The sequence below is a fragment of the Heterodontus francisci genome, chromosome 37 (assembly GCF_036365525.1).
Source record: "Heterodontus francisci isolate sHetFra1 chromosome 37, sHetFra1.hap1, whole genome shotgun sequence".
Taxonomy (NCBI): domain Eukaryota; kingdom Metazoa; phylum Chordata; class Chondrichthyes; order Heterodontiformes; family Heterodontidae; genus Heterodontus; species Heterodontus francisci.
The window spans coordinates 10,767,969-10,987,192 of NC_090407.1; the positions used below are offsets into that span (position 1 = coordinate 10,767,969).

A 219,224-nucleotide genomic window follows, 5' to 3' on the forward strand; every position below is an offset into this window, starting at 1 on the left:
GCGGGGCTTGAGCTCATGCGGACGCGGGCTGGTTATCAAGCCAGCTTTTGCCAGTTAGTGAGTGAGCACGCGCGCACGGCGGGGCTGCGGGAGGAGAAGCTGTCAATCACGGTCCACTTGCTCGCGCAGCGGCGGGTAACTGTCAGTTAGTCCTCGTGCGCAGCTCGCGCGCGCACCGGCGGGCAACTGCCAATCAGTCACGGGGTGGGCGGGGGAGGGTAGCTGTCAATCATCAGTCAGTCCAGTTGCTCGCGCACGCTTTAAGCGGGGAGCCGCGGTTTCTCAGTCGCTCACACACAGGCAGCCGGTCGGGTAGGCAGCAGTGTTAGTCTGCTTCACCATTCAACTCCTCGTCAATAACCATGACATCCCGGAGGTAAGACGGAGCCACACTTCTTTTAAACTACATTTTGCACGCTGCTCCTTACAATTTAAAGTCAGCTAAGATTGTCAGTCGTAATTTTTTTCCCTAAAATCCTTCAACTAGTTAATGGTTTGGGAGCAGTGTCTCAATCCATGGGACTGGAATAGGTTATAACTCTAGCTCGATTCAATTTGCAGGCCCTCAGGGTAATGACAAAAAATACATATAGGATGTGATTTGATTTTTATTGACTATTGACCAAACTTTTTTTTAAAAATTGATCTGGGCTGATTTTATTTAGTTCAGAATTCCTAATTCGTCCAGTTGCACTTGTTTCTTTGGTATAAGATTTTAATAAGAACTCCCATGTTCATTTATGAATTTATTGAAAAAAAAATGTTGACTTTCAACTCGTTAATAAACTTTTTTGCCATTTATCTTATTTTTGTTGAGGATAAATGACAGCATTTAAATATTAAATGCAATTTGCAGTAACGTTCAGCTCACAATTAAATATATGGATTTTTACTCGAGGCTGCAACATCGGATATTGATAGAGAAATGTAATTAAAGCATAAATAGTTGATCGTTTTCTAGTGTAAGTGCAAATTCAAATGGCACTGGGCTTCTTAAACAAGCATCACAACGTAAGCTTCTCTATTAAAGCCACAAAAATAATTGTATTTATGTATTTTGTAAACATATGTAGGAGCACTCTGGTCAGATGTCTCTCAGAAGGTAGACGAGGCTTACTTTTATTCAATTGCATAGAATTGTAATTTGGTATGCAGTTTTTTGAGAAAGCTGTATGCTCCAGTTATGATTTTATCATCTGTTCATTGTAGGTCCTTTTTTGCAAATATAATTCTGTTGCTATTACTTGTATTAATACTGTAACATAATATAAAAGAACCATGTAGACTGTAACTTTATCTGATTAATCAAATCACTGGCACAAAACACATATTCAATGGGAACAACCTTTGTTCCAGATGATATTTGCATGTTGTTACATATGATATAGGTTTCATGCTTGTTTATTTGTGTTTATGTTGTACCTCTGCTTCGTAGTTCTCTTTAAAGTCCTTACAAATGACTGATTTTATAAATCATAACTATATTTAGGAGAAATAAAGATATACATGAAGGTGTGACTTCTGTACCAAGTCTGACTGTCTATTTCTGTTTGCTACCTTTTTAAAAAATGTTTAATACAATAAAATGTCAAAAATGGATACAATTCAGTAACAAGTTTGGTAAATGAAACATAGTATACTGTTTTAATGTTATTATCTATTGCAAGCACTGGTTTGAAACCTTGGTATACCCATTCAGAAAGCACAATTGGAATTTAATTGGTTCTTTTTGTGTAATTTTTGTTCGGGCAGCAATTGGCCAACTTTCAGTTGTAAGTCCCACTTATTTAGTTAGCAACATAAGGGAGATGATCTAATGGTGACATTGAATGAAAAGTATTAATATATTGGGGAGTTTACCAAGGCATGATAAACTCTGATATAAACTTGCTGTGTTGTTCACTTTTGCCTTATCTGCACAATTTTCACATTGTTTAGAAGTCAGTGCAATTCTAACCATCTGGTCTGTAATAGCATTAAAATAACACTGTTGCATTGAATAAGCTAACATCTTTAATTTTAAGCAAATTGATTAACAAATTACAAATTTATATAATTGTGAACTACTCAAATGTGAAATGACCCACTGAGATTGTTGTCATGTCAGTAAGTGTTTTCAGGTGGGATTTATTTATCTGAGCTGTGACTGACATGCTTACAGGAAGCTCAGATAGATATTGCAGATGCTGATGTGTTTTGCTGCCTTTGATGTCTCAGAAATCATGCCTCTCCACAATGCCCAGGAGCACTTTGGTCAGTACCTGATGCCAGACTAAGTAGTTTTTTTTTGAAATTTGGAAATAATTAATGATGGAGAGAGAGATGAAAATTTCCATTTTTTGTTTTGGAAGATTGAAATGGTGATGATGACAGCAAGAATCCAAACATTTATTCATGAGGGAATGAAATCTACAGGTCCAGTTAGACTATAAGCAATATTTCTGCTCCTCTTTCTAAACCATGCCACTCCAACCTGGGTATCTCAGAGGAGAACAGCATTCATAGAACAGTACAGCACAGTACAGGCCCTTAGGCCCACGATGTTGTGCCGACCCTTTTAACTGCAGAAAAGGTGACCAAGCTATGCTGTCTGCTGCAGGCTGACTTGCAGACATTCTCAAGGACTTGGACAGCTCTTCCCAAAACTGTGAAGTTCACAATGACATTAAACTTCTAGACAACACCATGTTTTGAGGTCATCACCAGGCACATCTGCTGGATAAGGCAGTCTGCTGTTCATTACTGTATAAAGCGAGTCACTGACATATTTTTCAGAGAAAACATCTTGTCTCTTTTCCACTGGGAAATTTGTCAACAACTGGAGAGGGCTCAGACCCTTACTGGCAAGCTTTCCAGATGTCCAATATAGATGGAGCATCTGTTGCCATTAAGGTTCCACACATTGACTGGAATGAGTACACAAACAGAAAGGGATACAATTCCATAAATGTTCAAATGGTTTCTGAACACAGAAATATAATGCTGTACAGCCATGATTATTATCCAGCAAGCATCCAGGATAATTTTGTTATGCAGGGATCCATATACCCTGCATTATTTGAAAATCCTGAAAGAAAGAACAAGATGGAATGATGTCCTCAATTAGAAACCATTACACAGCAACAGATCTTTGGACAGTGTAGCCCATTACCACATTTGTAATGCTGTTGAGCAAGGTCTGTGACCTTTCAACAGAACTGGATCTGAACTGTTAACTTTTTTTTTGTCTCTGTCTCTGTCTCTACAGATTCTGCGAGACCTGCTGAGTATTTCCGGCACTTTATGTTCTCATTTCAGAGTTCCAGCATCCACAGTATTTTGCTCTTAGTGGTTAATGCTTTTTGCCTGATATAGGAGGCTTCCTGTGATAAGCATGGATGGAATAGGTGGTGGGTACTGTAGTTGAGTCTGGTAGTGAAAAAGGCATGGAAGAAACTTTGAGCAGTGTTACAACCAGGTGAGAAGTGGTCTAGGGGTTCTCTCTCAGCCTTTGCCTGGTTTAACCGTAACAGGGTTTAATTTTTAGAAACACTGTTTTTAGCTCCTCTCAGTGAATTTTTGTTCACTGCTCCAATTGTAAGGCAAAGAAATCAGATAGGTTTCCTTAGCTTTAAAGAAGAAAGTTAGAAGTTTATTAATCTTAAACTCTAATCCAGTTAAGGACTATGAATATGTGACGCAACCATGCTAGTATGCATATGTGATAAACACACATGCAGATAGAGACAGACAAAGTAGAAAGAATAAAGGGGAAAAGTTTTAGGCAATATTTGTTAGTTATTTACTGTCCTTTGAGTTCAATGTGGAGTCTTTTTGGTTGCCAGTTTGTCCTGTGATTGCTTTGATGTAGGAGTCTTTTTTTTTTCTCGAGGTTTACGTGTCTTCTGTGGGTCCGGTGGCTTGGATGAGAGTGAGAGAAACAGCCAGGAGAGAGGCTTGCTTGTTCCAGCTTCAGTCGCAAGACTGCCTTCTGAATTCTTTTCTGTGTAGCACAAAAAAACATTGGTCATCAGGTCAGTCATGTGACTAACTGGCTTAACCATTTCTGCATTTGTGGACTCTATTGTCTTAGCAGACCCTCGAATGTGCTTCCTTACACCTTCAGTGTCTGGTGATCAAAATCCATTTGGGTTAATTGGATTGGGGAATAGTCCTTTGTCTCCAAGCAGTGTCTCTTAGTATGCAAATGTCCTTTCAGCCCAATGTCTGGTGATCTTCAAACAGTTCATTTCTTCACTTCAACAACAGTTTAAAATCAACATTCATATGACAAAATATGCCTCATTCTTGGCAGGGGTCTGCATGATCAGTATATGGCAAAAGCAGGTACGGTATTGGAAAATGTTAAGTGGTGGAAGTAGGTAGTCTTTGTGATGACTAGGATATGGGGTTGGAAACTCTTCTCGGGTCAAACAGGACACTAACTGAGTATTCAGACAGTTTATTTGAGCCTGAGTTGGGGATGGAATCACTGCTAAGGGTATGGCATTTACAGCAAGGGAGGATGATGGCTTTGGATTTCACAATGTTTAACTGGAGAAAATTGTGGCCCGTTCAGGACAGGATGTGCGTCAAGCAGTCTGATGACAGTGGATGGGTCAAGAGAGGTAGTAGAGAGGAGAAGTTTGGTTTTGTCAGTGCATGTATGGAACTGATCCTGTGTCTTTGGATGTTGTTGCCACGGGGTCTGGGAGTCTCCAGAGGTAATTGGGCAGGAAGAGAAGCCATTTCTGGAGATGCTCTGGCTCTATTAGATAGGCAAGAGCAGAACCATGTGAAGGCATTCCCACTGAGGTGAGCAACAAGAGATGAGGTATTGAAGGAGGATAATGTGGTTGACTCTCAAAGGTTGTGGAGAGAGAGAATACATCATGGTCATAGTGGACAAAAGATGTAATTTGTGACTTTGATTACAACTGAGAGGAAAGGACTGAAGAGGGTAAGATTTTCTTCTGAGAAAATAAATAAATTGTACTGTGGATGTACCTACACCGGATGGACTGCAGCAGCACAAGTAGGTGGCTCATAAGCACCTTCTCGAGGGCAATGGGCAACAGATGTGGCCTTGCCAGCAATGCTCACATCCCCTGAAAGAAATTTTAAAAAATTTCGCCTCAGTGTATATATAACAGAAAAAAAATGCTTTAAGTTGTTGCACTGAGAATTATACTGTTGCGTGCTGGGATTTCCTTTTTTGCAAGTTATTATGGATTTTTTTCTGTTATGGTACTGCATTTCCTAACCAGTCCCTTTGATGACCTTATCTTCATGGGCATATATTTTCCATTTGTTCTGTGCCAATTCTTTTTGTGTTTGGCTATATCTCCATCTCTGTGTGTCTGTCCAATTTTCAACTCCCTGGGCCCAGCAATGTATAATATGCCCACTCGTACATGGGTGAATTTAGACTAACAAGATTACGCATTCCATGTACTTTGTTTTTCTGATACTGAATGTAAGGAACGCTTGTTTCTCCCATGTCTCCAGCATTGTAATGGCAGATGGGCCGATAACTAACTTTTGTTTGCAGTCTGTACCTGTGCAACTTTTTTGGAAGTGCTGGATTGTATAGACTCTACAGACCTGAAATTTTAAAAACTATTCTGGACAGATTTGCAGAAGCTGCTTGTCCTTGTACTGTAGCAATCCTTCAACACCTGCCAGAGCAAATCTGCACTGTATTCAGGATGGAATGTCCCACTGGAGGTAGAGCTCCTACCTATAAATATGTAAACTGGCTGTTGTCAGAGATACTTCACTGGCAGACAGAAATCCTGCCCTGCTTCAGATGTACCCTTTGGTTCTGGTCTGGGGCTGCTTTTGTTTGTTATGTTACGACCGACAGCTGCAGTCAAAGCCCCCAATCAAAATATACGATTCCGATTGTGGTGGGAGAAACGCACTGTTAATTCAATCCTGTCCCTCCACAGATTGCCTAACATATCATTTTAAACTTTCCAAGTTAAAGAAAGACCCAGCCAAATTGTACCATCTATTAACCCCTGAATGAGGCTAACCAAACCAGGTGTCTTTAAATCAACAAATTAATTGTTTAATTAGAAAAACTAAAATCTTAAATACTACGAAGATATAAACAACATTTAAAATAGAAAAAATTAAGAGTCCTTGCAGATTTACACTCCTGCCAGATATGGAACAGTCCAAGGTTGCTTGAAGTTCTCACAGCCATCCAATTGGGGGAGAAAAAGGTTCTTCAACAGTAGAACAGTCTGTAGTCTAATTCAGAAGTCGAAATAATTGCTCCTTCTCCAGTGACAAATTTCAACAATTAACAACTTGCAAGCTTTAGAATTTTTGAGGGATGGAAGATTGTCACAGTCTAATTTCACTTCCTTCAGTTTAAATTATCAGATATCTATTTTGGCTTGACTTTTTAGAATTTTGAGAGTGAATGATGAATAAACAGACTAAATTCTCTTCCTTCAGTTGAAATGGTCTGAGAGCTCTTCTTTCAGGTGCTATCGCACTGCTGTCTGTCTGTTTCCTCTATAAGCCAGTTCAAATTTAAGTTGTACCAACGTATCTCTCGATGCTCAGTCCAAGTTGCTGTATCAAAGGCAACCAGGATGCACCCTTTGAAGCTGGTTGGTCCCCTCTCTGTATGGCTGTATCCAACAGCAACCAAAATGTACCTTCTCGGTATCTCCTGAGGCTTGCTTGTTCTTAAAGCAGTACTTTTGCTGTCTTAAAGACACACCACATATTTCCCAGAGAAAAAAAAGACAGGATCATGACAATTATATACATCAATGATTTGTGTATCAGGCTAGAATGAGTGGTGTCATAATTTACAGACAATGCTAAAATAGGAGGCATGGTAAATAGTTTAGAGGGCAAAGGAATTTGCAACAAGATATTGAAAGATAGTGGAATGGGCAAAAAAAGTGTTGGATTGAATTCAATATCAGTAAGTGTGAGTTGTTACGTCTTGGTTTATAGAAATAAAATTAATCACTGCTAGGCGATGTTGAAAAGCAGAAGATTTAAAGGTTCAGATTCACAAGGCATTTAAAACGGCACCTCAAGTTAATAAGATCATTTTTTAAAAAGCTGATGGAATTTTTTTTTTATGCGAAGAAGTATAGCATATAAAAGTCTAGATAGAATTGTGAGTGTATAAACCTTAGGATCACAGTTGGCGTACAGTATGCAATTTAGGACACTACACAACAGGAGGGGTGGCGCAGTGGTTAGCACCGCAGCCTCACCGCTCCAGGGACCCGGGTTCAATTCCGGGTACTGCCTGTGGAGTTTGCAAGTTCTCCCTGTGTCTGCGTGGGTTTCTTCCGGGTGCTCCAGTTTCCTCCCACATGCCAAAGACTTGCAGGTTGATAGGTAAATTGGCCATTAGCAATTGCCCCTAGTATAGGTAGGTGGTAGGGAAATATAGGGACAGGTGGGGATGTGGTAGGAATATGGAATTAGTGTAGGATTAGTATAAATGGGTGGTTGATGGTCGGCACAGACTCGGTGGGCCGAAGGGCCTGTTTCAGTGCTGTATCTCTAAACTAAACTAAATGTCATTTAAGGCAATAGAGAGGGTACAGCACATATTCATTAGGGTTCTGCGCAGTAGGAAGAAATACAAATCCGGAGAAAGATATTTTAAAAAAACTTGGGCTGTTTCGTTAGATTATGGGGTGATAGAGGTATTTAAAATTATGAAGGAAATAGATTTCTTTTTCAGTGATTGAGCCATCTAAAATGAGAGGACATAAATGTAGGATTTTTGTAAGTGATTTAGGATGGTGGGGAGAAACCTTTTCAACAGCGGGTTGTGGCATTGAGGATGCACTACCACAGTGAATGAGGTGAAGCGGAGATCATGTCAAATTTAACAGATTAGATCGGTAGTTGAAAGAAAAGGGGATTTGGGAACAAGGCAGGCACATGGAATTAGGACTACTGCACGTGCGGAGGGAAAACACCAACATGGACCGGTTGTGCCAAACGGCCTGTTTCCATATTCTAATTTCTATTTAATTCAGTTGACCAATAGCCCAAAATCCAAGCCATGGCCTTTTAGTTGCCAACTTGCCAATCAGTAGAAGTAGTATTTCCTGTTTACTTTATCAAAATCCCTCCTAATTTTGAACATCTCTCTCAGATCTTTGTTCTAGTGAATTTATTGACAAAAGTAAACTTGTAACAGATATTTACGTATCCCAAGATTGAAATTGTTTTCATAGCTTAAGTTTTATATAGGACCAGTTCTTGGCTATTTTAACTGAACTCTACAGAACTTGAAGGGATTAAGGTTTGAGGAAGTTGTCATTTTTTTCACTTTCTTAACATGTTCAGTGGGAAACTAGAATTTATGGACTTTTTTTGTACACACAAATAAGCCCAGAAAAATAGGACTAATTTTAACTATTGAAAGAATGCTATGTCGTGTTATTTTAGAAACATTCTTTGAAGATGCTCATCTTTACATGCCTGAGTGTGAACAAATGTTTGGTGATGTAGAGTTGGCTTTCACCAGTGAGGGGAAAGAAAAGGGTATGCAACCAACTCTAAGCCATTTTCCTGTACATTGTAGTGACATTACAGGGATCAAAGTATTTAAAAATAAACTGCTTTTTGCTAGTTCCTTTCATCCTTATACCATTTTGGGTATTTATATCCCCAGTTGCTTCTGTCTGTTCAGTTTGCCTTGCAAAGTTATTGAATACTTACTTTTTTCAGGACTAAGTCAGTTTTCAGATGAAATATTAAACAAAGCAGCAAGCTAATACAAAATTCTGCCTCATTCTTATAAAATGTGGAAGTATTTTGGAAAAGATTACTGTGGTAAGTGTCCCATGCTTGTGGAACTTTATTTGTTCTGGTACTCGCGAATGTCAGTTAATTAGAAACACAAATAAGTCAGATAACTCAAATTAGAAGGAATTACTGACTTATCTGGAATTGTAAAATTGAACAGGCAAGAAGTGAATGGAACTTTTAGAAAACTTGCTCTTTTTTTTTCCATTGTAACCTTTTTGAGGTTACTAACTTGGTAGATAAGGGACTGTCTATGGATGTTATTTATATGGACTTCCAGAAAGTGTTTGATCAGGTTAAGCACAAGAGACTGTTAGCAAAAATGAATGTGTGGAATTGGAGGCAACCTATTGATATGAGTAGGGAATTGGTTAGGAAATTGGAGACCGAGAGTAGTGGTGGTTATGCGTTCCACTTAGGATATGACACCCCAAGGGGTCTGTGCTGGGGCCTCAGCTTTTCACTATTTTGCAATGATTTAGATGATGGAATAGCGAACCATATATCCAAGTTTGCTGACAACGCTATTGGGCGACGATACACGTTGGATATTCAAAATCCAGATGGAGACTGTGCCAGCTTTTGGATTTTCCTGAATTCTGGATGGGATGCAGGGGACGGAGGGATCGTTGTCGAGCGTTTTTTCAGAATTTTTTGTCGGGGGCAGGATAGGACAACCTTTTCCCCTCGGGTCAATTGAAGCCCTTAAGTGACCTATTATCGCTGATGGGATTTTATTCAGTATAATGAGGCAACCTCCCCACGGGCTTGGGAGGGGGGGGGGGGGGGTGCGGCGGGTCCCTCCTCCATGGGCATTCTGTAGCCCACGGAGGACCCCCATTGGGGAAAAACTCAACCTCCTGAGAGGAGCAGAAGATTTCGGGGTCCAAATACAGAATCGCTAAAAGCTAGCGGATAGTTACAAAAAATAACTAGTCTTTATCTCGAAAGGGCTGAAATAAAAATTGAAAGTTTTGGGCTGCGGTTGTATAAAGTTCTGGTTAGAACACATTTGGAATACTGTGTTCAGTTCTAAGTAAAGCGTGGCTACCCGACCAGACCCGACGACAAGATTTTGGGTCGGGTCTCTCTTCCGAGTCCAGCATTCGGGCTCTGGTCAGGCTGGACGTGGACAGTGCTGCCTTGCTCCAGGAAGTAATCTTCAAATGAATATTCAGGACGTCAAGGCGGGAAACGTGCAGTCTGGACTCCGCACTCTGCAGTAAAGCCTGGCTACCCTTCCAAACCCGACTCTGTCTGGTTTGTGTCAGGTCGGGCATTTTAAAAAAATTAAAGGACTCTGGCCCGTTTTGGGTTTGGGTTGGCTGTTGTCTGGTCTGGCCTGGGTCGGGTTTTAATTTTATATCCAAGCCAGGCTTTAGTTTTAAGGACTGCACCTTAGGAAGGATATGTTGGCCTTGGAGAGAGTATAGTGCAGATTCACCAAAATGATACTGAAGATAGTTAAATTAAGCAGACAGGTTCCATAGACTAGGCTTGAATTCCCTGGAGTATAGAAGATTAAGGAGTGATCTAATTGATGTGTTTAAGATAAAGTATTTAATAGGGTAGATAGAGAGAAACTCTTGCTTTTGGGGGGAGCCCAAAACTTGGAGGCGTAATCTTGACACTCCTCAAAATCATCTGCAGAAGTCTATAATCCAAAATGAAGAATGAATTAAGTGGTGTTTCTGTGCACAGAAGGAGGGAGAACAATGAGATGACATGAAGCTGAGTCTGTCAGTGTTGCTGGGACTGACTCTGAACCACACATTCACCATTAAAGTTAGAGCTGGACCCTTCAGGGGTGATGTCAGATAGCACTTCACAGAAGGGGTACTGGAAATCTAAAACTTCCCCCCCCCCCCCCCCCCCCCCCCCCCCCAAAAAAAAGCTGTTGAGGCTATGTCTATTGAAAATTTCCAAACTGAAATTGATAGCACTCTTACCCGACAAAAATCTAACAGGATATGGAGCCAAGACTGATAAATGGATTTACGGTACAAATCAGCTGTGAGCTAACTGAATGCTGAGACTGGCTTGAGGGCTGAATGGCCATTACATTTTGAATATACAGTGCTTGCAGAAGCAGTCAGATGATGCATTCAGTTTCTTTTTGGCATGTTCTTGTTTGAACTGGGCGTAATCATAGAAAATGTATGACTCAGAAGGAGGACATTCAGCTCATTTGTGTCTGACGAAGAGCTACCCAGCCTAATCCACCTTTTTTTAAAAAAAAAAAATTCTTTAATGGGCTTGGTCTGTAGCCCTGCAAGTCACGGCTCTTCAAATAGGCATCCAAGTACTTTTTAAATGTGGTGAGAGTTTCTGCCTCTACTGCCCTTTTCAGGCAGTGAGTTACAGGTCCCTACTGTCTTCTAGGTGAAAAAATGTTTCCTCACTTCCCTTTTATAGTCCTTCTACTAATTACTTTAAATCTATGCCCCCTGGTTTTTGCCTCCTCTACTCTGGTAAATCAGTCATTCCTATTTACTCTATCTAGACCCCTCATAGTTTTGTACACCTGGCGATGGGAGTCGAGAGCTATGGAGGGCAGGCAGGAAAGTGGAGTTGCGACCACAACTAGATCAGCCATGATCTTATCGAATGGTGGAGCTGGCTCCTGCTCCTAAGCTCTATGTTCAATTAAATCAATCCTCAGCCTCCCCTGTTCCAAGGTAAACAATCTCAGCCTATTAATCTTCTTTACTAAAAATTTTCCAACCCTGGCAACATCCTTGTAAATCTCCTCTTCATCCTGTACAGTGCACTTGCATCTTTCCTGTAATGTGGTGTCCAGAACTCTACACAGTACTCAAGCTGTGGGCTAACTAGTGTTTTATACAGTTCTAGCATAACCTCCCTGCTCTATGCCTCAGCTAATAAAGGAAAGCCTGCTGTATGCCACCTTAAGCATCGTATCGACCTGTTCTGCTACCTTTTTTAAGGATCTGTGGACATACACTCAAGTCTGTCTGTTCCTCCATATTTCTTAGTATCTGACCATTTATTGTGTATTTCCTTGCCTTGTTGCACCTCCCAAAATGCATTACCTCTGGATTTGTTTCCCTTTCCACTTTTCTGCCCAACTGACCAGACCTTCTATATCTTCCTGCAGAGTAAAGCTTTCCACCTCGTTGTCAACCACATGGCCAATTTTTGAATCATTTGCAGACTTCTTTATCATGCCCCCTACATTTGAGTCTAAATCCTTTAATATAAACTACAAAAAGCAAGGGACTGAGTACTGAACCCTGTGGACCCCCACTGGTAACAGCCTTCCAGTTGCAAAACACTGGTTGCTTCCTGCCACTAAACCAATTTTGGATCCAATTTGCTACTGTCCCTTGGATCCCAAGTACTTTTACTTACTTGACCAGCCTGCCATGTGATCTTGTTAAAAAACCTTGCTATAATCCATATAGACCACATTCACTGGACTGTCCTCCTAAACCCTACTTGTCACCTCTTCAAAAAATGCAATCAAGCCATGCCGATCAAAGTGTCATGTCACCTTTTATTTGGGCTAGTATTCATTACTTCTCTGCACCCCACTGATATTGCCTAAGCCTCACAGGTTTATCAGCCATTATTTTATTCAAAAATATTAAAATGCTTTTCTTTTGTGTGAAATTTTTGAAAAGTGATGCAGAAATTTATAGACAACATACAGTTAACATCACTGAGATACTACTGATAATGGAGAATTGAAGGTATTCTCCAGGTCTCCGTTTACAAATTGGATTTCTGCAACTTCAAGCAGAAGGTGATTCAGAACACAGGGAAGTGACTTCAATTGTGATAAAACTATTAATTAATTATTGCTGTAAAGTAGCGTGAATTCTCCTTTAGGTAATCGGGACTGTATGAGCCAGCTGGTTAATGTTCTCTCCTAGTATAATTTTAGGCCTGCCTCTCTAAACAAAGTTTTCTAAGCTCATTGTCATGAAGAAATTGCCCAATTTAATCTTTTCCTTTTGTGTTCTGCGCAGAGAGGTATTTAAAGGTTGCACTGTTTGCATATTGGACGATTTTTTTTTTTTCTCTTCTACCCCAGTTTATGAAATGTGTTTCCAACTCCTTTTGGTGTTACTGTAGCTGAGGGGAGAGCTCCAATAATGCCTATTTGCATTGTCTCCCAGGAGCTGCCTGAGAGCTACTTTTAATATGGAATTAGTGTCAAAGTCAATCATGGTTGTGAAGAAAAAATATTTGAGAAGTAACCGGAGTTATTTCATACTAAATTGTATTAGTGGCCATACAGAATGGTCATGACACCTAGTAAAATGCATTTGCATTTGTCTTTATTAAGCTGTATATCAAACAGAATGGTCTGCAAAGTGAATTTAAGTTTGTATTGAACAAATGTATTCATACTTGTTCATAACCATAGGTCTTCAGTTTATTAATACGCTTCAATATTCAATCTTGCTCTTAAAGGAACCTGTGAAACACTGAGGCCAACGTAATGGCCCCAGTATTTATGGGGAGGCTGGATGGTGGTGAGGGCCTGGTGGAGTTCTGACAGGAAATCCAAAAGAGTGGATTTTCTGGACAACCTGCACTTAATTTATGGATCTGACCCATCTCTCCTCCTTTTACCTGCCAGGTTTCCTGAGGCCTGAGAAACCCTGCTAAAATGGATTAAAAAAAAAAAAAAAAATACTGCAGGGTATATCTTTTTATTTTGTTCACCAGGTTTCTAGCCCAATTGTCAGGCTACCTGCCTGTTGAGTGGGAAAGCCTGTGGCACAAGGCCATAGCCGAGAAGCAGGGAGGAAGAGATCATGGGGAAGGGGGTGTTGTGGTTGGTGGGGGAGGGGGGGGGGGGCGCGGTGGGTAGCAGGTAACTAGCATGGTCGAGAGGCGCCTCTGGGGGAAAGATTGTGGGTAGAGGAGAAAATCTTGTTCAGAGGCAGATTGAGAGGGAGAGATTGTGGTTGAGTGTGGGCTTGTGGTGAAGGGTGGCGAGATCGTGGGGGAGTGCATTGTCGGTGAGGGAGAGTTCGGGGACAGGGAGAGCATGGAGGTGGGGGGGCCGAGACTGTGGGGGAAGGGGATTAGGAGGTGGAGGTGTTTGTGATTGAGGGGAGCAAAGCAGGCAAGGCTGTTGACTTACTCTTGGCCTGCAGACGATGCTGTAAATGCAGTTAATTTATGGATCCAACCTATCTCACCACCTTTTACCTGACCGGTTTCCCGAGGCCTGAGAAACCCAGCTGAATGATTGATTTTTTTTTTAAAAAGCATGTGAAAATAGAGGAACACAACCTCCTTAAGAGCTTTTAGTGACTGACTGACTCGCCTCCTGAAAGTGGATTGATCCCATATCCCTTGGGAAAAAGTTGCACAGTGTTGAATGAAGTGTATCTGGGATTTTAATGGCATGCTAACATCATAATTACTACTAAACACCCTCACTGGCCCTGAAAAGCTAATTTTATGTTTTTGGAATGTAATTTCTCCATTTGTGATAAATTTCACTTTTAAAATAATTTTTTTAAAGTTTGTTGGTCTTTATTTTATCTTCTGTTTCAATCCAATCATAAACCATTTATTTTGCTATCTGAAATTTTAAAGGTAAAGGATTCATTGCTTTTAACTTCCTGGTTTCCTGTGGAGGAAGAGCTTTAGATTCCTGGGGCATTGGAACTAGTTCTGGGGCAGGAGCTAGAGGCCTGCTATCCGACCCGGACCCGACGACATGTGTCTGGTTCAGGTCGGGCACATCTTCAAAGTACGGTTTTCAGGCTCTGGTCGGGTTGGGTCGAGTCGGGCCGGACACACACGGTAAAGTGCTCTGCTGGTAAGTATTGAAATTTTAAAAAAAAAACTTAGCTGATCTGGGAGTCCGGGGTGAAACTGAGTCTGCGCAGTGAGCGAGTGACGTCACTATGACATAATCATGCATGCGCTGCAGCTTCCTGGAGGTTCTGAGTCGGAAGGTAAGTAAAGGGATGGTTGGATCGGGGCAGGGTCAGGTCGGGCTCGGGGCAAAATCGGAGGGGCGTGGGCCGGGTCGGGTTCTTTTTTGCTGACCTGAGCAGACCTCTATCAGGAACCATTGATTCAAAAGGGATAAGTAGCACCTCAGCAGGACTGGGACCAATGTCCTCGTGGGCAGGTTCTCTAGTGTGGTTGGGGAGGGTTTAAAGTAAATAGGCAGGGGTTGGACGCCAGCATATGTAAGTGAAATGGGGAATAAGATGCATAAAGTGAGAATGTTGCATAGGACTAGAGAAGGAAGTAGCACCATATTAGTTAGGAGCAGACTAAAAGTCTACGAGGAATACAAAGGCAGGTTTAAAATGCATGTATGTAAACACAGTTTGATGAATAAGATTGGTGAGCTGCAAGCTGAAATAGCTATGTGGGAATATGATCCTGTTATTGCAACGTGTCTTAAAAATGGCGAAGACTGGGTGCTTAATATTCAAGGATACAAAGAGTTCAGAAAAGATAAGAAAAAGGCAGTACTGATTAGGGAAGCCATTGTAGTGTTGGAAAGAAAGGATGTCTTTGAGGGAGCAAGGACAGAATCCATTTGCTTAGAGTTGAGAAGCAGGAAAGGTATAATCATACTACTAGGGGTAGTGAAATAGTGAGGGAGGGGAACAAATCTGCAGGGAAATTACAGTTGTGCAAGAACTGTAGAGTGGTGGTATTGTGGGGACTTTATCCCATTCGATATTTGGATAATTAATGTTACGGTAAAGGGAAAGGAGGGGGAGGAATTTCTGAAATGTGTTCAGGAGAACTTCCTTGACCAATATGTTCTCTGTCTAATTAGGAACGACATATTGCTAGATGTGCTAGAAAATGAGGTGGGCGAAGTGGACCAAGTGTCTGAGGGAACACTTGGGTGGGAGTGATCATATCATAAGGTTTAGATTAATAATGGAGAAGAGCAAGGAACAATCTAAGATAGAACTTCTAAATTGGAAGAGGGCTAACTTCAAAGGGCTGCGAGGAAATCTAGTTGGAGTATAATGGAACCAAAGACTAACAGGCAGAACTGTGATGGAACAATGGGTGATGATCTTTAAGGAGGAGATGCTTCAGGCACAGGATTGGTACATTCCAACAAGGGTGAAGGGGAAGGGAACCAAAGCCAGGACTCCTTGGATGACGTGGGAGATGTACCTTTTTTTGTTTCATCATATTGTCTATGATGCCTGTCAGGTAAATTCTTCAAGAAGGAACCAGGCCAAATACAGTAAGTTGAGAGGGGAAGTGAAGACAAAAATAAGACTGGAAAGGAGAGAATTAGAATAAAATGGCAGTTAACAAAAAAAGGAAACCCAAAAATCATCTAGTATGTAAATAGTAAGCGGGTAGTAAAAGGTGGGGTGGGCCCTGCAGGGGACAAAAGTTTATATAAAGTGGAAATGAGAAGTAAGGGATGGAGTGAACATTTTTAAGCAGGATGTACTGAAAAGGCTCGCTATGCTTAGTGGATAAGTTGCCTGGTCTGGGTGCTTTACATCGCAGGTTGCCAAGTGATGTGGGATGGAGATAGCAGAAAGGCTTTTCATAAATCTTCCTATCTTCCCTAGATACGGGGAAGGTGCCAGAGGATTGGAGAGTGGCCAATGTGATGCCCTTATTCAAGAAGGGGTGCAAGATTATTCCTAGTAAATCAGGCCAGTCAGGAGTCCTTCATTTTTTTTAATGAAGTAACAAAGAATGTGGTTGCAGGGAAAGCAATGGATGTTGTCCATTTGGATTTTAAGAAAGCCTTTGGCAAAGTACCACATAAAAGGCTGATTACCAAAATTGAGGCATATGGAATAGGAGAGTCCGTATCAGCTTGGATAAAAAGTTGGCTTAAGGACAGAAAACAGCAGGTCATGCTAAATGGTTGTATTTCAGACTGAAGGATGATAGATAGTGGTGTTCCCCCAAGGTTCAGTACTGGGACCACTGCTTTTTTGTACATAAATGACTTGGTTATTGGAATACAGAGTAAAATTTCAAACTTTGCCGATGATACCAAGTTTGGAGGTGTAACACAGTGAGGATGATACCAATCAACTGCAACAGGACGTAGATAGGCTAGCAGGAAATAGGTAGACAACTGGCAGATAGAATTTAATGCAGAGAAATGTGAGGTGATGCATTTGGGCAAAAGGATACGGAGAGGCGATCCAGACTAAATGGCACAGTTCTAAAGAGTGTGCCAGAACATAGGGACTTGGGGGTTCATGTGCATAGATATTTGAAGGGGGAAGGATAATATTGAGAGTATTTAGAAGAGCATATGGGATCTTGGGCTTCATAAATAGAGGTATTGAGTACAAAAGCAGGGAGGTTATGCTGATCCCTTAAAGCTCTGGTTGGGCCACAACTCGAGTATTGCATCCAGTTCTGGTCACGTTTTTAGGGAGGATGTAAGGGTCCTTGAGAGGGTGCAGAGGAGATTTACCAGAATGGTTCCAGGAATGAGGGATTTTATCTACAAAGTTAGATTGGAGAAGCTGGGGTTGTTCTCCTTGGAGCAAAGGAGATTGAGGGGAGATTTGATCGAGTTTAACAAAATTCTGACGGGTTTAGATAGGGGAGACAAAGAAAATCTATTCCCATTGATAATACAAGGACTAGGGGATGCAGATTTAAGGTTTTAGACAAGAAATGTAAGGGGAATGTGAGGAACAACTTTTTTTTTTACGCAGCAGGTGGTAATGACCTGGAACTTGCCACCTATGAGGGTGTTGGAACCAGAGGCAATAGATGATTTCAAAAAGAAATTGCATGGGCACTTGAGGGAAATAAACTTGCAGGGTATGGGGATAGAGCCGGAGAATGGGACTGATTGGATTGCTCTGCAGAGAGCCGGCATGGACTTGATGGGCCGAATGCCATTGGACTCTGTCTGTCTCTATAAGAGGAGAAGTGGCCTCTCTGCAGACAGCTATATTTGCTCAGTGTTCAGGGAGCAATTCTTATACCTCAGACATATGCACATTAGTAAGGACCATAACTGAAACCACAGAGCATGGAAAAGACTGCTTTGCCAGTGGCTGTGAAGTTGATGGTGGCCATGTACTTTTATGTATCTGGCTCCTTCCAAGCTGGAACAAAATTTTGTAGTTTGCCATCCACTTTTGCGTAGGGAGTGTCATTGACTGCTTGCACTTTGCTTTGCGGGTGCTGCATGTCAACTCTGAGGTGTACCGCAGCTGAAATGGATTCCACTCCCTCAGTGTCCAGGTGGCCATAGTCATAGAGAGATACAGCATTGAAACAGGCCCTTCGGCCTACCGAGTCTGTGCTGACCAACAGCCACCCATTTATACTAATCCTACATTAATCCCATATTCCCTACCACATCCCCACCATTCTCCTACACTAGGGGCAATTTACAATGGCCAATTGACCTATCAACCTGCAAGTCTTTGGCTGTGGGAGGAAACCGGAGCACCTGGCGGAAACCCACACGGTCACAGGGAGAACTTGCAAACTCTGCACAGGCAGTACCCAGAACCGAACCTGGGTCGCTGGAGCTGTGAGGCTGCGGTGCGAACCACTGCACCATTGTGCAGTGTGCGACCTTATGCAGTGAATCATGCAGGTCAGTGCCCAGTATCCTGGAAATAGTCACGATGCTTTCGTTCTGCAGCAGTCTGCTGTTTCATCTGCATGTAAGTCACCACGGCAAACCAAAGGATGGCTACTGGGTAACGAGGGCTATTGCTGACAACATGGCTGGTGACTTCAATGCACAACCCATGCATACGTGGGAAGCATGCATTCAATGGAAGCCATGATAGAGCAGACCATTGGTGTGCTGAAACAACACTTCTGCCTGGAGCACTGCAGTACTTGGCAGAGCGGATTTCAGGATTCATGGTGGTCTGTCGCATGCTGCTCAACCTTGCTATCATGAGGGAACAGCTCTTGTCACCAGCTATATGACCGAGGAAGAGAGGAGTGACTTCCAGCACCTGCTACAGCTACAATGTACTTCTGCTTTAAGAGGTGCAGGCTGCCTTTAAGTAATGCAGGCTAGCTTTAGCTGGTGTTGGCCTCTAACCATTTTGGGTCCCTGCTGAGGCGTGCAGCCAATTAATAGCTTGGTTAGTGCTGGCTGCACACTACAATCATGTAAATTAGCAGGCAGCACCAAGTTGGCTTGCTGTCTGCATCGAAAGCAACAGGCATGGGTTAATCCCTCATCGAGATCCCTGTGCTCGTTTTCAGCGGCTATCAAATTTAACTGCCATGGTGCCTTATTGAAATGATTTATGGCAAGTTGCCTACCATAGTCCGACAGCTGCTCTTTCTATGTACCATGTTTAAACAAGTTATTCAAAGCTGTTCAATAACAGAAATTAGTTGCAAGTCCAAACTGATTCTTTTGGCAAAATTGACAATGAACGAACCAAAAAAATCGCATTTTTATACAGTGCCATTCATGACCTCGGGGTCCCAAAGTGCTTTACAGCCAATGAAGGACTTTTGAAGTGTAGTCACTGTTGTAATGTGGAACAACACAACAGGAAAGATATTTATAATATTTCTCACACGCAAAACCTTTTGGCACTAGATTATTTTTCTAACTAACGTGTAAAGTTTCTTTTAAATTATTAAACAATGTTTCAATTAAAATGGTCACCTAAAATAAAATATTATTTATCTGATTTCCTCCCTTTCCTGAAACCACATTTTCAGTGACCTAATACTGTTAAACTTGTAGGCTCTCTTATAATACATCCTTTAAATTTTTTTCATATATGTGATTGTTCTACTATACTAGACCTAAGAAGGTTACACTCTATGTTGCCTTTCACAAACTTCAGTCTCTTTTTTTTCCAAGGGTGCTTTTTAGAAAATGTTTTCTTGTACTGTTGGGATTTGCTTCTTTTCACTCTTCTTCCAAAAACATCATTCTGTAATCCTTTAAAAGAAACAATACATTTGATATTTAGTAAGTATTGTTTGGACCAGTTTGTATAACGTTTGCTGTGCATCTTGTTACAAGACTGCTTCTGTTTCTTTTGTAAAATATGTCTTCAAGAATTTGTAGTTGAATTCGGACATTGAGTCATATGGAGATTACTGACTTTTTGTGTTTTGAAAAAACCAAACAAAAGGGCAGGTCTTACTAGAAAGCATCTGTTTGCAAACAACTAAGTAGGAGGTTGTGCTTGTGACTCTGAAAGGATGTTTGCAAAGGAATGACAGGCCAGGATTTATGGTTGTCATAGGACTTGTTTCTGGAAAAAGTTGGTTTTATTTTGAACTGTTTATATAAAAAAAAAAGCCAGTTGGTTTGACTAAAAACAGAAGGGAAGGAGTTTGTTTATTGACCTGCTAGAAGAACTGAAGAAAATCCAGCCAGTCCATCTTTCACTTGTAAAGCAAATCCTGTGTCAAGTGTTTCCTGTTGCCTCCTGTATTTGAAGAAATCCTTCATGTTTGCAGAAACCTTGCATCTTTGAAGGAACTTTGCATCGAATGTGTGAGAATTGAAGCCTTTGCTACACACCTTTATGTAAAACTTATGTGAAGCCTTCTGCAGCTGCATCTCTTGAAAGCCTACAGACTGATCTTTAACATCACCTGGAAGGACTGTTCTGGGATGATCCTAGTGGCAGCTGCCTATTCGCATTTGGGATGCCTAGCCAACAACCTCCGTTTCAGCATGTGTTTTTTGTTATTCTTTCTACTTTGTAACAGATGTAAACAAAAATCCCTTTTTTTCACGGATAACCAGTTTTGTGTGTGTGGTTATTAAACCTGCTTGGTGTGCTTTATTCTGGGGAAAAGTAGAGTATCTGATTGTTTCAGTAAGTGGGAAAATTTAAATATATGTCGTGACCTGTGGAGATGTGGGACTGAATTAACAATGCACTCCTCCCGCCTCCGATGGTAACAGTTTATCTTCAGTCAGGTGACATTAGGTTAAATGGGGATTGACATCCTTGAAAAACTGGGACTGACATTCCAGATTGCAAACCAGGTTAAACCCTATCAGTACTGACATGGACTAAAGGTCAAAGTTTTTTTTTTTAAACTTTGACCTGGTAAGGCACAAGGGAAAAATGCAAGGTTGGATTGCATCTATTTCAATGCAAGGAGGCTTACAAGTAAGGCAGATGAATTGAGGGTGTTGATTAGCACATGGGATTATGATATTATTGCTATCACAGAGACATGGTTGAAGAAGGGACAGGACTTGGCAGCTCAATATTGCAGGGTATAGAATCTTCAGGCGCGACAGGGGAGGGGATAAAAGAGGAGGTGGCATTGCACTGTTGATCAAGGAGTCAATTACTGCAGTAAGGAGGGAAGACATCTTGGGTTCCTCAAATGAGGCCATTTGGGTGGAACTTAAAAACAATGAGGGAACAATCACTTGGTTGGGTGTCTACTATAGGCCTCCAAACAGTCAGGAAGAGAGAGAGGAGCAGATATGCAGGCAAATCGCAGCGAGGTGTAAAAATAATAGGGGATTTCAACTTCCCCAATATTAACTGGGATAGTCTTAAAAGGGGCGGAATTCTTAATGCATACAGAAGAGCTTTTTGAGCCAGTATGTAGAAAGTCCTACAAGGGAAGGGGCAGTACTGGACCTAATCCTAGGAATGAAGCCGGTCAAGTGGTAGAAGTCAGTGGGGGAGCATTTTGGGGATAGTGACCATAACTCTAAGATTTAAGGTAGTTACGGAAAAGGACAAAGATGGACCAGAAATAAAGGTACTGAATTGGGGAAGGCTGATTTCAATATGAGAAAACAGGATCTGGCCAAAGTGGACTGGGAGCAGCTACTTGTAGGAAAGTCTACATCACATCAGTGGGAGTCATTCAAAGAGAAAATAGTGAGTTCAGAGCCAACATGTCCCCGTTAAGGTGAAGGGTAGGGCTAACAGGCCCAGGGAGCCCTGGATGTCAAGGGATATAGAGGATTGGATCAGGGAAAAAAAAAAAGGAGGCTTACGGCAGATCCCAAGCGCTGAAAACAGCGGAGGCACTTGAGTATAGAAAGTGTAGGGTGGCACTTAAAGTAATTAGAGCGAAGAGGGGGCATGGAAAAACACTTGGCAAGCAAGATAAAGGAAAATCCCAAGGCGTTTTATAAGTATATCAAGAGTAAGAGGATAATGAGGGAAAGAGTAGGGCCCATTAGGGACCAACGTGGCAATCTTTGTGTGGAGGTGAGGTTTTAAATGATTACTTTTCATTGGTCTTCACTATGGAGAAGGACGATGATGTAAGTGTAGAGATCAGGGAGGGGGATTGTGATATACTTAAACATATTAGCATTGAAAGGGGGGAAATATTAGCTGTTTTAGCGGGCTTAAAAGTAAATAAATCCTCAGGCCCAGATGAGATGTATCCCAAGCTGTTATGTGAGGCAAGGGAGGAGATTGCAGGGGCTTTGACCCAAATTTTCAAATCCTCTCTGGCCACAGGAGATGTACTAAAGGACTGGAGGATAGCAAATGTGGTACCATTATTCAAGAAGGGTAGTAGGGATAAACCAGGTAATTACAGGCCGGTGAGTCTAACATCAGTGGTTGGGAAACTATTGGAAAAAAGTCTGAGGGACAGGATTAATCTCCACTTTGAGAGGCAGGGATTAATCCGGGATAGTCAGCATGGCTTTGTCAGAGGGAGATCATGTCTAACTTTGAATTTTTACAAGGAGGTGACCAGATGTGTCTGAGGGTAAAGCAGTAGATGTAGTATACATGGATTTCAGTAAGGCTTTTGATTAGGTCCCACATGGGAGGTTGGTTAAGACTGTAAGAGCCCATGGGATCCAGGGCAATTTGGCAAATTGGATCCAAAATTGGCTTAGTGGCAGGAGGCAGAGGGTAATGGTCGAGGGCTGTTTTTGCAATTGGAAGCCTGTGACCAGTGGTGTACCACAGGGATCGGTGCTGGAACCCTTTGTACTGTACATTTAATGATTTTAGATGTGAATATAGGAGGTATGAACAGTAAGTTCGCAGATGACACTAAAGTTGGTGGTGTTGTAAATAGTGAGGAGGAAAGCCTTAGATTGCTGGACAATATAGATGGGCTGGTAAGATGGGCGGAGCAGTGGCAAATGGAATTTAATCCCGAAAAGTGTGCGGTAATGCATTTTGGGAGGACTAACCAAGCAAGGGAATATACAATGGATGGGAGGACCCTAAGAAGTACAGAAAGTCAGAAGGACCTTGGTGTATTTGTCCATAGTCACTGAAGGCAGCAGCACAGGTAGATAAGGTGGTTAGGAAGGCATATGGGATACTTGCCTTTATTACCCGAGACATAGAATATAAGAGCAGGGAGGTTATGATGGCGCTATATAAAACGCTAGTTAGGCTGCAGCTGGAGTACTGTGTACAGTTCTGATCACCACACTATAGGAAGGAGGTGATTGCACTGGAGAAGGTGCAGAGGAGATTCACCAGGATGTTGCCTGGGCTGGAGCATTTCAGTTATAAAGAGAGACTGGATAGGTTGGGTTGTTTTCCTTAGAGCAGAGAAGGCTGAGGGGGGACATGATTGCGATGTACAAGATTATAAGGGGCATTGATGGGTTAGATAGGAGAAAACTTTTTCCCTTTAGTGGAGGGGTCAATAACCAGGGGGCACAGATTTAGGGTAAGGGGCAGGAGGTTTGGGGGAGATTTGAGGAAACACTTTTTCACCCAGAGGGTGATTGGAATCTGGAACACACCGCCTGAAGAGGTGGTGGAGGTAGGAACCCTCAACGTTTAAGAAGTATTTAGATGAGCACTTAAAATGCCGTAGCATACAAGGCAACGGGCCAAGTGCAGGAATATGGGATTAGAATAGTTGGGTGCTGTATGGCTGGCACGGACCCAGTGGGCCGAAGGGCCTGTTTCTGTGCTGTATAACTCTGACTAACAACCAAGAATGGGAAGGATGCTGTTTTCCTACTCGACCTCATAACATTTGGCTTAAAGGCAGACTGCCATATACATCTTTACGGTTGGGAGACTCAATATAATGTGTCCCTATTAGGCTATTTTTTTTTTTTTGGCACCAAAATAGAGAACGTTACAGGGGCGAAATTGGGTTCTGTAGAGCCTATTTTTGGGGTGATATGAGGCCTAAGATTAAGATTAGAGAGGGAAATGTGTGGCTTAAAGATTGGTGTGGGAGAAATGTGTTTCAATTCATGGGGCACTGGCACCACTACTGGGGAAAGTGCGAGCTGTACTGTTGGGACGGTGTTCACCTGAACCATGCTGGGACCAGTGTTCTGACGTGTCGTATAACTAGGGCTGTAGATAGGGCTTTAAACTAAATAGTGGGTGTGAGGGATCAAGATGCGATTAATTTTAGAAAGGAGAAGGCAAGAGAGCAATAAGAGACGGAGCATACAAACTTGAATGTGCCAACAGATAAGGCTAGAGGTTGTGAAATAACAGGGTTGGTGGGTAGAGTTCTGGTGAAGGGAGATTTAGAAATCCAAAGAAAAAGGTCAAGGCATCTGAACAGTACAGTGTTGTGGGTAAAGACCAGCCGGAAGGGACAGAGTTTAACAAAAATTGTACATCAGCAAGTAAGGGAAAAGAAGGATTTAAAAAAAATAAATAAATTGAAGGTTCTTTATCTGAACGCTAGAAGCATCTGCAATTAGATAGATGAACTACACATGAAATAGGAGCAGAAGTAGACCATATGGCCCATCGAACCTGCCCCACCATTCAATAAGATCATTGCTGATCTTGGACTTCAATTCCACTTTCCTGCCTGTTCCCCATATCCTGCGAGACCAAAAATCTGTCTATCCCAGCATTAAGTGTATTCAATTATGGAGCATCCACAACCCTCTGGGGTAGAGAATTCCAAAGATTTACAACGCTTTGATTGTAGTAATTTCTCCTCATCTCAGTCCTGAATGATTGGTCCCTTATCCTGTCCCCATGTTCTAGATTCCCTGACCAGCGGAAACAATCTCTCGGCTTCTACCCTATCATGCCCTTTCAGAATCTTATGTCTCAATTAGATCGCCCTTCATATTTTAAACTCCAGAGAATATAGGCCCAATTTACTCAGCGCCTCATAATAGGACAGCCCCCTCATCCCAGGGACCAATTTAGTAAATCTTTGCTGCCCTTATCTTGCCTATTAACTTTTTATGTGACACCTTTATCGAATGCCTTTTGAAAATCCAGGTATATTATATCTACTGGTTCCCCTTTACCTACCCTACTAGATACATCCTCAAAAAAAACTCTAATTTGTCAAACAGGATCTCCCTTTAGTAAAACCATGCTGACGTTCTAATCATACTATGCTTTTCCAAGTGCAATGTTAAGACTTCTTTAATAGTTTCCAGAATCTTCCCAACGACTGATAGGCTAACTGGCCTGTAGTTCTCTGTTTTCTCTCTACATTTCTTGAAAAATGGCGTAATATTTGCCAACTTCCAATCCGATGAGACCATTTCTGAATCTAAGGAATTCTGGAAAATCATAGCCCGCACCACGGCACAAATAGAGGTAAATGATTTAGATCTAATTGCCGTTACAAGGTGATCAAGCTTGGGAAATAAATATTTCAGAGTACATAATATTTCCTGAAAGGCAGACAGACAATGGCAAAGGAGGAGGGGTAGTTCTGATAGTAAAGGGTGACTTAAGGATATTAATGAGAAAGGATCTGGCCTCAGAAGATCATGAAATAGTATCAGTATGGGTGGAAATTAGGAATAGCAAGAATCAGGAAAACATAGGTGGGAGTAGTTTATAGGCCCCCTAACTGTAGTTGGACAGAACATTAAGCAAGAAATTATTGGAGTTTGTAACAAAGACAATGTAATAATTGTAGGGGATGTTAATCTTCTTAGACTGGGACAATGAAGTTGGCAAGAGTGGTCTAGAAGATGAGATTATAGAATGTTTTCAAGATAGTTTCTTGGAGCAATACATTGTGGAACTGGCGAGGGATAAAGCTATCTTCGATCTAGTATTGTGTAATGAAGCAGGGTTAATTTAGTAATGTCATAGTAAAAGATCCACTGGGGAATAGTGATCATAATACTATTGAATTCCATGTTAAGTTTGAAAGTGACATACTCTAATCACAAACAAGAATCTTAAAGCCAATTACATTGGTATGAGAGGAGTAAAAACAAGAAATGCTGGAACCACTCAGCAGGTCTGGGAGCATCTGTGGAAAGAAGCAGAGTTAACGTTTCGGGTCAGTGACCCTTCATCGGAACTGGAGAGGAGAACTGGCTAAGGTAAATTGAGTAAATAGACTAAAATGTATGGTGATAAATGCATTAGGTGGCAGATGGAGTATAATGTAGGGAAGTGTGAAGTTATTCACTTTGGTGTAAGAATAGAAAAGCAGAATATTTTTTAAAAGATGTGAAACTTGTAAGTTTTGATGTTCAAGGAGACTTGGGAGTACTTGTACAAGGAATGCAGAAAGTCAGCATGCAGGTACAGCAAGCAATTAGGAAGGCAAATGGCATGTTGACCTTTTATTGTAAGGGGATTGGAGTACAGGAATAAACAAGTCTTGGTACAATTGTACGGGGTTTTGGTGAGACCACATCTGGAATATTGTGTGCAGTTTTGCTCTCCATATTTAAGAAAGGATAAATTTGCATTGGAGGTGGTACAGCGAAGGTTCACTAAATTTGTCCCTGGGATGAGTGGGTCGTCCAATGATGGGCTGAGCTAATTGGACCTATTGTATCTGCAGTATAGAAGAATGAGAGGTGATCTCATTGAAACTTACAAGTTTCTGAAGGGGCTGGATAGGATAGACACTGAGATTGTTTCTGCTGGTTGGCAATCTAAAACACGGGGGCACAGTCTCCGGATAAGGGGCCAATCATTTAGGGCTGAGATAAGGAGAAATTGCTTCACCTCAAAGGGTTGTGAATCTTTAGAATTCTCTACGCTCCATCATTGAAATACATTTAAGGTGGGATAGATAAATTTTTGGTGTCTCGGAATCGAGGGATATGGTGAGCGGGCAGTAAAGTGGAGTTGAAGCCTAAGATCAGCCATGATCTCACTGGTCGGGCAGGCTCGATGGGGCCATATGGCCTACTCCTGCTCCTATTTCTTATGTCCTTGTACCTCTTAAACTACAAAAATGGCATCTGCAACCTGCGCGCACATTACCAACAATGTACCAGATGCCCTATCTGTAAAGGGGTTAGCATACTAACCCCTTAACGACTGCTGGTAGATAATGAAGTTGCACGCTGATTTGTTGCCAGCGCTGCTATTCTGGAGCTCCATGCTGCAGGCTATGCCCTTTTTTAACCTCGCACAGCTGACATGCGTTCACCAGCACTATTTAAAGGAATCATGAACTACTTGTAGGTTCGTTGCTGGATTATTTCTTCTGGCTGTTGCTGCAATTCTAAATGTTTTGGGTGCTTTTCTATACATGGTAAAAGTTTCTTATAGGGTATGGGGAAATGGTCTGGCTACTGCTGAAGTACTTTTTTGGTAAATTAAAGGTTGGCCAAAGAGTACTTCCTTTTGGCATTGAGAATGACTGGGAGAATGAGCAGATGACACACAGAACAGGACAAACTGCTAGAAGAGGTTGGAAGAGGAGGGGGGGGAACGGGCTGTCAGCAGTGCCCCTTCCTAAAATGGCCAGCACTGTCTCCTGTATGGGGGTTAAAACATGCAGGCGTGCCTCTTTCCCACACCCCTCCAGTTAATTCCTGCAGCCTCCTATTGTACACCACCTTCTCCTGTGAGAAAAAGGGAAGTGTCAGTGAGTGCCATGCAATATATGATGCAGCTGTTACATAGCTGCCAGTGTGTGTGCAACCTGGTGAGATATGGTTGTGAGGCTTGTGATGGTGAGCTAAATTGCATGAACGTTAGGTGTGAGTAGTGAAGGTGTAGTGGATGAGGCTAGTGGTGCATTTGGTAGCATATGGCATTTGAAGGTGCACTGTTAACTTTGACAACTTGTGTGAGATCATTAAACTTCTTCCAACACTGCATCTAGGTGCTTGGGACTACATTTCTGGTATTGACTTCTGCTGCTGTCTCTTCTCTCTGTCTCTGGACGACCTCTGCACCCTCAATGAAAACACAGGACATCGTTTCTTCTTTTTACCTCTTCCAGTAAGACCTCCAGTGCAGCCTTCGAAAAACTTGATGCATGTTCTTTCCCATGGTCAACCATTGTTGAATTTTCTACAACACAACATTCAGAATGATCTCTGCATCACCACCAGCTAGAATGCACCTCCCCTTTAAGAGATGCAGGTTAGCTTTAAGTAGTGCGAGGCAATCACAATATTGGGCCCCGTGCCTATGTGCACAGATCATGATCCCTGCACCTGTTTTCGGGGGTTATTCAATTTTAAACCCTATGTCTGTTGGGAAATATTCCCAATTTTGATTTTTTCCAGTTATTATGACAGGATCGAGAGGAGACCATTTTGGATGCCAGGGAGAAGGAAATATTAGATTGAACATTTTCAAATTTAATTTTGTCCTTCCATGTATTCTCTCGGTAAATAAGATTGATTTATTGCTTCGCCCCACGTGGAGATTTACTATTTCAAGGCACTGCTTGGACATTAAATTGTTCCAATGATGCATATTTTGGGAGTTGGCCATATGTTTTATAGTGGCTCCTTTACCACCTATGAGACTTGGTGCTACAGTCCAGCATGGAAGCTAATATTAGAGTGTTTTCATCTTTAGATGTTGGTTGATTTGCAGATCACTCTAGAATTACTTACTTCTGTACAAATGTATGGATTCCCTACTACACAACATTGGAGAGGTTTTGGAATGGTAGAGTCCTGAAATGTTTAGCCTTCTGGGAACTGATTCGCTAAATCAAAATGTATTAGTTTAAATGTATATAAACATGTGAAGGGTACTTTTCTTTTGGAAAGATCTCCCCTAGCAATTTCCTTTCAAAGTGAGACTGTTTAACTTGCGCTTCACCAGATAAAACAATCTGGGAATTTGGCTGTCTCACATGATGCTGTGACAATCGCACCAAGTTGGACATAAATGTAGTAGTAGCTCTTGCAATTCATGTGAGAGGCATCTTTGGCCGGAGGGCCAGACTTGGCTGTATGATACTTGCACTTTGGAGAATCCTGCTAATCTGAAGCAGCCTTGGGCATATACCACTCTCTGCATGGGGAATTTTAGGTCCGTATTTGCTCTTCTGATTAAGGCATTCACCACTTGGTAGCCATTAACCAGGAGACAAAAAAGAGTTCATGGCATTGGTCACCTTGAATTTGACTGGAGCAGGCCATGCCTGCTCTGAAGTGTGATTGAAGATCCTCCTTCAAGAAGGCATGGAACCCATGGACCATTTCCTTAATGAAGCATAGCTTTTGATGGCACACCGCCTCTAATGTTTATAAAAATGCTGTGGTGCTGCTAGAAATGTTCTTTTGGATAATAGTGGGGATGGAGAGGTGGTAGCTTTCCTCTTCCTCCTTCCATGATACTTAACTCCCCTAGCATTCAAGATTGTCTCCTGTTTGTCCTTTTCATGCAAATAGGCCAGATATAAGGGTATCTCAATGAGGGTTCCCTTTTATGCTGACGGGGACGATGGTCTTCAAGAACTGCCCAAGACTTCCTCAAAACATCTACCCTGGTGCAACAGCAAACTTTGTGAACAGCAGATGGAAAAAATTCAGGCGAAAGAACTTCAGGCCTGTCCCTTTTAAATTTGACAGCCACTGAAGTTGCCATCAGAAACGGTGTGTTTAAACTGGAGCAGCCTGTCCTTGACCTGTGACCAGAAGAAATGAAAGAAAGCTAGTTACAAGACCCAGTAACATTGCTTAACCCCTATTTAAATTTGAATGCTTCTTGAGGTGCATAGAAGCAAAGCTCCAGTCAAGTACAAATGGAGGTATGTGAACTGCACAATTACGATACATTTCTTGTGCATCTTTCCTCTGGTTTGTGCCTCCAACAATAGGTGTACTTGGTGCACACAGAGGAAAATTGGTCCTTGGATCTGGATTGAAGTTTTGATGGTATAGAAGGAAAGGAATATTTTTTTAAAAACGGCGGTAGGCTTATGTTTGTTTAGGATTGTGTTATGGCAAACTGCTGGTTCATCACAGCTTTTTTCCTTTTACTCTTATTATTCTTTGCACTGCTTCCTAGTTTTATCTTGGGAGGATAGCTGGAACACACTTGGAAAGTCAGCAAGCCATGCCTTATTTAAGCCATTTATTACACCCTGGTACTGTAGCATGACTGGACAAAATCCTGTCATACGATAGGGTGTGAAAAGGTGAACTGCATTTAGATGTAGACAAATGTCAAGCCAAACTATAATTGGGTAAACTAAACATTCGAGCATAGGACAAGTAACTTTTCCAAATGTACCAGTTAAATTGGTAGTTGATATGCAATCTATTGGTGAATACTTTATTCATAGGATAGTTCTTATTTGTGGCATGGATTTATTATATCTAGCAGCATCAATTTATTTTATGAAGAATATGAAGGAAAACTCTGGAATAAAGAACAATAAAAGCTCTCAAATTGATAGTTACATAAATCCATTCTGGAGGCACCAGCAGCAGTGGCCGATAAATCAGAGCAGACCTGATTGGAGGAAACAGGAGTGGTGGCAGCTGAAAAATCAATTGGGGAAGAGCGCGGACCCTTCCACAGTGTTTTCCAAAAAAGGCAAGGAGTGACGTCAGAGGACAGCAGATGGGTGGCCATCTGGGAGAGTAGGAAGAAGCAGGTGCCAGAGTCTTTGGGTGTGTGCCACTCTCAAACTGGTACTCATCTTTGGAAGCTGATGGAAATGATGACATCTTGGAGTGCAATCCAGACCATGTCACCAATGGGCAAGGGACTGCCTAGGAGGGAATAGCAAAGATTAGAAATGCAGTTGTTATAGGAGATTCCATAGTTAGGGGGACAGATGGGCATTTCTGTAATTATTGTGAACCCTGCATGGTGTTGCCTTCCTGGTGCCAGGGTAAAGGACGTTACTGAGAGGGTGCAGAATATTCTGTAGGGGGAAGGGAATGAGCCAGAAGTTGTAGTATATGTAGGTACTAACGACATCGAGAGCAGGTATTGAGGTCCTACGGTCAGATTTGAGGCGCTAGAAAGGAAGTTTAAAAAGTAGGCCCTCATAATCTCTGGATTACTCCCAGTGCCACATGCTAGTGAGAATAGAAATAGGAAGATGGGGAGGATTAATGCATTACTTGAGGCATGGTACTGGAAGGAGGGTTTGAGATTCTTGGTACATTGGGAACAGCTCTGGGCAGGACACCTATTCAAACACGATGGGGTGCACCTCAACAGGACTGGGATCAATACGCTTGCAGGGAGGTTCATGAGTGTGGTTGGGGATGGTTTAAACTAAATTGGCAGGGGATGGGCACCAGCTAATAGAAATAGAAAAGAGGAATCGGGTGCATAAAAGGAGTCCGTGTTGGATGGTGCTTGAGAAGGCAGTAGTACCATATTCGATAGGAGCACACTCAGAAGGGCTACAAGGAATATAAAGACAAGTTTACAATGCATGTATGTCCAGGCACAAAGTGTGGTGAATAAGGTTGGTGAGCTACAAGCACAAATCGCCGTGTGGGAATATGATATGGCAATAACGGAAATTTATTTTTATTTATTTTTGTTTAGAAATACAGCACTGAAACAGGCCCTTCGGCCCACTGAGTCTGTGCCGACCATCAGCCACCCATTTATACTAATCCCATGTTCCTACCACATCTCCACCTGTCCCCATATTCCCCTACCACCTACCTATACTAGGGGCAATTTATAATGGCCAATTTACCTATCAACCTGCAAGTCTTTTGGTGGTGGGAGGAATCCGGAGTACCTGGCAAAAACCCATGCAGACACAGGGAGAACTTGCAAACTCCACACAGGCTGTACCCAGAATTGAACCCGGGTCGCTGGAGCTGTGAGGCTGCGGTGCTAACCACTGTGCCGCCCCTAAATCCTTGTAGCTTTAAAATGTTGAGCACTGGGCACGTTGTAGTCAAGGATACAAAATGTTCAGAAAAGATGAGGAAGGAAAAAAGGGAGGTGTGGTAGCAATACTGATTAGGGAAGGCTGATTAGTGTTGGAAAAGGAGGTTGTCCTTGAGGGGGCAAAGACAGAATTCATTTCGTTAGAGTTGAGAAGCAAGAGATGTATGATCACGCTACTGAGGGTATTCTAAAGGCCTTTAAACAGTGAGAGAGGGATAGATGAGCACATCTGCAGGGAAGCAACACGTGTTGGAGCAGAGGGTGAAGAATTTCAGGAGAACTTCCTTGACCAATATATTCTCAGTCCAATTATGGAGGAGGCATTGCTGGGGAATGAGGTGAGCCAAGTGTCTGTGGGGGGGCCACTTGGGTAAGAGTCGTCATATCATAAGATTTAGATTAGCAATGGAGACGAGCAAGAAACAATCTAAAGTAGAACTACTACATTGGAAGATATAGCCAGAGTAAAACTGAATCAAAGATTGACAGGAAAAACTGTAATGGAACAAAGGGTGATCTTCAAGGAGGAGATGTTTCAGCTACAAGGCAGGTACATTCCAACAAGGGCAAAAAGTCAGGGAACTAAAGCCAGGGGTCCTTGGATGACCAGGGAGATGGAGAATATGATGAAACAAAAAAGAGTATGTATGAGGTAAATTTATTAAGCGAGAACCAGGCCAAATACAATACATTGAGAAGGGAAGTGAAGACAAAAATAAGACTTGTTACAAGGGATTCCATTTTTTGTTAACTTGAGAATCAATATTTTTAAAACTGAAAGGATTCTATGGATGCTGGAATCTTGAAGCTGAACTTTGGGTGTTTTTCTTAAAAGGAAGGTCAACAGAAGGTTGACCATTAAACAAATCTTACTGGAAAGCATCTGTTTGTAAATAACCCAGCAGGGGGTTTGTGCTTGTGATTCTAAAAAGGATGTTTACAAGGGAATGACAAACAAAGATTTATGGTTGTCATAAATTCATTGCTCCTGGAAAGGTTTAAGTTTCATTTTTGAACTGTTAAAGCCAGTGGCTGTTTGGCCAAAAACAGAAAGGAGTTGCTGTGTGCCTGCCAGGAGAAGACAGCTGATATCATATATCTCTCTCCCTCTTTGAAGAATCCCTGCATCTTTAAAGAATTCCTACATCAGGTTGTACGGTTGCCTCCTGTATTCGAAGAATTCCTGCATATTTGCAGAAACCTTGCATCTTTTGAAGGAACTTTGCATCAAATGTGAGAATTGAAACCTTCGCTTCACACCTGATGTAACACCTATTTGAAGCCTTCTCTGCTGAATCTCTTTTGAAAGCCTACCCAAACAGACCATCAAAATCGCCTGGAAATAACTGTTCTAGGAAGATTCCTAGTGGCAGCAACCTATTTGCCTTTGGGACACCTCGCCAAAACAAAGCACTTCCTTTCATACCTTCTTAAAAGCCTAAGTTTTTTTTATTCCTTCTATCTTTGTAGCAACTGTAAACAAAAATTCCTTTTTTTCTTTCCAGTTAACCGGTTTTGTATGTGTTTGTGAGGGCTGGGATAAAATAAGGGGCTTTAATATTTCAATTTATGTGTATGTTTACTTAATTATTGGTTAAGACTCCGTTTATAATAAACGGATAATTTTGTTTAATAAAGAAACCTGGTTGGTGTGCTTTATTTTTGGGGGGGAAATAGAATATCTTATTGACCGGTTCAATAAGTAGGAAAATTTAACTATATGTTCCGACCTGTGGAGAAGTGGGAATGAATTAATTAGTGCACTCCTCCTGCCTCCGGTTGTAACAGACTGCCATTCTATTCTCATTCTCTCTTTGCCAATGAACATAAAAGGAAACCCAAAAATCATCTTACAGGCATGTAAATAGTAAGTGGGCAGCAAGAGGTGGGGTGGGGCCTATTGGGGACAAAGAGGGTGATATTTTCTTGGAGGTGCAGAGGAAGGCTAAAATACTTAATGAGTACTTATTAGCAGTGTTTACTAAGGAAGAGGATGCTGACAAAATATCAGTAGAAGTGCAGATAGTAGAAATAATGGATGGGGTGAAAAGTGATACAAAGGATGTACTGGAAAGGCTGGCTATCCTTAGTGCATAGGTCGCCTGGTCTGAATGGCTTGCATCCCAGGTTACTAGTGGAAGTGGAGATAGTGGAAGGGCTTTCCATAACCTTCCAATCTTCCCGAAATGCAGGGAAGGTGCCAGAGAATTGGAGAATGGCAAACGTGACTCCCTTATTCAAGAAGGGGTGTAAGGACATTCCCAGTAACTACAGGCCGGTCAGTTTAACATCAGTGGTGGATAAGGTTTTAGAAACAATCAGGCAAAAAAAAATCAACAGCCACTTGGAGAGGTTTGAGTTATTTAAGGAGAGCAGCACAGATTTGTAAAAGGCAAATCAAGCTTGACTGACTGAATTTTTTGCTGAAGTAGTGGAGAAGGTTGATGAAGGGAAAGTGATAGATGTTGTCTATATGGATTTTAAGGAAGTGTTTGACAAAGTACTATGTAAAAGGCTGGTTAACAAAGTTGAGGCTCATTGACTAGGAAGGTCCGTGTCAGCTTGGATTTAAAAAAAAAAATTGGTTTAAGGGCAGAAATCAGTGTTGTGGTAAATTTATTTTTTTGTTCAGACTGGAAACAAGTAAACAGTGGTGTTCCCCCAATGGTCTGTGCTGTGACCACTGCTTTCTAATGTATGTAGCTGACCTTGATATTGGAATATTACAAAAAATTTTAAAAGTTGCTGATACCAAGCTTGGAGGTGTGGCAGTGAAAATGGATGTCAATTGACTGCAACAGGATTAAGATAGGCTAGCAGACAGGTGGCAGATGGAATTCATTAGAGATGTGTGAGAGACATTTTGGCAGAAGGGAGAGGGGAAAGGCAATATAGACTAAATGACACTGTTCTAAAGCGTGTACAAGGACAGGGACCTGGGGATTCATGTGCATTAATCTTCAAAGGTAGCAGAACATATTGAGAGGGTAGTTAGCAAAGCATATGGGATCTGGGGTTTCATAAATGGAGGTATTGAGTATAAAAGCAGGGATGTTACGCTGAACCTTTTTATAAAGCTCTAGTTAGGTTACAACTAGGGTATTGTGGCCAGTTCTGGTCACCACACTTCAGGAATGATGGGAGGTCCTTGAGAGGATGCAGAGGAGATTTACCAGAATGGTTCCAGGGATGAGGGATTTTTTTTTCTACAAGTTTAGGTTGGAGGGGCTGGGATCGGTGCTCCTTGGAACCAAGAGATTGAGGGGAGATTTGATAGAAGTATACAAGATTATGACTGGTTTAGATAAGGTAGACAAGGAAAAGCTGTTCCTATTAGCTGATGATGCTAGGACTAGGGGACACAGATTTAAGTCTTTGGGCAAGAGATGCAGGGGGCAGGTGAGAACTTTTTTAGACAGCAAGTTGTAATGACTTGGAACTAGCTGCCTACGAGCCTGATGGAAGCGGAGATGATGAATGATTTCAAAAGGAAATTGGATAGGCGCTTGAGGGAAATCAACTTGCAGGGCTGCAGGAATTGAGCAGGGAATGGGACTGATTGGATTGCTCTACAGTGAGCTGGCATGGACTCCATGGGCTGAAAGGCATCCTTATGTGCCATTATGACTCTTTTTATTCAGATAGAATAGATTTTTTTTTTTCAATTTCCCATTAATAGTAAAATTGCTGAAAGCCTGGTCTTTGATTTTCAACCCAAAAATGACTTGGTCCACAGAGATGGTGAAAGGAAAGAAAGAGGTGCTGATTCTTCTATTTTTCCAAAAAATCTATTTTTTGATAGATCTTGCCTCAACCCATCCCCTCTCCACTACAGTTGAGTTCTGTATAACTGTAGTAGTCAAAAGTGAGTTTAGGTTGATAGCTAGCTAAGACTATTAAAGAATGGAATTTCCTGTTTATCACTATAATTACACAAAAACATAGATTTAGGAAGTTTTCTTTTATAGTAATTTGTACTTTTTAAAAGAAATATGCAAATAAAATGATCAGATTTTGACAAAAAAATTATATGCAAGAACCTGTACTATGTTAGCTATTTTGACGGGAGTGCATGCCTTGATATATTTTGTGAACCACAGGATGGAGTACTAAATGGATTCTTTGAAGTCTCAAGAATCTTATTCATTCATGCCTTTATCAGGGTAGATCTAGAATAGTGGATCCAGTTTTGGTCCCCAGCCTTGGTGGGCATATAGTGCTCTAGAAAATGTTGAGGGGAAGGCAATAGATTGATGCTTAGTTTAAAGACTCTTTGTTATCAGGACAGACCATTGGAGTACTGGGGCTTTTTACTTGGAAAAGCATAGAAACAAGGGTATCTGTTTGAATCTTTTCTATTTTTTTTATAAAAGCTAGCGAGGATGGGGGACGTAAGTATAAGTTAGGAAAGCATCGAGCTAGGTTAGATAGTAGAAAGTACTTATTTTCCTAGAGTCGTTGACCTCTGGAATAAGTTTCTGGTGCATGCAGTGTGAAATTGCTGCAAGCATTGAAAATGTAGCTGGACAGGTTCCTAAAGGTAGCTAATGTTTCTACATATAGAAGTTAGATGTGTCATTGGCAGTTTTCACCATGGTCTTTTGAGATATCACCTTTTGGGGGGTCAGAGGGATTTTACAGAGTCTTTTCCAAAGTTTCCCTACAGCTCTTTTGTCTTGTTGCCTCTGAGGAGACTGCATAGCTGGGTGGAGGGTAAGTGGGTGAAGAAGACAATGAGGAATAGGGTGGTGGTGTGCAGAGGTTACACTGCCAGCATAGTATGGGTTTATAGTATGGTCATGCAGTCAAGGGGGAGGGAGGTCCTGGGGGTAAAGTTGTTCCTGGTGGGGGTCCTCCATGGGCTGCAAATTGCCCAAGGAGGAAGGACCCCCAAGTCCACAGGGTGGCTGCCTCGTTGTGTGGCAACCTCTGTGTGGAGGAGGCCCCCCAATCACTGGTAAGATCCCAGCGGCAGCAGGGCAATGCCCTTAATTGGCTGTTAATTGGCTACTTAAGGGCCTTAATTGGCCTCTGGGTGGGAAGGCCATCTGCCTATCCCATCCCTGGGAAGATTGCTTGGTGATGGGGAGATGACGGGCCCTCCATCCTGCCACCAGTCACGATACTCCATTTCCCCCCCCCCCCCCCCCCGCCATTCTTTTACAAAAAAAAAAGAATACTTCAGCCAAATAATTAATTCTTGAAGAGAAAAGAGAAGATATGGAAGGATGTCAGTTGTCACTTTTGGACTGGCGTCCGGGTATACAGAGACAGATCACTGGGATCTTTTCTGGAGTAGTTAATGTTGTTCGTTTGGAGATGTCGGAAAGGTAGTCTGGTAGGCTTTCCAGGAGAATTGTGGCATCAGGGGTTTCAGTTATCCCACTCTGGATTTGCAGGTTTTTCAAAGGGGTAGAGAAAGAGGAGCTTGACACACTGGATTTCTCTGGGTCTCTTAGAGGTGCAAGAAAGATGAGCTGGGTGTTTCTCCCTTGGCAGGTTGATCTTCAACTGCTTTTCAACACAGTTCGTACCTCAACCTGTCAAAGCAATATCTCAAAAGCAAAACCAATTCCTTCCTCATAAATCTTGACATGTCCCTTCTCTGTAAACATCTCCCCCAAGTCACCAAGGTTTCTGTTTATTTAGCTTGAGGCTTATGACAGCCAGTAAAGATTTGTTTTCAAACAAGACCTCTGTGACCCTTGTTTTAAAAAAAAAAAAACAGATCCACGGAGTCTTTTCAGTTCTCCCAAATAAACTAGTGTCCATGATTTTAAAATACGAATCCTCAAACTTTTTTTAAAAAAAGAAGCACTTTCATAACACACCGAACACGCGCAGGTTGCAGCCAGGCCAGTGGGAATGGATAGTTTGTGTACCAGCTTACTGGAGGGCAATGTTGCAGACTAGTTTTACTACAGAGGACTCAGTTGAGGACTTCAGTGGGGCCGCATACAGGAGAATGCTAATGGGCATGGACACTGAGATGCTGGGTGCCAGACTGCTGCCTCTAGTTGTCAAGGAGCATGGAGGACTCCGGCTTCAAATTGACAGAGGGCATTGCGCAGAGCTTGGAGCTTATCCTTTCCAGCATAGAAGTGGTGGTCAATGCTATCATAGCATTAGTGGACTCATCCATGATGCCGCATCCAGTGGCCGCTATCTCAGCTTCCGCTGCAGCACACGATAAAGCCATGCTACATCCGACTGCCGGAGTGGAAGCTTAGACGGAGTTTGAGATCCACGCTTGCTGGTATGCAGGCTTGGACTGCTGCCATCATGGCTGTATATCTCAGTGCTCAAAGGGGCATGCAGGTGCTCTCAGCTGTCCAGCAATCTGTGCTCCAGCAGTTACTGAAATTGCTGACATGGCACCTGTGGGAGTGGCAATGGTACATGGAGCATGAACCTGCTGCCCTCTCTCAAGTTAACAGCATTCATGCTGTCTCATTTCCATTCTGCCAGTGTCCTTGCTATTGCATCTTAGCCAGTCAGTGTAGACTGCTGCTGCCCATGCCGATGTGGTGCAGTCCGAAGCTGGGCCCACAAGGCCACCGGCCAGTGCAAGTCAGCAGCCTTCCCCAACTGTGCTGCAGCCACGGAATAGCAGTGTGGGAGCACTAGGACAGGCAAGGCTACCCACAAGACAACTACAAAGAGAATGTGCAAGGATGAATTTTTTTTGCTTATCTCATTGGATGTGTTACTTGATAAAGGTGTTATGCAAGGTTTTTGTTGGTAGCTTTGCAAAATTCTGGCCAAGAGGACACTGATACGATGTTGGAGATCAATGGCAAGGTCAGGTATAGTGGAGCAATGGTGATGAAGGTATATAAGTGAATCGGAGTCTGAATAGGCGCTCATGGGCAGTCTGTGCAGTGTGAAGACATCCCAGATGCCTCTTCCCTGCCTCCTCTTCCTCCTCCCTCTGTGCAGAGCTTTCCCTTTCCATAGTCTCTGCTCCATCTCCCTGTTTCGCAGACCCAGAGGCACTGCAACAGCAGCCCCCACATCTTTTGCAGCCTTTGTGTGGACAGGTCACCAAATCCTTTGCCCTCCCTGTGAGCAACACTGTGTGCCAAATCCAGCAACTCACCATACGCATCCAAAAATACTCCACAGTACTTCCCCAAATCTTGCATAGCAGAAGGCTGGTCTAAATCAGCTTACTTGTAAGTTGGATGGTTGGCCCTTTGAATAATGTGAGCGGGAATTGGTGGGTGGGGTGGAAGTAGGGTCCTCTTGCAGTTGAATGCATGTTCAGTGGACCTGCATGGATCTAGTTTGGAATTCACATGTCAGACTATCTGGAATGACTGTTTGTTTGTTGGTTTGATACAATCTGACCAGTTGAGAAGTTTCCAGCACACATGGTATGCCGTGTGAGCGCCTTCCCAGCATGGGGCACCACATGGGCTATGTTGTAAGCGGTGGGAACCAGTATGCACCCACCTTGAGGAGCCTCCGCCTTCCATAGCACTAGAGCTAAATTTTTTGGCCTTTGACTTTGACCATTGGATATAACTGATGCAGCTATTTTATTATAATATTTGTAATTGACATGTGAACATTTTTTCCTTCCCTAATTAAGATGACAACACTTTTAAATGTAAGATGACTATATTCCTTTCTCTGAAGTTTCTGGTTCAGCTGAAATGAACTAATTCAGTGCAGATTGGTGATTTTAAACTGGTCACTTTCTGTAATGTATGGCTCATTTCCACACCGAGCCGTGCATTTGCTAATTGATCTACTGGGGAAACTATTTTAATATTTATTATGCAAATATTTGGCATCCAATTTACATGAGATTGGTGTTCCAAAACAAAGTTTGGATGTCTTGCCCTAACTATTCAGGACTTTGAAATATTAAGAGTTTTGTGTAGTTGATCAATGAGGGAAAGATCTCAGATGTGGATTTACATGCTGCTCAGGCTGTAATTGGATGATATTCCATACCTCCAAATTTTAGTTTGCAATGGCAAGCAACAGGGAATTTCAGATGAGTGGAAACTATGATTTGTGTAGTTGGACAGAACCTCTAGTTTTAAACATATAGCCAACTGTACCAGTGTTCTGTAATACTACTGCCACCTGAAATGTCTCCTAACTGAGAACTTGCGTTAACTAGTCAATTTTAATTCTGCATATTGGTAGTGCACATCCTTGGATCTGAATCTGCCAAACTTATTCAGATTAGGCTAATATCGGAACGTTTCTGCATCTGTCCAGTTTCAGTCAAAGTAGACAATCCTGGCTTATATCTGTGATAACTACAGTAAATATAAACTGACAGTTTTGGAAATAAAACAGATCATTGGAATAAGTTGGTAGCACTCTTGACTCCGAGTCAGAAAGGCATTCGATTACAGCATATTTGATTTGTGCATAATAATGTAGGTTAACACTTCCGTGCAGTATTCAACATTGTCAGAGTGAGATGTTGGGGATAATTTTGTTTTCAATTAGATTAAATTTGGATGAGTTTTATAATGGGGAAGAATAGGGGTGGTATGGAATCCACTCTGCCACCTTTACTGCCCAGGTGATAAAATTGAAAATTACCCCTGTTATCTCAGATGAAGTATTAACCAATCTCCCTTCTGATGTGCACATTAAAGATCCCATGGTACTGAAGTGAAGGTTGACCTGTCTTGTGCTGAAAACATGCTAGATTCAATGTAGAGGTCCTGTGTTGCCAAAAAAAGGATACATATACAGAAATCAAATGTCCATAATTTTCCTGACAAATCTGCATTGCCCTGAAAGATGTGAACCAATTGAGGGAAGATTATTTGTGTGTTGTATTTTTATTTTTGTATATTCTGTATTATTCTTTCATGTCAACTATGTTGCATAACATCTGCAGCAAAAAGCCCTCTGTAATGATCCACTAAAAGGTGGAGAAATGCTAGGTTTCTGTTCAGTATTGATAAGTTAGGAGACATTCAACTCCAGGACCTGGCTTTAAATCAAATTTACACTGATGCAATTAATACTTCCATCCTCTTTGATGTACTGAAATGAATTTGGGGCAGTATCAACCCAATTTCTGGTGGGCACTTGTCAGAAAATTACCTACAATTTCAAAACAAAATTCCAAACTCATTTATGTCATGCTTATACTAGCAAAACAAATCTTCATCCTTCTGCAGTTTGATCTCTAATTGCTACTGTAAGCAATTTGAACTCGGTACATCCAAATCTGCACTGGGTTTCATAATCCCCTCCTTAGTAATACACCTTGGCTCTAGGTTGACTTGGTGACATATTCTTCCTTTGCATCCTTACTTTGTTGAAGTCAAGATGTATCTAACTCAATTTCAAAGGGCCTCCCTGGTTGGCATCCTTCCATCTACAAAAGATTATGGACATACAGCAAGCAATCCATTTAGGTGGGTTGTCTTCTCTTGGTGCACATTTTGCTGATGGCTGGGAAAGCCATTCCTTGAGAGGCAGGTTCTGCCACATGTGATAGTACTTTCCTATGGCCTAAGACCTGCAAAAATGATTCCCTCTCTCTACAATGTTCAGGTTTTAAAAGTTGAAGCTTGATCTCACTTAATCATTAGTTCTTGATATACCGTGTTTTCTACTTCTTTTGAACTTCTCGTCCTGCTCTATGGAACCTGGCCCTTTAGCTACATTCTCAATAATAAAAATCGGCTGTTATGCTACTGCAATTAAGCATGCCAACTGTACTGTGACTTCACATCATTGTATCACTCGGTTTTCCTTGCATCTGACGTTAGTTATGTCTCCCAAGGTAAAAACAATGATTTTCAGCAATCTTTTCTACAATGTTTAAATATTGTTTCTGTAAAGCTATACAAGAAAAGCACCTCAAAAGATCAGAAATTCCAGGTTCAAATGTTGAGTCCACAATATAGCTTCAGGGTCCAACAATGATCACCATATCAGAGTTTCAAGAATGGCTGTTTTGAGTCCACAAAAAGTTGATCTTCTAAAGTTGAAGTTAAGGTACATTGAAGCATTGTAGAGATGACCCCTCATCCTTTAGCTAACAACAAAACTAGACTGGCAGAGTGCAAAATGTGGAAAATTGTTCCAGTTCTCTGTGCTGTGAAAATTATTTGAATCATTTCACAAAAAAAGTAACTAAAAATGAAATTTATAATGGTATAAAGTGGCAGTTGGGGTACCCCTCTAAAATTTTGACATTTTTACCTGTTCATTGTCATATTGATGTAGGAATATTATTGGAATTTCTATGGCGTGAGACTTTTTTTAAAAAAAAATAAAAATTTTTTTAGTACAGGTGAGTAATGAATTTATTTTTGATAACAGTTAATTTCAGAAGCACTGAGTATAATTAGCTAAAATGCTTATTTCAGTTATAATCTTTGTTATAGTTTTCAGTTTGGTTAATTTGATCTGTATTGGCTAACAACATTCATTATCCATTGACCAACGAATAAAATTAAACCGAAGTTGAAGTTTGCATTTATGTAAAATTTCTGACTGGACCTTTTTGGGGTGTACATGGTCACAATTTGTCAATCTAAGTTTAGTAAATGAAAGGAAATTATTGTAACCTTGTATTATAGCAGTCATCGGCTAAGAAAACATAACTCATTAGCAGCATTTAGCAGTTGAAGCAGAGTATTAAACTTGTAAGTACCGCTGTATGGTTGCAGTAAGCATTGGAGTATTTTGGTGCTATGTACATAGTAAGTACGTTTTGGGAGGGGAAAAAGAATTTATTGTGTACCCTATTAGCTGCCTGCACAGGCTCCACTCTGAAAACTACAAGATTGGTAATCAGAAAAAATAAAAATGGGTCAGGTGTTCAGACTCTGCTATCTGAGAGCTGTTATTACAATCACCTAGATGTGAAATGTTGGGAAAGATGCTCTTCAACACAATCAGTCACTTCAGTAAATATTAAATAGAACGTTTTTACAACACATTGAGTAAATCTTTCAAGGAAACTCAATATCAAATGTTATGTTTTAACATGAGCTAGCACTAAAGCTAACAGTGTTTTACTTCCTGAAAATGTCTGCTGCTCTTTCTAAGATAGAACTTTGATCCGATTTCCTTTTCCGCTATACGACCTCATTGAAGCAGCTGTCGTCTCTGCTTGAAAGCCTACTGAGGACTGTCCTGATGTAACGTTGCAGTAACTCTGAACAAGCATTGCAATCTGTTCCTTACAAAATTCTCTTAACTGCTTTACTACACTCACCAAATCCTGATTAAGCCCTTTTCCCTTATTTTCCCAAGCTGTTCTGGAGTTATTGACTTCTGTGTACTTAAGCTGGATTAACGGCTGTTGGCTTTATTTGTAGGGCTGAAGAGCTTTGGACAGTATGGTGAGGTATGGAAACTATAAAGCTTTTTTATTGAAAATGTAGATTTTATTTTTGTATGAAAAGTGTTCCCTTTTGTAATGTGTATGGTAGGCCACAGGATCTTATCTGTTGCTGAATGTACAGTAAGAATTGAGAAAATAGAAAGATTATCCAGCTGTTAGAATGCAGTATAGCGCTTTAAAGCATTCTCAATATTAATTTGAAATAGGAAGGTATTGTACCCTGTTATAAAGATCTTTTTATAGATTTTAAAATATTCTGCACTCCAGAAATATATTTTCTTAGTTTTATGTAGGCCAACATAGATTAGTTTATAATTTTTTTTTAAGGACATTTCCTCTAGTTTGCATTTTTTCAATTTAAGAGTTTAACATTTATAATCTAATTGCTGCATAGCTTAAAAATAATCAATTCAAAAGTTTTGTTAGTATATGAAATATTTAAAATTTAGCCTTCTACACGCAAGGGTGGCCGTAGTTTGAAACTCTTCCGCAAGCAGCAATTGATGCTAGGTCAATTGTTAATTTAAAATCTGGAATTGATAGATTTTTATTAACCCCAGGTATTAAGGGATATGGGGCAAAGGCAGCTATATGGATTTAGGTCACAGATCAGCCATGATCTCACTGAATGGCAGAACAGGCTTGAGGGGATAAATAGCCGTGGCTTTATACTTCTAAGTATAGCCAGATTTTTTTCCCTTGAATATCAGAAAATTGATGTGTAAACATGCAGTAGGGAAAGTGGGTAAGAGACTGTGTGTTTATATTTCTGAATGCTCAACCTATTTGTTACCCTTCTTTGAAACAACCTATGATTTTTTTTTTAAGGTGCTTATTTCATCAATATACAATTTGGAAATAATGGGGAGGTTTAAATGCATTACAGTCTCAGTCTATGTAATTCTCGTAACCTTATTTCTTGGCTAATAAAGGCTTGATTTTTATTTCCCTGATAAAGGCAATTGTGTGGTGAATAAAAAAAATGACAGACTGAATTTGGGGTTAGCTCTGAACGCAACCCAAAAATATTGTGTACCTTGTTTCTTTTATTTTCAAATTAAATACTGAAAGATTGTATTTACAAAGTTCTGGAACTTGCAAAAATTCCATTGCTGTTTCAGCCGCTGTGTAACATTTTTGTAAACTGGTGATAGTTTCTGTGATTGAATTCAAAGCTGTTGCAAGGATTTTTGAAGGGAGAACTCTGACCATTAGCAAACAGTTGTTAATTGTAGCAGTATATTACTGGCACCAGTCATTTTTGCTAATGTCCAGAAACATGTGACCATATATTGGGAAAAGGCCATTCAGCTCAGTTAGCTTGCTCTGTTTCTTTTTAAACTCCATGTGTCAGACTCTTTACATTACCTGTTTAATCTCATAATTTGGCACAAAGCCAATACCTTTCAGTTTCCTGTTGAATTGATTTACTTTATATCATCACTGTCTTGATGGTGTCCTGCTGTCCACTTTACACGAGTACTGAAAGCATTGATTAGGTGCTAGTCCACTAGTTTGTTTGTGCTAATCTTTGAAGGATAATTGAATAGTAATTTTTAACCATGGTTATGGTATCAGTAATCTTTATAATTATTAACAGTATTTTGATGTTTTGTGTCTAAGTCTCTGTGTCTGAGCTGATTCTTAACTGTTTGATCCTATTGCCATATAAAAAGATGTACAACTACACCAGGATATGAATCAGTGTATATTATTAATCAAAAAATTATTTAAAAAAAACAGAATTCCAACATTTTTTTATTGTATCAACAGGTTATTAAAATAAATTATTAAGTTAAGTTTCCATACTGCTTTGTTATCATCTTTGGCCTCCTTATCTTGAGAGATAAGCGCCTGGAGTGGCTATAAAGGTCAATTCTAGAGTGACAGGCTTTTCTGCAGGTGCTGCAGAGAAATTTGTTTGTCAGGGCTGTTACACAGTTGGCTCTCCCCTAGCGCCTCTGTCTTTTTTCCTGCCAACTACTAAGTCTCTTCGACTCGCCACATTTTAGCCCCGTCTTTATGGCTGCCCGCCAGCTCTGGCGAACGCTGGCAACTGACTCCCACGACTTGTGATTAATGTCACAGGATTTCATGTCGCGTTTGCAGACTTCTTTAAAGCGGAGACATAGACGGCCGGTGGGTCTGATACCAGTGGCGAGCTCGCTGTACAATATGTCCTTGGGGATCCTGCCATCTTCCATGCGGCTCACATGGCCAAGCCATCTCAAGGGCCGCTGACTCAGTAGTGTGTATAAGCTGGGGATGTTGGCCGCCTCGACGACTTCTGTGTTGGAGATACGGTCCTGCCACCTGATGCCAAGTATTCTCCGGAGGCAGCGAAGATGGAATGAATTGACACGTCGCTCTATTCATTGTGGCTTTGTTATACTAATTAGGATTTGGAGACATTAACTGTACTTCTGTTTGGTGAAAAATAGTAGAATCATGCAGACAGAAAAAACAAAATGTTCATGTAACATTTTTTTCGGTGCCTCTTTAGGTGGCTTCACAAAAGTGGAACTGTAATTAAAAGCAGATTTCTACAGCCATTGGCTGCCTGACTTACCTCATTCCAGTAACAATGATTCACTTTTTTTGTGGGTCTCCTGATCTGCTATCGGAATAGCGATCTCCATTATTGGTCTGCTAAATGTACTGATCCAGTTCAATACTTTAACATTGTGTTGCAAACATCCCAAGACATGAACTTGGCTCAACCTCAAATACTCTGAATGGCCTGCCATGTGAAGTTTCATCATGGCACAGCACTTGCAAGCCTGCTGTTGAACTGGTCTCTGAGCCAGTGTGGAGACTGGAACAAGATGCTAGTAGAATGGTGCATGGAAGTGGCTTTCCCCAATCAGAAACAATAAGTATAAAAGTGCCCTTGGCTGAAGAATGATGCATAGTGCATGGGGCAACAGGAAAAAAATTGAGATTTTAAAAAGATTATACTCCCTGGTGGAAATCATTTAGACATATCTGAACGCTGTAGTACTAACATATTAAATAGTTTATTTTAAACTTGAAACCCACCAATTTGTTGTGAAACACAATGAAACACCATTGAACTGCAATATCAGTGGTGGGATGCAGGCTTGATTTCCCACACTGCTGAGTTCCTGATCTCCACAGTCAGAGGGACAGTTCTACACAGGCCTTCTGACACTTCCTTATAGTGGCATCAGTAGAGGCCTTCGAATAAATCACCCTCTTGGATGCAGGTTGCACATATTGTTAGAGGGAATTCATAGTTATGTAAAAATATAAATTAACCAACAAGTTGCTTGTTTACATAGTCTAATAACTCTGACAATGTAGAAGTAAAAATTATGCATCTGCACATAGTGCACTATGGGAGCACATACTGCAGAATTGTGAACACCAACCTGATGATTTTTCTGTATGTTAAAATTTATGGACAAAAGAATCATGCAGTTTTACAGTGTGCTCGGAAGCAACTGTCATCTTCTCAGAGGAATTACTGAATTTATTGTATCTTTAAAACAAAAACCTTGAAATTGAAATACTACAAGCAACTAGTCAGCAGAATGTGATAAATCTTCATCTGTTATATGTTCCTATTACTATGGTTATGTGGCATTGCTTTGAACTTACCTCTGGTACCCCAAGGATCTATCCTTGACCCCTTCCTGTTTCTCATCTACATGCTTCTCGGCAACATTTTAAACAAAGCATCAGTTTCCACATGTACAGACGACACCCAGCTCTCCCTCACCACCACTTCTGTTGCTAAATTGTCACGCTCCTTGTCCGACATCCAGTACTGAATGAGCAGAAATTTCCTCCAACTAAATATTGGGAATACCAAAGTCATTGTCTTCCATTCCCACCACCACTTCCGTTCCTTCGCCATCAACTCTAACACTCCCACTATCAACTGAGGCTGAACCAGACTGTTTGCAACCTTGGTGTCATATTTGACCCTGAGATGAGCTTCCAACCACATATCTGAACCATCATTAGGACTGTCAATATCCACCTCAGTAACATCGCCTGACTCCGCATCTGCCTCAGCTCGCCTGCTGCTGAAACCCTTATCCATGACTTTGTTAGCTCTAGACTCGACTATTCCAACAGACTCCAGGCCAGACTCTCATCATCTACCCTCTGTAAACTTGAGGTCATCCAAAACCCTGTTGACCGTGTCCTAACACACACCAAGTCCTGTTCACCTATCACCCCCATGTTCGCTAACCTGCACTGGCTCCATTTTAAATTTAAAAAACAAAACTTTGCTTCTCATTCCTGTTTTCAAATCCAGCCATGGCCACATCCTCCCTATATCTGTAATTTGCTACAGCCCGACAACCCTCAGATATCTGATGTCCTCCAATTCTGGCCTCCTTGAGCATCCTGATTTTAATTACTCCACAGTTGGCAGCCATATCTTTAGCTGCTGAGGCTTTAAACTCTGGCATTCCCTCCCTAAACCTCTCTGCCTCTCTCTCTTTTAAGGTGCTCCTTAAAACCTACCTCTTTGACCAAGTTTTGGTTATCTGCCTTTGAGACTGTCAAATTTTGTTTTTTAATACTCCTGTGAAGGCCCTTGGGATGCTTTACTGCGTTAAAGACGCTATGTAAATACAAGTTGTTTTTGGAAGTGGGTAAGTTGCAGTTTACAGTGCAATTTGCAAATGTGCGATAAAATTAGCTTGTCTAGTTTGAACTGATGGACCTTTAAATATGATTTTAAAATGTTTAAAGAACTGGTGAATAAGTATTGGTATACAGTATTTATGATCAAATTTGGAAAGTTATATCAATCCGTTGCGGATATCCCTGTGATGCTGCATTTCCTCAATTCAGTAGATTAGGTTTGCAGCTTCTATTAAAGTTTGTCCTTATCTTGGACCTCGTTTGCAGAACTGAGTGGGGAAGATGTGCCTAATTGACAGAAGAAATATGAAACAGTAAGGATTCCAATTCTGGTCCAATTTCAATATTCCTTAGCCACAGAACATGAGAGCCATACACAGTCTAACGTTTCTGCTCGAAATTTCAAAAAGAAGAAATTGGAGATAAAGCATTTTGAAACTGCTAAACGTAAACGCGGGTTAAAGATAGCCGTACTACAGTAATAGCAAATTTGCAAACCGCGCAGAATAATTTTAATTTCTTCCCGAGTTTATAGTTCTGGCTCGCTGGGTGCTATCATTTGCTGATACTACAACACCAAGCATGAACGAATTTACTGATGGCATGAATATGTTGTATGTCATGATCATGTAGAATTGGAAATTGATTGCGATGCTTAATTTTGGACTGTCTGCTGTTAATATGTATACGCAACGAAGAGAAATGTACGGTTGGACAAAGAGGAAGTGATATGCCACAATGGATTTTCCGTGCAAAAAAATGTCTGCGTAAGAATGCATTACCATTAAATTGTTTCCAAATTCATTAGGGACTTGTATAAAATTGTTGCTGAACCTTGCTGCACGTGCCGGGACTCGGGCATGAAGATGACAAGGAAAAAAATAGTAATTACGGAACTTTTTGTGCTTTGAGCCATAAATCATCAAGAGACGAAGACAAGATGCGGAGGAGCTGACCGAATTTAGCATGAGACATAAGGCTATTTTTATGAACCTTGCTAAACGTGAACGCGGGTTGGAGATAGATGTATTCTACTGCAATGCCAATTCTACAACCCGCACACATATCTAGCGAAACTGCTCTCCCACTGCACAAAATCGGTGAATCTATCTCAGTGCCTTGTTTGCGTGCCACAAAGTTACATTTAATATGGGCTGTCGCAGTGAGAAAGTTTGCATTGTAGTGATTAAAATTTTGTTTAGTCCAGTATTTCCACATTTGGTTCACCGTTATTTATGGAAATGTATGTTAAAGGACGCAGGGGAAAATCATTAGTGCATTCCTTGAAACAGTAATGCATTTATATAGCGCCTTTAACCGAGTCGATCGTTAGGTGGAGTGAGAGGTGGGGTATTATATATTCCTTAATAATAACGAGCAAGTGTGCGGAAAATGACCCTTCAGGGTCATTCAGGAAAGCAATTGCTTCGATCCTCCCAGTGTTTAACCAAAGGAAATTATGGCTTATCCAGGACTGTATGTCAGACAAGCAGTCTGATAACACAAAGGCAGTGGAGGGGTCAAGGAAGATGGTGGTGAGGTAAAGCTGATTGTCGTCAACGTACATATGGAACCTGATGTCATGACTTTGAATGATATCACCGGTTCCTGGGGTGTCTATTGTCTATGCTTTATTAGGGAGATAATGGCAGTGACGAGTTGTGATGCTGCAAGATAACCCTCAAGGCAAGCACTGCAGTGCTTGTACATGTAAACCTATATAAATCATTGATTTGCCTGCATTTGGAATATCGTGCTCAGCTGAGTGTTTCACTTCAAGTAAGATATTAAGGGTGCAGAAGAGATTCACCAAGATGATACCAGTGATGAGGGGCTGTAATTCATAGAATGGCTCCAGCACAGAAGGTGGTTATTCAGCCCATCAAGTCCATGCTGATTCTCTGCTAGTCCCTTTTTCCCATAGCCCTGCAAATTGTTTTCCCTTAAAGTACATATCTAATTCCCTTTTGAAAGCAACGATTGAGTCTGCCTCCACGACCCTTTCAAGCAGTGCATTCCCAATCATAACCACTCACTGCATAAAAAAAGTTTTTCCTTTGTTACCTTTTGTTTCTTTTACCAGCCACCTTAAATCTGTGTCCTCGGGTTCTAGATCCTTCTATGAATGGGAACAGTTTCTCTTTATCTACTGTCTAGACGCTCATGATTTTGAACACCTATCAAATCTCCGCTCAACCTTCTCTGTCCTAAGGAGAACAACCTCAACTTCTTCAATCTGTCCAAGTAAATGAAGTACCTCATCCCTAGAACCATTCTCATAAATCTTTACTGCACCCTCTCTAAGGCCTTCACATTATTCCTAAAGTGCAGTGACCAGAATTGGAGACACTATTCCAGTTGTGGCCAAACAAGTGTTTTCTAAAGTTCATCATAACTTCCTTTTCTTTTGCACTCTATGCCTCTATTTATAAAGCCCAGGATCCTATATGCACACCACCCACCACCAGCCCCCCCCCCCCCCAAGTCTATGTTCCTGCACCTGTTTTAGAATTGTACCCTGTAGTTAATATTGTCTTCTCTTCCCTCCAAAATGTATCACTTCATACTTCTATGCATTAAATTTCATCCACCATATGTCCACCCATTCCACCAGTCTCTGTCCTCCATAAATCTATCACTATGTTCCTCAAAGTTCACTACACTTCCAAGTTTTGTCTCATCAGATTTTGAAATTGTGCCCAGTACATCCAATTCCAAGTTATTTGCATATATCCGGAAAAGCAGTGGTCCTAGTACCAATCCCTAGGGAACCCCACTGTATACCTTCCTCTAGACTGAAATAAACGACGTTTTACCACTACTCTTTGTTTCCTGTCCTTTAGCCAATTTCGTATCCGTGCTGCCACTGCTTTTTATTCCATGGGCTTATTCCACTTTGCTACGATTTGCCTTTAACAAATAAAAGCAAAATACTGCAGATGCTAGAAATCTGAAATAAAAACAAGAAATGCTGGAACCACTCAGCAGGTCTGGCAGCATCTGTGGAAAGAGAAGCAGAGTTAACGTTTCGGGTCAGTGACCCTTCTTCGGAACGAGCAAACATTAGAAATATCAAAGGTTATAAGCAAGTGAGGTGGGGCTGGGGCAAGAGATAACAAAGGAGGTGGTGTAGATTGGACAAGGCCACATAGCTGACCAAAAGGTCATGGAGCAAAGGCAAACAATATGTTAATGTTGTGTTGAAAGACAAAGCATTAGTACAAATAGGGTGTTAGCGGACTGAAGGTTGAACAGCAGCAAGTCCAAACATGAAAAAAGAACAGTGGGTAAACAAACTGAACAAACTAAGATGAAATGAAATGAAAATGGAAAAAAAAAAATAACTAAAAATAAAAGTAAAATGGGGGGCCCATCATGCTCTGAAATTATTGAACTCAATGTTCAGTCCGGCAGGCTGTAGTGTGCCTAATCGGTAGATGAGATGCTGTTCCTCGAGCTTGCGTTGATGTTCACTGGAACATTGCAGCAATCCCAGGACAGAGATGTGAGCATGAGAGCAGGGGTGGAGTGTTGAAATGGCAAGCAACCGGAAGCTCAGGGTCCTGCTTGCGGACTGAGCGGAGGTGTTCCGCAAAGCGGTCACCAGTCTGCGTTTGGTCCCCCCAGTGTAGAGGAGACCACATTGCAAGCAGTGAATACAGTCTACTACATTGAAAGAAGTACAAGTAAATCGCTGCTTCACCTGAAAGGAGTGTTTGGGGCCTGGGATAGTGAGGAGAGAGGAGGTAAATGGGCAGGTGTTACACCTCCTGCGATTGCAGGGGAAGGTGCCATGGGACGGGGACGAGGTGGTGGGGGTAATGGAATGGACCAGGGAACGATCCCTTCGGAATGCTGATGGGGGAAGGGAGGGGAAGATGCGTTTGGTAGTGGCATCACGCTGGAGATGGCGGAGGATGATCCTTTGGATATGGAGGCTGATGGGGTGGAAAGTGAGGACAAAGGGATCCCTGTCATGGTTCTGGGAGGGAGGGGAAGGGTTGAGGGTAGAGGTGTGGGAAATGGGCCGGACACTGTTGAGGGCCCTGTCAATAACAATGGGGGGGGAGAATCCTCGGTTGAGGAAAAAGGATGTCATATCAGAAGCACAGTCATGGAAGGTAGCATCATCAGAGTAGATGCGTCTGACACCGTGAAACTGGGAGAATGGAATGGAGTCCTTACAGGAGGTAGGGTGTGAAGAAGTGTAGTCGAGGTAGCTGTGGGAGTCGGTGGGCTTATAATGGATATTAGTAGACAACCTATTCCCAGAGATGGAGACCAAGAAGTCGAGGAAGGGAAGTGTCAGAGATGGACCATGTAAAGGTGAGAGAAGGGTGGAAATTGGAAGCAAAGTTGATAGTTTTCCAGTTCGGGGCGGGAGCAGGAAACGGCACCGATACAGTCAGCAATGTACCAGAAAAAGAGTTGGGGGAGGGGGCCTGAGTAGGACTGGAACAAAGAATGCTCGACATATCCCACAAAAAGACAAGCATAACTGGGACCCATGCGGTTACCCACAGCAACACCTTTTACTTGAAGGAAGTGGGAGAAGTTGTTCAATGTGAGAACAAGTTCAGCCAGGTGGAGGAGGGTGGTGGTGGATGGGGACTGGTTGGGCCTCTGTTCAAGGAAGAAGTGGAAAGCCCTTAAATCATCCTGGTGGGGGATGGAGGTGTAGAGCGATTGGACATCCATAGTGAAGAGGAGACTGTTGGGACCAGGAAACTGGAAATTGTCAATGACGTAGGGCGTCAGAAGAGTCATGGATGTAGGTGGGAAGAGATTGGACCAGCAGTGAAAAGATAGTCAAGATAGGGAAAAATTAGTTCAGTGGGGCAGGAGCAGGCTGACACAATAGGTCTGTCGGGACAGTCCCGTTTGTGCATTTTGGGAAGGAGGTAGAAGCGGGCTGTCCGGGGTTGCAGGACTATGAGGTTGGAAGCTGTAGAGGGAAGATCTCCAGAGGAGATGAGGTCCGTGACAGTCCTTTGGACAGTGGCTTGATGTTCAGTGGTGGGGTCATGGTCCAGAGGGAGGTGGGAAGAACTGTCTGAGTTGGCGTTGAGCTTCTGCAAGGTAGAGGTTGGTACGCCATACAACAACAGCACCACCCTTGTCTGCAGGTTTGATGACCGTGTCAAGGTTAGACCTGAGAGAACGGAGTGTCTCAAGTTCAGAGTGGGACAGGTTAGAGTGAGGTGAGGAGGGTAGATAAATTGAGATGACCAATGTCTCGCCGACAGTTTTCAATGAAGAGATCAAGAGCGGGTAAGAGGCCAGGGAGAGTGGTCCAGGTAGAGGAAGAATGCTGGAGGCGGGTGAATGGGTCTGCTGGTTGGGGGGAGGACTCCTGGTCGAAGAAGTGAGCCCAGAGGCGGAGGCGATGGAAGAAGAGCTCAACATCATGCCGAGTGCGAAATTCATTGAGGTGGGGACGTAAGGGGATAAAACTGAGACCTTTGAGTACCGAACGTTCAGCATCAGAGAGGGAGGTCCGAGGGTATAGTGAATACACGGCAAGGGGTCAGATCAGAAGGGGTGGGGTCCGAGGGAAGTGAAGCGGAAGGAGGATCTGGAGGAGCATTCGTCCCCATCAGCTGCTGGAGCTTGCGTTCCTTAACACCTGAAAGGAAGAAAAAAAGTTTTTTGTTAATGCGTCGGATGAGACGAAGGATGAAATTAAACTGCGGAGTAGAACAGCTTTGAGATAAGGTGAGGCGGTGCTGCTGGAGAGAGAGGTTCAGTATGTGCATGTGGCGGCGCATAGTACTGAGTGTGGATCTCGGGACGCGGTGAGAGCAGCAGTCTGAGGAACGTTGTATTTCTCGGAGATACCTGTAGTCCTGGGTGGATTCAAAACATGATGGGTGAAACTGCAGTTGGAATCCATGTGGAATAAGACGGAGCCGGAGACAGTCACCTGAGGAAGGAGATGTGACTGAAAACGAGTTTTGGTCGACACTTTATCGAACACCAGGAGGGAAATAGAAAGCAATGAAGGTGAACAAGGTAAAAGACAAATGAAAATCCCGTCTGAGAGAAGAGCAGAACTTCTTCAAGGTAGGCATTCCTGGAAGAGAAGTGGCAGTGAATTAAACACTAAAATAAAAGCAAAATACTGCAGATGCTGGAAATCTCAAATAAAAACAAGAAATGCTGGAACCACTCAGCAGGTCTGGCAGCATCTGTGGAAAGCGAAGCAGAGTTAACGTTTCGGGTCAGTGACCCTTCTTCGGAACTGGCAAATATTAGAAAAGTCAAAGGTTATAAGCAAGTGAGGCGGGGCTGGGGCAAGAGATAACAAAGGAGATGGTGTAGATTGGACAAGGCCACATAGCTGACCAAAAGTGCCTTTAACAAATATGTGCTGATTTTCTTTAAGTAATCCACACTTGTCCTGGATTATCATTTCTAGAAGCTTCTCCACCACTGTTAAACTGACCTGATCTATATTGCTGGGTTTATCCTTTCCGCATTTGTGCAACAGGGTATAACATTTGCAATACTCCAGATCTCTGGCGTCACTATAAATAGGATTGGAATGTTATGGCCAGCACCTCCTGTAATTTCCACTATTGACTCCCTCCGCAACCTAGGATACATTCCATCTGGACCTGGTGACTTATCTACTATAAGAACAGCTAGCTGCTACAGTACCTCCTGCTTATCAATTTTTAGCCCATCCAGTATCTCAACTGTCTCCTCTCTTACTGTGACTTTGGCAGCTTCTTCTTCCTTGACAAAGACAAATGCAAAGTACTTATTTAATACCTCATTTTATGAGAAGAAGCTCGAGAAATTTGTGCTCTTTTTTTTTCATCAGAAAAAAGTTTGCGAAGACCAAGTAGAGAGTCAAAATTGAAGTTTTAATAAAGTAAATTGGAGAAAAGCTATTTCCACTGGATGGTGAAGTGGCAACCAGAGGCAATGAATTTAAGATCAATCCTAAAAGAACTAAGGGAGAGATTAGAATAATTTCTTTTATGCAAAGGGTTGTTAGGAAAGGGAATGCAATGTTGGAAGCAGAATCCATAATATACCTTTTTAAAAGAGAAATGGAAAAGGAAGTGAGAGCCACCATACCAAAAATTAAATGGCTTTTTCAATTTTGTATAACAGCAAGTTGTTGTGATCTGGAACGCACTGCTGATAGCTTTTTATTCCAGAGTCTTGTAACCAATTGAATTTAAATTCCCAAGCTGCCATGGTGAGATCTGAACATAGGAATTAAGGAGCAGGAGTAGGCCATTCAGCCCATCAAGCCTGCTCTGCCATTCAATTAGATCATAGCTGATCATCTACCTCAACACCACTTTCCCATGCCATCCCCATATCCCTTGATGTAATTTCTGTCTTGAACATGCTCAATGATTGAGCTTCCACGGACCTCTGGGGTAAAGAATTCCGAAGATTCACCACCCTCTGAGTGAAGAAATTCCTCCACATCTCCGTCTTAAATGGCCTACCCCTTTTTTCTGAGACTGTGTCCTGTTCTCCTCCCCTCCTCTCCACCCCCCCCCCCCCCCCCCCCCCCCACTGGTTCTAGACTCATTCAACCAGGGGAAACATCCTATCTCTGTCTCCCCTGTCATGCCCTGATAGAATTTTGTAAGTTTCAATGAGATCACCTCTCATTCCTCAAAACTCTAGAGAATACAGGCCCAGTTTCCTCCATCTCTCCTCTTAAGACAATCCTGCCATCCCAGGGATTAATCTGGTGAACCTCCATTGCACTCCCTCTATGGCAAGTATATCCTTCCTCAGATGAGGAGACCAAAACTGTACACTATACTCCAGGTGCGATTTCCACCAAGGTTGTATACAGATCATTAGTATAGGCCTCTGGATTACTAGTTGAGTAAAGTAACCACTATGTACCATGCTGGTGCTATGGGAGCCGGAGACCCTCCAAGTGGGACGCGCAGCACTTCTGGATGCTCCCGTCATGGCTTGGAAGGGCATGCTAAAAGCCTGCTTTGGTCTGCAAAAAAAAAAAACGACCGAGCCCGACAGAACCACATCCAACTCCACCCGAGTCCTTCCAATTTTTCCCACAGTCAATCCCCATAGCCCTGCAAGTTTACTACTTTCGAGTGTCCATCCAATTTCCTTTTGAAATCATTTGATTGTCTCTGTTTCTATCACCCTTGTAGGCAGCGAGTTCCAGGTCATTACCAGCCACATTTATAAAAAAAAAAGTTCTTCCTCACAATCCCCCTGCATCTCTTTCCCAAAACCTTCAATCTGTGTCCCTTAGTCCTTGTACCATCAGTTAATGGGAGCAGTTTTTCCTTGTCTAACTTATCTAAGCCTCTCAATCTTGCACTGTCAAATCTCCACTCAATTTCCTTTGCTCCAGAAAGAACAACCCCAGCCTTTCCAACTTAGCCTTGTAACTAAAATCCCCCATCCCTGGAACCATTCTGGTAAATCTCCTCTCAAAGGCCCTCCCATCCTTCCTAATGTGTGGTGACCAGAATTGGATGCAATGCTCTAGTTGGGGCCTAACCAGAGCTTATAAAGGTTCAGTATAACGTCCCTGCTTTTGTACTCTATGCCTCTATTTATGAAGCCTAAGATCCCATAAGCTTTGCTAACCACTTTCCATATATCCTGCCACCTTCAATGATTGCGCATGAACTCCCAGGTCCCTCTTATTGCACACTCTTTAGAACTGTGTCATTTAAGGCAAAATGCCTCACCCTATCCCTTCTGCCAAATGCATCACCTCGCACTAGTCTATATTGAATTCTATTTGTCACCTGTCTGTCCATTCTGATCACCTATCTATGTCCTGTTTCAGGTGCTTTGTATCATCCTCACTGTTTGCCACTCCTCCAAGTGTGCATTCTCATCGGCATTCTCCGGTAAGCTGCCCATTGATGTCCTCATTTGAGTCCCGTGTAGCAGAACTCTCCTGTGACCTTGCCCTCCAAGGGAGCTGGTACACTAACTATTCTTTCCTCCAGCCTAGCTGCAGCCCACTCTGGCCTGGTGACTCACCGCATGTGGATTCTGATATTATACTAGACTCTAAGGCATGCACAATGCCAGGAAATGAGCTGGTGGCTGCGAGTGCCAGATGAAATGACAGTTCCTCTTCTCAGTGTTGTGGTGTTGCACTCTTCCTCCTGGGGCTGCAGTGGCTGGGCAGGTGGCAGTTGTTGGTTGTCTAAAAGCAGAAAATCAGAAAGGGGAAGGTTGGGGTGAAGAAAGCTGGGTGAGTTGGAACACGAGGTCCATGGTCATGCCATCAGCAGCTTGTACATCATTCCATATAGCAGGATGAGGGTGAGGTGAGAGTTGAGAAGGGGCATAAGGCAGGAATATACACTGTCATCCTCTATGTTGTCAGCAAAGCCGGATGCCATGGTATCCTTCGTAACTGGCTCCATAATGCGGAGGACTGCGTCCTTTGTAGGGCTCAGGAGTGGCAGGCATCCTGGCTTTCTCCCCCCTCCACAGTTCTGTTTGCTGCTGACGACTGAGCTACGTTATCCCGCAAAAGAGAGGGAAGAAGGTCATTGTGTTGCACTGTATTTGGGTGATGTGCCTGCCACAGTTGAATAAGTACGAGATATGTAGAAGCAGTGAGATCTGGGTGTGAAGCTGGCAGCATTGGAATGTGTGTGAGGTGAGGTGGAGTATCTGGATATCAGGCCTAAGTCCTGAGTGCTGATGGATGAGTGATGGGGGTGTGGTGCATTAAGCAGTGAGGTTGGTAGTGTGGTGGGTAGTTATTGTCCTTCGAAGATGGTTATTGAACTTCCTGCAGCACTGCTGCAGGTCCTCAGAGTCAGACTCCAGACAGTGACCTCTCTGGCCAGTTGATCCTATTCCTTCCTGAGGGTTTATTTTGAGAATCTTCTGATGCCCTTCTCCCCCACCCCTTCCCAGAAACATGACTTCTCTCCACCTGTCAACCTCCACCACAGGGTCCATGAACATAAGAGGTCTCTGTCATCCCTGGTGCTCCGTTTGTACTGTTCCAACTTGCAGCCAGCGTCAGTACAGGCAGCTACTTAATGTTGAGTGCAGCTCCCCTTTAAGAGTAGCAGGCTGGCTATGCCATATGCTCAGGCCAACACTACAATCATGTAAAATGAGGGGGCAGCACCAGATTTTGTTTGACTGAGCAGCCGTAGCTCTCTGGAGAAGACAATTCCAAAGATTCACAACCCTCTGAGTGAAGAAATTTCTCCTCATCTCACTCCTAAATGTCTGTCCCCTTATCCTGTGACTATGCCCCCGAGTTCTAAACACTCCAGGTAAGGGAATCCGCATCTACCCTGTCAAGTCCTTTTTAGAATCTTATACATTTCAATTAAGATCATCTCTCATTCTAAATTGCTTTTTAGTGTTTTAGCCAGAAATGCGGAGCCCCTAGGATTGCTACAATTGGCTTTGTGCTAATTCACTTATGAAGGGGTGAATTGTTTGAATACCTGCTCTTAATCATCACGCAGCAACTCTTATTGATAGTGCTGGTGTTTGGATATGGATTGAGGACAGAATCGGAAGATGCTTGCAGCTAAATATTGTTGCAGCTCACATGAATAACCGTGGGTATCAGGGATGTCAGTAATGGTATTTATCAAGGATATTCCTGCCGGTGCTCTCGGCTTGACAATTTCATCCTCCACCTTGATCAGGGTAGGAGTATGAATGCGTATGGGTTTCACTAGGATCACTGATCTCCTAGAGTCTGCTGTCCTGTCGATCAATAGTTGTATTGAGATGCAATCTGGTTACAAGGACATTTATGCAATGAGAACAGAATATGTTACCATCTCTCGTGATGACACACTTCTGTCCCGTGTGACCACTGATCTGATGCTTTTCCTGATTCCAGAAAACAAGCTGGGCCAGACTACTAGAGACCAAGTTGTTGCAGTCTACAGTTGAGTCCTCTCAGACCTAAGCTCCTAGAGATCACCCCTGAATGAACCATAGCATCCTCCTTCCTCCCATGTTGCAGCCACTGACTGAGCACCTTGTGGAAGCAGTAGAGTAGAGTCATTAACAGATCTCACTAATGTGAGAAGTAGTTAGTAGGGCTTTCTGTAAGCCAGTAAAATAAGTATTTTTTTGAAATCTTTGTGCAATGAGTGTTCCTGTAGTAGCTGGTGCACTTGCAATGTTAGGTGACCTGAATATGGTATACAGGTAGATGCTGTTGATTATAGGTTCAAAGAACAGGAACATACTTTGGATGTGATTGTTAATACAGGGAAGCACAGATTGTTCAGCTGATCTCCATGAGTACCTGCTGAACAGTTCTGGTTGCAGGGAACTGTAGGACACCTCTCACCTCCTTGATTTCCTCTGTCATCATTGTCCTCGCCCTCATCATTCTGAAGGCCTCCTCCAATAGTGGCTCCAGGTTGCTGGGCTGTATGGCTGGAAGCCACCAGACTTGTCCAGTGTTTGAAGACTTTAGTGGCTTGCTTGATGAGGGCTGTAGCTGACCCATGTATATGTTTATGGCGGAGTTCAACGGTTGAGTGTGGGTTCCTTAGAGAGTTGTAAGAAAAGGATACCCTTTGTCCCCAATTAACCAGTGTGTAACTTGCTCTGCAGGGAAACAGTAGGGAATGAATGATTGATTGTTGCAATATAGAAAGATCATGGGAGCTGCCAGGAAAAGAGCACAGACTTGTATGATGCACTGCTGGCCATCACATTTCCAGTTGTACATTGATAGAGTGGAAGCCTTCGTGATTTATGAAAGCATTCACATTGTGTGAAGGAGCCTGCAGGGCAATATGGTTTTAGTCAGTACTCCTTGGACTATCTACAGGAAGTTCCCTCAGCAATTGCCCTTTAATTGATTTTGGGTTATCCTATTTAGACAACTTTCACACAGAGCATACTTGAGCATTGGCCTCAGAGGTATGTCCCAGGTTACAAACTGCTCCATCTTAACACCAAACATCTCAGCCTCCCATGATTCAGCACCCAGACTAGCTATGAGTAACATCACTTAAATTAATTAAAGCTGAATGTTTGTTTGTTTTCTTCCTTTTGTTCATGTAAAGTACCATGTGAAATATCTTCAGTAACGGCCTCCAAGTTGCATCCGAATTGAAGAAATATTTCCACTAAATATTTACTGCTCAGCTCCAATACATTTTGCACTGTTAAAGCTAAATGAATAATTTCTCAAATTAGTAATGTTGAACACACCAAATCAGCAAAAAAAGTAGCATATAATAAATTGCTTTTATGTTGTGGTATCAGCAGATGTTCAGAGGTCAAGGCTGGAAAATGTACTGTTTAAACATGTGGTTAACTGAATTTAATGTTTTACTCATAGAATTGATTTATAAATAACTGCAAATTGAATAATATGCTGTAATGATAAAAGTCAGATGCTTGGTTCTCATTTTAAATTAAATTTATTTTCTAAATAACTGACTTTTTAAAAAAAAAAATTTGAATATTTCACCTAGTTGCCATGAGGTTGTGACCTTCAGATTCTCATGTGGAAGCTAGATAAGGATGAGATTTCTTGTCAATCGGGATTTCATTGTCCTGTGTTTTTCCCCTCTGCCTGTCAAATCTTACCCCTCCCTATTTTTCAAATACCTCCTCTATCTTGTGCTATTTCTTTAACAAAAAAACGTGGTAAACAACAGGAACGGCTAACTTTCAAGTTCCAACTCTGGTAAAGAAGGGAAAAGAAGAGCTTGAGAGTAATTGCCTTATTGTATTCCTGATTTAATTGTGTTGATATATGGCAAAAGAAAATTCTAAATTAAGCTGTACCCGATCCATAACTGATACACATTTTAAGAATTGTATCCAATGTGCTTTGTTTAGAGTCAATTGTAGATTAACTTTTTTTTTTATTCATTCATGGAATGTGGTCATCGCTGACAAGACAAGCATTTATTGCCCATCCCACATTGCCCTGGGGAAGGTGGTGGTGAGCCACCTGCTTAAATCCTCTTGTCCTTGTGGTAAAAGTTCTCCCATAGTGCTGTTAGTTAGGGAGCAATGTTCCCAATAAGCTGCACAGCGACCTGGAAGTTCCTGCGCAGGCCAAGCACAAGTCGGCCCCTTTTAAGTTACCGCGTGCGCATGGCTGCGCAAAAAAAATTTAAAGGACTCACACGCTTAAATGAATAGGCCGCACAGAACAATAAAAAAAAATTAGGAGCATTGGTAGGGAGTTCCAGGATTTTGAACTAGGAACGATGCAGGAACGGCGATATGTTTCCAAACTGGACTGTGAATTGGAGACAAACTTGCAGGTGGTGGTGTTCTCTTGCATCTATTGACTTGTCCTTCTAGGTGGTAGAGGTCATGGGTTTGGAAGGTGCTGTTGAAGAAGCCTTGGCAAGCTGTTGCATTGCATCTTGTAGATGGTACACACTACAACCTCAATGCTTTGGTGGCGGAGGGAGTGAATGTTTAGGTGATGGATGGGGCACCAATCAAGCAAGTTGCTTTCTCCTGGATGGTGTCCAGCTTCTTATATTGTTGGGCCTGCACTCATCCAAACAACTGGAGAGTTGTAGATGGTGGAGCGGCTTTGGGGAGTCAGGAGGTTACTCACAAACTACAGAATACCCAGCCTCTGACCTGCTCTTGTAGCCACATTTACTTATGTGACTGGTCCAGTTCAGTTTCTGGTTAATGGTGGCACCCAGAATGTTGTTGTTGTGGGATTTCATAGAATCATAGAATGGGTGCAGCACAGGAGACCATTTAGCCCATAGTGTCCATGCTGAACCTCTGCCAAAGCAACTCAGCTACTCCTACTCCCCCACCTTTTTCCCCATAGCCCTGCAAATTTTCTCTCTTTAGATGCTTATCCAATCCCCTTTGGAAAGGCACAATTATATCTGCCTCCACCATTTCTCTGGTTGTACATTTCAGATCTGAGCTACTTGCTGAATAAAGATTTTCTTCATGTCTCTGTTCTTTTGCCAACCACTTAAACCAGTGTCCTCTAATCCTCAACATTTCTGCCAATGGGAACAGTTTTTCTCTTGTCTGTCTAGACCCCTCGTGATTTTGAACACCTCTATCAAATCCCCTCCCAATCTTCTCTGATCTAAGGAGAACATCTCCAACTTCTCCAATCTATCTACATAACTGAAGTCCCTCATCCCTGGAACCATAAGTCTTTAAAGCCCTCACATTCTTCCTAAAGTGCGGTGGCCAGAATTGGACATGCTGCTTGAGTTGAGACCGAACCAGAGTTTTATAAAAGTTTATCATAACTTTCTTGCTTTTGTTCTCTGTGCCTCTATTTATAAAGCCCAGGATCTGTATGCTTTTGTAACCACTTTCTCAACCCATCCTGCCACCTTCAATGATTTGGGCACTATATATACCCCCAGTCTCTCTCTGTTCCTGCACCCTCTTTAGAATTGTAGAATTGTGTCCTTTAATTTGCCTGTCCTCATTCTTCCTGCCAATATTTTTCACTTCACACTTCTCTGCATTAATTTTCATCTGCCATGTCTCCACCGGCCTATCTGTTCTCTTGAAATCTATGACTGTCTTCCTCACAGTTCACAATACTTTCAAATTTTATGCCATCTGTGAATTTTGAAATTGTGCCGTGCACACCCAAGTCTAGGTCAATAATATACATCAAGAAAAGCAATGGTCCTAGTACCAACCCATGGGGAACCCTACTGTATACCTTCCTCCAGCCTGAAACAGAACCATTCACCACTACTCTGTTTCCTGTCACTCAGCCAACTTCGTAACCATGCTGCCACTTGCCCTTTTATTCTATGGGCTTTCACTTTGCTGGCATGCAAGATATTGATAATGCCATTGAATGTCATGGGGAGGTGGTTAGACTCTTGTTGGAGATGATCGTACATACCATTTGTGTGGTGCAAATGTTACTTGCCATTTATCAGCTCTAGCTTGAACATCGTCCAGGTCTTGCTGCATGCGGGCACAGACTGCTTCAATATCTGAGGAGTTGCGAATGGAACTGATCACTGTGCAATCATCTGCGAACATCCCAGCTTCTGTCCTTATGATGGAAGGTTTAGTTGGTTGGCATCCTTCTGCCTATGAAAGATGATGGACACACAGCAAACAATCCGTTCAAGTGGGGTGTCTTCTCTTGGTGCACCTTCTTTGGCTGTGAAGGTCAATCCTTGAGAGGCAGCTGCTGCCACAAGTGCTGCACGTGAAGCTGCCAAGTGATGCCGTGAGTTGTTTATGGCGTTGGCACCTGTTGCCGAGCTGCTGTAGCAACTAGTCATCGTGGTAGTGCATACCAGTCCACGAGAAGTGTTGCCATTTTCCTCTTTCACCAACTAGTGACTCCCAAGTGCGATAGTCAACATTTAGGGCCTTCATGTCACGCTTGCAAGCATCCTTGAAGCACAGCTTTGGGCGCCACACTGGTCATCTGGTCTTGGCTACCTCACCATACAGAAGGTCCTTGAGTATGCAACCATCTTCCGTCCTGCAGACATGTCAGATCCACCGAAGCCGCCTCTGTTTGATTAGTGCCAGCACACTTGGGAGCTCTGCTTTTGAGAGGACTGCCACATTTGCTATTGTCCTGCCAGGATATATCCATAATGCCCCGCAGACAGTGAAGATGGAAAATATTGAGCTGCTTTTCTGGGTCGCTGTAAGTCGCCTGTGTTTCACAACCATACAGCAAAGTGCTGAGAACAAAAACCTTATAAACCATCAGCTTGGTGTTATATTCACATTTGCAAGTCGGCCGAAGGTGGTAGCTGCTTTCCCTGTGTGTATTGAGCTCTTCAAGTGACCGGTTGTTACCGTGGACCCAAGTTTGTAGAATTTGCTAACCACTTCCAGTGGGGGTGTATTTAATGTGATCAGGGGCGAAAGATGTAACTCCTTGTCCCATGACCACGGTTTTATTGTCACATAGTCCAGGAGAACAAGGTACGGGCATGGGAGAGACAGTCTTTGTAGTTGAGTTTCTGTGTGAGCGACTAGCACAGTATTACGTATTATCAGGGTAGAAGAGTTCTCTGATCAGAATGTGATGTGTTTTTGTCTTTGCTTTCAGCCTTGATAGGTTGTAGAGCTTGCCATCTGACCTAGTTTGCAAGTAGACTCCTTTCATATCTGCAGGGAAGGCGAAGATTAGGAACATTGAGAAGATGACAGACAGAGTGGGGGCTAGGATACAACCCTGTTTCACTCCATTCTTTACTCCGAGACTGTCGGAAGTGAAGCCATCAAACTGTACAGTGCAATGTATGATGTCATGGACGGAGCGCATGAGACTGAGGAACTTCAGTGGACAGCCAGTTTTTTCCAAAATCTTGTACAGCCCTGCGCTGCTGACCGTGTCGAATGCCTAAATGAGATCTACAAAAGTAAGGTAAAGGGGTATACTCTGTTCCCTATGCTTCTCTTGTAGCTGGCGTATGGAGAAGATCATATCCACAGTAGATCTGCCAGCACGGAAATTGTACTGCGCTTCCAGATACACTCGGACTGCAAGTAAATTACCTCTTACCTTCCGGGAGAGGAACGGAGCGGACCTGTGGGGAGTGCGCTGGGAGCGGAGCCTATAAATCGACCCCGAGGATCGAGGCCCAGTCTCTTGCCTTCCGGGAGCAGAGAGCAGTCGAACCTGTAGCAGCGGCCGGAGTTTTGAAGAAGCAAACAGTGACATCAGAGGAGAGCTGCATGCTGATTGGTGAGTAGCAGCTGTTAGAATATCTTAAAATAAGAGGTAAGTTGCTTTTTGTTGGGAAAAAAAATCTCTAAGGTGAGTGCTACTAAAGTTTTTTTTTAAGGACTTTAGATTGAAGTGGGTAGAACAAGGCTCCTGGTATAATTAGTATTTTTTTAATTTAAGGGGGTAACTAATTAATGTAAGGGTAAGTCATGGAAGGAGTGCAGGAGTAGCATATCATGGGGCTGAGCTCTATGTGGGAAATCGGACACTTCCAGTGTCCCTGACGACCATGTGTGCAGGAAGTGTATCCATCTGCAGCTACTGGCTACCCACATTACGGAGCTGGAGCTGCGGGTGGATTCACTGTGGAGCATCCGCGATGCTAAGGAAGTAGTGAATAGCATGTTTAGTGAGGTGGTCACACCACAGGTAATGGCTGCACAGGCAGAAAAGAGGTGGGTGACTACCAGACAGAGTAGTAGGCACAGGCAGGTAGTGCAGGAGTCCCTTGTGGCCATCTCTTTTTTTTTTTTTTTTTTTTTCCCCCCCCCCCCCCCTCAAACAGATATACCGCTTTGGATATAGTTGGGGGGGGGTGGCGGGGAGAATGACCTCCCAGGGGAAAGCAGCAACAGCTGAGTTCGTGGCATCACAGAGGACTCTGCTACACGGGAGGAAAAGGGTTGGAAGAGCTAGAGTGATGGGGGATTCTGTCGTAAGGGGTGCAGATGGGCGTTTGTAGCCACAAACGAGACTCCAGGATGGTATGTTGCCTCCCTGGTGCTAGGGTCAAGGATGTCTCGGACGGCTGCAGGACATTCTGAAAGGGGAGGGTGAGCAGCCAGAGGTCGTGGTCCATATTGGTACTAATGACATAGGCAGGAAGAGAGATGAGATCCTGCAAAGTGAATATAGGAAGTAAGGCAGAAGATTAAAAAGCAGGACCTCTAGGGTTGTAATCTCAGGATTACTTCCTGTACCATGTGCTAGTGAGGGTAGGAATAGGAGGATCCGGCAAATGAATGCGTGGCTGAAGAGCTGGTGTAGGCGGGAGGGCTTCAGCTACTTGGATCATTTGGGATCTCTTCTGGTGCAGAGGTGACCTGTACAAGAAGGACGGGTTGCATCTAAACTGGAAGAGGAGCAATATCCTTGGGGGAAGGTTTGCTAGTACTACTCGTGAGGGTTTAAACTAGTCTTGCAGAGGGGTGGGACCCAAAGTAGTAGTCTCTCCGATGAGATAGTTGAGGCAAATTTAGAGGTTAAAGCAAGCAAGTCCAGTTAACAGGCCAGGCAGGGGCAGGACAGGGAGCGTGGAAGGTCTGGTAGGCTAAACTGCATTTACTTTAATGCAAGAAGCCTTACAGGTAAGGCAGATGAACTCAAAGCATGGATCGGTACATGGGATTGTGATATTATAGCTATTACGGAAACATGGTTGAAGGATGGGCAGGACTGGCAGCTCAATGTTCCGGGGTACCGATCCTTCCGGTGTGACAGAGGTAGAGGTAAGAGAGGAGGGGGAGTTGCACTATTAATTAGGGAGGACATCACGGCAGTATCCCGGGGGCAATGTCCAGCGAGGCCATATGGGTAGAACTTAGAAATAAGAAAGGGGTGATCACTTTGGGATTTTACTGTAGGCCCCCCAATAGTCAGAGGGAAGTGGAGGAGCATATATGTAGGGAAATCTCAGATAGGTGTAGGAATCATAGGGTTGTAATAGGTGATTTTAACTTCCCTAATATTGACTGGGATTGCCTTCGTGCTAGGGATCAGATGGGGAAGAATTTAAGTGTGTCCAGGATAGTTTTCTGAAGCAGTATGTGGATGGCCCTACTAGAGAAGGGGCTACACTCGACCTCCTCTTAGGAAATGAGGATGGGCAGGTGGTTGATGTGTCAGTGGGGGAGCACTTTGGGACCAGTGACCATGACTCTTATTAGCTTCAAGATAGTTATGGAAAAGGATAGGACTGGTCCTCGGGTTGAAGTCCTAAATTGGGGGAAGGCTAATTTCGATGGCATCAGACAGGAACTCTCAAAAGTTGAATGGGAGAGGCTGTTTACAGGTAAAGGGGTGTCTGGCAAGTGGGAGGCTTTTAAAAGTGCGATAGGAAGAGTTCAGGGCCGGCATGTTCCTGTTCGATGGAAGGGCAAGGCTGGCAAGTTTAGGGAACCTTGGTTGACGAGGGATATTGAGGGTCTGGTCAGGACAAATAAGGAGGCATATGTCAGGTATAGGCAGCTGGGATCGAGCAAGTCCCTCGGAGTATAGGGGATGTAGGACTACACTTAAGAAGGAGATTAGGGAGGCGAAAAGGGGCCATGAGATTTCCCAGGCAGATAAGATAAAGGAGAATCCTAAAAAATTCTATAAGTATATTAAGGGTAAAAGGGTAGCTAGGGAGAGAGTAGGTCCCCTTAAGGATCAGTGTGGGAATCTATGTGTGGAGCCACGGGAAATGGGCGAGGTCTTAAATGAATATTTCTTGTCTGTATTTACTGTGGAGAAGGTCATGGAAGCTAGTGAGTTCAAGGGAAGGAACACCAATATCCTGGAGCATATCAACATTACAAAGGAGGAGGTGTTGCAGGTCTTGAAGCGCATTAAGATGGATAAATCCCCAGGGCCTGACCAGGTGTATCCTAGGATGCTCTGGGAAGCAAGGGAGGAGATTGCTGAGCCCCTGGCAGAGAATTTTGTATCATCGTTAGCCACGGGTGAGGTACCAGAAGACTGGAGGATAGCTGATATGCCTTTATTTAAGAAGGGAGGCAGGGATAAGCCAGGGAACTACAGGCCGGTGAGCCTTACATCAGTGGTGGGAAAGTTTATTGGAAGGGATTCTGAGACCAGATTTATATGCATCTGGAAAGGCATGGTCTGATCAGGGATAGTCAGCATGGCTTCATGCGTGGGAAATCATGTCTCACGAATTTGATTGAGTTTTTCGAGGAGGTGATCAAGAGCATTGACGAGGGCAGGGCGATGGACATTGTCTACATGGACTTTAGCAAGACCTTTGACAAGGTCCTGCATGGCAGGCTGGTCCCGAAGGTTCGAACACATGGGATCCAGGGTGAGCTAGCAAATTGGATACAAAATTGGCTTGGTGATAGGAGGCAGAGGGTGGTAGTAGAGGGTTGTTTTTCAGATTGGAGGCCGGTGACCAGTGGTGTGCCGCAGGGATCGGTGCTCGGCCCTCTGTTGTTGGTCATATATATTAATGACTTGGATGTGAATGTAGGGGACATAATTAGTAAGTTTGCTGATGACACCAAAATTGGTGGTATAGTGGACAGTGAAGAAGGTTGTCTAAGGTTACAACAGGATATAGATCAACTGGGAAAGTGGGCAAGGGATTGGCAAATGGAATTTAATGCAGACAAGTGTGAAGTGATGCATTTTGGGAAGTTAAACCAGGGCAGGACATATACAGTGAATGGCAGGGCCCTGGGGAGTGTTCTTGAGCAGAGACACCTTGGGGTGCAAGTACATAGTTCCCTGAAAGTGGCAACACAGGTAGACAGGGTGGTGAAGAAGGTGTATGGCATGTTTGCCTTCATCGGCCGAGGCATTGAGTACAAGAGTTGGGATGTCATGTTACAGTTGTACATAATGTTGGTTAGGCTGCATTTGGAGTACTGTGTACAGCTCTGGTTGCTACACTACAGGAAAGATGTGATTAAGCTAGAGAGGGTGCAGAAAAGATTCGCAAGGATGTTGCCTGGTTTGGAGGGCTTGAGTTATAAAGAGAGATTGGATAGGCTGGGTCTGTTTTCCCTGGAGCGAAGGAGGCTGAGAGGGGATATGATAGAGGTATATAAAATTGAGAGGCATAGATAGGGTAGATAGCCAGAGTCTGTTTCCCATGGTAGGGGTGACTAAGACTAGAGGGCATAGATTTAAGGTGAGAGGGAGGAGGTTTAAAGGGGATCAAAGGGGTCAATTTTTCACAAAGAATAGTTGGTATCTGGAATGAGCTGCCTGAGGAGGTGGAGGCAGAAATAGTAGTGACATTTAAGAGGCATCTGGACAGGTACTTGAATGAGCAAGGCATAGAGGGATATGGAATTAATGCAGGCAGGTGGGATTAGTATAGATGGGCATTATGGTCGGCATGGATGCGGTGGGCCTCAGGGCCTGTTTCTATGCTGTATGATTCTATGACTCTAAATGGAGTCTTTTAAGTATGACCCGAGCAGAGGCCTTCTCAGTGATGCTAAGGAGTGAGTTACTCCTGTAGTTGCAGTCTGCTTTGTTTCCTTTTGTTTTTGTATAGTGTGATAATTTTGGCATCACGCATCTCCTGTGGAACAGAGCCTACTTTCCAGCAGAGAAGGAGAAGGTCATAAAGGTGAGGCAGTAGATGGGACTTTCCATGCTTGAGCAGTTCGGCTGGGATTCTGTCCTTGCCTGGTGCCCTTCTGTTTGCTAGGCAGAATATGGCCTTTTCGAGCTCGAGTGATGAGGGTTCTTATCTAACTCATCCATGACTGGAAGTTGCTGGAAAGCATCGAGCGCAGACTGGAAGATGTCCGGCTCACAAGGTCATTAATAAAGTAGCTAGAGATGGTTGGGCCTAGAACACTGTATAAAGAATTTCTGCAGCTATGTCCTGGGGCTAAGATGATTGGCCTCCAACAATCACAACCATCTTTCTTTTGTACTAGGTATGAATCCAGTCAGTGGAGAGTTTTCTCCTTGATTGCTATTGACTTCAATTTTACTAGGGTTCCATGATGCTACAGTTGGACTAATGCTGCCTTGATTTCAAGAGCAGTCACTCTCACCTCACCTCTGGAATTCTTTTGTCCATGCTTGGATCAAGACTGTAATGAGGTCTGGAGCTGAGCAGTCCTGGTGAAAAGCAAACTGTCCATCTGTGAGCAAGTTACTGGTGAGTAAATGCCACTTGTTAGGACCGTCGATGATACCTTCCATCACTTTGGGTGAGAGTCAACTGATGGGGTGGAAATTGGCTGGATTGAATTTGCCCTTTTTTTTTCTAAACAAGACATACTTTGGTAATTTTCCACTTTTGGTGAGTACATGCCATAATTGTAGCTATACTGAACAGCTAGTTCTGCAGCACATTTCTTCAGCAATGCAGCTAGGATGTTGTCAGGGCCCATGGCCTTTGCTATAATCAATGTGTTGTGCTGTTCCTTGAAATCGTGTGGAGTGAATCAAATTGGCTGAAGGCTGGCTTCTATCCGGTGGGGACCTTTTTGAGGAGGCTGAGATGATTATCCACCCAGCACTTCTGGCTGAGGATGTTTCTAAGTGCTTCTTCTTGACTTACGCACTGAAGATGGGGATATTTGTGGAGCCACCTCCTCCTGTTAGTTGTCTAATTGTCCACCACCATTCATGACTGCATGTGATGGGACTGCAGAGTTTTGATCTTATCCATTGGTCGTGGGATCACTTACTTCTGTCCATAGCGTGCTGCTTCCACTGTTTAGCATTCATGTAATCCTTTATTATAGCTTCATCGGGTTGGCACCTCATTTTTAGGCATTTCTGATGCTGCTCCTGACATGCTTTTCTACACTCTTTGAATCATAGTTGGGGGTCCCCAGGCCTGATGATGGTAGAGAGAGGGGTATGCCAGGCTGAGGTTACAGATTGTGGTAGAATACAATTCTGGTGCTGATGGCCCACAGAACTTCATGGTTGCCCAGTTTTGAGCTGCTAGATCTGTTCTGAATCTATTCCATTAAGCATGTTGGTAGTACTATGGAACACAATTGACGGTATCTTTAGTGTAAAGGGAAAAAAAACTTGCATTTATATAGTGCTTTTTGTGACCACTGGACATCTCAAAGTGCTTTCCAGCCAATGAAGTACTTGTGAAGTGTAGTCACTGTTGTAGTGTAGGAAACGTGCAGCCAATTTGCGCACAGCAATGTGATAATGACCAGATAATCTGTTCTTGTGATTGAGGGATAAATATTGGTCAAGACACCAGGGATAACTCCCCTGCTCTCCTTTTGAAATAGTGCCATGAGATCTTTTACATCCACCCGAGCGGTCAGATGGGGTCTCGGTTTAGCATCGCATCTGAAAGACTGTGCCTCTGACAGTGCAGTGCTCCCTCAGTACTACATTGGAGTGTCAGCCTTGATTTTTGTGCTCAAGCCCGAGAGTGGGACTTGAATAAATGGGTTTTCATCTCCACAAGATAGCTACTCCTACCAATACTGTCTTGGGCAGATGCATTTTTGACGGGTAGACTGGTGAGAGGCTTCTGTGTGGTACTATTCTGTGATATGAGTTAATAAAGAAATTTCTGAGACTGCCTTCAGCTGTTGGATACATTTTCCTTGAAAATGGTAGTTCTCTTCGGTATGTTTGGAATGTATCCCTGTAAATAGATTAAAGTCAATGTAAGGATTAACAAGGCTGTTATTTAAAAAAGAAATATTGCCATCAAACCTGTGATTGTGGTTGTAATTTTGTTTTCATTTTGCAAAACAAATCTGAATCATTTTGGATCTGATCAGAAAGATGGCTTATCAATCGGAATGCAAAGACCTAGTACTGTAAAATTCCTGAGCAAAATATGGTTGGAGACTACAAATCTGAATTGTAACTTTTGAATATCATAAGGGTTGTGTTCTTTTGAGCAGCATAACTACACTTTCACACAACTATTTTTGATGTCATAAGTTAACTGCTAAATTATTTAATCTGATTTCACACTGGAGTAGCCACGTTGTTAAAATAATTGAAACAAATGTTGAAACGTGTTTTTAACCAGTTTAGCTTCATTAAGCTTATGAAGTTGTTTATATAGAAGTATTGAAAGCATCTGTCACACTCCAGTTCTCACATGGTATGCAAAACACCACCAAATCAGAACTGAACAATGTTACAAAAAAAATGAAATCCAGTCATTTACAGCATTTTTTTCCTAATTGACATCTGGCCAAGTAGATGCCAATGTAGAGAAATTTCCAAAAACAATAATTAGCCTCTAATTGACCAAAGGAAGTATAATATCACTTGCCCACAGGGAACACGAGCAGTGCCCTGAAAGCAGTTAAACATTACAGCTGTGCTCCAGAGCTAGAGTACCCATTAACAGTGTCATTGGAAATCAGCTCTGACATAGATAAAAATACCTTCAACATACCATACAAAACTGAGCTATAAAGTCAATTTTAACTCCGTGCACCATAGTATTCCACATGGGTAAATGCCTTTGTTCATCACTGTGACCTTTTGTGGTTGTATGCTGTGTTGTGGCATTGTTGGTTTCTATCAGGAATGTATCAAATAAACTGAAAGACTTCACTCATCTGTACTTATGTTTTTGATGAAGGCATATAAATCTGAAAGACCCAAATGACAGCTAAGTTACAAGCTTATTTAATGTACCGCTCAATGGCAATGTGTTTTTAAAAAAAAAATGCAGAAACCAAAATAAATTTCATTTTATTAGAAGCTACTTTTAATAAATGTAATCAATTAATTGATCAATTATAGAAGCAAATATTTGTACACTCTTAGCCCAATCAGACATCATAAAATTTTAAGTTATCTGTTCTACCATCAGTTCCACATGAGTATTATTTCACTAACATTTTGTACACTTGGAGTACTGTGTGCAGTTCTGGTAGTCATATTATAGAAAGAATATAGAGGCACTGGAGAGGAAGAAATAAAGATTTACAAGGATGTTACCAGAACTACAAGGTTATACCTATCAGGAAAGGATGAACAGGCTGGGTCTCTTTTCTCTTGAAGGCTGAGAGGCAACCTAATGGTCTTTAAAAGTATGGAAAGGTTTGATAGATTAGACATAGTTGAGATTGCTCCCACATGTGGGGAAGGGGAAATTAGATGCCATCAATGTAAGATAGTCACCAAAAAATCAAATAGGGAATTCAGAAGAAACTTCTTTACCCAGAGAGTGGTGGAACTTGCTACCACAGGGAGTAGTTGAGGCAAATAGTATAAATGCATTTAAGGGGAAGCTAGATAAGAATATGAGGGAGAAGGGAATAGAGGGTTATGCTGATCGGGTTAGATGAGGAAGGACGGGAGCATGTTTGAGTTGAGCATTATTGCTGGCATGGACTGGTTGGGCCAAATGGCTTCTCCAGATACCTTTATTTTCTCTATTGGTTGTTTATTGGTTGTCTCATTGGGTCACATACTACTTCCCTTTTAACTGACATTTCCTGTCCACTCTTGTGGTATATGCTCATGTGCACCAATTATTATGTGGCTACCTGACTGCATTACCCCAACCTAGACCTGCATTGATTTGGGGTGCCATTGGTGTTAAAGAACAGTCTCAAACAGTTAGTGACCAATGAATCGCTGCTGTAGAAGAGACCCTGGGTACAGGATGGGAAAAGAGAGGCTCTGATGCTAGGTTATTTAAAAACAAAAGACTCTTGGTACATCTTCTGCTGTAATAGTTTTCTTTTCTTCACCAGTGTCTGACACAATGGGCTGAATTTTACAGACCCCCGATGTCCGGTTTGTGGCAAGGGTTGGGGGGGGGTGGGGGCCGGAAAGTGCCTCCGGGAGAGGGCCATCATGCACTCCGATGCAGATATTGCCAGCATGGTGGCCCCCACGTTGCTCAGCGACGGGGACCACCAGTTAAACATTTAAGTAAATTAAAATTAATGAATTAATTATACTTGCGCCACCGCCTTTTGGCCCAGTGTGATCTTCCTGCTGCTGGCCAGCACTCGCGCTCCTTCGGATCCCTGTCTAGGGAAACGAGGCGGAACACTGGGTTGGGGGGTGGGGGGGAAGGAGGTAAGTTTCTCTGCCGGGGGGAGGTGGGGAATGGGGTCAAAGTGACATCATTGGTGTAGGGGATGGTGCAAAGGATTTTAAAATTTATGCACTTGGGGGGGAGTGGAGGGAAGATCAGGTGGACAAGGTAAGTGTCTTGGGGGGGAGAGGGCAAGTAATTATTTTAATTGTTATTGGGGGAGTGGGAGAGGGGCAAAATAAATGTATTGAATTTTTAAATTCACTTTTGCTTTAAATATTTAAATTTAATGGTAGGACTCAAAGCCCTTTTTAAAAATGGCATCAGCGCCTGCGCACAGGCAGCTGATGCCATTGCAGGAAACAGGGTCCTGCCCCCTCCATGTCATCGGAGGGTGGGGGTGGTCCGCCCCGGCCAATAAAATGAGCTGCCGAATTTAGGATTGAGTACCTCCATGACATGCGGCCCACACGGGTGGGCGCCATTGTTTTCACCTACCACCAATTTTGGTGGCGGGAATATAAATTTCAGCCGGATATTGGAAATCTTTATACTTTACCATAATTTGTATATTTTATCACTGCTCCTGCATAAAGATCCACACTAATTAAACCATTGTTGAAATCTGCTTTTTATATTTAGGTTTAAAAAGGTTGGCTTATTATTGCTAGTATTGAATCACAGACTGGATAATGATGTATGACTTGATATTGATTATCCTATAATTTTGTTCTTCCTTTTTCACTAGCAATTATTATTTGATAACATAAGTTTTCATTAATTTATCATTACAATATTTATGTCTTCAATTAAAAGATTCATTTGTCACAATTTCAGTATCATGATGACCAGATGGTTGATCTGATTGGTGTGAGTTTTGCTTATTGGAAAAATACTGTTATATCAAAGGATGATGTGAGCATCACTGGAGAGGGGAATAGAACAGCAAGCAAGAAATATGACTTTATCAAATACAATAGGAACTTGTCATTGGGATATATGGAAGGATCCATAGAAAATGGAAAGCTAAAATACAATGAAATCCACTTGCAACCATGTGCAAATATTTGGCACATTTCTTTTTCTTCGATACTAGCCTTAATAGCTCAGTACAAGAATGTATGGTTTATTTGCCCACCAAGTCTAAAGAGAAACTTTATTTATATGTTTCTACCTCAAGTTAATACTTCATGATGGACTTGATGGGCTGAATGGCCTGCTGTGCCGTAAATGACTCTGACTCTATAAATATGGCAATTCTGGTTAGATTTAGGTTAGGTCATAAGCAACTTCTTCTCTGATTCTCTCAACCTACTATGAAAACTGCAGTTGGATTCCAGTATAATTGAAAGAGTAAGCAAAACTCAAGAAACCAAAATGGTAGGTCTTGGTTTCGTTTTTAACATGGGTTTTAGATGCTTCTGATATGGTTTTGTTAATGTTCTAGCATTATATTGTAACTTGCTGGGTGTAGCAACTGCAAAGTGGCAATATCTCTGTTTCCATGGTGGCCTAATTTTATATTATGGAAACATTTTGGCTGTCTGTCGAAAGTGTTTGCAGGTTATTGGTGAATTTTGTTTCTGGGGAATGGAACATTGGATGAGTTTTAGATGGAAAATATGGTTAGCCACAAAAAACTGTCAAGGCAAGTGTGCAGATGTGATGGTTGATTTTAGCTGTCATTCTGTACCTGACGCGAGGAAATATAGCTGCCTTGTGCGTTTTGCAGATTTAAATATTTGGCTTTTACTCCTAATCTGGTCAAAACACTTAAGATACAGAACATTTTCAAACTATAGCAGATGTCTTTCATGAGACCACTTTTTTTTTATTTTAGGCCTCATAAAATTAAATATTCCATTTCAAATGTAGGTTATTTTTAACAGAAATGGTGGTGTAAGGAACACCACAAAACCTTGAGAAATGTGATTAAGGCTATGTATTGCTGACCAGCAATTTTTGCATTTATCAAACAGAAAAATCATTTGCAAAAATAATTTTGGAAATTGAGTTACTGTATGATATGCATGTATTGACTGGAAATATCATTGTCAACAGATTTCATACTAATTGCCTTTGGACTAAACCAGTGACTAGCCTTGTGCTATTAAAACTGTTATAACTGTTATGTGATGTCTCTTTTTAAAACATTAACTGCAGGACATGAAAATGCAGATTGTTTATCCAGCCCATGATCAACATTTTAGCTGCCAGGAACTGTGAAAATACTGTGGTAGCAGGGGCATATATTTCTGAATGTTATCTCTGCCGTAAACACGGAACTATTATAAGCCACAATATGTTAAAATGGTAAAAAAAAAATGAAAATGCTAGAAACACTGAGCAGGCCAGGCAGCATTGATCGAGAGTGAAACTGAGTTAAGTTTGAGTTAACATTTGATTTGAAATGTTAACTCTGCTTCTCTCGCCACAGATGCTACCTGTTCTGAGCATTTTCAACATTTTCTGTTTTTATTTCCAGCATAGTCAGTATCTTTTGTTTTGTTTTTGTTACAGCAAATAATTACAGCAGTAGATGACACCTTAAATATTACAAATCCAAATAAATCATCAGTAGCCTGACCGTTTTTAATAATGAATTGCCGCTGACATAATTTTCAACAGTAATTACTATTAATAATTATTCCCAGAGAATAGTGGACCTGTGGAACAGGTTACCAGCTAGAGCGATGAATGTTGATTTGCTATATTCCTTCACGTGAGAGCACGCACAAGATGTAAGTTATCCTGTGATGCAAATCTGGATGAATGCGATCTCTTGGATAAGTTTCGATTTGCCTAATTGGGTTGGAGAAGAATTTTCCAGTTTTTTCCTCCCTGATTGTTTTTATCTGTTGTTTGCTTCTCCCAGGAGATTACGTGGTGGGTGAGGAATGTATGTATTATGATGCATAAGACATCACAACTATATGGTGAAGGCTTGATGGACCAGTAGGTCTTTTCCTGTTCATTATTTTTTTATGTTTCTTTTATAAATTATTTTTATGTATTTTACTTTTTAACTATTGCATGGAAAGGAATTTCTATTATGTACATAGCAGTTTGACTCCTGGTACTGTACTCCAAACCAGTAACTCATGTCAACCCTAATTTTCTCTGTACCTATCACATTGCATTTACCTCTGTCACCTTGCTTATCATAGTTTGCTTATCTTTGTCATATTGCTTATCTCGCCTACACCATCCTCTTAGCCATAAGAGCAGATCATAAGTGAAGCAGCATAACCTAGCAGCAGTAAAGGAAGGTAAACATCTGAATACCGAAAAGAAAATACAAGTGCCTGAAAGGAAAAATTTGACCAGTATCACATGTGCTACATTTTAAACCGTGCTTCAAAAGGAAGTTCTGAAAACATAAATACAAGCTTTTGCAATGAGAGAAAACTGTTTCACCATTCGTGGAATTCAGATTTAAAAGGATGCTTATGTTGCAATATCCAATATTACCAAGAAATGTGGAGTTGTCTTTGCTCAATTCTAAGTGGTTTAATCAAAATTATTATATAATTCCATAAGATTTAATTATCAATAGACTGTGTGTGTGTTTAGATTTGATTATTTAAAAATTTTGTTTTATTCTCTTATACAGGTGGTTCCATCCCAATATCACTGGGATTGAAGCTGAGCAGCTCTTACTGACCAGAGGGGTTCATGGAAATTTCCTAGCTCGACCCAGCAAAAGTAACCCTGGAGACTTCACTTTATCAGTTAGGTAAGAAACAGTTGACTATGTAAATGAAATGGTGCTTGCAAGGAACGAATTAGAACAGATATAAAATGGGGTAGCCAGGTAAATGATTGAGAATTTGAATCCCCATTTAAATGTTTCAATTGTGGATCCTACGGTTTGCTGCATTCCATCTGTTTTTATGTATACCATTCAATATGGAAAGGTATTCCAAGTGGGGAGTTTTATCAATTGAGAGATAAAATTTAAAAAGATTGGTTGAGGGGGGTGAAGTGTGAGGACCGGCTGGGGTGTTTGGGCAGGCAGTTGGGAGCGCTGGCAGGCTTTCTTTCAATGTGGGGGTCAATAGGAGCACTCCTGCTTCTCCACATTCAGACAACTAAATTTGAAAAACTTACCTTTTTGGTAGGAGGTGCTCCTATGGTCTGATGCCAGCTGCCTCAGGGAAAACCAGTCATAAAGTGGCATCCTCATAGGAGTTTGGCACCTTATTTGCACATTGAAAGAGCCTAACTCCTGTTTCAGGCATGGCCCTTGGGCACTTTTTTTCCCTTTGCCAATCTGGCAGGTGTCACACTTGTAGACTGGGTGTGTGCTTCCTGCCTGCCATTTTGGAGGCTTAGGCCAGTCAGTGGTTGAAAAACTCATGCTGTGTGGCTGAATTTATAGGTCCGTAACTTCCCAAAGTCTACGTCTGTAGGTTGTGTCTTTAAAGCATTCATAATTTATATGGGGAAATTACCAAATAGGTTCATTTTTTAGGCTGCAGTAATTATTTCCACAATGTTTTTTTTCTTGGCATTTTTGGAGCATACTGATTTTATGTCGAGGGTTTTGGCGCTTCCATTTTTATTTGGTGCCAATCATGTGTGTATGTGACTGTTAAGTCACAACAGGATTGAACTTGATTGATTGTTTGTTTGACCATGGAAAATACAGCAATCCTACTGGAAATGAAACTCAGGAGAGATGTAAAATGGGCTACTGATTCACTATCACTTGTCTTACACTATTGCACAAGGTCAAAATTACCCCACAGAATTTAATAATATAGACAAAAGATATTAAGTATCAATAATTGTCAAATCTGGTAAAGAACAAATGTTCATTATAATTTTGACAGATGTAGGAGCCAGCAGAGTGCTTTGCGCAGTGATATCTTTTTTTTTAATTCATTCATGGGATATGGGCGTCAATGGCTAGGCCAGCATTTATTGCCCATCCGTAATTACCCTAACTGAGTGAGTGGCTTGCTTGGCCATTTCAGAGGGCATGTAAGAGTCAACCACATTGCTGTGGGTCTGGAGTCACATGTAGGCCAGATCAGGTAAGGACAGCAGATTTCCTTCCCTGAAGGACATTAGTGAACCAGATGGGTTTTTACAACAATCGACAATTGTTGCATGGCCATCATTAGACCAGCTTTTTAATTCCAGATTTATTAATTGAATTCAAATTCCACCTTCTGCTGTGGTGGGATTTGAACCCATGTCCCCAGAGCAATACCCTGGGTCTCTGGGTTACTAGTCCAGTGACAATACCACTACGCCACCATCTATTATATGCAGTAGGCCATTCTGGCTTAAGCTAACCTCAAATTATTTTCTGAAGGTAATTCTTATTCTTGAAGGCAATTGAAATGCAATGGAACACCAACAATACCATGGAGTTCCCATTCTGTTGATTCTCTGATCTCAACAGTATTGAATGGAAAAAGGTTTGGCAACGGCCAAGCACTTTTTCATGACATTGAACAGGAAAAAGAGGGAGATGGAGCAATGACATAATATCATAGCTAGGAACCACATGGGCAAGAACAGCAGGGGATAGAGATAAATGAAAAAGGCATGAGGAGGGTGACATCCTACAGTGGATGAACCCAGCCTAAATGAATGAGGCAAAATCAAATAGAATAACTAAATTTGGTTGCTCATATAAATATCTTGGATGCTGGTTGAGAGTAATATTGCTGGTGGTATGGGAATCAGGCTGGCCACCATGCACTTTGATTTTTGAAAGCATTGCAGCATATGAGAAAAGATCTTTTGAGGAGAGAAAAATATGGACCTAAAATATGACTATCACCAGAAAGTCAAATATTTCATCCGCCTCTGGTGAGGGATCCATGATGCTTTCTCCATAGCATTTGAATATTTAAATTTAGTGTTTAGTTTATTGCTCCAGTTTTCAAGTCATCTGCATGTTCTTACACTCATGGCATGCACCTTTCTGCCTCTTTTCGGATTGATGTTTATCTAGAATAGGGGATTACACCTACTAAACTGCAGCCTTCCTTTCTGAAATTGTGTTTTACATGATCATAAATTATTCAGAAGACAAAATAAGTAAAGAATGTTAGATTCATATTATTCTGTATAGTATATACTGGATAGTTTATAAGCTTGCTACCTACTATTTGTTAGGAAGTGCGTGATACTCATTAGTAAGATAACATACTTTTCAGGGCTATTGTCACTATTGTTATCTGCCCTGCAGCTATAGTCAGTGCACCTGCCACACAATGAAATTGCATCTGGTTTTCATCCTTTCCAATTGCTCTGTATACATTTCAGACGGCAAAATTTATTATAAATTTTTTCTTATTGCAGTATGCTGCCAGCATACTGCAAACCCTATCGAAGTATATTTACTCTACATTTCCCGCTAATCAAAATGTGCTACTTATTTGTCTTTTCTAATTCATTTTCAAAATGTCCTGTAAAACAAAAACTCTACTAAAATAAAATCAATGGCTGCAGAACAGCTTGTAAACAGTAACTTCCCAGCCATGTTATTTGATTCAAACTTTTTAAATTTTGTATGCACAGCTGTTAAAAGTCAAGTTAGAATTTGAAACCGGTTTTTCCAAATGTGGCCAGAGCATTAGGATTGAACTACAGGCTTAAACTAAACTGCCAAACAGTATTGTGCATTGGCTGTCCCTCAATTTGAGGATGACGTCTGTTCAGGGTCACGTGTTTCTGCCATAGGTGGTCTTGTGACTGAGCAGGTCAATTTTCGGCCCGCAGATCTTTGGGCACATGGTGCAGGACGTCCCACGAGGTAGTGGGATCTGGAGTGCACAGTTTGCTTCCTGTTTCTTTTCTTTGCCATCAATGTGCCTCACCATGAAGGCATTGGGACCAGAAGCATGATGCAGCTTGGACAAGTTGTCGCCATCTGAACGATTGATAATGAGCTGTTCCCAGTCGTTAAGGTCAATGCAGCCATGCATCGAAAACTTTGGGGTGTTTCTAAAGCATTTTATTTGTCCTCCCTAGAATGTTGATCATTTTAGAGTTGAGAGAACAGGGCCTGTCGGAGGAAGATGATTTTAGCCATGTGGACACAATGGCCAGTCTGTTGGAGCTATTGGAGTTGATTTTGCAGGAGTTTTGCTCTAATGCTTGTGAATCTGGCTTCAAGAAGGGCACTATCGTTTATTCGATGGTCCTCCCATTAAATTTGGAGGATGCAGTAGAGGTGTTGCTAATGGGATTTCTCCAGCGTTCTTATGTATCGCTGATGCACAGTCCAGGTCTCCCCGCAGTACAGGAGCGTGGTGACGACAACCGCTCTGTACACTAAGACTTCTGGTGATTTTTGGAGGTCTTTGTTGTCAAACACTTGCTGCCATAGTATGTAGAAGGCTGAACTGGTGCAGCTGATCCAATATTGGATTTCTTCATCGATGGTAACCTTTTGAAAGAGCTAACTGCCAAGGCATGAGAAGTGCTCAACATTTTGAGCAAACTGTGCTAGTACTGGTTTATCTCCTATTTATAAAATATTTTATCAAACAAATGTGATCCTAGTGAACAAAATGATGTGGTGGATCAGGAAAAGCCTTCGGCAGATCAAGCCTGCTTCTTCCACAGATCATGCACAATCACCCATTTATAAATTCTGCTTCACCCATTTAATTTCCTGAAGTTCTATGCAAATACGCCATGATCTTCAAAGGCACTTGAGCAAAAATATAGAAGGTAAATACATCTGCACACCTATACCCGTCAACCCTAGACCAGCTCTTTTTTCAAGAATTCATTTAAATGCTTGGCTTCTCCATGTTCCCATTACTGCATTAAAAAAAAACACATTCCTTCTAATCTCTAATCTCACTTGAGACTTATTAATTTTAAATTGAATTCATTGCTCGCACTCTAAACTTACTGAAAATTACATCATGAGCTCCGATTTTAACTCTGGGTGGCAGTTGTGCGGGCCGGGACTGAGGTGGGTGGCATACTGTTCTGACCTTTGCAGCATGAGACCCAAGAGATTTTAACTCCTCTGGGCCTTCATGTACCCTGTCAGTTTCCTGCCAAACTCGACAGAAAGCATTAGCTTGCAGGCAGGCAAGAGAGGAAATTTTAGCTGACAGGGAGATGCTGCTGGAGACCACTCTAGTCAAAGCCCCCAGTCAAAATGTACGATTCTGATTGTGGTGGGAGAAACGCACTGTTAATTCAATCCCGTCCCTTCACAGATCGCCTAGCATATAATTTTAAACTTTCCAAGTTAAAGAAAGACCCAGTCAAATTGTACCATCTATTAATCCCCAAATGAGGATAGCAAAACCAGGTGTCTTTAAATCAATAAATTAGCTGTTTAATTAGAAAAACTAAATTCTTAAACACTACTAAGACATAAACAACATTTAAAATAGAAAAAATTAAAGTCCTTGCAAATTTGCAGTCCAATGTTGCTTGAAGTCCTCACAGCGGTCCGATGGGGGAATAAACGTTCTTCAACAGTAGAACAGTCCGTAGTCTAATTCCAGCAGTAAGTGGTGCTTTCCTTATCCAGTGATGAATTTCAACAATTACCAACTTGCAAACACTTTCAATAGAATCAATCTGACTTTAGAATTTTTGTGGGATAAAAGATTGTCACAGTCTAACTTTTCTCTTCCTTCAGTTTAAATTATCAGAGATCTCTGTTTTGGCTTGACATTTTTTAGAATTTTGAGAGTTAATAAATAAACAGACTAAATTCTGTTCCTTCAGTTTAAATGGCTAAGAGCTCTTCTTTCAGGTTCTAACACCAGCTGTTTGTCTATGTCCTCTGTTAGAACAATTTGGGACTAAAAAGCTAGTTAAAAAGATAATTGCAACATTGTATATGTGGTCCTGGGTCCCTGAATAGTTGTTGCTGGGTAGCCAAGATGTATTCTCTGAAGCTGGTTGGTTCCGTCTCCATGTGGTTGTATCCAAGAGCAACCAAAACGCACTTACTCTAACTCCTGAGGCTTGCTGGTTCTTAAAGCAGTACGGCACCTTTTCCAGTCTTAAAGACACACCACCTATTCCCCGGAGAAAAAAACTACAGGACCATGAAAAGGAGGGAGAGAAATCAGGAAACTACAGGCCAGCTGGCTTAACATCTGCCTTGGGGAAAATGTTAGAAGCTATTATTAAGCCATTATAGCAGGACACTTAGAAAAATTCAAGGTAATCAGGCAGAGTCTGTTTGTTAAAGGGAAATCATGTTAAACCAATTTATTGGAGTACTTTTGAGGGAGTTGCATGTGCTGTGGATGAAGGGGAACCGGTGGATATATTGTACTTGGAGTTCCAGAAGGTATTTGATTTAAGGTGCCACATCAAAGGTTATTGCAAAAAATAAAAGCTTTTGGTGTAGGGGGTAATATATCGGCATGGAAAGAAGATTGGCCAGCTAACAGAAAACAGACAGTAGGTATAAATGGGTCATTTTCTGGTTGGCAAGACGTAATGAGTGGTGTGCCACAGGGATCTGTGCTGGGGCTTCAACTTTTTACAATTTTTATATAAATGACTTGGATGAAGAGACCAAAGGTATGGTTGCTAATGACACAAAGATAGGTAGGAAAGTAGGCTGTGAAGAGGACACAAGGAGACTACAAAGGAATATAGATAGGTTAAGTGAGTGGGCAAAAATCTGGCAGATTGAGTATAATGTGGGAAAATGCAAAGTTGTCCATTTTGGCAGGAAAAATAAAAAAAGCATGTTATCTAAATGGTGAGAGATTGGGAAGCTCTGAGATGCAGAGGGATCTGGGTGTCCTAGTGTATGAATCGCAAAAGGTTAGTATGCAGGTACAGCACTCAATTAGGAAAGCTAATAGAATGTTTTTTTTTTAGTTTTAGTTTAGTTTTAGAGATACAGCACTGAAACAGGCCCTTCGGCCCACCGTCTGTGCCGACCATCAACCACCCATTTATACTAATCCTACACTAATTCCATATTCCTACCACATCCTCACCTGTCCCTATATTTTCCCTCCCACCTACCTATACTAGGGGCAATTGCTAATGGCCAATTTACCTATCAACCTGCAAGTCTTTGGCATGTGGGAGGAAACCGGAGCACCCGGAGGAAACCCACGCAGACACAGGGAGAACTTGCAAACTCCACACAGGCAGTACCCAGAATTGAACCCGAGTCGCTGGAGCTGTGAGGCTGTGGTGCTAGCCACTGTGCCATTTCATGAGGGGAATTGAATACAAAAGTAGGGAGGTTATGCTTCAGCTATACCGGGCATTAGTGAGACCACATCTAGAGTACTGTGTGCAGTATTGGTCTCCTTATTTAAGGAAGGATGTAAATGCGTTGGAAGCAGTTCAAAGAAGGTTTACTAGACTAATACCTGGAATGGGCGAGCTATAGTATGAGGAAAGATCGGACAGGCTAGGCTTGTATCCGCTGGAATTTAGAAAAGTAAGAGGCGACTTGATTGAAACATATAAGATCCTGAGGGGTCTTGACAGGGTGGATGTGGAAAGCATGTTTCTCTTTGTGGGAGAATCTAGAACCAGAGGTCACTTTAAAAATAAGCGGTCGCCCATTTAAGACCGAGATGAAGAGAAATCTTTTTTTCTCCTGACGATCGTGAGTCTTTGGAACTCTTTTCCTCAAAAGGCAGTGGAAGCAGAGTCTTTGAATATTTTTAAGGCAGAGATAGATAGATTCTTGATCAGCAAGAGGATGCAAGGTTATCGGGGGTAGGTGGTAATGTGGAGAAATCAGTTCAGTCATTAACTTATTGAATAGCGGAGCAGGCTCGAGGGGCCTACTCCTGCTCCAAATTCATATGTACGTATGGAAAGGAATAGTGTCCAGCAATCAAGTAAGTGATTAGGAAGAAGCATATGAAGGCATTGTGGTCAGGGTAGGGTGAAAAGGAACCTGGGGCATGGGATGCCTACAGTTTCCTTGTGGGGTCCAGGAATAACACTTGACTCAAGGAAAAAACAAAATTTTAAGTTTAATTACTTTACTTTTCTGGGCTCTCTGGCCTCATGCACTTATCACCAAGTTGGCCGGACAGAACAGCCACGATGGCATCCTCATGCAGGTCACTGGTTAAAATAACATTCGGGCTGCAATTATGTTATTAGTACCTAACCTGTAAATTTGAAGAAGAGCCTCACTATTTTCCCTGTAGCTTGTGGGTTAAAATTGAAAGCTGTGGAAAGAAAGTTGAACCTCAGCGGGTAAGTCCCTGTTACTACCAGTTGGGGAAGAGGCCCAGAGTTCCCTTTCAGTCTTCACCTGATCTTGCTGTAACAGGGTTTAATTTTAAACAGTGTTTTTAGCTCCCCCTTGGTGAATCCTTGTTCACCGCTTTCCAACTATAAGGCAAATAAACCAGCACAAACAGGCTTTCTTGGGTTTAAAGAAGAAAAGTTGAAATTTATTAAACTCTAATTTGGTTAACGCCTATGGATACATGCTGCGCCCCATGCTGGAATGCATATGCGATGCATGCAAATAAAGACAGAAAAGAGCAGAAGAAAAATTAAATGGGAAGGTTTGAGGCAATATCTGAGGAGGAGTTATGGTTCTTTGAGCTCACTGTAGAGTCCTTGATTGTAGGTAGATCTTGCCTTTCGTGGGGTGCCCAGTCTTCTTAAACCTTGTTTGCTGTAGGACTCTCTTCTCTCTCTTGTGAGAAAGAGATGGGAGTAGACAGGAGGGATATCTTAGTCCAGGAGCAAACAGCTTTCTGCCCAAACTGTTTGTACAAATTCAAAAAAAACTCAGGTTGCCAGCAGGTTAGTCATGTGACTAGCTGGTTTGACCATGTCCACTTTGTGTATTCGGCCATCTTAACAGTCATCCTGGAATACGAGCTCCCCCACCTTCAACGTCTGGTGATCAAAAGTCCATTGATGGTTGAATGTGTCAGGAAATGGCTGCTTTGTCCTTCCCAACACTCTCTCAATATACAAATGTCTTTTCCAGCCACGGATGATCAGTTCAAGTTCCTCCTTAACTCCAGTAACAATTTAAAATCAATGTTCATGACAAAATTAATGTGCCTCACTCTTGGCAGGTGGGGGCCTAGCATGATAGTTCCGCAGGCATTTTTAACTGCCTCGCTATCCGATTTCCACTGGGCCGGCAGGGTTAAAATCGCCCCTTAAGTTCCATATGTTTTAAAGACCTAGATCAGTTCTCCCCTCAATTTTACTTGAAGTACATCAGTTCTCAATGAAGTTTGGATAAGATAATTTTAGCACCACTCTTTCTGAACAGTGATGAAAAGTTTATTTTTGCCATGCAATCTCAGAATGAAGGTCCGACTTTAAAAAAAAAAAAAAATAAATAAAAAAAAATCTGTTCACTAGTATGTGTAGGCATGGAAGACTGGTTCCCTGCATTTTATAAGGACTTAGCACTGACACCTTTACCTTAAGGAGCTTAGGAAATCACAGAGAAAATAGAAATGGTATGTAACTTTAGTTGTAATCTAGCTCATAGAAATATTCAGAATTTTTTTGCAGGTTTCTCCCACCATCTACCTGTAACTTCTATGCAGGATTAGTGGAAATCCCAGAGAAGCAGCAGAAACAGAGTTTCTTTGAATTATTATTCAAACAAATATTGCAGTAAATGAATGATCACAGTAATTGTATTTTCCAAGAGAAAGATGCCACAATTAAATGTAATTTGAGGTTAGTTTGAATTTCTAGTCATCCTTAGCTCAGGATAAGCTGCATTGTATAGTAATTTTTATCACATTTTTAATTATGATGCTGTTTTTCGTTTCCCACTAACTCCCATTATTTCCTTACACAATTAGGGCTGAATTTTGTTCAGCTCCTGATGTCTGGCTCTGGGGAGGTGGGGGGCAGCAAGATCGCAGCGGCCCGATGCCAGAATTGCCAGGCCCGATCTTTCCAGCAACGGCGAGGCTCCGTGACGGCCCCCGCTACTCGGCAATGGGACCTGACTTGAAAAGTGAAATTAACTTGATGCATGCAATTAGATCCAATTCCCGGCGATCTTGCCATCTGATCCAGATCTTCAATGCAACAGGCGGCACTCGCGTGCCTTCACTTTCCCATCCAGGGAAAGCTGGCGCCGCTGAGGTGGGGAAGGGGGGAATGAGCAATTTTAATGTAGTAGGGGTCAACTCTGCATTTTTAGTGTTTGGTGGGGGGCGGGAGGTGACATTTGCACTTTGTGCAGTTGGGTGGAAGGACAGTATCAACTCTGCAATTTCAGTGTATTGGTAGGGGTAATGGGCCAAACAGTTATTTTCAGTGTAGTGTGGGGGGGGTTGCAGTCGGTCTCCCTGCATATTTAAATGAGCTGCCGCACTCCAGATCATGGCGGCGCTCATCCCACACATGCAGGTCGCCATCTTTTTTTGCCAGCTGCTGCTCCCGGTGGCGAGAAAGTGAAATCCAGCCCTTATGTGTTCTTTATAGTTGAAGTAATAATGTTTCAGTGAGCCACGATGACAACAGTCAGGGGAACATGGCGTCGTGGTAATCTTACTGAACCTGTAATCCAGAGGCCCCAACTAATGTTCTGGGGACATGAGTTTGAATCCCACCATGGCAGCTGGTCGAATTTAAATTCCGTTAATTAATAAATCTGGAATTAAAAGCTAGTCTCAGTAATGGTGACCATGAAACTACCAGATTGTCATAAAAACCCATCTGGTTCACTAATATTTTTTAGGGAGGGAAATCTGCTATCCATACCTGGTCTGGCCTCCATGTGACTCCAGTTGCATAGGAATGTGATTGACTCTTAATTGCCCACTAAAATGGCCTAGCAAGCCACTCGATTGTATCAAACCGCTACAGAAAAGTCGAGTAAGAATAAAGCCAGATGCGCCATCTGGCATCGACTTAGGCACGGGAAATGACAATCGCACTGTCAACCCTGCAAAGTCTTCCTCACAAACGTCTGGGGACTAGTGCCAAAATTGAGAGAGCTATCGCACAGACTAGTCAAGCAACAAGCTGACAGTTATACTCACCGAATCATTCCTTTACAGCCAGTATGCCAGACGTCTCCATCACCATCTCTGGGTATGTCTTGTCCCACTGGCAGGACAGGCCCATCAGAGGTGGTGGCACAGTGGTGTTCAGTGAGGAGGGAGTTGCCCTGGGAATCCTCAACATTGGTGCCAGACCCCATGAAGTCTCATGGCATGAGGTCTACATGGACAAGGAAACCTCCTGCTGATTACCACCTACTGCCCTCCCTCAGCTGATGAATCAGTACTCTTCCATATTGAAGACCACATGGAAGAAGCAAGGGTACAGAATGTACTCTGGATGGGGGCCTTCAATGCCCATCACCAAGAGTGGCTTGGTAGTACCACTACTGACCAAGCTGGCAGAGTCCTGAAGGACAAAGTTCCCAGACTGGGCCTGCAGCAGGTGGCGAGGGACCCAACAAGAGGTAAAAACCTGCTTGACCTCGCCGTTACCAATCTACCTGTCACAAATGCATCTGTCCATGACAGTATTGGTAAGAGTCACCACCGCACAGTCCTTTATGAAGGCAAAGACCCATCTTCACATTAAGGATACCATCCATCATGTGTGGCACTAGCACAGTGCTAAATGGGATAGATTCAGAACAGATCTAGCAGCTCAAAACTCAGTATCCATGAGATACTGTGGACCATCAGCAGCAGCAGCAGAATTGTGTTCAGCCACAATCTGTAACCTGATGACCTAGCATATCCCTCACTCTTCCATTGCCAACAAGCTGGGGGATCAACCCTGGTTCAATGAAGAGTGCAGGAGAGCATGCCAGGAGCAGCACCAGGCATACCTAAAAATGAGGTGCCAACCTAGTGAAGCTTCAACACACGACTACATGCATGCTAAACAGTGGAAGCAACATGCAATAGAAAGGGCAAAGCGATCCCACAACCAGTGGATCAGATCAGAGCTCTGCAGTCCTGCCACATCCAGTCGTGAATGGTGGTGGACAATTAAACAACTAACAGAAGAAGGAGGCTCCACAAACACCCCCATGGTCAGTGAGGGTGAACACCAGCACATCTGCGCAAAAGACGAGGCTGAAGCATTTGCAGCCACCTTCAGCCTGAAGTGCCGAATGGATGATCCATTTCGGCTTCCTCCTGAGGTACTGACTATCACAGATACCAGTCTTCAGCCAATTTGATTCACTCCATGTGATATCAGGAAATGACTGAAGACTCTGGATACAGCAAAGGCTGTGGGCCCTGACAACATCCCAGCATTAGTGATGAAGATAAAAGCAAAATACTGCAGATGGTGGAAATCTGAAATAAAAACAAGAAATGCTGGAAATACTCAGCAGGTCTGGCAGCATCTGTGGAGAGAGAAGCAGAGTTAACGTTTCAGTTCAGTGACCCTTCATCAGAACTTAGTAATGAGGACTTGTGCTGCAGAACTAGCCGCCCCCTAGCCAAGCTGTTCCAGTACAACTACAACATTGGCATCTACCCGACAATGTGGAAAATTGCCCAGGCATGTCCTATCCACAAAAAGCAGGACAAATCCAATCTGGCCAATTGCTGCCCCATCAGTCTACGCTTGAACATCAGCAAAATGATGGAAGGTGTCAAGTGCTGTCAAGCGGCACTTACACAGCAATAACCTGCTCGCCACCGATTGCTCAGTTTGGCTTCCGACAGGGCGACTCGGCTCCAGACCTCATTACAGCCATGGTCCAATAATGGACAAAAGAGCTGAATTCAAGAGGTGAGGTGAGAGTGGCTGCCCTTGACATCAAGACAACATTTTACTGAGTATGGCATCGAGGAGCCCTAGGAAAATTGCCATCTTTGGGAATCGGGGAAACTCTCCACAGGTTGGAGTCATACCTAGCACAAAGGAAGATGGTTGTGGTTGTTGGTGACAGATCATCTCAGTCCCAGGACGTAGCTGCAGGGGTTCCTCGGGGTAGTGTCCGGGGCCCAATCACCTTCAGCTGCTTCATTAATGACTTCCATCCATCATAAGGTCAGAAGTGGGGATATTCGCTGATTGAAGAGTCGCGAATGGTGCTGAACATTGTGCAGATACTGAAGCAGCCCATGTCCATATGCAGCAAGACCTGGACAACATTCAGGCTTGGGCTGAAAAGTGGCAAGTAACATTCGTACCACACAACTGCCAGGCAATGACCATGTCAAACAAGGGAGAATCTAATCATCTCCCCTTGACATTCAACAGTATTACTATTGCTGAAGCACCCATCAACTTCCTGGGGGTTACCATTGACCAAAACCTGACTAGACTAGCCATATAAATAACTGTGGCTACAAAAGCAGGTCAGAGGCTGGGAATTCTGTGGCGAATAACTCACCACCTGACTCCCAAAGCCTGTCCACCATCTACAAGGCACAAGTCAGGAGTGTGATGGAATACTCTCCACTTGCCTGGATGAGTGCAGCTCCAACAACACAAGAAGCTTGATACCATCCAGGTCAAAGCAGCCTGCTGGATCAGCACGCCATTCATTCTCTTCACCACCATGGGCACACAGTGATAGCAGTATGCACTGCAGCAACTCTCCAACAGCACCTGCCAAATCTGCAATCTCTGCCACCTAGAAGGATAAGGGCAGCAGCTGCATGGGAACAACACCATCTGCAAGTTCCCCTCCAAGTCTCATCATCCTGAATTGGAACTATTATTGCCATTCCTTCACTGCTGCTGGGTCAAAATCCTGGAACTCCCTTCCTAATAGCACTGTGAGTGTACGTACACAAGATGAACTGCAGCAGTTCAAGAAGGCAGTTCACTGCTACCTTCTCGAGGGCAATTAGGGATGGGTAACATGCTGGCCTTGCCAATGACGCCCACATCCCATGAAAGAATTAAAAAAGAGACGACTATCTAAAGTGGCCAAAAGAGCCCCAGCAACCAACCTATAATTCCCTGTTTATGCTTGGTACTGGCCCAAAGCTCTTTATTCAAGTGAGAGGTAATGCCCTGAGGACAGGGAAAGGGATCCACAACTGGACCCAGTCCATAACACAGGTTTTCTGCTGCTGCCCCAAAGATTTTTTAAAAATTAATTCACAGGATGTGGGTGGTGCCAGCAAAGCCACCATTTATTGTCCATCCCTAATTGCCCTTGGGGTGGTAGTGGTGAGCCACCTTCTCGAATCTAACTGAGTGGCTTGCTACGCCATTTTTAGAGGGCAGTTAAGAGTCACCCACGTTGCTGTAAGTCTGGAGCCAGACAGGTAAGTGTTACAGATTTCTTTCCCTAAAGGACATTAGAAGGGTCTTTAATGACAGTCTGGTAATTTCCGGGTCACCATTCCTGATTCTAATTTTTTGTTCCTGATTTACTTACTCAATTGAATTTAAATTGCCCAGCTGCTGCGATGGGAGTTGAGCTCATGTCTCTGGATCACTACTCAAGTAACAGAACTACTATGCTACAGTGCTGAGTACCACCATCTTGATTAAGTGCTTGGGTAAAATTGTGGCAGATGTGAGATCATCCACCTGGGGCCTAAGAAAGATAAATCAAAGTATTCGCTAAATGGTGAGAAGTAGATATTGTGCATAAGCTGAGATTTAGGACTTCAAGTACAGTTCACTAAAACCTAGTGGACAGGTACAAAAAAATAATTGTAAAAAGGTTAATGGAATGCTGGCCTTTATCACTAGAGGGTTTGAATACAAAGGGGTGGAAGTTATGTTACAACTGTGCAAAGCTCTAGTTAGACCCCATCAGGAGTACTGCATTCAGTTCTGGGCACTGCACCTCAGGAGGATATATTGGCCTTGGAGGAGACACAGCACGGATTGGCCAGAATGATATCGGTCGGTTGGGGGGGGGGGGGGTAAAAGGGTTAAATTATGAGAACAGTTTGAATAAACTAGGCTCATATTCCCTTGAATATAGGAGATTGAGGAGTGATCTAATTGATGATCAAGGCACATGATAAGGTGGATAGAGATAAACTATTTCCAGAACAAGGGGGCATAAACCCAAAATTAGAGTTCGGCTGTTGAGGGGTGATGTCAGTGAGCTCCTCTTCACAGAAAGGTTAGTGGAAGTCTGGAACACTCCCTCAGAAAGCTGTTTGAAAATTTCAAAAGTGAGTTTAATGGATTTTTATTAGGCAAGGGGAATTACGTGTTGGGGAACCAAGATGAGTAGATGGAATGAGACACACCAACCACAATCTAATTAAATGGTGAAACAGCTTGAAGGGTTGAACAGCCTATTCCTGTTCCTGTGTTGCTATTCCTCTTCTGGCTGTGCTCAGGACTGGTGGGATCAGTGATAGAAAGCAGGGAATGGGACTACTTGTCAGATCCCACCACCCCAGTGTCATTTACATGCATTGGTTGAGGAAGGGTGTTCTGTGGTCTTTCCACTGGGGTGGAGGGAGGGAAAATTGAGGTGGGGAAGGAACATGGTAGTGGTGTTTTCTTCTATTATCCTACCTGATTTGGGGCAGGAAAGTCTGGGCCAGAATATCCCATTGCTAAAATTTACAAGCTTTTTCAGGTGCTTGGTGACACAAATAACACATAAAAATATATTGAAACAATGATACTTCTGAATAATATGTGGGGGAGAATGGTTTGAGAGTGGATCCACTGCACATATAAGGCAATATCATCAAACAGAGAGCAATGAAAGAAAGCTTATTCAGATAGAAAATCTAGCAACGCGTGCAAGCATTTTACAGCTCGCAATCAGATCAAGTTAGTTAATTGGGATTTTAAATTTCACAATTGGTGGTGAGAACACAATTGAAGTCAACCAATTTTCTGTTTTATACAAAAAGAATAACACATGGATCAGGCCTCCTGGGAGTTTGTTTGGTACATTTAGTGAATGATATTGTCTTGTGGCATTCTCCTGCGTGCAGAAGCTGTGAATGTGTGTCTTAAGAATTCTATCTATTTTGTTTTGTAGCAAATTGCATATGCATGTACGTACACAACAAAATTTATTTCCAAAACACTTTTTTTTTCCCACCATGTTATGCTATTTTTCTATAAAGTGCTTTTTCTGTTTTCTAAATGAATAAAAATAAGTGTAATTCACTGAAACAGGTCTGCTAGTGCATTTACAGGAATAGGCAGCAGTGAACACTAGAAATGCAAGACTTGTTCAATGAGTACAGATCAGGAGTTGACACAAACTATTGTCTAGTCAGAAGAGCACTTGTAAACTGGCCAACATCTCCGGTTTATCAATATAAGTTGGAGGGACCGGATGTTTCCCCTTCTGAATCCATATTGACTATACAATAACTAGTGAGCTTTGGTTCATAAAACATTTAAAAAAAAAATTCATTGTGACTGACTATTTCAACAAAACATTTCTGGAAATTAAGGAATCATACACTAATAAATCATATTAAATGACCAGCAGCAAATGCATACTGTTGTACAAGTGTCGGTGCATTACAGGCACTTTACCACAAATGAGAAAGATCTATAAGTACACTTCAGTGGTGTAACAAACGTATTTTGTAAATTTGTTTTGGTCCCTTGCAATCTTCTCTCTCTCAATCATGCTGTCATCGGAATAACAGGAGGCCATATCCGCCCACAGTGTTCAGGGAGCAATTCTCCTACCTGAAACTCAGCAAGGAACAGTGTGTCAGATGTCTTCGCTTCAATAAGGAGGTCTTTGAAAGCTACCACCTGCTACCTCCACAACTGCAGCATCAGAGCAGGACAAGGAACAGAATGCCAGTGGCTGTGAAGGTGACTGGCCATGAACTTGTTTTTTTTGCGTCCAGTTCCTTCCAGACTGGAGGAAACTATATTTGCAATAGCTCCCTGTTTGCCATCCATTGTTGCAAAAGGGAGGTTACTCAGGCTTGATGATTTCCTGGTGAAACACAATACTTCAACAAACTAACTTGCTTTCTCTTCAGGGACAGTGCAGGTGACATTGACGGACATACCTTCTTGGGGAAAGTATAAATTCAAATGGCAGAAGAAACTATAAGGATAACTGTAACCCCTAAAAACAACTGGGTTTGGGTTGGATGGGATGGTGAATAAAACTCAACTTGAACCTGCCCACTTCTGGTTTGAACAGAGGCCCGACAGGGGGCATGCGACCAATCCTTTTATTTTAACAAGGTTTCTATTTTTAACGACTATTGGCCTGGCTTCACAGCCTTGGAAAACCCGATAGGTAAAAGGAGGCGAGAAAAGTTCTCCCTGTGTGGAGTTTGCAAGTTCTCCGTGTCTGCGTGGGTTTCCTCCGGGTGCTCCGGTTTCCTCCCACAGCCAAAAGACTTGCAGGTTGGTAGGTGAATTGGCCATTATAAATTGTCACTAGTATAGGTAGGGGAATATAGGGACAGGTGAGGATGTGGTAGGAATGTAGGATTAGTATAAATGGGTGGTTAATGGTCGGCACAGACTCGGTGGGCCGAAGGGCCTGTTTCAGTGCTGTATCCCTAAATCTAAAAAAAATCTAAAGACTGGACCCATAAGGTAAATGCCTTTTGAGTGTTTCCTCCATGAGCTAATCCTTTTAAATACCAGCACCGCGCCGCCCATGCTCTATCCACCCACCATCCCCTGCCCCCTCCCGCCCAAACAGTGTGAGCTCTTCCTCCCAACACCACAAAACCAACCTACTTCTCAGCTGCACCCTATTCTGGAGCCTTAGACGTACAATAATTAGCCAGGCCTATCAATCAGGCAAGTTGTCTGGCAAGGAACCTGGGAAAACAATTTCATATGTACTAGAGTTAAAACCTGGGTTTCCCCAGTGCAGCTGCTCCCCTGCCCCCACCCCCTCTGCTCTGAAATCATACCTCAGTTTATATAAGGGCCTAGGAGTTATACCTGGATCACCATGTTGAATCCACCACATATACATTTATAACTGTTGATGTGACGTTTAAGTATATTTTGAAAAATATTGTACATATGGGCTATTGAACAGCTAAAGGCAATAACTGCAGTTAATTGGTAAATCCCTGTGATATGGACTTGGAACTAAAACCCAGAGAATAAATAATTGTTCAATCTTCTGTTGGCTCAGTCTTATGACTAATCTGACTCCGTGTTGAACTTTTTGATGACTATACTAGTGGTAGATAATGGTAGAACTGAGCAGTTTACATTAATGGGACTGTATGATTTTTCAGGTACTTAGTGCAAAATTACATGTAGCAGATAATTCTTGGAAAAGCTGATTACAGTAAAAGTTGATGTGTAAATATTATCACAACATTGATGTTGGAAGGAACAGATTGCTACATTAGTGGGGTTAAAGTAATGTGCAGTTTGATGCTTATTTGAAGTACAATATTTGAATTCAGTAAGTTGTGTGGTTTGTGGTTTCAGTGGTAGGAATGTCAATGGTGAAGATTGGTTTAAAGACATCTCATGCCATGTAAATGCTTCATTTGTGACCCTTGGCTTTAAGGCTGACTCCTGAGCATGGATTGTTTTGCAAATTTGTGTATTTTTTTTTTAATGTCGTTTTAATGGAATTTCATTACACCATCAAAAAAAGTTATTTCAGCACAAGCTACCTTTCTTATATTACATGAGTTGGATTGAGACCACATTGACCCTGTTTTTACATTGTTGCTTAGACCAGGTAGTAAAATTGGAAAATTAAAGTTTAAAAAATAAAAATAAGACATAGAGAATGGAAAAGGGAGGTTAAGGGACAAGTGGGGAAGTTGTATATCATAAACATAGCAGAATGATTTCCAATGTTCACTATTTATAATTAAACATAAACATATATTAAGAATGTGTCTACAATTTTGCTAGAAATAGCAAACGTAGAATCTCAGGCCATTATGTTTACAACACTTGCAAATAATGACCAGATTTCATAAGAGAGCAGACTAGGTTTAAATTTCATTTACAAAATATGAACTTAAAAATCTTTTAAAATTTTAGTTGTTATGCTAATAAAGCTACTTCAGTCAATTAAATAGCTTTATTCCTTTGGTATTAGTATATTGTTTCAGCAGCATAATGCATAAGCTGAAAGTTTAGCATATTGATAAACTTATTTCTGTGGAACTGTTGGTTAAGTCTTTAGTTTGTGATGTTGAAGTTTATACAAATATAATGAGTTAATTTAGATTATGAAATTTATAATTCACATCCATGAAAGTGAGTGGTATGTTATTGTCAGTTAGTTACTGACACCGACACTGAAATAGACATTGTTCCAATAAGCCTATTTGCGCGTCAATAAAAGGTAACCTTACAGCAGCTGATAATGGAAGATGATTATCATTTGTTTGCTTTTTTTTTTAAATTTCACTTTCAGGCCTTTTGTTTCCAAATTTTCCTCCCTCGGTTTATCATCGGATCATAGGAAATAGGAGCAGGAGTAGGCCATTTGGCCCATCAAGCCTGCTCTGCCATTCAAACAGATCATGGCTGATCTACCTCCTTGCTATTTTTCCATACTATCTCCATAGCCCTTGATGTCATCAGCATTCAGAAGTCTATCGATTTCTGGCTTGAACATGCTCAATGAGCTTCCACTGCCCTCTGGGGTAGAGAATTTCACAGATTCACCAGCCTCTGAGTAAAGAAATTCCTCCTCGTCTCAGTCTTAAATGGCCTGACCCTTATTCTGAAACTGTTTCCCCTTGTTCTAGACTCACCAGCCAGAGGAAACATCCTATCCACATCTACCCTATCAAGCTGTGTAAGGATTTTTTAAGCTTCAATGAGACCATCTGTTTGAAAATCTGGAGAATACAGGCCCAGTTTCTGCAGTCTCTCCTCCTAAAACAATCACGCCATCCCAGGGATTAGTCTGGTGAACCTCCATCTTTACCTATCTTGCTGGCAAACTTCCAGCCCTGCAGTCACTCTACTCTGCACGCTTGATATATTAAACTGAAGATCTGGTGTGAAACCACCAGCTTCTGGGGGTTAGAATCATAGAAAGTTTAAGGCACAGAAAGAGGCCACTTGGCCCAGCGTGTCTGTGCCGGCCAAAAAACAATCGACCTGTTATAATCTGCAGGGTTACGGACCAAATGCTGAACGGTAAGATTAGGTCACTTGAGGGGCATATCCAGACTGCTTTTGAATGAGTTGAGGATCTCTGCCCCAACTACCCTTTCAGGCAGTGAGTTCCAGACCCCCACCACCCTCTGGGTGAAAAAGTTTTTCCTCATCTCTCTCCTAATTTTTCTACCAATCACTTTAAATCTATGCCCCCTCGTCACTGACTTCGCTGCTAAGGTGAATAGACCCTTCTCCTCCACTCTATCATCAGATCTCCCCTCAGTCTTCTCTGTTCCAAGTAGAACAACCCCAGCCTATCCAATCTTTCCTCATAGTGACATTTTTTCTATGCTGCAGATTTTCCCATAGATCATTGCTGTTCTTCATTATGTATAAGGTGGCAAGGACAGTCTGCTAATTTTGCTTCTTGCCATCAAACAACCAAGTGAGAATTGGTGAGCATCCATGGAATGGAGCTGAGCTCAAATAGCAATCTAGCATTCAGACTCAGGCCTGCCTCCTTGGATCAAAGACCGAGACTTTCCACTCCCTTCTAGATTGAAGCACTTCTCTAGCAGAGTGGACTCTCACCTATGCTGGAGATGCCACACTGACTCCTGGCCATATTTCTGACAGTGGGTTTATGGCCCCCGAGACTCTTCCAGATAGTTGCATCAGTACACAGGTAAAGATTTTCGCAGCAGGCCTGAAGGGTCTGCCACAAGCCAGAGAAAGAGAAGACAAATGAGCTCCTTGTTTAAAAAAAAAAGCGACTGAAAATTTTGGTTAAAACCAATGGGCACATACACAGTTATACTCTGTGGGTGCTCTTATATAGATCCACTCTTCTGGTCCAGAGTCGTCTCCGCCAACATCTGAATGGGCATAACAGGCAACCCCTGCATCCAGCATTCTAAAAGTGCAAATGCAGCATAAGCCATATTTCCCTTATTTGTGTCGACCTTGCATATGCCCAGAAGAGTGTATTCCCAAGTTAGTTTCTGTCTCCAGCCGCTGCAGATTTGCTGAATAATTTGTGAAAGGGCATGAGATCTAAGACCGAGGTCAAAAGATCTGGTTGCATCTAGCATATGTCTGCAAAATTGTTTGTTACTAACTCAAAAGGATTGTGAAGTAAACTCTAAATTAGTTATTGGTAATTGACAATTTGCTATATTTTAAGCAAAAGCACCACATCCCTTGTGGAAAGTGGAGTCCTGTAAATTATTCGTGATGGACCCTACAACAGCAGTGATCCTGCAAATTCCCTACCACTGAACCTTTTTTTTTTTAATGCTTGCCTTCCGCCACTACAGTCAGATGCTTAAAAGCCTTCAGTGATTTAAATACATATAAATAATTGCACAGAAAGCAAGTTTATCATTTTTGGTAGCATGTTGGGTCTAGGTACTAGTTAGCATTTGATAAACAAAATATTAACAATAGGTGTTCAGGATAAAATAAGGAAAGAGGTTTAGGATACAGAGCTGTAGTATCTTATTATCCCATCATATAAATATATCCAATTCAAAATAAAGAATGTACAAAATCTTATCATGGATAAAAGCAAAACCAGATAAGTCCGGTAGGAAAGGGAGAGAGACACTTTCTTGAGACTATTATTGAGCGTCCTCGCAACAGAAATAATTTCTGATTTTATCTCTCTGAATTATGAAGACTGGCTAAAAACATTTAAATTTATTCTCACTAGAAAAAAGATGAAGGGATGCATATGATTCCAATTTTACAGTCATAAGCCTTGAACAGCACCAGTGAGTAAGTTATTTTGCGTATAATAAAAATGAGCAGTGCATTCTCAATGGTGTAATGCTCTATTTAATAGATTTGTTTCTAAATGCATTGTAGAAAGCATTGCACACAGTATAGCAATAAGATGGCAATTATTTTTTAAATCCCATGAATTCCACAGTCAAGATGATAGTGATCACGAACACTTAGACTAAATGACTTGTGCTCTTGTTTTCAATCATGAAATTTCTATTATCTAACATGAGCAGAGATTTTCCACAAGAAACCTGCAATGTAAATCAGAGATATAGTTGTTCATAATGAATAATTACTATTGCATATATTACAGAATTTACAAAGGTTGGGGTAGAAATTGGTATGCATTGTGCCTGTTTCTTGGGTTTAAAATGGGCACAAAACATACCAATTTAGTAGTGGGTCTGCCTGCACAAGCATTGGTACCACTGCTAGATTCATGGCATCCAGGGTGGATTTCTAAAACATGTTGGGCCCTTTATTTATGTATTCAAGAGGCCTAACGCCTATTGAGGACTTCTTTCAAATATTTGTTACCAATAAGTGGGGCAGGTGGCTGCCAAGCATATGTAGACAGTGACATTTTTCTGTTTTTAAAGAAAAAATGTTCCTGTGGAGCTAGAGTACTGCTTCTGTTCCAAGGAGTTGTATTAGGAACCCCCACAGCCCGCTGAAACCACCCTTCCTTCCTCCCTCCCTCCCTCCTCTTTTTCCCCCCCCCCCCCTCCACTTGGGCGACCTGCCTACACATGCATGACCGGTGGCAGTATGCTGATGAGGCTTGAGGATCAATTTCAATCAATCTGCTGGCCACTTGCTTTGGGCACATGCAGGTCACATAATGCTGTCTTGTCTCAAAATGGCTGCAGATTAATTTCAACCTCTGTTTCTGATTATCCTGATGAGAAGGCAAGAAATGTACATTAACTGTTGCTGTATCTGCTATCCTAATGTGAGTGAGCTGCTAGATTAAGATGTCTGCACACAAACTGCTATGCACATGCAGATGCAAAGATTTTTCGGCATTTGGAAGAAGTGGATTGCTCAGTATATCATTGCCTCACACACTATACCTATATATCGCCCATTGTCTACTGGGCCAAGAAGCTGAAATTATGGCATTAGATGGTTATGAATTTCAGTATCATGGTACAGTATGTATTATGGAGCATTTTCCAACTTTGCTGAGCCATAAAGGAGCCTCACATGCCTGCATCATTATCAGAAATTCAGGCATGAGCCGCAAGCCTGCACATGATTTTGAATTCTGTTTGTGTCAGACCAAAGCTGACACATTACACCATCTTAGGATCACCACTTCAGCAGTGACTTTATAGTACTTTTGTTACATATATTCATACTGCTGCAAGTATTTTAGGATAACAAAGATATTGGAATGGTGGAAAGCCAAAAAGTATATTGAAGCCACCTCGTGTTGTCAGTTTAAAGGAGTTTCGTTTTGATTAATTGGAAAACGCAGAACATTTGTTATCCAGCTAAAAGTATTATTAACCTAAAAGAATTAATGGAAATTTGGGTGCAATTCTAAGGTAGTATGCATCTTTCTTAGATCTTTTTCATTCTCATTCGTAAGCGAGTTATTATTTGGTTAAGAGGTTTAAATTATGCAAACTTCATGACCCAGTGCATAGAGGCACTGATCTACTTTGCAGTACAGTGACAGGATGCAAGTTCAGCATTCTATACTAAGTTGGAAATTTCAGTTGTGTTGTTGTGAGAAAGCTTTCAATGGAGGACAACCACCTTCCCCCAATGTGGGGGGAGGGGGGTGCGAGCGGGATAGAAAAATAGTGAGCTTTATTAAGATTATCTATCAGAAATCTTAATTTGAATAGGATTCAACTGCAGATTACTGTTTCTCTATTCGCTGTTTACTACCACCAAGTCTCCGTGAGGAGAGATAAAGAAGTCTAAATGCTAATTAAGAATTTTCAACCCTGCATTGGAACAAGTTATTTTGAATGTTGACTGACATGTTAATAGAGTCAATTCCTACACAGTACGATGCCATTTTTCTTCACTCTGTGAATAGGAGTACTTTTAGTTCTGGAAATACTTTGCAATGACTGAAGTTTTACGGATAAAATTATAAGCTGTCTCTTCAGATAAAAGAAGAAACTGGCAGAGTGACGACTGCAGTATGAAATTGTCATTGTATTGAAACAAAGACACTGTTTTGGTGGGGCTTCATGTTGAGATGATGATATGGTTTTGGAATGTGTGCCAGGATGCCATCTAGTTCATTAACTCTTTAGAATCCATCAAAGAGTCAGAGACCAGATGAAATTCAGCATCCTTTGTATTAATAGTATAGTTACTTTCTCCTTTTCAGTCAGAACAATTTTGAATCACGGCAAAGCTGTCTTAAGTTATACTTTGGTTTGCCCAATTGGATGGGGAGAGGTAGTGAAGCAACTGGCAGCTGCATACTTTAGGAGGAACTACCCTTTATTGAACCTCTCTCAGTAGGGAAGTAGAATGCATGTGTGATCCAAGCTTGTACAACCCAGTTTCAGCCTGGCATTAGACCTGGAGTAACAGGATGTATGATAGTTGTCAGCAAATACTATTTATAGCTCTTTATGGGACAAATTTTGTTAACCCTAAAATATATGGGAAGTATTAAAGTACATAATCTCAGGTCGTTCGTGAATTAATTGAAATAAAATCTCTAACCCAAAATGCCCCCATTTGTATGGCCTAACGAAGACTCTAGGAATTAAAACTTCCAAAATCTGATCAGTATAGCCTTGTTTTGCACTTTTTCTCTTTCACAACGTTCTTAATTCCAACATTTTAACTCTTCAACCCATAAAGTTCCTTAATTAATCTACTTCTCAATCTATATCTTTGGTATAACCTTGTTTAGTCCATACCAGTATTTAAAAGAAGTAACTAAACTACTGCTTTAGACTATAAATTGGAAGAATTCACAACAAATTTTCATTGACATGCTATGAAAGCAAAATATAAGTAATTTGGAACAAAGTGGTATCTTGGACATATCAGTTGATGTTTGGTCAAAATTAGTCTCCAGATGCACCTCCTTGAGGTAGGGGGCAAACATAAGATTTGTGTGGTTTTTCACCCCCCCCCCCCCCCCCCCCCCCCAAAAAAAAAACCAGAATTTCTTTTACTACTTGTACAGGGCAGAGTCCCAGCAGATCAGGGTTCTATCCCAATTTCTGGTCTCCAGTGGGTGGTACATCTGCTCTAAACTCTCTCTCCAACTACCAGAACCTTTGAAGCCAACATGTTATTTTAAGAAGGTCTACAATTACAGTCCTGGGTGTGATTATCTAACTCTGTATAGGCCAGAATCATTCAGTTTTGTGTGGCTCAATTGCTTTCACAATACAAACTCAGAGGCAGCTAGGAAATGACTCTATTACAGACCAAAGAGACAAATGTGATAAAGATGATGAATGAAATGCCAAGCACAACAACTGTCCTGAATTCATCTCTCATCCAAGTGTCCAATAGTGCTTTTCTTCAAGGAAGGTTTATTACTCCTATGAGACACTTTCCTAATGGTTTCAGCAAAGCTGGTGGAAGGCTGTTGTTGCTCATGTTGGGACCCTAGAAATGCTTGTGGCTGGTGTCTAGATGCTTGTACCTGTGAGGACTCTGCTACATACTGCTGTACTTCAGCTGCTGCTGGAGCAATCTAACTGAGCTGACTTTCTGGCACAATGGCAGGTATTGGCAGAGGAGGTTGCAAGGGAGCATACGTGCTGACATCCTGAAGTGATAACATGTGCTGCTCCTGTTCTGCCACTGCCACTCCTGCATGCCTGAGGTTGATCGGTTTCACTGGTCTGCATTAACAGGAAATGTGCATGAGGTTGATAGACAACACTTTGTGGCATGCATAAATGGGTCATCTATCTGGTATAGGGCATTGTTGGTAACTTTGCCATGGCACCTTTCTTAAGGTTTGTCATTTTCTTCCACATATATTCCTTGGTCTTGTGTTTGCTCACAGAAGGTGACAGCTGAAGGGGCAGTAAAGTGTTCAGCTCTTTACTGAGCAGAATGCCCTAGATTAGCAAACACAGCAGCTTTGTACCTACCTCATACAGCAGTTTCTCCTCTTCATCATGCATCAAACAGATGACTTTGTTCCAGTGCTGCTTTATCACTTGCAGAGAGACTCCATCTGCTACTTTTTTTTGTTTGCCCTCATTTATTTTATTCCTCACCACTTCTATTGCAATCCCAAATATTTCCTGCCAGCCAAATATTTTTTGTTCTCCACATTCAACCTTTAAATAGTAGTCCTGCCACAGAGTGAACTCTTAACAATAGGCTGTTGGAACTCTGGGAATTAACTACACAGAAGTAATTTAGGCAGGTTCCTATTGCGTGTGTCCAAAGTGTAGGTATGAATGAATTTTCCATGCTGCCCCTCCATGCTCAAAGTCAATCAGGTGAGGAGTGTCAAAAGGCTTCCTCTTGTCCCTCTCCTTGTTTGAGCGCAATAGGGTTTATTTCTTTTAAACCGTGAATGTGCTTACCAGTTCAGTGAGTGTTTAACCCTTTTTGTGCTATGATCTTTAAAAAAAAACCAACAATCGGGCAGGTTTTCGTGAGTTTAAACAAAAAAGAGATTAGTTTATTGTGCTTAAAATCAACCTGATCTAAGTAAAAGTAATAAACTATGCTCCAACTTTATCTCTCTCTCACAAGCACATAGACTCACACACATACACGAGAATCACACACACAAATAGGTTACAGAGTGATGAAGAATAGATTGGTTGGATTACAGTTTAGAAAAAACAAAAATAATGTACAGTTTGTGGGGTCTGGTCATTCAGTTGTCTTCCAGCTGAATTCGTGATCCTGAAGTTCCTGGCTGATAGAAGTGCCCCCGCCCCCGCCCCCCCCCCCCCCCCCCAACCCGGTTCAGCGTTTTCCAGGAGACAGTGGTGTAGATGGCTTTCTCCCCAGAGTCTCTGTCTGTAGCAATGATGGGCTTGGATGTTCTGCAGTTCGCAGACAGCATTCAAAACCTGCAGTATTGCCCAGAGAGAGAGAGAGACAAACACAGCCCCACTGGGGTACTGCACTGATTAGCTCTCAAAGCTTGTTTCGTGTGTCCAAAAGAAATTCCAAGTTTTCAGAGATGGACAGACTGTCACATGATTGTCTCAGTGTATTCTCTGTTGCACGTTAATGAGATTCAAGTCTCAGATTTTCGATCTCTTTCAGGCCTTATTGTTTCAATGATTATCCGCTGGAGGTTCGTCTCCACTAAGGTTAATCTTCCAAGATGGCTTTGAATGTCTTGCTAATGAAAGCAATATCAGGTAGTTAATTCAACTGTTCAAGCCATTGTTCTGGATGAGAGCTATTTAGACATGCGACTCCATATATCTTGGAATGGGAGGTATTTCAATGCAAATTGTGGTGGCTGTCTTAGCTGCTTGCTTTCTAAAATGTTGAATGTTGTATTCCAGCTTTCCTTTTTAAAAGTTTAAGGTAGGTTTCCAACCAATGAATTAAAATCATCATTCAGCATAGCACGTTTCATGATAGTTATTAGATAATAGTTCACTTGGGACATATTTTGTTACTTTCTAGTCCATTGGATCAAGAGCAGAAATATGTGCCTAAACTGAGTGCCGCAGTGCTATGCTTTAAGTATTGGTCTGCTTGAATGTTAGTTATCTTGTAAAACATGAAGCCAATAAAATGAAAAGCCTGAGAATTAGAACATACATTTCTGTGTTATGCCTTGCAACTTCAAGAATGCTGTTATGCTTCAGGTCAGGCACATTTCCTTTACCGCGCCACATTTTCTGCTCTTGCGAGCTGCATATAGTATTGAACGGTGGGTCGTGGGCATTTGCTGAATAAAATGTTTAATATTTTGAGTACACTTAGATATAGATCCTTTAGGGAGACCAATCTTCTATTCTTTTGTTATAGGAGAAACCGTTACATTGCAGGAAGAAAAACCTTATATTGCTAGACTGGAGTACTAAAGGGAGCAGCTCTCCTTTCACTTGTCTGATGCAGCTGCATCTCCATTCAGTAGTCTCATTCAACACACTCCATCCCCACAAACATCAGCATGGAATTGCAGAATCATTACAGTGCAGAAGGAGGCCATTCGGCCCATCGTGCCACACTGGCTCTCTGAAAGAGCAATTCCCTCAGTTCCGAAGAAGGTTCACTGACCCGAAACGTTAACTCTGCTTCTCTCTCCACAGATGCTGCCAGACCTGTTGAGTATTTCCAGCATTTCTTGTTTTTATTTCAGATTTCCAGCATCCGCAGTATTTTGCTTTTATTCCCTCAGTTCCATACCTGCCTTCTCCCCATAACCCTGCACGTTTTTCCTTTTTCATATAGCTGTCTAACTCCGTTTTGAATGCTTCAATTGAACCTGCCTCCACCACGTTCTCAGGCAACACATTATAGGCCTTAACCATTCACTGCGTGAAAAAGTTCTTCCTCATGCCACTTTTGCTTCTCTTACCAAATACTTTAAATCTGTGCCCTCTTGTTCTTGATCCTTTCACGAATGGGAACAGTTTCTCTCTACTCTGTCCAGACCCCTCATGATTTTGAATATCTCTATCAAATCACCTCTTGGCCTTCTCTTCAAGGAAAACAGTCCTAACTTCTTCAATCTATCTTCAGAAGTGAAATTCCTCATCCCTGGAACCATTCTCGTGAAACTTTTCTGTACTCTCTCCAGTGCCCTCACGTCTTTGCTAAAGCGCGGTGCCCAGAACTGGATGCAATACTCCAGCTGAGGCCGAACTAGTGTCTTCTTCAAGTTCAACGTGACTTCCTTGCTGTTGTACTCTATACCCCTATTAATGAAGCCCTGGATACAGTATGCTTTGTTAACTGCTCTCTCAACCTGTCCTGCCACCTTCAATGACTTATGCACATAAACACCTAGGTCTCTCAGCTCCTGCACCCCCTTTAGCATTGTACCCTTTCTTTTATATTGTCTTTCCATGTTCTTCCTACCAAAATAAATCACTTCACATTTCTCTGCATTGAACTTCATCTGCCACATGTCTGCCCATTCCACCAACTTGTCTATGTCCTTTTAAAAACATAGAAAATAGGAGCAGGAGTAGGCCATTTGGCCCTTCGAGCCTGCTCCACCATTCATTATGATCATGGCTGATCATCCAACTCAGTAACCTGTTCCCGCTTTCTCCCCATACCCTTTGATGGCTTTAGACCCAAGAGCTGTATCTAACTCCTTGAAAACATACAATGCTTTGGCCTCAACTGCTTTCTGTGGTAGCGAGGTCCACAGGCTCCCCACTCTCTGGGTGAAGAGATTTCTCCTAATCTCAGTCCTGAAAGGTTTGCCCCATATCCTTAGACTATGGTCCCTGGTTCTGGACTCCCCCACCATTGGGAACATCCTTCCTGCATCTACCCTGTCAAGTCCTTTTTAGAATTTTATAGGTTTCTATGAGATCCCCCTCACTCTTCTGAAATCCAGCGAATATAATCCTAACCGACTCGATCTCTCCTCATATGTTAGTCCTGCCATCCCAGGAATCAGTCTGGTAAACCTTCGATGCACTCTCTCCATAGCAAGAGCATCCTTCCTCAGATAAGGAGACCAAAACTGCACACAATATTCCAGGTGTGGCCTCACCAAGGCCCTGTATAATTTCAGCAGGACATCCCTGCTCCTGTACTCTAATCCCCTCGCTATGGAGGGCAACATATTATTTGCCTTTTTTACCACCTGTTCGACTTGCATGCTTACCTTTAGCGACTGGTGTACGAGAACACCCAAGTCTCACTGCATATTCCCCTCTCGGTTTATAGCCATTCAGATAATCTGCCATCCTGTTTTTGCTACCAAAGTGGTTAACCTCACATCTATCCACATTATACTGCATCTATCATGCATTAGCCCACTCACTCAACTTGTCCAAGTCACCCTGAAGCCTCTCTGCATCCTCCTCACAACTCGCCCTCCCACCCAGTTTTGTGTCATCTGCAAATTTGGAGATATTCCATTTAGTTCTCATCTAAATCATTAATATATATTGTGAATAGCTGGGGTCCGAGCACCGATCCCCGCGCTACCCCACTAGTCACTGCCTGCCATTCGGAAAAAGACCCATTTATCCCTATTCTTTGTTTCCTGGCTGCCAGCCAATTTTCTATCCATCGCAATACACTACCCCCCCAATCCCATGCGCTTTAATTTTACACGCTAATCTCTTATGTGGGACTTTGTCGAAAGCTTTCTGAAAGTCCAAACAAACCACATCCACTGGCTCCCCCTCATCAACTCTACTCGTTATATCCTCGAAGAATTCTAGTAGATTTGTCAAGCATGATTTCCCCCTTTCGTAAATCCATGCTGACTCTGCCCGATTCTACCACTGTTCTCGAAGTGCTGTGCTGTAAAATCTTTGATAATGGACTCTAGAATTTTCCCCACTACTGACGTCAGGCTGACTGGTCTATAATTCCTTGCTTTCTCTCTACCTCCCTTTTTAAATAGTGGGGTTACATTAGCTACCCTCTAATCTGTAGGAACTGTTCCAGAGTCTATAGAATCTTGGAGTGCTACACTATCCCCCTCCTCAGTTCACAATGCTTCCAAGTTTCGTATCATCAGCAAACTTTGAAATTGTGCCCTGTACACCAAGGTCCAGGTCAATAATATATATGCCAGGAAAAGCAAGGGTTCCAACAGTAATCCCTGGGGAATGCCACTACAAACCTTCCTCCAGCCTGAAAAACATTCATTAACTACTAATTTTTGTTTCCTGTGACCCAACCAATTTTGTATCCATGTTGCTGCTGTCTTTTTATTCCATGAACTAAATGTTTGCTCACAAGTCTTTTGTGTGGCACTGTATCAAACACCTTTTGAAAGTCCATGTTATGACCAGGTGAGAAAAGGGTCTAGGGATTCCCTCTCGGCCTTTGCCTGGTTTGACCATAAAAAGGTTTAATTTTTAAAAACACTTTTTAGCTCTTCCTCAGTGAATCCTTGTTCTCTGCTGTCCAATTATATGGCAAAGAAATCAACCAAACAGGGTTTCTTAGATTTAAACAAGAAAGGTGGAAGTTTATTAACCTTAAACTCTAATTCGGTTAATGACTACTAATACTCCACGCAACCACGCTAGCATGCACATGTGATAAACACATGTAGGTAGAGACAGAAAAGTAGAAAGAATAAAGGGGAAAAGTTTGAGGCAATAGCTGGGATTTATTTACAGTCCTTTGAGTTCGGTTTAGAGTCTTTGATTGCTGATAAGTCTTGCCGTTTCGTTGGGGCCCAGTGCACACTTTAAAACCTGTTTCGATGTAGGTGTCTCTTCTCTCGAGGTTTAAGTAACTTCATTGGGTCCGGAGATTCATAGAGAGAGAGCTAGTGAGGAGAGAGGCTCTCTTCTTCCAAGTTCAGTTGCAATCTGACAAGCTGTGCTGTGAGCAGTTCAAATAAAAACCTGGGCCAGCAGGTTAGTCATGTGACCAGCTGTTTTAACAAACTCCCGCGTTTGTGGATTCTCCATCTTAGCAGACACACCCTGGAATGCTGGCTTTCTTACACATTCAGTGTCTGGTGATCAAAATCCATTTGGGTTAATTGACTCAGGGTGCCTGTTCTATTGTCTCCAGGCACTGTCTCTTAGTATGCAAATGTTTTCCAGCCACTGCTGATCTGTCTAAACAAGTCATCTCTTCCTTCCAGCAACAGTTTAAAATTAATGTTTGGATGACAAAATTAATATGCCTCATTCTTGGCAGGTGGGGTCTTCATGACTATGTACACCACATCAACAGCATTGCCCTCTCTGTTATCTCCTCTAAAATCTCCAAGTTAGTTTTCCTGTAAAATCCCTGCTGGCTTTTCTTCATTCTGGAGTTTTCAGCTTTTTTTAGGGGGGAGGAGGCAGTCAGCTTTTGCTGACTTTTAAAGTTGGCATATATGATTACAGAAAATAATGAGAATGGTAAGCAATCTTAGTCAGTTTACAAATACAGGCACAGTTAACTTTCTATTTGCAGCATTCTCTTAGGAATTTCACAATTATAAAACCATAGGGAAAAAAGCATTGCTATTGTCAATACAGATGCATAAGAAGTGAGCATACTCCCTTAAGTTACAATGTATGATCTAGTCCAAGTGACTATTGATTTTGTCCCAAATTATTTTTTCTGAAAGTTTTCCCACCGCTGAAATTAAACTGACTGGCTTGTAGTTGCTGGGCTTATCTTTACACCCTTTTTTTTTGAACAAGGGTGTAATGTTTGCAATTCAGTATGCTGTATTACACTTCTGTGTACTAAACTATACCCAAGATGTGCTTTATTTGTGATGTGTGTGAAAATGCCACAAAGGTATAATTAAATGATGAGTTTGAGAGTACTTTGGACATGCACAATCGGAACTTAGAATTTGAAAGTAGACCATCAGGTCTTCTGTTTGAGCTGAATATAACTACAGGTAGTGAAAGGCAGATATCTATAATTTTCAGAAAATATTTAAACTGATGTGTTTGAAAAGGAAGAAAATTATTTAGTTATTCTACCAGTGATTACAGTATATGAACAGTTAGTATTCTTGGATGTTAATATTTGTAATAATGCTTTTATTTGATATAATATGGAACAAATTATCTTCATTAAATTACAGCATCTATTAATAAGGATAGTAGTTATCTAAAATGTATACCAAATGCAAAAAACAGTTAGACATTTGCAAAAACAGTTGTGCAATAACAGTAATGAGTATCATTATTTATATCCTCAGTTTCAGTATATTAGTAATAACAGATAATGCTTGCCATGAAGTAGTGATGTAATAGAATAGATATTAAAAGGACACAACCACCTTTTATTGAATTAAATATGATCTTACGTACATTGAGAATTCAGTTGCAAAGTTTAGACGCAAAATGCACTAATTTTTTTTGGAAATGCTATTATGGTTGTGATCATGTATATTCAAAAAGGAAATTTAAACTCATCCATTGCTATTTATGAAAACAGCAGAGTAGTGAAGGACTCTAAATGTTGATCCAGGCCTGGTGCTTTTTAAATTGTTTTTGTTTCTCTGGTTGCCGTTAGTGTTTTTATATAAAAGATCTTATCTCGGCTTGAAAACCATGCACACTACGTGGGAGTTTAAGCAGCAGCGTAGAGAAAAGGTTACAGGTTCTAATTTTAAAGATATTGCAACCACTGAGTTGTGATAAGCTAGATCATACATTGTAACTTGAGGGAGCATGCTCACTTATCTTTCTATGCACCTGTATTTGCAATAGCAACGCATTTTTCCTATAGTTTTATATAATTGCAGCATTCTCTTAGGAATTTCACAAATAGAAAGTTAACTGTACCTGTATTTGTAAACTGACTATAAGATTGCTTACCATTCTCATTTTTATTCTGTAATCATACATGCCAACTTTAAAAGGCAGCAAAAGCTGACTGTAACCCACCCAAAAAAAGCTGAAAACTCGAGAACAGCCCCGATAATAAGACTGTCATAAATACTGGGGGTTCTTCCCAGTCAGCAATCTTTCACGTCTATCCAGGATTCCCAACGATCTTCCACCGAAGTTACAAGGGAGAACCCCTGAGGAAAGTCATGGAAAGAAACAAGGCATTATCTGAGCTTTGTAACTGAGGCTATAGGAAAACCCAGCATTATTGTTTCACTTGTATTGGATAAAAGACTATACCTACCCAAAGGGAATGCTTCTCCTGACCACACATTAAAAGAATGCAAGCCGCTGCCAGACACCCCAGCCCCATCACCCCCTTTCCAGGCTTCACCTTCTGACCGGGAATTCGGATGGGATTGCTACCACTTATTCCACATGAAAATGGTATCAAGGGAAATTATCAGCTCAGTGCGAAAATTTCTGGAATAGCTTCGGAAACTTCGTTGTGGGTGGCCACGTAAGTTTAGAAAACATGTTTGTGCAATTTCTTAGTAAAATAGTTGTTAATTTGTGTCCGATATGATTTATGTCATTGTGTCACCGTCTGGTTTATCAAACGTTGTAAACAAAGTAAAGTCTCTTGCAAAACACCATGTGGTGAACTGAAAATTCAGTTAGGTAGAATTGCTTATATTAGAGGTAGCTTATTTTAAAGAGGTTAGTTCCATTCGCCTTTCATCAAAGGGAAGGTAGGTTCACACTGGAATCTGAGTAATTCAGAAAAGAACCTGAAACCTTCAACCATGTGCAGAAACGAATCCTTTCATTTGTTTCCTCCGACAAAGTATTTGATAATTAGTAGACTCTTGTGATAACTGCTTCCAAGCAATGCCGCAAGTATATCATTACTTGCTATCCCTAAATGCCTGACGGTAACCAATAAAAATATTTTACGTGACCGTTCTTATAGCTCAGCATATTAAAAATGATTAACTGAATCACACTGACTGGGAAGGCTCCAGTCTTTGCTGAATTAACTGATCTAGGATGACTGTAGAGATGCTACTGGATTAGCGAAGGGAAATTGTTCTGCATTCCTACTCAGGGTTGCTGTGCAGGGACCCCTGCTGGAAATTACATATGTGAATGTCAGCTGAGAACAGGGTTTGGGATCGTCTGTAATTCTATCTGTGATTGCTTGTCCTGCTGACACATTGTCCCCAATGTTTACTGGGAGTGAGCGGCGGCCAGGTGCAGATTAGCGGTTGGGAAATCGGGAAGAATGGGTTTCCCCTCCCGTCCGAACGGGTTTAACAGCAGGGCCTCATTACCATTTTTTGGAATCCATTTCTCGACCGCAGATTGAGAGGCTTTCCGGGTGTCGGGCGGGTACCAGGCTGCAGCCGGGGAGGGGGGTAGGGAGAAGTGGGGGTCGAGGGTGAGGGGACATCGATAGGGGAAACCGCAGATATAGGAGGAGATTATTGCGGGGGCTGGGGCAGGGAGTGGCTGGAAAGATCCAATTTAGGGAAACAAGACCACACTGGGTGTTCCAGGAGATCGCTGGGGGGCCGTCGAGCATATGAAGAGGTGGCAAGGAAGAGATGCGGGCGGTGGTTCGATTGCTGGGGTGGTGAACAAGGTAGCTTGGAACGCCGAGGAGGGAAGCACTCCTGCTCCTTCTGGCCTATAAGCAGTGCTGGAAAGGCACTTTTATCTCTTGCATTCAGAAGTCTTTGCCTCCTTTCAGCAGTCTGGCTTGTATTAAAGCTGGAACAGAGAGAGAGAGAGAGAACAAAATCAGAAAACAGCCGCCTTATTAAAATAATTAAATGAGGGACCTGCCTCTGCTGAAACCAGACGTCGGCGAGGCTTAACTGGGTTCAGGTTTGCATTTTTTTATTTTAACTTCCCACTCAACCCAAACCTACCCGCTAGGGTTAAAATTACTCTGTGTAGGCTTACAAATGACGAATGCCTAATTTGGGCAAAGCAACTGGACCAGTACAAGGGATCAATCGTTTCAGCTGTGTAACAGAGAAGGGGAGAAAATTAGTGGAACATGAAAATTACTTTCGCCCTTACTCTGACCATCAACTCAACTTCCTATTCTCTACTCTAGTGCTATCTATCTCTCCAAGTATTCTGTGCACCTTGGTATTCCTCTCTGATATTTCTTCCTGGTTCCCACACCCCTGCCAAGTTAGTTTAAACCCTCCACAGAAGCACTAACAAATCGCCCCACAAGGACCATAAACGGGATTTACGCATGGAGGCAGAGGTCATAGTTGAGGCATTGTGAATAATTTGCATCTGTCTTTACCAAGGAAGAAGATGCAACTCTGGCAGTGGTGAAAGAGGAGGTAATTCAGAAACTAGAAGGGTTTAAAATTGATACGGAAGAGGTATTAGGCGGTCTGTACTTAAAGTGGATAAAGCACCAGGACCAAGGTATGAGGCGCGAGTTGGCTATGATGAATTGGGAAATGTTACTTAAAGGGATGACGGTGGAAAGGCAATGGCAAACATTCAAAGAGCGCATGGATGATCTGCAACAATTGTTTGTTTGTGTCTGGTGCAAAAGTAAAACTGGAAAGGTAGCCTAACCATGGCTTACAAGGGAAATTAGAGATAGCATTAGATCCAAGGAAGAGGCATATAAATTTGCCAGAAAAGAACAGACCAGAGGATTGGGAGCAGTTTAGAATTCAGCAAAGGAGGACCGAGGGATTGATTAAGAAGGGGGAAAATAGAGTACGACAGCAAGCTTGTGGGGAACATAAAAACTGACTAATAGTTTCTATAGGTAGGTGAAGAGAAAAAGATTAGTGAAGACAAATGTAGGTCCCTTACAGTCAAACAGGGGAACTTATTTTGGGCAACAAAGAAATGGCTGACCAACTAAATGCATACTTTGGTTCTGTCTTCACAAAGGAGGACACAAATATCATGCCAGAAATGGTGGGGAACACAGGGTTTAGCGAGAAGGAAGGACTGAAGGAAATCAGTATTAGTAGAGAAATGGTGTTGGGGAAATTGATGGGATTGAAGGCCGATCAATCCCCAGGGCCTGACAGTATGCATCCCAGAGTAGTTAAGGAATTGGCCCTAGAAATAGTGGATGCATTGGTGGTCAGCCAAGATTCTATAGACTCTGGAACAGTTCCTACAGATTGGAGGGTAGCTAATGTAACCCCACAATTTAAAAAGGGAGGTAGAGAGAAAGCAGGGAATTATAGACCAGTCAGCCTGACATCGGTAGTGGGGAAAATTCTAGAGTCCATTATCAAAGATTTTATAGCAGAGCACTTCGAGAACAGTGGTAGAATCAAACAGAGTCAGCATGGATTTACGAAAGGGAAATCATGCTTGATAAATCTACTAGAATTCTTTGAGGATTTGATGAGGAGCCAGTGGATGTGGTTTATTTGGACTTTCAGAAAGCTTTCGACAAAGTCCCGCATAAGAGATTGGTATGTAAAATTAAAGCGCATGGGATTGGGGGTAGTGTATTGCGATGGACAGAAAATTGGTTGGCAGACAGGAAACAAAGAGTAGGGATAAATGGGTCTTTTCCGAATGGCAGGCAGTGACTAGTGGGGTAGCGCAGGGATCGGTGCTAGGACACCAGCTATTCACAATGTATATTAATGATTTAGATGAGAGAACTAAATGTAATACTCCAAATTTGCAGATGACACAAAACTGGGTGGGAGGGTGAGTTGTGAGGAGGATGCAGAGAGGCTTCAGGGTGATTTGGACAAGTTGAGTGAATGGGCTAATGCATGGCAGATGCAGTATAATGTGGATAAATGTGAGGTTATCCACTTTGGTAGCAAAAACATGAAGGCAGATTATTATCTGAACGGCTATAAACTGAGAGAGGGAAATATGCAACGAGGCCTGGGTGTTCTCGTGCACCATTCGCTGAAGGTAAGCATGCAGGTCCAACAGGCGGTAAAAAAGGCAAATGGTATGTTGGCCTTCATAGCGAGAATATTAGAGTATAGGAGCAGGGATGTCTTGCTGCAATTATACAGGGCCTTGGTGAGGCCACACCTGGAATATTGTGTGCAGTTTTGGTCTCTTTATCTGAGGAAGGATGTTCGTGCTATAGAGTGAGTGTAGCGAAGATTTACCAGACTGATTCCTGGGATGGTAGGACTGACTTATGAGGAGAGATTGAGTCGGTTAGGATTATATTCGCTGGAGTTCAGAAGAGTGAGGGGGAATCTCATAGAAACCTATAAAATTCGAACAGGACTTGACCGGGTAGATGCAGGAAGGATGTTCCCGATGGTGAACATCCAGAACCAGGGGTCATAGTCTAAGAATACGGGATAAACCATTCAGGACTGAGATGAGGAGAAACTTTTTCACCCGGAGAGTGGTGAACCTGTGGAATTCGCTACCACAGAAGGCAGTTGAGGCCAAAACATTGTATGTTTTTGAGAAGGAGTTAGATGTAGCTCTTGGGTTTAAAGGGATCAAAGGATATGGGGCGAAAGCGGGAACAGGTTACTGAGTTGGATGACCAGCCATGATCATAATGAATGGCGGAGCAGGCACGAATGCTCCTATTTTGTGTTTCTATGACCGGATGAGATGCATCCAAGGATACCGAGGGAAGTGAGGGTGGAAATCGTGGAGGCACTGGCCATAATTTTTCAGTCTTCCTTAAACTCAGGGGTGGTACCAGAGGACTGGGGAATTGCAAACATCACACCCTAGTTCAAAAAAGGGTGTAAAGACAAGCCCGTCAACGACAGGCCAGTCAGTTTAACGTTCGTGGTGGGGAAACCTCTAGAAAGAATCATTCGAGACAAAATTAATAGTCACATGGACAAATGCAGGTTAATTATAGAAAGCCAGCATGGATTTCTTGAGGGAAAATCATGTTTGACTAACTTGCTGGAGTTTTCTGAGAAGGTAACAGAGAGGGTTAATGAGGGCAATGAAGTTGAATGTACATGGACTTTCAAAAGGCGTTTGATACAGTGCCACACAACAGACTTGTGAACAAAGTTATAGCTTATGGAATAAAAGAGATGGTAGCAACATGAATATGGAATTGGCTGAGTGACAGGAAACAGAGTAGTGGTTAATGGATGTTTTTCGGGCTGGAGGAAGGTTTGTAGTGGAGTTCCCCAGGAGTCAGTGTTGGGGCCCTTGTTTTTCCTGATGTGTATTAATGACCTAGACCTTGGTGTACAGGGCACAATTTCAAAGTTTGTGGACAATATGAAATTTGGAAGCATTGTGAACTGTGAGGAGGATAGTGTAGAACTTCAAAAGGACATAGACAAGTTGGTGGAATGAGCAGACAGGTGGCAGATGAAGTTCAATGCAGAGAAATGTGAAGTGATTAATTTTGGTAGGAAGAACATGGAGACATGATATTAAATAAAGGGTTCCATTCTGAAGAGGGTGCAGGAGTGGAGGGACCTGGTAGTATATGTGCATAAGTCATTGAAGGTGGCAGGACAGGTTGAGAGAGCAGTTAATAAAGCGTACTGTATCCAGGGCTTTATTAATAGGGGATAGAGTACAAGAGCAAGGAAGTTATGTTGAACTTATACAAGACACTAGTTCGGCCTCAGCTGGAGTGTTGTGTCCAGTTCTGGGCACCGCACTTTAGGAAAGACGTGAGGGCATTGGAGAAAGTGCAGAAAATATTCACAAGAATGGTTCCAGGGATGAAGAACTTCAGTTATGAAGATAAATTGAAGAAATTGGGAGTGTCTTCCTTGGAGAAGAGAAGGTTGAGAGGAGATTTGATTGAGGTATTCAAAATCATGAAGGGTCTGGACAGAATAGATAGAGAAACTGTTCCCACTCATGAAAGGATCGAGAACGAGAGGGCACAGATTTAAAGTAATGGGTAAGAGAAGCAAAAGTGACATGAGGAAAATCTTTTTCAGGCAGTGAGTGGTTAAGGTGTGGAATGCGCTGCCTGGGATTGCGGTGGAGGCAGGTTTCAATTGAAGCATTCAAAAGGGAATTAGACGAAGATAAAAAGGAAGAATGTGCAGGGTTACGGGGAGAAGGCAGATGAATGGCACTAAATGAATTGCTCGTTCGGAGAGCAGGTGTAGACATGATGGGCTGAATGGCCTCCTTCTGCACTGTAACAATTCTGTCATTATACATTATCTGAATTTCTAGCTGAATAAGGTTATTAGACTGGAGAATAACCTTATTAAAGATTTTCAAGGCTCATGCCAGTTTTGACCAATTTGTGGTATTCAATGAAACGGACAGCATGCATCATGTAAACTTGCCCTAAAATCAGTTATTTCCTCTAATAAGTTTGTCACAAATTTATCCTTTTTTTTTCAAAAAAAAAAAAGTTAAATTCTCCATTTCCCTTCTCATCCAAATCGACCTGAGACATGCTCCTTTTATGATTGACATAATGGGCTGAATTTTACCAACTCCTCGATGCTGTGGATCACAGCAGAGGGGCCCATAAAATTCAGCAGGGAGAGGCCTGCCTCGACCCCCGACGTCGAGAAGGGCCTACTTCTTTTTAGTGGCGGCGGGGGACCTCTTTGCAGCCCCCCTGTCGCTTGGAGGTGGGTCCTTCATCTGAATATTTAAATGAAGAATGAGATCTAATTTGACCTACGTGCAGGCAGCTGCCGTACCATGCAGCTAGTGTGCTTTCGGAACGCCATACGGAGTTCTGAGGTGAGAACCTGGTGGGGAGGTGGGGTGGGATAATATTTTCAGGGCAGGAGGGGTGGGGGAGCGGGGAAAACAATTTTAACTGGTTGTGGGGATGGTGGGAAGGGGTTGAAGGGCAAATGGTAGAAGCTCGGGTAGCGGATAAAGTAAGTTTTGTCAATAAGGACCAATTGGGGCGGGTTGGGTAAGGGCCTCCATATACTAATTGTTTATTGAGACAAAAATATAGGACTGCTGTAACTTTGAACATTAAAATCTCTGCTAAAAATGGCGCCGGCATCTGCATGGTGATGCCGGACACTGTTGCTGGGGACATGGCGGCCGCCCCCTCTGTCACCAGGAGCGACTACTCCGACCCCTCTCTATTTTTAAATCAGCCCCTGCGCGTAATATCCATGTCGGAAGACTGCCAAGTTTAAAGCACACTGCCGGAGAGCGCAAATAAAATCCAGCCCAGTCGGTCAGAAACCTGCCGCTACCATCACTGTTGAAAAACTGTTGTACTCAGATATGTATATGATTAGATGACTGATGTTTTCTTCCTAACCTCCTTTTGGTTTAATGCTTGGGTGTTAGACATCTCCTGTGATAACTCAGCTGAAATTGGAAAAATCACCATATGAGAAGTTGGGAGTTCAAACCCATTTTCTAATATTTGGCACTGTCCTGTATTCATGTTACTGTTTTTGAAAAATCGTCTTGCTTCAGTATTTTTGTTTGACTATTAATGAAGGAAATGTTGATCATATCTGTCCCTTTGTTCCTAGCGTGTCTTGTAGCTTAACTTCATGTGTGGGTGGCGGAAGTGAGTAAATGACAAACAAAATTAAAAAATGACATTTTGTATAATTTATATAAATATTTTTACTATTTAATTGGTGTCTATATCCTTAACAATTATTTTAAGTCAGCATTGAATATAATTAAAACATTCCTACCAACTTGCTGGATCCATTTTAATTTGATATTTTAGTTAAATACATAAATTTTTGGATTTAAAGATAGTTACAGAACATTAAACTTCATGCAGAACTGCATTGTTTAAAGAGGTTCTTTGTTGGTTTATATGTAGTATAAAACTAATAGAATTGAATCTGTTCAGTGCATGTTCAGTATTTCTAGTCTTTGCTCTTGTATTCAAATTATAATTTTAAGGGAGTTATTGAAAGAAATTATAGTTCATTTTTTCTTATCCCTCCACTAAATTTATTTAAAATCTGTGGGAATGTATTAAATAGCTTCAGTTAATAATGCACAATTACTAACAGCAGCTGAAGGTTATGATGGTTAAGCCCTAGTGTTATGAAGCATTTACCAGTTGAAGTCTCCATAAAATTAATACTTGCATTTATCTCATGCCTTTCACATCCCAAAGCACTTTAGAGCCAATTAAGTACTTTTGAAGTATTCTTTCTTTTGGGCCTCCTTATCTCGAGAGACAATGGATACGCGCCTGGAGGTGGTCAGTATAGTCACTGTTAAACTTTTAAAAACACAGCAGCCAATTTGTGCTCAGCAAGCTCCCACAAATAACAGTGATGATGACCAGATAATTTTTTTTTTAGTGTTGTTGATTGAGGGATAACTTACCTGTTTTTCTTCATAGCAGTACCATGGGATCTTTTGCATCCATCTGAGAGCAGACAGGGCCTCAGTTTAATATCTGATCTGAAAGACGGCTCATCTCCACTTAGTACTGCACTGAAATGTCAGCATGGATTTTAGTACTCGACTCTGGAGTGGGACTTGAACCCACAACCTTCTAACTCAGAGTCAAGAGTGTTGCACATTGAGCCACAGCTGATATTGTGGCCAGCATGTTAACCCTTGAGCTAAGATTATTGTTTTAAAAAGGAAACTAACATGTTTACAATACCAACAGTTAACAGACTGTTGCCTAGTTAGCATTAGTGAAAGCTGTTTTCTTTTTAAGCATTATTTCTTCCTATAATGGTGAGGTTTTCCATTTATAAAACCAAATTTGAAGATTATTTCTAATTTATCAAGACTAATAAGTAGCTTATTTTAATTTATATACAGTACATAAGCTGTTTGTGTAGCTTAAACAGTTGTGGGTTTTAGTGAAGGTCGTAAAGAAGGCATATTATGTCTTTAGTTTTGTTGGTGATGGAGCCACAAACAACGCTCTGGGGTGAAATTGAATCGTTTTATACCTGGTTTCTAGGTGAAAAATGACGGAACAGAGGTCCAATTTAGAGGGACCATCGCCCATGCCTGAACAATGTTGGAAACCTATCCGATGACATGTTGGGTCGGGCACTGTAGGTGCATCCTTACTGGGTGCCTGAAACAGGTGTTTGACTCTTTTTGAATATGCTACTAAGGGGCCTAGTGCCTATTTTAGGACCTATCCCAGAAATGTATTTGCCCTAAGCGGGGCACCCATTGGACCTGCTTTGCTCAGGATTACCTGGTGTATATCCAGTCTAATAAGTGATCCTTAAAGGGACCAGCCCTTTGGTGGAGGCCACCACCAAAATTGTACGGTTTTAGAAAATACTTAGCTTAACCTCTGTCTGCTTCTTAGCACTACTGCAGCTGAGGCAGGTGGCCCGAGAAGGGACCAGAGAGGCGAGCTAACTCTGGAGGTATGACAGGCGCCCGCAGCTCACTTAAAATAAGGCGTAAGGACCAATTTTGGGTGGGCTTTGGGCCAACCTCTTCTGCCATGCAAAACGTGCTTGGCATTCGATTTGCACCCAAACTAATTTATCCTGTTACATCAGAAGCTATCCTGGACTGGACAGTCTGAATGGTTTTCTTTGTCATTCAGTTAAAAATGTTCTAATCAAGGGTGTCTTAAGCAGAAGGTACCATTATGCTGTTTTTCTGTTCAAAAGGGAGCCGCATGCAGCAATATTCTTCCATAACCTGTAGCGTGCCAACTAAAGAATGTTTTGGTGAGGAACCTCTGCAGTACAAATACTAATTCATGCACACTGTTTACTGCTAGCTTTCTCATGTTTATAATCTGTTTGAAGTATAGAATATATTTAAGCTAAATATTTGGATACCTTGTCAACTATCTTGAAATATGCAGCTGTGTTTCAGGCGTGAAGATACCAAGTATAAGGGAGATTTCTAGAATTTTGGACAAAACATGCATAAATGTTTACAGTAGCTTATGTGGTATATTTTCCTGAGTTATGTAAATTCTAAATTATTTTACTAAACTGGCATTATAAGCAAATGACTTTTTTTATTTGCAAGGAGATACTTTTGACTTGTACAAAATTTTAGTTAGGCCGCATTTGGAATATTGTATAGTCTTAGGCACTCCATTTTAAGAAGGATATAAAAGTAATGGGGAAATATACACTGTAGGGGTTGTACACGAGGGATTAGGGGTTGCAGTAATGAAGAGAAGTTGGAGCTTTTTTCACTGGAGGCAAGCTGATGAAGATCTTCAAGGTTATGAAGGGTTATGATAATGTAAATAGTGATTGTTTCAATGACTCATCATTGAGATAGAACAAGAGGGTATGAGTTTAAAATAATTGCATAAATAATTTTAAAAAGAGGTTAGAAAGAATTTCTTTTCCGGGTAGTTAGAAAGTGAGAGTATATGGTGAACAAGCAAGAGTAGGTGATTCATGAAGAGAAAAACACTGACACAGAATTCATGGGTCGACTGGTATGGGGGAATTTTAAACCACTTTGTCTGGTGGGAAAGGGGTGGGTGTGCATTTTAATTAGCTGTGCAAAGACTTACTGCCCCGTTATTGCTTGATTACTGCCTGCCATCATCTTAACTAGGCCCTCTTTTTAGCCAGTGAAGGCACCAGTCTACTTGAGTAGAGGCCTTATTAATACATGCAAATCAGGGTCCTATGATTTCATTAGGATGCCAGTGGCATTTTGCTGGCCTACTGAATGGTCTGCCTGCTGAAGGCAACCTACTAAGCAGAACCTGGCAGGAAAGTAGTTAACTCTCTGTTTCTCTCTGCAGATGCTGCCAGAATGGCTGTGTATTTCCAGCACTTCCTGTTTTTAAGTCAAAAAATGTCCTTTATTGAGAGCAGAAGGAACTGGAGTGCCTTGCTGAGCTCTAGAAAGAAAGGCTGCACCTCTGCTGCACTAGACTCCCCTCCCTTTCCACCCATAAAATAACCCTTGGGAGGCCTTCACGCCCAGTGATTCTAACCTGCGTAAAACTGGTCAGCTGTCTCTTTCTGCTCTTTTTGGACAAACCGCTGTCCAGGGAGATGCAAATGAAGTCCAGGAGTTAACATAGCTCAGTTTTCAAACAAATGTCAAGCAGGTTATGAACTGAAAACCTCATCACTACTGGAAGAAGAACTGATACTTGCAAGAAAACTCCTGCTAACATGCTCAGTGATTCATCCACTACAGAGCCTTTTAACTGATTCTCTACATGGGATGCCAGTTTATAAGCTGGTACTTGCAATGGTGTGAATGAGAGATGGTATATCCTCCAGAGGACTGATCACCCTGTAAGAGGAAAGGACGTGTGTTATTGTGTGGCCTGTTGAAGGGTTGCAATACTATTCATGTCAGAGTAGTATAGTTCTCATAATCCATGACAAGCAAAAGTAGGTGTGGTGAAGTAAGGGGAGTAATTGTGAAGGCAGTAGCTGATGCAAAGTGTAGAAGGAGGTTCACCAATGTGTGCCACTGTCCTTGGAGGAGAGGGAAGTTAGGGGTGGGGAAAGGCTTGAGTGCTCGGGCTACAGATGGTGCAGGGCTGAGCAGAGAGTAAACAAGGTGAGAGTCGGAGTTTTACCTTAACCGCTCTGGTCAAATCCATTGATTTTTTTTTTTTACTTTCCCAGCACTGCTGCCAGGTCCTCGGGTACTTGCATTCACCTGCTCAGGCTTAACTGGACTATTTGCCTTGGTACCTTTCTCCCATCAGTCGAAAATAGAACCCTCCTGCCTGTTCCTCCACAAGGGCTTCCATGGCACTGTCTGAAAATCTTGGGGCCCTTACAGTACTTCCTTTGACTGTATTTTCCTCATTCAAGCACAGACAAAGTGCACCTCCCCTGAAAGAGGCACAGGCTGCCTTTTAATGTCACTTCCACCCAAATCCCCTGCTCCAATAACTAGTAAGTAATGTTGACAACATGCCATTGTATAGAAATGAGAGACAAACCTGTAAATGGTTCATGGCTTTTGCTTATGCCTTCAGTTGAGTACTGTGGTGCCCTGCCCACCCATTTTGTGACACTTTTGGATGTAAGTTTAAAATTTCCCTCGATGAATCTCTCTTTAAGATCTTATTTCAGCTAACTACTTCTAAAATAGCATCGGGTATAGGCATGATAGCGGCACTATTGGGTTAATATATCCTCTTAAGAAAATATAGGTCTTGATAATACAATAAAATCCAAAATAAAGACGACTGCATGACCATCAGGGGTAGAATTCCTCATGCTAACTAATGAATACTGACCTTTTCACAACCGCTGACCTGAACGAATTACTGAACCAAATGTTTAAGTGTTGAATTATCTTCAGTAGCAAGTTATCAACCCAGAGCCAACTTAACATCAATTATCAGCAATCATTGAAATGGCTTGATAAAAACAAAAATTCATTCATGCCCTAAACTAATCTACTAGGGTTGATCCAATAGATGAACTTTTCTCCTGTATTTCTCAACCGTATTTGCTATAAATGGGATAAGCATTTCTGCAACCTTTTCTAGAGTGTGGCATATTTAACTTTCAGTGCTTCAGATGCCAAAGCACTGACTTTGTTACAAGTACTTTTTAGGTATTTTTTTTTTTAATTGAGGAAAGGTTGAGGGACTTGAGGTTGTTTTCGTTGGAGAGAAGGAGGAGGAGAGGTGTCTTAATAGAGACATATAAGATAATCAGAGGGTTAGGTAGGGTGGATAGTGAGCGTCTTTTTCCTCGGATGGTGATGGCAAACACGAGGGGACATAGCTTCAAGTTGAGGGGTGATAGATATAGGACAGATGTGAGAGGTAGTTTCTTTACTCAGAGTAGTAAGGGCTGGAACGCCCTGCCTGCAGCAGTAGTAGATTCGCCAACTTTAAGGGCATTTAAGTGGTCATTGGATAGATATATGGATGAAAATGGAATAGTGTAGGTCAGATGGTTTCACAGGTCGGCGCAACATCGAGAGCCGAAGGGCCTGTACTGCGCTGTAATGTTCTTAAAAAAAAAAAAAAATTCATTCATGGGATGTGGGCGACGCTGGCCAGGCCAGCATTTATTGCCCATCTCTAATTGCCCTTGAGAGGTGGTGGTGAGCTGCCTTCTTGAACCGCTGCAGTCCATTTGGGGTAGGTACACCCACAGTGCTATTAGGAACGGAGTTCCAGAATTTTGACCCAATTACAGTGAAGGAACGGCGATATAGTTCCAAGTCAGGATGGTGTGTGATTTGGAGGGGAACTTGCAGGTGGTGGTGTTCCCATGTATTTGCTGCCCTTGTCCTTCTAGTTGGTAGAGGTCGAGGTTTGGAAGGTGCTGTCTAAGGAGCCTTGGTGCATTGCTGCAGTGCATCTTGTAGATGGTACACACTGCTGCTGTTGTGCGTCGGTGGTGGAGGGAGTGAATGTTTGTAGATGGGGTGCCAATCAAGCGGGCTGCTTTGTCCTGGATGGTGTCGAGCTTCTTGAGTGTTGTTGGAGCTGCACCCATCCAGGCAAGTGGAGAGTATTCCATCATATTCCTGATATGTGCTTTGTAGATGGTGGACAGGCTTTGGGGAGTCAGGTGGTGAGTTACTCGCCTCAGGGTTCCTAGCCTCTGACCTGCTCTTGTAGCCACAGTATTTATATGGCTACTCCAGTTCAGTTTCTGGTCAATGGTAGCCCCTAGGATGTTGATAGTGGGGGATTCAGCGATGGTAATGCTGTTGAATGTCAAGGGGAGATGGTTAGATTCTCTCTTGTTTGAGATGGTCATTGCCTGGCACTTGTGTGGCGTGAATGTTACTTGCCACTTATCAGCCCAAGCCTGGATATTGTCCAGGTCTTGCTGCATTTCTACACTGACTGCTTCAGTATCTGAGGAGTCACGAATGGTGCTGAACATTGTGCAATCATCAGCGAACATCCCCACTTCTGACCTTATGATTGAAGGAAGGTCATTGATGAAGCAGCTGAAGATGGTTGGGCCTAGGACACTACCCTGAGGAACTCCTGCAGTGATGTCCTGGAGCTCAGATGATTGACCTTCAATAACCACAACCATCTTCCTTTGTGCTAGGTATGACTCCAGCCAGCAGAGAGTTTTCCCCCTGATTCCCATTGACCTCAGTTTTGCTAGGGCTCCTTGATGCCATACTCAGTCAAATGCTGCCTTGATCTCGAGGGCAGTCACTCTCACCTCACCTGATGAGCTGATGTAGCGCCTAGAAGCACCAAATCACCTGAAGAAGTGTATTTTCCAGTGGAAGTACTACTGCTTTATTTCAAGATGTGTAATACTTTGGAATTCAGATATTGCGGAATTCATCCTATTCCTATTGCAGAGTGTAGTCCTCAGCATTTGCAGCACCAACCAACAGCACATGGACAAGCTTGCGTCCAGGTCCTTGCTTCAAGTCATCGTTTAAAACTTTATTTTCTGGCTGCCAGAATTTGTTGGCTGGCCTGTATTGTATCAGAATCCCAATGTAATACTATAATACAAAATACTTATTAGTTACTCATTAGGAAAACGTAAAATGCAAGCATGAAATGTCTGATTGTGTGGCAGCCCCTTAAAATGATTATTCAGTTTGTATTTCAATACTTAACATAGTAAATGCCTGTGGCTTTCTTCTACAAAAGTAATGATATGATGAGTAATAATATTTACTGATATAACTTGGCTGAGGGAACAATATATGATGCTGATCATTATTGAAAGTTGGTTTCAAATTAAAAGCAAAGGAAAATCTAGGAGGAGTATTATCCCGATCCACCAGGCTGCTTTGGTAATGTCACTAATGGATAGCTGCCTATGCAGTCCAGAGTGACTACATTGTAAATAGTTGGGCCCACAACTTTGAGCTAACCCAAAGCCACCTAATTGTGGGGTAAAAATGCTGCTGGCTAAGCACAAAGTATCCAGTGCTTGTGGCATCCTTTCCTTGAATTATGTGCTTTTGAGGTTCTGTGAAAGTTAGAAAATTGATACTGAAGTCTGATGGGTTTTAAAATGTAAGTTTCATTTTTTGATGTGTACATAGTGACTGCTTGGAGTTTAGTACCATAATTAGGCTTTCTCGGGCAAATTGTAATGGTTGAAATTGTTATTGACACGGCAGTAAAGGCCCCAAAATGGGGTCAGTCGACTTACTGCCCCATTAACGTTGACATTTCGGCAGCCACTGGTTTAAAGGGGGCCTTCCCTTGAGCAGACGGAGCAGCCACCTGTTTAATGCAGTAGCTCTTTTGATTATGCGAGTCTGACAGTGGCAATGGGTGTGAAAAGAACAAAAATGGTGGGAAAAGTTGTTCATGTCTGTTCAGATGATGTGTAGTTCAATCAGAAAAGCTGTAATTGGATACCTAAATTAATTACAGTAAAGAAAGAAAGACTTGCATTTATCTCTGTTTTTCACAACCTCAGGATGTTCCAAAGTACTTTACAATGAAGTACTTTTGAAGTGTAGTCATTTATAATGTAGGAAACGCATCGACCAATTTGCACACAACAAGCTCCCACAAAGAGCAATGTGATGATGACTAGATAATCTGTTTTTTCTGAGGGATAAAATATTGGCCCAGGACACCGGAAATAGCTCCCCTGCTGTTCGAAAATTGAGTTATGGGTTCTTTCACATCCACTTCATCCAAAAGAAGGCACCTCCAACAGTGCAGCATTCCCTCAGCTCTGTACTGGAGTGTCAGTCTAGACTTTTGAGTTCAAGCCCTTGAGTAGGACTTGAACCCACTACCCTCTGATTCAGAGGCGAGTGTGCTACCCACTGAAAAACGGCTGCTACCAAAATATATATAACAGTTAACTGGGGGCAGGAAATGAGGTGAAAGTTCTATTTCCCCAATTTGAATTTTTTTTTTAGAAGTTTGAATGTAAAACGCAACAATTTCAAATATAATTCAGAAAGCGGTGCTGTAAATTCAAGGATGTTGAGGATATCCAGCCATCTTCAAGCTTCACTGGAATGTTTGCAATTTTTGTAATTAGAATTGTAATTTGAAAAAAGGCCCTTTTTTAAATTTTTACCCAGAAAATGGTTAATACAAATTTGATTAAATAAAGTTTAGGTTTATTACCTTTTTCCTCTACTGTATACAAGATACCTAGAGGATGTGTGGGGGCGAGTTGTTGGATTTGAAAAGAAGTGACACAACCGCAGATATTATGATCCAATCTTGAGTTAAGTACTTGACTTGTTCACCACTCCGTGCAAGATACTGGATGATGTCACTTGATATTATTGGGTTCTGAGCTCTTACTGCGGAAAGATGCAGGGCCTCAGGTTCCAAAGTACTTCAAGGTTGTATTCGGCATCTCGCCAGTCTACTTTTGTAGTGTAAACAGTCATTTGCATTGCTTTGACTGCAAGCCTGTTGGTTTTGATTCTGAAAAGCAAACGCCAAAGCTCAAGACATAATTGGGAAATATAATGATGAAAGTAAGGATCAAACACTTGAATAGATCATCCAGCATAAGTATTGGGTTGCCAACTATGATGGGCTTCTTTCTATACTTTCATTAAAAATATACTGGTACTTTTTTTGCTTATGCAAAGGTAGCTGGTAATGGTATGGGAAAACATGCCAATTAATGAGCCTCTTCTATGCATGTACATATCTTTGTCTATATCTGTCTCTCAGATTCTGTCTCTCATTTGCCTTTCATCCATTTTCCAGAATTTTCACTAAATAGTTAAGCTTTCAGACTCCGTTTCTGTTAGTGAGTTCAGGTGCTTTAAAGAGTTGCATGAGAACATACAAATTAGGAGCAGGAGTAAGCCACTCGACCCCTCGAGCCTGCTGAACCATTCACTAAGTTCATGGCTGAACTGATTTACTCCACATTTCCACCTACCCCCAATAACCTTTCACCCACTTGCTTATCAAGAATCTATCTACTCAACCTTAAAAATATTTGAGGGCTCTGCTTCCACTGCCTTTTAAGGAAGAGAATTCCAACGACTCGTGACCCTCAGAGAAAAAAATTCTCCTCATCTCTGCCTTAAATGGGCGACCCTTTTTTTTTTATAAACAGTGACCCCTAGTTTGAGATTCTCCCACAAGGGAAACATCCTTTCCACATCCATTGTTGTACATGAGCACTTCTCAACATGATTGAGTTTGTTGCTTGTTCTATTTGGGAGCAACTATCTGGAAATAAAACTTCAATGCTAAAAAAAAATTGCATATACTGTACCAAATTTTAATATGATTCCCTGCATCACAATGTTATCTCTGCACAAAACTGGTATTCTTTTGAATATCCACTTTTATTCTATTATACTCAGATATAAAACTCAGATATTATACTCAGAGCAGCACAGTGACGCAGTGGTTAGCACCGCAGCCTCACAGCTCCAGCGACCCGGGTTCAAATCTGGGTACTGCCTGTGTGGAGTTTGCAAGTTCTCCCTGTGTCTGCGTGGGTTTTCTCCAGGTGCTCCGGTTTCCTCCCACAGCCAATAGACTTGCAGGTTGGTAGGTGAATTGGCCATTATAAATTGCCACTAGTATAGATAGGGGGTAGGGGAATATAGGGACAGGTGAGGATGTGGTAGGAATATGGGATTAGTATAACTGGGTGGTTAATGGTCGGCACAGACTCTGTGGGCCGAAGGGCCTGTTTCAGTGCTATATCTCTAAAATCTAAAATATGACCTACTCACACAGTGCTTTTATAAATGCTTTAAAGAATGTTCCTGAAAAAAATGTTTTTCTTTCAGATGAAAATATAAAACATTAATGCTATGTTGGTCACTGAGATTTCATACTGTTGTTTCTGGCTCCATCTTGTTATTCCACCACCAAATATGCAATCGTGCCTTAACACTTGCATGTTTTTTTTTTTGTAGAACAATGATGATCAGTTATAGGTACACTATACATTCAAGGACCTGATATATTCCATAGATGTTCTACAGTCTGTAATATATATTGGGTGCGCCAGGCAACATGTAGTTTCAGAGACTTAGCAGAAAAATGCAACTTGTACAAAACACACAGCCCTACTTCTGTATTTGTTTAATAGACACAAAAACTGAGCTATGGGAATTCTTTGAAATTTGCAGTATGTAATTTAAGCTAGAAACTTTGTGCATAAGAAGACATTATGATGTGTTCATCTTGCTTATTCCATATATATCATGAAATACTTTTAAAATGGACCAATAACATTTTGAAATTAATTTTCACAATTTTACAGTATTGAGCTGATAAGATGTTGAATAACTTTAAAATCCAATGAGTAGTTGACTGACTCTTCAATGGATTATACCGGTTTTCTCAATTGTAATTTTATTTTGTTTTCCTCTATTTATCTACCCCTTTTTTTCCTCAGGCGAAATGAAGAAGTGACACATATCAAGATCCAGAATACAGGAGACTATTATGATCTATATGGAGGAGAAAAGTTTGCAACTTTGGCAGAATTGGTTCAATATTACACAGAGCAACAAGGTCTCCTACGAGAGAAGAATGGAGACATAATTGAACTGAAGTATCCTCTGAACTGCCAAGATCCAACATCCGAAAGGTAATTAATTTTCTCCGTGTCTCTCAGCTCTTCTGGCTGATTGAAATGGCAGGCAATCTACTTAAGACCTTTGCCATTGTTTTCTTCGAATGAATTGCAGTGAGCAGCCTATAATAAGTCACGTTTTACTGTTTTTTATTTGTTCATGGATGTGGGTATCACTGGCAAGGCCAACATTTATTGTCCATCCTAATTTCCCTTGAGAAGATGCTGGTGAGCAGCCTTCTAGAACTGCTGCAGTCCATGTGGTGTAAGTACTCCCACAGTGCTGTTCGGTCAGGAGTTCCAGGAATTTAACCCTACAACGATGAAGAAACAGCAATATATTTTCAAATCAGAATGGTGTGTGACTTGGGAGTGGGGGAATTTGCAGTTGATGGTGTTCCCATGCGTTGACTGCCCTTGTCCTTCCAGGCAACAGAAGTTGTGGGTGTGGGAGGTGCTGTTGAAGAAGCCTTGGCACGTATTGTTCGTACACACTGCAGCCGCTATACGTCAGTCGTGGAGGGAGTGAATGTTTAATGTGGAGGGAGTGAATGTTTAATGTGGTGGTTAGGGTATCAATCAAGCAGGCTTAATGGACACCTGGATGGTGTCTAGCAACTTGAGTGTTACTGGAGCAACAGTCATCCACAGTATTATGAAAAAGTATTTGCATTATTGCAAATATATTTTTGTTCTTGTTTCTGAAGATATGAGATAGAAGCAAGAGAATTTCACCACCAACTGAGGTGTAAAATCAGCACTATAAGTGATCATGGATGATATTGGTGAATGTTATGATTTTTAAAAATTCTTTGGGATGTGGGCTTCGCTGGCCAGGCCAGCATTTGTTACCCATCCTTAATTACCCTCAACAACTGAGTGGTTTGCTAAGCAAGAGGGCAGTTAAGAGTCAACCACATTGCTGTGGGTCTGGAGTCACATGTAGTTCAGATAACCCAGGAAATTTGCAGAGCAGTAGAAGGTGCAACACGTACCTCATTGATACAAATTGGGTACAACTCACTGTATGGAATTTTGGGGCTCATCTGCCTAAATTGTATTTCAATGTGGAGGGTTTTCCATCAGAGTGAGAAAAGGTTATTTCATGTCTACGAGTTTCCAAGATCTTATTGGAACTAAGCCAGATGTATCGCAATGTTGCGCTGCTTGATTATTATTTTCCACTGGCCAATTAGACAAGTTTCATATGATCAAAATTGCAGGAAAGTAGCTAGATTATACATGTATGCACAGGAAGCACACTTTTCCTCTAAAGGTCATGATCTTAGGCATAGCTTGTGAGATTGAGTTGTTTTCTCACAGCCGCAATCAGTAATAAGAAGTAGCAGCTCGCAACCGAGCGCATTGAGGGAATATGAAATCCAGCTCATCGAAGATAAGCAAGGCTTGTCATATTTGGGTCCACCTTTCTACTGCAGAAATAAATTAGATGACATCAAAATGATGGCTAGTCTAATATGAATCCTGCAGTGCTCACATGCAAAACTTAGAGACTGATAAATTAGGTTTCCACCAAGTTTCCAGCAAACTAACAGTTGCAAAGTGAGAGCAGCTCCAAAGAAATTCGCAACCATACAATATAAAACTTTCAAATAAAATATTAATATACATGAATGATACAAAGATATTCTGATCCATAATTTAAATCTGTATATACTTTATTCCTTTTAAATAAAACTCTATATACATTATAAACAATGAATGTTAAGAATAAATGGTGATGGAAATGTTACCAGCCAGAAAGTTAAATGCGATCATATATGATTGGAAAACATAAATTGTTGACTGGGTAACAGTCCCATGACTGCAAATTGGCATTTATAGCCATGTGTATACCATCATTCTGTTAAAATACAGAAAATATCACCTTGTATTGAAAACTGAATTATGTCTGTGCCCTGTTCCAATTATTCCCTGCCCTCTACCCACTGCCCCCACCCCACTTTCGCTTAAAGGCAATATTTTGCCTTGACTCTTTAGCAATGGAATTCAACTTCGGTGAAGGAGCAAAATGGGTGGTAATGGATTGGCCACCCATTATACACCGTGTCCAACTTCCTTTCCAGTGGCTTCACTGGGATGGAAAATCACACGGGATGTGAAATAGTTGGCTGATCCACTATCAATTGCTTTGCACATCTGCCAGAGTTGAATCACATCTTCCCTTGTGCAGCACCATGGGAGATTTATTAGTGTATATATAAATTATATAAATAATTATTTACTCATGGATCCATAACTGAAGCTGTAGCTGATTTTCACAGAGCGTTGAACAAAGAAAGTGGACAAATTGGCATTTCTAGCCATGGTTGTAGTCATTTTGTAAACCATTATTGTCTAGTAAAATTTACAATGTAGCTCATTGACACAACCAGCAAGCAGAACATGGGTGGAGACTGAAAATTTGCTAATAAACCTTAAGCCTACCATGCACTCAATGCTCAATTTTCCATAGGCATATATTAATGCCACAAAAGGACTCTCACTTATATTGAATCAAGCTATCGACCGATATATGGAGGTCTTCATAATATGGTTTCCTGTTTGTTTAGCCGAGGATTACGTTGTCAGCTATGTAGTGAGCTAAAGTGAGGCACTGTCTTTGGCTTCTGTTTTTTTAGCCACCTCTTTCCTTATGTTTTTGCTCAAGTTTAACGTTTTTAGTGTTGGAATTTTGATGGATGAAAATATGTATTGAGAAACACTTTTTAATTTCCACCTATCATTAACTATTTGTTTTCTGTTTTGAATAAAGTATTCTCATTATTGTCCACTAACTTAGCAAACAATGGACAACAGATGTGGACGGGGGTCATTTTGACCTAACCCACCTGTCGGGATAATAACAGGATCAGATCAGCTGCCTGTATTGACATCAATGGAAAATAAAATTGGCTGAGGTGGTAGCCAATCTGCAACATAGGAATGGCAGTCAGTGCCAACACTGCCCTCAACATTAATGTTTCCAGCTCATTCCAGTTTTACACAACACTATCAGATATCCAACAGTGAAACAATGGTCAGAATAATCAGCACTTCCAGGACATGATACCATTTGCCAATTTCACTGCACTGCTGTTTTTGAGAAAAAACTGGCTAGTCGGTTCCTGCATCTCCTCTGTCATTTATTCCTCTTCACCTGTGCACTCAGCCTCAATCATTGCTATCTCCTTGGGCTCACTAACTGCATCCTCTGAGATGTAAGTGGGCATGAGTGAGACACTGGATGCTGCATAGTGCTCCGTTTCTCTGGGCCACTGGTAATACTGACCAGGGCTTTTCCAGGCCTAGAATGACGGAAAGAAGTAGCAACATAGGTTAATAAGGCCATAAAAAAGTAAACAAAGTACTGGGGTTCATTTCTAGAGGGATGGAATTGAAAAACAGAGAAGCTGTGTTAAACTTGTACAGAATCTTGGTTAGACCACACTTTGAGTACGATAAACAATTTTGGTCTCCATGTTATAAAATGGATATAGAAGCAGCGGAGAATGTGCTAGAAAGATTTACTATAGTGATACCAGAACTGAGAGGTTATACCAGAACTTGGAGGTGATACCCATCAGAAAAGAGTGTACAAGCTGGAGCTCTTTTCTCGAGAATAAAGACTGAAGGATAACCTGATAAGATTGTAAGAGGGGTAAAAACATTCCTGGCTAAGCAAGGAAGTTGAGGATAACATAAAGACAAAAACTAAGGCATACCATAATGCAATGGCAAGTGGCAGGCTGGAAGATTGGGAAACTTTTAAAGATCAATAAAGGGTCACTAAAAAAGTAATAAAAAGAGCAAAGGTAAATTATGAAAAAACTAGCACAAAATGTAAAAACAGATAGCAAAAGCTTCTATAAGTATATAAAAGGGAAGAGAGTTGCTAAAGTGAATGTTGGTCCCCTGGAGGATGAGACGGGGGAGTTAATTGTGGGGAACACAGAAATGGCGGAGACACTAAATCAGTATTTTGCCTCAGTTTTCTAGGTGGAGGGCATTCATACCATCCCAATAGTAACAAGTAATGCAGAGGTTATAGAAAGGGAGGAACTTGGAACAATCATCACTAGGGAAAAAGTACTGAGCAAACTATTAGGATTGAAGGCAGACAAGTCCCCAGGGCCTGATGGCCTACATTCTAGGGTCTTAAAGGAAGTGGCAGTGGAGATGGTGGATCCATTGGTTATAATATTCCAAAATTCCCTGGATGCAGGAAAAGTTCCAGTGGATTGGAAAAATGCTAATATAACACCCTTATTCAAAAAAGGAGGGAGGCAGAAAGTAGGAAACTATAGACCAGTTAGTTTAACATCTGTTGTTGGGAAATTGTTAGAATCCATTATTATGGAAGTAATAACAGGACATTTAGAAAGTCAAAATGCAATCCATCAGAGTCAGCATGGTTTTATGAAGGGTAAATCGTGTTTGAGTAATTTGCTAGAGTTCTTCGAAGATGTAACAAGTGGATAATGGGGATCCTGTAGATGTAGTATATCTGGACTTCCAGAAGGCATTTGATAAGGTGCCGCACAAAAGGTTAATACACAAAGTAAGATCACATGGGGTTGGGGCAATTTATTAGCTTAGATAGAGGATAGGCTAACCAACAGAAAACAGGGAGTCGGGATAAATGGGTCCTTTTCTGGTTGGCAGCATGTAACTGGTGGGGTGCCATAGGGTTCGGTTCTCTGGCCCCAACTATTTACAATCTATATTAATGACTTGGATGCAGGGATAGAAGGTACTATAGCCAAATTTGTGGATGACACTAAAATAGGTGGAATAGCAAGTTGCAATAAAGAAATATGCAATTTACAAATGGATATGGATAGGTTAGGTGAATGGGCCAAAATTTGGCAGATGGAGTTTAACGTGGATAAGTGTGAGGTTATCCATTTTGGTCGGAAGAATCAAAAGGCAAATTATTATCTAAATGGAGAGAAACTTCAGAGTGTTTCGGTGCAGAGGGATCTGGGTGTCCTCGTACATGAATCACAGAAAACTAGTATGCTGGTGCAGCAGGTAATAAGGAAGGTAAATGGAATTTTGGCATTTATTGCTAAAGGAATAGGGTATAAAAGTAGGGAAGTGTTGCTGCAACTGTACAAGGCATCAGTCAGACCGCACCTGGAGTATTGCATACAGTTTTGGTCCCCTTACTTGAGGAGGGATATAGTTGCATTGGAGGCAGTTCAGAGGAGGTTCACTAGATTGATTCCAGAGATGAGGGGTTTGTCTTGTGAAGAGAGATTGAGCAGGTTAGGCCTTTACTCTCTAGAGTTTAGAAGAATGAGAGGAGATCTAATTGAGGTACATAAGATGATTAAGGGGATTGACAAAACTGACGTAAAGTGGATGATTCCTCTGATGGGGCAATCTAGAACAAAAGGTCATAGTTTTAGGATAAGGGGTAGCAGATTTAAAACACAAATGAGGAGTAATTACTTCTCTCAAAGGGTCGTGAGTCTGTGGAATTCACTACCCCAGAGTGCAGTGGATGCCAGGACATTGAGTAAATTTAAGGATGAGATAGACAGATTTTTAATTTAGTAATGGGTTGAAGGGTTATGGAGAACGGGCAGGAAAGTGGAGTTGAGACCGAGATGAGATCAGTCATGATCGTATTGAATGGTGGAGCAGGCTCGAGGGGCTGAATTGCCTACTCCCGCTCCTAGTTGTGTTTTTAAAAATTGTGAAAGGATTTGATCGGGTAGATAGAGAAGATGTTTCCACTTCTGGGGGAATCCAGAACCAGGGGCCATAAATGCAAAATAGTCACTAATAAATCCAATGAAGTTTCTCCTGAATTCTCTTTTACCCAGAGGATGGTTAGATAGTGAGTTTGATAATCACAAGGAGTAGGTGAGAGTAGTTGAGCATGGATAGAATTAAGCAGAATCAAGATAAACTCATGAGGGAGAAAAGGACAGACTGGAGGATGGTAGACAGTGGTGTTCCCAAGGGTCAGTGCTGGGACCACTGCTCTTTTTGTTATATATAACTGACTTGGATCTTGGAATACAGAGTAGAATTTCAAAATTTGCCGATGACACCAAATTTGAAGGTGTGGCAGACAATGAGGATGGTGTGAACTGCCTGCAACAGGATATAGATAGGCTAGCAGAATAGACAGACAGGTGGCGGATGGAATCTAATACTGACAAGTGTGAGGTTATGTATTTTGGCAGAAGGAATAGGGAGAGGCAATATATACCTAATGGCACAGTCCTAAATAGTATGCAGGAACAGAGGGATCTGGGGGTGCATATGCATTGATCTTTGAAGGTGGCAGAACATATTGAGAGAGTGGTTAGCAAAGCATATGGCATCTTGGGCTTCATAAATAGAGGCATTGAGTACAAAAGTTAAGCTGAACATTTATAAAGCTCTGGTTCGGCCCCAGCTGGAGTATTGCATCCAGTTCTGGTCGCCACACTTTAGAAAGGATGTCAGGGTCCTTGAGAGGGTGCAGAGGAGATTTCTCAGATGGAGGATTTTAGTTACACTGTTCGGTTGGAACAGCTGGGGTTGTTCTTAGAGCAAAGGAGATTGAGGGGAGATTTAATAGAGGTGTACACAATTATGACTGGCATAATTAAGTTAGACAAGGAAAAACTGTTCCCATTAACTAATGGTATAAGGATTAGGGGACAGATTGAAGGTTTTGGGCAAGAGATGCAGGGGAATGTGAGGAAGAACTTTTTTATGCAGTGGGTAGTAATGACCTGGAACTCACTGCCTAAGAGGGTGGTGGAAGCGGAGACAATCAATGATTTCAAAAGAAAATTGGATGGGCACTTGAAGGAAATAAGTTTGCAGGGCTTCAGGGATTGAGCGGGGAGTGGGACTGACTGGATTGCTCCATGGAGAGCCGGAATGGACTTGATGGGCCGAGTGGCCGCCTCCCGTGCTATAAATGTCTCTTGACTATTTGATATGTTGATGAGATTAGATGAAGGGTGGGAAGGTGGCTCATTTGGAGCACAGACATAGGCGTGGACATGTTGGGCTGTGCTGTAAATACTGTGTAATAAAAGGCTAAAGGCGGGGCTAAAGAGTGGCGAGTCGAAGAGACATAGCAGTTGGCAGGAAAAAAGACAAGCGCTAGGAGAGAGCAAACTGTGTAACAGCCCCGACAACCAATTTTATCTGCAGCTCCTGTGGAAGAGTCTGTCACTCTAGAATTGGCCTTTATAGCCACTCCAGGCGCTGCTTCACAAACCACTGACCACCTCCAGGCGTTTACTCATTGTCTCTTGCGACCAGGAGGCCAAAGAAAGAACAACTGTACAAAAAGTACAAATATTAGATTGCTGACTTCCGGAAATGCTTTCAAACAGATCTTCCATTGTAAAATACTGGCCTGCATTTTGCTCTGCCCTTGGAGATGGGCACAGAGGCAGGGGGAGCAAACAAAATGGCAGGGGGTGCCTTTCCCGACGCCTGTACCCCTTGCCAATTTAGTCCAGGGCAGGGAAGGCTGAGGACGGTTTTCATAGCCCAGGCCAATTGAAGCCCTTAAGTGCCCAATTAAGGCAGAGGGTTCTTCTGCCAGGGGGAGACGCCTAGCGGCCTCTTCTCTGGGTAGAGGGTGGTCCCCTCCTTTTGGGAGCGATCCAGGGCCCCTGGAGGGCACACCCCACAGCATGACATGAGTGAGATGGGAGATTAAACATAAGAGCGTGGACTAAATGGCAAGGGATACAGGCAACGCTGGGAATGGCAGCTCCTGCCATTTTGTTTGCTCCACCTCCCCCCCCCCCCCCCCCCCCCCCCCCCCCCACAACAGCCTCTGTGCCTGTCTCCAAGGGCAGAACAAAATGCAGCCCAGTATTTTGCGGTGGTGGGAGGAGGCCCTTAAGTGGCAGTAAATTGGCTACTTAAGGGCCCTTATTGGCCTGGGGTGGGCGGGCCATTTCTCGCTGCCACCGCCTCTCGTAAAATTGCAGTGGGGGCGGGAAGGTGACAGGAACGCACACCCCTCCTCCCACTCAATACTACAACCCCCCACCTCCAGCCTGCTCCTGCAGGTGGGGTGGGGGTGTGGGGGCGTAAAATTCCAGCCAGGGCTTTGGAGAGAGCTCAGAACCATGGGATTAGTTTTAGATTGCTCTCGCAGAGATGGCACAGACACAATAGGTTGAATAGTTGCCTGAGTTGCAAGCTTTCATTATTCTGTTTCCTCCAGTTGGTCTAAGGACTCCCTTAAAGATGCTTTTACATTGACACTTAGTTTCAGGAGTCTATGATTTTGCCACTGTGATGAGGGAGACCGTTATAGCATTGTAAACACAGAGCAGGTGCATGTCATTAAGGAATTTTTAGAACCAGTTCAGTTCCTAGAACATTAAGGGACAGCTTGCTCCAAAAATGCAGTTTCATGGTCGTCATATTTGTTGCCACAAGAACTACAGGAGCTACGTTTTATCATTTTTGAAGATTTTTAGGCACAGCCAGTGGTGCATTGTCACAGGTGCCACTAATAGTGCTTATTTTTATAAAATAGCTCATGTCACTTTAAATACATCTCCAGGACAACAATGCCCCTCCGAAGAAGAAAGTTATACATAATAGCATGCAATATGTGTGTTCACAAATAATTTATAGTGAATGGGAAAGAAGCATGAAGCTTGTTATATTAATATCATCTGTTTTCAGGTGGTATCATGGACATCTATCAGGTAAAGATGCTGAAAAACTTCTGACAGATAAAGGAAAACCTGGAAGTTTCCTGGTGCGTGGAAGTCTCAGTAAACCAGGGGATTTTGTTCTATCAGTGTTAACTAATGAAGAAAAGGTTGAAAATGGAGATCGCAAACCAAGAGTAACACATGTGATGATTCGGTATCAGGTGGGCTGATCGGATAGGTCGCAAATGTTTAATATTATAGATATATTAAAATTGCCTTTTTGTTTATTAAGTGCTTAGAAATGTAGCAAATTTTATTTCTTAAAGTTTAAAAATTAAGCTAGTTGGAGTCTGCTATTTACTAGTGTAAAATTGCTGTAAATAGAGACATGTTGTTGAAGCTTTTCATCTTGCACTCATCAGGACAGTAGGCAAGAATAACCAATGTAAGGGGAAACAACAGCTTATACTGCATGAGAAGAGAGTGCTGATTGGCTGGCAAGTGAATTCTGATTGGAAGAGGCATTGCCATGAAGAATGCACCAGTTTACAGTAACTGACAGTTGACCAGTTTTGTTTGAAATTTAAACCAGGCAGCTTGACTCTGGTCAAGGCATTGCCCTGAGGAATGAACCACTTATTTTGTTCAGCTGAAACAGGCGCAATGTGTGTACATGTTCTTTCTGTCTGCAAAGAACAGGGCCCTGTGTATTAATATATGTATCTTCCAGTACATGCAAATGCGCCACACTGCGAGCCCTACTGACTATCTTAAATTGATTGTCCAGTGTAATTCTTAGCACACTGCGGATTATTTAGCAAATGTTGTCCAATCACGGAATCACATCTAATGTTGGACGCTGTTTTGAGTTTTGCAAGCACTGGCTGGTTGGGTACGGCCTGTATTTTGCCTATTGCGAACAGCAGAAGAGACATGTTTGATATGATCCTCCACTCTTTGGGACGTACGGTCTATATACCTAGCATCACACTGGCATTGAAATTCATATATCACATTACTCATTTGTGTGATAGGCAGTACCTCTTTTTGGCTTGACAGCAGCATCCTGTTAGTGGCGAATATCACGTGTGTTGCTGCTGCATAGTAGCAGTGTGAAACAACTAGCTTTACTTGCTCAAATTTTTGGGATGCATTACCCTTCCAGGGTAATTTGTGGTAGACTGAGCACTTTTCAGGGCTGAATAAGATGGCCTTAGGCCCGTTCATAAGTTTGCATGATATACAGTGAGAAATGATATGATCTGGGTAGCCATTGTCACACACAATGTCTTTGATTCGCCCTGCTTCAGCATCAAGCTTACATTGGTGAGCAAATGGCTCGGGTCCTATTTATGAGGTTGCCGATAAGGCCAATCTTATCGCGTGTGGAACTGTAAGAATCCCAACACGTGTATTGACCAGTGAAGGTAGGTTTGCGGTAGACCATGGTAGACAACCCCTTAACAGATTTCTCAACTAGTACGTCAAGGAAAGGGAGCTGATTTGACTGCTCCATTTCAAAGGTGAATTTGAGCACAGGGTGGAGCCCATGAAGACGTGCAAGGAAATTATTGCATGCAGCTGTGGATTCAAATATAACAAATGTATCATCTGCATATCGGAAATATGCAAGAGGTAGGAGGTTAGGTGTCATTCCCTCAAAGACACGTTTCTCATGGAACCCAACAAAGATGTTTTTGAGAGCTGGGCCTAGAGGGGTCCCATGGCAACACCATCTATTTGGGCATACATTGTGTCAAAACTGAACTCAACTGCATGAATTGCCAAATTCATAAGTTCAATGAATATTGATTCACACAATGATGGTGGGTCTAGATTGCCATGATATAGCACTGTAGCGCAAATATCTATGGCTTCCTTAAGTGGTACATTGGTGAATAGGCTAGCAATGTCAAATGAGCACATGGACATGGCATTGCTATCAATATGCAAGTCCTGTATGGTTTTCACGAGTGTGAAGGAATCTTTCAACGTGTATGAGAACTTGCTCAAAACTGGTTGTAATAATTCACCCAACCATTCGGCCAATTCATGTGTAGAACCGGTCATAGATAAGATAGGGCGTAGAGGGACATCACTTTTGTGTGTCTTGGGCAGCCCATACATACATGGATGCAGCAAGCAGTGAGGACGGACCCTGTCATATATACCATCTGGCAGCTCAGTGCTCTTACACAAGTCCAGGAAGCGTTTTTTAAGCTTACTTTTGAGCAAGGCTGTCCTGTCATGTTGAGTGGCAGGTCCGTTGAATATGAATTTGGACCCGTCATTAAAAATGACATGCATTTTGTTGATATAGTCACATTTACTAAGGATGACTATTCCCGTCCCTTTGTCAGGTTTACTGATGTGTATGTCCGGGTTGGTCCTAAGGCCTCTTAATGCTGTCAGACATTCATGTTGGCTACACTGATGCTGAAATAGGGCGAATCAAAGACATCCTGCATGACAATGGCTACCCTGATCAGATCATTTCTCGCAGTATATCGCGCAAACTTATGAATGGGCTTAAGGCCGTCATTGCGGCCCTGAAAAGTGCTCAGTCTACCTCAAATTACCCTGGAAGGGTAATGCATCACAAAAATTTGACAACAGGTAAAGGTAGCTGTTCACGCTGCTACTATGCAGTAGCAACACGTGTGGTATTCGCCACTAACAGGATGCTGCTGTCAAGCCAAAAGGATGTCCTGCCTATCACACAAATAAGCAATGTGATGTATGCATTTCAGTGCCTGTGTGATGTTAGGTATATAGGCCGTACGTCCCAAAGACTGACGGATCGTATCAAACAACATGTCCCTTCTGCTGTTTGCAGTAGGCAAGGTACAGGCCATACCCAACCAGCCAGTGCTTGCAAGACTCAAAGCACTGTATCCACCATTAGATATGATTTCGCGATTGGACAACATTTGCTAAATAATCCGCAATGTGCTAAGAATTACAATAACAACCAATTTAAAATTGTCAGTAGGGCTCACAGTGTGGCGCATTTGCATGTACTGGAAGCTACATTTATTAATACACAGGGCCCCGTTCTTTGCAGACAGAAAGAACACGTACAAACATTGCGCCTGTTTCAGCTGAACAAAATAAGTGAAGGCCATTCGCTAGTTCATTCCTCAGGGCAATGCCTTGACCAATCACAGTCAAGCTGCCTGGTTTAAATTTCAAACAAAGCTTGTCAGTTAACGGTCAGTCACTGTAAACTGGTGCATTCTCCATGGCAACGCCTCTGCCAATCAGCACACTCTTCTCATGCAGTTCAAGTTGTTGTTTTCCCTTACATTGGTTATTCTTGCATATTGTCCTGATGCGTGCAAGACAAAAAGCTTCGACAACATGTCTCTATTTTCAGCAATTCTAAAGTTCTGTACTACCAAACAACTATTAGTGTAAAATTCATGTTTTGGAGCTTAATAATACTATGTTGCCAGCAAAGCAAGTATTTGCTGTAGATTGAAAGCACAACATAAATAAAGATTTCTCATGGCTCCTCTGATTCTTCCATTTGTTAGTGCACTGACCAGTGTGGAAGGGACCAGGAAAGTCCTAGGTTTAATCGCTGGTTTATGCTGAGTTAGTTGATTGGTGTAGGGAGTAGAAAAAATTAGACCGGGCTTTTGCTACTGATTGCTGCACCATGGCCTCTGATGGAATGTGCTTGTGGATTCATGTTGGTGAATAGATTGCACATAGTTTTAGTGCCCATATTATCAAATAGTCTGGTGATATTTTCTAGGTTCACACACAAAGAATGATCATGTGGGTAAAATACCACAAAGTGTCTGGCACCTAATCATAAAGTCATTACAGCACAGAAGGAGGACATTCTGCCTATAGAGTCCATGCCAGCTGTCTGTTGAGCAATCCAGTCAGTCCCATTCCCCTGCTCCATCTCCATAGCCCTGCCAGTTTAGTTCCCTCAAGTATTCATCCAATTTCCTTCTGAAGTCATTCATCTCCACTTCCACTACCCTCGTAGGCAGTGAGTTCCAGGGCATTAACACTCGCTATGTTTTTTTTAAATCATCCTCGCATCTCTTGCCCAAAACCTTTGAACTGTGTCCCCTAGTCCTTGAACCATCAGCTGATGGGGGGGGAAGCTGTTTTTTGTCTACCTTTATCTAAATCTGTCATAAACTTGTACACCTCTATCAAATCTCCCTTCAATTTCCTTTGCTTCTCCAACCTAACCTTGATGTGGAGGGAGCAGGCAGTCCATCCCTGGCAATGGTGCAGCTGCCTTTGCGCAGACACTGATGCCATTTTAAAGGGCTTCGAGCCCTACCATTACATTTAAGTATTTAAGGACACATTGATGTAAAGTTGATAAATTAAATAAATGCATCTTGCCCTTCTCCCCGCCCCCACCCCCAATAACTATAGAATGAATTGCCCGTCCTCCTCTTTTTTTTCGCCCCCCCCCACCCAAAACACTTACCTTGTGCAGCTGACCCCCCCCCCCCCACCCCCCCAAGGTTCATAAACTTGACACTGTAACCTTTCCCACCATCCCCTACACCAATGAAATGACTGACGTTGCACCCCGCTCCTCCCCACCCCCCCCACCCCCACACCAGTGTTCCGCTAGGGATCCCAAGGTGCGGGAGTGACGGCCACCGGGACAGACTGGTTCCTGTCGCTGAGTGGCAGTGGGGGTGGGGGGCCCACCATGAGGCCTCGCCACCGCCGGCAATATCGGGCCAGGCCTTCCCGGCATCGATGCCTGTGACGGGCCTCTTCCAGAGACATTTCCCAGCACCCCACCCCTGCCATGACCCCCGACTTCAGGGAGTCTGTAAAATTCGCTCCAATACCTTCCTTTATGAGCCAACAGTGGCTACACTTCAAAAGAACTTTAATTGGTCATAAAGCATTTTGAGATGTCCAGTGGCCATGAAAAGCATGATCTAAATGCAAGTTTTTTTTTTTCTTATCTATTTTTGAAGTCCAAGATTTCATATGCTTTGCTAATTCCCCTCTCATTATGCCCTGCCACCTTCAAAGATCTGTGTACATGAACCCCCAGGTCCCTCTGTCCCTGTACATTCTTTAGAACTGTGCTATTAAGTCTATATTGCCTCTTCCTATCCCTTCTACCAAAATACATCACCTCACACTTCTATATAATTAAATTCCATCTGCCACTTGTCTGTCCATTCTGCTAGCCTATCTGTGCTGTTGCAGTCGATTTGTATCATCCTTACTGTTTGCCACTTCTCCAAGTTTGGTATCGAAGGCAAATTTTGAAACTTTACTCTGAATTCCAATATCCAAGTCATTTATATATATCCAAAAAAGCAGTGGACCTTGCACTGATCTTTGGGGAGCACTGCTTGATTCCAGTCTGAAAGCAACTATTTACCCTAACTCGCTGTTTTCTGGCCTGCCAGTTTTTTTTATCCAAGCTGATACTGACCCTCCTATTCCAGGAGCCTCAATTTTGCTAACCAGCCTTTTATGTGGTACTTTGTCAAATGCTTTCTTAAAATCCATACAGACAACATTCATAGCATTCCCTTCATCTCTCTTACTTCATCAAAAAATTCAAATTCGATTAGTCAAGGACAATCTGCCTTTTACAAATCTCTGCTGGTTCTCCTTAATTAACTCAAACCTGTCAAAGTGCCTGTTGATTTTCTCCCTGATTATTGTTTTTAAAACCTTATGTTAAACTGATCAGCCTGTAATTACTAGGAATGTCCTAACATCCTTTCATGAATAAGGATGTCACATTTGCCACTCTGCAATCCTCTGATACCTCCACTGTATCTAAGTAACATTGGAAGATTATGCTATCGACACTCCCATTTCCCTTAGCAACCTGGAATGCAAACCATCCAGACCAGGCAACATTTACTCGAAACATAGCCAGTCTTTCCAGTACATCCTGCCTATCAATTTTCACCCCATGCATTACCTTTACCATTTCTGCTTCTACCTGTCGATCAGAGGCCAACAATAGCTTGCCTCTCGGGAGAGAAGGGGTGAAAGCTGAGCAAAAAAAAAAATGATCACACTCAAAACACAAAAATGTTCCAAAAGTATCCCCTTAGTTATGTCACCTCAGATCATCACGTCCAGCATTTTGCAGCAAAAATGAAATATATGGCGAAAGTGGACTGGATACAGCTACTTGAAGGAAAATCGGTGGCAAACCAATGGGAGACATTCAAAAGTGAGATTACGGGCACAGTGTAGGCACATCCCCACAAAGATAAAGGGTGGTACTGCCAAATCTAGAGTCCCCTGGTTATCTAGAACCTTGCAGGGTAAGTTAAAGCAGAAAAAGAAAGCCTATGACGATCACAAAAATTATAATACTTTAGAAAGCCTAGAGGAGTATAGAAAGTGCAGGAGTAAAGTAAAAAAGGAAATTCAAAAAGCAAAGCGAGGACATGAAAAATTATTGGCAGGTAAAATCAAGGAAAACCCAAAAATGTTTTATCAGTACATTTACGCGCAAAAGGATAACTAAGGAAAGGGTAGGGCCCATCAGAGATGTACAAGGGAACTTGTGCATGGATGCAGAAGATGTGGTAAGGGTTCTAAATGTGTTTTTTGTCCCCATCTTCATAAAGGAGAGGGTTGATGCAGACATTGTAGTTAAAGAGGAGTGTGCAATATTAAATACGATAAGGATAATGAGAGAGCAAGTACTAGAGGGTCTGACATCCTTGAAAGTGGATAAATCGCTAGGACTGGATGGATTGCATCCCAGGTTGTTAAAGGAAGCCAGGGCGGAAATAGCGATGCGCTGAGGATCATCTTCAAATCCTCACTAGATACAGGCAAGGTACCAGATGATTGGAGGTCTGCGAACGTTGTACCGTTGTTTAAAAAGGGTGCAAGGGGTAGGCCAAATAATTATAGGCCAGTCAGTCTGACCTTGGTAGTGGGTAAATTGTTGGACTCAATTCTGAGGGACAGGATAAACTGCCACTTAGAAAGGCATGGATTAATCAGGGATAGTCGGCATGGATTTGTTAAGGAAAGGTCATGTCTTACTAACTTAATTGAATTTTTTGAGGAAGTAACAGGGAGGATTGATGAGGGTAGTGCAGTGGGTGTGGTCTACATGGATTTTAGTAAGGCATTTTACAAGGTCCCGCATAGCAGACTGGTCAGTAAAATGAAAGCTCATGGGATACAGGCGAATGTGGCAGGTTGAATCCAGAATTGGCTCAGGGCCAGGAAACAAAAGGTAGTAGTCGACAGATGTTTTGGAAATGGAAAGCGGTTTCCAGTGGCATTCCACAGGCCTCATTGTTGGGTCCTTTGCTGTTTGTGGTATAAATAATTTGGACTTAAGTGTGGGAGACATGATCAGAAAATTTACTGATGACACAAAAATTGGACGTGTAGGTAATAGTGAAGAGGATAGCCGTAGACTCCAGAATGATATTGATGGTTTGGTTGAGTGGGTGTGAAAGTGGCAAATGGAATTCAATCTGGAGAAGTGTGAGGTAATGCATTTGAGGAGGGCAAACAAAGTGAGGAATGCACAATAAACAGGAGGATAGAGAGGGGTAGGGGAAGTCAGAGACCTTGGAATGCATGTCCACCGGTGCCTGAAGGTGGCAGGACAGGTAGATAAATTGGTGATGAAGGCAAATGGAATGCTTTCCTTTACTGACCCAAGTATAGAATACAAAAGCAGGGATGTTTTGCTGGAATTGTATAAAATGCTGGTTACGCCGCAACTGGAGTATTGCGTATAGTTCTGGTCACAGGTGGAAAGAGGGATGAGGTCCTGCAAAAAGAATTTAGGGAGCTAAGCAGCAAATTTAAAAAGTAGGACCTCAAAGGTTGTAATCTCTGGGTTTCTTCCGATGCCACGGGCTAGTGAGTATATAAATGGGAGGTTAGAACAGATGAATGCATGGTTAAAGAGATGGTGTAGGAGGGAGGGCTTTAGTTTCCTAGATCAGTGGTTCTGTTTCTGGTGAAGGAGAGATCTGTATGTGCTGGACGGGTTGCACCTGAACCGGAATGGGACCAACATCCTTGCTGGGAGATTTGCTAGTGCTGTTGGGCGGGGGGAGGGGAGGCGCAGGTTGGTTTAAACTAATTTGGCAGGGCGATGGGATACAGAGTGGAAGCACAGTAGGGGGTGATGTACAATCAAATATAGAAGAGAAGCTAAGTCAATCTGGAGGGCAGAGTAAATGTAGACCTGTTGAGGCTCAAGCAAATAATGCAAGGGTGGATTGTATTTATTTTAATGCAGGGAGTCTTACCAGCAAGGCAGATAAATTGAGGGTGTTGATTAACTTATGGGATTATTGCTTTCTCAGACATGGTTGAAGGAAGGGCAGCACTGGCAGCTTAATATCCCAGGATATAGAATCTTCAGATGTGATAGGGGAGGAGATAAAAGAAGAGGTGGCATGGCACTGTTGATTAAGGAGTCAATTACCACAGTAAGGAGGGATGATATCTTAGAAGGTTCCTCAAATGAGGCCATATGGGTAGAACTTAAAAACAAAAAGGGGACAATCATATGGCTGGGAGTGTATTACAGGCCTCCAAACAGTCAGGGAGAGACAGAGCAGATATGTAGGCAAATCTCAGAGGTGCAGTAATAATAGTTGGGGATTTCAACTTCCCCTGCATTAGAGCGGATAGTATTACTGCAAACAACTTAAAGGGGGCGGAATTCTTCAAGTGCATTCAGGAGAGCTTTTTGAGCCAGCACATAGAGAGTCCTACAAGAGGAGGAACGGTACTGGACTTAATCCTAGGGAATGATGCCGGACAAGTGGTAGAAGTGGCAGTGGGGGAGCATTTCGGGGATAGTGACCATAACTCTAAGATTTAAGGTAGTTATGGAAAAGGACATAGAGGGACTGGAAATAAAAGTACTGAATTGGGGGAAGGCAGATTTCAGTATGATGAAACAGGATCTGGCCAAAGTTGACTGGGAGCAGCTTCTTATTGGAAAGTCTACATCAGACCAGTGGGAGTCATTCAGAAAGGAAATAGTGAGAGTTCAGGTGCAGCATGTTCCTTTAATGGTGAAGGGTAGGACCAACAAGTCAAGGGATATAGAGGATTGGATAAGGAAAAAAAGGAGGCTTATGGTAGATTGAGTGTTGAAAACAGCGGAGGCCCTAGAGAAGTATAGAAAGTACAAGGGAGTACTTAAAAAATGTAATTGAGAGCGAGGAGGCAACATGAAAAATCACTGGCAGACAAGATAAAGGAAAATCCCAAGGCATTTTGTATGTATGTTATGAGCAAGAGGATAACCAGGGAAAACGTGGGGCCCATGAGGGATCAAAAAGACAATCTGTGTATGGAGCCGGAGGATATAGGTGAGGTTTTGAATGATTACTTTTCATCTGTGTTCACTATGGAGAGAGACGATGTAGGTGTAGTGATCGGGAAGGGGGATTATGACCTATTTGATCAAATTAGCATTGAAAAGGCTGTATTAGCGGGCTTAAAAGTGGATAAATCCCCAGACCAGATGAGATGTATCCCAGGCTATGTGAGGCAAGGGAGGAGATAGCAGGAGCTCTGACACAAATTTTCAAATCCTCACTGGCCATAAGGGAGGTACCAGAGGATTGGAGGACAGCAAATGTGGTACCATTATTCAAGAAGGGTAGCAGGGATAAACCAGGTAATTATAGGCCTGTGAGTCAACGTCAGTGGTAGGGAAATTATTGGAAAAAAATTCTAAGACGGGCTTAATCTCCACTTGGAGAGGCAGGGATTGTCGGCATGACTTTGTCAGGGAGAGATCGTGTCTAACAAATTTGATTGTATTTTTCGAGGAGGTGACTAGATGTGTAGATGAGGGTAAAGCAGTTGATGTAGTCTACATGGACTTCAGTAAGGCTTTTGATAAGGTCCCGCATGGGAGATTGGTTAAGAAGGTAAGAGCCCATGGGATCTAGGGTAATTTGGCAAATTGGATCCAAAATTGGCTTAGTGGGAGGAGGCAGAGGGTGATGGTCAAGGGTTGTTTTTGCGAATGGAGGCCTGTGACCAGTGGGGTACCGCAGGGATTGGTGCTGGGACCCTTACTGTTTGTAGTGTACATTAATGATTTTAGACGTGAATATAGTAGGTTCGCAAACGACACGAAGATTGGTGGTGTTGTAAATAGTATGGAGGAAAGTCTTGGATTACAGGATGATATATAGATGGGCTGGTAAGATGGGCAGAGCAGTGGCAGATGGAGTTTAATCCTGAGAAGTGTGAGGTGATGCACTTTGGGAGGACTAACAAGACAAAGGAACAGCACAGGTAGATAAGGTGGTTAGGAAGGCATACGGGATACTTGCCTTTATTAGCCTAGGCATAGAATATAAGAGCAGGAAGGTTATGTTAGAGTTGTATAAAAGGCTGGTTAGACCACAGCTGGAGTACTGTGTACAGTTCTGGTCACCACACTATAGGAAGGATGTGATTGCACTGGAGAAGGTGCAGAGGAGATTCACCAGGATGTTGCCTGGGCTGGAGCATTTCAGTTATAAAGAGAGACTGGATAGGTTGGGTTGTTTTCCTTGGAGCGGAGAAGGCTGAGGGGAGACCTGAATGAGGTTTACAAAATTATGAGGGGCATTGATGAGATAGATAGGAAGAAACCTTTTCCCTTCGTGGAGGGGTCAATAACCAGGGGGCATAGATTTAAGTTAAGGGGCAGGAGGTTGAGGAATAATTTTTCACCCAGAGGGTGGTTAGAATCTGGAACACACTGCCTGAAGGGGGCGGTGGTAGAGGCAGGAACCCTCACAACATTTAAGAAGTATTTATATGGGCACTTGAAATGCCATAGCATGCAAGGCAATGGGCCAAGTGTGGGAAAATGGGATTAGATTGGACGGGTGCTTGATTGTACAGGTGCGTTGGGCCGAAGGGCCTGTTTCTGTGCTGTAAAAGTCTGACATAATTGCTCTGGAGAGAGTACAGAGGAGATTTACAAGAACGTTGCCAGGACTTGAAACGTGCAGCTATGAGGAAAGATTGGATAGGCTAGTGTTGTTTTCCCTGGAATTGTGGAGGCTGAGGGGAGACTTAATTGAGGTGTACAAAATTATGAGGGGCTTAGACAATGGATGGGAAGGACCTGCTTCCCCTGGTGGAGAGGTCAGTTACTAGGGGACACAGATTTAAGGTGATTGGTAGAAGGATTAGAGAGGAGATGAGGAAAGACTTTTTCACCCAAAGGATGGGGGGTGTCTGGAATTCACTACCAGGAATGGTAATGGAGGCAGAAACCGTCAATTCCTTTAAAAAGTGCATGGACATGAATCTGAAGTGCTGTAACCTGCAAGACTATGGACCAGGTGCTGGAAGGTGGGATTAGTTTGGGCGGCTAGTTTTCTTGGCCGGCGCGGACGTGATGGGCTGAATGGCTTCCTTTTGTACCGTAATTGTTCTATGGTTCTATACGCAACAGTTCATGGAGGAACCTTTTTGAGAGGAAATTACAATTAATAATATCAAAAAAGTGTCTGGCTTAATCTGGCAGTAAAAATTGCCATCAATTATTCTTTTATAAATGTTTTCCTTTTTAACAGTTGAGATTTAGTTCAGAAGGCTGCAGAAACATTATTACCAATATGCAAATTTTTAAGTAAGACAGGGAGAGGAGCAGAGTGAGAGGGAATGAACATGTTCTTGGACATTATATATTACTTTAAAGCCACTACTTGATTAAGGAGAATCTAGTTATGATGAAAAATGTCGTCTGAATAGTAGTTGTGCTGTCATACAATAAAGGGTTTCTGTCTGAAGGTCATGATGACCAAGTCTGAAACTGAGAGAGTAAGTTTCCAAGAAGTTCATGCAAGTTATCAGCAGACTGAAATTGTTTTACTATCCATCAGTCACCTTCCCGCAACTGTTAGTCTACAGAAATTATAGAATCTGAGATATTCCCCTGTTTTGGACAGTAAAATAAATTTGAATAGCACTGATGATCTATGGTTCATGAGCACCAACTGTCTGACATTGTCGATGTTCCCTTCCGATAAAAACTGAAATAGAAACAAAAAAGTAAGGAATCGCTATCATTCTAGTTGGTGTATAACATACTATAGAATGTATTTCAAGGTAATGATACACTTCAAGGTTCAAATGATGCTGACAGTCTTCACTGAGTTTACCTATTAAGGGGTATGGCATCATTTCATTCTCTTGGGCATTCTAGACTGTGTGTTATCATAATATATAAAAATTATGGCTCCGAGTTTGTGGTAGGGCACCTAATTTGTATGGGCAAGGCAGACACCTGCACCACTGTGGACACACCTCTAGTACCCACCTGCCTCACTGAGGCAGAAAATCTGGAGCCTACCCACCATGGGAAAAAGTTGTTCAGACTACCAACACCAGCCATGTCCTCTTTTGCACCTGTACAATTGAGAAAATTTAAGATTTTCTTTTCAACATTGTTTGGGTGTCTGTTATAATTGCCTGCCCTGAATACCCCCTCCCTCAATGGGGCTCACCTATGCCCATCTCAATTGGCATACTAGTCTCTCTTCACAAGCTGGATCCCACATAAGGCTGGTAAGCAGGAGCTCCCCCTCTTTCCCTGACATTTGCCTTGGAAATATTTGTCATGCAGCCATGCCTGTCACCTGCCAGTTAGGTGCTGCTACCTGTGTTGTGTGCCATGTTGTCCTGATGTCCTGCAAGAAAGAGGGAAGTATGTCAGTGAGTCTGTTGCAATATGTTTGGGTGATGTGCTGGTCATGGTTGAATAGTTGGCAGTGTGTGCAAGTTGTGAGATGTGAGTATGAGGCTTGTAGGAGTGCAGCAGGGTGAGTTGAAACTTTGATTGTGAGGTCTGAGTCAAGCTTGATGGAGTTTGTTGGTAGGTGAATGAAGGGGTTGGTGAATTGAGCAGTGTGTGAGGCTAGTTATTCATTTGTAAAGATATGGCATTTGAAGATACACTCACACCTTGACCATCTGTGTGAGCTTATTGAACTTCTTGCCAAGCTGCATTCAGGTTTCGGGGCTAAACTGCTGGCATGACAGCTATCTGCTCCCACTGTCTTTGTAGTGTCTCAATGGAGGGCCTCCTGGTCCTCTATGGACAGAGGATTTCTCTCCTCCTGTCCACATCCAATGCTGCATCAGAGAACTTTGGAACCACTCTCTGCCTTGTTGCGCCAACTTTCAGTGTTCTTCTTGCTCGGACACGCTTCCACAGCCACTTACAGCACCTGCTCCAATCAAAATGGACCTCCCCTTTAAAAGGTGGAGACCGCCCGTAAATAGAGGCGGCTTGCTTTAAATGGCACTAGGCTCTCCGATTTTGCGTCCTGTGCTAAGGTGAGCAGCCACCCAGCAGTACACTTGGTGGATGCACGCTATAATCATGGTAATGAACAGACAGGGCGAAGTTTGCATGCTACCTGCATGGAGGGAATGGGTGGGGGTTAATCATGCATCATGATCCCTGCCCCTGTTTTTGGGCTTTATTGAATTTTGACAGCCCATCTATATGCAAGCAGCTCCATGTTAAATTTACAATAAACCCCCCATTAAAATTTCAAACTGAGAGGATTTTTGGCTCCAAACCTCTGACCAGACTGATTCTATATTACAAGCCATCTGTGCATTTTAATCAGTCTGTTTTTAATTTTGATGCAGGATGGGAAGTATGACGTTGGTGGAGGTGAAAGATTTGACAAACTTACAGACTTAGTGGAACACTACAAGAAAAACCCAATGGTAGAAGTTTCAGGAATTGTTGTCCACCTTAAACAGGTACAGTACTTGCCCTTCTAAGGGGTAGGTTTATTTACTCCTGGATAATTTTCCAAAGTGGTAGCTTATTTTTGAAAAGGCACAAAAAGGGAATCTGACAAATGCACCATTATATTTTAATATTTTTCATTTGTAGCACTGGAACCTGGGGTGGGGGAATTTACATTATTATAATATCAATGTATGTGTGCATCTATGAATCAATGAATGCACAGAAGGAGGCCATTCGGCCTATCATGCCAGTGCCTGTTCTTTGGCTGGCTGGCTGACAGAAAACAGAGTATGCATAAATGGGTTCTTTCTGATCGGCAGGATGTGACAAGTGGAGTCCCGCAGGGGTCTGTGCTGGGGCCTCAACTTTTTACAATTTATATCAATGACTTAGATGAGGGGAGCAATGGCATGGTAGCTAAATTTGCAGATGACACAAAGATAGGGAAGAAAGTATGTTATGAAGAGGACATGAGGTTGCACACCAATATAGCTAGGTTGAGTGAGTGAGCAAAAGTCTGGCAGATGGAGTATAATGTGGGAAAATGTGAAGTTGTTCATTTTGGCAGGAAGATTAAAAAAGCAGAGTATTACTTAAACGCAGAACGACTATAGAATTCCGAAGTGCAGAGGTATCTAGGTGCTCTGGTGCAGGAGTCACAAAATGTTAGTATGCGGGTACAGTATGTTATTAAGAAGGCTAATGGAACGCTATCCTTTTATTAGAGGAATTGAAAATAAAAGTAAAGATGTTGTACTTCAGTTATATAGGGCATTGGTGAGACCACATCTCGAATACTGTGTGCAGTTTTGGTCTCCTTATTTAAGGATGTAAATGCGTTGGAGGCGGTTCAGAGGATGTTTACTAGATTGATAGCTGGATTGAGCAGGTTGTTCTATGAGGAAAGGTTGGACAGACCGGGCTTGTTTTCACTGGAGGTTAGAAGAGTGAGGGAAGACTTGATAGAAGTTTATAAGATTCTAAATGATCTAGACAAGGTGGATGTGGAGAGGATGTTTCCTCTTGTGGGTGAATCCAGAACTAGGGGCACTGTTTTAAAATTAGAAGAAGTCCTTTAAGGACAGAGATGAGGAGAAATTTTTTCTGAGGGTTGTGCGACTTTGGAACACTCTGCCTCAGAAGATGGTGGAGGCGGGGTCATTGAATATTTTTAAGGCGCAGGTAGATAGATTTGTGTGAGGCAAGGGAATCAAGGGTAGATGGGAGTGTGGAATTCGAAACACAAATAGATCAACCATGATCTTACTGAATTGCAGAGCAGGCTCGAGGGGCCGAATGGCCTACTCCTGCTCCTAATTTGTATGTTCTTATGAAATCTTTGTAAATTCCAGCATATAGCACTCATTGAAACTTGTCCAAATCAGTATACGTTCCTGTGCAATTCTGACATAGTTCAGGTGCCAAATTTGGAGATCAATGATTTTATTCTGGATAAACACATACCTGCTAGTTGAATTTCTCTCCCAAAATCATGTAAAGAACCACTACTGTTTTAGTTAGCTTTCAGTGGACTTGATGGTACATTTTAATTTAGCTGTTTCTGTTTGTTGAATTAACTGAAAAAGTTGCCATTTTAATGGAGTACCTTTTTTCACAGCCATTTAATGCAACAAGAATAAATGCTGCAAACATAGAGAATCGAGTGAAGGAACTCAATAAAACAGCTGATAACACAGAAAAGGCCAAGCAAGGCTTTTGGGAAGAGTTTGAGGTAAGGAGGACTATATATTTTTTTAATACACAGAATAGAACAAGTTCACATAAGAAATAGGAGCTGAAATAGAGCATTTAGCCCATCGAGTCTGCTCCGCCATTCAGCAAGATCATGGCTAATCTTCCACCCCAGGGTTGTCCAAATACGGCCTACAGGGCAGGATCTGGCCCGCCAAATGTTTCTATCCGGCCCGCGGATGTTCCTTATCCTCCCCAGGGGTCCATGACTGGAGGTGAGAAATTCCGTATTGTCAGACTGGCTTCTAAAAAAGATCGCAAGTCAGTTTCACAGCTGACAGATCCAGACATCGGAAACAGCAGTTTCTGAACATCGGACAGATTTGAGGTTTTCCAGTGGCCTTTTTTAAAAAAAAAACTCCAAATCTGTCCCAAGTTCAGAAACTGCTGTTTCCGATGTCTGGATCTGTCAGCTGTGAAACAGACTTGCAGGGATGTATTTTACAGCCCTCCCTCCCCCCCGACATCAGGAGTCGTAGTGGTTGGGGGAGTGGGGGTGTGGCAGGAAATGCCTCCGACAGATGCCCACCATGGGCCTCGACACTGGGAAAGCCCAGCCCATTAATGCCGGCGGCGGTGAAGCCTAGGCAGAGGGAGAAAGGGGGACAGAGGGAGAGCAAGAGAGGGGTCAGGGACGGAGAGGGCAGAGAGAGAGGGGGAGCAGAGACCGAGAGAGGGGAGGCCAGAGAGAGTGATAGAATAACATCTATCCAGAATACTCCGCATCACTACAAGTAGTGTGCGGGAAAATATTAACTATTTGTGCGAGCAAAGAAGTGCCAGGTATCTCATGAAATCAATGTCCAACATAGTGACCAGAAAGTAAGTCAATAAATTAGTCTTCTCATTTAAAGCTTCTCCACAAATAGGCAGCTTTGTTGTTTTGATAGTAAGATAAATTTTAATGCCTTTATCTTTCTATAATTGACTTACCGGCCCCCCCATGTAAGACGAAAATTGGAATGTGCCTCCCCCCCCCCCCTGCTTAAAGTTTAGACAACCCTGTTCTACCTCAACTCCACCTTCCCGCACTATTCCTATATCCCTTAATACCCTTAGTACCAAAAAATCTATTGACCTCTGTCTTGAATATACTCAATGATTGAGCATCCACAGCTCTCTGACCTCTCCATGTAACCTGTAACCTGACCACCCAATTACTTGATGCACTTTTTTTTGGTAATTACATTTTGTCTCACCTACTCAACTTGGTTTTGTCCCATGTCTTATTTTAGCCTCTTTAAAGGTATTTTGATGCTTCTTTAGTTCAGGTTGCAAGAGATTGATGTCCATGTATCAGTGGCTGGACATCATGTTGCTAAAACCAGTTCCCTTAATATGACAGCAAAGTCGTAGACCCAGGACAAGGTGGGTCTAAAATTTTAGCAATGTATACACGTTGATATGTAAAGGCATCACTCTACCTTGACCTGAACTACTGAAGTGACCAATATAAAAGTGCCTTAAATCAGTCATCTTGCAGAACTTGGCTTGACCTCTTTATTAGATTTCACACAAAAATTGCATTGCAATACTTTTTTCAGTAGGCTATAACATCTCTTTGAATACTGCTGTAGTATCTGAATTCCTTGTTTTGCAGTGGTTCAACCCCCTCCAGCAGGAGGTTAGAGTAGGAAGGGCAAAGGAGGAATGTTGCCATCCCACAAAATTAAAAAGTATATACCAATCTACATTGTTATTTGATTGTAATTAAATAGTTATCCACATATCACAGAACAAAAAAGTAACTGAGGTTCTGTGAAATGTAATAAATGTTCTCCTAATCAATTTGTCCCATCAAAGGAAAGTTACTTCAAGCATATGATATGCAGTTTTTGCATTTTTCTTCAACAGCTTCTTCAGCAACAAGAATATAAACTACTGTATAGCAGAAAGGAGGGACAGAGAATAGAAAACAAAAGCAAGAACAGATACAAAAATATTTTACCATGTAAGTGGACTTCTCGATTTGTGTCAGCATTCTCATGCTGTCAATGATCCATAGCCTTCAATTAAAGCTCAATTCTGTGAGAAGATGGGCATGTTCATCAAACTTGTGACGTAAACCATGCTGTTATAAATTGATGCTATGCTTCTATTCATGGATGACCATTATTGATTTAATTTTTTTACAATTTTGGACAGATGTTAGTTAAAATATAGAGATTGAGTTAATGCTTCCAAATATTATTACTGTCCAAGCATACCAACTGTAGTGAAATGTTGCAAAGTGCACAGTTGCAATGAACTGTCTCTTGTAAGCTCTCATCTCAGCAGTTTTTCTATGTCTAACAAACTTCTACTAATCATAGTACATGTAATTCGCAGTATGCAAGTTTGCTATCCCAGATGTAAAACCTTAGAAAAGGATATTGCAGGTATAGGTTCAAGGACTATATATTAATGCTCCTAATTATTACTTTCTTCTTGTAGTTGATAATACCAGAGTTACACTGAAGGAAGTGGATGAAACAATATTGGGATCAGATTATATCAATGCTAATAATATCACAGTAAGTGCCTATTCTTCAGGATGGTTTGTAATGACTATATTCTCAATTCTAATTTTAACCTGATTGGCTTGTTATGCCCAACCTTATGCATTTTGAACATCACCAAAAAGCAGTCTGGGAATCTAAAAACTCAGTCCCATGGTCATTTGGCCAATTCCAAGGTCAACATTCCTTTGGGCTTATGATGCTAAAGTTTAAATATATCAATAATACATTAATTAAACTTCTCCATTTAAAACAAACAGAACCGAACAGGTCAGAAAAATAGCATCCTTACTCTGGCAACTAAGTCTTTCACCAGCACTGATGCTGTTGCTATTGTACTACTGAGAGTTCCAATTCATTCATTCTCTGGCTACAGAAAATTTGGAATTCGGGTCCTCTGCACGTCAAAGACTGAAAGTACTTGACATAACTACAAATGTCACTGGTTCTTACCTATGTTTCTTAGCTTAATTGGAACCACTCCACAATTTGCAAATTCAATACAAGGCAAGAAATTGAGATCATTTATGCCAGTTTTTTTGGATGCTACAAGTGCCCTTAGAGCTCCAAAATTGCACCCATGTTGTGTGCGCAAACTTGAGCGAATTGCATCAAATGACATATATTGTTGAGGACGTTGGCACACATGCAGTGAACAGCCATCGGAACTGTGCAGAGCAGGCAGTTCATGACATTAATGAGCGTGCAACGCTATCTTGACACCAGCAGTGCCGTTTTGGAGCTCAATGCTATAGCTTAATGCCCTACCTTAACTGTGCAGAGCTGAATACGTGTTCAGCAGCAGGAAGGACTCTCATCCCACCACCTCACCACCACCAACACATTTTAAAGGGGTTATCAACTACTTATAGCTCAGTTGCTGTTTGATTTCTTCTTGCTGTTGCTTAGATTCTAGAGGTGTTTGTTGCTTTCTATAGTTGTTCAAAGTTTCAAAAGTCTACAGGGAGTGGTGTGTCAGGTGCTGAAGGAGTTTTTGCTGATTTCAAGTCTTCTGCATGAAGCAGTTGCACCTGGATATGGTGCATTAGTAGGCAATCCCCTTGAAATACATGACTTGGTGAATGAACAGAGGCTACACAGAGCAGGACACATCGCTTGAAGAGGGAGGGAGAGAAGGGCTCTTTGTAGGAGGCAATATCTGCCCAGGGTGTTCAGGGAGCAGTCTTCACTGAAACCTTCCACTTGCTGCAGGCACAACTGCTACCTCAGAGGAAGGCAAGGACTGCATTGCCAGTGACTGTGAAGGTGACCATGGCAATGAACTTATTGCAAATATCTCCAGCTCCAGCCTACTTGACCTCGTCGTCCTCAATCTACATGTCGCAGATGCATTTGTCCATGACAGTATTAGTAGGCGTGACCACTGTACAGTCTTGTGGAGACGAAGTCCCATCTTCACATTGAGGATACCCTCCGTCGTGTTGTGTGGCACTACCACTGTGCTAAATGGATAGATTTCAAACAGATCTAGCAACTCAAAACTTGGCATCCATGAGCAGCTGTGCGACATCAGCACCAGAACTGTGTTCAATCACAATCTGTAACCTCATGGCCTGGCATATCCCCCACTCTACCATTACCATCAACCAGGGGGATCAGCTCTGGTTTCATGAGTGCAGGAGGGCATGCAAGAGCAGCACCAGGCATACCTTAGAATGGTGAAGCTACAATGCAGGAATGCTTGAGTGCCAAACAGCAGAAGCAGCATGTGACAGACAGAGCTAAGCAATCCCACAAACAACGGATCAGATCTAAGCTCTGCAGTCCTGCCACATCCAATGTGGTGGACAATTAAACAACTAACAGGAGGAGGGGGCTGCACTAATATCCTCATCCTCAATTATGGGGGAGCCCAGCACATCACAAAAGACAAGGCTGAAGCATTTACAATCATCTTTTGTCAGATGCAGAGTGGATGATCTATCTCTGCATCCTCCTGAGGTCCCCAGGCATCGCAGATGCTAGTCTTCAGCCAATTTGATTCACTCCACATGATATCAAGAAACAGCTGAAGGCTATGGACCCTGACACCATTCCGGCAATAGTATTGAAGACTTGTGCTCCAGAGCTGGCTGCGCCCCTAGCCAAGCTGTTCCAGTACAGCTACAACACTGGCATCTACCCAACAATGTAGCAAATTGCCCAGTTATGTCCCATACACAAAAAGGACAACTCCAACCCGGCCAATTACTGCCCTATCAGTCTCCTCTCGATCATCAGCAAAGTGATGGACGGTGCCATCGACAGTGCTATCAAGCAGCACTTACTCGGCAATAACCTGCTCACTGACCCTCAGTTTGGGTTCTGTCAGCAACACTTAGCTCCTGACCTCATTACAGCCTTGGTCCAAATGTAGACAAAAGAGCTGAACTCAAGGTGAGGTGAGAGTGACTACCCTTGACATCAAGGCAGCATTTGACAGAGTGTGGCATCAGGAGCCCTAGCAAAACTGGAGTCAATGGGAATCAGGGAAAACTCTCCACTGGTTTGGAATCATACCTAGCACAAAGGAAGATGGTTGTGATTGTTGGTGGCCAATCTTCTCAGCCCCAAGACATCACTGCAGGAGTTCCTCAGCGTAGTGTCCTAGGCCCAACCATCTTCAGCTGCTCCATCAATGATTTTCCCTCCATCATAAGGTCAGAAGTTGAGATGTTTGCTGATTGAACAACGTTCTGATTCTAGAAGGCTTGGCTTTGAACTGCTTCATCTCAGCATGGGTGGCAGGCGGATGGCTGACAGTCAACAGAAGGGGCACTAGTGGAGGGGTGCAGGGGTGGCAGGACAAATGCTGTCTTGAGGTTCATGCTTCATTGAGCCACTGCCACACGCCCACCCCCTGTCCCCAGGTGTTGTTTCAGCAATCCTGATAATCTGTTGGAGGACAGGTTGCTGGACTGCTGTGACACTCTGCAAGCCCCTTTGCACACAAGCTGGCCTTGCATGACAGCACTCAAATGTTGGGTGGCTGCTGCTTGTGCTGCAATGGAAGTTGCGACATCAGCTACCAGTTGCTGCATCACAGTTGGGCCCACAAGTATGTGAACAGAAAGGGCTACCATTTCCATTGTGGAAAGGATGGGTTCTAAGCAGTGGTTCAACCCCCTCCAGCAGGAGGTCAGAGTATGAAGGACAAAGGGGGAATGGCACTCATATTGCCATTCCACAAAATTCAAAAGTTTATACCAGTCTACATTATTTGATTGTGATTAAATGATTATCCACATTTCACAGAACGCAAAGTAACTGAGGTTCTGTTCAATGTAATAAATATTCACTTAATCAATTCAGCCCATCAAAGGAAAGTCCAGCTAACTAGATTTAGTTGCTTAAAGTTACTTTAAGCATATGATATGCAACTTGTGCCAAGTTGGTGATAGACTCCTCCATGCTCCTTGAAATTGATAGCAGGCTTTCTGGCAGGCTTCCCAATGCACCAGTCATTTCGCTGTGCATTCTCATCAGTATTCTTCTGTAGGCTGTCCTATGAAAGTGCTCATCTAAGTCCTGTGCAGCAGAACCCGTGTGCGACCTTATCCTCCAGTAAGCTGGCAACTTCACTATCCTTGCCCACTGTCCTGACTGCAGGCCAGTTGTGCTCTTTGTCTTAATACAGGAAGATCTCGTCTCCATGCTATCCTCTAAATCACGCACTGTGTGAGTATCTGAGCTGGTGGCTATAAGTGTGAAATCAAATGACAATTCATTTTTTTATTCGTTCAAGGGATGTGGGCGTTGCTGGCAAGGCCAGCATTTATTACCCATCCCTCATTTCCCTTGAGAAACTGAGTGGTTTGCTAGGCCATTTCAGGGGGCATTTAAGAGTCTACCACATTGCTGTGGGTCAGGAGTCGCATGTAGACCAGACAAGGTAAGGACGGCAGATTTCCTTCCCTAAAGGACATTAGTGAACCAGATGGGTTTTTATAACAATCGACAATAGTTTCATGGTCACCATTAGACTAGCTTTTATTTCAAATTCCAGATTTCTATTAATTGAATTCAAATTTCACCATCTGCTGTGGTGGGATTCAAACCCATGTCCCCAGGGCTTTAGCCTGGGCCACTGGATTACTAGTCCAGTGACATTACCACTACGCCACCGCCTCCCCTCTCTCCTTCATGATCTCTGTCTTGCTGTACCTTCACTGCCTGCCAGGTTGCACTTCCTGGGTTTCTGAGAGAGGCACAAGAGGAAGGTTGTGGTACAGAGAGGGGGCGGTGGAGAGTAAGAGGTGAATTCTTACACCATCTGCAGCTGGTAAATCAGAAGAGAGTCTGCGATGAGAGGAGTTGGGATGTGACTAGGAGGATTAATTATGAGGATACTGTCATCTTCAAAGAACAAAGACCAGCACAGGAACAGGCCATTCGGCCCTCCAAGCCTGTGCCGATCTTGATGCCTGCCTAAACTAACACCTTCTGCACTTCCGGGGCCCATATCCCTCTATTCCCTTCCTATTCATATATTTGGCAAGATGTCTCTTCAACGTCGTGATCGTATCTGCTTCCACCACCTCCCCTGGCAGCAAGTTCCAGGCACTCGCCACCCTCTGTGTAAAGAACTTGCCTTGCACATCCCCTCTAAACTTTGCCCCTCGCACCTTAAACCTATGTCCCCTAGTAATTGACTCTTCCACCCTGGGAAAAAGCTTCTGACTATCCACTCTGCCCATGCCGCTCATAACTTTGTAAACCTCTATCATGTCGCCCCTCCACCTCCGTCGTTCCAGTGAAAACAATGAGTTTTTCCAACCTCTCCTCATAGCTAATGCCCTCCAGACCAGGCAACATCCTGGTAAACCTCCTCTGTACCCTCTCCAAAGCCTCCACGTCCTTCTGGTAGTGTGGCGACCAGAATTGCACGCAATATTCCAAGTGTGGCCTAACTAAGGTTCTGTACAGCTGCAACATGACTTGCCAATTTTTATACTCTATGCCCTGACCGATGAAGGCAAGCATGCCGTATGCCTTCTTGACTACCTTATCCACCTGCGTTGCCACTTTCAGTGACTGGTGGACCTGTACGCCCAGATCTCTCTGCCTGTCAATACTCCTAAGGGTTTTGCCATTTACTGTATACCTCCCACCTGTATTAGACCTTCCAAAATGCATTACCTCACATTTGTCCGGATTAAACTCCATCTGCCATTTCTCAGTCCAAGTCTCCAACCAATCTATATCCTGCTGTATCCTCTGACAATCCTCATCATTGTCCGCAACTCCACCAACCTTTGTATCGTCCACAAACTTACTAATCAGACCAGCTACATTTTCCTCCAAATCATTTATATATACTACAAACAGCAAAGGTCCCAGCACTGATCCCTGCGGAACACCGCTAGTCACATCCCTCCATTCAGAAAAACACCCATCCACTGTTACCCTCTGTCTTCTGTCACTGAGCCAGTTCTGTATCCATCTTGCCAGCTCACCTCTGATCCCGTGTGACTTCACCTTTTGCACCAGTCTGCCATGCGGGACCTTGTCAAAGGCTTTACTAAAGTCCATATAGACAACATCCACCGCCCTTCCCTCATCAATCATCTTCGTCACTTCCTCAAAAAACTCAATCAAATTAGTAAGACACGACCTCCCCTTCACAAAACCATGCTGTCTCTCGCTATTACGTTTGTTTGTTTCCAAATAGGAGTAAATCCTGTCCAGAAGAATCCTCTCTAATAGTTTCCCTACCACTGACGTAAGGCTCACCGGCCTATAATTTCCTGGATTATCCTTGCCACCTTCTTAAACAAAGGAACAACATTGGCTATTCTCCAGTCCTCTGGGACCTCACCTGTAGCCAATGAGGATGCAAAGATTTCTGTCAAGGCCCCAGCAATTTCTTCCCTTGCCTTCCTCAGTATTCTGGGGTAGATCCCATCAGGCCCTGGGGACTTATCTACCTTTAATGCTTTGCAAGACACCAACACCACCTCCTTTTTTGATAATGAGATGACTGAGACTATCTGCACTCCCTTCCCTAGGCTCATCATCCACCGATGGATTCAGCCCTCCTCTGGCCACAATCTCAGCAATGAAGATCCCAATAATGGCCAGTATTGTCGTCTCTTCGGTTAGGGCATGCAGGCATGTCTGTCCTTCTCCAGTTAGCTCCTGTTGCCTCCAGTTGTGTGATACCTTGTCCAACAAGAGAGAAGGAATTATGTCAGTAAGTGTGGTGTAATGTGATTGGTTCATATGGCTGTCGTGGTTGAATAGCTGGCAATTCACGCAAGCTGTGAGATGTGGGTGTGAGGTTTGCAGCTGTGCTAAGAGTGTGAGCATGCATTGGAGCGTATGACTCTCTGGTATGAGTTCTGATTGTTAAATATTGTTTGTAGGTGAGTGATGGGGATATGGTGAATTGAGCAGTGTCTGAGGCAAATTGTGCAGTTGATAGGTTATGGCTTTTGAAGATGCATTCACTGATCTTGATCCATCATGCAGTCATTAAACTACTTGTGACACTGCTTCCAGGTCCTCGGGGTTTGACTCCTGGCATTGATCTCCGCAGCTATCTCTTCCCACTACTGTTTGAGCGTGTCTGAAGGGCCTCCTGGCATCCTGCAGTAGTTACAGGACATCTATCCTCCCTTCCACCTCCTCCACCAAGGCCTCCAGTACAGCTTCCGAAAAGCTTGGAGGCCACTCTCTACTGTGTCCAGTGTTTCCCAGGTTAGATTCACTTCCTGCACGACTGCCAGCATCTGCTCCGGCCACCCCTTTAAAGAGGTGCTAGCTTTAAGCAGTGCTATTGAGCTTTAAGTGGTGCTAGCCACTCAATATTGGGCCCCTGCTCATGCACCAAGGCAAGTGACAGTGCAGTTAGCATTGGTGGGATGCTGAAATCATTGAAATGAGCACGCAGAACAAAATTGGCCTGCTGCCTGCTTTGCAATCAACAGGTTAATTTTTTTTTTTCATTCATTCATTCATGGGATGTGGGCGTCGCTGGCCAGGCCAGCATTTATTGCCCATCCCTAATTGCCCTTGAGAAGGTGGTGGTGAGCTGCCTTCTTGAACCGCTGCAGTTAGGAAGGGAGTTCCAGGATTTTGATCCAGCGACAGTGAAGGAACGGCGATATAGTTCCAAGTCAGGATGGTGTATGACTTGGAGGGCAACTTGCAGGTGGTGGTGTTCCCATGCATCTACTGCCCTTGTCCTTCTAGTTGGTAGAGTTCTTGGGTTTGGAAGGTGCTGTCAAAGGAGCCTTGGTGCATTGCTGCAGTGCATCTTGTAGATGGTACACACTGCTGCCACTGTGTGGCGGTGGTGGAGGGAGTGAATGTTTGTAGAAGATGCTGCTTTGTCCTGGATGGTGTCGAGCTTCTTGAGTGTTGTTGGAGCTGCACCCATCCAGGCAAGTGGAGAGTATTCCATCACACTCCTGATTCGTGCGTTGTAGATGGTGAACAGGCTTTGGGGAGTCAGGAGGTGAGTTACGAGGATTCCTAGCCTCTGACCTGCTCTTGTAGCCACGGTATTTATATGGCTACTCCAGTTCAGTTTCTGGTCATATGGTAGCCCCTAGGATGTTGATAGTGGGGGATTCAGCGATGATAATGCCATTGAATGTCAAGGGGCGATGGTTCGATACTCTCTTGTTGGAGATGGTCATTGTGTGGTGAGAATGTTACTTGCCACTTATCAGCCCAAGTCTGGATATTGTCCAGGTCTTGCTGCATTTCTGCACGGACTGTTTCAGTATCTGAGGAGTCGCGAATGGTGCTGAACATTGTGCAATCATCAGCGAACATCCCCACTCTGACCTTATGATTGAAGGAAGGTCATTGATGAAGCAGCTGAAGATGGTTGGGCTTAGGACACTACCCTGAGGAATTCCTACAGTGATGTCCTGGAGCTCAGATGATTGACCTGCAATAATCACAACCATCTTCCTTTGTGCTAGGTATGACTCCAACCAGCAGAGGGTTTTCCTCCGATTCCCATTGACCTCAGTTTTGCTGGGGCTCCTTGATGCCATACTTGGTCAAATGCTGCCTTGATGTCAATGGCAGTAACGCTCACCTCACCTCTTGAGTTCAGTTCTTTTGTCCATGTTTGAACCAAGGCTGTAATGAGGTCAGGTGCTGAGTGGCGGAACCCAAACTGAGCATCACTGAGCAGGTTATTGCTAAGCAAGTGCCGCTTGATGGCACTGTTGATGACCCCTCCATCACTTTACTACTGATTGAGAGTCGACTGATGGGGCGGTAATTGACCGGGTTGGGCTTGTCCTGCTTTTTGTATACAGAACATACCTGGGCAATTTTCCACATTGCAGTGTTGATGCCAGTGTTGTAGCTGTACTGGAACAGCTTGGCTAGGGGCGCGGCAAGTTCTGGAGCACAGTTCTTCAGTATTATTGCCGGAATATTGTAAAGGCCCATAGCCTTTGCAGTATCTAGTGCCTTCAGTCATTTCTTGATATCACGCAGAGTGAATCGAATTGGCTGAAGTCTGGCATCTGTGATGCTGGGGACTTCAGGAGGAGGCCGAGACGGATCATCAACTTGGCACTTCTGGCTGAAGATTGTTGCAAATGCTTCAGCCTTATCTTTCGCACTGATGTGCTGGGCTCCCCCATCTTTGAGGATGGGGATATTTGTGGGGCCACCTCCTCCAGTTAGTTGTTTAATTGTCCACCACCATTCACGACTGGATGTGGCAGGACTGCAGAGCTTAGATCTGATCCGTTGGTTATGGGATCGCATGGCTCTGTCGCATGCTGCTTATGCAGTTTGGCATGCAGATAGACCTGTGTTGTAGCTTCGTCAGGTTGACACCTCATTTTGAGGTCTGCCTGGTGCTGCTCCTGGCATGCCCTCCTGCACTCTTCATTGAACCAGGGTTGGTCTCCTGGCTTGATGGTAATTGTAGAGTGGGGATATGCAGGGGCATGACATTAAAGATTGTGGTTGAGTACAATTCTGCTGCTGCTGATGGCCCACAGCTCCTCATGGATGCCCAGTTTTGCATTGCTAGATCTGTTCGAAATCTATCCCATTTAGCACGGTGGTAGTGTCACACAACACGAAGGAGGATATCCTCAATGTGAAGGCGGGACCTCGTCTCCACAACGTTTGTGCGGTGGTCACTCCTACCAATACTGTCAGGGACAGATGCATCTGCGACAGGCAGATTGGTGAGGACAAGGTCAAGTATGTTTTCCCCTCTTGTTGGTTCCCTCACCACCTGCCGCATATCCAGTCTAGCAGCTATGTCCTTTAGGACTTGGCAGCTGGGTCAGTAGTGGTGCTACCAAGCCAGTCTTGGTGATGGACATTAAAGTCCCCCACCCAGAGTACATTCTGTGCCCTTGCCACTCTCAGTGCTTCCTCCGTGCTGTTCAACGTGGAGGAGTACTGACTCATCAGCTGAGGGAGGGCGGTAGGTGGTAATCAGCAGGAAATTTCCTTGTCCATGTTTGACCTGATGCCATGAGACTTCATAGGGTCCAGAGTCGATGTTGAGGACTCCCAGGGCAACTGTATCCCTATTGTATACCACTGTGCTGCCACCTATGCTGGGTCTGTCCTGCCGGTGGGACATGACATACCCGGGGATGGTGATGGCAGTGTCTGGGACATTGTCTGTCAGGTATGATTCTGTGAGTATGACCATGTCAGGCTGTTGCTTGACTAGTCAGTGGGACAGCTCTCCCAACTTTGGCACAAGCCCCCAGATGTTAATAAGGAGGACTTTGCAGGGTTGACAGGGCTGGGTTTGCCATTGTCATTTCTGGTGCCTAGGTCAATGTTGGGTGGTCCGTCTGGTTTCTTTCCTTTTTAGTGACTTTGTAGCGGTTAGATACAACTGAATGGCTTGCTAGGCCATTTCAGAGGGCATGGAAGAGTCAACCACACTGCTGTGGGTCTGGAGTCCCATGTAGGCCAGACCAGGTAAGGGCAGCAGATTTTCTTCCCTAAAGACATTAGTGAACCAGATGGGTTTTTACAACAATCATGGCCATCATTAGACTAGCTTTAAATTCCAGATTTATTAATTGAATTCAAATTCCACCTTCTGCTGTGGTGGGATTTGAACCCATGTCCCCAGAGCAATACCCTGGGTCTCTGGGCTACTCGTCCAGTGACAATACCGCTACGCCACCGCCTCCCCTTGCTCATAGCAATCACCTCCCCTGATTTTGGGGGCTATCCATTTTAGCCCTCATAATGTTACCCAAAGGCTACCTCTCTGCTGTCAATTACAGAGACTTGGATGGAGGTACCATTATCATGAGGATCAAGCAAATCCAAATTGTTCCCATTGAAGATTTTGGGTATTTCTAATTAACTTCAACGTGTACAATTGCAGATAGCTACAATCCATCCACTCACCCATTTTCGACGTGTGCTAAAACAAAGCCAACCAGTGGTACAACTCTTTAATGTGCTAATGTGCATTAATTTGCCTCGAGTAGTGTAAGCCTATAGGACCTGTGCAAATATGGAGCTGCTGGTAAAACTCATCACTCAGTTGCTTTCCCACAGGGACAGAAAGTTGGAGCGTCATTCACAATACATTCTGGAGTCTCCAAGAATTGTACGTTAATCTCCTGGGTGCTGCTTCGAGCAACCTAGGAGAAAAATAGGGAAGTGGTTTGCACACACCTGCAGACTTTCTTTGCACTGTCTCCCAGTTCTTGAAACCTCACGCACAAGGTGCAACTGATTCTACACCAAACCTTTCACACCCAATTTCATCATAATTTACAAAAGGCTGCGGTGCAGAGCTGTCAATAATGAGGAAGCAACATCTGACATGCTAGTCTGAGTTCTAGGTTGGACTTTGTTTTTATATCAGTCCAAATGAATTGAAACTGCAGTTGCAGCATTTTAGCACAGATATAATCTTCATTCAAAGTAATTATAGGTCTTTCTGTCTTCCCCCATGGATTCCAGTCTAACAGTAAATAAATGCTCCACATTTATTTTATTTCCTGCCATTTCTTTCTCTAAAAATGTTTTCCTGGTAAATTAAGGAATTGAAATAAGTACCTGATGGCAGGCAAATTCAGTTATTTTGATGCAAGTAGCAGATATATCTTGGATTATTCTTACTGAAAAAATACTGCAATTGAAATATTAATTGGCTTGGTGTTTGTACCGTTATTTAGATGCTGATAGTAGATTACTGCTGTGATATTACTGAACCTGGGTACTAAAGAATTTTTAGGGCTGAATTTTACTAGCCCCTCGATGCTGTAGGTCACGGGAGTAGGGGGGGGTGCGGCCTCGTAAAATTCTGTGGAAGAGGCCCGCCTCGACCCCCAACGTCAAGAAAGGTCTGCTGCGTATTACTGGTGGCGGGGGACCTTGGTGCGGCCCTGCTGCCACTCTGCAGTGACACCCCAATTAGAATATGTAAAATGCTACTTACCTCTCCAGATTATGCATCCTGCCACCTCTCGCTCCACACTTCTGCATTTTACATAGAACAGGCGGCCATCAGGTGCAGTCCTGTTCACAAACAGAAAACCAGACGGGACATCAGAAGCAGGAGTCCAGACAGTGAAGGCAAGTCCAGATTTACGGGGATCTCAGCTCTGCATTCTGGAAGGGAGGAGGGAGGGAGGATTATAGGGGTCTCAACTCTGCATTCTGGAAGGGAGGGGAGAATTACAGGGGTCTCAGCTCTGCATTCTGGGAGGAAGGGGGGGATTACAGGGGTCACAGCTCTGCATTCTGGAAGGGAGGGGGTCTGGGATTACTGAAGGGAGAGCTCTGCAGGCATGAAGGGAGGTACTGTGTATCCCTTGCAGCCATGGCTCCCGACACCCGTGAGAGACCCCACCACTGCTGCAGAGGAGAGATACAATGCCAGCCGCTGAGCTACAAGAGCCACCATTAAGCAGGCGATCGGCATGCTGAAAAAGTGCTTCCAGTGCCTGGATAGATAGGGTGATGCCCTGTACTACGGACCGAAAAGACCAGCTCTTTTCTTTCCTGCTCGCTGTGCTCTGCACAATTACCCACCCGATAGGGGACAGGTCTTGCACGACGAGGAGAGACGTCAACAGGATTTCTTCTCTGACTCTGGGGACCTACAACAGGAAAGGCGTATGGGAGGGCTAATGGCACCCAGGCTCTGCTTGCAGGGCTAGCAGTGAGCTAGGGATGTACGGCAGTGGCTTCTCAGACAAAGGCTCTCTGCTCCAAAGGAACCGACATGAGCTCTGCAAGCCACACATCACGCTCGCTCGCCTGCTGTGCTGCAGCCCACATCTGCAGCATCCCTGTGTAAACCTAGACCCAACAGCTGACTGAACCAATGTCCAGGTCACTGCATCTGTGGAGATGCTCATGAGTAATGGTGGCATGGCAATGATATTGCATATGTTGGCTCTCCTGAATGGCCAACGGTGCAAAGGGATGTGACATTGGCGCTACATGCTGGCATACGTCATTCTCACAGAAAAAAGGACACATGTTGGTGAGGAATATTTAGTGAAAGATACATTTACATTGCTGTGATACCAGTGTGTTCTCTGTAAATGCTTGCGAGTGCCCCTTCTCGTGCTCACAGCCTGACTGGAGGAAGGCTGCTGATCTGATTTCCCTTTGGCTGTGGACGACTTTGGCGGTCGTACCCTGAGCGCATGAGGCCTAGAGAGCCCAGGCTGGTTGGGGGAAGTGCTCGTTCGTCCTCTTCCAGTATTGGACCCTTGGCTACTCACCACCTCTGCCATCTCCAGCCAGGCTGCCTTGTTCAGGCAGGAGGGCATCTTCTTACTATCGCTGGGGAAAAGGACTCCCGCCTTGCCCGCACAGCCTGGAGGAGAGTGAGCAGGGAGGCTTCGCTGAACTGTGGGGCCACCCTAGAGTACCCCTCTGCCACCCTTTGTTCTTGGTGTGGTCCTTTAAAGGTGACTCCACCGTGTAATTGCTCTAACTTCTGGCTGCAAGGTTTGTCTTGCACATGTTTGAAAACCAGTGCAGGACTGGTGAGGAAATTTGTGCTGTTGTCATGGTTTGCCATCTATTACACGTCAACACATGTTCACGAACACTTTGCTTTTGCAGCAGCTGATCATAATTATTGGTGTAATATTTCTAGTTGGCAGTACAGCTAGAATATGAATATTTTCTCCTGGTACTTTACAAAGATTGTTTAATTGCCGTTACCTATATTTTCACATAACAGATAGCAGAGAAATGAATACAGATTCAAAATGCATATTATTCTATGGCTTTTCACAGTCAGATAATTAGAATCCCATAGTATGTAGATATCCTTCAATTATGGTTTTATTTCTGTTCTGTATTTCCCTTTTATGGTGCATTTAAGTCTCACGTCCTGGATTGTGTGAAATTAATATTATTCACCCAGGTGTGACATGCCTACAAGAAGGAATGTTACACTTGTGTGGAAAAAGAGGATCGCAACTTCACAGGACACTGGGACACAGCAGGGTAAGCATGTGGCAGCAAAAGCAGAAAGTGCTTGGGAAGCTTAGCAGGTCAGGCAGCATCTGTGTAGAGAGAAGCAGAGTTAACTTTCAGGTCTGTGAACTTGGTCAAGTTAACTCTGCTTCTCGCTCCACAGATGCTGCCTGACCTGCTGAGTTTCTCCAGCACTTACTGCCAGTTTGATAGCAGCCCCACTCTTCAGTGAGGTAAGTATTTCTTTGGCAGCTGTCAGGAAGCAGGTGCTGGGGTGCTTTAAATAGGGCCCCAGCACCTGCTACACAGCTATCGAAAGGTCCGTCACTGCGCTGGATGTCCCACCTCTCCCTACGTAATATTGAGGGGGGGGGGGGAGAAGGTCGGTGCTTCGCAGTGATGTTAATGAGCCCCCGCATGTAATATTGCAGGGGCTTGGTGGCGGCTGTTCAGTGCGGGCACGCTGCTGAGTTTAAAGCGTGCTGCCACGAAGTGTGGCACACTAATAAAATTCAGCTCATAGTCTTTTTGTGTGTGTGACTAAATGAAGCAGTATCATTTAAGCATAGTATGTTGTGATAACGGTTTGCTTTATTATTGGTGCAGTGTGCAAACATTCTAAAAGCTTCTTTCATCGTGCATTTATTTATGTTTTAACGGTTTGGATGGGTAGGAATGTTCTTTCTTGGTGCTGAGGACCACAAGAATTCTTATTTTTCTCTGATACTGCTCCATAATCATCCACATGTAAAGTTCCCGATCTCAGCTGTGACATCAGAAGGAGATGTTTGGTACAGGTCAACTATTTACCCACAACACTTCTAAGATTCCCATTTCAGGGCAGATGTGACATCTGGGAATGATTTGAGGGAAGACAGACAAATTTAAATGGTACAAACATATTTTGTTCTTTTCAAGAAAAGGACCTTATTTTTTTCAAATGAACAAACCCTTTTTTCTGCAAGAAGTATCAGATTTCACATACAGCAAAATCATTACACATGGTTTTAAAAGAAATCCCTGTAGAAGCTTTTGAATTTTAAGCAGATGATGGAACTTTGTTCACTTCGTCGTAAGCATGCAATCAATCTGACTTTGTCTCCAAATGGTAAACAATGTAAAAGTATTTTTGATGAGATGGTAAAGAATAGTGTGAACCAATTAATATTTTCTTAATTTTACAGGGTATGACCAAATTGTTAGTTTGAATAATCCCTCTTGCATGTATTCGTCTTGGTGATAATCAATAAAACTTATTTAAACTTGAATAAAATGAAAGGTATACATTGGAACAATGGTTTTCTTTATTCCACATGAAACTGAAGAATGGAAAAATTGGAGATGATTCTAAAAACTACATTGCAACACAAGGTTGTCTTCAGAATACAATCAATGATTTTTGGAAAATGATTTATCAGGAAAATTCACACGTCATTGTCATGACAACCAAAGAAGTAGAAAGAGGAAGGGTGAGTAAATTCTTGCTCATGGATGAAATATTCATTATGTTTAGTGGAACCAAAAATAAGTTTATAATTTTAATGAAAAACATCATTTGACAGAATGAATTGGCTAAAATCACTGTTAACTGGAATTTCTCATAAGGTTTTGTTTAATTGAAAATGTTAGCAGGAGGGCCAATGACAATACTGTAGGATAAACCCAGTTTCATGAATTAAGAAAATATGACATCTGTGGAAAGTACACATGTTTAGACCGCAGCTGAGGATAGAATCAGGCTTGGCTGTGAGGCCCTCCAGAGTTAATATCCTTCTGATTGTCACTGTCAAGCTCTCACGTAAGTAATTTCCATTTGTGCAGTTCTCCTAAAACCTGTACCACAGCAAGGAATCAGTTTTCTCTCCTCCTTTCCTCTCATCAGTAGAAATTAAACAAAAAAAATCTGAAGAGTATGAGTATGTTAAATATAATAACTACCAAAATTTATAGTTTGTTGGAAGCATGCTTGCTGTTGCTCTCCTGTACTAACCTGAGTGAAGCGAGCGGGGTAGTGGGGTGTCCATCTCATTTGTTATGAATCTGGCAGTGCACACAGCATTACAGGTGCATCTTAGACTTCACACCTGTTCCATGCTTCCTGGTACTCCAGCGCCTGACTTTTTTTCAATGTTATCCATTTTCAGGGACTTACACCATTTTTCTTAGTTGGACTTTCCCCCATTGGGTCCACTTGTGCACCAAAATATTCTTTTACCAAATTCATTACAACAACAATAGCTTGCATTTATATAGCAACTTTAACATAGTAAATCGTTCCAAGGTACTTCACACGAGCATTATCAAACAAAATTTATAGGTTATTGTCCTGAGAAAAGTTGTTGAACTAAAAGGTAACAAAAGTTTGTGTCTGTCCCGAAAATATTTCTTCTTTGCAAATAATTGAAAAGAATTTACAAGCTACTTCTAAGAAACATTCCTTGTGGAGTTTTTGTTAAATAGGCCAAATATACTTTAATGTTTGATCTGTCTGGTTTCCTGTGGCATATGGGCATCTTCTCAAATCTGTGTTGAAATAAATGAGTACATTTTCTAAGGGGATGCACGAATCATGCATGTGTGTTGCCAGTTGTAGGGTGGTAGAATGTCTGCACTGTGGTTTCTTGGATTATATTTTTGTTCCAGGAGACTCACTCTGCTGATGTGCTTGAGCTTCATTAAGGATTTGAAAATTAATGATTTAATAATGACAGGGCATCCCTGCTATTTATTTGTGTAGGTTGCCCCAGAAATGCCGTATCATTGCTGAAGGCCTGAATAAAACACACATTCCTGGCCTTTGAGCCACTTTCTTAAAGTTATAATCAGTTTGTTTGTAAGTGAGTGCGATATGGTGCTTTTTGTTTTAGCTTTTTAAAGTTGCTTTTGTTTAGTTTGGTGTATTTTTCCTATATTTTGTACTTAATGCTTGCATTTTTCTACCCTTTTTCGTCTCTTGACAATTGAAAGAGGTTTGCAGTCAGCTGATAATTCAAAGTTGTTTAATTCACTAAAAGAATGAACGATCGGATATTTTGAATTAAGCAATGTAAATTACACCGTAAAGTTGAAGTTTACTTCTTTAAAAAAAAAAAAAATTGCATTGCCAAGTAAGTTGAACTAAGCAATTTTAAATGAAAAGTTTTTTTGGCATGAATAAGTAAATCTTCTTTCGATACTTAAGCATCACCAAGGATGCAGTCTTGAAACTTTGCCATCTCCTGCAATCCTGCCTGCAATTTTGTTAGAGACTAGGAGGATTCGGCATGTGATGATGCAAGTCACTATTACCCTGAATTTCTATGCCTTTAGCTCTTTTCCAGATGCCTCAGGTGACATCACCCAGATTAGCTTGTCTGCAATGCAGTGCTTCATACATCAGATCACTTATGCTTTGTTTACAAGGGCTAATAACTTTGTCATTTTACAAATGGAAGCCATCTGTGCCTATGACCTCCTCACATGTAAAACAGCATTCACCTGCTCTGTGATCTTTTCTCTGGCAGCCAGGGCAGCAGACGTCTGAGAAGAATGTCCCTTTGCTGCAAAAGCGTTAATTTTCTTTTGTTGTACCTCTCTCAAATCACGTTTACGGCTTTCTCTGGGAAAGGAGAGACCTTCAGCCTCCCTGGGCTTTTGCACTGTCCTCTGCTATGCAGTTTCTTCTATTGCAAGCTCACACTGCTGTAATGGTTTGCCTGCCCCTTTAAGGCACAACAGCAGCTCTAAGTCTGCTGCTGTACTAAATATCCCATTTGACCCCACACACACTCAATATGTAGATCAATTTGCACTGGGAGCATAGGACAATTATTTTAATGAGTCTACCTTACAAACACGTAACTCCTATCACAAAACTGGTCCTACAGATTTAAAATTACCCATGTTATTTGAAGAAATGACCACACAGAACTTCAGCAAAGGAAAGTGCTTTACTTTCAAAGCACTGTACTTAAAGTTTCCTTATCACTGTGAAAAATTAGTTTTTTCTATTTTATCTTGAACCAAAATTGCACATAGTGGCCTGATGTTGCGCTTACAATCATGGTGAAGCTGTTAGCATTCACCACCATTACAAATGTGAAACTGATAGCAGTTTCCGGTGTCTGCACATGTGCAGTTAAATGTGGAGATCCAGAAGTTGCTGTCAGTGGTTCCCTGCTCCTCCACAGGATGTGCTGTTGAAGTCCCCGCAGATAGAAATCCTTAAAAATCACTTTAAATAGATGTGCACTTCTACTTTTATGCTATTAGTCTTGCTGTAAGAATCCTTGAAAAAATTACACTTTGTTGAATGAAGTGTAATTAGGTTTTTTACTGATGCACTAAGATCATAATTACTGCTGAACAACGTCTCTGGCCCCAAGAAACTAATTTTGCACTTGTGGAATATCAGATTTCTCCATTGTGATTTAAAAGGAACCATGGACTTTATTTTTTTTTAATTCATTTGATGTTTTAGCTTTTACATTAATCCAATTTGTAGGCCCTATCTTTATTTCACTATCTGTAAAATGATTAAAAAGTGAAAAATAATCAACGCTTTTTACTTCCTGGTTTGCTGTTTGAGAATTCTTCAATGTGATTGGTTGCTTAGCCTGCTCGATGACATCACTAGTGCTGGAAGCCGGGAATTCCCTTGAGCTGACTCCAGAATGAAATTAACATTGGGAAAGATGACATCCGTGCCACAGAGATCACTAGATTTTTGCAGAAAGACTTCTGCTAGATCAGTGGTGCCATCGCTTCGCCGCTGACCAAAAAATCCAGGATTATGAATATTTCTGTTGAACTACATGCTCAGAATTTGATTAATTGCTCATTTTCTGCTTCCAGAATAAATGTTTCCGTTATTGGCCAGATTTAGAAGCATCAAAACAGTATGGCACCATTTCTGTGCGAAATCTAGAAGAACGCATGGCACAAGATTACATTGTACGAGAACTGGAGGTTATACAAACAGCCCGGGTAACTATACGTTTGATCAGAAATGTTCATCTGTAGTGTATAGCCTTATTTTTTTTTCACCAGAGAGAATATAGACAATGATAAGTATATATAGGAGAGTTCCAGATACTGTAATCTAATTAAGATTACTTCATGGAATACTGAGGGAATGCTGCATTGTTGAAGGTGCCATATTTCGATGTAACATTAAACCAAGGCTCTGACTATCTGCTCTGGTGGGTGCAAAGGTTCCAAGAACACCATTCAAAGCAGAGCGAGAAGTTGTCCCAATGACTGGACCAACATTTATCCTTCAATTTAACACCACCAAAAACATTAATACATTGCTGTTTGTGGAACCTTGTGAACAAATTTGCTGCCTTTTTTGTTCACACAAGAGGGACTACATTTCAAAAGTAATTCATTATTTGTAAAGCACTAAGACAAACTGAAGAGCTCCAAAGATCTTTTTAAGAAAGAAAGCTGATGCTATAGGTTATTGGATGTTAGTGATCAGACTCCTCCTTCTCTCCCCTCACCCCCACCAGATTGATACGATCATCACCTTGCTTACAATACTTATTACAGCAGATAGTGAATTTTGCCTTCAAAGTGGTAAGAGAAACAATGAGAGTATATTGTATGAATTTGAATGTGGTGCTGCTTGGGGTAGGACAGGATTATTGTTAGTTCGTGCCTAAGGGCCTGAAAGAATATAAGAGCACATCACAGACCATGCAGGTTTACCAGTTTGTTGCCTTTTTAATTCCTACAGTACCAAATACAATCTGGTACAGTAATATTTTAAAGATATCCGCAATCTGTTGCTTACCAATGCAACCCATACAACTGAGGGAGAACAAAAATATACAGGTGGAAAACAATTTTAAAATATAGACAAAATAAAAGATAAAGTAACACAAAATAATTAAGAGGTCATTATTAGACCAATAAAATATATATTATTTTCATTGCATTATGGTTACCTAGATTTTACACTGGCTGAAAAGGAAGCAGTTTAGTTTAGAGATACAGCACTGAAACAGGCCCTTCAGCCCACCGAGTCTGTGCCGACCATCAACCACCCATTTATACTAATCCTACACTAATTCCATATTCCTACCACATCCCCACCTGTCCCTATATTTCCCTACCACCTACCTATACTAGGGGCAATTTATAATGTCCAATTAACCTATCAACCTGCAAGTCTTTGGCATGTGGGAGGAAACCGGAGCACCCGGAGGAAACCCATGCAGACACAGGGAGAACTTGCAAACTCCACACAGGCAGTACCCAGAATTGAACCCGGGTCGCTGGAGCTGTGAGGCTGTGGTGCTAGCCACTGTGCCGCCCCTTTTGCATTTTCTTATGCATTTGATTACAGCATAAAACTTGTAGAATTGCAGGAGAGCCAAATAAAAACACTGCATCCATTTAAGAATTACTGTTAGAATTTGATAATCTCCCAACCAGGTTTTTATAATTATTCATCCCTGATGTGATTGATTGAGTATTTATCTTTGACGCCGCTATATTTCTTGTTGCTAATAGAGCAGGATTACTTGTCTGAAAATGTGTAATAATTGCTACAGCCCCTGTTGCTTCTCTTTAGGGAAATGAAAATGTGCTGACAGGCATTTTACGGTTTTGTTTCACACAGAATGAACCACCTAGGCACATATGGCACTATCAGTATCTCAGCTGGCCAGACCACGGGGTGCCCAATGAACCAGGAGGAGTACTGAGTTTTCTGGACCAAGTAAACCGAGCACAGCAAAGCATTCCAGATACCGGCCCTATTATAGTGCACTGCAGGTACTTGGATAACTTGCAAATCTGACATTGGATGACTGTAAACTGGCTGCCATATGCTGCCCCTCCTCAAAACATACTGTAAAGTTTCAAGGTTAATGGAGGTGTCAGTAACTGGTTGAAAATTGGAACTTTATTCCATTAACTGTAGCATCATATTTAGAGTGAACTGGTCTTGCGTGTCTTTAAATATGCCTAGATCCCGTTGGCACCTATTTATATTTACTCTTAGATTTATAATGGTGCCAAAATGACCTTTTAATGGAGTAGCTAACTGAGTATTGTTTGTGATAGTCAAAATGCAACTGAACTAGCATACGGGGCATTATTATGTCTGCTACCTACTTGAAAGCCAAATCTAACTTTTTGATAACTATTGTTTCTTGACTGCACAAGGAAATATGCAAGTAAGAAAACAAAACACTGTAAGGACCTAAAAAGGCGGATGAGAACAATGCTCATGAAAACATTAATATTTTTGTAAAATGTTAATTGTTACTATTCAGAGAGGTGTCATTTCAGCTTTCTGTCCCTGATGGGTCGTATTGGTGATATTACTATTAGGGAATCTCCCTGTCTGACCTAGAGTGGCTGCACAGGAAATACACAGACTGACTTTGGGCTAGCTTGAATCAATCTGTAAAATGGGTTTCTGTGGTCCCACAGATCTGGAGTGGTTCTCTGTTTAATCTGCAATCCTGCAGCTGCTGTTTCATGTGGAGCTGCTCGGGGATGCATAAAAACACATCCCATTAATATTATCAGAGCTGCCTAGCAGGCAAAAACACTCAATTTGAGGTTCTCCATGCAGGTAACAAAATTAATGTTATTACAAGAATATCAAAGAAAATTCTTGCAAGTATATCAAGGCCAAAAATCCACAGCCCCTCCAGCACACTCCTGCTGCAACTCCCAGTAGGAGTACAGCATAAGGGCCAGAAATTAGGCCAAGATCCAGATATGCTAGGTTCTACACTCGCCCGGAAGTTCCCCACGGTCTTTGCTTGGGTTGGAACCTCCGTGCTGCCAAGCAAGACCACTGTTGCAGGTGCTGGGAACTCCCTATGTGCCTGGAGCAGGTTGGGAGAAATTCAAAGATTGAATTCCCAATAAGAGGTGTACTGATCTATCAGTTAATGAATGTGAGCCTGCTTAGGAATACAGGCCTCAGTGGTAACCCACACTTGCAAAGAAAAAAGGTGAGTTTTGTTTTAAAAACTTGCTTTATAAAGGAGTAAGATGGAGGCACATAAGTTTTATTTTCCATGTGGATGGATCCAGCCCCACTCTCCCCCAAGCTGTCTTGAAGCCTGTAGAAGAAGGTTGATACCAAGATGAGCCCCAAGTCGTTTGGGTACCTGTCAGTGTCATTTATGTTTGGTGACCTTCCCCTTACCCTACATAACCTGGTGGGTTAAACAGCAGGCACAATCCTAGCATACTTGCCAGGATCACTGGCCTGCCAGCTTCCTTGATCCTTTGTTTTTCTATGAAATGTCTAGACTGACTTCTCCCTTCAAAGGCATGCTTCTTTCATTCTAATTTACAATATGGCTAAACCTCATTAAATATAAATATGCGGGGACTGACAAACCATTTTGTTGCCAGGGTGTTCCTTACAGAGCTCCTCTACTGATTCAAATGGATTTTTCAGCTCCAAAACTGGCACTATTTAAGACGAGACCCAAAATGGGTTGAATCCTGTTGGGACCTGGGTCTCTCCTCGCCTTGGGCATTGCAGTTCCTTGACTCCTGGAATTTTATGGGCCTTACAGTTATTACCAATCACAATCTGCATTCTCCACTGTCATATTCTCAGTGCTAGAACTCCAATCAAAAGCTGCCAGTCTATTAGTCTCCATACAACTTGCTTTCCTACTAACATAATTTTTCCTTCTTCAGTGCTGGAATTGGAAGAACAGGAACCATAATTGTTATAGATATGTTGGTAGCTGACATTAACAGGCAAGGTAAGAAACACTAAAGCCAGATAAAAGTAAGATTCATAAGCAGAGTATTTGGTTATTTTACACTCCAGTTAGATTTTGGACTATTTATTACATATGAAAGAAAATACAGTTTCCCCACATTGTTATGTATAATGTTTGAGTGGACTTTTTTCCCCAAAGATTTTACTCTGTTAATCTTCTCCCCTCCCTTTCCTCTTCTGAAGACATAAGTTAGGATTTTAACTTCAGCTGCCCAGCATAAATGGGATAATAACCTATTGATGTCATTGGGTCACTTACCTCCCTGTTTGTGCTGGAAGTCTGGCCACCGCTATCTTAGTAGGGGCATGTAAATGGATGCCTGAAACGTCTACCTTGGTCCTATGATGTACATACAGGACTGCATTTTACATAAACAAAATGTAAACAATGGCAGTCCACCTGTACAGATTGCACACCGCGGAGCCGCCGTGATATTTAACGAGGCAGCTCATTTAAATGGCCAGGGTGGACTGCACCCCCCCCCCCCCCCGGGATGACATGGAGGGGGCAGGCAGTCTGTCCCTGACGATGGCATCAGGAGCCTTTGCGCAGGTGCTGAAGCCATTTTAATGGACTTCAAGCCCATCCATTCAATTTAAATTTTTAAAGGAAGATGTTATGTAATTTTTTTAAAGATTTAATATGCTCCCACCGCCCCCCCCCCCCCCAAATAACCATGTAATTAACTTCTTGCCCCCTCAAAACTCTTCCCCTGCCCACCTGACCCCCCCCCCCAAAAAAAAGTTCATAAACCTTAATCTTTACCCTTTCCCACCATCCCCTAAACTAATGATATTCGTTTTACCCCATTTCCCCCCCCCCCCGCCCCGCACTGAAAAACGTACCTGCTCCCCCATCCCCACCAGCGTTACGCTTCGGGTCCCCAGACGGCCACCAGCACCAATATATCTCGGGAATGGACGGCAGGAGCGTGCAGGTAATTTATTCGTTAATTTAAATATTTAAATTTGGCTCCCGTCGCCAACCAGTGGGGAGGGCACCACGAGGCTTTGCCGCCGACGGCAGTATCGGGCCAGACCTTCCCAGCATCGAGGCCCATAGGGGGGTCTCTGCCAGAGGCATTTTCCGGCTCCCCCGTCACGACTCCCTACTTCTGGAGGGGGCTGTAAAATTCAGCCCACAATCTCGATTGCAGTTTTGAGATATAAATGGACCCAGCATGCACCACGCATGTTCTGTCCATTTGTACCAGCATTGAATGGCTGAACCTATGGTTGTTAGTGGGACCAACGGAGGTCGCTTAAAAGACGACCAGAAAATTATGTCACTTTTTTTTTTAGCATTGCTTCTCCTATCCCAGAAAAATACTTTGGGCTGTTACTAGCCCCAGATGTGATCGCATCTGCCCTCGGCCTGGACTGTCAATTCTAGTTTTGTTATGCGCAGATCACTGGACTCAAAATGGCTTATGCCTCATTCAGCAGCAACAGCTGTGCAGCAGTAGCACTCTGCTTGCCAACTGCCTGGTTTGTGATAAGTAATAAAATCAACTCCATTGACTCCTTATTAAGTACATATGTGACTGCTGATTCCTCCTTGGTACATTGTTCTGGTGCCTGTTACTCATGTTTGAATCTTGACATCACTGTTGTATGCCATTCAATCACAGCAAACATCAAAGGAATCGTGTTGGGTTTTCCCCCCTGCACTTGGGGTCTTATTTAGCACCAATGGGCTGAAATTTATGGTGGCGGCTGTAAACAATGTGAGCTGTGCTTTGCAGAGCTGCTGCGATATTAAACGCAGCGGCTCATTCAAATGAGCGGGGTGGACCACCCACCACTGCAAAGGCGCCGACGTCATTTTTAAAGGGCTTCGAGCCCTATCGTTACAATTGTAATATTTAAAGAAACAGTGATTTGAAATTGATTTGGAAAAATTAAATAAATGTTTCTTGCCCTCTTATTTCCCCTCTCCCCCCCCCCCCCCCCCCCCCCCAACCCCCCGAAATACATACTTTGTGCACCTGACGTTCTCTCGCCTCCAAAGTTCACAAACTATGCACTTTATCCCTTCCCACCATCGTCTATACCAATCAGATGAGTTTAACCCTGCTCTCTTCTGCACCCCACCCCCCCCCGGCAACAGAGAAACTTACCTGCTTTCCCCTTCCCACCAGTGTCCCACAGGGGATGGACAGCAGGTAGGACATTTATTCATTAATTTACATTTAATTCAGTATTTAAATTTGGCTTCCATCGCCAAGCCTGTGGCGGGCCTGTGCCAGAGGCATTTTCTGCGCCCCGCCATGACCCCCGACGTCGGGGGGACTGTAAAATGCAGCCCATTGTCATTGACATAGCTAATGCACACAAATCTGGGATCTATTTGGCTCAGCTGCCTATTAATCCATCGGAGAAGCACTGCTTTTTAGTTTCAAATTGTAATTGGGTTGGTCGATGAGAAATTTCTGTATAGTATAATAGAGCAGAAACTGTGGGTTGGATTTTGTAGTGCTGGCAGCGAGCGTAAAAAAATGGCGGCCTGTATTCAGGGGCCACACGCTGCTACATTGCCGCGATCTTGAGCCTGCGGCTCATTATCATATGCAGGGCAGCCGTCCTGCCGCCCCTCCCCATAAAATCATGCGATGGGGACAACCTTGGTGCCACTGTGAACGGAGTCAACTGTATCTGCGCAGACGCTGGCGCCATTTTTAAAAGGCTGCCAGCCCTGCATAGAAACTGCATGTTCGAGAAATTCCCAAGCCTGTTTGTGAAGAAGACACTGAGTAGGATGCTTCGGTGGAGACTGTTTATTGTTTGCCACAGAGCTTACATCTGTTCTCCAAACAATACAGTGTTGACCCCTTACATACTACCCTCCGCCAACCCCCAAACTGCCGAGTTCACCCTGCCCGCCCCTCCCCTCCCCCGGACAGTAAAAATACATATTTCCCTGTCACCTCCCCCAACTCGGGGTTGACCCTTTCCCTCTTTCTCTTTTCCCCCCCCCCACCAACTGCACAGTGCAGAGTTCACCGCTCCCTCCTCCCACCCCTCCCCCCTCCTCTCCCTCTCTCACCCCCTCTCCCCCTCCACCTTTCCTCCCCTTCCCTCCCCCCCCCCCCCCCCCCCCCAGCATCAGGTTCCATGGCAGGCTGCTGGCGCTCCACTCTTCCAGCACCCACCACCCCACCACCACCCCCCCTCTCCGCCATGAAGCCAGACATGAGAAAGGAAACAAAATACAGCCCTGTTTCATTTAATGTGTCTTTATAGGGGAGATTAATTTAATTCTTATCCTTTTTACCACTTCTTTTGACTGTTCTCACTTTCCAACCATTTTGCATTTCTGTGTAAAGGCAAGTAAACTGCTTCTAGGCTTCTGGCACTGTCACGCGGTATCTGTTAGTGAGCATGGCCCAGAGGTGACTCATTTTGTTTCATCCGACTGTCCCTCCCTCTGCTATTCATCTGCCTGTGATGGAAGTATGTCATATCTGAACATATGGTGGATTTTAAAACTCCCTAGCCAGTTACATTGCTCCCAGCCTAGACTGTAACTCGAGCATTTTATTTTTATTCTAGTGTTTAATTATTGCTGTTACCTTCAATACATCTTTCCCCATCTGTCTTACCTTCTTATCATCTCTCCCCTTCCACATACAGTTCCTGTGCTTTTCCTCTTTTTTTAAAAATTTTTGCTTCAATCTATTAATGTCAGTAATTCCAATCTATCTCTGGCTGCATGCAGAAAGAGCATGCAAAGAAAATTAGATTTTAAAAAGTGAGTCATAGAATCATACAGGACTGAAGGAGGCCATTCAGGCCATCGTGCCTGTGCTGGGCATAAATGTAGGACATGACGAGTAAAGGCAGACATTGAGAAAATAAATTCATCTTGCATATTCTGAAAGAATTTTATACCATGGCCAGAAATATATAAATGGAGAAACAGCAACAGAGAAATGACTTGGGGATTTACTCCAATGCACCATAAGAGAAAGGTATTTACACATATGAGGTATGGGGCACAATATTGAGTTAAGGGAGCAAGAACTCAAAACACTTTTATATTTGAAATGTCTTCAGTTTGAGTTCTGGAAAAACAATGCCCTTGCATCACCTCTACACATTTACATGACAAACAGTTTTCTTATCCCAACAGCAGAATCATGAATTGTACATTTTACCAAGATAAACAGATGTGATTCTCCTGCTATCCAATCTACAAAACTGCCAAATGTAAAAGAGTCCTCTACACTGCCTCAGCATCATCTGGTGCTCTTCAAATCGTGACAAGAAGCATCCAATAATGGCATCAATTAGAACAACAGTTGTGGAAATAAATATCTAGGAGGAGAATTTGGCTGTTTTTATCTGTTTACTTCATTTCTACAAGAGTTTCACTTAGACTGATAACTTCAGTGAAAAAATATCAGGAGAACCCCCATAGAAATTCCAGGTGCTAATTTCAAAATCCAATAAGCATAAACTTTCAAGAATCCTGTGATGATTGTGCTCTCGGGCTCATTAGAATTTTATTTTCAAATGAAGATACGGAACCTTCATTTTTCTTTTCCCTCAATAGGTTTGGACTGTGATATAGACATCCCTAAAACGATTCAAATGGTACGAAAACAAAGATCAGGAATGGTACAGACAGAGGCTCAGTATAAATTCATATACATGGCTGTACAGCAATATATTGAGACAGTTCAGAAAAGGCTACTGGAGGAACAGGTAATTTTGTCACATATCACCCACTTTGAGAGGGTTTAAAAATTTACAATAGAAAAGATAGAATCCTTTCTCATTGACTGGTAAAACCTTTGTGCCTGATTCATGTCATAAAATAAACAGGAAAAAACCTCTTTGTTTGCTTGAAGGAATACTGATAGCAAGACTGGTGTTTCCGAATATTTAAAGTTTACATTTTACCAAAACTTACAGCATTTTGAAAGTACAAATCTTATTTAAAGCAAGAATGGATTGGCTGAAAACTCGTATCCTATAATATTTGTCTTTTATTTAAAATTAGATTTAAAACTTCTTTCCTTCAAAGCAGGCATTGGTACAGTATCTAACTTGGATCTATAAATATTTCAGTACTTTCTGCACTACGCAGCAGCAGTAAACAAGGTAGTTGGAAGTGAACAGATGTATCATTCTGATCTGTGCTGTGCTCACGCTATGCCTCTACTGTGTTATATCTGTTAGCTGCCCTTCGGCAAGAGCCAAATTTAAATACTTGAATCTTAAATATTTGAAGCTTAACTGGTATATGCTATATTTTTCATAAATTGTGCAATTCTACCCTGTCACAGAGTAATCTTTCACCAGCTATAATCATGAAACATGCCACTGAATACAAATAAAACTTTTCAGTATTTCAGGTTTTATACAGATTAATAAAGTATATATGTGATTATAAAAGTCTTCGGGGGGGGGGTGGGTGGGGGGAGTTAAAAAATAATTGAAAGGAGTAAACGGCATATCTTGCAGCAGCAAGTGTAAGGATTGACAAGTGAACAGTTCATGCCAGCTTTTTCTTTATTAATTCATAGGATGTGGGCATTGCTGGCAAGGTCAGCATTTATTGCCCATCTCAAATTGTCCTTGAGATACAACTGAGTGGTTTGCTAAGCCATTTTAGAGGGCAGTTCAGTATCAGGCACATTGCTGTGGGTCTGGAGTCACATATAGGCCAGACCAGGTCAGGATAATAGATTTCCTTCCTTAAAGGATATTAGTGAACCAGATGGACTTTTACGACAATAGTTTCAGGGTCACAATTGCTGCTGCTGCTAGTTACTCCCGATTTATTGAATTGTTTGAATTTAAATTCCCAGCTGTTGTGGGATTTGAATTTACATAACAAATCATTAGTCCAGGCCTCTGGAGTACGAGTCCAGTAACATAACCACTATGCTACCATACCCCTAAATTATTACCTTGTTTTCCCTCCATACTTCAAATAAGGTAAAGAATGAACTTTGGAGCTTTTTGCTAAGTAAATTTTGATGTAAACTATTTTCAAAGTTATTTTTACAGATTCAAAATGACAGAAAACACAGAAGATTGAGGGGGAAAGGGAGACATGGGAGGAACTTGTGAGGCCTCCTGCCTAAATAAAATGTAATAAAGTTGCCAGAAAATTGTGAGGCATGACTTACCACCATATTCCCACTGATGGTATAGCTGATGCTATATTCCCAAAGACCTGTAGCTCGGAAGGCAAAGCATCTACCTGAGTCAGGTGGTATGCTCTGTTAATGTGCAAAACGGTGTCTTCTGATATACATACGACCCTGATTGCTATTTTAGCAACTATGTGGAGCATGCAGCTAGAGAGGACCTCTAGGTAAGTTTTAAATTATTTTTGCGGGGCTGAAAGAAGCAAGAACGCTCCTCCTGGTTCCGCAAAAACAACCTAGCCGCTTCCGCACCAGATCTCCTGTCCCTACCATGAATGGACTGCACCCCCCCCCCCCCCCCCCCCCCGCCATGCAAACCTTCCTTTTCTCTAGGCCTGGAGGTTGACCGAGCTGCCCAATAATACAACAGCTCAGAACCCCGGCATGCTGATTTTCTGCCCAGAGCCTGCTGGACAGTTGTTACCAAGACACAGCCCTCAAACTGGATTGGGTCATCCGTCAGTACTGTCAGGCAGTCAGATGGTATGCTCTGCTGGCTAGCTGGCCAAAACCGCACGGTGGAAAATCTAATCCAGGTTTCAAGCTGGAACTATGTTGCCCACGATAGTGGTAAATTGCATCACGGCATCCCGATATTCACTTTCTCTTTGCCGCCAAGCTGTCTTAGGACACCTATTAGGTGTCCACGGCTCACTGGCTTGATGATAATAAAGCTTGGGTGTGTCTTGGGCCTATCCATTCAGTTGCAGGGATCACTGAGAACTGAGGAAGTTGCTCTTTCAGAGAGCCAATGCGGGCATGAGGGCCGGAATTTTATGGTGGATGGACAGGAGCCAGACTCCGACGTGAAAGTCAGTGTCGAACCCGCTTCCGCCTAGCCCGGGGATCCGTCCTGTATTTTACAGGTCCCTGGGCTTTAATTGTCCCAAGACGGGACTTCCACCCACTTGAGGGAGGAGTTCCCACCTCAGTGAGCTGCCGGCCAATCAGCAGGCCAGCAGCTCTTAGTCTCAGCAGCGCCACCGGAAGCGATGGCCACTGATGGGACAGCAGCCCAGCCGACGCCATGGATCGAGGAGGGAAGGTAAGTAGGGGTATGCCTCACCAGTGGGATCGGTCCTTCCCTGGTGAGGCTGGAGTGGTCGTTTGGGGGGTGTCTTGGGTCCTGGGGTGGGTTGGAAGGCGGGGGCGGCCCTCAGTCGGCACCCTGTGCCCGACTGCCATGCCGCCCCGCCCTCCCTGGGGCGTGGACAGGCCGGCAGCTATCACTGGGCGGCTTTTCACATTCCCAGCACACCCGTTCGCCATGGGTAAAATACCCACGGAGGCGGGCACGGGCTCTTAGGTGGCCGTTAAGTGGCTACTTAAGGGCCTTGATTGGCCTTGGGCAGGCGGGCCGATTCCCACCCCCTGCCGTAAACTTGTCCGGAGACGGAAGCCCCCACGCCACCACCTGACCTGCTGGGGCGGTGTAAAATTCCGGTCGAGGGCTGAATGGCTGCCTCCTGCACTGTAACAATTCTGTGATCACTCCTAACGTGCTCCATGCATCCAGACAATTTCCTAGGTCAAAGATTGCAAGTAAGGGTGCAGAAAACTTACAGAAAGAAAGGGAGAGTGTGTGAGAATATGAAGTAACGAGAGAAAGCAAGAAAGATAGATATACTTCACATACAGAGAAAAAGAAACTCAGCCACATTAAAAAAAAAGTGACAAGAAGGAGTGCCTTAACTAAAGGGAGAGAAAGTCGGAAACAGTCCCAATTTTAATCAGCAGCATCTTCTCAAAATGTCCATATTCTGCTCCGTTCAGCCCATCTAACACTGAAGTACATAAACTGGTTACTGTTACAACCAGGGTCTAGGGGTTCCCTCTTAGCTTTGCCTGGTTTACCGTAACCGGGTTTAATTTTAAAACACTGTTTTAGCTCCCCCTCAGTGAATCCTTGTTCACTGCTCTCCAATTGCAAGGCAAAGAAATCAAATCAGGCAGGTTTTCTTAGATTTAAACAAGAAAGATGGAAGGTTATTAATCTTAAACTCTAATTCGGTTAATGCCTATGAATACGTGACGCGACCCCACTAGCATGCATACACAATAAACACACAGGCAGATAGAGACAGAAAACTAGAAAGAGTAAAGGGGAAAAGTTTGAGGCAATAGCTGGTTGTATTACAGTTCTTTGAGTTCAATGTGAAGTCTTTGGTTGCTGGTAAGTCTTGCTGTTCATTGGGGCCCAGTGCACGCTTCAACTTGTTTCGATGTAGGAATCTTTTCTCTCTTGAGGTTTAAGGGACTTCACTGGGTCTGGAGGTTTGTGAGAAAGTGAGAGAGAGGCTGTCTTGTTCCCAGTTTGGTTACAATCTGCAGTCTGACTTCAAACTGTCCTGTGTCTAGTTCAAAAAGCCTGGACCAGCTGGTTAGTCATGTGACCAGCTGGTTTAACCACTCCTGCGTTTGTGGATTCTCTATCTTAGCAGACCCTGGAATGTGAGCTTCCTTACACCTTCAATGTCTTTTGGGTTAATTGGACCAAGGAGTAGCTGCTTTGTCTCCACAAGCATCGTCTCTTAGTATGCAAAAGTTCTCCAGACAAATGGCTGGTGATCTCTAAACAAGTAATTTCTTCACTCCAGCAACAGTTTAAAATTAATGTTCGTATGAATTAATATACCTCATTCTTGGCAGTTGCAGGGTCTTCATGACACAGTCAGCATGCACTCAGCTCACCAGAACTGTTTAAAAATAGAGTTTAGATTAATTTTTTTTATTATTCATTCATGAGATGTGGACGTCGCTGGCTAGGCCAGCATTTATTGCCAATTTGTCAACAGTATGTGCAACTGTTATAGTAGGCAGCCAGAAAGTGCTTTCACTCTTCAAGTTGAGAGAAACTTTTTTTATCAGAAGACGGAGGAAAATAAATTCACTCTCAGTTCGCCCATTTTTTGGATGCAAAATTTAGATTGTGAGGCAATCTTTTGTGCCCAGTCTTCACTGGAGGTCTCCTGGCTACCAAATTGGAATCTGGCAAATTCCAGGTGTGCAGGGAATCGGCCTGAAAAAGGCATTAGCTGCCCTGCAAATGCAAAGGCCTTGTGGTAACCTGTTTGGTCGTATATTCCGTTTGTGCCAGACTCTCTTTCCCCCTAGCGTATCCTCTAGCTCAAGATAAATAAATGCTATGGGAGACCAGCTAGTATATATAAAACTGGTGGTAGCTGTAGGACACATTTTCGCCCATCATGTGATATTATGGATCTCACACTTTTGACTTTGAAAATTCTTTGGAGCTGATTGTTTCAAATTTCATATTCATAAAACAACCACAAATAATTCCTGAACAGGCAAGGAACATACCAGTCAATAAGTAGCAAGCAGAAATTCTGTTCAGACATCTACCAATGAAAATGGGCAGTCAGCAACAGATAGCAATAATAAAAGAGACTGGTGAAATTAAGTTGTTCAGCCCCTGTTAGAAATACACCTATTAAGTTTTGCTCCCTGAGGTTTAGTCTCTGTCACGGATTATAGCCCAGCTGAACTGCCATGCATCTTTCCAGATCCAGATTGGCCCTGTTCAGGCCCACCCTAAAGGCTGTTTGGTCATTTTCACACAGTCCCCATCATTTGCAGCTCTTCAGTCCCATTGCCAGCTAAAAGCAGTAAGAAGTAAATAATTAAGCACCCAAGAAAAAGGACATTTACGTAATCAAAGCTTTCAGGGAAAACTAAAAAATGTTATGGAAATTCATCCTTAAAACATGGGTAATTAATTCCAGAATATCATGTAAATACATAGCTACAATACTGGCTTTTTGAAGTATTTCAATATTGTTTCTTCCAGAAAAACAAAACTAAGGAACGAGAGTATTCAAATATCCACTATCCACGTATGGAGAAAGCTAAAACAAAAAGACATGCTGCCCCACCTCGAGTTTTATCTGCGTAAGTAATACTGTTTTCGGCAGATTAAAGAGGTACTGTAATATCTTTTTGTACAGTTTAGCCTGGGGTTTCAGTTAGTTGAACTTTTATTTAGCGCAAGTCGCCCAACATCAGTCATACCAGTGCAAAAAATGGCAGAATTTCAAGCGTAAATTACATCCAGTGCAAATCAAGTTTCCATGATCATTTGTGCTAGTTGAAAAAACATCGTGCTAGTAGCTGGACCCACCCACAAAACTGGTCATGCCCCAGTTTGAATTAATCACCATTGTGAGTTTCTACTCATTGCATCCGTTTGTGGGCTTTTGAGGAGGCTTTTAAAATTAAGCTTCTTTGGGGGCACAAGAACACTAATAGGCACATTGTAAAAGCTCATAAAGATAATTCCTTTTTAATTTTCTATGAACTGAACTGCTCTACATCAGTATAACAAGCCAATGGTTCTGTGTGGTTTTTTTATAAAGTCATTTTCAGTTATTTAAAATTGGGTAGACCAGACACTGATTAAAAATGTTTATTTTTCTTGGTAAACCTGATTTCAGCTGCATTAATCAAACTGCACTGTTACCACTTAAAAATATTCCTTGATATATTTAACACAAACATTTTTTTAAAATTACATTCTAAAACTCTGCCCAATTGCATTGGTTCACAGCAGATTTTATGTTTGGTGATATGCAAATAAGTTTGAGCAAATACTTGAGGGGTAAAACACCTCTCAAAACTAGCACAATTTGAATCCAGATCACCAATCGCATCCAAAGTATAAACTGTGCCCTATAAGTCTGGAAAATACAGTATGATATTCCTTATATCCTCTATTTAAGAGAAGATTTAAACAGGTTACCACCTCTGATAAAGTGGCAACAGATGAGTAGATACAAACATGTTAAGCTTTTGTACAATAATGTTGCACAGCGCAAGTTCCAGGTCTTAGTTTTTATTCTTCATCAGGGCTGCAAAGTGGCATTTTGATTATGATTTTGGGCTGATACCAGCCCTGAAGCAATACAGTGGTGCAGGCCACACTGCCAGGCTTCCGGCGTGTTCCGCACATTACCCAATGTTGGTCAGGCTGCTAGTGCAGGCGTACTGTGCATGCATCGGTAGTTTAAGAAGATGTATGATTGTGACATCAATCAGCTGTTCCAGCTAATTCGATGCACGTTTCACAAACTTGGTCTGTGCTTGTGCATTGAGTGCCTGTGCTAATCACTCTCGGCTGATCATGAGTTCAGCAACACTAGGGACCACTACTAGCGTTATTTAAAAGATCAGCCATCCATTTTGCAGGTGAAGTGCTTTTTTGATTTTACCTCTGTGGCAAAGCCACTGTGGTTTGTCTTCGGAGGTTTTCTGGTGAGCTGCTGCCCACATTCAGGGAGCTTAGAGGGGGATCTGGTGACCCAACTCTGAATGAGATTTGGGGACTTTGATTGCAGTGCCTCCGGATCTGCAACACAATCAAATGGAGCAGTGGCCACAGAGGAGAGAAGCTTTGTGAAGAAGGAGGTGGAGGAAGGCTCTGCACAGAAGGCCCTACCCACCAAGGGATTTTTGAGAGCACTTCTCTTACCTCCACCTAACCCAGCAGCAATACGTGAGTTGACTCCAGTTCAACAAGGAGGTGGTCTTGGAATTTTGCCGCCTCCTTCAACACGATCTGGAGCCTCACACCAGGGTGAGGACAGCACTGCCAGCGAGCATAAAGATCACAGTGGCATTGAACTTCTGTGCGTTTGGATTTTTCTGGGCAGAAGAGCTTGACATATCCAACATTTTCTAGTACACTATCCATTGATGTACCCAGGAGTAAAGGCCTGCTCATGTCTGAAAAAAAAACCCGACAGAACCACATCGGACCTGAGCCCACCTGGCCCCAGTCCTTCCATTTTTTCCCGTGCCGACCCGACCCATGCCCGGCCCAACCATAGTGCACTCACTGTACTTGGCACTTTTGGATGGATGGAATGGAAGGAAGCTGCACAGCTGCAGCATGAGCACTATGACGTCATAGAGACACTCACTGCGCAGACTCAGAGTCCGTGGAGTACAGTGTCCGACCCAGACACTGCCCGACCTGAGCCCAAAAGCCAGACCCGGAAGAGCGACCCAACCCGAACCCGACATGCCGTCTGGTCCTGTCTGGTTCGGGTCGGGTAGCAGGCCTTTACCCAGGAGATTGCGGAGGCCATCTTTGTCAAGTGAGGAGGAGAATACGTTCTCTCCCTTAGCAGGGAGAAAGAGGATGAGAGGGCAGGTGGCTTTGCCACGATAGCTGGACTCCCAGTGGTGCAGAGCGCCATTGACTGCACGCACCTGGCTCTGCAGGCTTCCACCGCCCTCCCCCCACCCCCCCCCCCCCCCCCAATGTCAATGGTGAGGTATCCGACCCAGAAGGGCTACCATTCAATTAATATGTAGTTGGTATGTGACCATGAACAGTACATTGTGTCAGTGAATGCCCGCTATCATGTCAGCAATCACGATGCCTTCATTCTGAGACAGTCTGCTACTCCCACCAACTTTGCGCCTCCAAAGAGAGCCAGAGGGTGGCTGCTCAGGGATCAAAGGTTACCACCTGTACATGTGGCTCATGACTCCACTCCGCCACCCAACCACATGAGGACAGCCCGCATATAACAAGAGCCATGGAGCCGCCATGAACATCATGGAACAGACTATTGCCATGCTGAAGCACTGCTTCCAATGCCTGGCCTTCTTGAGGGAAGCCCTCCAGTACATGCGGAGCGGATGTCTGAGTTCGTGTTGGTCTGCAGCGTCCTCCATGACATCGCCATCCTGAGGTTGCAGCCATTGCTACCAGGAATCCTGAGGCCATCTCAGGAAGAGGCAGGAAGGATGCATCCTGGACCCCTTCGCACTGGATGGGCTGTTTGAGAGCCCCTGCTCAGACTCCGGTTCCTATAGGGCAACTTCCCTTTACCACCATGGATCCACTGTTCCCCAATGTAACATGCATCTGAGACACCCATCCATGCTGCATTGGAAGCTGAGATGGCGGCTACCAGACATTGGCAGCACTTGTGAACCCAGCCGTGCTGCATGGGTTTGGCCCTCACTTCTACACTGGGAAGGATAGGCTCCAAGCTCTGTGTGATGCCCTCTGCCATGTTGGAGCAGGACATCCTCCATGCTGCACGCTGAAATCATGTAAACAAGGAGGCAGCACAAAAAGCAGGACAAATCCAACCCGGCCAATTACTGCCCCATCAGTCTATCCCTGATCATCAGCAAAGTGATGGAAGGTGTCATCAACAGTGCTGTCAAGTGGCACTTACTCAGCAATAACCTGCTCACTGATGCTCAGTTTGGGTTCTGCCAGGGCCACTCAGTTCCTGACCTCATTACAGCCTTGGTCCAAACATGAACAAGAGAGCTGAACTCCAGAGGTGAGGTGAGAGTGACATCAAGGCAGCATTTGACCGAGTATGACGTCAAGGAAAAACTGGAGTCAATGGGAATCGAAGAAAACTCTCCCCTGGTTGGAGTCATATCTAGCACAAAAGAAGATGGTTGTGGTTTTTTTTTTTTATTTCATTCGTGGGATGTGGGCGTTGCAGGCCCGGCCAGCATTTGTTGCCCATCCCTAATTTCCCTCCGAAGGTGGTAGTGAGCTGCCTTCTTGAACTGCTGCAGTCCTTGGGATGTGGATACACCAACAGTGCTGTTAAGGGAGTTCCAGGATTTTGATCCAGTCGGGCTGCTGTGGGGCTTGGAGGGGAACTTGCAGGTGGTGGTGTTCCCATGCATCTGCTGCCCTTGTCCTTCTAGGTGGTAGAGGTTGCAGGTTTGGAAGGTGCTGTCGAAGGAGCCTTGCTGAGTTGCTGCAGTGCGTCTTGTATATGGTACACATTGCTGCCACTGTGCTTTGGGAAGACAGGAGGTGAGTTACTTGCCGCAGAACTCCCAGCCTCTGACCTGCTCTTGTAGCCACAGCATTTATGTGGCTGTTCCGGTTCAGTTTCTGGTCAATGGTGACCCCCAGGATGTTGTTAGTGGGGGATTCAGTGATGGTAATGCCATTAAACGTCAAGGGGAGATGGTTAGATTCTCTCTTGTTTGACATGGTCATTGCCTGGCACTTGTATGGTGTGAATGTTACTTGCCACTTATCAGCCCAAGCTTGGATGTTGTCCAGGTCTTGCTGCATATGGACATGGGCTGCTTCAGTATTTGAGGAGTTGTGAATGGTGCTGAACATTGTGCAATCATCAATGAACATCCCCACTTCTGACCACCTGATGGAGGGAAAGTCATCGATGAAGCAGCTGAAGATGGTTGGGCCTAAGACACTCCCCTGAGGAACTCCTGCAGTGATGTCTTGGGACTGAGATGATTGACCTCCAACACCACAGCCATCTTCCTTTGTGCTCAGTATGACTCCAACCAGCAGAGATTTTTCCCCCGATTCCCATTGACTCCAGTTTTGCCCCGGCTCCTTGATGCCATACTCGGTCAAATGCTGCCTTGATATCAAGGGCAGTCGCTCTCACCTCACCTCTGGAATTCAGCTCTTTTTTGCCTATGTTTGGACCAAGGCTGTAATGAGGTCAGGAGCTGAGTGGCCTTGGCGGAACCCAAACTGAGCGTCAGTGAGCAGGTTGTTGCTGCGCAAGTGCCGCACGATAGCACTGTCATCCATTTGCTGATGATCGGGAGTAGACTGACAGGGTGGTAATTGGCCGGGTTGTATTTGTCCTGCTTTTTGTGCACAGGACATACCTGGCCAATTTTCCACATTGCCATGTAGATGCCAGTGTTATAGCTGTACTGGAACAACATGACTAGGGGCGCAGCAAGTTCTGGAGCACAGGTCCTCAGTACTATTGCCGGAATATTGTCTGGGCCCATAGCTTTTGCAGTATTCAGTGCCTTCAGCTGTTTCTTTATATCACGTGGAATGAATCGAATTGGCTGAAGACTGACATCTGTGATGCTGGGGACCACCAGAGGAGGCCGGGATGGATCATCCACTCAGCACTTCTAGCTGAAGATGGATGCAAATGCTTTAGCCTTGTCTTTTGCACTGATGTGCTGGGCCCTCCCATCGTTGAGGATGGGGATATTTTGTGGAGCCTCCTGCTCCTGTCAGTTGTTTAATTGTCCACCACCATTCGCAACTGGATGTGGCAGAACTGCAGAGCTTAGATCTGATCTGTTGGTTGTGGGATCGCTTGGCCCTTTTCTATTGCATGCTGCTTCCACTGTTTGGCATGCATGTAGTCCTGTGTTGTAGCTTCACCAAGCTGACACCTGATTTTTAGGTATGTCTTGTGCTGCTCCTGGCGTGCCCTCCTACACTCTTCATTGAACCAGGGTTGGTCCTCCTGCTTGATGGTGTGGTAGATTGGGGAAATGCCGGGCCATGAGGTTACAGATTGTGGTTGAATACAATTCTGCTGCTACTGATGGCCCACAGCGCCTCATCAATGCCTAGTTTTGAGTTTCTGGATCTGTTCGAAATCTATCCCATTTAGCATGGGGATAGAGCTAACAAGAAGATGGTGGGTATCCCCAATGTGAAGATAGGACTTTGTCTCCACAAGGACTATGTGGAGGTCACTCCTATCAATACTATCATGGACAGATGCATCTGCGACAGGTAGATTGGTGAGGATGAGGTCAAGTAGGAGTTCTGCGGCGAGTAACTCACCTGTCTCCCCAGTGCCTGTCCACCATCTACAAGGCACAAGTCAGGGGTGTGATGGAATACTCTCAACTTGCCTGGATGCATGCAGCTCCAACAACACTGAAGAAGCTCGACTCCATCCAGGACAAGGCAGCCCGCTTGATCAGCACCCCATCCACCACCTTCAGCATTCACTCCCTTCACCACAGATGCAGCAGTGTGTACCATCTACAAGATGCACTGCAGCAACTCACCAAGGCTCCTTCAACAGCACCTTCCAAACCCGCGACCTCTACCACCCAGAAGAACAAGGGCAGCAGATGCATGGGAACACCTCCACCAGCAAGTTCCCCTCCAAGCCACACACCATCCCGACTTGGAACTATATCGCCGTTCCTTCACTGTCGCAGGGTCAAAATCCTGGAACTCCCTTCCTGATGGCACTGTTGCTGTACCTACCTCACGTAGACTGCAGAGGTTCAAGAAGGCAGCTCACCACCACCTTCTCAAGGGCAATTAACGATGGGCAATAAATGCTGGCCTAGCCAGTGATGCCCATATCCCACGAATGAATAAAAAAGTTTGTGGGCTGCCTGTCTAAATGGGAACGGGTGCAGGCAGATCATGAATTCCTACCCCTATGCCCAAACTGGGTGCCAATGATATTTTTAGCCCTTTGTTTCTTTTTGTTTGGGGTCTTTGGGGTGAATTTTGTGGTCTCAAGATGCATTTTCCTCTTTATGGACTGAATTATCCATGTTGAGCAGTATCAAGTTACAGTTGAATCTCCTACAGGACCAGTGATTCACTTCCACTTCCTGCATTATTTATCCTGTGGTATATGATTAGTGCTGAATTTTGATCAATTTTATAGTTCGGATATGTATTTTCTGACTTTTAACAATTGGCAGCTTAGAGTTTTATAGTGACCACATAGTGAAGATGAACATAAGAGGACTGCGAACACCAAATTATGAATTATTGTGTCATGCATAGACACCGATAGATAGCATATATAGGCCCAAACACTTTTTGTACATGTGAATGTGAGGGTATTACAGTATGGAATCCAGCATTTCCTGCATGCATCCGCAATTCGGGACAACAGAATCAGATCTAAAGTAAAGCCTTCTCAGTAATGTGCTTTAACCCCAAGCTCAGAAAGTGATGTACTTCAGTGCATAATGGTTTCTTTTTGTGAGCTGACCAATTGCGTGCTGTATTATGAGCAATTCTGTGTTGTGGGACCACAACCACAAGGAAATATACCGAAACTATCCAAGTACCAAGGCAATGGAGTGAATGACTTACAAAACCTCAGTCCTCTTCTGTTGGGCAATTTATAGTCACATTTATGAAATCATGTAAAATTAAAAATCATTGTTTTTCTCCTATTCTGAAGATTGAAAGAAGAGCCAGCCTGTCTTTATGAAAATCTAAACATCAAAAGTCCCAAATCATCAGGAAGCAGCAACACAAAGAGATAAAAGCACCAAGAGTAGAGTGGTTGTACGTATAATAAGCACACTAACAACACTAGTAACTTTTTATTTTTATTTACAATGTGCACATTTTTTTTTTTTAAAGTTCCACTAATAATTATTGGCACCCACATTGTTGTAAAATGCTCCTTGTTTACCTGCGTTCATGTTCATAGAAATCATAGAAAATTTACAAGCTACCCAGCCTAATCCCACCTTCCTGCGCTTGGTCTGTTGCCCTGTAGGTCCCAGCTCTTCAAGGAGACATCCAAGTACTTTTCTCCCTCTAACACCCTTTCAGTTAGTGAGTCCGGGTCCCTACCACCCTCTGGGTGAAAAATTGTTTGTTCATCTCTCCACTAGTTCTTCTACCAATTACTTTAAGTCTATGCCTCCTGATTTTTGACACCCCCGCTAAGACAAATAGGTCATCCCTATTTACTCTATCTAGGCTCCTCATAATTTTATACACCTCAATTAAGTCACCCCTCAGCCTCCTCTGTTCCAAGGAAAACAACCCCAGTCCATCCACTCTTTCCTCATAGCTAAAGTTTTCCAGTCCTGACACCATTCTCGTAAATCTCCTCTACGCCCTCTCCAGTGCAATCACATCTTTCCTATAGTGTGGTGACCAGAACTCTATGCAGTACTCAAGCTGTGATCTAACTAGTGTTTTATACAGTTCTAACATAACCTCCCTGCTCTTATATTCCATGCCTTGCCTAATAAAAATAAGGATGCCATGTGCCGCCTTAACCACTTTATTGTACCTTGTTTTGAAGGCTGCCTTCTGATCTGAGCACCCCTGCTTCTCTCTCTCTCGCTTATTCTTGGCATATCGACTCTCCACCTCATCTTGTGGTTCTTCTCTTTTAGTATCTTCCTCACTGTCCCCTTTCCTTCTGAATTACACCATGCCTGCTTAGATCTTCCTAACTTCACTCCACGACTTTCTTGCTGAATTCCAAAGTTGTCTCTACCCTGTTTCCCCACGGCCTCCATATGCTTTGATCTGGGCATCTTTTACCATGCTCACCATGTTACTCCAAGCAGTCTCTGAAACTGCCTCTTTCTTCATTCCTTACATCCAGCCTCCTGCCATGCTCCCTGAAGGTCAATTTCTCCAGCTTTCTCCCCATGCCTTCTCCTCCCCCCACACCAACTAACCCTGGCAATTCAGACACCTTCCCCAACCCAATCCAGTGGGATGAGAGCTATTTGACCCCTCAGCATTGCTGTGTAGAATGTCCACTCCCTCACAAACAAGGTTCTCCCTAACTCTAATGGAGGTGAGCATCCACATCATGGCCTGACTAAAACCTGCCTTACTGTTGCTGACTCCCATTTAACAAGGCTCATGTCTGGTCATTCAATCCACCACATCTCCCGCTCAAACCACCATAATGGCAATCGCCTCCAGATCCGATCTCAGCCTATGCCTTTACTCCACCAGCTGTTCATCTGTGCATCTCATACTTTACCATTCCTGTTACATCTCCTTTAAAGTTTTCATTGTCTACAACCATGTTCATGTTCCTCACTGAAATCTCTTCCCTCTGGGACTCGATCAATCTCTATACTGAGTTTTATTTTCTTACAGACTTCAACCTCCAAGTGCAACCATCTTATTTCTCAGCTGTCCACTCCTTCATTGACCTCATACTTCAATTAAACTCCGTCAGCCACAGACATGGCCTCCTCTTTGATCTTACAATTTCATTACCATTCAAATCTTCTTTACTGACTAGGCCATTTTTTCACTCCACACCCTCAGTTCCTCCGGCGTACTCCATCCCCACTCCCTCAACTCGACAAAAAGTTGTTCACTAACCTCTGCTCTCTCAAACACTCTTCCAAAACCACTCTAGCTCACTTCCTTCAGGTATATTTTGAATCCTCTGTCTTCCACTGTGATTTGGTCTTTCACACCCCACCCCCACCCCATCACTATAATCCCTCTTGTTTCTACTTGGTATCCCCTTTACCTTCATTGTTAAGCACCTTCATACTTCAGTGTCACTTTACAAATGTAAGTTATCTTTGGTCTCAACTTTTATGTCATAAATGAACCTTGAACTAATTTTGTATTTATGTAGCAGACTTGGTAATTACTCATCAGATGTGATGTGTATCCTGTATAACGATGAAGAGTTTAGTCATAGATTAAGATTTTGCAATGGTTGTTTGACATCAGATTTGTTGTTGCGAGTTTTCCTACCTTCTAATTTCCCTTGCCCCATCTTAAACTTCAGCAGTCACAAGAATGATGCTGTCATCTTAATGTCCTATTTTTGTTCTCCCCAGAATTACTTCTGTTTACGTAAAGCTTCTGCCTGCATCTGCAACGAGAAATACTCTGTCCCAGCTTGCCTCTGGATCCCTGTGCAGTGCAATTCTATGAACCAAATATCTACAGAGAACTGCCTTATAAAGACTGTTTAATTTATTAACAAGACAAAATAATTTTTTTAAATTACACTGTCATTTGTCAGCTTGTATTTATATATGTACTTTAAGTGCCTCTTGAAACTGATAAACAGTGAAGTTTAGTTTTCTTCTGTTCAAGCTTTCATGACTATCTAAACAATGCATTGGGATGCATTTAGAAAAAGAGAACCAAAATATTTGACTCGGAATACTATAAACCCATTATTTTTATCATCTGCTGTACTGCATGTTCTTAAAATGAAAAGATAAATTATGACCATTACATTTTGCAAATGTGTTTTAATATGCAGATTAGAAACAGCTGAAGTACTGTGAAAAGTGTGCTGGCGGCACTGTTCAGTTTACAGCAGTTCTGGTGATGGAGGGTTTTATAAACTCAGCAACAGTACCACCAGCAGGGATAATGTGGTACTGCCACTCAGAATTTGAGTAGAAGTTCAAACCATCATATGTTTGATTCCTATTTTTATGCATGGCAGTAATATTATTGTAACAATTTTGGAAATTCAAAAATTGCAGAACCTTTGGGGTTCTGTTATATTGGCATTTGCCCAAGTGTTCACTGGGACAAATCATGCACATTGAGTAAATTTTGATAGAATGGCACTTCCCCATATTAAAATTAGTGGTTGCATCTACTATAGCCAAAGGTTTGCATGTTTTTTTTTTTAATTTAAGAGTCTGTTGATCACGGCATTAATAAGGCATTCAGTGCTGAGTGAAGACAATTTTCTTAAAAGCCATTGTTTATATAACAAAAGAATAGTGTAGCTTTGCTTTGTAAGATCTAATATGAATAGCGGGTTCTCTTACAATTTTGATATGTTTTCAGTGTTAACTATATGATAATTGCCTCAAAGTAAATTAAATAGGATGCTGTCTAACATGCCACCAGTTACAATCACAGCTCACCCAGTATATGTTGATATTTATAGTTTTAAACCAGCATTTGTTAAATAGTAAATTCTTACATGTAGAAAATAGTGTATTTGGAGAAGTGGTGAAATGGGAAGAAACTTTTTCATCAATAACCTAACCTGAAAGCTTTTGTTTACTGTGTGCAGCTGATTTATTGGCCATTAGCCCTATTGAGTCCAGGTCTGTCTTTTGGTGAATATAGTCTTCATATTTAACCAATGCAGTACTCTGTTTGCAACTCAAAATTTATTATTTTAGTAAGTAAATTTTGTTTTATATATGTTTTTTAATTATAATAATTGACTGTTAATGAGAGCAGAGAAACCCTTTGGTATTCCTTACTATGTTTTCTGAGCTACCTTTCACTTCTAGCTGACATTTTTCTATCTTCTCAATAGGGAGTTATGGTGAAAATCTCAGCAGCATGTTAAACCCTAATAATGTTATATTGGAGACTAATTTACCATAAAGCCTGGCTCTTTCTGTACGTTTAATAGGTTATATTTCTATTTATAAATGAAGTTAATGATTATGGGATTGTGACCTTATGGGATTAGCTTTGCAGCATCTCAGTAGCTCAATGAATATAACACAACAAATTTATTCCTCCAGCTTCTTTATATATTAAAGATTGCATATCAATGCTGACACTCCCATTATAATATCGATAAAGATTGCAATCCAATAATTCATTAATTTAAAATATATATACAAACAAAAATACTTAAGTTGTTTGTCCATCTTTGTACTTGTGCATTTTCGGGCTTTTTAAAACTTTAAGTACAAAGTGCATGTCTTTTAACAGTTTTCAGGCTGGGTTTAATTCAGCTCATTTTAAACCAGAATTCATAAATCCCAACAGATATTTCAGAATCCCTGCCAAGACAAATCCGGTTTAAAAGATAAAATTTGACTGTTTATTTTTGTATAACAATTATTTTAAATAATACTTTTCCTACCTCTTTTTCCTTCAACCCAAGCTATGAGCAATTCCACAATCAATAGGATGGGCAGGTAATCTGTCCTCAGCGCTCTGGTTTTTTATTTTTTTTAAATGTGTGGCGCTTATGGTTTAGGGTCCATTGTACTGCAGAATAAACATTTTCCTTTTTTCAGTTGCTCTGTATATTGATTATTTCTAAAGCCGAGATATGATTTTATACATCTGGCCAGTTACTCAAGCACTCTTCCAATACTATTCCAGAATTAATAACATTACCTAAGCTGCATCATTCTTTTGCTGTGTTGTGAATTCTGAAAGAACTGGATGGCAGTGGATGCCGAACCCGTGCGTGAAAGCTACATAACTATTTCAAATAATTTACAAAGAAAGTTCCCATTAGTTGATGGTTCAAGGACTAGGAAACACAAATTTAAGGTTTTGGGCAAGTGAGGAACATTTTTGCACAGCGAGTAGTAATGACCTGGAACTCACTGCCTACGAGGGTGGTGGAAGCTGAGATGATTAATGATTCCAAAAGGAAATTGCATGAGCACTTGAGAGAAATAAACTTGCAGGGCTTTGGTGATAGTGCTGGGGAATGGAACTAACTGGATTGCTGTACTTAAGAAAGCTGGCATACACTCGATGGGCTGAAAAGTTGCCTTCTGTGCTGTAATGACTATGGGCTGAATTTTATGCAGCCAGTGAGGGTCCCGATGCTGGGCCAGAAAGGTGAGGGGAGCCCTGCCTCGGCCATTTCGGGGCCTCCCAGATGCATTTATAAACGTTCAGGCAATTAACTGCCCACCTCCAACAGTTTCTGGCCAATCAAGGGAACTGACAGCTCAGCAGCACCACCAGCAGCAGTGACCACTGTTGGAACTGCAGTAGGCCCGGGACCAGGAGCAGTGCTGGAGGCCCAGAGTGAAGGTAAGTGGGGCGGGCTTGCAGGTGCCAGTTAGGCAAGCCCCAGCGAGTGTTTTTTGGGTGTGATGGGATGGGTTGTTGGGGCAGGGAGTGGGTGTTGGGGCAGGGGTGATACAGCACAGGATGGCCTTTGCCACTGGGGCCCTCCATGAGCCCCTCCCCACCAGATCACAGGAAGGTCGCCTGGTTTTACTGGGTGACCTCACCATGAGGCGGAGGGATTTCCCCACCCACCTTCACTGGTAAAATGCCAATGGCAGCAGGATGAGGCCCTCACATGGCCACCCACCACCTTCCCTTGCGATTTTATGTGCCCCCCCCACCACCCTGCCTGTTCCTAGAGGGCTGATAAAATTCAGCCCCATGACTAACAAAATCTGTATATATGTGTGGGAGTAGCACGGAGTTACCATAATATCTGAGCCCAAAAAACAGATATGAGCTTAATGATATGTTTATCTTTCTAGCCTTCCCAATAGGATAAATTAAGACATTTGTTTCATGTTCTTCTTGTTTGTGGTTTTGAGATTCAAGGGCTGCCTGTCCCTCAAATCCAAAAAGAATGTCGGTCCTTGGATAAGCTTGTCGTTGGAGGACACCTCATAGTATTGTGTTTTAAGGCACTATCAACATGGCACCTTATGCCACTATGCAGGTATTCCGTTTTCTGGCCCTGAGTACGCTGCAAAGTGACATAAAGCCATTTAGAACCTTTAATGAGTGTTGTGAGGCCAAATCGCAAAGAGACATTCGTAGAGTGGCATCAGTTAGAGGGAAAGTAAATAAAATTAACTGCTGTCAAAACCAGCACTTGCTGAACCCAGCTACAACGTTTCCATCCCTTTGCCATGATCCTAATGAATGTATTACTTTTATATATGTAAAAAAGAATGTCAATTAAAAAATTAACATTTTCTATGGGAATATCTACTGGATATTATAGTCTTGTTCGACAGTTTACCTTTGCTGATTCTGCCTAGAATGTGACAATAAATGCAAGAAACCATTCATGTTACATCTTTCTGGTTTTTGGCTTATCATAAGAGAATAGAAGCACTGCAGAATTTTCTCTCCAATATTTTTAATAGCAGCATAGTAACTGCATATCTCAGTGAACTGTCAATACTGCAATTCAACTGTAATTCATTACTTGTCAGGCACTTTAGGACATCCTGCAGAACTGATGAGGCAGTATATAAATGTGCATTCTTTCCTCCTGCTTTGGAAGAAGTCAAAACTCCCCAGTTTGAAGTTGGACTTAGTTTAAAATACTTATTTATCAAAACGCTACTGCAAAAACAGTGTCCCAAAACTCCTCAGGTCTTTTTATCACCTTTTTCTTCCTACTGTCCTGAGATGCTCAGTCATGCTAAGATATTGCTCCTTTGACACCAGTGTTCTCAGGTACCACACAAATATTTTTCATGTTATATTGTAGTTTAAAAACACATTTTTTGGACAATAAAACTTTTTTAATGTTATGCCTATGCTGTGCTAATAATGAACGCTAGACTAGTTGTCATACCTTCTTGTGTTGAGCAAATTGCTTGATGTGTTATTGTAAAGTTAACACTTTTTCTTTCGTCTCTCGGATCTGCTGGAAAACAGAAGATGAACCACTAGTTTTTGACCTTTTGAGGCGATGATGACCCTCCTGTGATATCTGACTTTTTTTTTCAGAAGCAGCTGAAGAACTGCAAATGCTTTGCATTTGTTATTTGAAAGAAAAACATTTTTAAATAAAAGTAAGAAAAGATTTCTCACTAAATACTACTCTTCATTTCTTTGAAAACAGTCCCTTTAGTGCAGTAATCAAAACTGACTAATATATCCCTACTCAGCTAATCGCCTGGGAGAATAGGGTGTAGTTTACAAATTTGTACTCCTGACATGGAGTTTCACCTGCTGAGCAAACAGATCAAGAATTCTAGCTCAGAAGGTAAAGGCATTGCAGAATTTTCTCCATTATTTTTAATAGCAACATGATGACTACATATCCCAATGGACCATCAGTACTACACTTCAAATGTTATGCATTGGTTGTGAAGCACTTTGGGACAACCTGCAGAGCTGATAAGGCAGTATATAAATGTAAGTTCTTTCCTACTGCTTTGGAAGCTGTCAAAACTCCCCAAAATAATGATGGACTTGGGATTAAAATGCTTATTTATCTAAATGTTATTGCAGAAGTAGTGTTTATGTTCCAAGCTCCTCACTGCTTTTTATCATCCTTTCCCCTTCCAATTTTCTCCACTCCTGTCCTGAGATGCTCACTCATACTAAGGTACGGTTCCACAGATGGCAGTTTCTCAAATACCACACATAATCAAGTAGCCATTCTTGAGGGTTTTTTTTCCAAGTCCTTCAACCCTAGGAACATCAAAGCTGAGCCCAATCTTGTTCTTATAGGTTACCCACACGTGCACTTTCTAGAAGAGACTAAATAGGGACCAAGAGCAGTATTCCCAGCTGATTATCTCTTTCGTAGCCCAAAGGTACTCAGTATCACTTGTACACTCCATTTGCTGTCTCAGCTGCCCTTATCATTTTTACAACATCCAGTGCAGCCATCATATGAATACGTAAGCAACGATGAACTTGCAGTTGCAGCCCATCAATTAACTGCACAACTATGAATGGAGAGGGTACAGTATTGTGGTCAAGACTAGCTAGAATATAAAGTGAACCAGAACACTTTCCAGGCAGATAGCCGCTGAGACACTTCAGAGGTTACAAGTACTACCCTTTGCTTAGCTAATGGGTTTCTTGAGTTGGAGGAAATATTCATTTGAATCCTAAGATTTAAAAATAAGAGCCTTATACTTGGATTTGTGAATATAAAGGCACTTTGGTTGATGTGGCTATCAACCACAATCACTGACCACAGATATGGTCTCGCCTGATATTTGGATATACTGCTGCATAATTTGCTGCCAGGAATATCTTAAAGCTATCCTGTAGAATGAATTAATAGTTGAACTAATTAATATTAGCACTTGGAAGTCAGCAATAATTGAGTAGAAAAGGTGCCATCACTCCAATCCAGCCATAAGAATCAATTGATCAAAACTACCTATTGTCCTTGTATGATATGCATTGTGTCTGCATTAATGGTTCATTCTACTTGGTTTAATGAGCTGTATGAAATAAAAGTTATTTTTGTAAGCCAACTGCTTTTAACACTTCCCCCTTTTCCTGAATGTATTTAAAAATATTTTGATGTGGTCAATTTTCTATTACTTCAACACCACTGTAATGGCTTGGAAGTGTCATCATGCACAGGCTGGCTGCAGTTAGTAAAAAGTGAGGGTTACTGTTGGTAAGTGGAATATGAAGCTGATCCATACAAAACCGAAGGTCCCTGTTTTATTCCTGGTCTCTAACAAGTTACCTGTTCTGTGGGGTGGCATGAGGAATGCTATAATTGACCATATATTGCTAGGTTAAGTGTGTCAGGGAATGGCTGCTTTGTCCTTCCAAACACTGTCTGTTAATATGCAAATGTCTTTTCCAGCCACGGCTGATCTGTTTAACAAGTCCTTTCTTCACTCCAGTAACAGTTTAAAATCAATGTTGATGACAAAATTAATGTGCCTCATTCTTGGCAGGTGGAGTCCGAGCATGACAATGGCCATTGGGAAAAATACCAGAAGGCAACCTGCCTCATGAAAGTGCTGACTCCTGCTACAGTTTAAAGAGTGGACGATAAGGGAGAAATTAGCACCAAAAAAAATTAAAAATTAATTGAAACTATTTCATAAATTGTATTAATGTATTTAGGGGCAGTGCATAAATCACAGCTGGCAGAGTACTTGTGAGTTGTGTGGCCAGTGTTACTCATTAGTTCTCGGTATTGTATCATCTATGTACAGACATTTCAACTCATCATTCTGAGGGTAGAGATTAATTTCTAAACCATTACCCCTGATTATTTTGTGTTATTTACCTTACTGGTATATTTTGTATCAGACCCAATAAACGATGGGATATAAACGCAGACAATACTGGAAACACTCAACAGGTCAGGAAGCATCTTTGGGGAAAGGAGGGTCTGATTAACATTTCAGATCAATGACTTGATCAATCTGAAACGTTAACCCAACTTTCTTTTCTTCATAAATGCTGCCTGACCTGAATGTTTCCAGCATTTTGTGCTTTTATTTCAGTTTTCCAGCATCTGCAGTATTTTGCTTCTGCTAGAATAAATGATCAGTAACAATCCCAAGAAATCATGATTTCAAACAAACAGGCCTTTGGTTGTCACTTAACTCAGTCGTCCATGTATTTCCAGAAGTTGGAAAGACTGTACCCAATTTTCATCTTTGATTCTACTCCCCACTAGAGGGCAGAACTACTTAGCAAAAAATTATTATCCACAATCAACCAAGAAAACTTTTCCTTGTGCAGGCGCTGCTCCACAAACCACTGACCACCTCCAGGCACTTACCCATTGTCTCCTGACACAAGGAGGCCAAAGAAGAAGTAGATGATTCTACTCCCCACTAGAGGAGAGAACTACTTAGCAAATTATTATCCACAATCAACCAAGAAAACTTTTCCTCGTGCAATTGTATTATTTCTTTTCAGGTTTTGGCCAAATCAATTGATTTTACTGATTGCCAGCTTTGTTTGGGGGGTGGGTGTGGGTTCCACACAGCAGCGAATGACAGATTGCATCTTCAAGATTTCCATGTTAATCTGCACATGCACTAATCTTGGAGCTGTCAAAAATTTTCTGTCAAAAACCCCACAAGTTCCAGAGCAATACATCAAGGACAATTTCTGTGACATTAAATTCTAGATTCTGTTAAGTCTGCTCAGGGTTTACATATGAACATACAAGCGGATGGGAAGAGCCCATCAGGCTTGGACAAGCCCTACCCATCCAGGTGGAATGCAACTATATGTACTATCTAACCATAAGGGAGTAGTAAAAAGAAACAGAACAATCTGCAAATCATTCAGGAAATACTCTGGGGAATTCCACTCCAACCCGCCACGTAACACAGCAAAGCTTCTTGTCACTGCAATAACCGACACGTATTATCAATACAGCTAATTAATAATTCACCTCTGTATCCTCTTCACTCGGGAACTTAGCAAGCTCCCTTTCAAAGGACTACAGTGAGACCATAGCCAACACATGGCTCAGAAGGCAATGGATCACTTTTTAAAAAATTTCCTGGTACAAACATATGAAAATTATCTAACCTAAATCTTTGAATATGGAAATTAGTCCAATCATCACTGCACAAAGTAGGAACACTGATCAAAAGTTTGACAAGAATGTTTATCAAGGACTCCGAGCAAATCCTTAACCTCTTTGTCTTAAGTTTTGTCAGAGGGCCACCTGGCCTTACTATATAGTCTACGCCATTAGTTAATGTCTAAAATTTGCTCACAGACTTTCATCTCTGGTTTTATATATAGTATACTATGTACAGTTATAATTAGCATTTTTTCATTCATTCGCGACATGTAGGCATCGCTGGCAAGGCCTGCATTTGTTGCCTATCCCTAGTTGCCTTTGAGAAGGTGGTGGTGGGCTTTCTTCGTTGCTCCTCTGACAGTGCAGCACTCCCTCAGTATAGTCCCTGCAACAGCGCACTGCTTCATCAGTACTACCCTTCCAATAGTGCAGCGCTACTCAAGAAAGGAGAAAGAGAGAAAAACGGAACCACAGGCCAGTTAGCCTGACTTCAGTTGTCAGAAAAACACTGGAATCTATTATTCAGGAAGTCTTAACAATGCACTTAGAAAATCATTAGATCTAACAAAGAAAACATGGTTTTACAAAAGGGAAATGGCGTTTGATAAATTTATTGAGTTTTTTGAGGATGTAACTACTAGGGTAGATGAGAGAGAACCAGTCTCACTTGGATTTCCAAAGGCATTCGATAAGGTGCCACACAAAAGGTTAATACGCAAGATCAGGGCGCATGGAGTTAGGGGTAATATATTAGCATAGATAGAGGATTGGTAAATGGACAGGAAGCAAAGAGTCGGGATAAAATGGCATATTTTCAAGTTGGTAGGCTGTGACTAGTGGAATGCCACAAGATTCAGTGCTGGGGCCTCAGCTATTTAAAATCTATATAATGACAGACTAAGAGACTGAGAGTAATGTATCCAAGTTTGCTGATGATTCAAAGCAAGACGGAAATGTAAGCTGCAAGGAGGACACAGAGAGACTGCAAAGAGATATAGACAGGTTAAGTGAGTGGGCAACAAGGTGGCAGATGGAGTATAATGTGGGAAAGTGTGAGGTTATTAACTTTTGTAGTAAGAATAGAAAAGCAGAATATTTTTTAAAAAGTGAAACTTGTAAACGTTGATATTCAGAGAGACTTTGGTGTGCTCGTACAAGAAATACAGTTAGGCAGGCAAATGGTAAGTTGGCCTTTATTGCAAGGTGATTGGAGTACAAGAATAAGGAAGTCTTGCTACAGTTGTACAGGGCTTTGATAAGACCACATCTGGAATACTGTGTGCAGTTTTGGTCTCCATATTTAAGGAAGAGTATACTTGCCTTGGAGGTGGTACAGCAAAGGTTCACTAGATTAGTTTCTGGGTTGAAGGGGTGGTCCTATAATGAGAGGCTGAGTAAATTGGATCTCTGCTTTCTGGAGTTTAGAAGAATGAGAAGTGATCTCAATGAAATATACAAGATTCTGAAGGAGCTCGACAGGGAAGATATCGAGAGGTTGTTTCCCCTGGCTGGGGAATCTAAATACGGGGGCACAGTCTCTGGATAAAGGGACGATAATCTGAGGTGAGGAGAAATTTCTTCACTCAAAGCGTTGTGAATCTTGGAAATTCTGTACCCCAGGGGTTGTGGATTCTCAATCATTGAATATATTTAAGGCTGAGATACACAGATTCAGGGAATCAAGAGAGTGGGCGGGAAAGTGGAGTTGAGGCAGAAGATCAGCTATGATCGTATTGAATGGTGGAGCAGGCTCGAGGGGCTGTACGGTTTACTCCTGCTCCTATTTCTTATGTTCCTCATTAATCATATGAAGATTCTCAGAATGCTGTTAGGTAGAGTGTTCCAGGATTCTGACCAGGCCTCCCATTGGAATGTGCACAACCTGCAGAGTGAATTAATTAACCCTTTCTTGGCAATTATCAAAGAAAATGTCAGCAATAAAGTCATGAACTAAAGTGTTTAGTAACCTTAGAATTATAGTTAGCAGCATTTAAACTTTAACATTGATTATTCATATAATTACTAGAAAAGGTTATTTAATGAAATTAGAGAGGTTACAAAGTCACTTCAATTATTTCACTGTCATATACTGCCTGCTGACTAAAAATTTACAGTTAAAATGGATTGGTGAGATTAACAGAGCCCTCAATAGTATCCACTGCAGGTCACCACCAGAAAGAAAATTTGTTAATTCTTAACTGAATGTGGAGCCTGGAGAACTGCAAGCCCCTGGCATCCACCACTCACCTCTAATTGCAACCTCCACCCCCTCCCTCCTCCAATCTAATATGCCACCCACCCCATAAATTACTACCGCCAATTTCCCCTGCATTTTCCTTCCCCAATTTTCCCCATTATAATTGCATTGAAACCAATAAAAAAGGGGTTGCTGTAGTATAGTGGTTATGTTTTGGATGAGTAATCCAGAAAGCGTGAGTATATATACCATCATGGCAGTTTAAAAATTTGCATTAAATTTAAGAAAATCTGGAAATAAAAAGGCAGTATGAGTAAAAGTGACCAATAGCTATTGGATTGTTGTAAAAACCCAAATGATTCACTAAGGTCCTACAGGGAAGGAAACCTGCTGGCCTTACCTAGGATAAAAACAGAAAATATTGGAAATGCTCGGCAGTTCCAGCAGCATCTTTGGAGGGAGAAACTGTTAATGGGCAGGACTTTGATCAGCCCTTGGAAGCGGGCATGGAGGGGGGGGGCAAACAAAATAGCAGGGGCCACCATTCCAAATGTCACCCAGGCTCCCTACCATTTTGTCCAGGGTAGCGGGGTCGGGGGTCCCTCCTTTGAGGGCAGTGACCCCTGGAGGGCCCACCCAAGAAGAATCCCTCCACCCTCACTAACAACCCCCCCCCCCCCCCCAGGGCCTGCCTGAATAGCCCCACTGACCCTGACCCCACTTACCTCTTCCAGGGTCTCCTCCATTCTTCAGTACTGCAGGGCCTCCAATTGGCTGGCATCTCTTCCCTTAAAGGGACTGTGTCCCCGACACAAGCAGTTCATTGGCTGCCGGGTCTGACAGAGGGCCGAGGTGGGGTCTTCCCCCAACTTATGGCCTGCCGCCAGGACCCCCATCGCCAGAATAAAATACGGCCCAATGTCTCAGATTGATGGCCGTTCATCAGGTCCAATACAGGAGCGAAGAAAATCGGGGATGCTCAAGACACCAGAATTGGAGGAGTGCAGAGACCTCGGAGGATTGCAGGGCTGGAGGGGGTTACAGAGTTAGGAAGAGATGAGACCATGGGATGGATTTGAAAGCAAGGATAAGAATTTTTAAAAATTGAGATGTTGCAGGACGGGAGTCGATGAAGCCAGTGGGTGCAATGAATGGGACTTGGTGAGAGTTAGGATATGGGCAGCAGAGTTTTGGATGAGCTCGAGTTTACATTTTGACATTATTTGCAAGTGTGACCAATTTGCATTGAGTTACTGAATCTAATTTATTCATGTAAATTAGTAGTATGATTGCCAGTGCCATTCCTCGAATATTCCACTGCGAACTTGCCCCAGCCTGCCATAACTCATCAACTAAATGCTGAGAATCAGACTGGGGACCTTCATAGGAGCAGGAACGGCCTTGATCATCTTTTTGTATTCAAAAGTTTCAAATTATTTTCAGATACAAGCAATTCAAAAACATGCTTAAATATCAAAACTGTTTTATATTGTGAGAACTAGGAGTTTTAACAATACCTTGAATGACACACTGCAACATTAAACTATGGGATGGTTCGATGTGGTGAGGTGCTATACAATTGAATTTAAAATTCTCATCCTCAGCAAAAATACTTACATAGCCTCACCCCACTAGCACTGAAACCCTCTCCAGCTTCTGCCCATTGATTTAGGTCTCTATGCTCGTGTCCTGCACTATCCTCCCCTAAACCCCTGCTCTGTTACCAATGGCAGAGCCTTCAGCAGACTCAGCCCTCTCTCTGCAGCTCCCTTCATCAAAGAGCCTTTGGAGGAGGATGGTGTGGCTGGCCACGTCAAGGGCTATAGAAAGGTGAAGCAGGACGAGGAGGGATATGGCATTGTGATCCCCATCATAGAAGATGCCATTTGTGACTTTGGCCAGAGGGACATTTTATTGCTGTAGCAGGAATGGAAATTTAATTGGAGTATTTCAGACAGGGAGTGCTGGAAAAGTTGGACATGTACTTTTTTTTTTAGATTAGAGATACAGCACTGAAACAGGCCCTTCGGCCCACCGAGTCTGTGCCGAACATCAACCACCCATTTATACTAATCCTACACTAATCCCATATTCCGACCAAACATCCCCACCTGTCCCTATATTTCCTTACCACCTACCTATACTAGTGACAATTTATAATGGCCAATTTACCTATCAACCTGCAAGTCTTTTGGCTTGTGGGAGGAAACCGGAGCACCCGGAGAAAACCCACGCAGACACAGGGAGAACTTGCAAACTCCACACAGGCAGTACCCGGAATCGAACCCGGGTCCTTGGAGCTGTGAGGCTGCGGTGCTAACCACTGCGCCACTGTGCTTGGGAGTGAAAAGAGAATGATGAGATGGTAGCTTGCAAGAACGCTGGAGTGATGATGGCAGTTTTGTCAGTACTTGAAGAGAAGGTACTATTTATAACATTAGCTAGCATGGAGGCCTGGAAAGGAAGTTGGTGTCAGTATTTTAGTGAAACTTAAGTCAAGAGAGCAAAAGGTAGGTCTTTTTTTTTCTTTGGGGACAGTGTAGAGGGAGCTTTATTCTGTATCTGACCCTGTTTTTTTTATGGCGGGGGGGCCTTTATTCCTCAGGCCCCCTTTATATACATATTTACAAAAATAACTACTAAAAACAGAAAAATAAACCAAAACTCAAATTAAAATGCCATTCTCGGCATCGACGATGCACTTCAGTCCCTGCGGTGCCCACTGGAAGGTAGGTCTCATGGATGAGATTACCTTGGAGCGGGCATGAGGAGAGATGGAAGAAAAACTAGAGAGATGCAGATTCATGGTTAGGACAGGATGAGCCAGGAGACATTGGGGAAGGCAGAGGTAGATCAATAGGTGGCCTCAATGTTAGGAAATATTTCTACATTACAGGCAGTAAATACAAGTTGTCATGTTTGCAAATGTAAGCATAATTATAAAATTTCTTCATTTTAAACCTTGATCTCCACCCATTCTTATTCTGGGTTTATGCATTCATATTACAAAATAAGTTTTTTTTCTAAGACCAATAACCCCTAAAAGCCCACCCAGTGTCTGAGTGTAAATCTCACTTGTTTTGGAGTCCCAACTGTAAAGACAGAACCAGACTTCTGAAGTAGAGGTGTGCAAAGGAAACCTGACGCGAGTCCGGAAGTCCGACCCGACCCAAATCCGACACGTCGTCGGGACCCAGAGTCAGGGTCAGGTGGCAGGCCTTAACATCAATACATGGGTAAAGGCCTGCTACCTGACCTGACTCTGACGGCGTGTGTCGGGTTCGGGTCGGGTTGGGCTTCCGGGTCCAGCATTTGGACTTGGGTCGGGTTTCCTTTGCACACCTATATTCTGAAGTATAATGATGCAATTTCTGCATCCACGTTCAACAAACATACGAATTAAGAAGAGTAGGCCACTCGGCCCTTCGAGCCTGCTCTGCCATTCAATAAGGTCATGACTGAACTGATTACTCCACATTTCCACCTACCCCCAATAATCTTCCGCCCCCTTGCTCATCAAGCATCTATCTATCTACCTCTACCTTAAAAAATATTCAAAGACTCTGCTTCCACTGCCTTTTGAGGAAGAGAGTTCCAAAGACTTATGACCCTCAGAAAAAATTTCTCCTCATTTCTGTCTTAAATGGGCGACCCCTTATTTTTAAACAGTGAGTCCTAGTTCTAGATTCTCCCACAAGGGGAAACATCCTTTCCACATCCACCCTGTCAAGATCCCAAATACTTAAAATAAAAACAAGAAATGCTGGAACCACTCAGCAGGTCTGGCAGCATCTGTGAAAAGAGAAGCAGAGTTAACGTTTCGGGTCAGTGACCCTTCTTCGGAACTGACTAATATTAGAAAAGTCACAGGTTATAAGCAAGTGAGGTGGGGGTGGGGCAAGAGATAACAAAGGAGGTCTAGATTAGACCAGGCCACATAGCTGACCAAAAGGTCACAGAGCAAAGACAAACAATATGTTAACGGTGTGTTGAAAGACAAAGCATTAGTACAGATTAGGTGTTAATACACTGAATATTGAACAGCAGCAAGTGGAAACCTGAAAAAAAAGTGGGTAAGCAAACTGAACAAACTAAGATGAAATGAAATAAATGCAAAAAAAAAAGAAGATTGTAAAAAATGTAAAAAAGAATGTAAGAAAAAATAACTAAAAATGAAAGTAAAATGGGGGGCTGTCATGCTCTGAAATTATTGAATTTCAATAATGGTGGGGGGGGGGGGGGGTGAAAAAGTGTTAAAAAGGCAAGCAACCGGAAGCTCAGGGTCCTGCTTGCAGACTGAGCGGAGATGTTCCGCAAAGCGGTCACCCAGTCTGCGCTTGGTCTCCCCAATGTAGAGGAGACCACATTGTGAGCAGCAAATACAGAAGACTACATTGAAAGAAGTACAAGTAAGTCGCTGCTTCACCTGAAAGGAGTGTTTGGGGCCTGGGATAGTGAGGAGAAAGGAGGTAAATACTTAAGATTGTCTCTTGCAGCTTTCAGAATAGCTCATTTAAAAAGATAAAATTGAAATGGATAAATAATTTTGTTGATCTTGTTCATGAAAGTGAGATTTTCAGTATGTCTAGTTCATAAAAATGCAGAAAATAGATATTCTGTAAGGTCTTATGGTTTTAAATACAACTTAATATGAAAAGCAACAATATCTTGAATAGCACAGTGTGGGATAAATTACCAATTGCCACACACAGCAGGAGTTTTGAAACACTTTTAAATATTTTGATCTTATTTTAAAATAAAAAGTTGCCACACTCCAAAGAGGTGCCAACACACACAAATACTCTATCTCCAAGAGTGGATAAGCATCCTGCACCCAGGCTGCTGCTGCGCTCTCTAACTTAGACAGCATAAGGGTGACCCTGGGCATGTCTTACTCAAATAATTTTCTCAAAGTCAAGGACTTACCACATGTGGAAAACAATCCCTGAAGTTGCGAGGCTTCACTCTTCGTGCGGATTCAAGAATCAAATGGGGTGACTTCTTTGCCGATTCTCACGTTAATGCTCCCATTGAGTGAGAGTCCAAACCAAGAATGCAGTCTCGCTATAATGTGTATGAACCTGTAAACTTCTGGTCTGCAACATAGCCCCAGTGCACAAATAAATTAACGATTGCTGTCAGACAAGCCACCACTATGTCTCATGGGGAAAGTGGGGAAAAGAGAATTAAAATAAATAACTGGTGGCAGTTAGGTGTACTGGTGCAATATTGGGACTGTCATAAAGGTGCATGGAATACATGGATCCTTGCAGGAGCTGCCTGTCTTCTACAGAAAGCTGCTCAGAGCCTGAAACATAGTGGTCTCCAGCAGGAGTTCTCGCGTCAGAGATAGTAGTCATCCTGACCAAGCTACTGCTGTTTTCAGATCCAGACTCAATAAGATCATGACTGATCTGTCCCAGACTTCAACTCCTCTTTCGTGCTAGCTCCTCATAGCCCTCAATTCCCCGATATTTCAAAAATCTATCTACCTCCTCTTTAAATACTTTGTGATCTAGCCTCCACAACTCTCTGGGGTACAGAATTCCAGACATTCACTACCCTCCGAGAGAAGAAATACCTTTGCATCTCAGTTTTAAATGTGTCCCCTTATTCTGTAACTATGTGCCCCAGTTCAAGATTCCCCAACCAGTGGGAACATCTTCTCAACATCTACCCTGTCAAGCCCCCTCAGAATCGTGTACGTTTCAATAAGCATTCTTCTAAACTCTAATGAATAAAGGCCTAACCTGTTTAGCCATTCTGGATAAGTCAGCCCCTTCATTCCAGGAATCAGCCTAGTGAATCTCTTTTGAACTGTCTCCAGTGCCAGTATATCCTTTCTTCGATACGGGGACCAAAACTGTACACAGTACTCCAGGTGCGACCTCACCAACGCCTTGTACAGTTGTAACAAGACTTCCCTATTTTTAAACTCCAACCCCCTATCAATAAAGGCCAAAATTCCATTTGTCTTCTTAATTACTTGCTGCACCTGCATGCTAACTTTGTGTTTCACGCACAAAAACACCCAGATCCCTCTGCTGCACTTTTTTGGTGTCTCTCTCCATTTAAATAATAGTCTGCCTTTTGATTTGTCCTACCAAAGTGCATGACCTCACACTTTCCTACATTAAACTCCATCTTCCAAGTTTTTGCTCACTTACTCAACCTATCTTTATCCCCTTGCAGATTCCTTATGTCTTCATCTCAACATGCCCTCCCACCTATTTTTGTATCAGCAAATTTGGATATATTACACACTGCCCCCTCCAGGTCATTAATATAGATAGTAAATAATTGAGGCCCTAGGACTGATCCTTGTGGCACTCCACTAGTTATGTCTTTCCAACCTGAAAAAGACCCATTAATCCCAACACTCTGTCTTCTGTGAGTTAACCAATCCTCAATCCATGCTAATACATTACCCCCAATACCGTGAGCTCCTATCTTTCCAATAATCTTTTATGTGGCACCTTATCAAATGCCTTCTGGAAATCTAAATACACTGCATCTACCGGTTCTCCTTTATCAACTCTGCTCATTACATCCTCAAAGAACTCCAGCAAATTTGTCAAACATGATTTCCCTTTCACAAAACCTGGCAGAGAGGAAGGCACTGGCTGCAAAGGTAACCGCATTAGATGGCAGGGGAGAGGGTTGAATACTGGCAGAGCTGTCACATCCAAAGTCATGCAGGTACTAAACATCATGCCCAAACTGGACTTCAGGTATATTGAGGAGTCTCAAGCATGGAGTGATCCTGTCTGATCTCACTTGCATTCGGGCATAATTTCTCCTCAATGCAAGACCACAAAACCTGTTCAGGATCCTTAGCCGCCTCTTGGAAATTGCCTCCATGCAATTCCACTCTGTGCAGAGCGATTTCCCATACCGGCTGCTCTGGATACGTATGGCATTCATCTCATGGTTGGGATATGCTCTGCCATTTTATCTCCAGTCTGGCGGAGGGGGGTATCCCAATGGCAGAAATGCTGCTCTGCACCATTAGAAATCTGGGATGGAGAATGTTGCACAAAGCAGAAGAGTTGCTGGAGAAAGTGCATTGGATGTCCACAGGAAAGAAGGCAGCTGTGGACAAAGATGATATAATTTAGATTATAAACTGCCTTTTGTTCAAATTATGTCTTTTTGACCAAATTACTTCTGTTAGTTGTGCCTCTTCACAAGTGGACACTTGGAGACTGGTTCCATTTTTTATTCTTTCATGGGATGTGGGTGTTGCTGGCAAGGCCAGCATTTGTTCCCATCCTTAATTGCCCTTAACTGAGTGGCTTGTTAGGCCATTTCAGAGGGCAATTAAGAGTCAACCACATTGCTGTGGGTTTGGAGTCACATATAGGCCAGAACAGGCAAGGATGGCAGATTTCCTTCCTTGAAGAACATTAGTAAACCAGAAGGGTCTTTATGACAGTAGTTTCATGGGTGAGATGAGCTTTCAATTCAGATTTTTTTTTTAAATATGGAATTGAATTTAAATTCCACCAGCTACCGTGGTGGGATTTGAACCAGTGTCCCCAGGGCATCAGCCTGGGCCTCTGGATTACTAGGAGTGACATTACCACTACTCCACTGTCTCCCCTACACTTTGTCAATGGGACAAATCAACGAAAAGGCAAGATTGAGACTCATGTTTATGCATGAAGTAGCGGCAATTTATCTCTGCAACTGAATACAATACCAGACCTAGATAATGCTTATGACACTGAATACTTGCAGTGGGAAAGTGTTTCAGGTCCCAGCTGTGCTAATGCCCATCACCCGGAGAATTACTTTTACCAAGAGAAAAAACTAAATAGAACAGGAGTAATGTCAAAAGCAAAAAGATTAAAGACAATACATATTTTAAAACAGACAATTGAAGTGTTTTTCACACTCCACTGTACTTTAATTTTGAAATTTATGCAAGGAATTGGTTTAAAATGTCAAACAAATTGCTTTGCTTTTTTTTTTGAGCAATACTTTACACGAGGAAAACAGTCCTATTATGCACAAGAACTTACATGGTCAATATCACTATCATCACCTTCTCCCAGAAATCTGACGTGCTTCACGCACATTAATTTGAAGTGCAGTATCTGCTACCTAAACATACAGCCATTTTCCACCCAAGTGGCAGCAAGAGGAATGATCAGTTAATCACATTTGGTGATGTCAGTTCATTAGAGAGAAGCTTTAAGACTGTGTGTACTCCAGAACCCTTCGTATGGCATCATATTAATTCAAGCAGGTGATTAGTTGTAACACAACTTGTGTGCAAAGTTTTAAAAAAAATGAAGTGGTGTGTTTATACTTCAAGAGAATTTTTCTAATTTAAAAGAGCAAAATATATGAGCCCATTAAAGAAGTTCATCCCACTTTCTTGTCTGCATGAATTCATAGTTTGACAAGTGACACAAATTGTGTGGGTGTGGATCAGTAAGAGTTTTATCTTTTAGTTCTGTATTTGCAAATGGTAGACTCCTTTTAAGTGTAGATATTAAAATGCAAAAAAGTGCTGAAACTTAAAAATATAAAAAACATGGTTATTTGTATATATTCAATACTGAGAAGTTAGAATACTTAAAAAATAATTTTAAAAAACAGAATTTATGTAACCACTAATTATCTGCAATCCAATAAAAATCACAGTTAGGAGATCATACACATTTGAAAAATCTTGCTGGTAACAGAATGCAGTTGAAATCAAAGACAGACTGACAAAGGTCAACTGATCCCAGATCTGGTAGAGTAGACATTGCACTGTAATTATTATTACTGGAGTAATTTGTATCAGTAGCTATCTGTTTAGAGACTTCTTGTGCTAATGAGAAGGACCACGTCACTCAAACCCAAGCTGGTCAATGGTGGGCCTTTTTCCTTTGAGGCAAACCCTACAATCCACCACTACAATTATTTTTGGCAAGATACTTCACAATGTGGATCGGCACAGTTAGCCAGTGTTCCAAGGGAACATGGCTACATGTACATACAGGCTTCAACACAACATATGGGGCTCACTTCAAGCACAAGGAGCTGATTTATTACTGTAAAGCTGAATGCTACTAGCTTTGTAAAGAGGGACCCCACATACCCAAGCAGAATATCCATTGTGGATCGGTTATTATAGCTGGGATAGAAGCAAGCACTTGGTGTGCCAAATAGGTGACCAAATTTTAGTGCCTCCTTATCTTCTGTCCACAGCTGAACAAGCAGCTTTCACAAAAAAAAAGGGGGAACCTGAAACACTGCGTTGGAAATGCAAAAGACCAGTCAACATTCAAAAGAGACCACTGAAGATGGAGAACTAGAATGGATGAGGAAGAGACAATTTTCATTGAACACCAGGCAAGTCTTGGAGAATGCAGAGATTTCTAGTTATATTTTGGGAAAGATTGACCAAATTGGCAAAGAGCAAGAAAATTGAGTGAAGGCAACAGAAATAGGACCACTTCACCCCCACCATCTATTAAAAAAAAAAAAAATCTGAAATATTGCTGGATTTAATCCAGGAGAATTCTGTGGCAGCCACCTCCATATAGAATTAATTTCCTCATTGCCAAAGAGGAGTTAAAGTGATCTGTGACAGAAACCGTGGTTGCTTTACAGCAAAGGAATTGATCAGTTGATCAAAACGTGCTCAAGTGCTTGTTTGGCAGCAGTGAATTGCCAAGTGCTCGACTTTTGGAAAGTTTCTGAAGTGTGGTTCTCACTCTATTGAATGAGAGTGCTTATGAAAATAAAGGTTTACACATTTTACCACTTTATGATCAAGTGTGATAGAGTATTTTAGATAATCACACACATTTAAAGAGGAAGTGCTTACATATCCCTACCTAAGGGTAGTAATCTTAATTTGGGTTCTTCCCAGTAAGATCTCTGGACTGTGAAGATTGCAAACCAAACAAACAGTCATTTTTACAAGTTAATGCAGACACATGTTGACTGGATTCAAGTCACATGTGGCAACAGAACATCGAGCCAGCTGATGTCCCATTTAACCCTCAAGTCCTTATTTGGCTTGACTGCTATTTTTGGTTAAATGTGCTGCTAGATACAGTTTATTTTGTTAACTGCATTTCCATGCATCTGATGAAGATTTAAAATCTTACAGCAATGTCACTGCTCGTCCCAGTGCAGGAAACTTTAATAAAATAAAAACCCACATTAAGTAAATATTATTTGTTCTTGTTGTGATTAGTCCTTTAAATGCGACAGAAATATAATTTAGAAGGTTTAGCTTTGGGAAGTTTTCTATGGAACCATGATTCTCTATTAGTGAATCTTCCAAGTTCCAACGATTGACGTCGGAACATGCAAATGCTGTACAATACATGAGCTCTTCCTGCCAACATACTTGTCCCCGGTTATGTTGAAGTCGTCGTGACCGGGGCAAGTGTTGGTGACAGACCGAGAGCACAGCTCAGATTTCTTGTGCTAATTGCACATCGGAGTGGCCATAACACGACGCCGAGGAAAATGATCAGTACCAGTATAAACAGGACCAGTCTCTTCCAGTCACCAAACAGGCCAAAGCAATTTAGTAGTCTATTGTCTCTTTCTGCAGGACGAGATGAAGGATTTTCTGGTTTAGTTTCACCAATATCAATACAGATACAAAAGTCAGAATTACCAGGCTCCGTGGACTTCTTGCAGCACAGTTTCTTGCCGTCCACCCACACTGGCTCTTCAAGCTGCAGCTGTGGGGGGAGTTTGGAGAGCAGTTCCTGGCTCGTTTTTAAGGCAGGGGTCCCATTGTCGGGCATTGCCGTTTGGCTCCTGCAAAGTGGACAGATGATCTCAGTGGTCTGGTCTGCAGGTATGGTCGCCACTAGTCTGGCTAGACACTCCAAGCAGAAGGCGTGCTGGCATTCAAGCAACTTGGGAGTTTTGAAGATGTTGTCATAGGAGCTGAAGCAGATAGCACATTCCAACCCTTCCACAGAGTTCCCATCCAGGCTTTCCACAGCACGAGAGGCTTCAGTGTGCCACACCTCAGTTGGGACAGACATTGTGTGTACCTGAGAAAAAGTAAAGTTACAACATTGGGAAGGTGCTTAACTTTTGAGAGAGGCTATGAATGCATGCAAGTGTGTTCACTTTACTGAGGCAGATGGTTACAGTCACATACATTGTTTGAGGCTCAAAAGACTGACATTTCTTTCAAGCAGTTTTGAACAACTGCTGGCGTCAGACCCTGACCACAAGGGAACTAATACCAAGTAATTTGCCTGTTTATTAAGATAACAAAATCAGTCAGTGGACATGGAGGTTTTCAATGCCGAGGCACCATCACTTCACACACTTAAAAATTAAATATGGTATAAAAAAAAAACAAGGGAATTGCCAAGGTTCAGTGAGAGATACAGAATCTGTTGCTACACAAATCAATTTAACCCAGTAAGATAAAAATTGCTATAATAAAAGCAAAATACTGCAGATGCTGGAAATCTGAAATAAAAACAAGAAATGCTGGAAATACTCAGCAGGTCTGGCAGCATCTGTGGAGAGAGAAGCAGAGTTAACGTTTCAGGTCATTGACCCTTCATCAGATAAAAACTTGCTCCTGATCTAGAAAGGGTTCATTAAAAATTCATAAAATAATTACACAATGACTGTTCCCATCTCCCCAATCCAAAATAAATTTCCATCTTCAAGACATGATAACCAAGACGAACTGGAGAAAGGGAGCGGAGAATAGACAATACACAACAGGTTTTTTAAGTCTGCTTTATCTGCCAACATTGGACAATAACCAGTCACACATTAGGTATATTCATACAAAGAAATTGAATTCACTAGTAAAAGGTCTTCCTGAAACTAAACGATGCACCAAGTTATCATGGAAAAAAAGGGGAACTTCCAAAAATAAACCTCAACCAACAGAAGTGACATGATAGAAAGAAATTGGCTACAGATGGTTGCAAGTTGATAGATTACAGACAAATTTAGAAGAGGGTGAAGGAAAATGCAATAGTGGACCTGCAAGTAAAGGCGAGGCGAGGCGAGGCACAAGACAATCACAATTGTGTAGCAACCAGAATCTTCACTTTTCAGGAAGGCTTCTAAAGACAGCTTTCCGAAGCGGGAGGACAGTGCATTGCCAGATTATGATGTTCCAAAACTACTTTAAAATAAAGTGTCATCAGGACTAGTAAATTTGTGTAACAAACATTTTAAAATCATCCATAGTTAACCTGAAGTGAGTGACTAGGTGATTTAAAGTTTATCAGATCATTTGAATATTTTGAGGTCCTGCATTCTCAGGTGCATAACTTATATTTGTTTAATTCAAATTATTGGATCGCTTGGGGGAAGGACTAGAGTCATGCAAAAACCAAGTGGACCATCAAACTGTTCTTTGTATCTCCAACAACCCGTGTGTTTAGCAGTTAGACAGGCAAACACTTTCCCAGCAGCGATAACACAATTCCCAAATTTGGGGGCGGCAAAGTGGCACAGTGGTTAGCACCACAGCCTCACAGCTCCAGCGACCCGGGTTCAATTCTGGGTACTGCCTGTGTGGAGTTTGCAAGTTCTCCCTGTGTCTGCGTGGGTTTCCTCCCACATGCCGAAGACTTGCAGGTTGGTAGGTAAATTGGCCATTAGCAATTGCCCCTAGTATAGGTAGGTGGTAGGGAAATATAGGGACAGGCGGGGATGTGGTTAGGAATATGGAATTAGTGTAGGATTAGTATACATAGGTGGTAATGGTCGGCACAGACTCGGTGGGCCGAAGGGCTTGTTTCAGTGCTGTATCTCTAAACTAAACTAAAACTAAACAAACCGAACCCAGAGACAGTGAGGCGAGCCACTAGTCTCAGTGGCTCCCTGACTGCCAGTTACTTCAATACAGACTGTAGATGACAGAAGTCTGTTTGTGTGTGTGAAAGACTCAAGTTATTGGTTTCAAAGAGGAGGCGGCCTCTACAACTTTTT

General features: G+C 42.4%; 2 protein-coding genes across 6 annotated transcripts in view; one reads left to right on the top strand and one right to left on the bottom strand.

Moving 5' to 3' along the window:
* Positions 1–274: 274 nt before the first annotated feature.
* On the top strand, positions 275–198,127 carry ptpn11b (protein tyrosine phosphatase non-receptor type 11b). 5 transcript variants are annotated; one of them, XM_068017060.1, is made up of 16 exons: positions 275–376; positions 76,729–76,851; positions 127,456–127,650; positions 136,306–136,498; positions 149,919–150,035; positions 151,646–151,759; positions 153,634–153,730; positions 154,213–154,292; positions 169,016–169,159; positions 172,524–172,655; positions 174,298–174,452; positions 176,352–176,419; positions 180,995–181,146; positions 186,409–186,509; positions 193,565–193,671; positions 195,948–198,127. In XM_068017060.1, the coding sequence occupies exons 1-15, from the start codon at positions 363–365 to the stop codon at positions 193,647–193,649; spliced, it is 1,770 nt and encodes a 589-aa protein (XP_067873161.1). In that variant the 5' UTR covers positions 275–362; the 3' UTR covers positions 193,650–193,671; positions 195,948–198,127. The 5 variants fall into 5 exon arrangements, with proteins under 5 accessions (XP_067873161.1, XP_067873162.1, XP_067873164.1 ...); XM_068017061.1 differs by lacking the exon at positions 275–376 and adding an exon at positions 42,838–43,098; XM_068017059.1 differs by lacking the exon at positions 275–376 and adding an exon at positions 47,986–48,032.
* A 16,058-nt stretch (positions 198,128–214,185) lies between these two features.
* Positions 214,186–219,224, bottom strand: part of LOC137351887 (RING finger protein 223) — a 5,712-nt gene continuing 673 nt past the window's right edge. Inside the window, exon 2 of the mRNA XM_068016757.1 lies at positions 214,186–217,306. Coding sequence (XP_067872858.1) covers positions 216,653–217,297 — 645 coding nt within the window. The 5' untranslated portion in view covers positions 217,298–217,306 and the 3' untranslated portion in view covers positions 214,186–216,652. The remainder of the gene's footprint in view (positions 217,307–219,224) is intronic.

Excerpts from the sequence above, each read along its gene's own strand:
- ptpn11b (XM_068017059.1), top strand. The coding sequence starts at position 48,001 with ATGTGCCTAATTGACAGAAGAAATATGAAACA. Across the intron at positions 174,453-176,351 it reads CCTATTATAGTGCACTGCAG|TGCTGGAATTGGAAGAACAG; the intron begins GTACTTGGATAA and ends TTCCTTCTTCAG. Across the intron at positions 176,420-180,994 it reads AGCTGACATTAACAGGCAAG|GTTTGGACTGTGATATAGAC; the intron begins GTAAGAAACACT and ends TTCCCTCAATAG.